Genomic DNA, 288,358 nt, shown 5'->3' with positions numbered 1-288,358 from the left:
AAAAAACTAATTATTCATGCAGTCATCCCCTGTACGTAGATACATTCGGTGAGAAGAATGCTATGTGCACAGCACTAGCGATTTTCTTCTAGAATATGTCGCCGCTCCCACACATCTCTTGTCAACCTGCTAACGAAAGAAAATGCAATCTTTAGCGCTGTCCAAAGTCACCAGAATGTGTAATTTTATCTATATTCTAACGCATGATGAAAAAAATTTAAACATCGAGGTGTTACTTCCCAAAAAAATAATTATTCATGCAGGCATCCCCTGTACGTAGATACATTCGGTGAGAAGAATGCTATGTGCACAGCACTAGCGATTTTCTTCTAGAATATGTCGCCGCTCCCACACATCTCTTGTCAACCTGCTAACGAAAGAAAATGCAATCATTAGCGCAGTCCAAGGTCACCAGAATGTGTAATTTTATCTATATTCTAACGCATGATGAAAAAAATTTAAACATCGAGCTGTTACTTCCCAAAAACCTAATTATTCATGCAGTCATCCCCTGTACGTAGATACATTCGGTGAGAAGAATGCTATGTGCACAGCACTAGCGATTTTCTTCTAGAATATGTCGCCGCTCCCACACATCTCTTGCCAACCTGCTAACGAAAGAAAATGCAATCATTAGCGCAGTCCAAAGTCACCAGAATCTGTAATTTTATCTGTATTCTTAAACCATAGTGAAAAAAATTAACGCATCGAGCTGTTACTTACCAAATAACTAATTATTCATGCAGTCATCCCCTGTACGTAGATACATTCGGTGAGAAGAATGCTATGTGCACAGCACTAGCGATTTTCTTCTAGAATATGTCGCCGCTCCCACACATCTCTTGTCAACCTGCTAACGAAAGAAAATGCAATCATTAGCGCAGTCCAAAGTCACCAGAATGTGTAATTTTATCTGTATTCTTAAACCATAATGAAAGATATTTACACATCGAGCTGTTACTTCCCAAAAAACTAGTTATTCATGCAGTCATCCCCTGTACGTAGATACATTCGGTGAGAAGAATGCTATGTGCACAGCACTAGCGATTTTCTTCTAGAATAAGTCGCCGCTCCCACACATCTCTTGCCAACCTGCTAACGAAAGAAAATGCAATCATTAGCGCAGTCCAAAGTCACCAGAATGTGTAATTTTATCTGTATTCTTAAACCATAATGAAAAAAATTAACGCATCGGGCTGTTACTTACCAAATAACTAATTATTCATGCAGTCATCCCCTGTACGTAGATACATTCGGTGAGAAGAATGCTATGTTCACAGCACTAGCGATTTTCTTCTAGAATATGTCGCCGCTCCCACACATCTCTTGTCAACCTGCTAACGAAAGAAAATGCAATCATTAGCGCAGTCCAAAGTCACCAGAATGTGTAATTTTATCTGTATTCTTAAACCATAATGAAAGATATTTAAACATCGAGCTGTTACTTCCCAAAAAACTAATTATTCATGCAGTCATCCCCTGTACGTAGATACATTCGGTGAGGAGAATGCTATGTGCACAGCACTAGCGACTTTCTTCTAGAACATGTCGCCGCTCCCACACATCTCTTGTCAACCTGCTAACGAAAGAAAATGCAATCATTAGCGCAGTCCAAAGCCACCACAATGTGTAACTTTATCTGTATTCATAAACCATAATGAAAAAAATTAACGCATCGAGCTGTTACTTACCAAAAAACTAATTATTCATGCAGTCATCCCCTGTACGTAGATACATTCGGTGAGAAGAATGCTATGTGCACAGCACTAGCGATTTTCTTCTAGAATATGTCGCCGCTCCCACACATCTCTTGTCAACCTGCTAACGAAAGAAAATGCAATCATTAGCACAGTCCAAAGTCACCAGAATGTGTAATTTTATCTATATTCTAACGCATAATGAAAAAAATTTATACATCGAGCTGTTACTTACCAAAAAACTAATTATTCATGCAGTCATCCCCTGTACGTAGATACATTCGGTGAGAAGAATGCTATGTGCACAGCACTAGCGATTTTCTTCTAGAATAAGTCGCCGCTCCCACACATCTCTTGCCAACCTGCTAACGAAAGAAAATACAATCATTAGCGCAGTCCAAAGTCACCAGAATGTGTAATTTTATCTCTATTGTTAAACCATAATGAAAAAAATTAACGCATCGGGCTGTTACTTACCAAATAACTAATTATTCATGCAGTCATCCCCTGTACGTAGATACATTCGGTGAGAAGAATGCTATGTTCACAGCACTAGCGATTTTCTTCTAGAATATGTCGCCGCTCCCACACATCTCTTGTCAACCTGCTAACGAAAGAAAATGCAATCATTAGCGCAGTCCAAAGTCACCAGAATGTGTAACTTTATCTGTATTCATAAACCATAATGAAAAAATTAACGCATCGAGCTGCTACTTACCAAAAAACTAATTATTCATGCAGTCATCCCCTGTACGTAGATACATTCGGTGAGAAGAATGCTATGTGCACAGCACTAGCGATTTTCTTCTAGAATATGTCGCCGCTCCCACACATCTCTTGCCAACCTGCTAACGAAGGAAAATGCAATCATTAGCGCAGTCCAAAGTCACCAGAATGTGTAATTTTATCTGTATTCTTAAACCATAATGAAAAAAATTAACGCATCGAGCTGTTACTTACCAAAAAACTAATTATTCATGCAGTCATCCCCTGTACGTAGATACATTCGGTGAGAAGAATGCTATGTGCACAGCACTAGCGATTTTCTTCTAGAATATGTCGCCGCTCCCACACATCTCTTGTCAACCTGCTAACGAAAGAAAATGCAATCTTTAGCGCTGTCCAAAGTCACCAGAATGTGTAATTTTATCTATATTCTAACGCATAATGAAAAAAATTTAAACATCGAGCTGTTACTTCCCAAAAAACTAATTATTCATGCAGTCATCCCCTGTACGTAGATACATTCGGTGAGAAGAATGCTATGTGCACAGCACTAGCGATTTCCTTCTAGAATATGTCGCCGCTCCCACACATCTCTTGTCAACCTGCTAACGAAAGAAAATGCAATCATTAGCGCAGTCCAAAGTCACCAGAATGTGTAATTTTATCTGTATTCTTAAACCATAATGAAAGATATTTAAACATCGAGCTGTTACTTCCCAAAAAACTAATTATTCATGCAGTCATCCCCTGTACGTAGATACATTCGGTGAGAAGAATGCTATGTGCACAGCACTAGCGATTTTCTTCTAGAATATGTCGCCGCTCCCACACAACTCTTGTCAACCTGCTAACGAAAGAAAATGCAATCATTAGCGCAGTCCAAGGTCACCAGAATGTGTAATTTTATCTATATTCTAACGCATGATGAAAAAAATTTAAACATCGAGCTGTTAGTTCCCAAAAAACTAATTATTCATGCAGTCATCCCCTGTACGTAGATACATTCGGTGAGAAGAATGCTATGTGCACAGCACTAGCGATTTTCTTCTAGAATATGTCGCCGCTCCCACACATCTCTTGTCAACCTGCTAACGAAAGAAAATGCAATCATTAGCGCAGTCCAAAGTCACCAGAATGTGTAACTTTATCTGTATTCTAAAACCATAATGAAAAAAATTAACGCATCGTGCTGTTACTTACCAAAAAACTATTTATTCATGCAGTCATCCCCTGTAAGTAGATACATTCGGTGAGAAGAATGCTATGTGCACAGCACTAGCGATTTTCTTCTAGAATATGTCGCCGCTCCCACACATCTCTTGTCAACCTGCTAACGAAAGAAAATGCAATCATTAGCGCAGTCCAAAGTCACCAGAATGTGTAATTTTATCTGTATTCTTAAACCATAATGAAAAAAATTAACGCATCGAGCTGTTACTTACCAAAAAACTAATTATTCATGCAGTCATCCCCTGTACGTAGATACATTCGGTGAGAAGAATGCTATGTGCACAGCACTAGCGATTTTCTTCTAGAATATGTCGCCGCTCCCACACATCTCTTGTCAACCTGCTAACGAAAGAAAATGCAATCATTAGCGCAGTCCAAAGTCACCAGAATTTGTAATTTCATCTATATTGTAACGCATGATGAAAAAAATTTAAACATCGAGCTGTTACTTCCCAAAAAACTAATTATTCATGCAGTCATCCCCTGTACGTAGATACATTCGGTGAGAAGAATGCTATGTGCACAGCACTAGCGATTTTCTTCTAGAATATGTCGCCGCTCCCACACATCTCTTGTCAACCTGCTAACGAAAGAAAATGCAATCATTAGCGCAGTCCAAAGTCACCAGAATGTGTAATTTTATCTGTATTCTTAAACCATAATGAAAAAAATTAACGCATCGAGCTGTTACTTACCAAAAAACTAATTATTCATGCAGTCATCCCCTGTACGTAGATACATTCGGTGAGAAGAATGCTATGTGCACAGCAATAGCGATTTTCTTCTAGAATATGTCGCCGCTCCCACACATCTCTTGTCAACCTGCTAACGAAAGAAAATGCAATCATTAGCGCAGTCCAAAGTCACCAGAATGTGTAATTTTATCTGTATTCTTAAACCATAATGAAAAAAATTAACGCATCGAGCTGTTACTTACCAAAAAAAATAATTATTCATGCAGTCATCCCCTGTACGTAGATACATTCGGTGAGAAGAATGCTATGTGCACAGCACTAGCGATTTTCTTCTAGAATATGTCGCCGCTCCCACACATCTCTTGTCAACCTGCTAACGAAAGAAAATGCAATCATTAGCGCAGTCCAAAGTCACCACAATGTGTAACTTTATCTGTATTCTTAAATCATATTGAAAAAAATTAACGCATCGAGCTGTTACTTACCAAAAAACTAATTATTCATGCAGTCATCCCCTGTACGTAGATACATTCGGTGAGAAGAATGCTATGTGCACAGCACTAGCGATTTTCTTCTAGAATATGTCACCGCTCCCACACATCTCTTGTCAACCTGCTAACGAAAGAAAATTCAATCATTAGCGCAGTCCTAAGTCACCAGAATGTTTAATTTTATACGTGTTCTAAAACCATAATGAAAAAAATTAACGCATCGAGCTGTTACTTCCCAAAAAACTAATTAGACTTGCAGTCATCCACTGTACGTAGATACATTCGGTGAGAAGAATACTATGTGCACAGCACTAGCGATTTTCTTCTAGAATATGTCGCCGCTCCCACACATCTCTTGTCAACCTCCTAACGAAAGAAAATGCAATCATTAGCCCAGACCAAAGTCACCAGAATGTGTAATTTTATCTATATTCTGACGCATAATGAAAAAAATTTAAACATCGAGCTGTTACTTCCCAAAATACTAATTATTCATGCAGTCATCCCCTGTACGTAGATACATTCGGTGAGAAGAATGCTATGTGCACCGCACAAGCGATTTTCTTCTAGAATATGTCGCCGCTCCCACACATCTCTTGCCAACCTGCTAACGAAAGAAAATGCAATCATTAGCGCAGTCCAAAGTCACCAGAATGTGTAATTTTATCTGTATTCTTAAACCATAATGACAAAAAATTAACTCATCGAACTGTTAGTTAGCAAAAAACTAATTATTCTTGCAGTCATCCCCTGTACGTAGATACATTCGGTGAGAAGAATGCTATGTGCACAGCACTAGCGATTTTCTTCTAGAATATGTCGCCGCTCCCACACATCTCTTGTCAACCTGCTAACGAAAGAAAATGCAATCATTAGCGCAGTCCAAAGTCACCAGAATGTGTAATTGTATCTATATTCTAACGCATGATGAAAAAAATTTAAACATCGAGCTGTTACTTCCCAAAAAACTAATTATTCATGCAGTCATCCCCTGTACGTAGATACATTCGTTGAGAAGAATGCTATGTGCACAGCACTAGCGATTTCCTTCTAGAATATGTCGCCGCTCCCACACATCTCTTGTCAACCTGCTAACGATAGAAAATGCAATCATTAGCGCAGTCCAAGGTCACCAGAATGTGTAATTTTATCTATATTCTAACGCATGATGAAAAAAATTTAAACATCGACCTGTTACTTACCAAAAAACTAATTATCCATGCAGTCATCCCCTGTACGTAGATACATTCGGTGAGAAGAATGCTATGTGCACAGCACTAGCGATTTTCTTCTAGAATATGTCACCGCTCCCACACATCTATTGTCAACCTGCTAACGAAAGAAAATGCAATCATTAGCGCAGTCCAAAGTCACCAGAATGTGTAATTTAATTATATTCTAACGCATAATGAAAAAAATTTAAACATCGAGCTGTTACTTCCCAAAAAACTAATTATTCATGCAGTCATCCCCTGTACGTAGATACATTCGGTGAGAATATTGCTATGTGCACAGCACTAGCGATTTTCTTCTAGAATATGTCGCCGCTCCCACACATCTCTTGTCAACCTGCTAACGAAAGAAAATGCAATCATTAGCGTAGTCCAAAGTCACCAGAATGTGTAATTTTATCTGTATTCTTAAACCATAATGAAAAAAATTAACGCATCGAGCTGTTACTTACCAAAAAACTAATTATTCATGCAGTCATTCCCTGTACGTATTTACATTCGGTGAGAAGAATGCTATGTGCACAGCACTAGCGATTTTCTTCTAGAATATGTCGCCGCTCCCACACATCTCTTGTCAACCTGCTAACGAAAGAAAATGCTATCATTAGCGCAGTCCAAAGTCACCTGAATGTGTAAATTCATCTGTATTCTAACGCATGATGAAAAAAATTTAAACATCGAGCTGTTACTTACCAAAAAACTAATTATTCATGCAGTCATCGCCTGTACGTAGCTACATTCGGTGAGAAGAATGCTATGTGCACAGCACTAGCGATTTTCTTCTAGAATATGTCGCCGCTCCCACACATCTCTTGTCAACCTGCTAACGATAGAAAATGCAATCATTAGCGCAGTCCAAGGTCACCAGAATGTGTAATTTTATCTATATTCTAACGCATGATGAAAAAAATTTAAACTTCGACCTGTTACTTACCAAAAAACTAATTATTCATGCAGTCATCCCCTGTACGTAGATACATTCGGTGCGAAGAATGCTATGTGCACAGCACTAGCGATTTTCTTCTAGAATATGTCACCGCTCCCACACATCTCTTGTCAACGTGCTAACGAAAGAAAATGCAATCATTAGCGCAGTCCAAAGTCACCAGAATGTGTAATTTTATCTATATTCTAACGCATAATGAAAAAAATTTAAACATCGAGCTGTTACTTCCCAAAAAACTAATTATTCATGCAGTCATCCCCTGTACGTAGATACATTCGGTGAGAAGAATGCTATGTGCACAGCACTAGCGATTTTCTTCTAGAATATGTCGCCGCTACCACACATCTCTTGTCAACCTGCTAACGAAAGAAAATGCAATCATTAGCGCAGTCCAAAGTCACCAGAATGTGTAATTTTATCTGTATTCTTAAACCATAATGAAAAAAATTAACGCATCGAGCTGTTACTTACCAAAAAACTAATTATTCATGCAGTCATTCCCTGTACGTATTTACATTCGGTGAGAAGAATGCTATGTGCACAGCACTAGCGATTTTCTTCTAGAATATGTCGCCGCTCCCACACATCTCTTGTCAACCTGCTAACGAAAGAAAATGCTATCATTAGCGCAGTCCAAAGTCTCCAGAATGTGTAAATTCATCTGTATTCTAACGCATGATGAAAAAAATTTAAACATCGAGCTGTTACTTACCAAAAAACTAATTATTCATGCAGTCATCCCCTGTACGTAGATACATTCGGTAAGAAAAATGCTATGTGCACAGCACTAGCGATTTTCTTCTAGAATATGTCGCCCCTCACACACATCTCTTATCAACCTGCTAACGATAGAAAATGCAATCATTAGCGCAGTCCAAATCAGGAGAATGTGTAATTTTATATATATTCTAACGCATGATGAAAAAATTTTAATCATCGATCTGTTACTTCCCAAAAAACTAATTATGCATGCAGTCATCCCCTGTACGTAGATACATTCGGTGAGAAGAATGCTATGTGCACAGCACTAGCGATTTTCTTCTAGAATATGTCGCCGCTCCCACACATCTCTTCTCAACCTGCTAACGAAAGAAAATGCAATCATTAGCGCAGTCCAAAGTCACCAGAGTGTAATTTTATCTGTATTCTTAAGCCATAATGAAAAAAATTAACGCATCGAACTGTTACTAACCAAAAAACTAATTATTCATGCAGTCATCCCCTGTACGTAGATACATTCGGTGAGAAGAATGCTATGTGCACAGCACTAGCGATTTTCTTCTAGAATATGTCGCCGCTCCCACTCATCCCTTGTCAACCTGCTAACGAAAGAAAATGCAATCATTGGCGCAGTCCAAAGTCCCCAGAATGTTTAATTGTATTTATTTTGTAACGCATGATGAAAAAAATTTAAACATCGAGCTGTTACTTCCCAAAAAACTAATTATTCATGCAGTCATTCCCTGTACGTAGATACATTCGGTGAGAAGAATGCTATGTGCACAGCACTAGCGATTTTCTTCTAGAATATGTCGCCGCTCCCACACATCTCTTGTCAACCTGCTAACGAAAGAAAATGCAATCATTAGCGCAGTCCAAAGTCACCAGAATGTGTCATTTTATCTGTAATCTTAAACCATAATGAAAAAAATTAACGCATCGAGCTGTTACTTACCAAAAAACTAATTATTCATGCAGTCATCCCCTGTACGTAGATACATTCGGTGAGAAGAATGCTATGTGCACAGCACTAGCGATTTTCTTCTAGAATATGTCGCCGCTCCCACACATCTCTTGTCAACCTGCTAACGAAAGAAAATGCTATCATTAGCGCAGTCCAAAGTCACCAGAATGTGTAAATTCATCTGTATTCTAACGCATGATGAAAAAAATTTAAACATCGAGCTGTTACTTCCCAAAAAACTAATTATTCATGCAGTCATCCCCTGTACGTAGATACATTCGGTGAGAAGAATGCTATGTGCACAGCACTAGCGATTTTCTTCTAGAATATGTCACCGCTCCCACACATCTCTTGTCAACCTGCTAACGAAAGAAAATGCAATCATTAGCGCAGTCCAAAGTCACCAGAATGTGTAATTATATCTATATTCTAACGCATAATGAAAAAAATTTAAACATCGAGCTGTTACTTCCCAAAAAACTAATTATTCATGCAGTCATCCCCTGTACGTAGATACATTCGGTGAGAAGAATGCTATGTGCACAGCACTAGCGATTTTCTTCTAGAATATGTCGCCGCTCCCACACATCTCTTGTCAACCTGCTAACGATAGAAAATGCAATCATTAGCGCAGTCCAAGGTCACCAGAATGTGTAATTTTATCTATATTCTAACGCATGATGAAAAAAATTTAAACATCGACCTGTTACTTACCAAAAAACTACTTATTCATGCAGTCATCCCCTGTACGTAGATACATTCGGTGAGAAGAATGCTATGTGCACAGCACTAGCGATTTTCTTCTAGAATATGTCACCGCTCCCACACATCTCTTGTCAACCTGCTAACGAAAGAAAATTCAATCATTAGCGCAGTCCTAAGTCACCAGAATGTTTAATTTTATACGTGTTCTTAAACCATAATGAAAAAAATTAACGCATCGAGCTGTTACTTCCCAAAAAACTAATTAGACTTGCAGTCATCCACTGTACGTAGATACATTCGGTGAGAAGAATACTATGTGCACAGCACTAGCGATTTTCTTCTAGAATATGTCGCCGCTCCCACACATCTCTTGTCAACCTCCTAACGAAAGAAAATGCAATCATTAGCCCAGACCAAAGTCACCAGAATGTGTAATTTTATCTATATTCTGACGCATAATGAAAAAAATTTAAACATCGAGCTGTTACTTCCCAAAATACTAATTATTCATGCAGTCATCCCCTGTACGTAGATACATTCGGTGAGAAGAATGCTATGTGCACCGCACAAGCGATTTTCTTCTAGAATATGTCGCCGCTCCCACACATCTCTTGCCAACCTGCTAACGAAAGAAAATGCAATCATTAGCGCAGTCCAAGGTCACCAGAATGTGTAATTTTATCTGTATTCTTAAACCATAATGACAAAAAATTAACTCATCGAACTGTTAGTTAGCAAAAAACTAATTATTCTTGCAGTCATCCCCTGTACGTAGATACATTCGGTGAGAAGAATGCTATGTGCACAGCACTAGCGATTTTCTTCTAGAATATGTCGCCGCTCCCACACATCTCTTGTCAACCTGCTAACGAAAGAAAATGCAATCATTAGCGCAGTCCAAAGTCACCAGAATGTGTAATTGTATCTATATTCTAACGCATGATGAAAAAAATTTAAACATCGAGCTGTTACTTCCCAAAAAACTAATTATTCATGCAGTCATCCCCTGTACGTAGATACATTCGTTGAGAAGAATGCTATGTGCACAGCACTAGCGATTTCCTTCTAGAATATGTCGCCGCTCCCACACATCTCTTGTCAACCTGCTAACGATAGAAAATGCAATCATTAGCGCAGTCCAAGGTCACCAGAATGTGTAATTTTATCTATATTCTAACGCATGATGAAAAAAATTTAAACATCGACCTGTTACTTACCAAAAAACTAATTATCCATGCAGTCATCCCCTGTACGTAGATACATTCGGTGAGAAGAATGCTATGTGCACAGCACTAGCGATTTTCTTCTAGAATATGTCACCGCTCCCACACATCTATTGTCAACCTGCTAACGAAAGAAAATGCAATCATTAGCGCAGTCCAAAGTCACCAGAATGTGTAATTTAATTATATTCTAACGCATAATGAAAAAAATTTAAACATCGAGCTGTTACTTCCCAAAAAACTAATTATTCATGCAGTCATCCCCTGTACGTAGATACATTCGGTGAGAATATTGCTATGTGCACAGCACTAGCGATTTTCTTCTAGAATATGTCGCCGCTCCCACACATCTCTTGTCAACCTGCTAATGAAAGAAAATGCAATCATTAGCGTAGTCCAAAGTCACCAGAATGTGTAATTTTATCTGTATTCTTAAACCATAAGGAAAAAAATTAACGCATCGAGCTGTTACTTACCAAAAAACTAATTATTCATGCAGTCATTCCCTGTACGTATTTACATTCGGTGAGAAGAATGCTATGTGCACAGCACTAGCGATTTTCTTCTAGAATATGTCGCCGCTCCCACACATCTCTTGTCAACCTGCTAACGAAAGAAAATGCTATCATTAGCGCAGTCCAAAGTCACCTGAATGTGTAAATTCATCTGTATTCTAACGCATGATGAAAAAAATTTAAACATCGAGCTGTTACTTACCAAAAAACTAATTATTCATGCAGTCATCGCCTGTACGTAGCTACATTCGGTGAGAAGAATGCTATGTGCACAGCACTAGCGATTTTCTTCTAGAATATGTCGCCGCTCCCACACATCTCTTGTCAACCTGCTAACGATAGAAAATGCAATCATTAGCGCAGTCCAAGGTCACCAGAATGTGTAATTTTATCTATATTCTAACGCATGATGAAAAAAATTTAAACTTCGACCTGTTACTTACCAAAAAACTAATTATTCATGCAGTCATCCCCTGTACGTAGATACATTCGGTGAGAAGAATGCTATGTGCACAGCACTAGCGATTTTCTTCTAGAATATGTCACCGCTCCCACACATCTCTTGTCAACGTGCTAACGAAAGAAAATGCAATCATTAGCGCAGTCCAAAGTCACCAGAATGTGTAATTTTATCTATATTCTAACGCATAATGAAAAAAATTTAAACATCGAGCTGTTACTTCCCAAAAAACTAATTATTCATGCAGTCATCCCCTGTACGTAGATACATTCGGTGAGAAGAATGCTATGTGCACAGCACTAGCGATTTTCTTCTAGAATATGTCGCCGCTCCCACACATCTCTTGTCAACCTGCTAACGAAAGAAAATGCAATCATTAGCGCAGTCCAAAGTCACCAGAATGTGTAATTTTATCTGTATTCTTAAACCATAATGAAAAAAATTAACGCATCGAGCTGTTACTTACCAAAAAACTAATTATTCATGCAGTCATTCCCTGTACGTATTTACATTCGGTGAGAAGAATGCTATGTGCACAGCACTAGCGATTTTCTTCTAGAATATGTCGCCGCTCCCACACATCTCTTGTCAACCTGCTAACGAAAGAAAATGCTATCATTAGCGCAGTCCAAAGTCTCCAGAATGTGTAAATTCATCTGTATTCTAACGCATGATGAAAAAAATTTAAACATCGAGCTGTTACTTACCAAAAAACTAATTATTCATGCAGTCATCCCCTGTACGTAGATACATTCGGTAAGAAAAATGCTATGTGCACAGCACTAGCGATTTTCTTCTAGAATATGTCGCCCCTCCCACACATCTCTTGTCAACCTGCTAACGATAGAAAATGCAATCATTAGCGCAGTCCAAATCAGGAGAATGTGTAATTTTATATATATTCTAACGCATGATGAAAAAATTTTAAACATCGAGCTTTTACTTCCCAAAAAACTAAACATTCATGCAGTCATCCCCTGTACGTAGATACATTCGGTCTGAAGAATGCTACGTGCACAGCACTAGCGATTTTCTTATAGAATATGTCGCCGCTCCCACAGGTCTCTTGTCAACCTGCTAACGAAAGAAAATGCAATCATTAGCGAAGTCCAAAGTCACCAGAATGTGTAATTTTATCTATATTGTAACGCATGATAAAAAAAATTTAATCATCGATCTGTTACTTCCCAAAAAACTAATTATTCATGCAGTCATCCCCTGTACGTAGATACATTCGGTGAGAAGAATGCTATGTGCACAGCACTAGCGATTTTCTTCTAGAATATGTCGCCGCTCCCACACATCTCTTGTCAACCTGCTAACGAAAGAAAATGCAATCATTAGCGCAGTCCAAAGTCACCAGAGTGTAATTTTATCTGTATTCTTAAGCCATAATGAAAAAAATTAACGCATCGAACTGTTACTAACCAAAAAACTAATTATTCATGCAGTCATCCCCTGTACGTAGATACATTCGGTGAGAAGAATGCTATGTGCACAGCACTAGCGATTTTCTTCTAGAATATGTCGCCGCTCCCACACATCTCTTGTCAACCTGCTAACGAAAGAAAATGCAATCATTAGCGCAGTCCAAAGTCACCAGAATGTGTCATTTTATCTGTAATCTTAAACCATAATGAAAAAAATTAACGCATCGAGCTGTTACTTACCAAAAAACTAATTATTCATGCAGTCATCCCCTGTACGTAGATACATTCGGTGAGAAGAATGCTATGTGCACAGCACTAGCGATTTTCTTCTAGAATATGTCGCCGCTCCCACACATCTCTTGTCAACCTGCTAACGAAAGAAAATGCAATCATTAGCGCAGTCCAAAGTCACCAGAATGTGTCATTTTATCTGTAATCTTAAACCATAATGAAAAAAATTAACGCATCGAGCTGTTACTTACCAAAAAACTAATTATTCATGCAGTCATCCCCTGTACGTAGATACATTCGGTGAGAAGAATGCTATGTGCACAGCACTAGCGATTTTCTTCTAGAATATGTCGCCGTTCCCACACATCTCTTGTCAACCTGCTAACGAAAGAAAATGCAATCATTAGCGCAGTCCAAAGTCACCAGAATTTGTAATTTTATCTGTAATCTTAAACCATAATGAAAAAAATTAACGCATCGAGCTGTTACTTACCAAAAAACTAATTATTCATGCAGTCATCCCCTGTACGTAGATACATTCGGTGAGAAGAATGCTATGTGCACAGCACTAGCGATTTTCTTCTAGAATATGTCGCCGCTCCCACACATCTCTTGTCAACCTGCTAACGAAAGAAAATGCAATCATTAGCGCAGTCCAAAGTCACCAGAATGTGTCATTTTATCTGTAATCTTAAACCATAATGAAAAAAATTAACGCATCGAGCTGTTACTTACCAAAAAACTAATTATTCATGCAGTCATCCCCTGTACGTAGATACATTCGGTGAGAAGAATGCTATGTGCACAGCACTAGCGATTTTCTTCTAGAATATGTCGCCGCTCCCACACATCTCTTGTCAACCTGCTAACGAAAGAAAATGCAATCATTAGCGCAGTCCAAAGTCACCAGAATGTGTCATTTTATCTGTAATCTTAAACCATAATGAAAAAAATTAACGCATCGAGCTGTTACTTACCAAAAAACTAATTATTCATGCAGTCATCCCCTGTACGTAGATACATTCGGTGAGAAGAATGCTATGTGCACAGCACTAGCGATTTTCTTCTAGAATATGTCGCCGCTCCCACACATCTCTTGTCAACCTGCTAACGAAAGAAAATGCAATCATTAGCGCAGTCCAAAGTCACCAGAATGTGTCATTTTATCTGTAATCTTAAACCATAATGAAAAAAATTAACGCATCGAGCTGTTACTTACCAAAAAACTAATTATTCATGCAGTCATCCCCTGTACGTAGATACATTCGGTGAGAAGAATGCTATGTGCACAGCACTAGCGATTTTCTTCTAGAATATGTCGCCGCTCCCACACATCTCTTGTCAACCTGCTAACGAAAGAAAATGCAATCATTAGCGCAGTCCAAAGTCACCAGAATGTGTCATTTTATCTGTAATCTTAAACCATAATGAAAAAAATTAACGCATCGAGCTGTTACTTACCAAAAAACTAATTATTCATGCAGTCATCCCCTGTACGTAGATACATTCGGTGAGAAGAATGCTATGTGCACAGCACTAGCGATTTTCTTCTAGAATATGTCGCCGCTCCCACACATCTCTTGTCAACCTGCTAACGAAAGAAAATGCAATCATTAGCGCAGTCCAAAGTCACCAGAATGTGTCATTTTATCTGTAATCTTAAACCATAATGAAAAAAATTAACGCATCGAGCTGTTACTTACCAAAAAACTAATTATTCATGCAGTCATCCCCTGTACGTAGATACATTCGGTGAGAAGAATGCTATGTGCACAGCACTAGCGATTTTCTTCTAGAATATGTCGCCGCTCCCACACATCTCTTGTCAACCTGCTAACGAAAGAAAATGCAATCATTAGCGCAGTCCAAAGTCACCAGAATGTGTCATTTTATCTGTAATCTTAAACCATAATGAAAAAAATTAACGCATCGAGCTGTTACTTACCAAAAAACTAATTATTCATGCAGTCATCCCCTGTACGTAGATACATTCGGTGAGAAGAATGCTATGTGCACAGCACTAGCGATTTTCTTCTAGAATATGTCGCCGTTCCCACACATCTCTTGTCAACCTGCTAACGAAAGAAAATGCAATCATTAGCGCAGTCCAAAGTCACCAGAATTTGTAATTTCATCTATATTGTAACGCATGATGAAAAAATTTAAACATCGAGCTGTTACTTCCCAAAAAACTAATTATTCATGCAGTCATCCCCTGCACGTAGATACATTCGGTGAGAAGAATGCTATGTGCACAGCACTAGCGATTTTCTTCTAGAATATGTCGCCGCTCCCACACATCTCTTGTCAACCTGCTAACGAAAGAAAATGCAATCATTAGCGCAGTCCAAAGTCACCAGAATGTGTAATTTTATCTTTATTCTAACGCATAATGAAAAAAATTTAAACATCGAGCTGTTACTTCCCAAAAAACTAATTATTCATGCAGTCATCCCCTGGACGTAGATACATTCGGTGAGAAGAATGCTATGTGCACAGCACTAGCGATTTTCTTCTAGAATATGTCGCCGCTCCCACACATCTCTTGTCAACCTGCTAACGAAAGAAAATGCAATCATTAGCGCAGTCCAAAGTCACCAGAATGTGTAACTTTATCTGTATTCTTAAACCATAATGAAAAAAATTAACGCATTGAGCTGTTACTTACCAAAAAACTAATTATTCATGCAGTCATCCCCTGTACGTAGATACATTCGGTGAGAAGAATGCTATGTGCACAGCACTAGCGATTTTCTTCTAGAATATGTCGCCGCTCCCACACATCCCTTGTCAACCTGCTAACGAAAGAAAATGCAATCATTAGCGCAGTCCAAAGTCACCAGAATGTGTAATTGTATCTATATTCTAACGCATGATGAAAAAAATTTAAACATCGAGCTGTTACTTCCCAAAAAACTAATTATTCATGCAGTCATTCCCTGGACGTAGATACATTCGGTGAGAAGAATGCTATGTGCACAGCACTAGCGATTTTCTTCTAGAATATGTCGCCGCTCCCACACATCTCTTGTCAACCTGCTAACGAAAGAAAATGCAATCATTAGCGCAGTCCAAAGTCACCAGAATGTGTAATTTTATCTCTATTCTTAAACCATAATGAAAAAAATTAACGCATCGAGCTGTTACTTACCAAAAAACTATTTATTCATGCAGTCATCCCCTGTACGTAGATACATTCGGTGAGAAGAATGCTATGTGCACAGCACTAGCGATTTTCTTCTAGAATATGTCGCCGCTCCCACACATCTGTTGTCAACTTGCTAACGAAGGAAAATGCAATCATTAGCGCAGTCCAAAGTCACCAGAATGTGTAATTTTATCTGTATTCTTAAACCATAATGAAAAAAATTAACGCGTCGAGCTGTTACTTACCAAAAAACTAATTATTCATGCAGTCATCCCCTGGACGTAGATACATTCGGTGAGAAGAATGCTATGTGCACAGCACTAGCGATTTTCTTCTAGAATATGTCACCGCTCCCACACATCTCTTGTCAACCTGTTAACGAAAGAAAATGCAATCATTAGCGCAGTCCAAAGTCACCTGAATGTGTAATTTTATCTCTATTCTTAAACCATAATGAAAAAAATTAACGCATCGAGCTGTTACTTACCAAAAAACTAATTATTCATGCAGTCATCCCCTGTACAGAGATACATTCGGTGAGAAGAATGCTATGTGCACAGCACTAGCGATTTTCTTCTAGAATATGTCGCCGCTCCCACACATCTCTTGTCAACCTGCTAACGATAGAAAATGCAATCATTAGCGCAGTCCAAATCACGAGAATGTGTAATTTTATCTATATTCTAACGCATAATGAAAAAAATTTAAACATCGAGCTATTACTTCCCAAAAAACTAATTACTCATGCAGTCATCCCTTGTACGTAGATACATTCGGTGAGAAGAATGCTATGTGCACAGCACTAGCGATTTTCTTCTAGAATATGTCGCCGCTCCCACACATCTCTTGTCAACCTGCTAACGAAAGAAAATGCAATCATTAGCGCAGTCCAAAGTCACCAGAATGTGTAATTTTATTTATATTCTAACGCATGATGGAAAAAATTTAAACATCGAGCTGTACTTCCCAAAAAACTAATTACTCATGCAGTCATCACCAGTACGTAGATACATTCGGTGAGAAGAATGCTATGTGCACAGCACTAGCGATTTTCTTCTAGAATATGTCGCCGCTCCCACACATCTCTTGTCAACCTGCTAACGAAAGAAAATGCAATCATTAGCGCAGTCCAAAGTCAACAGAATGTGTAATTTTATCTGTATTCTTAAACCATAATGAAAAAAATTAACGCATCGAACTGTTACTTACCAAAAAACTAATTATCCATGCAGTCATCCCCTGTACGTAGATACATTCGGTGAGAAGAATGCTATGTGCACAGCACTAGAGATTTTCTTCTAGAATATGTCGCCGCTCCCACACATCTCTTGTCAACCTGCTAACGAAAGAAAATGCAATCATTAGCGCAGTCCAAAGCCCAGAATGTGTAATTTTATCTGTATTCTTAAACCATAATGAAAAAAATTAACGCATCGAGCTGTTACTTACCAAAAAACTAATTATTCATGCAGTCATCCCCTGTACGTAGATACATTCGGTGAGAAGAATGCTATGTGCACAGCACTAGCAATTTTCTTCTAGAATATGTCGCCGCTCCCACACTTCTCTTGTCAACCTGCTAACGAAAGAAAATGCAATCATTAGCGCGGTCCAAAGTCACCAGAATGTGTAATTGTATCTATATTCTAACGCATGATGAAAAAAATTTAAACATCGAGCTGTTACTTCCCAAAAAACTAATTATTCATTCAGTCATCCCCTGTGCGTAGATACATTCGGTGAGAAGAATGCTATGTGCACAGCACTAGCGATTTTCTTCTAGAATATGTCGCCGCTCCCACACATCTCTTGTCAACCTGCTAACGAAAGAAAATGCAATCATTAGCGCAGTCCAAAGTCACCAGAATGTGTAATTTTATCTCTATTCTTAAACCATAATGAAAAAAATTAACGCATCGAGCTGTTACTTACCAAAAAACTATTTATTCATGCAGTCATCCCCTGTACGTAGATACATTCGGTGAGAAGAATGCTATGTGCACAGCACTAGCGATTTTCTTCTAGAATATGTCGCCGCTCCCACACATCTGTTGTCAACTTGCTAACGAAGGAAAATGCAATCATTAGCGCAGTCCAAAGTCACCAGAATGTGTAATTTTATCTGTATTCTTAAACCATAATGAAAAAAATTAACGCGTCCAGCTGTTACTTACCAAAAAACTAATTATTCATGCAGTCATCCCCTGGACGTAGATACATTCGGTGAGAAGAATGCTATGTGCACAGCACTAGCGATTTTCTTCTAGAATATGTCACCGCTCCCACACATCTCTTGTCAACCTGCTAACGAAAGAAAATGCAATCATTAGCGCAGTCCAAAGTCACCAGAATGTGTAATTTTATCTCTATTCTTAAACCATAATGAAAAAAATTAACGCATCGAGCTGTTACTTACCAAAAAACTAATTATTCATGCAGTCATCCCCTGTACAGAGATACATTCGGTGAGAAGAATGCTATGTGCACAGCACTAGCGATTTTCTTCTAGAATATGTCGCCGCTCCCACACATCTCTTGTCAACCTGCTAACGATAGAAAATGCAATCATTAGCGCAGTCCAAATCACGAGAATGTGTAATTTTATCTATATTCTAACGCATAATGAAAAAAATTTAAACATCGAGCTATTACTTCCCAAAAAACTAATTACTCATGCAGTCATCCCTTGTACGTAGATACATTCGGTGAGAAGAATGCTATGTGCACAGCACTAGCGATTTTCTTCTAGAATATGTCGCCGCTCCCACACATCTCTTGTCAACCTGCTGACGAAAGAAAATGCAATCATTAGCGCAGTCCAAAGTCACCAGAATGTGTAATTTTATTTATATTCTAACGCATGATGAAAAAAATTTAAACATCGAGCTGTACTTCCCAAAAAACTAATTATTCATGCAGTCATCACCTGTACGTAGATACATTCGGTGAGAAGAATGCTATGTGCACAGCACTAGCGATTTTCTTCTAGAATATGTCGCCGCTCCCACACATCTCTTGTCAACCTGCTAACGAAAGAAAATGCAATCATTAGCGCAGTCCAAAGTCAACAGAATGTGTAATTTTATCTGTATTCTTAAACCATAATGAAAAAAATTAACGCATCGAACTGTTACTTACCAAAAAACTAATTATCCATGCAGTCATCCCCTGTACGTAGATACATTCGGTGAGAAGAATGCTATGTGCACAGCACTAGCGATTTTCTTCTAGAATATGTCGCCGCTCCCACACATCTCTTGTCAACCTGCTAACGAAAGAAAATGCAATCATTAGCGCAGTCCAAAGTCACCAGAATGTGTAATTTTATCTATATTCTAACGCATAATGAAAAAATTTAAACATCGAGCTGTTACTTACCAAAAAACTAATTATTCATGCAGTCATACCCTGTACGTAGATACATTCGGTGAGAAGAATGCTATGTGCACAGCACTAGCGATTTTCTTCTAGAATATGTCGCCGCTCCCACACATCTCTTGTCAACTTACTAACGAAAGAAATTGCAATCATTAGCGCAGTCCAAAGTCAACAGAATGTGTAATTTTATCTGTATTCTTAAACCATTATGGAAAAAATTTAACGCATCGAGCTGTTACTTACCAAAAAACCAATTATTCATGCAGTCATCCCCTGTACGTAGATACATTCGGTGAGAAGAATGCTATGTGCACAGCACTAGCGATTTTCTTCTAGAATATGTCACCGCTCCCACACATCTCTTGTCAACCTGCTAACGAAAGAAAATGCAATCATTAGCGCAGTCCAAAGTCACCACAATGTGTAATTTTATATCTATTCTTAAACCATAATGAAAAAAATTAGCGCATCGAGCTGTTACTTACCAAAAAACTAATTATTCATGCAGTCATCCCCTGTACAGAGATACATTCGGTGAGAAGAATGCTATGTGCACATTACTTGCGATTTTCTTCTAGAATATGTCGCCGCTCCCACACATCTCTTGTCAACCTGCTAACGATAGAAAATGCAATCATTAGCGCAGTCCAAATCACGAGAATGTGTAATTTTATCTATATTCTAACGCATGATTAAAAAAAATTTAAACATCGAGCTGTTACTTCCCAAAAAACTAATTATTCATGCAGTCATCCCCTGTACGTAGATACATTAGGTGAGAAGTATGCTATGTGCACAGCACTAGCGATTTTCTTCTAGAATATGTCGCCGCTCCCACACATCTCTTGTCAACCTGCTAACGAAAGAAAATGCAATCATTAGCGCAGTCCAAAGTCACCAGAATGTGTAATTTTATCTCTATTCTTAAACCATAATGAAAAAAATTAACGCATCGAGCTGTTACTTACCAAAAAACTAATTATTCATGCAGTCATCCCCTGTACAGAGATACATTCGGTGAGAAGAATGCTATGTGCACAGCACTAGCGATTTTCTTCTAGAATATGTCGCCGCTCCCACACATCTCTTGTCAAACCTGCTAACGAAAGAAAATGCAATCATTAGCGCAGTCCAAAGTCACCAGAATGTGTAATTTTATCTGTATTCTTAAGCCATAATGAAAAAAATTAACGCATCGAACTGTTACTAACCAAAAAACTAATTATTCATGCAGTCATCCCCTGTACGTAGATACATTCGGTGAGAAGAATGCTATGTGCACAGCACTAGCGATTTTCTTCTAGAATATGTCACCGCTCCCACACATCCCTTGTCAACTTGCTAACGAAAGAAAATGCAATCATTAGCGCACTCCAAAGTCACCAGAATGTGTAATTTTATCTATATTCTAACGCATGATGAAAAAAATTTAAATGCTCCCCTGTACGTAGATAAATTCGGTGAGAAGAATGCTATGTGCACAGCACTAGCGATTTTCTTCTAGAATATGTCGCCGCTCCCACACATCTCTTGTCAACCTGCTAACGAAAGAAAATGCAATCATTAGCGCAGTCCAAAGTCACCAGAATGTGTAACTTTATCTGTATTCTTAAACCATAATGAAAAAAATTAACGCATTGAGCTGTTACTTACCAAAAAACTAATTATTCATGCAGTCATCCCCTGTACGTAGATACATTCGGTGAGAAGAATGCTATGTGCACAGCACTAGCGATTTTCTTCTAGAATATGTCGCCGCTCCCACACATCTCTTGTCAACCTGCTAACGATAGAAAATGCAATCATTAGCGTAGTCCAAATCACGAGAATGTGTAATTTTATCTATATTCTAACGCATGATGAAAAAAAATTAAACATCGAGCTGTTACTTCCCAAAAAACTAATTATTCATGCAGTCATCCCCTGTACGTAGATACATTCGGTGAGAAGAATGCTATGTGCACAGCATAGCAATTTTCTTCTAGAATATGTCGCCGCTCCCACACATCTCTTGTCAACCTGCTAACGAAAGAAAATGCAATCATTAGCGCAGTCCAAAGTCACCAGAATGTGTAATTTTATCTATACTCTAACGCATGATGAAAAAAAAATTTAAACATCGAACTGTTACTTCCCAAAAAACTAATTATTCATGCAGTCATCCCCTGTACGTAGATACATTCGGTGAGAAGAATGCTATGTGCACAGCATTAGCGATTTTCTTCTAGAATATGTCGCCGCTCCCACACATCTCTTGTCAACCTGCTAACGAAATAAAATGCAATCATTAGCGCAGTCCAAAGTCACCAGAATGTGTAATTTTATCTATACTCTAACGCATGATGAAAAAAAAATTTAAACATCGAACTGTTACTTCCCAAAAAACAAATTATTCATGCAGTCATCCCCTGTACGTAGATACATTCGGTGAGAAGAATGCTATGTGCACAGCATTAGCGATTTTCTTCTAGAATATGTCGCCGCTCCCACACATCTCTTGTCAACCTGCTAACGAAAGAAAATGCAATCATTAGCGCAGTCCAAAGCCCAGAATGTGTAATTTTATCTGTATTCTTAAACCATAATGAAAAAAATTATCGCATCGAGCTGTTACTTACAAAAAACTAATTATTCATGCAGTCATCCCCTGTACGTAGATACATTCGGTGAGAAGAATGCTATGTGCACAGCACTAGCAATTTTCTTCTAGAATATGTCGCCGCACCCACACTTCTCCTGTCAACCTGCTAACGAAAGAAAATGCAATCATTAGCGCAGTCCAAAGTCACCAGAATGTGTAATTTTATCTATATTCTAATGCATGATGAAAAAAATTTAAACATGGAGCTGTTACTTCCCAAAAAACTAATTATTCATTCAGTCATCCCCTGTGCGTAGATACGTTCGGTGAGAAGAATGCTATGTGCACAGCACTAGCGATTTTCTTCTAGAATATGTCGCCGCTCCCACACATCTCTTGTCAACCTGCTAACGAAAGAAAATGCAATCATTAGCGCAGTCCAAAGTCACCAGAATGTGTAATTTTATCTATATTCTAACGCATAATGAAAAAAATTTAAACATCGAGCTGTTACTTACCAAAAAACTAATTATTCATGCAGTCATCCCCTGTACGTAGATACATTCGGTGAGAAGAATGCTATGTGCACAGCACTAGCGATTTTCTTCTAGAATATGTCGCCGCTCCCACACATCTCTTGTCAACCTGCTAACGAAAGAAAATGCAATCATTAGCGCAGTCCAAAGTCACCTGAATGTTTAATTTCATCTGTATTCTGAAAACATAATGAAAAAATTTAACGCATCGAGCTGTTACTTCCCAAAAACTAATTATTCATGCAGTCATCCCCTGTGCGTAGATACATTCGGTGAGAAGAATGCTATGTGCACAGCACAAGCGATTTTCTTCTAGAATATGTCGCCGCTCCCACACATCTCTTGTCAACCTGCTAACGAAAGAAAATGCAATCATTAGCGCAGTCCAAAGTCACCAGAATGTGTAATTTTATCTATATTCTAACGCATAATGAAAAAATTTAAACATCGAGCTGTTACTTACCAAAAAACTAATTATTCATGCAGTCATACCCTGTACGTAGATACATTCGGTGAGAAGAATGCTATGTGCACAGCACTAGCGATTTTCTACTAGAATATGTCGCCGCTCCCACACATCTCTTGTCAACCTGCTAACGAAAGAAAATGCAATCATTAGCGCAGTCCAAAGTCACCAGAATGTGTAATTTTATCTGTATTCTTAAATCATAATGATGAAAAAAATTAACGCATCGAGCTGTTAATTACCAAAAAACTAATTATTCATGCAGTCATCCCCTGTACGTAGATACATTCGGTGAGAATAATGCTATGTGCACAGCACTAGCGATTTTTTTCTAGAATATGTCGCCGCTCCCACACATCTCTTGTCAACCTGCTAACGAAGGAAAATGCAATCATTAGCGCAGTCCAAAGTCACCAGAATGTGTAATTTTATCTGTATTCTTAAACCATAGTGAAAAAAATTAACGCGTCGAGCTGTTACTTACCAAAAAACTAATTATTCATGCAGTCATCCCCTGGACGTAGATACATTCGGTGAGAAGAATGCTATGTGCACAGCACTAGCGATTTTCTTCTAGAATATGTCACCGCTCCCACACATCTCTTGTCAACCTGCTAACGAAAGAAAATGCAATCATTAGCGCAGTCCAAAGTCACCAGAATGTGTAATTTTATCTCTATTCTTAAACCATAATGAAAAAAATTAACGCATCGAGCTGTTACTTACCAAAAAACTAATTATTCATGCAGTCATCCCCTGTACAGAGATACATTCGGTGAGAAGAATGCTATGTGCACAGCACTAGCGATTTTCTTCTAGAATATGTCGCCGCTCCCACACATCTCTTGTCAACCTGCTAACGATAGAAAATGCAATCATTAGCGCAGTCCAAATCACGAGAATGTGTAATTTTATCTATATTCTAACGCATAATGAAAAAAATTTAAACATCGAGCTATTACTTCCCAAAAAACTAATTACTCATGCAGTCATCCCTTGTACGTAGATACATTCGGTGAGAAGAATGCTATGTGCACAGCACTAGCGATTTTCATCTAGAATATGTCGCCGCTCCCACACATCTCTTGTCAACCTGCTAACGAAAGAAAATGCAATCATTAGCGCAGTCCAAAGTCACCAGAATGTGTAATTTTATTTATATTCTAACGCATGATGAAAAAAATTTGAACATCGAGCTGTACTTCCCAAAAAACTAATTATTCATGCAGTCATCACCTGTACGTAGATACATTCGGTGAAAAGAATGCTATGTGCACAGCACTAGCGATTTTCTTCTAGAATATGTCGCCGCTCCCACACATCTCTTGTCAACCTGCTAACGAAAGAAAATGCAATCATTAGCGCAGTCCAAAGTCAACAGAATGTGTAATTTTATTTGTATTCTTAAACCATAATGAAAAAAATTAACGCATCGGACTGTTACTTACCAAAAAACTAATTATCCATGCAGTCATCCCCTGTACGTAGATACATTCGGTGAGAAGAATGCTATGTGCACAGCACTAAAGATTTTCTTCTAGAATATGTCGCCGCTCCCACACTTCTCTTGTCAACCTGCTAACGAAAGAAAATGCAATCATTAGCACAGTCCAAAGTCACCAGAATGTGTAATTGTATCTATATTCTAACGCATGATGAAAGAAATTTAAACATCGAGCTGTTACTTCCCAAAAAACTAATTATTCATTCAGTCATCCCCTGTGCGTAGATACATTCGGTGAGAAGAATGCTATGTGCACAGCACTAGCGATTTTCTTCTAGAATATGTCGCCGCTCCCACACATCTCTTGTCAACCTGCTAACGAATGAAAATGCAATCATTAGCGCAGTCCAAAGTCACCAGAATGTGTAATTTTATCTATATTCTAACGCATAATGAAAACAATTTAAACATCGAGCTGTTACTTACCAAAAAACTAATTATTCATGCAGTCATCCCCTGTACGTAGATACATTCGGTGAGAAGAATGCTATGTGCACAGCACTAGCGATTTTCTTCTAGAATATGTCGCCGCTCCCACACATCTCTTGTCAACCTGCTAAGGAAAGAAAATGCAATCATTAGCGCAGTCCAAAGTCACCTGAATGTTTAATTTCATCTGTATTCTGAAAACATAATGAAAAAATTTAACGCATCGAGCTGTTACTTCCCAAAAACTAATTATTCATGCAGTCATCCCCTGTGCGTAGATACATTCGGTGAGAAGAATGCTATGTGCACAGCACAAGCGATTTTCTTCTAGAATATGTCGCCGCTCCCACACATCTCTTGTCAACCTGCTAACGAAAGAAAATTCAATCATTAGCGCAGCCCAAAGTCACCAGAATGTGTAATTTTATCTGTGTTCTTAAACCATAATGAAAAAAATTAACGCATCGAGCTGTTACTTACCAAAAAACTAATTATTCATGCCGTCATCCCCTGTACGTAGATACATTCGGTGAGAAGAATGCTATGTGCACAGCACTAGCGATTTTCTTCTAGAATATGTCGCCGCTCCCACACATCTCTTGTCAACCTGCTAACGAAAGAAAATGCAATCATTAGCGCAGTCCAAAGTCACCAGAATGTGTAATTTTATCTGTATTCTTAAATCATAATGATGAAAAAAATTAACGCATCGAGCTGTTAATTACCAAAAAACTAATTATTCATGCAGTCATCCCCTGTACGTAGATACATTCGGTGAGAATAATGCTATGTGCACAGCACTAGCGATTTTTTTCTAGAATATGTCGCCGCTCCCACACATCTCTTGTCAACCTGCTAACGAAGGAAAATGCAATCATTAGCGCAGTCCAAAGTCACCAGAATGTGTAATTTTATCTGTATTCTTAAACCATAATGAAAAAAATTAACGCGTCGAGCTGTTACTTACCAAAAAACTAATTATTCATGCAGTCATCCCCTGGACGTAGATACATTCGGTGAGAAGAATGCTATGTGCACAGCACTAGCGATTTTCTTCTAGAATATGTCACCGCTCCCACACATCTCTTGTCAACCTGCTAACGAAAGAAAATGCAATCATTAGCGCAGTCCAAAGTCACCAGAATGTGTAATTTTATCTCTATTCTTAAACCATAATGAAAAAAATTAACGCATCGAGCTGTTACTTACCAAAAAACTAATTATTCATGCAGTCATCCCCTGTACAGAGATACATTCGGTGAGAAGAATGCTATGTGCACAGCACTAGCGATTTTCTTCTAGAATATGTCGCCGCTCCCACACATCTCTTGTCAACCTGCTAACGATAGAAAATGCAATCATTAGCGCAGTCCAAATCACGAGAATGTGTAATTTTATCTATATTCTAACGCATAATGAAAAAAATTTAAACATCGAGCTATTACTTCCCAAAAAACTAATTACTCATGCAGTCATCCCTTGTACGTAGATACATTCGGTGAGAAAAATGCTATGTGCACAGCACTAGCGATTTTCTTCTAGAATATGTCGCCGCTCCCACACATCTCTTGTCAACCTGCTAACGAAAGAAAATGCAATCATTAGCGCAGTCCAAAGTCACCAGAATGTGTAATTTTATCTATATTCTAACGCATAATGAAAAAATTTAAACATCGAGCTGTTACTTACCAAAAAACTAATTATTCATGCAGTCATACCCTGTACGTAGATACATTCGGTGAGAAGAATGCTATGTGCACAGCACTAGCGATTTTCTTCTAGAATATGTCGCCGCTCCCACACATCTCTTGTCAACTTACTAACGAAAGAAATTGCAATCATTAGCGCAGTCCAAAGTCAACAGAATGTGTAATTTTATCTGTATTCTTAAACCATTATGAAAAAAATTTAACGCATCGAGCTGTTACTTACCAAAAAACTAATTATTCATGCAGTCATCCCCTGTACGTAGATACATTCGGTGAGAAGAATGCTATGTGCACAGCACTAGCGATTTTCTTCTAGAATATGTCACCGCTCCCACACATCCCTTGTCAACCTGCTAACGAAAGAAAATGCAATTATTAGCGCAGTCCAAAGTCACCACAATGTGTAATTTTATCTCTATTCTTAAACCATAATGTAAAAAATTAACGCATCGAGCTGTTACTTACCAAAAAACTAATTATTCATGCAGTCATCCCCTGTACAGAGATACATTCGGTGAGAAGAATGCTATGTGCACATTACTTGCGATTTTCTTCTAGAATATGTCGCCGCTCCCACACATCTCTTGTCAACCTGCTAACGATAGAAAATGCAATCATTAGCGCAGTCCAAATCACGAGAATGTGTAATTTTATCTATATTCTAACGCATGATTAAAAAAAATTTAAACATCGAGCTGTTACTTCCCAAAAAACTAATTATTCATGCAGTCATCCCCTGTACGTAGATACATTCGGTGAGAAGAATGCTATGTGCACAGCACTAGCGATTTTCTTCTAGAATATGTCGCCGCTCCCACACATCTCTTGTCAACCTGCTAACGAAAGAAAATGCAATCATTAGCGCAGTCCAAAGTCACCAGAATGTGTAACTTTATCTGTATTCTTAAACCATAATGAAAAAAATTAACGCATTGAGCTGTTACTTACCAAAAAACTAATTATTCATGCAGTCATCCCCTGTACGTAGATACATTCGGTGAGAAGAATGCTATGTGCACAGCACTAGCGATTTTCTTCTAGAATATGTCGCCGCTCCCACACATCTCTTGTCAACCTGCTAACGATAGAAAATGCAATCATTAGCGTAGTCCAAATCACGAGAATGTGTAATTTTATCTATATTCTAACGCATGATGAAAAAAAAATTAAACATCGAGCTGTTACTTCCCAAAAAACTAATTATTCATGCAGTCATCCCCTGTACGTAGATACATTCGGTGAGAAGAATGCTATGTGCACAGCATAGCAATTTTCTTCTAGAATATGTCGCCGCTCCCACACATCTCTTGTCAACCTGCTAACGAAAGAAAATGCAATTATTAGCGCAGTCCAAAGTCACCAGAATGTTTAATTTCATCTGTATTCTGAAACCATAATGAAAAAATTTAACGCATCGAGCTGTTAATTCCCAAAAAACTAATTATTCATGCAGTCATCCCCTGTACGTAGATACATTCGGTGAGAAGAATGCTATGTGCACAGCACAATCGATTTTCTTCTAGAATATGTCGCCGTTCCCACACATCTCTTGTCAACCTGCTAACGAAATAAAATGCAATCATTAGCGCAGTCCAAAGTCACCAGAATGTGTAATTTTATCTATACTCTAACGCATGATGAAAAAAAAATTTAAACATCGAACTGTTACTTCCCAAAAAACTAATTATTCATGCAGTCATCCCCTGTACGTAGATACATTCGGTGAGAAGAATGCTATGTGCACAGCATTAGCGATTTTCTTCTAGAATATGTCGCCGCTCCCACACATCTCTTGTCAACCTGCTAACGAAAGAAAATGCAATCATTAGCGCAGTCCAAAGCCCAGAATGTGTAATTTTATCTGTATTCTTAAACCATAATGAAAAAAATTATCGCATCGAGCTGTTACTTACAAAAAACTAATTATTCATGCAGTCATCCCCTGTACGTAGATACATTCGATGAGAAGAATGCTATGTGCACAGCACTAGCAATTTTCTTCTAGAATATGTCGCCGCACCCACACTTCTCTTGTCAACCTGCTAACGAAAGAAAATGCAATCATTAGCGCAGTCCAAAGTCACCAGAATGTGTAATTTTATCTATATTCTAATGCATGATGAAAAAAATTTAAACATGGAGCTGTTACTTCCCAAAAAACTAATTATTCATTCAGTCATCCCCTGTGCGTAGATACATTCGGTGAGAAGAATGCTATGTGCACAGCACTAGCGATTTTCTTCTAGAATATGTCGCCGCTCCCACACATCTCTTGTCAACCTGCTAACGAAAGAAAATGCAATCATTAGCGCAGTCCAAAGTCACCAGAATGTGTAATTTTATCTATATTCTAACGCATAATGAAAAAAATTTAAACATCGAGCTGTTACTTACCAAAAAACTAATTATTCATGCAGTCATCCCCTGTACGTAGATACATTCGGTGAGAAGAATGCTATGTGCACAGCACTAGCGATTTTCTTCTAGAATATGTCGCCGCTCCCACACATCTCTTGTCAACCTGCTAACGAAACAAAATGCAATCATTAGCGCAGTCCAAAGTCACCTGAATGTTTAATTTCATCTGTATTCTGAAAACATAATGAAAAAATTTAACGCATCGAGCTGTTACTTCCCAAAAAACTAATTATTCATGCAGTCATCCCCTGTGCGTAGATACATTCGGTGAGAAAAATGCTATGTGCACAGCACAAGCGATTTTCTTCTAGAATATGTCGCCGCTCCCACACATCTCTTGTCAACCTGCTAACGAAAGAAAATGCAATCATTAGCGCAGCCCAAAGTCACCAGAATGTGTAATTTTATCTGTGTTCTTAAACCGTAATGAAAAAAATTAACGCATCGAGCTGTTACTTACCAAAAAACTAATTATTCATGCAGTCATCCCCTGTACGTAGATACATTCGGTGAGAAGAATGCTATGTGCACAGCACTAGCGATTTTCTTCTAGAATATGTCGCCGCTCCCACACATCTCTTGTCAACCTGCTAACGAAAGAAAATGCAATCATTAGCGCAGACCAAAGTCACCAGAATGTGTAATTTTATCTGTATTCTTAAATCATAATGATGAAAAAAATTAACGCATCGAGCTGTTAATTACCAAAAAACTAATTATTCATGCAGTCATCCCCTGTACGTAGATACATTCGGTGAGAATAATGCTATGTGCACAGCACTAGCGATTTTTTTCTAGAATATGTAGCCGCTCCCACACATCTCTTGTCAACCTGCTAACGAAAGAAAATGCAATCATTAGCGCAGTCCAAAGTCACCAGAATGTGTAATTTTATCTATATTCTAACGCATGATGAAAAATTTTAAACATCGAGCTGTTACTTCCCAAAAAATTAATTATTCATGCAGTCATCCCCTGTACGTAGATACATTCGGTGAGAAGAATGCTATGTGCACAGCACTAGCGATTTTCTTCTAGAATATGTCGCCGCTCCCACACATCTCTTGTCAACCTGTTAACGAAAGAAAATGCAATCATTAGCGCAGTCCAAAGTCACCAGAATGTGTAATTTTATCTGTATTCTTAAACCATAATGAAAAAATTAACGCATCGAGCTGTTACTTACCAAAAAACTAATTATTCATGCAGTCATCCCCTGTACGTAGATACATTCGGTGAGAAGAATGCTATGTGCACAGCACTAGCGATTTTCTTCTAGAATATGTCGCCGCTCCCACACATCTCTTGTCAAACTGCTAACGAAAGAAAATGCAATCTTTAGCGCTGTCCAAAGTCACCAGAATGTGTAATTTTATCTATATTCTAACGCATGATGAAAAAAATTTAAACATCGAGCTGTTACTTCCCAAAAAACTAATTATTCATGCAGTCATCCACTGTACGTAGATACATTCGGTGAGAAGAATGCTATGTGCACAGCACTAGCGATTTTCTTCTAGAATATGTCGCCGCTCCCACACATCTCTTGTCAACCTGCTAACGAAAGAAAATGCAATCATTAGCGCAGTCCAAAGTCACCAGAATGTGTAATTTTATTTCTATTCTTAAACCATAATGAAAAAAATTAACGCATCGAGCTGTTACTTACCAAAAAACTAATTATTCATGCAGTCATCCCCTGTACGTAGATACATTCGGTGAGAAGAATGCTATGTGCACAACACTAGCGATTTTCTTCTAGAATATGTCGCCGCTCCCACACATCTCTTGTCAACCTGCTAACGATAGAAAATGCAATCATTAGCGCAGTCCAAATCACGAGAATGTGTAATTTTATCTATATTCTAACGCATAATGAAAAAATTTAAACATCGAGCTATTACTTCCCAAAAAACTAATTACTCATGCAGTCATCCCCTGTACGTAGATACATTCGGTGAGAAGAATGCTATGTGCACAGCACTAGCGATTTTCTTCTAGAATATGTCGCCGCTCCCACACATCTCTTGTCAACCTGCTAACGAAAGAAAATGCAATCATTAGCGCAGTCCAAAGTCACCAGAATGTGTAATTTTATCTGTATTCTTAAATCATAATGATGAAAAAAATTAACGCATCGAGCTGTTAATTACCAAAAAACTAATTATTCATGCAGTCATCCCCTGTACGTAGATACATTCGGTGAGAATAATGCTATGTGCACAGCACTAGCGATTTTTTTCTAGAATATGTAGCCGCTCCCACACATCTCTTGTCAACCTGCTAACGAAAGAAAATGCAATCATTAGCGCAGTCCAAAGTCACCAGAATGTGTAATTTTATCTATATTCTAACGCATGATGAAAAATTTTAAACATCGAGCTGTTACTTCCCAAAAAATTAATTATTCATGCAGTCATCCCCTGTACGTAGATACATTCGGTGAGAAGAATGCTATGTGCACAGCACTAGCGATTTTCTTCTAGAATATGTCGCTGCTCCCACACATCTCTTGTCAACCTGTTAACGAAAGAAAATGCAATCATTAGCGCAGTCCAAAGTCACCAGAATGTGTAATTTTATCTGTATTCTTAAACCATAATGAAAAAATTAACGCATCGAGCTGTTACTTACCAAAAAACTAATTATTCATGCAGTCATCCCCTGTACGTAGATACATTCGGTGAGAAGAATGCTATGTGCACAGCACTAGCGATTTTCTTCTAGAATATGTCGCCGCTCCCACACATCTCTTGTCAAACTGCTAACGAAAGAAAATGCAATCTTTAGCGCTGTCCAAAGTCACCAGAATGTGTAATTTTATCTATATTCTAACGCATGATGAAAAAAATTTAAACATCGAGCTGTTACTTCCCAAAAAACTAATTATTCATGCAGTCATCCACTGTACGTAGATACATTCGGTGAGAAGAATGCTATGTGCACAGCACTAGCGATTTTCTTCTAGAATATGTCGCCGCTCCCACACATCTCTTGTCAACCTGCTAACGAAAGAAAATGCAATCATTAGCGCAGACCAAAGTCACCAGAATGTGTAATTTTATCTGTATTCTTAAATCATAATGATGAAAAAAATTAACGCATCGAGCTGTTAATTACCAAAAAACTAATTATTCATGCAGTCATCCCCTGTACGTAGATACATTCGGTGAGAATAATGCTATGTGCACAGCACTAGCGATTTTTTTCTAGAATATGTAGCCGCTCCCACACATCTCTTGTCAACCTGCTAACGAAAGAAAATGCAATCATTAGCGCAGTCCAAAGTCACCAGAATGTGTAATTTTATCTATATTCTAACGCATGATGAAAAATTTTAAACATCGAGCTGTTACTTCCCAAAAAATTAATTATTCATGCAGTCATCCCCTGTACGTAGATACATTCGGTGAGAAGAATGCTATGTGCACAGCACTAGCGATTTTCTTCTAGAATATGTCGCCGCTCCCACACATCTCTTGTCAACCTGTTAACGAAAGAAAATGCAATCATTAGCGCAGTCCAAAGTCACCAGAATGTGTAATTTTATCTGTATTCTTAAACCATAATGAAAAAATTAACGCATCGAGCTGTTACTTACCAAAAAACTAATTATTCATGCAGTCATCCCCTGTACGTAGATACATTCGGTGAGAAGAATGCTATGTGCACAGCACTAGCGATTTTCTTCTAGAATATGTCGCCGCTCCCACACATCTCTTGTCAAACTGCTAACGAAAGAAAATGCAATCTTTAGCGCTGTCCAAAGTCACCAGAATGTGTAATTTTATCTATATTCTAACGCATGATGAAAAAAATTTAAACATCGAGCTGTTACTTCCCAAAAAACTAATTATTCATGCAGTCATCCACTGTACGTAGATACATTCGGTGAGAAGAATGCTATGTGCACAGCACTAGCGATTTTCTTCTAGAATATGTCGCCGCTCCCACACATCTCTTGTCAACCTGCTAACGAAAGAAAATGCAATCATTAGCGCAGTCCAAAGTCACCAGAATGTGTAATTTTATTTCTATTCTTAAACCATAATGAAAAAAATTAACGCATCGAGCTGTTACTTACCAAAAAACTAATTATTCATGCAGTCATCCCCTGTACGTAGATACATTCGGTGAGAAGAATGCTATGTGCACAACACTAGCGATTTTCTTCTAGAATATGTCGCCGCTCCCACACATCTCTTGTCAACCTGCTAACGATAGAAAATGCAATCATTAGCGCAGTCCAAATCACGAGAATGTGTAATTTTATCTATATTCTAACGCATAATGAAAAAATTTAAACATCGAGCTATTACTTCCCAAAAAACTAATTACTCATGCAGTCATCCCCTGTACGTAGATACATTCGGTGAGAAGAATGCTATGTGCACAGCACTAGCGATTTTCTTCTAGAATATGTCGCCGCTCCCACACATCTCTTGTCAACCTGCTAACGAAAGAAAATGCAATCATTAGCGCAGTCCAAAGTCACCAGAATGTGTAATTTTATCTGTATTCTTAAATCATAATGATGAAAAAAATTAACGCATCGAGCTGTTAATTACCAAAAAACTAATTATTCATGCAGTCATCCCCTGTACGTAGATACATTCGGTGAGAATAATGCTATGTGCACAGCACTAGCGATTTTTTTCTAGAATATGTAGCCGCTCCCACACATCTCTTGTCAACCTGCTAACGAAAGAAAATGCAATCATTAGCGCAGTCCAAAGTCACCAGAATGTGTAATTTTATCTATATTCTAACGCATGATGAAAAATTTTAAACATCGAGCTGTTACTTCCCAAAAAATTAATTATTCATGCAGTCATCCCCTGTACGTAGATACATTCGGTGAGAAGAATGCTATGTGCACAGCACTAGCGATTTTCTTCTAGAATATGTCGCTGCTCCCACACATCTCTTGTCAACCTGTTAACGAAAGAAAATGCAATCATTAGCGCAGTCCAAAGTCACCAGAATGTGTAATTTTATCTGTATTCTTAAACCATAATGAAAAAATTAACGCATCGAGCTGTTACTTACCAAAAAACTAATTATTCATGCAGTCATCCCCTGTACGTAGATACATTCGGTGAGAAGAATGCTATGTGCACAGCACTAGCGATTTTCTTCTAGAATATGTCGCCGCTCCCACACATCTCTTGTCAAACTGCTAACGAAAGAAAATGCAATCTTTAGCGCTGTCCAAAGTCACCAGAATGTGTAATTTTATCTATATTCTAACGCATGATGAAAAAAATTTAAACATCGAGCTGTTACTTCCCAAAAAACTAATTATTCATGCAGTCATCCACTGTACGTAGATACATTCGGTGAGAAGAATGCTATGTGCACAGCACTAGCGATTTTCTTCTAGAATATGTCGCCGCTCCCACACATCTCTTGTCAACCTGCTAACGAAAGAAAATGCAATCATTAGCGCAGTCCAAAGTCACCAGAATGTGTAATTTTATTTCTATTCTTAAACCATAATGAAAAAAATTAACGCATCGAGCTGTTACTTACCAAAAAACTAATTATTCATGCAGTCATCCCCTGTACGTAGATACATTCGGTGAGAAGAATGCTATGTGCACAACACTAGCGATTTTCTTCTAGAATATGTCGCCGCTCCCACACATCTCTTGTCAACCTGCTAACGATAGAAAATGCAATCATTAGCGCAGTCCAAATCACGAGAATGTGTAATTTTATCTATATTCTAACGCATAATGAAAAAATTTAAACATCGAGCTATTACTTCCCAAAAAACTAATTACTCATGCAGTCATCCCCTGTACGTAGATACATTCGGTGAGAAGAATGCTATGTGCACAGCACTAGCGATTTTCTTCTAGAATATGTCGCCGCTCCCACACATCTCTTGTCAACCTGCTAACGAAAGAAAATGCAATCATTAGCGCAGCCCAAAGTCACCAGAATGTGTAATTTTATCTATATTCTAACGCATGATGAAAAAAATTTAAACATCGAGCTGTACTTCCCAAAAAACTAATTATTCATGCAGTCATCACCTGTACGTAGATACATTCGGTGAGAAGAATGCTATGTGCACAGCACTAGCGATTTTCTTGTAGAATATGTCGCCGGTCCCACACATCTCTTGTCAACCTGCTAACGGAAGAAAATGCAATCATTAGCGCAGTCCAAAGTCAACAGAATGTGTAATTTTATCTGTATTCTTAAACCATAATGAAAAAAATTAACGCATCGAACTGTTACTTACCAAAAAACTAATTATTCATGCAGTCATCCCCTGTACGTAGATACATTCGGTGAGAAGAATGCTATGTGCACAGCACTAGCGATTTTCTTCTAGAATATGTCGCCGCTACCACACATCTCTTGTCAACCTGCTAACGAAAGAAAATGCAATCATTAGCGCAGTCCAAAGTCACCACAATGTGTAACTTTACCTGTATTCATAAACCATAATGAAAAAAATTAACGCATCGAGCTGTTACTTACCAAAAAACTAATTATTCATGCAGTCATCCCCTGTACGTAGATACATTCGGTGAGAAGAATGCTATGTGCACAGCACTAGCGATTTTCTTCTAGAATATGTCGCCGCTCCCACACATCTCTTGTCAACCTGCTAACGAAAGAAAATGCAATCATTAGCGCAGTCCAAAGTCACCAGAATGTGTAATTTTATCTATATTCTAACGCATAATGAAAAAAATTTAAACATCGAGCTGTTACTTCCCAAAAAACTAATTATTCATGCAGTCATCCCCTGTACGTAGATACATTCGGTGAGAAGAATGCTATGTGCACAGCACTAGCGATTTTCTTCTAGAATATGTCGCCGCCCCCACACATCTCTTGTCAACCTGCTAACGAAAGAAAATGCAATCATTAGCGCAGTCCAAAGTCACCAGAATGTGTAATTTTATCTGTATTCTTAAATCATAATGATGAAAAAAATTAACGCATCGAGCTGTTAATTACCAAAAAACTAATTATTCATGCAGTCATCCCCTGTACGTAGATACATTCGGTGAGAATAATGCTATGTGCACAGCACTAGCGATTTTTTTCTAGAATATGTAGCCGCTCCCACACATCTCTTGTCAACCTGCTAACGAAAGAAAATGCAATCATTAGCGCAGTCCAAAGTCACCAGAATGTGTAATTTTATCTATATTCTAACGCATGATGAAAAATTTTAAACATCGAGCTGTTACTTCCCAAAAAATTAATTATTCATGCAGTCATCCCCTGTACGTAGATACATTCGGTGAGAAGAATGCTATGTGCACAGCACTAGCGATTTTCTTCTAGAATATGTCGCCGCTCCCACACATCTCTTGTCAACCTGTTAACGAAAGAAAATGCAATCATTAGCGCAGTCCAAAGTCACCAGAATGTGTAATTTTATCTGTATTCTTAAACCATAATGAAAAAATTAACGCATCGAGCTGTTACTTACCAAAAAACTAATTATTCATGCAGTCATCCCCTGTACGTAGATACATTCGGTGAGAAGAATGCTATGTGCACAGCACTAGCGATTTTCTTCTAGAATATGTCGCCGCTCCCACACATCTCTTGTCAAACTGCTAACGAAAGAAAATGCATTCTTTAGCGCTGTCCAAAGTCACCAGAATGTGTAATTTTATCTATATTCTAACGCATGATGAAAAAAATTTAAACATCGAGCTGTTACTTCCCAAAAAACTAATTATTCATGCAGTCATCCACTGTACGTAGATACATTCGGTGAGAAGAATGCTATGTGCACAGCACTAGCGATTTTCTTCTAGAATATGTCGCCGCTCCCACACATCTCTTGTCAACCTGCTAACGAAAGAAAATGCAATCATTAGCGCAGTCCAAAGTCACCAGAATGTGTAATTTTATTTCTATTCTTAAACCATAATGAAAAAAATTAACGCATCGAGCTGTTACTTACCAAAAAACTAATTATTCATGCAGTCATCCCCTGTACGTAGATACATTCGGTGAGAAGAATGCTATGTGCACAACACTAGCGATTTTCTTCTAGAATATGTCGCCGCTCCCACACATCTCTTGTCAACCTGCTAACGATAGAAAATGCAATCATTAGCGCAGTCCAAATCACGAGAATGTGTAATTTTATCTATATTCTAACGCATAATGAAAAAATTTAAACATCGAGCTATTACTTCCCAAAAAACTAATTACTCATGCAGTCATCCCCTGTACGTAGATACATTCGGTGAGAAGAATGCTATGTGCACAGCACTAGCGATTTTCTTCTAGAATATGTCGCCGCTCCCACACATCTCTTGTCAACCTGCTAACGAAAGAAAATGCAATCATTAGCGCAGTCCAAAGTCACCAGAATGTGTAATTTTATCTGTATTCTTAAATCATAATGATGAAAAAAATTAACGCATCGAGCTGTTAATTACCAAAAAACTAATTATTCATGCAGTCATCCCCTGTACGTAGATACATTCGGTGAGAATAATGCTATGTGCACAGCACTAGCGATTTTTTTCTAGAATATGTAGCCGCTCCCACACATCTCTTGTCAACCTGCTAACGAAAGAAAATGCAATCATTAGCGCAGTCCAAAGTCACCAGAATGTGTAATTTTATCTATATTCTAACGCATGATGAAAAATTTTAAACATCGAGCTGTTACTTCCCAAAAAATTAATTATTCATGCAGTCATCCCCTGTACGTAGATACATTCGGTGAGAAGAATGCTATGTGCACAGCACTAGCGATTTTCTTCTAGAATATGTCGCCGCTCCCACACATCTCTTGTCAACCTGTTAACGAAAGAAAATGCAATCATTAGCGCAGTCCAAAGTCACCAGAATGTGTAATTTTATCTGTATTCTTAAACCATAATGAAAAAATTAACGCATCGAGCTGTTACTTACCAAAAAACTAATTATTCATGCAGTCATCCCCTGTACGTAGATACATTCGGTGAGAAGAATGCTATGTGCACAGCACTAGCGATTTTCTTCTAGAATATGTCGCCGCTCCCACACATCTCTTGTCAAACTGCTAACGAAAGAAAATGCAATCTTTAGCGCTGTCCAAAGTCACCAGAATGTGTAATTTTATCTATATTCTAACGCATGATGAAAAAAATTTAAACATCGAGCTGTTACTTCCCAAAAAACTAATTATTCATGCAGTCATCCACTGTACGTAGATACATTCGGTGAGAAGAATGCTATGTGCACAGCACTAGCGATTTTCTTCTAGAATATGTCGCCGCTCCCACACATCTCTTGTCAACCTGCTAACGAAAGAAAATGCAATCATTAGCGCAGTCCAAAGTCACCAGAATGTGTAATTTTATTTCTATTCTTAAACCATAATGAAAAAAATTAACGCATCGAGCTGTTACTTACCAAAAAAATAATTATTCATGCAGTCATCCCCTGTACGTAGATACATTCGGTGAGAAGAATGCTATGTGCACAACACTAGCGATTTTCTTCTAGAATATGTCGCCGCTCCCACACATCTCTTGTCAACCTGCTAACGATAGAAAATGCAATCATTAGCGCAGTCCAAATCACGAGAATGTGTAATTTTATCTATATTCTAACGCATTATGAAAAAATTTAAACATCGAGCTATTACTTCCCAAAAAACTAATTACTCATGCAGTCATCCCCTGTACGTAGATACATTCGGTGAGAAGAATGCTATGTGCACAGCACTAGCGATTTTCTTCTAGAATATGTCGCCGCTCCCACACATCTCTTGTCAACCTGCTAACGAAAGAAAATGCAATCATTAGCGCAGCCCAAAGTCACCAGAATGTGTAATTTTATCTATATTCTAACGCATGATGAAAAAAATTTAAACATCTAGCTGTACTTCCCAAAAAACTAATTATTCATGCAGTCATCACCTGTACGTAGATACATTCGTTGAGAAGAATGCTATGTGCACAGCACTAGCGATTTTCTTGTAGAATATGTCGCCGGTCCCACACATCTCTTGTCAACCTGCTAACGAAAGAAAATGCAATCATTAGCGCAGTCCAAAGTCAACAGAATGTGTAATTTTATCTGTATTCTTAAACCATAATGATAAAAATTAACGCATCGAACTGTTACTTACCAAAAAACTAATTATTCATGCAGTCATCCCCTGTACGTAGATACATTCGGTGAGAAGAATGCTATGTGCACAGCACTAGCGATTTTCTTCTAGAATATGTCGCCGCTACCACACATCTCTTGTCAACCTGCTAACGAAAGAAAATGCAATCATTAGCGCAGTCCAAAGTCACCACAATGTGTAACTTTACCTGTATTCATAAACCATAATGAAAAAAATTAACGCATCGAGCTGTTACTTACCAAAAAACTAATTATTCATGCAGTCATCCCCTGTACGTAGATACATTCGGTGAGAAGAATGCTATGTGCACAGCACTAGCGATTTTCTTCTAGAATATGTCGCCGCTCCCACACATCTCTTGTCAACCTGCTAACGAAAGAAAATGCAATCATTAGCGCAGTCCAAAGTCACCAGAATGTGTAATTTTATCTATATTCTAACGCATAATGAAAAAAATTTAAACATCGAGCTGTTACTTCCCAAAAAACTAATTATTCATGCAGTCATCCCCTGTACGTAGATACATTCGGTGAGAAGAATGCTATGTGCACAGCACTAGCGATTTTCTTCTAGAATATGACGCCGCCCCCACACATCTCTTGTCAACCTGCTAACGAAAGAAAATGCAATCATTAGCGCAGTCCAAAGTCACCAGAATGTGTAATTTTATCTGTATTCTTAAATCATAATGATGAAAAAAATTAACGCATCGAGCTGTTAATTACCAAAAAACTAATTATTCATGCAGTCATCCCCTGTACGTAGATACATTCGGTGAGAATAATGCTATGTGCACAGCACTAGCGATTTTTTTCTAGAATATGTAGCCGCTCCCACACATCTCTTGTCAACCTGCTAACGAAAGAAAATGCAATCATTAGCGCAGTCCAAAGTCACCAGAATGTGTAATTTTATCTATATTCTAACGCATGATGAAAAATTTTAAACATCGAGCTGTTACTTCCCAAAAAATTAATTATTCATGCAGTCATCCCCTGTACGTAGATACATTCGGTGAGAAGAATGCTATGTGCACAGCACTAGCGATTTTCTTCTAGAATATGTCGCCGCTCCCACACATCTCTTGTCAACCTGTTAACGAAAGAAAATGCAATCATTAGCGCAGTCCAAAGTCACCAGAATGTGTAATTTTATCTGTATTCTTAAACCATAATGAAAAAATTAACGCATCGAGCTGTTACTTACCAAAAAACTAATTATTCATGCAGTCATCCCCTGTACGTACATACATTCGGTGAGAAGAATGCTATGTGCACAGCACTAGCGATTTTCTTCTAGAATATGTCGCCGCTCCCACACATCTCTTGTCAAACTGCTAACGAAAGAAAATGCAATCTTTAGCGCTGTCCAAAGTCACCAGAATGTGTAATTTTATCTATATTCTAACGCATGATGAAAAAAATTTAAACATCGAGCTGTTACTTCCCAAAAAACTAATTATTCATGCAGTCATCCACTGTACGTAGATACATTCGGTGAGAAGAATGCTATGTGCACAGCACTAGCGATTTTCTTCTAGAATATGTCGCCGCTCCCACACATCTCTTGTCAACCTGCTAACGAAAGAAAATGCAATCATTAGCGCAGTCCAAAGTCACCAGAATGTGTAATTTTATTTCTATTCTTAAACCATAATGAAAAAAATTAACGCATCGAGCTGTTACTTACCAAAAAACTAATTATTCATGCAGTCATCCCCTGTACGTAGATACATTCGGTGAGAAGAATGCTATGTGCACAACACTAGCGATTTTCTTCTAGAATATGTCGCCGCTCCCACACATCTCTTGTCAACCTGCTAACGATAGAAAATGCAATCATTAGCGCAGTCCAAATCACGAGAATGTGTAATTTTATCTATATTCTAACGCATAATGAAAAAATTTAAACATCGAGCTATTACTTCCCAAAAAACTAATTACTCATGCAGTCATCCCCTGTACGTAGATACATTCGGTGAGAAGAATGCTATGTGCACAGCACTAGCGATTTTCTTCTAGAATATGTCGCCGCTCCCACACATCTCTTGTCAACCTGCTAACGAAAGAAAATGCAATCATTAGCGCAGTCCAAAGTCACCAGAATGTGTAATTTTATCTGTATTCTTAAATCATAATGATGAAAAAAATTAACGCATCGAGCTGTTAATTACCAAAAAACTAATTATTCATGCAGTCATCCCCTGTACGTAGATACATTCGGTGAGAAGAATGCTATGTGCACAGCACTAGCGATTTTTTTCTAGAATATGTAGCCGCTCCCACACATCTCTTGTCAACCTGCTAACGAAAGAAAATGCAATCATTAGCGCAGTCCAAAGTCACCAGAATGTGTAATTTTATCTATATTCTAACGCATGATGAAAAATTTTAAACATCGAGCTGTTACTTCCCAAAAAATTAATTATTCATGCAGTCATCCCCTGTACGTAGATACATTCGGTGAGAAGAATGCTATGTGCACAGCACTAGCGATTTTCTTCTAGAATATGTCGCCGCTCCCACACATCTCTTGTCAACCTGTTAACGAAAGAAAATGCAATCATTAGCGCAGTCCAAAGTCACCAGAATGTGTAATTTTATCTGTATTCTTAAACCATAATGAAAAAATTAACGCATCGAGCTGTTACTTACCAAAAAACTAATTATTCATGCAGTCATCCCCTGTACGTAGATACATTCGGTGAGAAGAATGCTATGTGCACAGCACTAGCGATTTTCTTCTAGAATATGTCGCCGCTCCCACACATCTCTTGTCAAACTGCTAACGAAAGAAAATGCAATCTTTAGCGCTGTCCAAAGTCACCAGAATGTGTAATTTTATCTATATTCTAACGCATGATGAAAAAAATTTAAACATCGAGCTGTTACTTCCCAAAAAACTAATTATTCATGCAGTCATCCACTGTACGTAGATACATTCGGTGAGAAGAATGCTATGTGCACAGCACTAGCGATTTTCTTCTAGAATATGTCGCCGCTCCCACACATCTCTTGTCAACCTGCTAACGAAAGAAAATGCAATCATTAGCGCAGTCCAAAGTCACCAGAATGTGTAATTTTATTTCTATTCTTAAACCATAATGAAAAAAATTAACGCATCGAGCTGTTACTTACCAAAAAACTAATTATTCATGCAGTCATCCCCTGTACGTAGATACATTCGGTGAGAAGAATGCTATGTGCACAACACTAGCGATTTTCTTCTAGAATATGTCGCCGCTCCCACACATCTCTTGTCAACCTGCTAACGATAGAAAATGCAATCATTAGCGCAGTCCAAATCACGAGAATGTGTAATTTTATCTATATTCTAACGCATAATGAAAAAATTTAAACATCGAGCTATTACTTCCCAAAAAACTAATTACTCATGCAGTCATCCCCTGTACGTAGATACATTCGGTGAGAAGAATGCTATGTGCACAGCACTAGCGATTTTCTTCTAGAATATGTCGCCGCTCCCACACATCTCTTGTCAACCTGCTAACGAAAGAAAATGCAATCATTAGCGCAGCCCAAAGTCACCAGAATGTGTAATTTTATCTATATTCTAACGCATGATGAAAAAAATTTAAACATCGAGCTGTACTTCCCAAAAAACTAATTATTCATGCAGTCATCACCTGTACGTAGATACATTCGGTGAGAAGAATGCTATGTGCACAGCACTAGCGATTTTCTTGTAGAATATGTCGCCGGTCCCACACATCTCTTGTCAACCTGCTAACGAAAGAAAATGCAATCATTAGCGCAGTCCAAAGTCAACAGAATGTGTAATTTTATCTGTATTCTTAAACCATAATGAAAAAAATTAACGCATCGAACTGTTACTTACCAAAAAACTAATTATTCATGCAGTCATCCCCTGTACGTAGATACATTCGGTGAGAAGAATGCTATGTGCACAGCACTAGCGATTTTCTTCTAGAATATGTCGCCGCTACCACACATCTCTTGTCAACCTGCTAACGAAAGAAAATGCAATCATTAGCGCAGTCCAAAGTCACCACAATGTGTAACTTTACCTGTATTCATAAACCATAATGAAAAAAATTAACGCATCGAGCTGTTACTTACCAAAAAACTAATTATTCATGCAGTCATCCCCTGTACGTAGATACATTCGGTGAGAAGAATGCTATGTGCACAGCACTAGCGATTTTCTTCTAGAATATGTCGCCGCTCCCACACATCTCTTGTCAACCTGCTAACGAAAGAAAATGCAATCATTAGCGCAGTCCAAAGTCACCAGAATGTGTAATTTTATCTATATTCTAACGCATAATGAAAAAAATTTAAACATCGAGCTGTTACTTCCCAAAAAACTAATTATTCATGCAGTCATCCCCTGTACGTAGATACATTCGGTGAGAAGAATGCTATGTGCACAGCACAAGCGATTTTCTTCTAGAATATGTCGCCGCCCCCACACATCTCGGGTCAACCTGCTAACGAAAGAAAATGCAATCATTAGCGCAGTCCAAAGTCACCAGAATGTGTAATTTTATCTGTATTCTTAAATCATAATGATGAAAAAAATTAACGCATCGAGCTGTTAATTACCAAAAAACTAATTATTCATGCAGTCATCCCCTGTACGTAGATACATTCGGTGAGAATAATGCTATGTGCACAGCACTAGCGATTTTTTTCTAGAATATGTAGCCGCTCCCACACATCTCTTGTCAACCTGCTAACGAAAGAAAATGCAATCATTAGCGCAGTCCAAAGTCACCAGAATGTGTAATTTTATCTATATTCTAACGCATGATGAAAAATTTTAAACATCGAGCTGTTACTTCCCAAAAAATTAATTATTCATGCAGTCATCCCCTGTACGTAGATACATTCGGTGAGAAGAATGCTATGTGCACAGCACTAGCGATTTTCTTCTAGAATATGTCGCCGCTCCCACACATCTCTTGTCAACCTGTTAACGAAAGAAAATGCAATCATTAGCGCAGTCCAAAGTCACCAGAATGTGTAATTTTATCTGTATTCTTAAACCATAATGAAAAAATTAACGCATCGAGCTGTTACTTACCAAAAAACTAATTATTCATGCAGTCATCCCCTGTACGTAGATACATTCGGTGAGAAGAATGCTATGTGCACAGCACTAGCGATTTTCTTCTAGAATATGTCGCCGCTCCCACACATCTCTTGTCAAACTGCTAACGAAAGAAAATGCAATCTTTAGCGCTGTCCAAAGTCACCAGAATGTGTAATTTTATCTATATTCTAACGCATGATGAAAAAAATTTAAACATCGAGCTGTTACTTCCCAAAAAACTAATTATTCATGCAGTCATCCACTGTACGTAGATACATTCGGTGAGAAGAATGCTATGTGCACAGCACTAGCGATTTTCTTCTAGAATATGTCGCCGCTCCCACACATCTCTTGTCAACCTGCTAACGAAAGAAAATGCAATCATTAGCGCAGTCCAAAGTCACCAGAATGTGTAATTTTATTTCTATTCTTAAACCATAATGAAAAAAATTAACGCATCGAGCTGTTACTTACCAAAAAACTAATTATTCATGCAGTCATCCCCTGTACGTAGATACATTCGGTGAGAAGAATGCTATGTGCACAACACTCGCGATTTTCTTCTAGAATATGTCGCCGCTCCCACACATCCCTTGTCAACCTGCTAACGATAGAAAATGCAATCATTAGCGCAGTCCAAATCACGAGAATGTGTAATTTTATCTATATTCTAACGCATAATGAAAAAATTTAAACATCGAGCTATTACTTCCCAAAAAACTAATTACTCATGCAGTCATCCCCTGTACGTAGATACATTCGGTGAGAAGAATGCTATGTGCACAGCACTAGCGATTTTCTTCTAGAATATGTCGCCGCTCCCACACATCTCTTGTCAACCTGCTAACGAAAGAAAATGCAATCATTAGCGCAGCCCAAAGTCACCAGAATGTGTAATTTTATCTATATTCTAACGCATGATGAAAAAAATTTAAACATCGAGCTGTACTTCCCAAAAAACTAATTATTCATGCAGTCATCACCTGTACGTAGATACATTCGGTGAGAAGAATGCTATGTGCACAGCACTAGCGATTTTCTTGTAGAATATGTCGCCGCTCCCACACATCTCTTGTCAACCTGCTAACGAAAGAAAATGCAATCATTAGCGCAGTCCAAAGTCAACAGAATGTGTAATTTTATCTGTATTCTTAAACCATAATGAAAAAAATTAACGCATCGAACTGTTACTTACCAAAAAACTAATTATTCATGCAGTCATCCCCTGTACGTAGATACATTCGGTGAGAAGAATGCTATGTGCACAGCACTAGCGATTTTCTTCTAGAATATGTCGCCGCTACCACACATCTCTTGTCAACCTGCTAACGAAAGAAAATGCAATCATTAGCGCAGTCCAAAGTCACCACAATGTGTAACTTTACCTGTATTCATAAACCATAATGAAAAAAATTAACGCATCGAGCTGTTACTTACCAAAAAACTAATTATTCATGCAGTCATCCCCTGTACGTAGATACATTCGGTGAGAAGAATGCTATGTGCACAGCACTAGCGATTTTCTTCTAGAATATGTCGCCGCTCCCACACATCTCTTGTCAACCTGCTAACGAAAGAAAATGCAATCATTAGCGCAGTCCAAAGTCACCAGAATGTGTAATTTTATCTATATTCTAACGCATAATGAAAAAAATTTAAACATCGAGCTGTTACTTCCCAAAAAACTAATTATTCATGCAGTCATCCCCTGTACGTAGATACATTCGGTGAGAAGAATGCTATGTGCACAGCACTAGCGATTTTCTTCTAGAATATGTCGCCGCTCCCACACATCTCTTGCCAACCTGCTAACGAAAGGAAATGGAATCATTAGCGCAGTTCAAAGTCACCAGAATGTGTAATTTTATCTGTATTCTTAAACCATAATGAAAAAAATTAACGCATCGAGCTGTTACTTACCAAATAACTAATTATTCATGCAGTCATCCCCTGTACGTAGATACATTCGGTGAGAAGAATGCTATGTGCACAGCACTAGCGATTTTCTTCTAGAATATGTCGCCGCTCCCACACATCTCTTGTCAAACCTGCTAACGAAAGAAAATGCAATAATTAGCGCAGTACAAAGTCACCAGAATGTGTAATTTTATCTGTATTCTTAAGCCATAATGAAAAAAATTAACGCATTGAACTGTTACTAACCAAAAAACTAATTATTCATGCAGTCATCCCCTGTGCGTAGATACATTCGGTGAGAAGAATGCTATGTGCACAGCACTAGCGATTTTCTTCTAGAATATGTCGCCGCTCCCACACATCCCTTGTCAACCTGCTAACGAAAGAAAATGCAATCATTAGCGCAGTCCAAAGTCACCAGAATGTGTAATTTTATCTATATTCTAACGCATGATGAAATAAATTTAAATGCTCCCCTGTACGTAGATACATTCGGTGAGAAGAATGCTATGTGCACAGCACTAGCGATTTTCTTCTAGAATATGTCGCCGCTCCCACACATCTCTTGTCAACCTGCTAACGAAAGAAAATGCAATCATTAGCGCAGTCCAAAGTCACCAGAATGTGTATCTTTATCTGTATTCTTAAACCATAATGAAAATAATTAACGCATTGAGCTGTTACTTACCAAAAAACTAATTATTCATGCAGTCATCCCCTGTACGTAGATACATTCGGTGAGAAGAATGCTATGTGCACAGCACTAGCGATTTTCTTCTAGAATATGTCGCCGCTCCCACTCATCTCTTGTCAACCTGCTAACGAAAGAAAATGCAATCATTAGCGCAGTCCAAAGCCCAGAATGTGTAATTTTATCTGTATTCTTAAACCATAATGAAAAAAATTAACGCATTGAGCTGTTAATTCCCAAAAAACTAATTATTCATGCAGTCATCCCCTGTACGTAGATACATTCGGTGAAAAGAATGCTATGTGCACAGCACAAGCGATTTTCTTCTAGAATATGTCGCCGCTCCCACACATCCCTTGTCAACCTGCGAACGAAAGAAAATGCAATCATTAGCGCAGTCCAAAGTCACCAGAATGTGTAATTTTATCCATATTCTAACGCATGATGAAAAAAATTTAAACATCGAGCTGTTACTTCCCAAAAAACTAATTATTCATGCAGTCATCCCCTGTGCGTAGTACCATTCGGTGAGAAGAATGCTATGTGCACAGCACTAGCGATTTTCTTCTAGAATATGTCGCCGCTCCCACACATCACTTGTCAATCTGCCAACGAAAGAAAATGCAATCATTAGCGCAGTCCAAAGTCACCAGAATGTGTAATTTTATCTATATTCTAACGCATGATGAAAAAAATTTAAACATCGAGCTGTTACTTACCAAAAAACTAATTATTCATGCAGTCATCCCCTGTACGTAGATACATTCGGTGAGAAGAATGCTATGTGCACAGCACTAGCGATTTTCTTCTAGAATATGTCGCCGCTCCCACTCATCTCTTGTCAACCTGCTAACGAAAGAAAATGCAATCATTAGCGCAGTCCAAAGCCCAGAATGTGTAATTTTATCTGTATTCTTAAACCATAATGAAAAAAATTAACGCATCGAGCTGTTACTTACAAAAAACTAATTATTCATGCAGTCATCCCCTGTACGTACATACAATCGGTGAGAAGAATGCTATGTGCACAGCACCAGCAATTTTCTTCTAGAATATGTCGCCGTCCCCACACTTCTCTTGTCAACATGCTAACGAAAGAAAATGCAATCATTAGCGCAGTCCAAAGTCACCAGAATGTGTAATTTTATCTATATTCTAACGCATAATGAAAAAAATTTAAACATGGAGCTGTTACTTACCAAAAAACTAATTATTCATGCAGTCATCCCCTGTACGTAGATACATTCGGTGAGCAGAATGCTATGTGCACAGCACTAGCGATTTTCTTCTAGAATATGTCGCCGCTCCCACACATCTCCTGTCAACCTGCTAACGATAGAAAATGCAATCATTAGCGCAGTCCAAATCACGAGAATGTGTAATTTTATCTATATTCTAACGCATGATGAAAAAAATTTAAACATCGAGCTGTTACTTAACAAAAAACTAATTATTCATGGAGTCATCCCCTGTACGTAGATACATTCGGTGAGAAGAATGCTATGTGCACAGCACTAGCGATTTTCTTCTAGAATATGTCGCCGCTCCCACACATCTCTTGTCAACCTGCTAACGAAAGAAAATGCAATCATTAGCGCAGTCCAAAGCCCAGAATGTGTAATTTTATCTGTATTCTTAAACCATACTGAAAAAAATTAACGCATCGAGCTGTTACTTACAAAAAAGTAATTATTCATGCAGTCATCCCCTGTACGTAGATACATTCGGTGAGAAGAATGCTATGTGCACAGCACTAGCAATTTTCTTCTAGAATATGTCGCCGCTCCCACACTTCTCTTGTCAACCTGCTAACGAAAGAAAATGCAATCATTAGCGCAGTCCAAAGTCACCAGAATGTGTAATTTTATCTATATTCTAACGCATAATGAAAAAAATTTAAACATGGAGCTGTTACTTACCAAAAAACTAATTATTCATGGAGTCATCCCCTGTGCGTAGATACATTCGGTGAGAAGAATGCTATGTGCACAGCACTAGCGATTTTCTTCTAGAATATGTCGCCGCTCCCACACATCTCTTGTCAACCTGCTAACGAAAGAAAATGCAATCATTAGCGCAGTCCAAAGCCCAGAATGTGTAATTTTATCTGTATTCTTAAACCATACTGAAAAAAATTAACGCATCGAGCTGTTACTTACAAAAAAGTAATTATTCATGCAGTCATCCCCTGTACGTAGATACATTCGGTGAGAAGAATGCTATGTGCACAGCACTAGCAATTTTCTTCTAGAATATGTCGCCGCTCCCACTCATCTCTTGTCAACCTGCTAACGAAAGAAAATGCAATCATTAGCGCAGTCCAAAGCCCAGAATGTGTAATTTTATCTGTATTCTTAAACCATAATGAAAAAAATTAACGCATTGAGCTGTTAATTCCCAAAAAACTAATTATTCATGCAGTCATCCCCTGTACGTAGATACATTCGGTGAGAAGAATGCTATGTGCACAGCACTAGCGATTTTCTTCTAGAATATGTCGCCGCTCCCACACATCTCTTGTCAACCTGCTAACGAAAGAAAATGCAATCATTAGCGCAGTCCAAAGCCCAGAATGTGTAATTTTATCTGTATTCTTAAACCATACTGAAAAAAATTAACGCATCGAGCTGTTACTTACAAAAAAGTAATTATTCATGCAGTCATCCCCTGTACGTAGATACATTCGGTGAGAAGAATGCTATGTGCACAGCACTAGCAATTTTCTTCTAGAATATGTCGCCGCTCCCACTCATCTCTTGTCAACCTGCTAACGAAAGAAAATGCAATCATTAGCGCAGTCCAAAGCCCAGAATGTGTAATTTTATCTGTATTCTTAAACCATAATGAAAAAAATTAACGCATCGAGCTGTTACTTACAAAAAACTAATTATTCATGCAGTCATCCCCTGTACGTACATACAATCGGTGAGAAGAATGCTATGTGCACAGCACCAGCAATTTTCTTCTAGAATATGTCGCCGTCCCCACACTTCTCTTGTCAACATGCTAACGAAAGAAAATGCAATCATTAGCGCAGTCCAAAGTCACCAGAATGTGTAATTTTATCTATATTCTAACGCATAATGAAAAAAATTTAAACATGGAGCTGTTACTTACCAAAAAACTAATTATTCATGCAGTCATCCCCTGTACGTAGATACATTCGGTGAGCAGAATGCTATGTGCACAGCACTAGCGATTTTCTTCTAGAATATGTCGCCGCTCCCACACATCTCCTGTCAACCTGCTAACGATAGAAAATGCAATCATTAGCGCAGTCCAAATCACGAGAATGTGTAATTTTATCTATATTCTAACGCATGATGAAAAAAATTTAAACATCGAGCTGTTACTTAACAAAAAACTAATTATTCATGGAGTCATCCCCTGTACGTAGATACATTCGGTGAGAAGAATGCTATGTGCACAGCACTAGCGATTTTCTTCTAGAATATGTCGCCGCTCCCACACATCTCTTGTCAACCTGCTAACGAAAGAAAATGCAATCATTAGCGCAGTCCAAAGCCCAGAATGTGTAATTTTATCTGTATTCTTAAACCATACTGAAAAAAATTAACGCATCGAGCTGTTACTTACAAAAAAGTAATTATTCATGCAGTCATCCCCTGTACGTAGATACATTCGGTGAGAAGAATGCTATGTGCACAGCACTAGCAATTTTCTTCTAGAATATGTCGCCGCTCCCACACTTCTCTTGTCAACCTGCTAACGAAAGAAAATGCAATCATTAGCGCAGTCCAAAGTCACCAGAATGTGTAATTTTATCTATATTCTAACGCATGATGAAGAAAATTTAAACATGGAGCTGTTACTTCCCAAAAAACTAATTATTCATTCAGTCATCCCCTGTGCGTAGATACATTCGGTGAGAAGAATGCTATGTGCACAGCACTAGCGATTTTCTTCTTGAGTATATCGCCGCTCCCACACATCTCTTGTCAACCTGCTAACGAAAGAAAATGCAATCATTAGCGCAGTCCAAAGTCACCAGATTGTGTTATTTTATCTATATTCTAACGCATAATGAAAAAAATTTAAACATCGAGCTGTTACTTACCAAAAAACTAATTATTCATGCAGTCATCCCCTGTACGTAGATACATACGGTGAGAAGAATGCTATGTGCACAGCACTAGCGATTTTCTTCTAGAATATGTCACCGCTCCCACACATCTCTTGTCAACCTGCTAACGATAGAAAATTCAATCATTAGCGCAGTCCAAATCACGAGAATGTGTAATTTTATCTATATTCTAACGCATGATGAAAGAAATTTAAACATCGAGCTGTTACTTCCCAAAAAACTAATTGTTCATGCAGTCATCCCCTGTACGTAGATACATTCGGTGAGAAGAATGCTATGTGCACAGCACTAGCGATTTTCTTCTAGAATATGTCGCCGCTCCCACACATCTCTTGTCAACCTGCTAACGAAAGAAAATGCAATCATTAGCGCAGTCCAAAGTCACCAGAATGTGTAATTTTATCTGTATTCTTAAATCATAATGATGAAAAAAATTAACGCATCGAGCTGATACTTACCAAAAAACCAATTATTCATGCAGTCATCCCCTGTACGTAGATACATTCGGTGAAAAGAATGCTATGTGCACAGCACTAGCGATTTTTTTCTAGAATATGTCGCCGCTCTCACACATCTCTTGTCAACCTGCTAACGAAAGAAAATGCAATCATTAGCGCAGTCCAAAGTCACCAGAATGTGTAATTTTATCTATATTCTAACGCATGATGAAAAATTTTAAACATCGAGCTGTTACTTCTCAAAAAATTAATTATTCATGCAGTCATCCCCTGTACGTAGATACATTCGGTGGGAAGAATGCTATGTGCACAGGACTATCGATTTTCTTCTAGAATATGTCGCCGCTCCCACACATCTCTTGTCAACCTGCTAACGATAGAAAATGCAATCATTAGCGCAGTCCAAATCACGAGAATGTAAAATTTTATCTATATTCTAACGCATGATGAAAGAAATTTAAACATCGAGCTGTTACTTCCCAAAAAACTAATTGTTCATGCAGTCATCCCCTGTACGTAGATACATTCGGTGAGAAGAATGCTATGTGCACAGCACTAGCGATTTTCTTCTAGAATATGTCGCCGCTCCCACACATCTCTTGTCAACCTGCTAACGAAAGAAAATGCAATCATTAGCGCAGTCCAAAGTCACCAGAATGTTTAATTTCATCTGTATTCTGAAACCATAATGAAAAAATTTAACGCATCGAGCTGTTATTTCCCAAAAAACTAATTATTCATGCAGTCATCCCCTGTACGTAGATACATTCGGTGAGAAGAATGCTATGTGCACAGCATTAGCGATTTTCTTCTAGAATATGTCGCCGCTCCCACACATCTCTTGTCAACCTGCTAACGAAAGAAAATGCAATCATTAGCGCAGCCCAAAGTCACCAGAATGTGTAATTTTATCTGTGTTCTTAAACCATAATGAAAAAAATTAACGCATCGAGCTGTTACTTACCAAAAAACTAATTATTCATGCAGTCATCCCCTGTACGTAGATACATTCGGTGAGAAGAATGCTATGTGCACAGCACTAGCGATTTTTTTTCTAGAATATGTCGCCGCTCCCACACATCTCTTGTCAACCTGCTAACGAAAGAAAATGCAATCATTAGCGCAGTCCAAAGTCACCAGAATGTGTAATTTTATCTGTATTCTTAAATCATAATGATGAAAAAAATTAACGCATCGAGCTGATACTTACCAAAAAACTAATTATTCATGCAGTCATCCCCTGTACGTAGATACATTCGGTGAGAAGAATGCTATGTGCACAGCACTAGCGATTTTTTTTCTAGAATATGTCGCCGCTCCCACACATCTCTTGTCAACCTGCTAACGAAAGAAAATGCAATCATTAGCGCAGTCCAAAGTCACCAGAATGTGTAATTTTATCTATATTCTAACGCATGATGAAAAATTTTAAACATCGAGCTGTTACTTCCCAAAAAATTAATTATTCATGCAGTCATCCCCTGTACGTAGATACATTCGGTGAGAAGAATGCTATGTGCACAGCACTAGCGATTTTCTTCTAGAATATGTCGCCGCTCCCACACATCTCTTGTCAACCTGTTAACGAAAGAAAATGCAATCATTAGCGCAGTCCAAAGTCACCAGAATGTGTAATTTTATCTGTATTCTTAAACCATAATGAAAAAATTAACGCATCGAGCTGTTACTTACCAAAAAACTAATTATTCATGCAGTCATCCCCTGTACGTAGATACATTCGGTGAGAAGAATGCTATGTGCACAGCACTAGCGATTTTCTTCTAGAATATGTCGCCGCTCCCACACATCTCTTGTCAAACTGCTAACGAAAGAAAATGCAATCTTTAGCGCTGTCCAAAGTCACCAGAATGTGTAATTTTATCTATATTCTAACGCATGATGAAAAAAATTTAAACATCGAGCTGTTACTTCCCAAAAAACTAATTATTCATGCAGTCATCCACTGTACGTAGATACATTCGGTGAGAAGAATGCTATGTGCACAGCACTAGCGATTTTCTTCTAGAATATGTCGCCGCTCCCACACATCTCTTGTCAACCTGCTAACGAAAGAAAATGCAATCATTAGCGCAGTCCAAAGTCACCAGAATGTGTAATTTTATTTCTATTCTTAAACCATAATGAAAAAAATTAACGCATCGAGCTGTTACTTACCAAAAAACTAATTATTCATGCAGTCATCCCCTGTACGTAGATACATTCGGTGAGAAGAATGCTATGTGCACAACACTAGCGATTTTCTTCTAGAATATGTCGCCGCTCCCACACATCTCTTGTCAACCTGCTAACGATAGAAAATGCAATCATTAGCGCAGTCCAAATCACCAGAATGTGTAATTTTATCTATATTCTAACGCATAATGAAAAAATTTAAACATCGAGCTATTACTTCCCAAAAAACTAATTACTCATGCAGTCATCCCCTGTACGTAGATACATTCGGTGAGAAGAATGCTATGTGCACAGCACTAGCGATTTTCTTCTAGAATATGTCGCCGCTCCCACACATCTCTTGTCAACCTGCTAACGAAAGAAAATGCAATCATTAGCGCAGCCCAAAGTCACCAGAATGTGTAATTTTATCTATATTCTAACGCATGATGAAAAAAATTTAAACATCGAGCTGTACTTCCCAAAAAACTAATTATTCATGCAGTCATCCACTGTACGTAGATACATTCGGTGAGAAGAATGCTATGTGCACAGCACTAGCGATTTTCTTGTAGAATATGTCGCCGGTCCCACACATCTCTTGTCAACCTGCTAACGAAAGAAAATGCAATCATTAGCGCAGTCCAAAGTCAACAGAATGTGTAATTTTATCTGTATTCTTAAACCATAATGAAAAAAATTAACGCATCGAACTGTTACTTACCAAAAAACTAATTATTCATGCAGTCATCCCCTGTACGTAGATACATTCGGTGAGAAGAATGCTATGTGCACAGCACTAGCGATTTTCTTCTAGAATATGTCGCCGCTACCACACATCTCTTGTCAACCTGCTAACGAAAGAAAATGCAATCATTAGCGCAGTCCAAAGTCACCACAATGTGTAACTTTACCTGTATTCATAAACCATAATGAAAAAAATTAACGCATCGAGCTGTTACTTACCAAAAAACTAATTATTCATGCAGTCATCCCCTGTACGTAGATACATTCGGTGAGAAGAATGCTATGTGCACAGCACTAGCGATTTTCTTCTAGAATATGTCGCCGCTCCCACACATCTCTTGTCAACCTGCTAACGAAAGAAAATGCAATCATTAGCGCAGTCCAAAGTCACCAGAATGTGTAATTTTATCTATATTCTAACGCATAATGAAAAAAATTTAAACATCGAGCTGTTACTTCCCAAAAAACTAATTATTCATGCAGTCATCCCCTGTACGTAGATACATTCGGTGAGAAGAATGCTATGTGCACAGCACTAGCGATTTTCTTCTAGAATATGTCGCCGCCCCCACACATCTCTTGTCAACCTGCTAACGAAAGAAAATGCAATCATTAGCGCAGTCCAAAGTCACCAGAATGTGTAATTTTATCTGTATTCTTAAATCATAATGATGAAAAAAATTAACGCATCGAGCTGTTAATTACCAAAAAACTAATTATTCATGCAGTCATCCCCTGTACGTAGATACATTCGGTGAGAATAATGCTATGTGCACAGCACTAGCGATTTTTTTCTAGAATATGTAGCCGCTCCCACACATCTCTTGTCAACCTGCTAACGAAAGAAAATGCAATCATTAGCGCAGTCCAAAGTCACCAGAATGTGTAAATTTATCTATATTCTAACGCATGATGAAAAATTTTAAACATCGAGCTGTTACTTCCCAAAAAATTAATTATTCATGCAGTCATCCCCTGTACGTAGATACATTCGGTGAGAAGAATGCTATGTGCACAGCACTAGCGATTTTCTTCTAGAATATGTCGCCGCTCCCACACATCTCTTGTCAACCTGTTAACGAAAGAAAATGCAATCATTAGCGCAGTCCAAAGTCACCAGAATGTGTAATTTTATCTGTATTCTTAAACCATAATGAAAAAATTAACGCATCGAGCTGTTACTTACCAAAAAACTAATTATTCATGCAGTCATCCCCTGTACGTAGATACATTCGGTGAGAAGAATGCTATGTGCACAGCACTAGCGATTTTCTTCTAGAATATGTCGCCGCTCCCACACATCTCTTGTCAAACTGCTAACGAAAGAAAATGCAATCTTTAGCGCTGTCCAAAGTCACCAGAATGTGTAATTTTATCTATATTCTAACGCATGATGAAAAAAATTTAAACATCGAGCTGTTACATCCCAAAAAACTAATTATTCATGCAGTCATCCACTGTACGTAGATACATTCGGTGAGAAGAATGCTATGTGCACAGCACTAGCGATTTTCTTCTAGAATATGTCGCCGCTCCCACACATCTCTTGTCAACCTGCTAACGAAAGAAAATGCAATCATTAGCGCAGTCCAAAGTCACCAGAATGTGTAATTTTATTTCTATTCTTAAACCATAATGAAAAAAATTAACGCATCGAGCTGTTACTTACCAAAAAACTAATTATTCATGCAGTCATCCCCTGTACGTAGATACATTCGGTGAGAAGAATGCTATGTGCACAACACTCGCGATTTTCTTCTAGAATATGTCGCCGCTCCCACACATCTCTTGTCAACCTGCTAACGATAGAAAATGCAATCATTAGCGCAGTCCAAATCACGAGAATGTGTAATTTTATCTATATTCTAACGCATAATGAAAAAATTTAAACATCGAGCTATTACTTCCCAAAAAACTAATTACTCATGCAGTCATCCCCTGTACGTAGATACATTCGGTGAGAAGAATGCTATGTGCACAGCAATAGCGATTTTCTTCTAGAATATGTCGCCGCTCCCACACATCTCTTGTCAACCTGCTAACGAAAGAAAATGCAATCATTAGCGCAGCCCAAAGTCACCAGAATGTGTAATTTTATCTATATTCTAACGCATGATGAAAAAAATTTAAACATCGAGCTGTACTTCCCAAAAAACTAATTATTCATGCAGTCATCACCTGTACGTAGATACATTCGGTGAGAAGAATGCTATGTGCACAACACTCGCGATTTTCTTCTAGAATATGTCGCCGCTCCCACACATCTCTTGTCAACCTGCTAACGATAGAAAATTCAATCATTAGCGCAGTCCAAATCACGAGAATGTGTAATTTTATCTATATTCTAACGCATGATGAAAGAAATTTAAACATCGAGCTGTTACTTCCCAAAAAACTAATTGTTCATGCAGTCATCCCCTGTACGTAGATACATTCGGTGAGAAGAATGCTATGTGCACAGCACTAGCGATTTTCTTCTAGAATATGTCGCCGCTCCCACACATCTCTTGTCAACCTGCTAACGAAAGAAAATGCAATCATTAGCGCAGTCCAAAGTCACCAGAATGTGTAATTTTATCTGTATTCTTAAATCATAATGATGAAAAAAATTAACGCATCGAGCTGATACTTACCAAAAAACTAATTATTCATGCAGTCATCCCCTGTACGTAGATACATTCGGTGAAAAGAATGCTATGTGCACAGCACTAGCGATTTTTTTCTAGAATATGTCGCCGCTCTCACACATCTCTTGTCAACCTGCTAACGAAAGAAAATGCAATCATTAGCGCAGTCCAAAGTCACCAGAATGTGTAATTTTATCTATATTCTAACGCATGATGAAAAATTTTAAACATCGAGCTGTTACTTCTCAAAAAATTAATTATTCATGCAGTCATCCCCTGTACGTAGATACATTCGGTGGGAAGAATGCTATGTGCACAGCACGAGCGATTTTCTTCTAGTATATGTCGCCGCTCCCACACATCTCTTGTCAACCTGCTAACGATAGAAAATGCAATCATTAGCGCAGTCCAAATCACGAGAATGTAAAATTTTATCTATATTCTAACGCATGATGAAAGAAATTTAAACATCGAGCTGTTACTTCCCAAAAAACTAATTGTTCATGCAGTCATCCCCTGTACGTAGATACATTCGGTGAGAAGAATGCTATGTGCACAGCACTAGCGATTTTCTTCTAGAATATGTCGCCGCTCCCACACATCTCTTGTCAACCTGCTAACGAAAGAAAATGCAATCATTAGCGCAGTCCAAAGTCACCAGAATGTTTAATTTCATCTGTATTCTGAAACCATAATGAAAAAATTTAACGCATCGAGCTGTTATTTCCCAAAAAACTAATTATTCATGCAGTCATCCCCTGTACGTAGATACATTCGGTGAGAAGAATGCTATGTGCACAGCATTAGCGATTTTCTTCTAGAATATGTCGCCGCTCCCACACATCTCTTGTCAACCTGCTAACGAAAGAAAATGCAATCATTAGCGCAGCCCAAAGTCACCAGAATGTGTAATTTTATCTGTGTTCTTAAACCATAATGAAAAAAATTAACGCATCGAGCTGTTACTTACCAAAAAACTAATTATTCATGCAGTCATCCCCTGTACGTAGATACATTCGGTGAGAAGAATGCTATGTGCACAGCACTAGCGATTTTTTTTCTAGAATATGTCGCCGCTCCCACACATCTCTTGTCAACCTGCTAACGAAAGAAAATGCAATCATTAGCGCAGTCCAAAGTCACCAGAATGTGTAATTTTATCTGTATTCTTAAATCATAATGATGAAAAAAATTAACGCATCGAGCTGATACTTACCAAAAAACTAATTATTCATGCAGTCATCCCCTGTACGTAGATACATTCGGTGAGAAGAATGCTATGTGCACAGCACTAGCGATTTTTTTTCTAGAATATGTCGCCGCTCCCACACATCTCTTGTCAACCTGCTAACGAAAGAAAATGCAATCATTAGCGCAGTCCAAAGTCACCAGAATGTGTAATTTTATCTATATTCTAACGCATGATGAAAAATTTTAAACATCGAGCTGTTACTTCCCAAAAAATTAATTATTCATGCAGTCATCCCCTGTACGTAGATACATTCGGTGAGAAGAATGCTATGTGCACAGCACTAGCGATTTTCTTCTAGAATATGTCGCCGCTCCCACACATCTCTTGTCAACCTGTTAACGAAAGAAAATGCAATCATTAGCGCAGTCCAAAGTCACCAGAATGTGTAATTTTATCTGTATTCTTAAACCATAATGAAAAAATTAACGCATCGAGCTGTTACTTACCAAAAAACTAATTATTCATGCAGTCATCCCCTGTACGTAGATACATTCGGTGAGAAGAATGCTATGTGCACAGCACTAGCGATTTTCTTCTAGAATATGTCGCCGCTCCCACACATCTCTTGTCAAACTGCTAACGAAAGAAAATGCAATCTTTAGCGCTGTCCAAAGTCACCAGAATGTGTAATTTTATCTATATTCTAACGCATGATGAAAAAAATTTAAACATCGAGCTGTTACTTCCCAAAAAACTAATTATTCATGCAGTCATCCACTGTACGTAGATACATTCGGTGAGAAGAATGCTATGTGCACAGCACTAGCGATTTTCTTCTAGAATATGTCGCCGCTCCCACACATCTCTTGTCAACCTGCTAACGAAAGAAAATGCAATCATTAGCGCAGTCCAAAGTCACCAGAATGTGTAATTTTATTTCTATTCTTAAACCATAATGAAAAAAATTAACGCATCGAGCTGTTACTTACCAAAAAACTAATTATTCATGCAGTCATCCCCTGTACGTAGATACATTCGGTGAGAAGAATGCTATGTGCACAACACTAGCGATTTTCTTCTAGAATATGTCGCCGCTCCCACACATCTCTTGTCAACCTGCTAACGATAGAAAATGCAATCATTAGCGCAGTCCAAATCACGAGAATGTGTAATTTTATCTATATTCTAACGCATAATGAAAAAATTTAAACATCGAGCTATTACTTCCCAAAAAACTAATTACTCATGCAGTCATCCCCTGTACGTAGATACATTCGGTGAGAAGAATGCTATGTGCACAGCACTAGCGATTTTCTTCTAGAATATGTCGCCGCTCCCACACATCTCTTGTCAACCTGCTAACGAAAGAAAATGCAATCATTAGCGCAGCCCAAAGTCACCAGAATGTGTAATTTTATCTATATTCTAACGCATGATGAAAAAAATTTAAACATCGAGCTGTACTTCCCAAAAAACTAATTATTCATGCAGTCATCACCTGTACGTAGATACATTCGGTGAGAAGAATGCTATGTGCACAGCACTAGCGATTTTCTTGTAGAATATGTCGCCGGTCCCACACATCTCTTGTCAACCTGCTAACGAAAGAAAATGCAATCATTAGCGCAGTCCAAAGTCAACAGAATTTGTAATTTTATCTGTATTCTTAAACCATAATGAAAAAAATTAACGCATCGAACTGTTACTTACCAAAAAACTAATTATTCATGCAGTCATCCCCTGTACGTAGATACATTCGGTGAGAAGAATGCTATGTGCACAGCACTAGCGATTTTCTTCTAGAATATGTCGCCGCTACCACACATCTCTTGTCAACCTGCTAACGAAAGAAAATGCAATCATTAGCGCAGTCCAAAGTCACCACAATGTGTAACTTTACCTGTATTCATAAACCATAATGAAAAAAATTAACGCATCGAGCTGTTACTTACCAAAAAACTAATTATTCATGCAGTCATCCCCTGTACGTAGATACATTCGGTGAGAAGAATGCTATGTGCACAGCACTAGCGATTTTCTTCTAGAATATGTCGCCGCTCCCACACATCTCTTGTCAACCTGCTAACGAAAGAAAATGCAATCATTAGCGCAGTCCAAAGTCACCAGAATGTGTAATTTTATCTATATTCTAACGCATAATGAAAAAAATTTAAACATCGAGCTGTTACTTCCCAAAAAACTAATTATTCATGCAGTCATCCCCTGTACGTAGATACATTCGGTGAGAAGAATGCTATGTGCACAGCACTAGCGATTTTCTTCTAGAATATGTCGCCGCCCCCACACATCTCTTGTCAACCTGCTAACGAAAGAAAATGCAATCATTAGCGCAGTCCAAAGTCACCAGAATGTGTAATTTTATCTGTATTCTTAAATCATAATGATGAAAAAAATTAACGCATCGAGCTGTTAATTACCAAAAAACTAATTATTCATGCAGTCATCCCCTGTACGTAGATACATTCGGTGAGAATAATGCTATGTGCACAGCACTAGCGATTTTTTTCTAGAATATGTAGCCGCTCCCACACATCTCTTGTCAACCTGCTAACGAAAGAAAATGCAATCATTAGCGCAGTCCAAAGTCACCAGAATGTGTAAATTTATCTATATTCTAACGCATGATGAAAAATTTTAAACATCGAGCTGTTACTTCCCAAAAAATTAATTATTCATGCAGTCATCCCCTGTACGTAGATACATTCGGTGAGAAGAATGCTATGTGCACAGCACTAGCGATTTTCTTCTAGAATATGTCGCCGCTCCCACACATCTCTTGTCAACCTGTTAACGAAAGAAAATGCAATCATTAGCGCAGTCCAAAGTCACCAGAATGTGTAATTTTATCTGTATTCTTAAACCATAATGAAAAAATTAACGCATCGAGCTGTTACTTACCAAAAAACTAATTATTCATGCAGTCATCCCCTGTACGTAGATACATTCGGTGAGAAGAATGCTATGTGCACAGCACTAGCGATTTTCTTCTAGAATATGTCGCCGCTCCCACACATCTCTTGTCAAACTGCTAACGAAAGAAAATGCAATCTTTAGCGCTGTCCAAAGTCACCAGAATGTGTAATTTTATCTATATTCTAACGCATGATGAAAAAAATTTAAACATCGAGCTGTTACATCCCAAAAAACTAATTATTCATGCAGTCATCCACTGTACGTAGATACATTCGGTGAGAAGAATGCTATGTGCACAGCACTAGCGATTTTCTTCTAGAATATGTCGCCGCTCCCACACATCTCTTGTCAACCTGCTAACGAAAGAAAATGCAATCATTAGCGCAGTCCAAAGTCACCAGAATGTGTAATTTTATTTCTATTCTTAAACCATAATGAAAAAAATTAACGCATCGAGCTGTTACTTACCAAAAAACTAATTATTCATGCAGTCATCCCCTGTACGTAGATACATTCGGTGAGAAGAATGCTATGTGCACAACACTCGCGATTTTCTTCTAGAATATGTCGCCGCTCCCACACATCTCTTGTCAACCTGCTAACGATAGAAAATGCAATCATTAGCGCAGTCCAAATCACGAGAATGTGTAATTTTATCTATATTCTAACTCATAATGAAAAAATTTAAACATCGAGCTATTACTTCCCAAAAAACTAATTACTCATGCAGTCATCCCCTGTACGTAGATACATTCGGTGAGAAGAATGCTATGTGCACAGCAATAGCGATTTTCTTCTAGAATATGTCGCCGCTCCCACACATCTCTTGTCAACCTGCTAACGAAAGAAAATGCAATCATTAGCGCAGCCCAAAGTCACCAGAATGTGTAATTTTATCTATATTCTAACGCATGATGAAAAAAATTTAAACATCGAGCTGTACTTCCCAAAAAACTAATTATTCATGCAGTCATCACCTGTACGTAGATACATTCGGTGAGAAGAATGCTATGTGCACAGCACTAGCGATTTTCTTGTAGAATATGTCGCCGGTCCCACACATCTCTTGTCAACCTGCTAACGAAAGAAAATGCAATCATTAGCGCAGTCCAAAGTCAACAGAATGTGTAATTTTATCTGTATTCTTAAACCATAATGAAAAAAATTAACGCATCGAACTGTTACTTACCAAAAAACTAATTATTCATGCAGTCATCCCCTGTACGTAGATACATTCGGTGAGAAGAATGCTATGTGCACAGCACTAGCGATTTTCTTCTAGAATATGTCGCCGCTACCACACATCTCTTGTCAACCTGCTAACGAAAGAAAATGCAATCATTAGCGCAGTCCAAAGTCACCACAATGTGTAACTTTACCTGTATTCATAAACCATAATGAAAAAAATTAACGCATCGAGCTGTTACTTACCAAAAAACTAATTATTCATGCAGTCATCCCCTGTACGTAGATACATTCGGTGAGAAGAATGCTATGTGCACAGCACTAGCGATTTTCTTCTAGAATATGTCGCCGCTCCCACACATCTCTTGTCAACCTGCTAACGAAAGAAAATGCAATCATTAGCGCAGTCCAAAGTCACCAGAATGTGTAATTTTATCTATATTCTAACGCATAATGAAAAAAATTTAAACATCGAGCTGTTACTTCCCAAAAAACTAATTATTCATGCAGTCATCCCCTGTACGTAGATACATTCGGTGAGAAGAATGCTATGTGCACAGCACTAGCGATTTTCTTCTAGAATATGTCGCCGCTCCCACACATCTCTTGCCAACCTGCTAACGAAAGGAAATGGAATCATTAGCGCAGTTCAAAGTCACCAGAATGTGTAATTTTATCTGTATTCTTAAACCATAATGAAAAAAATTAACGCATCGAGCTGTTACTTACCAAATAACTAATTATTCATGCAGTCATCCCCTGTACGTAGATACATTCGGTGAGAAGAATGCTATGTGCACAGCACTAGCGATTTTCTTCTAGAATATGTCGCCGCTCCCACACATCTCTTGTCAAACCTGCTAACGAAAGAAAATGCAATAATTAGCGCAGTACAAAGTCACCAGAATGTGTAATTTTATCTGTATTCTTAAGCCATAATGAAAAAAATTAACGCATTGAACTGTTACTAACCAAAAAACTAATTATTCATGCAGTCATCCCCTGTACGTAGATACATTCGGTGAGAAGAATGCTATGTGCACAGCACTAGCGATTTTCTTCTAGAATATGTCGCCGCTCCCACACATCCCTTGTCAACCTGCTAACGAAAGAAAATGCAATCATTAGCGCAGTCCAAAGTCACCAGAATGTGTAATTTTATCTATATTCTAACGCATGATGAAAAAAATTTAAATGCTCCCCTGTACGTAGATACATTCGGTGAGAAGAATGCTATGTGCACAGCACTAGCGATTTTCTTCTAGAATATGTCGCCGCTCCCACACATCTCTTGTAAACCTGCTAACGAAAGAAAATGCAATCATTAGCGCAGTCCAAAGTCACCAGAATGTGTATCTTTATCTGTATTCTTAAACCATAATGAAAATAATTAACGCATTGAGCTGTTACTTACCAAAAAACTAATTATTCATGCAGTCATCCCCTGTACGTAGATACATTCGGTGAGAAGAATGCTATGTGCACAGCACTAGCGATTTTCTTCTAGAATATGTCGCCGCTCCCACTCATCTCTTGTCAACCTGCTAACGAAAGAAAATGCAATCATTAGCGCAGTCCAAAGTCACCAGAATGTGTAATTTTATCTATATTCTAACGCATAATGAAAAAAATTTAAATGCTCCCCTGTACGTAGATACATTCGGTGAGAAGAATGCTATGTGCACAGCACTAGCGATTTTCTTCTAGAATATGTCGCCGCTCCCACACATCTCTTGTAAACCTGCTAACGAAAGAAAATGCAATCATTAGCGCAGTCCAAAGTCACCAGAATGTGTATCTTTATCTGTATTCTTAAACCATAATGAAAATAATTAACGCATTGAGCTGTTACTTACCAAAAAACTAATTATTCATGCAGTCATCCCCTGTACGTAGATACATTCGGTGAGAAGAATGCTATGTGCACAGCACTAGCGATTTTCTTCTAGAATATGTCGCCGCTCCCACACATCCCTTGTCAACCTGCTAACGAAAGAAAATGCAATCATTAGCGCAGTCCAAAGCCCAGAATGTGTAATTTTATCTGTATTCTTAAACCATAATGAAAAAAATTAACGCATTGAGCTGTTAATTCCCAAAAAACTAATTATTCATGCAGTCATCCCCTGTACGTAGATACATTCGGTGAAAAGAATGCTATGTGCACAGCACAAGCGATTTTCTTCTAGAATATGTCGCCGCTCCCACACATCCCTTGTCAACCTGCGAACGAAAGAAAATGCAATCATTAGCGCAGTCCAAAGTCACCAGAATGTGTAATTTTATCCATATTCTAACGCATGATGAAAAAAATTTAAACATCGAGCTGTTACTTCCCAAAAAACTAATTATTCATGCAGTCATCCCCTGTGCGTAGTACCATTCGGTGAGAAGAATGCTATGTGCACAGCACTAGCGATTTTCTTCTAGAATATGTCGCCGCTCCCACACATCACTTGTCAATCTGCCAACGAAAGAAAATGCAATCATTAGCGCAGTCCAAAGTCACCAGAATGTGTAATTTTATCTATATTCTAACGCATGATGAAAAAAATTTAAACATCGAGCTGTTACTTACCAAAAAACTAATTATTCATGCAGTCATCCCCTGTACGTAGATACATTCGGTGAGAAGAATGCTATGTGCACAGCACTAGCGATTTTCTTCTAGAATATGTCGCCGCTCCCACTCATCTCTTGTCAACCTGCTAACGAAAGAAAATGCAATCATTAGCGCAGTCCAAAGCCCAGAATGTGTAATTTTATCTGTATTCTTAAACCATAATGAAAAAAATTAACGCATCGAGCTGTTACTTACAAAAAACTAATTATTCATGCAGTCATCCCCTGTACGTACATACAATCGGTGAGAAGAATGCTATGTGCACAGCACCAGCAATTTTCTTCTAGAATATGTCGCCGTCCCCACACTTCTCTTGTCAACATGCTAACGAAAGAAAATGCAATCATTAGCGCAGTCCAAAGTCACCAGAATGTGTAATTTTATCTATATTCTAACGCATAATGAAAAAAATTTAAACATGGAGCTGTTACTTACCAAAAAACTAATTATTCATGCAGTCATCCCCTGTACGTAGATACATTCGGTGAGAAGAATGCTATGTGCACAGCACTAGCGATTTTCTTCTAGAATATGTCGCCGCTCCCACACATCTCCTGTCAACCTGCTAACGATAGAAAATGCAATCATTAGCGCAGTCCAAATCACGAGAATGTGTAATTTTATCTATATTCTAACGCATGATGAAAAAAATTTAAACATCGAGCTGTTACTTAACAAAAAACTAATTATTCATGGAGTCATCCCCTGTACGTAGATACATTCGGTGAGAAGAATGCTATGTGCACAGCACTAGCGATTTTCTTCTAGAATATGTCGCCGCTCCCACACATCTCTTGTCAACCTGCTAACGAAAGAAAATGCAATCATTAGCGCAGTCCAAAGCCCAGAATGTGTAATTTTATCTGTATTCTTAAACCATACTGAAAAAAATTAACGCATCGAGCTGTTACTTACAAAAAAGTAATTATTCATGCAGTCATCCCCTGTACGTAGATACATTCGGTGAGAAGAATGCTATGTGCACAGCACTAGCAATTTTCTTCTAGAATATGTCGCCGCTCCCACACTTCTCTTGTCAACCTGCTAACGAAAGAAAATGCAATCATTAGCGCAGTCCAAAGTCACCAGAATGTGTAATTTTATCTATATTCTAACGCATGATGAAGAAAATTTAAACATGGAGCTGTTACTTCCCAAAAAACTAATTATTCATTCAGTCATCCCCTGTGCGTAGATACATTCGGTGAGAAGAATGCTATGTGCACAGCACTAGCGATTTTCTTCTTGAATATATCGCCGCTCCCACACATCTCTTGTCAACCTGCTAACGAAAGAAAATGCAATCATTAGCGCAGTCCAAAGTCACCAGATTGTGTTATTTTATCTATATTCTAACGCATAATGAAAAAAATTTAAACATCGAGCTGTTACTTACCAAAAAACTAATTATTCATGCAGTCATCCCCTGTACGTAGATACATTCGGTGAGAAGAATGCTATGTGCACAGCACTAGCGATTTTTTTTCTAGAATATGTCGCCGCTCCCACACATCTCTTGTCAACCTGCTAACGAAAGAAAATGCAATCATTAGCGCAGTCCAAAGTCACCAGAATGTGTAATTTTATCTATATTCTAACGCATGATGAAAAATTTTAAACATCGAGCTGTTACTTCTCAAAAAATTAATTATTCATGCAGTCATCCCCTGTACGTAGATACATTCGGTGGGAAGAATGCTATGTGCACAGCACGAGCGATTTTCTTCTAGTATATGTCGCCGCTCCCACACATCTCTTGTCAACCTGCTAACGATAGAAAATGCAATCATTAGCGCAGTCCAAATCACGAGAATGTAAAATTTTATCTATATTCTAACGCATGATGAAAGAAATTTAAACATCGAGCTGTTACTTCCCAAAAAACTAATTGTTCATGCAGTCATCCCCTGTACGTAGATACATTCGGTGAGAAGAATGCTATGTGCACAGCACTAGCGATTTTCTTCTAGAATATGTCGCCGCTCCCACACATCTCTTGTCAACCTGCTAACGAAAGAAAATGCAATCATTAGCGCAGTCCAAAGTCACCAGAATGTTTAATTTCATCTGTATTCTGAAACCATAATGAAAAAATTTAACGCATCGAGCTGTTATTTCCCAAAAAACTAATTATTCATGCAGTCATCCCCTGTACGTAGATACATTCGGTGAGAAGAATGCTATGTGCACAGCATTAGCGATTTTCTTCTAGAATATGTCGCCGCTCCCACACATCTCTTGTCAACCTGCTAACGAAAGAAAATGCAATCATTAGCGCAGCCCAAATTCACCAGAATGTGTAATTTTATCTGTGTTCTTAAACCATAATGAAAAAAATTAACGCATCGAGCTGTTACTTACCAAAAAACTAATTATTCATGCAGTCATCCCCTGTACGTAGATACATTCGGTGAGAAGAATGCTATGTGCACAGCACTAGCGATTTTTTTTCTAGAATATGTCGCCGCTCCCACACATCTCTTGTCAACCTGCTAACGAAAGAAAATGCAATCATTAGCGCAGTCCAAAGTCACCAGAATGTGTAATTTTATCTGTATTCTTAAATCATAATGATGAAAAAAATTAACGCATCGAGCTGATACTTACCAAAAAACTAATTATTCATGCAGTCATCCCCTGTACGTAGATACATTCGGTGAGAAGAATGCTATGTGCACAGCACTAGCGATTTTTTTTCTAGAATATGTCGCCGCTCCCACACATCTCTTGTCAACCTGCTAACGAAAGAAAATGCAATCATTAGCGCAGTCCAAAGTCACCAGAATGTGTAATTTTATCTATATTCTAACGCATGATGAAAAATTTTAAACATCGAGCTGTTACTTCCCAAAAAATTAATTATTCATGCAGTCATCCCCTGTACGTAGATACATTCGGTGAGAAGAATGCTATGTGCACAGCACTAGCGATTTTCATCTAGAATATGTCGCCGCTCCCACACATCTCTTGTCAACCTGTTAACGAAAGAAAATGCAATCATTAGCGCAGTTCAAATTCACCAGAATGTGTAATTTTATCTATATTCTAACGCATGATGAAAAAAATTTAAACATCGAGCTGTTACTTCCCAAAAAACTAATTATTCATGCAGTCATCCAGTGTACGTAGATACATTCGGTGAGAAGAATGCTATGTGCACAGCACTAGCGATTTTCTTCTCGAATATGTCGCCGCTCCCACACATCTCTTGTCAACCTGCTAACGAAAGAAAATGCAATCATTAGCGCAGTCCAAAGTCACCAGAATGTGTAATTTTATCTGTATTCTTAAACCATAATGATGAAAAAAATTAACGCATCGAGCTGTTACTTACCAAAAAACTAATTATTCATGCAGTCATCCCCTGTACGTAGATACATCCGGTGAGAAGTATGCTATGTGCACAGCACTAGCGATTTTCTTCTAGAATTTGTCGCCGCTCCCACACATCTCTTGTCAACCTGCTAACGACAGAAAATGCAATCATTAGCGCAGTCCAAAGTCACCAGAATGTTTAATTTTATCTATATTCTAACGCATGATGAAAAAAATTTAAACATCGAGCTGTTACTTACCAAAAAACCAATTATTCATGCAGTCATCCCCTGTACGTAGATACATTCGGTGAGAAGAATGCTATGTGCACAGCACTAGCGATTTTCTTCTAGAATATGTCGCCGCTCCCACACATCTCTTGTCAACCTGCTAACGAAAGAAAATGCAATCATTAGCGCAGTCCAAAGTCACCAGAATGTGTAATTTTATCTGTATTCTTAAACAATAATGAAAAAAATTAACGCATCGAGCTGTTACTTCCCACAAAACTAATTATTCATGCAGTCATCCCCTGTACGTAGATACATTCGGTGAGAAGAATGCTATGTGCACAGCACTAGCGATTTTCTTCTAGAATATGTCGCCGCTCCCACACATCTCTTGTCAACCTGCTAACGAAAGAGAATGCAATCATTAGCGCAGTCCAAAGTCACCAGAATGTGTAATTTTATTTGTATTCTTAAATCATAATGATGAAAAAAATTAACGCATCGAGCTGTTAAGTACCAAAAAACTAATTATTCATGCAGTCATCCCCTGTACGTAGATACATTCGGTGAGAAGAATGCTATGTGCACAGCACTAGCGATTTTTTTCTAGAATATGTCGCCGCTCCCACACATCCCTTGTCAACCTGCTAACAAAAGAAAATGCAATCATTAGCGCAGTCCAAAGTCACCAGAATGTGTAATTTTATCTATGTTCTAACGCATGATGAAAATAATTTAAACATCGAGCTGTTACTTACCAAAAAACTAATTATTGATGCAGTCATCCCCTGTACGTAGATACATTGGGTGAGAAGAATGCTATGTGCACAGCACAAGCGATTTTCTTCTAGAATATGTCGCCGCTCCCACACATCTCTTGTCAACCTGTTAACGAAAGAAAATGCAATCATTAGCGCAGTCCAAAGTCACCAGAATGTGTAATTTTATCTGTATTCTTAAACCATAATGATGAAAAAAATTAACGCATCGAGCTGTTACTTACGAAAAAACTAATTATTCATGCAGTCATCCCCTGTACGTAGATACATTCGGTGAGAAGTATGCTATGTGCACAGCACTAGCGATTTTCTTCTAGAATTTGTCGCCGCTCCCACACATCTCTCGTCAACCTGCTAACGACAGAAAATGCAATCATTAGCGCAGTCCAAAGTCACCAGAATGTGTTATTTTATCTATATTCTAACGCATGATGAAAAAAATTAACGCATCGAGCTGTTACTTACCAAAAAACCAATTATTCATGCAGTCATCCCCTGTACGTAGATACATTCGGTGAGAAGAATGCTATGTGCACAGCACTAGCGATTTTCTTCTAGAATATGTCGCCGCTCCCACACATCTCTTGTCAACCTGCTAACGAAAGAAAATGTAATCATTAGCGCAGTCCAAAGTCACCACAATGTGTAATTTTATCTGTATTCTTAAACAATAATAAAAAAAATTAACGCATCGAGCTGTTACTTCCCAAAAAACTAATTATTCATGCAGTCATCCCCTGTACGTAGATACATTCGGTGAGAAGAATGCTATGTGCACAGCACTAGCGATTTTCTTCTAGAATATGTCGCCGCTCACACACATCTCTTGTCAACCTGCTAACGAAAGAAAATGCAATCATTAGCGCAGTCCAAAGTCACAAGAATGTGTAATTTTATCTATATTCTAAAACCATAATGAAAAAAATTAACGCATCGAGATGTTACTTACCAAAAAACTAATTATTCATGCAGTCATCCCCTGTACGTAGATACATTCGGTGAGAAGAATGCTATGTGCACAGCACTAGCGATTTTCCTCTAGAATATGTCGCCGCTCCCACACATCTCTTGTCAACCTGCTAACGAAAGAAAATGCAATCATTAGCGCAGTCCAAAGTCACCAGAATGTGTAATTTTATCTGTATTCTTAAACCATAATGAAAAAATTAACGCATCGAGCTGTTACTTACCAAAAAAACTAATTATTCATGCAGTCATCCCCTGTACGTAGATACATTCGGTGAGCAGAATGCTATGTGCACAGCACTAGCGATTTTCTTCTAGAATATGTCGCCGCTACCACACATCTCTTGTCAACCTGCTAACGAAAGAAAACGCAATCTTTAGCGCTGTCCAAAGTCACCAGAATGTGTAATTTTATCTATATTCTAACGCATGATGAAAAAAATTTAAACATCGAGCTGTTACTTCCCAAAAAACTAATTATTCATGCAGTCATCCAGTGTACGTAGATACATTCGGTGAGAAGAATGCTATGTGCACAGCACTAGCGATTTTCTTCTCGAATATGTCGCCGCTCCCACACATCTCTTGTCAACCTGCTAACGAAAGAAAATGCAATCATTAGCGCAGTCCAAAGTCACCAGAATGTGTAATTTTATCTGTATTCTTAAACCATAATGATGAAAAAAATTAACGCATCGAGCTGTTACTTACCAAAAAACTAATTATTCATGCAGTCATCCCCTGTACGTAGATACATCCGGTGAGAAGTATGCTATGTGCACAGCACTAGCGATTTTCTTCTAGAATTTGTCGCCGCTCCCACACATCTCTTGTCAACCTGCTAACGACAGAAAATGCAATCATTAGCGCAGTCCAAAGTCACCAGAATGTTTAATTTTATCTATATTCTAACGCATGATGAAAAAAATTTAAACATCGAGCTGTTACTTACCAAAAAACCAATTATTCATGCAGTCATCCCCTGTACGTAGATACATTCGGTGAGAAGAATGCTATGTGCACAGCACTAGCGATTTTCTTCTAGAATATGTCGCCGCTCCCACACATCTCTTGTCAACCTGCTAACGAAAGAAAATGCAATCATTAGCGCAGTCCAAAGTCACCAGAATGTGTAATTTTATCTGTATTCTTAAACAATAATGAAAAAAATTAACGCATGGAGCTGTTACTTCCCACAAAACTAATTATTCATGCAGTCATCCCCTGTACGTAGATACATTCGGTGAGAAGAATGCTATGTGCACAGCACTAGCGATTTTCTTCTAGAATATGTCGCCGCTCCCACACATCTCTTGTCAACCTGCTAACGAAAGAGAATGCAATCATTAGCGCAGTCCAAAGTCACCAGAATGTGTAATTTTATTTGTATTCTTAAATCATAATGATGAAAAAAATTAACGCATCGAGCTGTTAAGTACCAAAAAACTAATTATTCATGCAGTCATCCCCTGTACGTAGATACATTCGGTGAGAAGAATGCTATGTGCACAGCACTAGCGATTTTTTTCTAGAATATGTCGCCGCTCCCACACATCCCTTGTCAACCTGCTAACAAAAGAAAATGCAATCATTAGCGCAGTCCAAAGTCACCAGAATGTGTAATTTTATCTATGTTCTAACGCATGATGAAAATAATTTAAACATCGAGCTGTTACTTACCAAAAAACTAATTATTGATGCAGTCATCCCCTGTACGTAGATACATTGGGTGAGAAGAATGCTATGTGCACAGCACAAGCGATTTTCTTCTAGAATATGTCGCCGCTCCCACACATCTCTTGTCAACCTGTTAACGAAAGAAAATGCAATCATTAGCGCAGTCCAAAGTCACCAGAATGTGTAATTTTATCTGTATTCTTAAACCATAATGATGAAAAAAATTAACGCATCGAGCTGTTACTTACGAAAAAACTAATTATTCATGCAGTCATCCCCTGTACGTAGATACATTCGGTGAGAAGTATGCTATGTGCACAGCACTAGCGATTTTCTTCTAGAATTTGTCGCCGCTCCCACACATCTCTCGTCAACCTGCTAACGACAGAAAATGCAATCATTAGCGCAGTCCAAAGTCACCAGAATGTGTTATTTTATCTATATTCTAACGCATGATGAAAAAAATTAACGCATCGAGCTGTTACTTACCAAAAAACCAATTATTCATGCAGTCATCCCCTGTACGTAGATACATTCGGTGAGAAGAATGCTATGTGCACAGCACTAGCGATTTTCTTCTAGAATATGTCGCCGCTCCCACACATCTCTTGTCAACCTGCTAACGAAAGAAAATGTAATCATTAGCGCAGTCCAAAGTCACCACAATGTGTAATTTTATCTGTATTCTTAAACAATAATGAAAAAAATTAACGCATCGAGCTGTTACTTCCCAAAAAACTAATTATTCATGCAGTCATCCCCTGTACGTAGATACATTCGGTGAGAAGAATGCTATGTGCACAGCACTAGCGATTTTCTTCTAGAATATGTCGCCGCTCACACACATCTCTTGTCAACCTGCTAACGAAAGAAAATGCAATCATTAGCGCAGTCCAAAGTCACAAGAATGTGTAATTTTATCTATATTCTAAAACCATAATGAAAAAAATTAACGCATCGAGATGTTACTTACCAAAAAACTAATTATTCATGCAGTCATCCCCTGTACGTAGATACATTCGGTGAGAAGAATGCTATGTGCACAGCACTAGCGATTTTCCTCTAGAATATGTCGCCGCTCCCACACATCTCTTGTCAACCTGCTAACGAAAGAAAATGCAATCATTAGCGCAGTCCAAAGTCACCAGAATGTGTAATTTTATCTGTATTCTTAAACCATAATGATGAAAAAAATTAACGCATCGAGCAGTTACTTACCAAAAAACTAATTATTCATGCAGTCATCCCCTGTACGTAGATACATTCGGTGAGAAGAATGCTATGTGCACAGCACTAGCGATTTTCTTCTAGAATATGTCGCCGCTCACACACATCTCTTGTCAACCTGCTAACGAAAGAAAATGCAATCATTAGCGCAGTCCAAAGTCACAAGAATGTGTAATTTTATCTATATTCTAAAACCATAATGAAAAAAATTAACGCATCGAGATGTTACTTACCAAAAAACTAATTATTCATGCAGTCATCCCCTGTACGTAGATACATTCGGTGAGAAGAATGCTATGTGCACAGCACTAGCGATTTTCCTCTAGAATATGTCGCCGCTCCCACACATCTCTAGTCAACCTGCTAACGAAAGAAAATGCAATCATTAGCGCAGTCCAAAGTCACCAGAATGTGTAATTTTATCTATGTTCTAACGCATGATGAAAATAATTTAAACATCGAGCTGTTACTTACCAAAAAACTAATTATTGATGCAGTCATCCCCTGTACGTAGATACATTCGCTGAGAAGAATGCTATGTGCACAGCACTAGCGATTTTCTTCTCGAATATGTCGCCGCTCCCACACATCTCTTGCCAACCTGCTAACGAAAGAAAATGCAATCATTAGCGCAGTCCAAAGTCACCAGAATGTGTAATTTTATCTGTATTCTTAAGCCATAATGAACAAAATTAACGCATCGAACTGTTACTTACCAAAAAAACTAATTATTCATGCAGTCATCCCCTGTACGTAGATACATTCGGTGAGAAGAATGCTATGTGCACAGCACTAGCGATTTTCTTCTAGAATTTGTCGCCGCTCCCTCACATCTCTTGTCAACCTGCTAACGAAAGAAAATGCAATCATTAGCGCAGTCCAAAGTCATCAGAATGTGTAATTTTATCTATATTCTAACGCATGATGACAAAAATTTAGACATCGAGCTGTTACTTCCCAAAAAACTAATTATTCATTCAGTCATCCCCTGTACGTAGATACATTCGGTGAGAAGAATGCTATGTGCACAGCACTAGCGATTTTCCTCTAGAATATGTCGCCGCTCCCACACATCTCTAGTCAACCTGCTAACGAAAGAAAATGCAATCATTAGCGCAGTCCAAAGTCACCAGAATGTGTAATTTTATCTATGTTCTAACGCATGATGAAAATAATTTAAACATCGAGCTGTTACTTACCAAAAAACTAATTATTGATGCAGTCATCCCCTGTACGTAGATACATTCGCTGAGAAGAATGCTATGTGCACAGCACTAGCGATTTTCTTCTCGAATATGTCGCCGCTCCCACACATCTCTTGCCAACCTGCTAACGAAAGAAAATGCAATCATTAGCGCAGTCCAAAGTCACCAGAATGTGTAATTTTATCTGTATTCTTAAGCCATAATGAACAAAATTAACGCATCGAACTGTTACTTACCAAAAAAACTAATTATTCATGCAGTCATCCCCTGTACGTAGATACATTCGGTGAGAAGAATGCTATGTGCACAGCACTAGCGATTTTCTTCTAGAATTTGTCGCCGCTCCCTCACATCTCTTGTCAACCTGCTAACGAAAGAAAATGCAATCATTAGCGCAGTCCAAAGTCATCAGAATGTGTAATTTTATCTATATTCTAACGCATGATGACAAAAATTTAGACATCGAGCTGTTACTTCCCAAAAAACTAATTATTCATTCAGTCATCCCCTGTACGTAGATACATTCGGTGAGAAGAATGCTATTTGCACAGCACTAGCGATTTTCTTCTAGAATATGTCGCCGCTCCCACTCATCTCTTGTCAACCTGTTAACGAAAGAAAATGCAATCATTAGCGCAGTCCAAAGTCACCAGAATGTGTAATTTTAACTGTATTCTTAAACCATAATGATGAAAAAAGTTAACGCATCGAGCTGTTACTTACCAAAAAACTAATTATTCATGCAGTCATCCCCTGTACGTAGATACATTCGGTGAGAAGTATGCTATGTGCACAGCACTAGCGATTTTCTTCTAGAATTTGTCGCCGCTCCCACACATCTCTCGTCAACCTGCTAACGACAGAAAATGCAATCATTAGCGCAGTCCAAAGTCACCAGAATGTGTAATTTTATCTATATTCTAACGCATGATGAAAAAAATTTAAACATCGAGCTGTTACTTACCAAAAAACCAATTATTCATGCAGTCATCCCCTGTACGTAGATACATTCGGTGAGAAGAATGCTATGTGCACAGCACTAGCGATTTTCTTCTAGAATATGTCGCCGCTCCCACACATCTCTTGTCAACCTGCTAACGAAAGAAAATGCAATCATTAGCGCAGTCCAAAGTCACCAGAATGTGTAACTTTATCTGTATTCTTAAACAATAATGAAAAAAATTAACGCATCGAGCTGTTACTTCCCAAAAAACTAATTATTCATGCAGTCATCCCCTGTACGTAGATACATTCGGTGAGAAGAATGCTATGTGCACAGCACTAGCGATTTTCTTCTAGAATATGTCGCCGCTCCCACACATCTCTCGTCAACCTGCTAACGAAAGAAAATGCAATCATTAGCGCAGTCCAAAGTCACCAGAATGTGTAATTTTATCTATATTCTAAAACCATAATGAAAAAAATTAACGCATCGAGATGTTACTTACCAAAAAACTAGTTATTCATACAGTCATCCCCTGTACGTAGATACATTCGGTGAGAAGAATGCTATGTGCACAGCACTAGCGATTTTCCTCTAGAATATGTCGCCGCTCCCTCACATCTCTTGTCAACCTGCTAACGAAAGAAAATGCAATCATTAGCGCAGTCCAAAGTCACCAGAATGTGTAATTTTATCTATACTCTAACGCATGATGAAAAAAATTTAAACATCGAGCTGTTACTTACCAAAAAACCAATTATTCATGCAGTCATCCCCTGTACGTAGATACATTCGGTGAGAAGAATGCTATGTGCACAGCACTAGCGATTTTCTTCTAGAATATGTCGCCGCTCCCACACATCTCTTGTCAACCTGCTAACGAAAGAAAATGCAATCATTAGCGCAGTCCAAAGTCACCAGAATGTGTAATTTTATCTGTATTCTTAAACAATAATGAAAAAAATTAACGCATCGAGCTGTTACTTCCCAAAAAACTAATTATTCATGCAGTCATCCCCTGTACGTAGATACATTCGGTGAGAAGTATGCTATGTGCACAGCACTAGCGATTTTCTTCTATAATATGTCGCCGCTCCCACACATCTCTTGTCAACCTGCTAACGAAAGAAAATGCAATCATTAGCGCAGTCCAATGTCACCAGAATGTGTAATTTTATCTATATTCTAAAACCATAATGAAAAAAATTAACCCATCGAGCTGTTACTTCCCAAAAAACTAATTATTCTTGCAGTCATCCCCTGTACGTAGATACATTCGGTGAGAAGAATGCTATGTGCACAGCACTAGCGATTTTCCTCTAGAATATGTCGCCGCTCCCACACATCTCTTGTCAACCTGCTAACGAAAGAAAATGCAATCATTAGCGCAGCCCAAAGTCACCAGAATGTGTAATTTTATCTGTGTTCTTAAACCATAAAAAAAAATTAACGCATCGAGCTGTTACTTACCAAAAAACTAATTATTCCTGCAGTCATCCCCTGTACGTAGATACATTCGGTGAGAAGAATGCTATGTGCACAGCACTAGCGATTTTCCTCTAGAATATGTCGCCGCTCCCACACATCTCTTGTCAACCTGCTAACGAAAGAAAATGCAATCATTAGCGCAGTCCAAAGCCACCAGAATGTGTAATTTTATTTGTATTCTTAAATCATAATGATGAAAAAAATTAACGCATCGAGCTGTTAAGTACCAAAAAACTAATTATTCATGCAGTCATCCCCTGTACGTAGATACATTCGGTGATAAGAATGCTATGTGCACAGCACTAGCGATTTTTTTCTAGAATATGTCGCCGCTCCCACACATCTCTTGTCAACCTGCTAACGAAATAAAATGCAATCATTAGCGCAGTCCAAAGTCACCGGAATGTGTAATTTTATCTGTATTCTTAAACCATAATGATGAAAAAAATTAACATATCGAGCAGTTACTTACCAAAAAACTAATTATTCATGCAGTCATCCCCTGTACGTAGATACATTCGGTGAGAAAAATGCTATGTGCGCAGCACTTGCGATTGTCTTCTAGAATTTGTCGCCGCTCCCACACATCTCTCGTCAACCTGCTAACGAAAGAAAATGCAATCATTAGCGCAGTCCAAAGTCACCAGAATGTGTAATTTTACCTATGTTCTAACGCATGATGAAAATAATTTAAACATCGAGCTGTTACTTACCAAAAAACTAATTATTCATGCAGTCATCCCCTGTACGTAGATACATTCGCTGAGAAGAATGCTATGTGCACAGCACTAGCGATTTTCTTCTCGAATATGTCGCCGCTCCCACACATCTCTTGTCAACCTGCTAACGAAAGAAAATGCAATCATTAGCGCAGTCCAAAGTCACCAGAATGTGTAATTTTATCTGTATTCATAAGCCATAATGAACAAAATTAACGCATCGAACTGTTACTTACCAAAAAAACTAATTATTCATGCAGTCATCCCCTGTACGTAGATACATTCGGTGAGAAGAATGCTATGTGCACAGCACTAGCGATTTTCTTCTAGAATTTGTCGCCGCTCCCACACATCTCTTGTCAACCTGCTAACGAAAGAAAATGCAATCATTAGCGCAGTCCAAAGTCATCAGAATGTGTAATTTTATCTATATTCTAACGCATGATGACAAAAATTTAAACATCGAGCTGTTACTTCCCAAAAAACTAATTATTCATTCAGTCATCCCCTGTACGTAGATACATTCGGTGAGAAGAATGCTATGTGCACAGCACTAGCGATTTTCTTCTAGAATATGTCGCCGCTCCCACACATCTCTTGTCAACCTGTTAACGAAAGAAAATGCAATCATTAGCGCAGTCCAAAGTCACCAGAATGTGTAATTTTATCTGTATTCTTAAACCATAATGATGAAAAAAATTAACGCATCGGGCTGTTACTTACCAAAAAACTAATTATTCATGCAGTCATCCCCTGTGCGTAGATACATTCGGTGAGAAGTACGCTATGTGCACAGCACTAGCGATTTTCTTCTAGAATTTGTCGCCGCTCCCACACATCTCTTGTCAACCTGCTAACGACAGAAAATGCAATCATTAGCGCAGTCCAAAGTCACCAGAATGTGTAATTTTATCTATATTCTAACGCATGATGAAAAAAATTTAAACATCGAGCTGTTACTTACCAAAAAACCAATTATTCATGCAGTCATCCCCTGTACGTAGATACATTCGGTGAGAAGAATGCTATGTGCACAGCACTAGCGATTTTCTTCTAGAATATGTCGCCGTCCCACACATCTCTTGTCAACCTGCTAACGAAAGAAAATGCAATCATTAGCGCAGTCCAAAGTCACCAGAATGTGTAATTTTATCTGTATTCTTAAACAATAATGAAAAAAATTAACGCATCGAGCTGTTACTTCCCAAAAAACTAATTATTCATGCAGTCATCCCCTGTACGTAGATACATTCGGTGAGAAGAATGCTATGTGCACAGCACTAGCGATTTTCTTCTATAATATGTCGCCGCTCCCACACATCTCTTGTCAACCTGCTAACGAAATAAAATGCAATCATTAGCGCAGTCCAAATTCACCAGAATGTGTAATTTTATCTATATTCTAACGCATGGTGAAAAAAATTTAAACATCGAGTTGTTACTTCCCAAAAAATTAATTATTCATGCAGTCATCCCCTGTACGTAGATACATTCGGTGAGAAGAATGCTATGTGCACAGCACTAGCGATTTTCTTCTAGAATATGTCGCCGCTCCCACACATCTCTTGTCAACCTGCTAACGAAATAAAATGCAATCATTAGCGCAGTCCAAATTCACCAGAATGTGTAATTTTATCTATATTCTAACGCATGGTGAAAAAAATTTAAACATCGAGTTGTTACTTCCCAAAAAATTAATTATTCATGCAGTCATCCCCTGTACGTAGATACATTCGGTGAGAAGAATGCTATGTGCACAGCACTAGCGATTTTCTTCTAGAATATGTCGCCGCTCCCACACATCTCTTGTCAACCTGCTAACGAAAGAAAATGCAATCATTAGAGCAGTCCAAAGTCACCAGAATGTGTAATTTTATCTGTATTCTTAAACCATAATGATAAAAATTAACGCATCGAGCTGTTACTTACCAAAAAACTAATTATTCATGCAGTCATCCCCTGTACGTAGATACATTCGGTGAGAAGAATGCTATGTGCACAGCACTAGCGATTTTCTTCTAGAATATGTCGCCGCTACCACACATCTCTTGTCAACCTGCTAACGAAAGAAAATGCAATCATTAGCGCAGTCCAAAGTCACCACAATGTGTAACTTTACCTGTATTCATAAACCATAATGAAAAAAATTAACGCATCGAGCTGTTACTTACCAAAAAACTAATTATTCATGCAGTCATCCCCTGTACGTAGATACATTCGGTGAGAAGAATGCTATGTGCACAGCACTAGCGATTTTCTTCTAGAATATGTCGCCGCTCCCACACATCTCTTGTCAACCTGCTAACGAAAGAAAATGCAATCATTAGCGCAGTCCAAAGTAACCAGAATGTGTAATTTTATCTATATTCTAACGCATAATGAAAAAAATTTAAACATCGAGCTGTTACTTCCCAAAAAACTAATTATTCATGCAGTCATCCCCTGTACGTAGATACATTCGGTGAGAAGAATGCTATGTGCACAGCACTAGCGATTTTCTTCTAGAATATGTCGCCGCCCCCACACATCTCTTGTCAACCTGCTAACGAAAGAAAATGCAATCATTAGCGCAGTCCAAAGTCACCAGAATGTGTAATTTTATCTGTATTCTTAAATCATAATGATGAAAAAAATTAACGCATCGAGCTGTTAATTACCAAAAAACTAATTATTCATGCAGTCATCCCCTGTACGTAGATACATTCGGTGAGAATAATGCTATGTGCACAGCACTAGCGATTTTTTTCTAGAATATGTAGCCGCTCCCACACATCTCTTGTCAACCTGCTAAAGAAAGAAAATGCAATCATTAGCGCGGTCCAAAGTCATCAGAATGTGTAATTTTATATATATTCTAACGCATGATTACAAAAATTTAAACATCGAGCTGTTACTTCCTAAAAAACTAATTATTCATTCAGTCATCCCCTGTACGTAGATACATTCGGTGAGAAGAATGCTATGTGCACAGCACTAGCGGTTTTCTTCTAGAATATGTCGCCGCTCCCACACATCTCTTGTAAACCTGCTAACGAATGAAAATGCAATCATTAGCGCAGTCCAAAGTCACCAGAATGTGTAATTTTATCTGTATTCTTAAGCCATAATGAAAAAAATTAACGCATCGAACTGTTACTAACCAAAAAACTGATGATTCATGCAGTCATCCCCTGTACGTAGATTCATTCGGTGAGAAGAATGCTATGTGCACAGCACTAGCGATTTTCTTCTAGAATATGTCGCCGCTCCCACACATATCTTGTAAACCTGCGAACGAAAGAAAATGCAATCATTAGCGCAGTCCAAAGTCACCAGAATGTGAAATTTTATCTGTATTCTTAAACCATAGTGAAAAAAACTAACGCAAAGAGCTGTTACTTACCAAAAAACTAATTATTCATGCACTCATCCCGTGTAGGTAGATACATTCGGTGAGAAGAATGCTATGTGCACAGCACTAGAGATTTTCTTCTAGAATATGTCGCCGCTCTCACACATCTCTTGTCAACCTGCTAACGAAAGAAAATGCAATCATTAGCGCAGTCCAAACTCACCAGAATGTGTAATTTTATCTATATTCTAACGCAGGATGAAAAAAATTTAAAGATCGAGCTGTTACTTCCCAAAAAACTAATTATTCATGCAGTCATCCCCTGTACGTAAATACATTCGGTGAGAAGAATGCTATGTGCACAGCACTAGCGATTTTGTTCTAGAATATGTCGCCGCTCCCACACCTCTCTTGTCAACCTGCTAACGAAAGAAAATGCAATCATTAGCGCAGTCCAAAGTCACCAGAATGTGTAATTTTATCTATATTCTAACGCATGATGAAAAAAATTTAAACATCGAGCTGTTACTTCCCAAAAAACTAATTATTCATGCAGTCATCCCCTGTACGTAGATACATTCGGTGAGAAGAATGCTATGTGCACAGCACTAGCGATTTTCTTCTAGAATATGTCGCCGCTCCCACACATCTCTTGTCAACCTGTTAACGAAAGAAAATGCAATCATTAGCGCAGTCCAAAGTCACCAGAATGTGTAATTTTATCTGTATTCTTAAACCATAATGAAAAAATTAACACATCGAGCTGTTACTTACCAAAAAACTAATTATTCATGCAGTCATCCCCTGTACGTAGATACATTCGGTGAGAAGAATGCTATGTGCACAGCACTAGCGATTTTCTTCTAGAATATGTCGCCGCTCCCACACATCTCTTGTCAACCTGCTAACGAAAGAAAATGCAATCATTAGCGCGGTCAAAAGTCACCACAATGTGTAACTTTATCTGTATTCATAAACCATAATGAAAAAAATTAACGCATCGAGCTGTTACTTACCAAAAAACTAATTATTCATGCAGTCATCCCCTGTACGTAGATACATTCGGTGAGAAGAATGCTATGTGCACAGCACTAGCGATTTTGTTCTAGAATATGTCGCCGCTCCCACACATCTCTTGTCAACCTGCTAACGAAAGAAAATGCAATCATTAGCGCAGTCCAAAGCCACCAGAATGTGCAATTTTATCTATATTCTAACGCATGATGAAAAAAATTTAAACATCGAGCTGTTACTTCCCAAAAAACTAATTATTCATGCAGTCATCCCCTGTACGTAGATACATTCGGTGAGAAGAATGCTATGTGCACAGCACTAGCGATTTTCTTCTAGAATATGTCGCCGCTCCCACACATCTCTTGTCAGCCTGTTAACGAAAGAAAATGCAATCATTAGCGCAGTCCAAAGTCACCAGAATGTGTAATTTTATCTGTATTCTTAAACCATAATGAAAAAATTAACACATCGAGCTGTTACTTACCAAAAAACTAATTATTCATGCAGTCATCCCCTGTACGTAGATACATTCGGTGAGAAGAATGCTATGTGCACAGCACTACCGATTTTCTTCTAGAATATGTCGCCGCTCCCACACATCTCTTGCCAACCTGCTAACGAATGAAAATGCAATCATTAGCGCAGTCCAAAGTCACCAGAATGTGTAATTTTATCTGTATTCTTAAACCATAATGAAAAAAATTAACGCATCGAGCTGTTACTTACCAAAAAACTAATTATTCACGCAGTCATCCCCTGTACGTAGATACATTCGGTGAGAAGAATGCTATGTGCACAGCACTAGCGATTTTGTTCTAGAATATGTCGCCGCTCCCACACATCTCTTGTCAACCTGCTAACGAAATAAAATGCAATCATTAGCGCAGTCCAAAGTCACCAGAATGTGTAATTTTATCTGTATTCATAAACCATAATGAAAGATATTTAAACATCGAGCTGTTACTTCCCAAAAAACTAATTAATCATGCAGTCATCCCCTGTACGTAGATACATTCGGTGAGAAGAATGCTATGTGCACAGCACTAGCGATTTTCTTCTATAATTTGTCGCCGCTCCCACACATCTCTTGTCAACCTGCTAACGAAAGAAAATGCAATCATTAGCGCAGTCCAAAGTCACCAGAGTGTGTAATTTTATCTATATTCTAACGCATAATGAAAAAAATTTAAACATCGAGCTGTTACTTCCCAAAAAACTAATTATTCATGCAGTCATCCCCTGTACGTAGATACATTCGGTGAGAAGAATGCTATGTGCACAGCACTAGCGATTTTGTTCTAGAATATGTCGCCGCTCCCACACATCTCTTGTCAACCTGCTAACGAAAGAAAATGCAATCATTAGCGCAGTCCAAAGCCACCAGAATGTGTAATTTTATCTATATTCTAACGCATGATGAAAAAAATTTAAACATCGAGCTGTTACTTCCCAAAAAACTAATTATTCATGCAGTCATCCCCTGTACGTAGATACATTCGGTGAGAAGAATGCTATGTGCACTGCACTAGCGATTTTCTTCTAGAATATGTCGCCGCTCCCACACATCTCTTGTCAACCTGCTAACGAAAGAAAATGCAATCATTAGCGCAGTCCAAAGTCACCAGAATGTGTAATTTTATCTGTATTCTTAAGCCATAATGAAAGATATTTAAACATCGAGTTGTTACTTCCCAAAAAACTAATTATTCATGCAGTCATCCCCTGTACGTAGATACATTCGGTGAGAAGAATGCTATGTGCACAGCACTAGCGATTTTCTTCTAGAATATGTCGCCGCTCCCACACATCTCTTGTCAACCTGCTAACGAAAGAAAATGCAATCATTAGCGCAGTCCATGGTCACCAGAATGTGTAATTTTATCTATATTCTAACGCATGATGAAAAAAAATTAAACATCGAGCTGTTACTTACGAAAAAACTAATTATTCATGCAGTCATCCCCTGTACGTAGATACATTCGGTGAGAAGAATGCTATGTGCACAGCACTAGCGATTTTCTTCTAGAATATGTCGCCGCTCCCACACATCTCTTGTCAACCGGATAACGAAAGAAAATGCAATCATTAGCGCAGTCCAAACTCACCAGAATGTGTAATTTTATTTATATTCTAACGCATGATGAAAAAAATTTAAACATCGAGCTGTTACTTCCCAAAAAACTAATTATTCATGCAGTCATCCCCTGTACGTAAATACATTCGGTGAGAAGAATGCTATGTGCACAGCACTAGCGATTTTGTTCTAGAATATGTCGCCGCTCCCACACATCTCTTGTCAACCTGCTAACGAAAGAAAATGCAATCATTAGCGCAGTCTGAAGTCACCAGAATGTGTAATTTTATCTGTATTCTTAAACCATAATGATGAAAAAAATTAATGCATCGAGCTCTTACTTCCCAAAAAACTAATTATTCATGCAGTCATCCCCTGTACGTAGATACATTCGGTGAGAAAAATGCTATGTGCACAGCACTAGCGATTGTCTTCTAGAATTTGTCGCCGCTCCCACACATCTCTTGTCAACCTGCTAACGAAAGAAAATGCAATCATTAGCGCAGTCCAAAGTCACCAGAATGTGTAATTTTATCTATGTTCTAACGCATGATTAAAATAATTTAAACATCGAGCTGTTACTTACCAAAAAACTAATTATTGATGCAGTCATCCCCTGTACGTAGATACATTCGGTGAGAAGAATGCTATGTGCACAGCACTAGCGATTTTGTTCTAGAATATGTCGCCGCTTCCACACATCTCTTGTCAACATGCTATCGAAAGAAAATGCAATCATTAGCGCAGTCCAAAGTCACCAGAATGTGTAATTTTATCTGTATTCTTAAACCATAATGAAAAAAATTAACGCATCGAGCTGTAACTTCCCAAAAAACAAATTATTCATGCAGTCATCCCCTGTACGTAGATACATTCGGTGAGAAGAGTGCTATGTGCACAGCACTAGCGATTTTCTTCTAGAATATGTCGCCGCTCCCACACATCTCTTGCCAACCTGCTAACGAAAGAAAATGCAATCATTAGCGCAGTCCAAAGTCACCAGAATGTGTAATTTTATCTGTATTCTTAAACCATAATGAAAAAAATTAACGCATCGAGCTGTTACTTACCAAAAAACTAATTATTCATGCAGTCATCCCCTGTACGTAGATACATTCGGTGAGAAGGATGCTATGTGCACAGCACTAGCGATTTTCTTCTAGAATATGTCGCCGCTCCCACACATCTCTTGTCAACCTGTTAACGAAAGAAAATGCAATCATTAGCGCAGTCCAAAGTCACCAGAATGTGTAATTTTATCTGTATTCTTGAGCCATAATGAATCGAATTAACGCATCGAGCTGTTACTTACCAAAAAACTAATTATTCATGCAGTCATCCCCTGTACGTAGATACATTCGGTGAGAAGAATGCTATGTGCACAGCACTAGCGATTTTCTTCTAGAATATGTCGCCGCTCCCACACATATCTTGTCAACCTGCTAACGAAAGAAAATGCAATCATTAGCGCAGTCCAAAGTCACCAGAATGTGAAATTTTATCTGTATTCTTAAACCATAGTGAAAAAAATTAACGCAAAGAGCTGTTACTTACCAAAAAACTAATTATTCATGCACTCATCCCGTGTAGGTAGATACATTCGGTGAGAAGAATGCTGTGTGCACAGCACTAGAGATTTTCTTCTAGAATATGTCGCCGCTCCCACACATCTCTTGTCAACCTGCTAACGAAAGAAAATGCAATCATTAGCGCAGTCCAAACTCATCAGAATGTGTAATTTTATCTATATTCTATCGCAGGATGAAAAAAATTTAAACATCCAGCTGTTACTTCCCAAAAAACTAATTGTTCATGCAGTCATCCCCTGTACGTAAATACATTCGGTGAGCTGAATGCTATGTGCACAGCACTAGCGATTTTCTTCTTGAATATGTCGCCGCTCCCACACATCTCTTGTAAACCTGCTAACGAATGAAAATGCAATCATTAGCGCAGTCCAAAGTCACCAGAATGTGTAATATTATCTGTATTCTTAAGCCATAATGAAAAAAATTAACGCATCGAACTGTTACTAACCAAAAAACTAATTATTCATGCAGTTATTCCCTGTACGTATTTACATTCGGTGAGAAGAATGCTATGTGCACTGCACTAGCGATTTTCTTCTAGAATATGTCGCCGCTCCCACACATCTCTTGTCAACCTGCTAACGAAAGAAAATGCAATCATTAGCGCAGTCCAAAGTCACCAGAATGTGTAAATTCATCTGTATTCTAACGCATGATGAAAAAAATTTAAACATCGAGCTGTTAGTTCCCAAAAAACTAATTATTCATGCAGTCATCCCCTGTACGTAGGTACATTCGGTGAGAAGAATGCTATGTGCACAGCACTAGCGATTTTCTTCTAGAATATGTCGCCGCTCCCACACATCTCTTGCCAACCTGCTAACGAAAGAAAATGCAATCATTAGCGCAGTCCAAAGTCACCAGAATGTGTAATTTTATCTGTATTCTTAAACCATAATGAAAAAAATTAACGCATCGAGCTGTTACTTCCCAAAAAACTAATTATTCTTGCAGTCATCCACTGTACGTAGATACATTCGGTGAGAAGAATGCTATGTGCACAGCACTAGCGATTTTCTTCTAGAATATGTCGCCGCTTCCACACATCTCTGCTAACGAAAGAAAATGCAATCATTAGCGCAGACCAAAGTCACCAGAATGTGTAATTTTATCTATATTCTAACGCATAATGAAAAAATTTAAACATCGAGCTGTTACTTCCCAAAAAACTAATTATTCATGCAGTCATCCCCTGTACGTAGATACATTCGGTGAGAAGAATGCTATGTGCACAGCACTAGCGATTTTCTTCTAGAATATGTCACCGCTCCCACACATCTCTTGCCAACCTGCTAACGAAAGAAAATGCAAACATTAGCGCAGACCAAATTCACCAGAATGTGTAATTTTATCTGTATTCTTAAACCATAATGAAAAAAATTAACGCATTGAGCTGTTACTTACCAAAAAAGTAATTATTCATGCAGTCATCCCCTGTACGTAGATACATTCGGTGAGAAGAATGCTATGTGCACAGCACTAGCGATTTTCTTCTAGAATATGTCGCCGCTCCCACACATCTCTTGTCAACCTGCTAACGAAAGAAAATGCAATCATTAGCGCAGTCCAAACTCACCAGAATGTGTAATTTTATCTATATTGTAACATATGATGAAAAAAATTAACGCATCGAGCTGTTACTTCCCAAAAAACTAATTATTCTTCAGTCATCCACTGTACGTAGATACATTCGGTGAGAATAATACTATGTGCACAGCACTAGCGATTTTCTTCTAGAATATGTCGCCGCTCCCACACATCTCTTGTCAACCAGCTAACGAAAGAAAATGCAATCATTAGCGCAGACCAAAGTCACCAGAATTTGTAATTTTATCTATATTCTAACGCATAATGAAAAAAATTTAAACATCGAGCTGTTACTTCCCAAAAAACTAATTATTCATGCAGTCATCCCCTGTACGTAGATACATTCGGTGAGAAGAATGCTATGTGCACAGCACTAGCGATTTTCTTCTAGAATATGTCGCCGCTCCCACACATCTCTTGTCAACCAGCTAAAGAAAGAAAATGCAATCATTAGCGCAGTCCAAAGTCACCAGAATGTGTAAATTCATCTGTATTCTAACGCATGATGAAAAAAATTTAAACATCGAGCTGTTAGTTCCCAAAAAACTAATTATTCATGCAGTCATCCCCTGTACGTAGGTACATTCGGTGAGAAGAATGCTATGTGCACAGCACTAGCGATTTTCTTCTAGAATATGTCGCCGCTCCCACACATCTCTTGCCAACCTATTAACGAAAGAAAATGCAATCATTAGCGCAGTCCAAAGTCACCAGAATGTGTAATTTTATCTGTATTCTTAAACCATAATGAAAAAAATTAACGCATCGAGCTGTTACTTACCAAAAAACTAGTTATTCATGCAGTCATCCCCTGTACGTAGATACATTCGGTGAGAAGAATGCTATGTGCACAGCACTAGCGATTTTCTTCTAGAATATGTCGCACATCTGTTGCCAACCTGCTAACGCAAGAAAATGCAATCTTTAGCGCAGTCGAAAGTCACCAGAATGTGTAATTTTATCTGTATTCTTAAGCCATAATGAAAAAAATTAACGCATCGAGCTGTTACTTACCTAAAAACTAATTATTCATGCAGTCATCCCCTGTACGTAGATACATTCGGTGAGAATAATGCTATGTGCACAGCACTAGCGATTTTCTTCTAGAATATGTCGCCGCTCCCACACATCTCTTGTCAACCTGCTAACGAAAGAAAATGCAATCATTAGCGCAGTCCAAAGTCACCAAAATGTGTAATTTTATCTATATTGTAACGCATGATGAAAAAAATTAACGCATCGAGCTGTTACTTCCCAAAAAACTAATTATTCTTGCAGTCATCCACTGTACGTAGATACATTCGGTGAGAAGAATATTATGTGCACAGCACTAGCGATTTTCTTCTAGAATATGTCGCCGCTCCCACACATCTCTTGTCAACCTGCTAACGAAAGAAAATGCAATCATTAGCGCAGTCCAAAGTCACCAGAATGTGTAATTTTATCTGTATTCTTAAACCATAATGATGAAAAAAATTAACGCATCGAGCTGTTACTTACCAAAAAACTAATTATTCATGCAGTCATCCCCTGTACGTAGATACATTCGGTGAGAAAAATGCTATGTGCACAGCACTAGCGATTGTCTTTTAGAATTTGTCGCCGCTCCCACACATCTCTCGTCAACCTGCTAACGAAAGAAAATGCAATCATTAGCGCAGTCCAAAGTCACCAGAATGTGTAATTTTATCTATGTTCTAACGCATGATGAAAATAATTTAAACATCGAGCTGTTACTTACCAAAAAACTAATTATTGATGCAGTCATCCCCTGTACGTAGATACATTCGCTGAGAAGAATGCTATGTGCACAGCACTAGCGATTTTCTTCTCGAATACGTCGCCGCTCCCACACATCTCTTGTCAACCTGCTAACGAAAGAAAATGCAATCATTAGCGCAGTCCAAAGTCACCAGAATGTGTAATTTTATCTGTATTCTTAAGCCATAATGAACAAAATTAACGCATCGAACTGTTACTTACCAGAAAAACTAATTATTCATGCAGTCATCCCCTGTACGTAGATACATTCGGTGAGAAGAATGCTATGTGCACAGCACTAGCGATTTTCTTCTAGAATTTGTCGCCGCTCCCACACATCTCTTGTCAACCTGCTAAAGAAAGAAAATGCAATCATTAGCGCGGTCCAAAGTCATCAGAATGTGTAATTTTATATATATTCTAACGCATGATTACAAAAATTTAAACATCGAGCTGTTACTTCCTAAAAAACTAATTATTCATTCAGTCATCCCCTGTACGTAGATACATTCGGTGAGAAGAATGCTATGTGCACAGCACTAGCGGTTTTCTTCTAGAATATGTCGCCGCTCCCACACATCTCTTGTAAACCTGCTAACGAATGAAAATGCAATCATTAGCGCAGTCCAAAGTCACCAGAATGTGTAATTTTATCTGTATTCTTAAGCCATAATGAAAAAAATTAACGCATCGAACTGTTACTAACCAAAAAACTGATGATTCATGCAGTCATCCCCTGTACGTAGATTCATTCGGTGAGAAGAATGCTATGTGCACAGCACTAGCGATTTTCTTCTAGAATATGTCGCCGCTCCCACACATATCTTGTAAACCTGCGAACGAAAGAAAATGCAATCATTAGCGCAGTCCAAAGTCACCAGAATGTGAAATTTTATCTGTATTCTTAAACCATAGTGAAAAAAACTAACGCAAAGAGCTGTTACTTACCAAAAAACTAATTATTCATGCACTCATCCCGTGTAGGTAGATACATTCGGTGAGAAGAATGCTATGTGCACAGCACTAGCGATTTTCTTCTAGAATATGTCGCCGCTCCCACACATCTCTTGTCAACCTGTTAACGAAAGAAAATGCAATCATTAGCGCAGTCCAAAGTCACCAGAATGTGTAATTTTATCTGTATTCTTAAACCATAATGAAAAAATTAACACATCGAGCTGTTACTTACCAAAAAACTAATTATTCATGCAGTCATCCCCTGTACGTAGATACATTCGGTGAGAAGAATGCTATGTGCACAGCACTAGCGATTTTCTTCTAGAATATGTCGCCGCTCCCACACATCTCTTGTCAACCTGCTAACGAAAGAAAATGCAATCATTAGCGCGGTCAAAAGTCACCACAATGTGTAACTTTATCTGTATTCATAAACCATAATGAAAAAAATTAACGCATCGAGCTGTTACTTACCAAAAAACTAATTATTCATGCAGTCATCCCCTGTACGTAGATACATTCGGTGAGAAGAATGCTATGTGCACAGCACTAGCGATTTTGTTCTAGAATATGTCGCCGCTCCCACACATCTCTTGTCAACCTGCTAACGAAAGAAAATGCAATCATTAGCGCAGTCCAAAGCCACCAGAATGTGCAATTTTATCTATATTCTAACGCATGATGAAAAAAATTTAAACATCGAGCTGTTACTTCCCAAAAAACTAATTATTCATGCAGTCATCCCCTGTACGTAGATACATTCGGTGAGAAGAATGCTATGTGCACAGCACTAGCGATTTTCTTCTAGAATATGTCGCCGCTCCCACACATCTCTTGTCAGCCTGTTAACGAAAGAAAATGCAATCATTAGCGCAGTCCAAAGTCACCAGAATGTGTAATTTTATCTGTATTCTTAAACCATAATGAAAAAATTAACACATCGAGCTGTTACTTACCAAAAAACTAATTATTCATGCAGTCATCCCCTGTACGTAGATACATTCGGTGAGAAGAATGCTATGTGCACAGCACTAGCGATTTTCTTCTAGAATATGTCGCCGCTCCCACACATCTCTTGCCAACCTGCTAACGAATGAAAATGCAATCATTAGCGCAGTCCAAAGTCACCAGAATGTGTAATTTTATCTGTATTCTTAAACCATAATGAAAAAAATTAACGCATCGAGCTGTTACTTACCAAAAAACTAATTATTCACGCAGTCATCCCCTGTACGTAGATACATTCGGTGAGAAGAATGCTATGTGCACAGCACTAGCGATTTTGTTCTAGAATATGTCGCCGCTCCCACACATCTCTTGTCAACCTGCTAACGAAATAAAATGCAATCATTAGCGCAGTCCAAAGTCACCAGAATGTGTAATTTTATCTGTATTCATAAACCATAATGAAAGATATTTAAACATCGAGCTGTTACTTCCCAAAAAACTAATTAATCATGCAGTCATCCCCTGTACGTAGATACATTCGGTGAGAAGAATGCTATGTGCACAGCACTAGCGATTTTCTTCTATAATTTGTCGCCGCTCCCACACATCTCTTGTCAACCTGCTAACGAAAGAAAATGCAATCATTAGCGCAGTCCAAAGTCACCAGAGTGTGTAATTTTATCTATATTCTAACGCATAATGAAAAAAATTTAAACATCGAGCTGTTACTTCCCAAAAAACTAATTATTCATGCAGTCATCCCCTGTACGTAGATACATTCGGTGAGAAGAATGCTATGTGCACAGCACTAGCGATTTTGTTCTAGAATATGTCGCCGCTCCCACACATCTCTTGTCAACCTGCTAACGAAATAAAATGCAATCATTAGCGCAGTCCAAAGCCACCAGAATGTGTAATTTTATCTATATTCTAACGCATGATGAAAAAAATTTAAACATCGAGCTGTTACTTCCCAAAAAACTAATTATTCATGCAGTCATCCCCTGTACGTAGATACATTCGGTGAGAAGAATGCTATGTGCACTGCACTAGCGATTTTCTTCTAGAATATGTCGCCGCTCCCACACATCTCTTGTCAACCTGCTAACGAAAGAAAATGCGATCATTAGCGCAGTCCAAAGTCACCAGAATGTGTAATTTTATCTGTATTCTTAAGCCATAATGAAAGATATTTAAACATCGAGTTGTTACTTCCCAAAAAACTAATTATTCATGCAGTCATCCCCTGTACGTAGATACATTCGGTGAGAAGAATGCTATGTGCACAGCACTAGCGATTTTCTTCTAGAATATGTCGCCGCTCCCACACATCTCTTGTCAACCTGCTAACGAAAGAAAATGCAATCATTAGCGCAGTCCATGGTCACCAGAATGTGTAATTTTATCTATATTCTAACGCATGATGAAAAAAAATTAAACATCGAGCTGTTACTTACGAAAAAACTAATTATTCATGCAGTCATCCCCTGTACGTAGATACATTCGGTGAGAAGAATGCTATGTGCACAGCACTAGCGATTTTCTTCTAGAATATGTCGCCGCTCCCACACATCTCTTGTCAACCGGATAACGAAAGAAAATGCAATCATTAGCGCAGTCCAAACTCACCAGAATGTGTAATTTTATTTATATTCTAACGCATGATGAAAAAAATTTAAACATCGAGCTGTTACTTCCCAAAAAACTAATTATTCATGCAGTCATCCCCTGTACGTAAATACATTCGGTGAGAAGAATGCTATGTGCACAGCACTAGCGATTTTGTTCTAGAATATGTCGCCGCTCCCACACATCTCTTGTCAACCTGCTAACGAAAGAAAATGCAATCATTAGCGCAGTCTGAAGTCACCAGAATGTGTAATTTTATCTGTATTCTTAAACCATAGTGATGAAAAAAATTAATGCATCGAGCTCTTACTTCCCAAAAAACTAATTATTCATGCAGTCATCCCCTGTACGTAGATACATTCGTTGAGAAAAATGCTATGTGCACAGCACTAGCGATTGTCTTCTAGAATTTGTCGCCGCTCCCACACATCTCTTGTCAACCTGCTAACGAAAGAAAATGCAATCATTAGCGCAGTCCAAAGTCACCACAATGTGTAATTTTATCTATGTTCTAACGCATGATTAAAATAATTTAAACATCGAGCTGTTACTTACCAAAAAACTAATTATTGATGCAGTCATCCCCTGTACGTAGATACATTCGGTGAGAAGAATGCTATGTGCACAGCACTAGCGATTTTGTTCTAGAATATGTCGCCGCTTCCACACATCTCTTGTCAACATGCTATCGAAAGAAAATGCAATCATTAGCGCAGTCCAAAGTCACCAGAATGTGTAATTTTATCTGTATTCTTAAACCATAATGAAAAAAATTAACGCATCGAGCTGTAACTTCCCAAAAAACTAATTATTCATGCAGTCATCCCCTGTACGTAGATACATTCGGTGAGATGAGTGCTATGTGCACAGCACTAGCGATTTTCTTCTAGAATATGTCGCCGCTCCCACACATCTCTTGCCAACCTGCTAACGAAAGAAAATGCAATCATTAGCGCAGTCCAAAGTCACCAGAATGTGTAATTTTATCTGTATTCTTAAACCATAATGAAAAAAATTAACGCATCGAGCTGTTACTTACCAAAAAACTAATTATTCATGCAGTCATCCCCTGTACGTAGATACATTCGGTGAGAAGGATGCTATGTGCACAGCACTAGCGATTTTCTTCTAGAATATGTCGCCGCTCCCACACATCTCTTGTCAACCTGTTAACGAAAGAAAATGCAATCATTAGCGCAGTCCAAAGTCACCAGAATGTGTAATTTTATCTGTATTCTTGAGCCATAATGAATCGAATTAACGCATCGAGCTGTTACTTACCAAAAAACTAATTATTCATGCAGTCATCCCCTGTACGTAGATACATTCGGTGAGAAGAATGCTATGTGCACAGCACTAGCGATTTTCTTCTAGAATATGTCGCCGCTCCCACACATATCTTGTCAACCTGCTAACGAAAGAAAATGCAATCATTAGCGCAGTCCAAAGTCACCAGAATGTGAAATTTTATCTGTATTCTTAAACCATAGTGAAAAAAATTAACGCAAAGAGCTGTTACTTACCAAAAAACTAATTATTCATGCACTCATCCCGTGTAGGTAGATTCATTCGGTGAGAAGAATGCTGTGTGCACAGCACTAGAGATTTTCTTCTAGAATATGTCGCCGCTCCCACACATCTCTTGTCAACCTGCTAACGAAAGAAAATGCAATCATTAGCGCAGTCCAAACTCATCAGAATGTGTAATTTTATCTATATTCTATCGCAGGATGAAAAAAATTTAAACATCCAGCTGTTACTTCCCAAAAAACTAATTATTCATGCAGTCATCCCCTGTACGTAAATACATTCGGTGAGCTGAATGCTATGTGCACAGCACTAGCGATTTTCTTCTTGAATATGTCGCCGCTCCCACACATCTCTTGTAAACCTGCTAACGAATGAAAATGCAATCATTAGCGCAGTCCAAAGTCACCAGAATGTGTAATATTATCTGTATTCTTAAGCCATAATGAAAAAAATTAACGCATCGAACTGTTACTAACCAAAAAACTAATTATCAATGCAGTTATTCCCTGTACGTATTTACATTCGGTGAGAAGAATGCTATGTGCACTGCACTAGCGATTTTCATCTAGAATATGTCGCCGCTCCCACACATCTCTTGTCAACCTGCTAACGAAAGAAAATGCAATCATTAGCGCAGTCCAAAGTCACCAGAATGTGTAAATTCATCTGTATTCTAACGCATGATGAAAAAAATTTAAACATCGAGCTGTTAGTTCCCAAAAAACTAATTATTCATGCAGTCATCCCCTGTACGTAGGTACATTCGGTGAGAAGAATGCTATGTGCACAGCACTAGCGATTTTCTTCTAGAATATGTCGCCGCTCCCACACATCTCTTTCCAACCTGCTAACGAAAGAAAATGCAATCATTAGCGCAGTCCAAAGTCACCAGAATGTGTAATTTTATCTGTATTCTTAAACCATAATGAAAAAAATTAACGCATCGAGCTGTTACTTCCCAAAAAACTAATTATTCTTGCAGTCATCCACTGTACGTAGATACATTCGGTGAGAAGAATGCTATGTGCACAGCACTAGCGATTTTCTTCTAGAATATGTCGCCGCTTCCACACATCTCTGCTAACGAAAGAAAATGCAATCATTAGCGCAGACCAAAGTCACCAGAATGTGTAATTTTATCTATATTCTAACGCATAATGAAAAAATTTAAACATCGAGCTGTTACTTCCCAAAAAACTAATTATTCATGCAGTCATCCCCTGTACGTAGATACATTCGGTGAGAAGAATGCTATGTGCACAGCACTAGCGATTTTCTTCTAGAATATGTCACCGCTCCCACACATCTCTTGCCAACCTGCTAACGAAAGAAAATGCAAACATTAGCGCAGACCAAATTCACCAGAATGTGTAATTTTATCTGTATTCTTAAACCATAATGAAAAAAATTAACGCATCGAGCTGTTACTTACCAAAAAAGTAATTATTCATGCAGTCATCCCCTGTACGTAGATACATTCGGTGAGAAGAATGCTATGTGCACAGCACTAGCGATTTTCTTCTAGAATATGTCGCCGCTCCCACACATCTCTTGTCAACCTGCTAACGAAAGAAAATGCAATCATTAGCGCAGTCCAAACTCACCAGAATGTGTAATTTTATCTATATTGTAACATATGATGAAAAAAATTAACGCATCGAGCTGTTACTTCCCAAAAAACTAATTATTCTTCAGTCATCCACTGTACGTAGATACATTCGGTGAGAATAATACTATGTGCACAGCACTAGCGATTTTCTTCTAGAATATGTCGCCGCTCCCACACATCTCTTGTCAACCAGCTAACGAAAGAAAATGCAATCATTAGCGCAGACCAAAGTCACCAGAATTTGTAATTTTATCTATATTCTAACGCATAATGAAAAAAATTTAAACATCGAGCTGTTACTTCCCAAAAAACTAATTATTCATGCAGTCATCCCCTGTACGTAGATACATTCGGTGAGAAGAATGCTATGTGCACAGCACTAGCGATTTTCTTCTAGAATATGTCGCCGCTCCCACACATCTCTTGTCAACCAGCTAAAGAAAGAAAATGCAATCATTAGCGCAGTCCAAAGTCACCAGAATGTGTAAATTCATCTGTATTCTAACGCATGATGAAAAAAATTTAAACATCGAGCTGTTAGTTCCCAAAAAACTAATTATTCATGCAGTCATCCCCTGTACGTAGGTACATTCGGTGAGAAGAATGCTATGTGCACAGCACTAGCGATTTTCTTCTAGAATATGTCGCCGCTCCCACACATCTCTTGCCAACCTATTAACGAAAGAAAATGCAATCATTAGCGCAGTCCAAAGTCACCAGAATGTGTAATTTTATCTGTATTCTTAAACCATAATGAAAAAAATTAACGCATCGAGCTGTTACTTACCAAAAAACTAATTATTCCTGCAGTCATCCCCTGTACGTAGATACATTCGGTGAGAAGAATGCTATGTGCACAGCACTAGCGATTTTCTTCTAGAATATGTCGCACATCTCTTGCCAACCTGCTAACGCAAGAAAATGCAATCTTTAGCGCAGTCGAAAGTCACCAGAATGTGTAATTTTATCTGTATTCTTAAGCCATAATGAAAAAAATTAACGCATCGAGCTGTTACTTACCTAAAAACTAATTATTCATGCAGTCATCCCCTGTACGTAGATACATTCGGTGAGAAGAATGCTATGTGCACAGCACTAGCGATTTTCTTCTAGAATATGTCGCCGCTCCCACACATCTCTTGTCAACCTGCTAACGAAAGAAAATGCAATCATTAGCGCAGTCCAAAGTCACCAAAATGTGTAATTTTATCTATATTGTAACGCATGATGAAAAAAATTAACGCATCGAGCTGTTACTTCCCAAAAAACTAATTATTCTTGCAGTCATCCACTGTACGTAGATACATTCGGTGAGAAGAATATTATGTGCACAGCACTAGCGATTTTCTTCTAGAATATGTCGCCGCTCCCACACATCTCTTGTCAACCTGCTAACGAAAGAAAATGCAATCATTAGCGCAGTCCAAAGTCACCAGAATGTGTAATTTTATCTGTATTCTTAAACCATAATGATGAAAAAAATTAACGCATCGAGCTGTTACTTACCAAAAAACTAATTATTCATGCAGTCATCCCCTGTACGTAGATACATTCGGTGAGAAAAATGCTATGTGCACAGCACTAGCGATTGTCTTCTAGAATTTGTCGCCGCTCCCACACATCTCTCGTCAACCTGCTAACGAAAGAAAATGCAATCATTAGCGCAGTCCAAAGTCACCAGAATGTGTAATTTTATCTATGTTCTAACGCATGATGAAAATAATTTAAACATCGAGCTGTTACTTACCAAAAAACTAATTATTGATGCAGTCATCCCCTGTACGTAGATACATTCGCTGCGAAGAATGCTATGTGCACAGCACTAGCGATTTTCTTCTCGAATACGTCGCCGCTCCCACACATCTCTTGTCAACCTGCTAACGAAAGAAAATGCAATCATTAGCGCAGTCCAAAGTCACCAGAATGTGTAATTTTATCTGTATTCTTAAGCCATAATGAACAAAATTAACGCATCGAACTGTTACTTACCAGAAAAACTAATTATTCATGCAGTCATCCCCTGTACGTAGATACATTCGGTGAGAAGAATGCTATGTGCACAGCACTAGCGATTTTCTTCTAGAATTTGTCGCCGCTCCCACACATCTCTTGTCAACCTGCTAAAGAAAGAAAATGCAATCATTAGCGCGGTCCAAAGTCATCAGAATGTGTAATTTTATATATATTCTAACGCATGATTACAAAAATTTAAACATCGAGCTGTTACTTCCTAAAAAACTAATTATTCATTCAGTCATCCCCTGTACGTAGATACATTCGGTGAGAAGAATGCTATGTGCACAGCACTAGCGGTTTTCTTCTAGAATATGTCGCCGCTCCCACACATCTCTTGTAAACCTGCTAACGAATGAAAATGCAATCATTAGCGCAGTCCAAAGTCACCAGAATGTGTAATTTTATCTGTATTCTTAAGCCATAATGAAAAAAATTAACGCATCGAACTGTTACTAACCAAAAAACTGATGATTCATGCAGTCATCCCCTGTACGTAGATTCATTCGGTGAGAAGAATGCTATGTGCACAGCACTAGCGATTTTCTTCTAGAATATGTCGCCGCTCCCACACATATCTTGTAAACCTGCGAACGAAAGAAAATGCAATCATTAGCGCAGTCCAAAGTCACCAGAATGTGAAATTTTATCTGTATTCTTAAACCATAGTGAAAAAAACTAACGCAAAGAGCTGTTACTTACCAAAAAACTAATTATTCATGCACTCATCCCGTGTAGGTAGATACATTCGGTGAGAAGAATGCTATGTGCACAGCACTAGAGATTTTCTTCTAGAATATGTCGCCGCTCTCACACATCTCTTGTCAACCTGCTAACGAAAGAAAATGCAATCATTAGCGCAGTCCAAACTCACCAGAATGTGTAATTTTATCTATATTCTAACGCAGGATGAAAAAAATTTAAACATCGAGCTGTTACTTCCCAAAAAACTAATTATTCATGCAGTCATCCCCTGTACGTAAATACATTCGGTGAGAAGAATGCTATGTGCACAGCACTAGCGATTTTGTTCTAGAATATGTCGCCGCTCCCACACCTCTCTTGTCAACCTGCTAACGAAAGAAAATGCAATCATTAGCGCAGTCCAAAGTCACCAGAATGTGTAATTTTATCTATATTCTAACGCATGATGAAAAAAATTTAAACATCGAGCTGTTACTTCCCAAAAAACTAATTATTCATGCAGTCATCCCCTGTACGTAGATACATTCGGTGAGAAGAATGCTATGTGCACAGCACTAGCGATTTTCTTCTAGAATATGTCGCCGCTCCCACACATCTCTTGTCAACCTGTTAACGAAAGAAAATGCAATCATTAGCGCAGTCCAAAGTCACCAGAATGTGTAATTTTATCTGTATTCTTAAACCATAATGAAAAAATTAACACATCGAGCTGTTACTTACCAAAAAACTAATTATTCATGCAGTCATCCCCTGTACGTAGATACATTCGGTGAGAAGAATGCTATGTGCACAGCACTAGCGATTTTCTTCTAGAATATGTCGCCGCTCCCACACATCTCTTGTCAACCTGCTAACGAAAGAAAATGCAATCATTAGCGCGGTCAAAAGTCACCACAATGTGTAACTTTATCTGTATTCATAAACCATAATGAAAAAAATTAACGCATCGAGCTGTTACTTACCAAAAAACTAATTATTCATGCAGTCATCCCCTGTACGTAGATACATTCGGTGAGAAGAATGCTATGTGCACAGCACTAGCGATTTTGTTCTAGAATATGTCGCCGCTCCCACACATCTCTTGTCAACCTGCTAACGAAAGAAAATGCAATCATTAGCGCAGTCCAAAGCCACCAGAATGTGCAATTTTATCTATATTCTAACGCATGATGAAAAAAATTTAAACATCGAGCTGTTAGTTCCCAAAAAACTAATTATTCATGCAGTCATCCCCTGTACGTAGGTACATTCGGTGAGAAGAATGCTATGTGCACAGCACTAGCGATTTTCTTCTAGAATATGTCGCCGCTCCCACACATCTCTTGCCAACCTATTAACGAAAGAAAATGCAATCATTAGCGCAGTCCAAAGTCACCAGAATGTGTAATTTTATCTGTATTCTTAAACCATAATGAAAAAAATTAACGCATCGAGCTGTTACTTACCAAAAAACTAATTATTCCTGCAGTCATCCCCTGTACGTAGATACATTCGGTGAGAAGAATGCTATGTGCACAGCACTAGCGATTTTCTTCTAGAATATGTCGCACATCTCTTGCCAACCTGCTAACGCAAGAAAATGCAATCTTTAGCGCAGTCGAAAGTCACCAGAATGTGTAATTTTATCTGTATTCTTAAGCCATAATGAAAAAAATTAACGCATCGAGCTGTTACTTACCTAAAAACTAATTATTCATGCAGTCATCCCCTGTACGTAGATACATTCGGTGAGAAGAATGCTATGTGCACAGCACTAGCGATTTTCTTCTAGAATATGTCGCCGCTCCCACACATCTCTTGTCAACCTGCTAACGAAAGAAAATGCAATCATTAGCGCAGTCCAAAGTCACCAAAATGTGTAATTTTATCTATATTGTAACGCATGATGAAAAAAATTAACGCATCGAGCTGTTACTTCCCAAAAAACTAATTATTCTTGCAGTCATCCACTGTACGTAGATACATTCGGTGAGAAGAATATTATGTGCACAGCACTAGCGATTTTCTTCTAGAATATGTCGCCGCTCCCACACATCTCTTGTCAACCTGCTAACGAAAGAAAATGCAATCATTAGCGCAGTCCAAAGTCACCAGAATGTGTAATTTTATCTGTATTCTTAAACCATAATGATGAAAAAAATTAACGCATCGAGCTGTTACTTACCAAAAAACTAATTATTCATGCAGTCATCCCCTGTACGTAGATACATTCGGTGAGAAAAATGCTATGTGCACAGCACTAGCGATTGTCTTCTAGAATTTGTCGCCGCTCCCACACATCTCTCGTCAACCTGCTAACGAAAGAAAATGCAATCATTAGCGCAGTCCAAAGTCACCAGAATGTGTAATTTTATCTATGTTCTAACGCATGATGAAAATAATTTAAACATCGAGCTGTTACTTACCAAAAAACTAATTATTGATGCAGTCATCCCCTGTACGTAGATACATTCGCTGCGAAGAATGCTATGTGCACAGCACTAGCGATTTTCTTCTCGAATACGTCGCCGCTCCCACACATCTCTTGTCAACCTGCTAACGAAAGAAAATGCAATCATTAGCGCAGTCCAAAGTCACCAGAATGTGTAATTTTATCTGTATTCTTAAGCCATAATGAACAAAATTAACGCATCGAACTGTTACTTACCAGAAAAACTAATTATTCATGCAGTCATCCCCTGTACGTAGATACATTCGGTGAGAAGAATGCTATGTGCACAGCACTAGCGATTTTCTTCTAGAATTTGTCGCCGCTCCCACACATCTCTTGTCAACCTGCTAAAGAAAGAAAATGCAATCATTAGCGCGGTCCAAAGTCATCAGAATGTGTAATTTTATATATATTCTAACGCATGATTACAAAAATTTAAACATCGAGCTGTTACTTCCTAAAAAACTAATTATTCATTCAGTCATCCCCTGTACGTAGATACATTCGGTGAGAAGAATGCTATGTGCACAGCACTAGCGGTTTTCTTCTAGAATATGTCGCCGCTCCCACACATCTCTTGTAAACCTGCTAACGAATGAAAATGCAATCATTAGCGCAGTCCAAAGTCACCAGAATGTGTAATTTTATCTGTATTCTTAAGCCATAATGAAAAAAATTAACGCATCGAACTGTTACTAACCAAAAAACTGATGATTCATGCAGTCATCCCCTGTACGTAGATTCATTCGGTGAGAAGAATGCTATGTGCACAGCACTAGCGATTTTCTTCTAGAATATGTCGCCGCTCCCACACATATCTTGTAAACCTGCGAACGAAAGAAAATGCAATCATTAGCGCAGTCCAAAGTCACCAGAATGTGAAATTTTATCTGTATTCTTAAACCATAGTGAAAAAAACTAACGCAAAGAGCTGTTACTTACCAAAAAACTAATTATTCATGCACTCATCCCGTGTAGGTAGATACATTCGGTGAGAAGAATGCTATGTGCACAGCACTAGAGATTTTCTTCTAGAATATGTCGCCGCTCTCACACATCTCTTGTCAACCTGCTAACGAAAGAAAATGCAATCATTAGCGCAGTCCAAACTCACCAGAATGTGTAATTTTATCTATATTCTAACGCAGGATGAAAAAAATTTAAACATCGAGCTGTTACTTCCCAAAAAACTAATTATTCATGCAGTCATCCCCTGTACGTAAATACATTCGGTGAGAAGAATGCTATGTGCACAGCACTAGCGATTTTGTTCTAGAATATGTCGCCGCTCCCACACCTCTCTTGTCAACCTGCTAACGAAAGAAAATGCAATCATTAGCGCAGTCCAAAGTCACCAGAATGTGTAATTTTATCTATATTCTAACGCATGATGAAAAAAATTTAAACATCGAGCTGTTACTTCCCAAAAAACTAATTATTCATGCAGTCATCCCCTGTACGTAGATACATTCGGTGAGAAGAATGCTATGTGCACAGCACTAGCGATTTTCTTCTAGAATATGTCGCCGCTCCCACACATCTCTTGTCAACCTGTTAACGAAAGAAAATGCAATCATTAGCGCAGTCCAAAGTCACCAGAATGTGTAATTTTATCTGTATTCTTAAACCATAATGAAAAAATTAACACATCGAGCTGTTACTTACCAAAAAACTAATTATTCATGCAGTCATCCCCTGTACGTAGATACATTCGGTGAGAAGAATGCTATGTGCACAGCACTAGCGATTTTCTTCTAGAATATGTCGCCGCTCCCACACATCTCTTGTCAACCTGCTAACGAAAGAAAATGCAATCATTAGCGCGGTCAAAAGTCACCACAATGTGTAACTTTATCTGTATTCATAAACCATAATGAAAAAAATTAACGCATCGAGCTGTTACTTACCAAAAAACTAATTATTCATGCAGTCATCCCCTGTACGTAGATACATTCGGTGAGAAGAATGCTATGTGCACAGCACTAGCGATTTTGTTCTAGAATATGTCGCCGCTCCCACACATCTCTTGTCAACCTGCTAACGAAAGAAAATGCAATCATTAGCGCAGTCCAAAGCCACCAGAATGTGCAATTTTATCTATATTCTAACGCATGATGAAAAAAATTTAAACATCGAGCTGTTACTTCCCAAAAAACTAATTATTCATGCAGTCATCCCCTGTACGTAGATACATTCGGTGAGAAGAATGCTATGTGCACAGCACTAGCGATTTTCTTCTAGAATATGTCGCCGCTCCCACACATCTCTTGTCAGCCTGTTAACGAAAGAAAATGCAATCATTAGCGCAGTCCAAAGTCACCAGAATGTGTAATTTTATCTGTATTCTTAAACCATAATGAAAAAATTAACACATCGAGCTGTTACTTACCAAAAAACTAATTATTCATGCAGTCATCCCCTGTACGTAGATACATTCGGTGAGAAGAATGCTATGTGCACAGCACTAGCGATTTTCTTCTAGAATATGTCGCCGCTCCCACACATCTCTTGCCAACCTGCTAACGAATGAAAATGCAATCATTAGCGCAGTCCAAAGTCACCAGAATGTGTAATTTTATCTGTATTCTTAAACCATAATGAAAAAAATTAACGCATCGAGCTGTTACTTACCAAAAAACTAATTATTCACGCAGTCATCCCCTGTACGTAGATACATTCGGTGAGAAGAATGCTATGTGCACAGCACTAGCGATTTTGTTCTAGAATATGTCGCCGCTCCCACACATCTCTTGTCAACCTGCTAACGAAATAAAATGCAATCATTAGCGCAGTCCAAAGTCACCAGAATGTGTAATTTTATCTGTATTCATAAACCATAATGAAAGATATTTAAACATCGAGCTGTTACTTCCCAAAAAACTAATTAATCATGCAGTCATCCCCTGTACGTAGATACATTCGGTGAGAAGAATGCTATGTGCACAGCACTAGCGATTTTCTTCTATAATTTGTCGCCGCTCCCACACATCTCTTGTCAACCTGCTAACGAAAGAAAATGCAATCATTAGCGCAGTCCAAAGTCACCAGAGTGTGTAATTTTATCTATATTCTAACGCATAATGAAAAAAATTTAAACATCGAGCTGTTACTTCCCAAAAAACTAATTATTCATGCAGTCATCCCCTGTACGTAGATACATTCGGTGAGAAGAATGCTATGTGCACAGCACTAGCGATTTTGTTCTAGAATATGTCGCCGCTCCCACACATCTCTTGTCAACCTGCTAACGAAAGAAAATGCAATCATTAGCGCAGTCCAAAGCCACCAGAATGTGTAATTTTATCTATATTCTAACGCATGATGAAAAAAATTTAAACATCGAGCTGTTACTTCCCAAAAAACTAATTATTCATGCAGTCATCCCCTGTACGTAGATACATTCGGTGAGAAGAATGCTATGTGCACTGCACTAGCGATTTTCTTCTAGAATATGTCGCCGCTCCCACACATCTCTTGTCAACCTGCTAACGAAAGAAAATGCAATCATTAGCGCAGTCCAAAGTCACCAGAATGTGTAATTTTATCTGTATTCTTAAGCCATAATGAAAGATATTTAAACATCGAGTTGTTACTTCCCAAAAAACTAATTATTCATGCAGTCATCCCCTGTACGTAGATACATTCGGTGAGAAGAATGCTATGTGCACAGCACTAGCGATTTTCTTCTAGAATATGTCGCCGCTCCCACACATCTCTTGTCAACCTGCTAACGAAAGAAAATGCAATCATTAGCGCAGTCCATGGTCACCAGAATGTGTAATTTTATCTATATTCTAACGCATGATGAAAAAAAATTAAACATCGAGCTGTTACTTACGAAAAAACTAATTATTCATGCAGTCATCCCCTGTACGTAGATACATTCGGTGAGAAGAATGCTATGTGCACAGCACTAGCGATTTTCTTCTAGAATATGTCGCCGCTCCCACACATCTCTTGTCAACCGGATAACGAAAGAAAATGCAATCATTAGCGCAGTCCAAACTCACCAGAATGTGTAATTTTATTTATATTCTAACGCATGATGAAAAAAATTTAAACATCGAGCTGTTACTTCCCAAAAAACTAATTATTCATGCAGTCATCCCCTGTACGTAAATACATTCGGTGAGAAGAATGCTATGTGCACAGCACTAGCGATTTTGTTCTAGAATATGTCGCCGCTCCCACACATCTCTTGTCAACCTGCTAACGAAAGAAAATGCAATCATTAGCGCAGTCTGAAGTCACCAGAATGTGTAATTTTATCTGTATTCTTAAACCATAATGATGAAAAAAATTAATGCATCGAGCTCTTACTTCCCAAAAAACTAATTATTCATGCAGTCATCCCCTGTACGTAGATACATTCGGTGAGAAAAATGCTATGTGCACAGCACTAGCGATTGTCTTCTAGAATTTGTCGCCGCTCCCACACATCTCTTGTCAACCTGCTAACGAAAGAAAATGCAATCATTAGCGCAGTCCAAAGTCACCAGAATGTGTAATTTTATCTATGTTCTAACGCATGATTAAAATAATTTAAACATCGAGCTGTTACTTACCAAAAAACTAATTATTGATGCAGTCATCCCCTGTACGTAGATACATTCGGTGAGAAGAATGCTATGTGCACAGCACTAGCGATTTTGTTCTAGAATATGTCGCCGCTTCCACACATCTCTTGTCAACATGCTATCGAAAGAAAATGCAATCATTAGCGCAGTCCAAAGTCACCAGAATGTGTAATTTTATCTGTATTCTTAAACCATAATGAAAAAAATTAACGCATCGAGCTGTAACTTCCCAAAAAACTAATTATTCATGCAGTCATCCCCTGTACGTAGATACATTCGGTGAGAAGAGTGCTATGTGCACAGCACTAGCGATTTTCTTCTAGAATATGTCGCCGCTCCCACACATCTCTTGCCAACCTGCTAACGAAAGAAAATGCAATCATTAGCGCAGTCCAAAGTCACCAGAATGTGTAATTTTATCTGTATTCTTAAACCATAATGAAAAAAATTAACGCATCGAGCTGTTACTTACCAAAAAACTAATTATTCATGCAGTCATCCCCTGTACGTAGATACATTCGGTGAGAAGGATGCTATGTGCACAGCACTAGCGATTTTCTTCTAGAATATGTCGCCGCTCCCACACATCTCTTGTCAACCTGTTAACGAAAGAAAATGCAATCATTAGCGCAGTCCAAAGTCACCAGAATGTGTAATTTTATCTGTATTCTTGAGCCATAATGAATCGAATTAACGCATCGAGCTGTTACTTACCAAAAAACTAATTATTCATGCAGTCATCCCCTGTACGTAGATACATTCGGTGAGAAGAATGCTATGTGCACAGCACTAGCGATTTTCTTCTAGAATATGTCGCCGCTCCCACACATATCTTGTCAACCTGCTAACGAAAGAAAATGCAATCATTAGCGCAGTCCAAAGTCACCAGAATGTGAAATTTTATCTGTATTCTTAAACCATAGTGAAAAAAATTAACGCAAAGAGCTGTTACTTACCAAAAAACTAATTATTCATGCACTCATCCCGTGTAGGTAGATACATTCGGTGAGAAGAATGCTGTGTGCACAGCACTAGAGATTTTCTTCTAGAATATGTCGCCGCTCCCACACATCTCTTGTCAACCTGCTAACGAAAGAAAATGCAATCATTAGCGCAGTCCAAACTCATCAGAATGTGTAATTTTATCTATATTCTATCGCAGGATGAAAAAAATTTAAACATCCAGCTGTTACTTCCCAAAAAACTAATTATTCATGCAGTCATCCCCTGTACGTAAATACATTCGGTGAGCTGAATGCTATGTGCACAGCACTAGCGATTTTCTTCTTGAATATGTCGCCGCTCCCACACATCTCTTGTAAACCTGCTAACGAATGAAAATGCAATCATTAGCGCAGTCCAAAGTCACCAGAATGTGTAATATTATCTGTATTCTTAAGCCATAATGAAAAAAATTAACGCATCGAACTGTTACTAACCAAAAAACTAATTATTCATGCAGTTATTCCCTGTACGTATTTACATTCGGTGAGAAGAATGCTATGTGCACTGCACTAGCGATTTTCTTCTAGAATATGTCGCCGCTCCCACACATCTCTTGTCAACCTGCTAACGAAAGAAAATGCAATCATTAGCGCAGTCCAAAGTCACCAGAATGTGTAAATTCATCTGTATTCTAACGCATGATGAAAAAAATTTAAACATCGAGCTGTTAGTTCCCAAAAAACTAATTATTCATGCAGTCATCCCCTGTACGTAGGTACATTCGGTGAGAAGAATGCTATGTGCACAGCACTAGCGATTTTCTTCTAGAATATGTCGCCGCTCCCACACATCTCTTGCCAACCTGCTAACGAAAGAAAATGCAATCATTAGCGCAGTCCAAAGTCACCAGAATGTGTAATTTTATCTGTATTCTTAAACCATAATGAAAAAAATTAACGCATCGAGCTGTTACTTCCCAAAAAACTAATTATTCTTGCAGTCATCCACTGTACGTAGATACATTCGGTGAGAAGAATGCTATGTGCACAGCACTAGCGATTTTCTTCTAGAATATGTCGCCGCTTCCACACATCTCTGCTAACGAAAGAAAATGCAATCATTAGCGCAGACCAAAGTCACCAGAATGTGTAATTTTATCTATATTCTAACGCATAATGAAAAAATTTAAACATCGAGCTGTTACTTCCCAAAAAACTAATTATTCATGCAGTCATCCCCTGTACGTAGATACATTCGGTGAGAAGAATGCTATGTGCACAGCACTAGCGATTTTCTTCTAGAATATGTCACCGCTCCCACACATCTCTTGCCAACCTGCTAACGAAAGAAAATGCAAACATTAGCGCAGACCAAATTCACCAGAATGTGTAATTTTATCTGTATTCTTAAACCATAATGAAAAAAATTAACGCATCGAGCTGTTACTTACCAAAAAAGTAATTATTCATGCAGTCATCCCCTGTACGTAGATACATTCGGTGAGAAGAATGCTATGTGCACAGCACTAGCGATTTTCTTCTAGAATATGTCGCCGCTCCCACACATCTCTTGTCAACCTGCTAACGAAAGAAAATGCAATCATTAGCGCAGTCCAAACTCACCAGAATGTGTAATTTTATCTATATTGTAACATATGATGAAAAAAATTAACGCATCGAGCTGTTACTTCCCAAAAAACTAATTATTCTTCAGTCATCCACTGTACGTAGATACATTCGGTGAGAATAATACTATGTGCACAGCACTAGCGATTTTCTTCTAGAATATGTCGCCGCTCCCACACATCTCTTGTCAACCAGCTAACGAAAGAAAATGCAATCATTAGCGCAGACCAAAGTCACCAGAATTTGTAATTTTATCTATATTCTAACGCATAATGAAAAAAATTTAAACATCGAGCTGTCACTTCCCAAAAAACTAATTATTCATGCAGTCATCCCCTGTACGTAGATACATTCGGTGAGAAGAATGCTATGTGCACAGCACTAGCGATTTTCTTCTAGAATATGTCGCCGCTCCCACACATCTCTTGTCAACCAGCTAAAGAAAGAAAATGCAATCATTAGCGCAGTCCAAAGTCACCAGAATGTGTAAATTCATCTGTATTCTAACGCATGATGAAAAAAATTTAAACATCGAGCTGTTAGTTCCCAAAAAACTAATTATTCATGCAGTCATCCCCTGTACGTAGGTACATTCGGTGAGAAGAATGCTATGTGCACAGCACTAGCGATTTTCTTCTAGAATATGTCGCCGCTCCCACACATCTCTTGCCAACCTGCTAACGAAAGAAAATGCAATCATTAGCGCAGTCCAAAGTCACCAGAATGTGTAATTTTATCTGTATTCTTAAACCATAATGAAAAAAATTAACGCATCGAGCTGTTACTTCCCAAAAAACTAATTATTCTTGCAGTCATCCACTGTACGTAGATACATTCGGTGAGAAGAATGCTATGTGCACAGCACTAGCGATTTTCTTCTAGAATATGTCGCCGCTTCCACACATCTCTGCTAACGAAAGAAAATGCAATCATTAGCGCAGACCAAAGTCACCAGAATGTGTAATTTTATCTATATTCTAACGCATAATGAAAAAATTTAAACATCGAGCTGTTACTTCCCAAAAAACTAATTATTCATGCAGTCATCCCCTGTACGTAGATACATTCGGTGAGAAGAATGCTATGTGCACAGCACTAGCGATTTTCTTCTAGAATATGTCACCGCTCCCACACATCTCTTGCCAACCTGCTAACGAAAGAAAATGCAAACATTAGCGCAGACCAAATTCACCAGAATGTGTAATTTTATCTGTATTCTTAAACCATAATGAAAAAAATTAACGCATCGAGCTGTTACTTACCAAAAAAGTAATTATTCATGCAGTCATCCCCTGTACGTAGATACATTCGGTGAGAAGAATGCTATGTGCACAGCACTAGCGATTTTCTTCTAGAATATGTCGCCGCTCCCACACATCTCTTGTCAACCTGCTAACGAAAGAAAATGCAATCATTAGCGCAGTCCAAACTCACCAGAATGTGTAATTTTATCTATATTGTAACATATGATGAAAAAAATTAACGCATCGAGCTGTTACTTCCCAAAAAACTAATTATTCTTCAGTCATCCACTGTATTTAGATACATTCGGTGAGAATAATACTATGTGCACAGCACTAGCGATTTTCTTCTAGAATATGTCGCCGCTCCCACACATCTCTTGTCAACCAGCTAACGAAAGAAAATGCAATCATTAGCGCAGACCAAAGTCACCAGAATTTGTAATTTTATCTATATTCTAACGCATAATGAAAAAAATTTAAACATCGAGCTGTCACTTCCCAAAAAACTAATTATTCATGCAGTCATCCCCTGTACGTAGATACATTCGGTGAGAAGAATGCTATGTGCACAGCACTAGCGATTTTCTTCTAGAATATGTCGCCGCTCCCACACATCTCTTGTCAACCAGCTAAAGAAAGAAAATGCAATCATTAGCGCAGTCCAAAGTCACCAGAATGTGTAAATTCATCTGTATTCTAACGCATGATGAAAAAAATTTAAACATCGAGCTGTTAGTTCCCAAAAAACTAATTATTCATGCAGTCATCCCCTGTACGTAGGTACATTCGGTGAGAAGAATGCTATGTGCACAGCACTAGCGATTTTCTTCTAGAATATGTCGCCGCTCCCACACATCTCTTGCCAACCTATTAACGAAAGAAAATGCAATCATTAGCGCAGTCCAAAGTCACCAGAATGTGTAATTTTATCTGTATTCTTAAACCATAATGAAAAAAATTAACGCATCGAGCTGTTACTTACCAAAAAACTAATTATTCCTGCAGTCATCCCCTGTACGTAGATACATTCGGTGAGAAGAATGCTATGTGCACAGCACTAGCGATTTTCTTCTAGAATATGTCGCACATCTCTTGCCAACCTGCTAACGCAAGAAAATGCAATCTTTAGCGCAGTCGAAAGTCACCAGAATGTGTAATTTTATCTGTATTCTTAAGCCATAATGAAAAAAATTAACGCATCGAGCTGTTACTTACCTAAAAACTAATTATTCATGCAGTCATCCCCTGTACGTAGATACATTCGGTGAGAAGAATGCTATGTGCACAGCACTAGCGATTTTCTTCTAGAATATGTCGCCGCTCCCACACATCTCTTGTCAACCTGCTAACGAAAGAAAATGCAATCATTAGCGCAGTCCAAAGTCACCAAAATGTGTAATTTTATCTATATTCTAACGCATGATGAAAAAAATTTAAACATCGAGCTGTTACTTCCCAAAACACTAATTATTCATGCAGTCATCCCCTGTACGTAGATACATTCGGTGAGAAGAATGCTATGTGCACTGCACTAGCGATTTTCTTCTAGAATATGTCGCCGCTCCCACACATATCTTGTCAACCTGCTAACGAAAGAAAATGCAATCATTAGCGCAGTCCAAAGTCACCAGAATGTGTAATTTTATCTGTATTCTTAAGCCATAATGAAAGATATTTAAACATCGAGTTGTTACTTCCCAAAAAACTAATTATTCATGCAGTCATCCCCTGTACGTAGATACATTCCGTGAGAAGAATGCTATGTGCACAGCACTAGCGATTTTCTTCTACAATATGTCGCCGCTCCCACACATCTCTTGTCAACCTGCTAACGAAAGAAAATGCAATCATTAGCGCAGTCCATGGTCACCAGAATGTGTAATTTTATCTATATTCTAACGCATGATGAAAAAAAATTAAACATCGAGCTGTTACTTACGAAAAAACTAATTATTCATGCAGTCATCCCCTGTACGTAGATACATTCGGTGAGAAGAATGCTATGTGCACAGCACTAGCGATTTTCTTCTAGAATATGTCGCCGCTCCCACACATCTCTTGTCAACCGGATAACGAAAGAAAATGCAATCATTAGCGCAGTCCAAACTCACCAGAATGTGTAATTTTATTTATATTCTAACGCATGATGAAAAAAATTTAAACATCGAGCTGTTACTTCCCAAAAAACTAATTATTCATGCAGTCATCCCCTGTACGTAAATACATTCGGTGAGAAGAATGCTATGTGCACAGCACTAGCGATTTTGTTCTAGAATATGTCGCCGCTCCCACACATCTCTTGTCAACCTGCTAACGAAAGAAAATGCAATCATTAGCGCAGTCTGAAGTCACCAGAATGTGTAATTTTATCTGTATTCTTAAACCATAATGATGAAAAAAATTAATGCATCGAGCTCTTACTTCCCAAAAAACTAATTATTCATGCAGTCATCCCCTGTACGTAGATACATTCGGTGAGAAAAATGCTATGTGCACAGCACTAGCGATTGTCTTCTAGAATTTGTCGCCGCTCCCACACATCTCTTGTCAACCTGCTAACGAAAGAAAATGCAATCATTAGCGCAGTCCAAAGTCACCAGAATGTGTAATTTTATCTATGTTCTAACGCATGATTAAAATAATTTAAACATCGAGCTGTTACTTACCAAAAAACTAATTATTCATGCAGTCATCCCCTGTACGTAGATACATTCGGTGAGAAGGATGCTATGTGCACAGCACTAGCGATTTTCTTCTAGAATATGTCGCCGCTCCCACACATCTCTTGTCAACCTGTTAACGAAAGAAAATGCAATCATTAGCGCAGTCCAAAGTCACCAGAATGTGTAATTTTATCTGTATTCTTGAGCCATAATGAATCGAATTAACGCATCGAGCTGTTACTTACCAAAAAACTAATTATTCATGCAGTCATCCCCTGTACGTAGATACATTCGGTGAGAAGAATGCTATGTGCACAGCACTAGCGATTTTCTTCTAGAATATGTCGCCGCTCCCACACATATCTTGTCAACCTGCTAACGAAAGAAAATGCAATCATTAGCGCAGTCCAAAGTCACCAGAATGTGAAATTTTATCTGTATTCTTAAACCATAGTGAAAAAAATTAACGCAAAGAGCTGTTACTTACCAAAAAACTAATTATTCATGCACTCATCCCGTGTAGGTAGATACATTCGGTGAGAAGAATGCTGTGTGCACAGCACTAGAGATTTTCTTCTAGAATATGTCGCCGCTCCCACACATCTCTTGTCAACCTGCTAACGAAAGAAAATGCAATCATTAGCGCAGTCCAAACTCATCAGAATGTGTAATTTTATCTATATTCTATCGCAGGATGAAAAAAATTTAAACATCCAGCTGTTACTTCCCAAAAAACTAATTATTCATGCAGTCATCCCCTGTACGTAAATACATTCGGTGAGCTGAATGCTATGTGCACAGCACTAGCGATTTTCTTCTTGAATATGTCGCCGCTCCCACACATCTCTTGTAAACCTGCTAACGAATGAAAATGCAATCATTAGCGCAGTCCAAAGTCACCAGAATGTGTAATATTATCTGTATTCTTAAGCCATAATGAAAAAAATTAACGCATCGAACTGTTACTAACCAAAAAACTAATTATTCATGCAGTTATTCCCTGTACGTATTTACATTCGGTGAGAAGAATGCTATGTGCACTGCACTAGCGATTTTCTTCTAGAATATGTCGCCGCTCCCACACATCTCTTGTCAACCTGCTAACGAAAGAAAATGCAATCATTAGCGCAGTCCAAAGTCACCAGAATGTGTAAATTCATCTGTATTCTAACGCATGATGAAAAAAATTTAAACATCGAGCTGTTAGTTCCCAAAAAACTAATTATTCATGCAGTCATCCCCTGTACGTAGGTACATTCGGTGAGAAGAATGCTATGTGCACAGCACTAGCGATTTTCTTCTAGAATATGTCGCCGCTCCCACACATCTCTTGCCAACCTGCTAACGAAAGAAAATGCAATCATTAGCGCAGTCCAAAGTCACCAGAATGTGTAATTTTATCTGTATTCTTAAACCATAATGAAAAAAATTAACGCATCGAGCTGTTACTTCCCAAAAAACTAATTATTCTTGCAGTCATCCACTGTACGTAGATACATTCGGTGAGAAGAATGCTATGTGCACAGCACTAGCGATTTTCTTCTAGAATATGTCGCCGCTTCCACACATCTCTGCTAACGAAAGAAAATGCAATCATTAGCGCAGACCAAAGTCACCAGAATGTGTAATTTTATCTATATTCTAACGCATAATGAAAAAATTTAAACATCGAGCTGTTACTTCCCAAAAAACTAATTATTCATGCAGTCATCCCCTGTACGTAGATACATTCGGTGAGAAGAATGCTATGTGCACAGCACTAGCGATTTTCTTCTAGAATATGTCACCGCTCCCACACATCTCTTGCCAACCTGCTAACGAAAGAAAATGCAAACATTAGCGCAGACCAAATTCACCAGAATGTGTAATTTTATCTGTATTCTTAAACCATAATGAAAAAAATTAACGCATCGAGCTGTTACTTACCAAAAAAGTAATTATTCATGCAGTCATCCCCTGTACGTAGATACATTCGGTGAGAAGAATGCTATGTGCACAGCACTAGCGATTTTCTTCTAGAATATGTCGCCGCTCCCACACATCTCTTGTCAACCTGCTAACGAAAGAAAATGCAATCATTAGCGCAGTCCAAACACACCAGAATGTGTAATTTTCTCTATATTGTAACATATGATGAAAAAAATTAACGCATCGAGCTGTTACTTCCCAAAAAACTAATTATTCTTCAGTCATCCACTGTACGTAGATACATTCGGTGAGAATAATACTATGTGCACAGCACTAGCGATTTTCTTCTAGAATATGTCGCCGCTCCCACACATCTCTTGTCAACCAGCTAACGAAAGAAAATGCAATCATTAGCGCAGACCAAAGTCACCAGAATTTGTAATTTTATCTATATTCTAACGCATAATGAAAAAAATTTAAACATCGAGCTGTTACTTCCCAAAAAACTAATTATTCATGCAGTCATCCCCTGTACGTAGATACATTCGGTGAGAAGAATGCTATGTGCACAGCACTAGCGATTTTCTTCTAGAATATGTCGCCGCTCCCACACATCTCTTGTCAACCAGCTAAAGAAAGAAAATGCAATCATTAGCGCAGTCCAAAGTCACCAGAATGTGTAAATTCATCTGTATTCTAACGCATGATGAAAAAAATTTAAACATCGAGCTGTTAGTTCCCAAAAAACTAATTATTCATGCAGTCATCCCCTGTACGTAGGTACATTCGGTGAGAAGAATGCTATGTGCACAGCACTAGCGATTTTCTTCTAGAATATGTCGCCGCTCCCACACATCTCTTGCCAACCTATTAACGAAAGAAAATGCAATCATTAGCGCAGTCCAAAGTCACCAGAATGTGTAATTTTATCTGTATTCTTAAACCATAATGAAAAAAATTAACGCATCGAGCTGTTACTTACCAAAAAACTAATTATTCCTGCAGTCATCCCCTGTACGTAGATACATTCGGTGAGAAGAATGCTATGTGCACAGCACTAGCGATTTTCTTCTAGAATATGTCGCACATCTCTTGCCAACCTGCTAACGCAAGAAAATGCAATCTTTAGCGCAGTCGAAAGTCACCAGAATGTGTAATTTTATCTGTATTCTTAAGCCATAATGAAAAAAATTAACGCATCGAGCTGTTACTTACCTAAAAACTAATTATTCATGCAGTCATCCCCTGTACGTAGATACATTCGGTGAGAAGAATGCTATGTGCACAGCACTAGCGATTTTCTTCTAGAATATGTCGCCGCTCCCACACATCTCTTGTCAACCTGCTAACGAAAGAAAATGCAATCATTAGCGCAGTCCAAAGTCACCAAAATGTGTAATTTTATCTATATTGTAACGCATGATGAAAAAAATTAACGCATCGAGCTGTTACTTCCCAAAAAACTAATTATTCTTGCAGTCATCCACTGTACGTAGATACATTCGGTGAGAAGAATATTATGTGCACAGCACTAGCGATTTTCTTCTAGAATATGTCGCCGCTCCCACACATCTCTTGCCAACCTGCTAACGAAAGAAAATGCAATCATTAGCGCAGACCAAAGTCACCAGAATGTGTAATTTTATCTATATTCTAACGCATAATGAAAAAAATTTAAACATCGAGCTGTTACTTCCCAAAAAACTAATTATTCATGCAGTCATCCCCTGTACGTAGATACATTCGGTGAGAAGAATGCTATGTGCACAGCACTAGCGATTTTCTTCTAGAATATGTCGCTGCTCCCACACATCTCTTGTCAACCTGCTAAAGAAAGAAAATGCAATCATTAGCGCAGTCCAAAGTCACCAGAATGTGTAATTTTATCTGTATTCTTAAACCATAATGAAAAAAATTAACGCATCGAGCTGTTACTTCCCAAAAAACTAATTATTCATGCAGTCATCCCCTGTACGTAGATATATTCGGTGAGAAGAATGCTATGTGCACAGCACTTGCGATTTTCTTCTAGAATATGTCGCTGCTCCCACACATCTCTTGTCAACCTGCTAAAGAAAGAAAATGCAATCATTAGCGCAGTCCAAAGTCACCAGAATGTGTAATTTTATCTGTATTCTTAAACCATAATGAAAAAAATTAACGCATCGAGCTGTTACTTACCAAAAAACTAATTTTTCATGCAGTCATTCCCTGTACGTATTTACATTCGGTGAGAAGAATGCTATGTGCACAGCACTAGCGATTTTCTTCTAGAATATGTCGCCGCTCCCACACATCTCTTGTCAACCTGCTAACGAAAGAAAATGCAATCATTAGCGCAGTCCAAACTCACCAGAATGTGTAATTTTATCTATATTCTAACGCAGGATGAAAAAAATTTAAACATCTAGCTGTTACTTCCCAAAAAACTAATTATTCATGCAGTCATCCCCTGTACGTAAATACATTCGGTGAGAAGAATGCTATGTGCACAGCACTAGCGATTTTGTTCTAGAATATGTCGCCGCTCCCACACATCTCTTGTCAACCTGCTAACGAAAGAAAATGCAATCATTAGCGCAGTCCAAAGCCACCAGAATGTGTAATTTTATCTATATTCTAACGCATGATGAAAAAATTTAAACATCGAGCTGTTAGTTCCCAAAAAACTAATTATTCATGCAGTCATCCCCTGTACGTAGATACATTCGGTGAGAAGAATGCTATGTGCACAGCACTAGCGATTTTCTTCTAATATGTCGCCGCTCCCACACATCTCTTGTCAACCTGCTAACGAAAGAAAATGCAATCATTAGCGCAGTCCAAAGTCACCAGAATGTGTAATCTTATCTGTATTCTTAAACCATAATGAAAAAAATTAACGCATCGAGCTGTTACTTACCAAAAAACTAATTATTCATGCAGTCATCCCCTGTACGTAGATACATTCGGTGAGAAGAATGCTATGTGCACAGCACTAGCGATTTTCTTCTAATATGTCGCCGCTCCCACACATCTCTTGTCAACCTCCTAACGAAAGAAAATGCAATCATTAGCGCAGTCCAAAGTCACCAGAATGTGTAATTTTATCTGTATTCTTAAACCATAATGAAAAAAATTAACGCATCGAGCTGTTACTCACCAAAAAACTAATTTTTCATGCAGTCATTCCCTGTACGTAGATACATTCGGTGAGAAGAATGCTATGTGCACAGCACTAGCGATTTTCTTCTAGAATATGTCGCCGCTCCCACACATCTCTTGTCAACCTGCTAACGAAAGAAAATGCAATCATTAGCGCAGACCAAAGTCACCAGAATGTGTAATTTTATCTGTATTCTTAAACCATAATGAAAAAAATTAACGCATCGAGCTGTTACTTCCCAAAAAACTAATAATTCTTGCAGTCATCCACTGTACGTAGATACATTCGGTGAGAAGAATACTATGTGCACAGCACTAGCGATTTTCTTCTAGAATATGTCGCCGCTCCCACACATCTCTTGTCAACCTGCTAACGAAAGAAAATGCAATCATTAGCGCAGTCCAAACTCACCAGAATGTGTAATTTTATCTATATTCTAACGCAGGATGAAAAAAATTTAAACATCGAGCTGTTACTTCCCAAAAAACTAATTATTCATGCAGTCATCCCCTGTAGGTAAATACATTCGGTGAGAAGAATGCTATGTGCACAGCACTAGCGATTTTGTTCTAGAATATGTCGCCGCTCCCACACATCTCTTGTCAACCTGCTAACGAAAGAAAATGCAATCATTAGCGCAGTCCAAAGCCACCAGAATGTGTAATTTTATCTATATTCTAACGCATGATGAAAAAAATTTAAACATCGAGCTGTTACTTCCCAAAAAACTAATTATTCATGCAGTCATCCCCTGTACGTAGATACATTCGGTGAGAAGAATGCTATGTGCACAGCACTAGCGATTTTGTTCTAGAATATGTCGCCGCTCCCACACATCTCTTGTCAACCTGCTAACGAAAGAAAATGCAATCATTAGCGCAGTCCAAAGTCACCAGAATGTGTAATTTTATCTATATTCTAACGCATTATGAAAAAAATTTAAACATCGAGCTGTTACTTCCCAAAAAACTAATTATTCATGCAGTCATCCCCTGTACGTAGATACATTCGGTGAGAAGAATGCTATGTGCACAGCACTAGCGATTTTCTTCTAGAATATGTCGCCGCTCCCACACATCTCTTGTCAACCTGTTAACGAAAGAAAATGCAATCATTAGCGCAGTCCAAAGTCACCAGAATGTGTAATTTTATCTGTATTCTTAAACCATAATGAAAAAATTAACACATCGAGCTGTTACTTACCAAAAAACTAATTATTCATGCAGTCATCCCCTGTACGTAGATACATTCGGTGAGAAGAATGCTATGTGCACAGCACTAGCGATTTTCTTCTAGAATATGTCGCCGCTCCCACACATCACTTGTCAACCTGCTAACGAAAGAAAATGCAATCATTAGCGCGGTCAAAAGTCACCACAATGTGTAACTTTATCTGTATTCATAAACCATAATGAAAAAAATTAACGCATCGAGCTGTTACTTACCAAAAAACTAATTATTCATGCAGTCATCCCCTGTACGTAGATACATTCGGTGAGAAGAATGCTATGTGCACAGCACTAGCGATTTTCTTCTAGAATATGTCGCCGCTCCCACACATCTCTTGTCAACCTGCTAACGAAAGAAATTGCAATCATTAGCTCAGTCCAAAGCCACCAGAATGTGTAATTTTATCTATATTCTAACGCATGATGAAAAAAATTTAAACATCGAGCTGTTACTTCCCAAAAAACTAATTATTCATGCAGTCATCCCCTGTACGTAGATACATTCGGTGAGAAGAATGCTATGTGCACAGCACTAGCGATTTTCTTCTAGAATATGTCGCCGCTCCCACACATCTCTTGCCAACCTGCTAACGAATGAAAATGCAATCATTAGCGCAGTCCAAAGTCACCAGAATGTGTAATTTTATCTGTATTCTTAAACCATAATGAAAAAAATTAACGCATCGAGCTGTTACTTACCAAAAAACTAATTATTCATGCAGTCATCCCCTGTACGTAGATACATTCGGTGAGAAGAATGCTATGTGCACAGCACTAGCGATTTTGTTCTAGAATATGTCGCCGCTCCCACACATCTCTTGTCAACCTGCTAACGAAAGAAAATGCAATCATTAGCGCAGTCCAAAGTCACCAGAATGTGTAATTTTATCTGTATTCATAAACCATAATGAAAGATATTTAAACATCGAGCTGTTACTTCCCAAAAAACTAATTAATCATGCAGTCATCCCCTGTACGTAGATACATTCGGTGAGAAGAATGCTATTTGCACAGCACTAGCGATTTTCTTCTAGAATATGTCGCCGCTCCCACACATCTCTTGTCAACCTGCTAACGAAAGAAATTGCAATCATTAGCGCAGTCCAAAGTCACCAGAGTGTGTAATTTTATCTATATTCTAACGCATAATGAAAAAAATTTAAACATCGAGCTGTTACTTCCCAAAAAACTAATTATTCATGCAGTCATCCCCTGTACGTAGATACAATCGGTGAGAAGAATGCTATGTGCACAGCACTAGCGATTTTGTTCTAGAATATGTCGCCGCTCCCACACATCTCTTGTCAACCTGCTAACGAAAGAAAATGCAATCATTAGCGCAGTCCAAAGCCACCAGAATGTGTAATTTTATCTATATTCTAACGCATGATGAAAAAAATTTAAACATCGAGCTGTTACTTCCCAAAAAACTAATTATTCATGCAGTCATCCCCTGTACGTAGATACATTCGGTGAGAAGAATGCTATGTGCACTGCACTAGCGATTTTCTTCTAGAATATGTCGCCGCTCCCACACATCTCTTGTCAACTTGCTAACGAAAGAAAATGCAATCATTAGCGCAGTCCAAAGTCACCAGAATGTGTAATTTTATCTGTATTCTTAAACCATAATGAAAGATATTTAAACATCGAGTTGTTACTTCCCAAAAAACTAATTATTCATGCAGTCATCCCCTGTACGTAGATACATTCGGTGAGAAGAATGCTATGTGCACAGCACTAGCGATTTTCTTCTAGAATATGTCGCCGCTCCCACACATCTCTTGTCAACCTGCTAACGAAAGAAAATGCAATCATTAGCGCAGTCCATGGTCACCAGAATGTGTAATTTTATCTATATTCTAACGCATGATGAAAAAAAATTAAACATCGAGCTGTTACTTACCAAAAAACTAATTATTCATGCAGTCATCCCCTGTACGTAGATACATTCGGTGAGAAGAATGCTATGTGCACAGCACTAGCGATTTTCTTCTAGAATATGTCGCCGCTCCCACACATCTCTTGTCAACCGGCTAACGAAAGAAAATGCAATCATTAGCGCAGTCCAAACTCACCAGAATGTGTAATTTTATTTATATTCTAACGCATGATGAAAAAAATTTAAACATCGAGCTGTTACTTCCCAAAAAACTAATTATTCATGCAGTCATCCCCTGTACGTAAATACATTCGGTGAGAAGAATGCTATGTGCACAGCACTAGCGATTTTGTTCTAGAATATGTCGCCGCTCCCACACATCTCTTGTCAACCTGCTAACGAAAGAAAATGCAATCATTAGCGCAGTCTAAAGTCACCAGAATGTGTAATTTTATCTGTATTCTTAAACCATAATGATGAAAAAAATTAACGCATCGAGCTGTTACTTACCAAAAAACTAATTATTCATGCAGTCATCCCCTGTACGTAGATACATTCGGTGAGAAAAATGCTATGTGCACAGCACTAGCGATTGTCTTCTAGAATTTGTCGCCGCTCCCACACATCTCTTGTCAACCTGCTAACGAAAGAAAATGCAATCATTAGCGCAGTCCAAAGTCACCAGAATGTGTAATTTTATCTATGTTCTAACGCATGATTAAAAAAATTTAAACATCGAGCTGTTACTTACCAAAAAACTAATTATTGATGCAGTCATCCCCTGTACGTAGATACATTCGGTGAGAAGAATGCTATGTGCACAGCACTAGCGATTTTGTTCTAGAATATGTCGCCGCTTCCACACATCTCTTGTCAACATGCTATCGAAAGAAAATGCAATCATTAGCGCAGTCCAAAGTCACCAGAATGTGTAATTTTATCTGTATTCTTAAACCATAATGAAAAAAATTAACGCATCGAGCTGTAACTTCCCAAAAAACTAATTATTCATGCAGTCATCCCCTGTACGTAGATACATTCGGTGAGAAGAATGCTATGTGCACAGCACTAGCGATTTTCTTCTAGAATATGTCGCCGCTCCCACACATCTCTTGCCAACCTGCTAACGAAAGAAAATGCAATCATTAGCGCAGTCCAAAGTCACCAGAATGTGTAAGTTTATCTGTATTCTTAAACCATAATGAAAAAAATTAACGCATCGAGCTGTTACTTACCAAAAAACTAATTATTCATGCAGTCATCCCCTGTACGTAGATACATTCGGTGAGAAGAATGCTATGTGCACAGCACTAGCGATTTTCTTCTAGAATATGTCGCCGCTCCCACACATCTCTTGTCAACCTGTTAACGAAAGAAAATGCAATCATTAGCGCAGTCCAAAGTCACCAGAATGTGTAATTTTATCTGTATTCTTGAGCCATAATGAATCAAATTAACGCATCGAACTGTTACTTACCAAAAAACTAATTATTCATGCAGTCATCCCCTGTACGTAGATACATTCGGTGAGAAGAATGCTATGTGCACAGCACTAGCGATTTTCGTCTAGAATATGTCGCCGCTCCCACACATATCTTGTCAACCTGCTAACGAAAGAAAATGCAATCATTAGCGCAGTCCAAAGTCACCAGAATGTGAAATTTTATCTGTATTCTTAAACCATAGTGAAAAAAATTAACGCAAAGAGCTGTTACTTACCAAAAAACTAATTATTCATGCACTCATCCCGTGTAGGTAGATACATTCGGTGAGAAGAATGCTATGTGCACAGCACTAGAGATTTTCTTCTAGAATATGTCGCCGCTCCCACACATCTCTTGTCAACCTGCTAACGAAAGAAAATGCAATCATTAGCGCAGTCCAAACTCATCAGAATGTGTAATTTTATCTATATTCTAACGCAGGATGAAAAAAATTTAAACATCCAGCTGTTACTTCCCAAAAAACTAATTATTCATGCAGTCATCCCATGTACGTAAATATATTCGGTGAGCTGAATGCTATGTGCTCAGCACTAGCGATTTTCTTCTAGAATATGTCGCCGCTCCCACACATCTCTTGTAAACCTGCTAACGAATGAAAATGCAATCATTAGCGCAGTCCAAAGTCACCAGAATGTGTAATATTATCTGTATTCTTAAGCCATAATGAAAAAAATTAACGCATCGAACTGTTACTAACCAAAAAACTAATTATTCATGCAGTCATCCCCTGTACGTAGATACATTCGGTGAGAAGAATGCTATGTGCACAGCACAAGCGATTTTCTTCTAGAATATGTCGCCGCTCCCACACTTCTCTTGTCAACCTGCTAACGAAAGAAAATGCAATCATTAGCGCAGTCCAAAGCCACCAGAATGTGTAATTTTATCTATATTCTAACGCATGATGAAAAAAATTTAAACATCGAGCTGTTACTTCCCAAAAAACTAATTATTCATGCAGTCATCCCCTGTACGTAGATACATTCGGTGAGAAGAATGCTATGTGCACAGCACTAGCGATTTTGTTCTAGAATATGTCGCCGCTCCCACACATCTCTTGTCAACCTGCTAACGAAAGAAAATGCAATCATTAGCACAGTCCAAAGTCACCAGAATGTGTAATTTTATCTGTATTCTTAAACCATAATGAAAAAAATTAACGCATCGAGCTGTTACTTACCAAAAAACTAATTATTCGTGCAGTCATCCCCTGTACATAGATACATTCGGTGAGAAGAATGCTATGTGCACAGCACTAGCGATTTTCTTCTAGAATATGTCGCCGCTCCCACACATCTCTTGTCAACCTGCTAACGAAAGAAAATGCAATCATTAGCGCAGTCCAAAGTCACCAGAATGTGTAATTTCATCTGCATTCTTAAACCATAATGAAAAAAATTAACGCATCGAGCTGTTACTTACCAAAAAACTAATTATTCATGCAGTCATTCCCTGTACGTAGATACATTCGGTGAGAAGTATTCTATGTGCACAGCACTAGCGATTTTCTTCTAGAATATGTCGCCGCTCCCACACATCTCTTGTCAACCTGCTAACGAAAGAAAATGCAATCATTAGCGCAGTCCAGAGTCCCAGAATGTGTAAATTCATCTGTATTCTAACGCATGATGAAAAAAATTTAAACATCGAGCTGTTAGTTCCCAAAAAACTAATTATTCATGCAGTCATCCCCTGTACGTAGGTACATTCGGTGAGAAGAATGCAATGTGCACAGCACTAGCGAGTTTCTTCTAGAATATGTCGCCGCTCCCACACATCTCTTGCCAACCTGCTAACGAAAGAAAATGCAATCATTAGCGCAGTCCAAACTCACCAGAATGTGTAATTTTATCTGTATTCTTAAACCATAATGAAAAAAATTAACGCATCGAGCTGTTACTTACCAAAAAACTAATTATTCATGCAGTCATCCCCTGTACGTAGATACATTCGGTGAGAAGAATCCTATGTACACAGCACTAGCGATTTTCTTCTAGAATATGTCGCCGCTCCCACACATCTCTTGTGAACCTGCTAACGAAAGAAAATGCAATCATTAGCGCAGTCCAAAGTCACCAGAATGTGTATTTTTAACTATATTGTAACGCATGATGAAAAAAATTAACGCATCGAGCTGTTACTTCCCAAAAAACTAATTATTCTTGCAGTCATCCACTGTACGTAGATACATTCGGTGAGAAAAATACTATGTGCACAGCACTAGCGATTTTCTTCTAGAATATGTCGCCGCTTCCACACATCTCTGCTAACGAAAGAAAATGCAGTCATTAGCGCAGACCAAAGTCACCAGAATGTGTAATTTTATCTATATTCTAACGCATAATGAAAAAATTTAAACATCGAGCTGTTACTTCCCAAAAAACTAATTATTCATGCAGTCATCCCCTGTACGTAGATACATTCGGTGAGAAGAATGCTATGTGCACAGCACTAGCGATTTTCTTCTAGAATATGTCACCGCTCCCACACATCTCTTGCCAACCTGCTAACGAAAGAAAATGCAATCATTAGCGCAGACCAAATTCACCAGAATGTGTAATTTTATCTGTATTCTTAAACCATAATGAAAAAAATTAACGCATCGAGCTGTTACTTACCAAAAAAGTAATTATTCATGCAGTCATCCCCTGTACGTAGATACATTCGGTGAGAAGAATGCTATGTGCACAGCACTAGCGATTTTCTTCTAGAATATGTCGCCGCTCCCACACATCTCTTGTCAACCAGCTAAAGAAAGAAAATGCAATCATTAGCGCAGTCCAAAGTCACCAGAATGTGTAAATTCATCTGTATTCTAACGCATGATGAAAAAAATTTAAACATCGAGCTGTTAGTTCCCAAAAAACTAATTATTCATGCAGTCATCCCCTGTACGTAGGTACATTCGGTGAGAAGAATGCTATGTGCACAGCACTAGCGATTTTCTTCTAGAATATGTCGCCGCTCCCACACATCTCTTGCCAACCTACTAACGAAAGAAAATGCAATCATTAGCGCAGTCCAAAGTCACCAGAATGTGTAATTTTATCTGTATTCTTAAACCATAATGAAAAAAATTAACGCATCGAGCTGTTACTTACCAAAAAACTAATTATTCATGCAGTCATCCCCTGTACGTAGATACATTCGGTGAGAAGAATGCTATGTGCACAGCACTAGCGATTTTCTTCTAGAATATGTCGCCGCTCCCACACATCTCTTGCCAAGCTGCTAACGCAAGAAAATGCAATCATTAGCGCAGTCGAAAGTCACCAGAATGTGTAATTTTATCTGTATTCTTAAACCATAATGAAAAAAATTAACGCATCGAGCTGTTACTTACCAAAAAACTAATTATTCATGCAGTCATCCCCTGTACGTAGATACATTCGGTGAGAAGAATGCTATGTGCACAGCACTAGCGATTTTCTTCTAGAATATGTCGCCGCTCCCACACATCTCTTGTCAACCTGCTAACGAAAGAAAATGCAATCATTAGCGCAGTCCAAAGTCACCAAAATGTGTAATTTTATCTATATTGTAACGCATGATGAAAAAAATCAACGCATCGAGCTGTTACTTCCCAAAAAACTAATTATTCTTGCAGTCATCCACTGTACGTAGATACATTCGGTGAGAAGAATACTATGTGCACAGCACTAGCGATTTTCTTCTAGAATATGTCGCCGCTCCCACACATCTCTTGCCAACCTGCTAACGAAAGAAAATGCAATCATTAGCGCAGACCAAAGTCACCAGAATGTGTAATTTTATCTATATTCTAACGCATAATGAAAAAAATTTAAACATCGAGCTGTTACATCCCAAAAAACTAATTATTCATGCAGTCATCCCCTGTACGTAGATACATTCGGTGAGAAGAATGCTATGTTCACAGCACTAGCGATTTTCTTCTAGAATATGTCGCCGCTCCCACACATCTCTTGCCAACCTGCTAACGAAAGAAAATGCAATCATTAGCGCAGTCCAAAGTCACCAGAATGTGTAATTTTATCTGTATTCTTAAACCATAATGAAATAAATTAATGCATCGAGCTGTTACTTCCCAAAAAACTAATTATTCATGCAGTCATCCCCTGTACGTAGATACATTCGGTGAGAAGAATGCTATGTGCACAGCACTAGCGATTTTCTTCTAGAATATGTCGCTGCTCCCACACATCTCTTGTCAACCTGCTAAAGAAAGAAAATGCAATCATTAGCGCAGTCCAAAGTCACCAGAATGTGTAATTTTATCTGTATTCTTAAACCATAATGAAAAAAATTAACGCATCGAGCTGTTACTTACCAAAAAACTAATTTTTCATGCAGTCATTCCCTGTACGTATTTACATTCGGTGAGAAGAATGCTATGTGCACAGCACTAGCGATTTTCTTCTAGAATATGTCGCCGCTCCCACACATCTCTTGTCAACCTGCTAACGAAAGAAAATGCAATTATTAGCGCAGTCCAAAATCACCAGAATGTGTAAATTCATCTGTATTCTAACGCATGATGAAAAAAATTTAAACTTCGAGCTGTTAGTTCCCAAAAAACTAATTATTCATGCAGTCATCCCCTGTACGTAGATACATTCGGTGAGAAGAATGCTATGTGCACAGCACTAGCGATTTTCTTCTAATATGTCGCCGCTCCCACACATCTCTTGTCAACCTGCTAACGAAAGAAAATGCAATCGTTAGCGCAGACCAAAGTCACCAGAATGTGTAATTTTATCTGTATTCTTAAACCATAATGAAAAAAATTAACGCATCGAGCTGTTACTTCCCAAAAAACTAATAATTCTTGCAGTCATCCACTGTACGTAGATACATTCGGTGAGAAGAATACTATGTGCACAGCACTAGCGATTTTCTTCTAGAATATGTCGCAGCTCCCACACATCTCTTGTCAACCTGCTAACGAAAGAAAATGCAATCATTAGCGCAGACCAAAGTCACCAGAATGTGTAATTTTATCTATATTCTAACGCATAATGAAAAAAATTTAAACATCGAGCTGTTACTTCCCAAAAAACTAATTATTCATGCAGTCATCCCCTGTACGTAGATACATTCGGTGAGAAGAATGCTATGTGCACAGCACTAGCGATTTTCTTCTAGAATATTTCGCCGCTCCCACACATCTCTTGTCAACCTGCTAAAGAAAGAAAATGCAATCATTAGCGCAGTCCAAAGTCACCAGAATGTGTAATTTTATCTGTATTCTTAAACTATAATGAAAAAAATTAACGCATCGAGCTGTTACTTACCAAAAAACTAATTTTTCATGCAGTCATTCCCTGTACGTATTTACATTCGGTGAGAAGAATGCTATGTGCACAGCACTAGCGATTTTCTTCTAGAATATGTCGCCGCTCCCACACATCTCTTGTCAACCTGCTAACGAAAGAAAATGCAATCATTAGCGCAGTCCAAAGTCACCAGAATGTGTAAATTCATCTGTATTCTAACGCATGATGAAAAAAATTTAAACATCGAGCTGTTAGTTCCCAAAAAACTAATTATTCATGCAGTCATCCCCTGTACGTAGATACATTCGGTGAGAAGAACGCTATGTGCACAGCACTAGCGATTTTCTTCTAATATGTCGCCGCTCCCACACATCTCTTGTCAACCTGCTAACGAAAGAAAATGCAATCATTAGCGCAGTCCAAAGTCACCAGAATGTGTAATTTTATCTGTATTCTTAAACCATAATGAAAAAAATTAACGCATCGAGCTGTTACTTACCAAAAAACTAATTTTTCATGCAGTCATTCCCTGTACGTAGATACATTCGGTGAGAAGAATGCTATGTGCACAGCACTAGCGATTTTCTTCTAGAATATGTCGCCGCTCCCACACATCTCTTGTCAACCTGCTAACGAAAGAAAATGCAATCATTAGCGCAGTCCAAAGTCACCAGAATGTGTAATTTTATCTGTATTCTGAAACCATAATGAAAAAAATTAACGCATCGAGCTGTTACTTACCAAAAAACTAATTTTTCATGCAGTCATTCCCTGTACGTATTTACATTCGGTGAGAAGAATGCTATGTGCACAGCACTAGCGATTTTCTTCTAGAATATGTCGCCGCTCCCACACATCTCTTGCCAACCTGCTAACGAAAGAAAATGCAATCATTAGCGCAGTCCTATCACCAGAATGTGTAATTTTATCTCTATTCTTAAACCATAATGAAAAAAATTAACGCATCGAGCTGTTACTTACCAAAAAACTTATTATTCATGCAGTCATCCCCTGTACGTAGATACATTCGGTGAGAAGAATGCTATGTGCACAGCACAAGCGATTTTCTTCTAGAATATGTCGCCGCTCCCACACATCTCTTGTCAACCTGCTAACGAAAGAAAATGCAATCATTAGCGCAGTCCAAAGTCACCAGAATGTGTAATTTTATCTATATTGTAACGGATGCTGAAAAAAATTAACGCATCGAGATGTTACTTCCCAAAAAACTAATTATTCTTGCAGTCATCCACTGTACGTAGATACATTCGGTGAGAAGAATACTATGTGCACAGCACTAGCGATTTTCTTCTAGAATATGTCGCCGCTCCCACACGTCTCTTGCCAACTGCTAACGAAAGAAAATGCAATCATTAGCGCAGACCAAAGTCACCAGAATGTGTAATTTTATCTATATTCTAACGCATAATGAAAAAAATTTAAACATCGAGCTGTTACTTCCCAAAAAACTAATTATTCATGCAGTCATCCCCTGTACGTAGATACATTCGGTGAGAAGAATGCTATGTGCACAGCACTAGCGATTTTCTTCTAGAATATGTCGCCGCTCCCACACATCTCTTGTCAACCTGCTAAAGAAAGAAAATGCAATCATTAGCGCAGTCCAAAGTCACCAGAATGTGTAAATTCATCTGTATTCTAACGCATGATGAAACAAATTTAAACATCGAGCTGTTAGTTCCCAAAAAACTAATTATTCATGCAGTCATCCCCTGTACGTAGGTACATTTGGTGAGAAGAATGCTATGTGCACAGCACTAGCGATTTTCTTCTAGAATATGTCGCCGCTCCCACACATCTCTTGCCAACCTATTAACGAAAGAAAATGCAATCATTAGCGCAGTCCAAAGTCACCAGAATGTGTAATTTTATCTGTATTCTTAAACCATAATGAAAAAAATTAACGCATCGAGCTGTTACTTACCAAAAAACTAATTATTCATGCAGTCATCCCCTGTACGTAGATACATTCGGTGAGAAGAATGCTATGTGCACAGCACTAGCGATTTTCTTCTAGAATATGTCGCACATCTCTTGCCAACCTGCTAACGCAAGAAAATGCAATCATTAGCGCAGTCGAAAGTCACCAGAATGTGTAATTTTATCTGTATTCTTAAACCATAATGAAAAAAATTAACGCATCGAGCTGTTACTTACCAAAAAACTAATTATTCATGCAGTCATCCCCTGTACGTAGATACATTCGGTGAGAAGAATGCTATGTGCACAGCACTAGCGATTTTCTTCTAGAATATGTCGCCGCTCCCACACATCTCTTGTCAACCTGCTAACGAAAGAAAATGCAATCATTAGCGCAGTCCAAAGTCACCAAAATGTGTAATTTTATCTATATTGTAACGCATGATGAAAAAAATTAACGCATCGAGCTGTTACTTCCCAAAAAACTAATTATTCTTGCAGTCATCCACTGTACGTAGATACATTCGGTGAGAAGAATACTATGTGCACAGCACTAGCGATTTTCTTCTAGAATATGTCGCCGCTCCCACACATCTCTTGCCAACCTGCTAACGAAAGAAAATGCAATCATTAGCGCAGACCAAAGTCACCAGAATGTGTAATTTTATCTATATTCTAACGCATAATGAAAAAAATTTAAACATCGAGCTGTTACTTCCCACAAAACTAATTATTCATGCAGTCATCCCCTGTACGTAGATACATTCGGTGAGAAGAATGCTATGTGCACAGCACTAGCGATTTTCTTCTAGAATATGTCGCCGCTCCCACACATCTCTTGCCAACCTGCTAACGAAAGAAAATGCAATCATTAGCGCAGTCCAAAGTCACCAGAATGTGTAATTTTATCTGTATTCTTAAACCATAATGAAAAAAATTAACGCATCGAGCTGTTACTTCCCAAAAAACTAATTATTCATGCAGTCATCCCCTGTACGTAGATACATTCGGTGAGAAGAATGCTATGTGCACAGCACTAGCGATTTTCTTCTAGAATATGTCGCCGCTCCCACACATCTCTTGCCAACCTGCTAGCGAAAGAAAATGCAATCATTAGCGCAGTCCAAAGTCACCAGAATGTGTAATTTTATCTGTATTCTTAAACCATAATGAAAAAAATTAACGCATCGAGCTGTTACTTACCAAAAAACTAATTATTCATGCAGTCATCCCCTGTACGTAGATACATTCGGTGAGAAGAATGCTATGTGCACAGCACTAGCGATTTTCTTCTAGAATATGTCGCCGCTCCCACACATCTCTTGTCAACCTGCTAACGAAAGAAAATGCAATCATTAGCGCAGTCCAAAGTCACGAGAATGTGTAAATTCATCTGTATTCTAACGCATGATGAAACAAATTTAAACATCGAGCTGTTAGTTCCCAAAAAACTAATTATTCATGCAGTCATCCCCTGTACGTAGGTACATTCGGTGAGAAGAATGCTATGTGCACAGCACTAGCGATTTTCTTCTAGAATATGTCGCCGCTCCCACACATCTCTTGTCAACCTGCTAACGAAAGAAAATGCAATCATTAGCGCAGTCCAAAGTCACGAGAATGTGTAAATTCATCTGTATTCTAACGCATGATGAAACAAATTTAAACATCGAGCTGTTAGTTCCCAAAAAACTAATTATTCATGCAGTCATCCCCTGTACGTAGGTACATTCGGTGAGAAGAATGCTATGTGCACAGCACTAGCGATTTTCTTCTAGAATATGTCGCCGCTCCCACACATCTCTTGTCAACCTGCTAACGAAAGAAAATGCAATCATTAGCGCAGTCCAAAGTCACGAGAATGTGTAAATTCATCTGTATTCTAACGCATGATGAAACAAATTTAAACATCGAGCTGTTAGTTCCCAAAAAACTAATTATTCATGCAGTCATCCCCTGTACGTAGATACATTCGGTGAGAAGAATACTATGTGCACAGCACTAGCGATTTTCTTCTAGAATATGTCGCCGCTCCCACACATCTCTTGCCAACCTGCTAGCGAAAGAAAATGCAATCATTAGCGCAGTCCAAAGTCACCAGAATGTGTAATTTTATCTGTATTCTTAAACCATAATGAAAAAAATTAACGCATCGAGCTGTTACTTATCAAAAAACTAATTATTCGTGCAGTCATCCCCTTTACGTAGATACATTCGGTGAGAAGAATGCTATGTGCACAGCACTAGCGATTTTCTTCTAGAATATGTCGCCGCTCCCACACATCTCTTGTCAACCTGCTAACGAAAGAAAATGCAATCATTAGCGCAGTCCAAAGTCACGAGAATGTGTAAATTCATCTGTATTCTAACGCATGATGAAACAAATTTAAACATCGAGCTGTTAGTTCCCAAAAAACTAATTATTCATGCAGTCATCCCCTGTACGTAGATACATTCGGTGAGAAGAATACTATGTGCACAGCACTAGCGATTTTCTTCTAGAATATGTCGCCGCTCCCACACATCTCTTGCCAACCTGCTAGCGAAAGAAAATGCAATCATTAGCGCAGTCCAAAGTCACCAGAATGTGTAATTTTATCTGTATTCTTAAACCATAATGAAAAAAATTAACGCATCGAGCTGTTACTTACCAAAAAACTAATTATGCATGCAGTCATCCCCTGTACGTAGATACATTCGGTGAGAAGAATGCTATGTGCACAGCACTAGCGATTTTCTTCTAGAATATGTCGCCGCTCCCACACATCTCTTGTCAACCTGCTAACGAAAGAAAATGCAATCATTAGCGCAGTCCAAAGTCACGAGAATGTGTAAATTCATCTGTATTCTAACGCATGATGAAACAAATTTAAACATCGAGCTGTTAGTTCCCAAAAAACTAATTATTCATGCAGTCATCCCCTGTACGTAGGTACATTCGGTGAGAAGAATGCTATGTGCACAGCACTAGCGATTTTCTTCTAGAATATGTCGCCGCTCCCACACATCTCTTGCCAACCTGCTAACGAAAGAAAATACAATCATTAGCGCAGTCCAAAGTCACCAGAATGTGTAATTTTATCTATATTGTAACGCATGATGAAAAAAATTAACGCATCGAGCTGTTACTTCCCAAAAAACTAATTATTCTTGCACTCATCCACTGTACGTAGATACATTCGGTGAGAAGAATACTATGTGCACAGCACTAGCGATTTTCTTCTAGAATATGTCGCCGCTCCCACACATCTCTTGGCAACCCGCTAACGAAAGAAAATGCAATCATTAGCGCAGTCCAAAGTCACCAGAATGTGTAATTTTATCTGTATTCTTAAACCATAATGAAAAAAATTAACGCATCGAGCTGTTACTTACCAAAAAACTAATTATTCATGCAGTCATCCCCTGTACGTAGATACATTCGGTGAGAAGAATGCTATGTGCACAGCACTAGCGATTTTCTTCTAGAATATGTCGCCGCTCCCACACATCTCTTGTCAACCTGCTAACGAAAGAAAATGCAATCATTAGCGCAGTCCAAAGTCACGAGAATGTGTAAATTCATCTGTATTCTAACGCATGATGAAACAAATTTAAACATCGAGCTGTTAGTTCCCAAAAAACTAATTATTCATGCAGTCGTCCCCTGTACGTAGATACATTCGGTGAGAAGAATGCTATGTGCACAGCACTAGCGATTTTCTTCTAGAATATGTCGCCGCTCCCACACATCTCTTGTCAACATGCTAACGAAAGAAAATGCAATCATTAGCGCAGTCCAAAGTCACCAGAATGTGTAATTTTATCTATATTGTAACGCATGATGAAAAAAATTAACGCATCGAGCTGTTACTTCCCAAAAAACTAATTATTCTTGCAGTCATCCACTGTACGTAGATACATTCGGTGAGAAGAATACTATGTGCACAGCACTAGCGATTTTCTTCTAGAATATGTCGCCGCTCCCACACATCTCTTGCCAACCTGCTAACGAAAGAAAATGCAATCATTAGCGCAGACCAAAGTCACCAGAATGTGTAATTTTATCTATATTCTAACGAATAATGAAAAAAATTTAAACATCGAGCTGTTACTTCGCAAAAAACTAATTATTCATGCAGTCATCCCCTGTACGTAGATACATTCGGTGAGAAGAATGGTATGTGCACAGCACCAGCGATTTTCTTCTAGAATATGTCGCCGCTCCCACACATCTCCTGCCAACCTGCTAACGAAAGAAAATGCAATCATTAGCGCAGTCCAAAGTCACCAGAATGTGTAATTTTATCTGTATTCTTAAACCATAATGAAAAAAATTAACGCATCGAGCTGTTACTTACCAAAAAACTAATTATTCATGCAGTCATCCCCTGTACGTAGATACATTCGGTGAGAAGAATGCTATGTGCACAGCACTAGCGATTTTCTTCTAGAATATGTCGCCGCTCCCACACATCTCTTGTCAACCTGCTAACGAAAGAAAATGCAATCATTAGCGCAGTCCAAAGTCACCAGAATGTGTAATTTTATCTATATTGTAACGCATGATGAAAAAGTAACGCATCGAGCTGTTACTTCCCAAAAAACTAATAATTCTTGCAGTCATCCACTGTACGTAGATACATTCGGTGAGAAGAATACTATGTGCACAGCACTAGCGATTTTCTTCTAGAATATGTCGCCGCTCCCACACATCTCTTGTCAACCTGCTAACGAAAGAAAATACAATCATTAGCGCAGACCAAAGTCACCAGAATGTGTAATTTTATCTATATTCTAACGCATAATGAAAAAAAATTTAAACATCGAGCTGTTACTTCCCAAAAAACTAATTATTCATGCAGTCATCCCCTGTACGTAGATACATTCGGTGAGAAGAATGCTGTGTGCACAGCACTAGCGATTTTCTTCTAGAATATGTCGCCGCTCCCACACATCTCTTGTCAACCTGCTAAAGAAAGAAAATGGAATCATTAGCGCAGTCCAAAGTCACCAGAATGTGTAATTTTATCTGTATTCTTAAACCATAATGAAAAAAATTAACGCATCGAGCTGTTACTTACCAAAAAACTAATTTTTCATGCAGTCATTCCCTGTACGTATTTACATTCGGTGAGAAGAATGCTATGTGCACAGCACTAGTGATTTTCTTCTAGAATATGTCGCCGCTCCCACACATCTCTTGTCAACCTGCTAACGAAAGAAAATGCAATCATTAGCGCAGTCCAAAATCACCAGAATGTGTAAATTCATCTGTATTCTAACGCATGACGAAAAAAATTTAAACATCGAGCTGTTAGTTCCCAAAAAACTAATTATTCATGCAGTCATCCCCTGTACGTAGGTACAGTCGTGGACAATACGAGCGAGACCCCTCGCCTTTTCGTTATGCTGATCCGCACAGCTTTAAAGTCTGTTACACAGCATAACAGGCAAGGAGACGAAGTGCTACCAACATACTATGCACAGGCGTGAAATGGAAAAACCATACGAATTATGTCAGACTGTTTTCAATCATGTGTAAGACTTTATTACTGCTGATTGGTGTGTTAAACACAACACGTAAATATAAGATATAAATGAAAGAAGAAACGCTAATTTGAATGAACTGTACTAATAAAAATGAATTTCAGCTTATCGAGATAACATAACTGTTTTAGTAACACACAGTACCGCAGATCGTTACGAATTATAATCTGCGCATTCGGCCGCGAAACGTTCTGTGTCAACATTCAGACCAGTCATACTGGCTTACCGTTGCTGACTTACCATGAAAGTGTCAAATTTAGCAATGCGTGATGATTCATAACGAAATTCAATTAAAAATCATTCAGTGCCACACTTACGTCAATTCAGTTATTGACAACAGGAAAAGGTAGGCGGTAACAAGTATGAAATTTTACAACAGTTTCATATTGACATCCACAGGGCGCTGGTACAGAACAAAGGTAGCAATAAAACGTATTGGGGGCGCGAGAATTTCTTAATATTGCTTTACTGATAGTCTGAGAGTGGGGCAGTAGAGAGATAGTCCGAAGTTGGTTCGATGAACCCCCTGGTAGGCACGTAAGTCTGGATTGCAAGGAAATCTTGTAGATGTAGTCATGTAGATGTAACAACGAAATTATGTTGTAATTGCGACATGAGTTACATTTGATTTGAACATCGAAGTTTTTTGCTGTTAATTTATTTTTTGTTCATTATTTTCAGCCATATACAAACACCTATGTGTGTTAAGTTGATACTGAAATAAAGTGTCATGCATGGACCAATAACAATAAAATCTTAAACATTTGTTATAGTACTGCAGTATCTGACAGCGTCTTCAGAAGTGCATATCGCATACGACTTTCCTAGGTTGGTCATACGCGGCTATTGCAGAAGACTTCGAACAAAATTTGAATGTAGCTTCGTAAAAGTCCCGTGTTCAAACGATCTGCGTTGCTGGCGAATACAGTTTATCCTCACTAGACTGTTCAAAAAAGGTTCAAATGGCTCTGAGCACTATGGGACTTAACATCTGAGATCATCACTCCTCTAGAACTTAGAACTACTTAAACCTAACTAACCTAAGGACATCACACACATCCAGACCATAAGCATGATTCGAAACTGCGACCGTAGCAGTCGCGCGATTCCGGACTGCAGCGCCTAGAACCTCGTGGCCACCGCGGTCGGCCACTAGATAGTATATATTATCATTACAGATGAGGTGAAAAGGGTTTAGCCGGGTGCGGTGGCCGAGCGGTTCTTTTTTTTCGTTGAGTCTGGTCGTCGCGGACGTCACAAGATATCCGTTAAAGTTCGTTTGTTGATCCTTCCACTCAATTTTTTTTTTATTACAGAGGCCAACCAGTTCTCTGACCGGACACGCTGAGCTACCGTGCTCGTATTCTAGGCGCTTCAGCCATTTTTTGTCCTTTCGCGTAAATTTTCTTTACATAAACGACCGTATCTCTCGGTTGCGTTGACATAGAAGCTGACTTTTTTACACCACCAAGGGACCATATACCGCAGGAAGTGTGATACATTTCAGCTTATTATGTCTACCCGTACTCGAGGTAAACAGGTTTTAAGGGTTGGGTAGACAGATAGACGGTCAAGAATGTGAGACTGGTAGGATTCCATTTTTACCGATTTAGGTGACGAAAATAGCTACGACAGTTACTGAAGATGAGAGCCTCATAAATAATTACCTCTACTCTTTATTATAAATGTTCTAGTTGCAATCGATACATCAGCATATTCCTCGTAGCTACGCTTTCGATCCAATACAGGAATGCAAATAAAATCCATCTGACTATAGAGGTGGTAATTCAGATCGCTATAGTAATGCCACCGCGTTTTATAAGTGCGAGCATTACCATTGCTGGCTAGTTTAAGAAACACTTCGGTTAATGAACGTTTTCTGGCTGTGGCGAGTCTAATGGAGAATTCGGAATCTTGTACAACACGTTTGGCAGCTTTGTAGCCGTTTATTTCCTTTGGTGGAGCAGAATTATCCTACTTAATTTACCCGGTAATAACATTATTTTGTTATTTCGATGAACGTCCCGAATGATTGTCATATAAGCGGTGACATAAAGATAGAATATTCATGTTTTGAGTCCACAAAGCTTTATGAAACAGAAACTGCAGATCATTTTGCCATTTTCATTGAGAAATTGCCGACTTACTCATGTCTGGCGTAATAATAGAGGGCTGTTTGCCCGGGTTGTCGCCAGCATAGTGAAAGGTGTTTGCTACTGCAAGGTAGGTGTGGTTTTTTTTTCGGTTCTAACCCCGATGGAGGCAGATAGACTATCAGTAAAGCAATTTTAAGAAATTATCGCGCCCCCAATACATTTTATTGCTACCTTTATTCTGTATCCGCGCCCTGTGGATGTCAATATGAGTTGACTTAAGTATGGCACTGAATAATTTTTAACTGAATTTCGTTATGAATCTTCACGCATTGCTAAATTTGCACCCTTTCATGGTAGATCAGCAACGGTAATCCAGTATGACTGGTCTGAACGTTTACACAGACCGTTTCGTGCCAGAATGCGCATATTATTTTGCTAATTCGTAACGATCTGGGGTACTTTGTATTACTAAAACAGTTATGTTATCTCGATAAGATGAAATTCATTTTCGTTAGTACATTTCATACTAATTAGCGTTTCTTCTTTCATTTATATCTTATAATTACGTGTTTTGTTTAAGACACTAATCAGCATTAATACAGTCTTACGGATGATTGAAAACAGTCTGACATAGATCGGATAGTTTTTCAATTTCACTCCTGCGCATATTATGTTGGTAGCACTTCGTCTCCTGTCCTGTTATGCTGTGTAACAGACTTTAAAGCTGTGCAGATCAGCATAACGAAAAGGCGAGGGGTCTAGCTCGTTTTGTCCACGACTGTACATTCGGTGAGAAGAATGCTATGTGCACAGCACTAGCGATTTTCTTCTAATATGTCGCCGCTCCCACACATCTCTTGTCAACCTGCTAACGAAAGAAAATGCAATCATTAGCGCAGTCCAAAATCACCAGAATGTGTAAATTCATCTGTATTCTAACGCATGATGAAAAAAATTTAAACATCGAGCTGTTAGTTCCCAAAAAACTAATTATTCATGCAGTCATCCCCTGTACGTAGGTACATTCGGTGAGAAGAATGCTATGTGCACAGCACTAGCGATTTTCTTCTAATATGTCGCCGCTCCCACACATCTCTTGTCAACCTGCTAACGAAAGAAAATGCAATCATTAGCGCAGTCCAAAGTCACCAGAATGTGTAATTTTATCTGTATTCTTAAACCATAATGAAAAAAATTAACACATCGAGCTGTTACTTACCAAAAAACTAATTTTTCATGCAGTCATTCCCTGTACGTATTTACATTCGGTGAGAAGAATGCTATGTGCACAGCACTAGCGATTTTCTTCTAATATGTCGCCGCTCCCACACATCTCTTGTCAACCTGCTAACGAAAGAAAATGCAATCATTAGCGCAGTCCAAAGTCACCAGAATGTGTAATTTTATCTGTATTCTTAAACCATAATGAAAAAAATTAACGCATCGAGCTGTTACTTACCAAAAAACTAATTTTTCATGCAGTCATTCCCTGTACGTAGATACATTCGGTGAGAAGAATGCTATGTGCACAGCACTAGCGATTTTCTTCTAGAATATGTCGCCGCTCCCACACATCTCTTGTCAACCTGCTAACGAAAGAAAATGCAATCATTAGCGCAGACCAAAGTCACCAGAATGTGTAATTTTATCTGTATTCTTAAACCATAATGAAAAAAATTAACGCATCGAGCTGTTACTTCCCAAAAAACTAATTATTCATGCAGTCATCATCTGTACGTAGATACATTCGGTGAGAAGAATGCTATGTGCACAGCACTAGCGATTTTCTTCTAATATGTCGCCGCTCCCACACATCTCTTGTCAACCTGCTAACGAAAGCAAATGCAATCATTAGCGCAGTCCAAAGTCACCAGAATGTATAATTTTATCTGTATTCTTAAACCATAATGAAAAAAATTAACGCATCGAGCTGTTACTTACCAAAAAACTAATTTTTCATGCAGTCATTCCCTGTACGTATTTACATTCGGTGAGAAGAATGCTATGTGCACAGCACTAGCGATTTTCTTCTAATATGTCGCCGCTCCCACACATCTCTTGTCAACCTGCTAACGAAAGAAAATGCAATCATTAGCGCAGTCCAAAATCACCAGAATGTGTAAATTCATCTGTATTCTAACGCATGATGAAAAAAATTTAAACATCGAGCTGTTAGTTCCCAAAAAACTAATTATTCATGCAGTCATCCCCTGTACGTAGGTACATTCGGTGAGAAGAATGCTATGTGCACAGCACTAGCGATTTTCTTCTAGAATATGTCGCCGCTCCCACACATCTCTTGTCAACCTGCTAACGAAAGAAAATGCAATCATTAGCGCAGTCCAAAGTCACCAGAATGTGTAATTTTATCTGTATTCTTAAACCATAATGAAAAAAATTAACGCATCGAGCTGTTACTTACCAAAAAACTAATTTTTCATGCAGTCATTCCCTGTACGTAGATACATTCGGTGAGAAGAATGCTATGTGCACAGCACTAGCGATTTTCTTCTAATATGTCGCCGCTCCCACACATCTCTTGTCAACCTGCTAACGAAAGAAAATGCAATCATTAGCGCAGTCCAAAGTCACCGGAATGTGTAATTTTATCTGTATTCTTAAACCATAATGAAAAAAATTAACGCATCGAGCTGTTACTTACCAAAAAACTAATTTTTCATGCAGTCATTCCCTGTACGTAGATACATTCGGTGAGAAGAATGCTATGTGCACAGCACTAGCGATTTTCTTCTAGAATATGTCGCCGCTCCCACACATCTCTTGTCAACCTGCTAACGAAAGAAAATGCAATCATTAGCGCAGTAAAAAGTCACCAGAATGTGTAATTTTATCTGTATTCTTAAACCATAATGAAAAAAATTAACGCATCGAGCTGTTACTTACCAAAAAACTAATTATTCATGCAGTCATCCCCTGTACGTAGATACATTCGGTGAGAAGAATGCTATGTGCACAGCACTAGCGATTTTCTTCTAATATGTCGCCGCTCCCACACATCTCTTGTCAACCTGCTAACGAAAGAAAATGCAAGCATTAGCGCAGTCCAAAGTCACCAGAATGTGTAATTTTATCTGTATTCTTAAACCATAATGAAAAAAATTAACGCATCGAGCTGTTACTTACCAAAAAACTAATTTTTCATGCAGTCATTCCCTGTACGTATTTACATTCGGTGAGAAGAATGCTATGTGCACAGCACTAGCGATTTTCTTCTAATATGTCGCCGCTCCCACACATCTCTTGTCAACCTGCTAACGAAAGAAAATGCAATCATTAGCGCAGTCCAAAATCACCAGAATGTGTAAATTCATCTGTATTCTAACGCATGATGAAAAAAATTTAAACATCGAGCTGTTAGTTCCCAAAAAACTAATTATTCATGCAGTCATCCCCTGTACGTAGGTACATTCGGTGAGAAGAATGCTATGTGCACAGCACTAGCGATTTTCTTCTAATATGTCGCCGCTCCCACACATCTCTTGTCAACCTGCTAACGAAAGAAAATGCAATCATTAGCGCAGTCCAAAGTCACCAGAATGTGTAATTTTATCTGTATTCTTAAACCATAATGAAAAAAATTAACGCCTCGAGCTGTTACTTAGCAAAAAACTAATTTTTCATGCAGTCATTCCCTGTACGTAGATACATTCGGTGAGAAGAATGCTATGTGCACAGCACGAGCGATTTTCTTCTAGAGTATGTCGCCGCTCCCACACATCTCTTGTCAACCTGCTAACGAAAGAAAATGCAATCATTAGCGCAGTAAAAAGTCACCAGAATGTGTAATTTTATCTGTATTCTTAAACCATAATGAAAAAAATTAACGCATCGAGCTGTTACTTACCAAAAAACTAATTATTCATGCAGTTATCCCCTGTACGAAGATACATTCGGTGAGAAGAATGCTATGTGCACAGCACTAGCGATTTTCTTCTAATATGTCGCCGCTCCCACACATCTCTTGTCAACCTGCTAACGAAAGAAAATGCAATCATTAGCGCAGTCCAAAGTCACCAGAATGTGTAATTTTATCTGTATTCTTAAACCATAATGAAAAAAATTAACGCATCGAGCTGTTACTTACCAAAAAACTAATTTTTCATGCAGTCATTCCCTGTACGTATTTACATTCGGTGAGAAGAATGCTATGTGCACAGCACTAGCGATTTTCTTCTAATATGTCGCCGCTCCCACACATCTCTTGTCAACCTGCTAACGAAAGAAAATGCAGTCATTAGCGCAGTCCAAAATCACCAGAATGTGTAAATTCATCTGTATTCTAACGCATGATGAAAAAAATTTAAACATCGAGCTGTTACTTCCCAAAAAACTAATTATTCATGCAGTCATCCCCTGTACGTAAATACATTCGGTGAGAAGAATGCTATGTGCACAGCACTAGCGATTTTCTTCTAATATGTCGCCGCTCCCACACATCTCTTGTCAACCTGCTAACGAAAGAAAATGCAATCATTAGCGCAGTCCAAAGTCACCAGAATGTGTAATTTTATCTGTATTCTTAAACCATAATGAAAAAAATTAACGCATTGAGCTGTTACTTCCCAAAAAACTAATTATTCATGCAGTCATCCCCTGTACGTAGATACATTCGGTGAGAAGAATGCTATGTGCACAGCACTAGCGATTTTCTTCTAGAATATGTCGCCGCTCCCACACATCTCTTGTCAACCTGCTAACGAAAGAAAATGCAATCATTAGCGCAGACCAAAGTCACCAGAATGTGTAATTTTATCTGTATTCTTAAACCATAATGAAAAAAATTAACGCATCGAGCTGTTACTTCCCAAAAAACTAATTATTCTTGCAGTCATCCACTGTACGTAGATACATTCGGTGAGAAGAATACTATGTGCACAGCACTAGCGATTTTCTTCTAGAGTATGTCGCCGCTCCCACACATCTCTGGTCAACCTGCTAACGAAAGAAAATGCAATCATTAGCGCACACCAAAGTCACCAGAATGTGTAATTTTATCTATATTCTAACGCATAATGAAAAAAAATTTAAACATCGAGCTGTTACTTCCCAAAAAACTAATTATTCATGCAGTCATCCCCTGTACGTAGGTACATTCGGTGAGAAGAATGCTATGTGCACAGCACTAGCGATTTTCTTCTAATATGTCGCCGCTCCCACACATCTCTTGTCAACCTGCTAACAAAGAAAATGCAATCATTAGCGCAGTCCAAAGTCACCAGAATGTGTAATTTTATCTGTATTCTTAAACCATAATGAAAGAAATTAACGCATCGAGCTGTTACTTACCAAAAAACTAATTTTTCATGCAGTCATTCCCTGTACGTAGATACATTCGGTGAGAAGAATGCTATGTGCACAGCACTAGCGATTTTCTTCTAGAATATGTCGCCGCTCCCACACATCTCTTGTCAACCTGCTAACGAAAGAAAATGCAATCATTAGCGCAGTCCAAAGTCACCAGAATGTGTAATTTTATCTGTATTCTTAAACCATAATGAAAAAAATTAACGCATCGAGCTGTTACTTACCAAAAAACTAATTTCTCATGCAGTCATTCCCTGTACGTATTTACATTCGGTGAGAAGAATGCTATGTGCACAGCACTAGCGATTTTCTTCTAGAATATGTCGCCGCTCCCACACATCTCTTGTCAACCTGCTAACGAAAGAAAATGCAATCATTAGCGCAGTCCAAAGTCACCAGAATGTGTAAATTCACCTGTATTCTAACGCATGATTAAAAAAAATTTAAACATCCGGCTGTTAGTTCCCAAAAAACTAATTATTCATGCAGTCATCCTCTGTACGTAGGTACATTCGGTGAGAAGAATGCTATGTGCACAGCACTAGCGATTTTCTTCTAATATGTCGCCGCTCCCACACATCTCTTGTCAACCTGCTAAAGAAAGAAAATGCAATCATTAGCGCAGTCCAAAGTCACCAGAATGTGTAATTTTATCTGTATTCTTAAACCATAATGAAAAAAATTAACGCATCGAGCTGTTACTTGCCAAAAAACTAATTTTTCATGCAGTCATTCCCTGTACGTATTTACATTCGGTGAGAAGAATGCTATGTGCACAGCACTAGCGATTTTCTTCTAGAATATGTCGCCGCTCCCACACATCTCTTGTCAACCTGCTAACGAAAGAAAATGCAATCATTAGCGCAGTCCAAAGTCACCAGAATGTGTAATTTTATCTGTACTCTTAAACCATAATGAAAAAAATTAACGCATCGAGCTGTTACTTACCAAAAAACTAATTTTTCATGCAGTCATTCCCTGTACGTATTTACATTCGGTGAGAAGAATGCTATGTGCACAGCACTAGCGATTTTCTTCTAGAATATGTCGCCGCTCCCACACATCTCTTGTCAACCTGCTAACGAAAGAAAATGCAATCATTAGCGCAGACCAAAGTCACCAGAATGTGTAATTTTATCTGTATTCTTAAACCATAATGAAAAAAATTAACGCATCGAGCTGTTACTTCCCAAAAAACTAATTATTCTTGCAGTCATCCACTGTACGTAGATACATTCGGTGAGAAGAATACTATGTGCACAGCACTAGCGATTTTCTTCTAGAATATGTCGCCGCTCCCACACATCTCTTGTCAACCTGCTAACGAAAGAAAATGTAATCATTAGCGCAGTCCAAAGTCACCGGAATGTGTAAATTCATCTGTATTCTAACGCATGATGAAAAAAATTTAAACATCGAGCTGTTAGTTCCCAAAAAACTAATTATTCATGCAGTCATCCCCTGTACGTAGGTACATTCGGTGAGAAGAATGCTATGTGCACAGCACTAGCGATTTTCTTCTAATATGTCGCCGCTCCCACACATCTCTTGTCAACCTGCTAATGAAAGAAAATGCAATCATTAGCGCAGTCCAAAGTCACCAGAATGTGTAATTTTATCTGTATTCTTAAACCATAATGAAAAAAATTAACGCATCGAGCTGTTACTTACCAAAAAACTAATTTTTCATGCAGTCATTCCCTGTACGTAGATACATTCGGTGAGAAGAATGCTATGTGCACAGCACTAGCGATTTTCTTCTAGAATATGTCGCCGCTCCCACACATCTCTTGTCAACCTGCTAACGAAAGAAAATGCAATCATTAGCGCAGACCAAAGTCACCAGAATGTGTAATTTTATCTATATTCTAACGCATAATGAAAAAAATTTAAACATCGAGCTGTTACTTCCCAAAAAACTAATTATTCATGCAGTCATCCCCTGTACGTAGATACATTCGGTGAGAAGAATGCTATGTGCACAGCACTAGCGATTTTCTTCTAGAATATGTCGCCGCTCCCACACATCTCTTGCCAACCTGCTAACGAAAGAAAATGCAATCATTAGCGCAGTCCAAAGTAACCAGAATGTGTAATTTCATCTGTATTCTTAAACCATAACGAAAAAATTAACGCATCGAGCTGTTACTTCCCAAAAAACTAATTATTCATGTAGTCATCCCCTGTACGTAGATACATTCGGTGAGAAGAATGCTATGTGCACAGCACTAGCGATTTTCTTCTAGAATATGTCGCCGATCCCACACATCTCTTGCCAACCTGCTAACGAAAGAAAATGCAATCATTAGCGCAGACCAAAGTCACCAGAATGTGTAATTTTATCTATATTCTAACGCATAATGAAAAAAATTTAAACATTGAGCTGTTACTTCCCAAAAAACTAATTATTCATGCAGTCATCCCCTGTACGTAGATACATTCGGTGAGAAGAATGCTATGTGCACAGCACTAGCGATTTTCTTCTAGAATATGTCGCCGCTCCCACACATCTCTTGCCAACCTGCTAACGAAAGAAAATGCAATCATTAGCGCAGTCCAAAGTCACCAGAATGTGTAATTTTATCTGTATTCTTAAACCATAAGGAAAAAAATTAACGCATCGAGCTGTTACTTCCCAAAAAACTAATTATTCATGCAGTCATCCCCTGTACGTAGATACATTCGGTGAGAAGAATGCTATGTGCACGGCACTAGCGATTTTCTTCTAGAATATGTCGCCGCTCCCACACATCTCTTGTCAACCTGCTAACGAAAGAAAATGCAATCATTAGCGCATTCCAAAGTCACCAGAATGTGTAATTTTATCTATATTGTAACGCTTGATGAAAAAAATTAACGCATCGAGCTGTTACTTCCCAAAAAACTAATTATTCTTGCAGTCATCCACTGTACGTAGATACATTCGGTGAGAAGAATATTATGTGCACAGCACTAGCGATTTTCTTCTAGAATATGTCGCCGCTCCCACACATCTCTTGTCAACCTGCTAACGAAAGAATATGCAATCATTAGCGCAGTCCAAAGTCACCAGAATGTGTAATTTTATCTGTATTCTTAAGGGGATACGGAATCGGATTTTGGGTTAAAAAATCGAATTTTTTTTTATTGGCGTATTATATTCTGCCATGTTTCCTCTTTAAAATGACGTATCATACATAGCTCTACTACAATTATAACTATTTTATTTTTATATATTTGTGAGATCGGGTATTGCGCTTTAGTTATACACGTCTCTCGTGGCTGACCATGAACTTTTTGGCAGTACCTTTAAAGTGACATGAATTCAAATATCCCGGTTTCCAGCGACTATTTATACACTAGTTGCCCGAAAATGTTTCTCTCTGGTTTCCTCAAGTTACTCTTTGACTTTGTGGCGGGACTGTTTTGTAAACAGTGTGATATAAGAAAGTAGTTGTTGTTGAGTTATTTCGTATTTAGTGCCTCATTTTTCGCAGTGAAAATGCCTAGAGCTAAAGCAAAAGTATTTAAAAAGCGTGTGAACTGGCAAAAGAAAAGAAATAATGATTCATTAGCAAAGCAAAGCAGTTCATCATCATCACTGTTGGAAAATGTGAATCCACTTATTACTGATTTGCCGAACGAACTTACACCAAATGAAAACAGTGCTTCTCATAAAAAACTAAGAGATTTGGAAGAGAAATATAATTTACTTGATAGAGGGAATGAAGTTTTTGAACTCATTGATACGAATATATTGTGTGAAGCTCTTGAAAACAGTTTGTGCTGCAAAAAATGTCATGGAAACGTTTCTCTGAAAGTAGAATCCCATGTTGGCCTGGCTGCCCAGTTTAATTTAATATGCAGTGTTTGTAAATACAGCTGTAAGTTTCCAAGTTCGGTTTCAGTAACTGTAAATAATGGATACAAGAAAACTGAACTTTATAGTGTAAATATTAGGTTAGTTTATGGATTGCGAGCAATTGGTAAGGGCAAAGCAGCTGGTGATATGCTATGTGGTGTTCTAAATCTTCCAAGTGCACCTTAAAAGTTTGAAGCTTACAATTATGTACTAGGATCTGCAGTTGAAGATGTAGCACAGAAGTCAATGCAGGTTGCTGTGGAAGAAGCAGTGGAAGAAAATGACGGCAGTCGTGACCTCACAGTGGCGTTTGATGGCACGTGGCAGAAAAGGGGCCACACCTCCAACAATGGTGTTGTAACAGCAACTAGTGTTGATACTGGCAAGGTTATTGATGTTGCAATAATGTCTAAATACTATAGGTGCACAGGCAGGCTGAAAAATGAACACAGTGATGACTGTATTGCTAATTATTATGGTAGTAGTGGTGGCATGGAGGTTGCTGGGGTGAAGAAAATTTTTCATCGCTCTTCACAGTGGTATAATGTTCGCTATGTCAAATATCTGGGAGATGGTGACTCTAAAGCATTCAAAGAAGTTTTGGAAAGCAAACCATATGGGAACAGTGTAAATATAAGCAAACTTGAATGTATAGGACATGTGCAGAAGAGAATGGGTGCCAGGCTGAGAAGGTTAAAATCAGTTATGAAAGGGAAAAAACTAGATGATGGGAAAACCTTGGATGGCAGAGGAAGATTGACTGATTCCATAATAGACCACATTCAGAACTGCTATGGCCTTGCAATCAGGCAAAATACAGGCAATCTTGAAGAAATGAGGAGAGCTATATGGGCTTTATATTTCCACACCGCATCCACGGATGAGCATCCACAACATGGTTTGTGCCCCAAAGGTGAAAACAGCTGGTGTAAATACAATAGGGGACTAACAACAGGAGAGAAATACATTCACCACCACAGTCTACCATCAGCCATCATGGCAGAAATAAAGCCCATTTTCAGAGATCTGGCTGACAGAAGTCTTCTGATGAAATGTCTTCACGGAAAAACGCAGAACCCCAACGAGTGCTTGAATAGTGTGATATGGCATCGTCTCCCAAAAACAGTGTTTGTCGGAATTAATACACTACATTTTGGTGTGTATGATGCTGTGGCAACCTTCAATCTTGGAAATATAACTAAATGCCAGGTCCTTCAAAAGTTGGGTATGTGTGTTGGTTCCCGTACGGTACGTGCTATGTTCTTTTTAGATCAGCACAGACTAAGGCATGCTGATAATATAATCAAGACATTAGTGAAAAAAGCAAGACAGGTGCAGAGGGGTGCCAAAAGAAGACTTGAAGATGATTATGAAGACTGTGAAGGGGGTATTAGCTACGGATCAGGAATGTTTTAATCTTCTTTCTCCGTTTCCCGTAAGTTTACTTTTTACTTCATCTAGGAACATTATCTCAGGTACTGGTCAACCTAGAAGTCTGAAATTTTTATGACGTAGTGACATAGGTCCCTATTACACACTGAAACAACGATTTTTTAATTACTTGATTTACAAAAGACTTAGGGGTGATAGTCTAGTAAAAAGCGATGGAAAAAATTTACTTAAAAATAAATGTACAATATCTCTGTAAGAAAATACTTTGACAATAAACTGTTGTTTCAGTATTGTTGTAACATATGAATGCACATACAGTAAAATTTTTACCTCTCTGTCTCCAGTAGTTTGTGAGAAAATGTTCCCTATAGTAGGCATATATTAACATTGCGGGGATAGGTGATTCCGTATCCCCTTAAGCCATAATGAAAAAAATTAACGCATCGAACTAACCAAAAAACTAATTATTCATGCAGTCATCCACTGTACGTAGATACATTCGGTGAGAAGAATGCTATGTGCACAGCACTAGCGATTTTCTTCTAGAATATGTCGCCGCTCCCACACATGTCTTGTCAACCTGCTAACGAAAGAAAATGCAATCATTAGCGCAGTCCAAAGTCACCAGAATGTGTAATTTTATCTGTATTCTTAAACCATAATGAAAAACATTAACGAATCGAACTGTTACTTACCAAAAAACTAATTATTCATGCAGTCATCCCCTGTACGTAGATACATTCGGTGAGAAGAATGCTATGTGCACAGCACTAGCGATTTTCTTCTAGAATATGTCGCCGCTCCCACACATGTCTTGTCAACCTGCTAACGAAAGAAAATGCAATCATTAGCGCAGTCCAAAGTCACCAGAATGTGTAATTTTATCTGTATTCTTAAACCATAATGAAAGATATTTAAACATCGAGCTGTTACTTCCCAAAAAACTAATTATTCATGCAGTCATCCCCTGTACGTAGATACATTCGGTGAGAAGAATGCTATGTGCACAGCATTAGCGATTATCTTCTAGAATATGTCGCCGCTCCCACACATCTGTTGTCAACCTGCTAACGAAAGAAAATGCAATCACTAGCGCAGTCCATGGTCACCAGAATGTGTAATTTTATCTATTTTCTAACGCATGATGAAAAAAAATTTAAACATCGAGCTGTTACTTACCAAAACACTAATTATTCATGCAGTCATCCCCTGTACGTAGATACTTTCGGTGATAAGAATGCTATGTGCACAGCACTAGCGATTTTCTTCTAGAATATGGCACCGCTCCCACACATCTCTTGTCAACCTGCTAACGAAAGAAAATGCAATCATTAGCGCAGTCCAAAGTCACCAGAATGTGTAATTTGATCTTTATTCTAACGCATAATGAAAAAAATTTAAACATCGAGCTGTTACTTCCCAAAAAACTAATTATGCATGCAGTCATCCCCTGTACGTAGATACATTCGGTGAGAAGAATGCTATTTGCACAGCACTAGCGATTTTCTTCTAGAATATGTCGCCGCTCCCACACATCTCTTGTCAACCTGCTAACGAAAGAAAATGCAATCATTAGCGCAGTCCAAAGTCACCAGAATGTGTAACTTTATCTGTATTCTTAAACCATAATGAAAAAAATTAACGCATCGTGCTGTTACTTACCAAAAAACTAATTATTCATGCAGTCATCCCCTGTAAGTAGATACATTCGGTGAGAAGAATGCTATGTGCACAGCACTAGCGATTTTCTTCTAGAATATGTCGCCGCTCCCACTCATCTCTTGTCAACCTGCTAACGAATGAAAATGCAATCATTAGCGCAGTCCAAAGTCACCAGAATGTGTAATTTTATCTGTATTCTTAAACCATAATGAAAAAAATTGACGCATCGAGCTGTTACTTACCAAAAAACTAATTATTCATGCAGTCATCCCATGTACGTAGATTCATTCGGTGAGAAGAATGCTATGTGCACAGCACTAGCGATTTTCTTCTAGAATATGTCGCCGCTCCCACACATCTCTTGTCTACCTGCTAACGAAAGAAAATGCAATCATTAGCGCAGTCCAAAGTCATCACAATGTGTAACTTTATCTATATTCTAACGCATGATGAAAAAATTTTAAACATCGAGCTGTTACATACCAAAAACCTAATTATTCATGCAGTCATCCCCTGTACGTAGATACATTCGGTGAGAAGAATGCTATGTGCACAGCACTAGCGATTTTCTTCTAGCATATGTCGCCGCTCCCACACATCTCTTGTCAACCTGCTAACGAAAGAAAATGCAATCATTAGCGCAGTCCAAAGTCACCAGAATATGTAATTTTATCTATATTCTAACGCATGATGAAAAAAATTTAAACATCGAGCTGTTACTTCCCAAAAAACTAATTATTCATGCAGTCATCCCCTGTACGTAGATACATTCGGTGAGAAGAATGCTATGTGCACAGCACTAGCGATTTTCTTCTAGAATATGTCGCCGCTCCCACACATCTCTTGTCAACCTGCTAACGATAGAAAATGCAATCATTAGCGCAGTCCAAGGTCACCAGAATGTGTAATTTTATCTATATTCTAACGCATGATGAAAAAAATTTAAACATCGAGCTGTTACTTCCCAAAAAACTAATTATTCATGCAGTCATCCCCTGTACGTAGATACATTCGGTGAGAAGAATGCTATTTGCACAGCACTAGCGATTTTCTTCTAGAATATGTCGCCGCTCCCACACATCTCTTGTCAACCTGCTAACGAAAGTAAATGCAATCATTAGCGCAGTCCAAAGTCACCAGAATGTGTAATTTTATCTATATTGTAACGCATGATGAAAAAAAATTAAACATCGAGCTGTTACTTCCCAAAAAACTAATTATTCATGCAGTCATCACCTGTACGTAGATACATTCGGTGATAAGAATGCTATGTGCACAGCACTAGCGATTTTCTTCTAGAATATGTCGCCGCTCCCACACATCTCTTGTCAACCTGCTAACGAAAGAAAATGCAATCATTAGCGCAGTCCAAAGTCACCAGAATGTGTAATTTTATCTATATTCTAACGCATAATGAAAAAAATTTAAACATCGAGCTGTTACTTCCCAAGAAACTAATTATTCATGCAGTCATCCCCTGGACGTAGATACATTCGGTGAGAAGAATGCTATGTGCACAGCACTAGCGATTTTCTTCTAGAATATGTCGCCGCTCCCACACATCTCTTGTCAACCTGCTAACGAAAGAAAATGCAATCATTAGCGCAGTCCAAAGTCACCAGAATGTGTAACTTTATATGTATTCTTAAACAAGAATGAAAAAAATTAACGCATCGAACTGTTACTAACCAAAAAACTAATTATTCATGCAGTCATCCCCTGTACGTAGATACATTCGGTGAGAAGAATGCTATGTCCACAGCACTAGCGATTTTCTTCTAGAATATGTCGCCGCTCCCACACATCCCTTGTCAACCTGCTAACGAAAGAAAATGCAATCATTAGCGCAGTCCAAAGTCACAGGAATGTGTAATTGTATCTATATTCTAACGCATGATGAAAAAAATTTAAACATCGAGCTGTTACTTCCCAAAAAACTAATTATTCATGCAGTCATCCCCTGTGCGTAGATACATTCGGTGAGAAGAATGCTATGTGCACAGGACTATCGATTTTCTTCTAGAATATGTCGCCGCTCCCACACATCTCTTGTCAACCTGCTAACGAAAGAAAATGCAATCATTAGCGCAGTCCAAAGTCACCAGAATGTGTAATTTTATCTGTAATCTTAAACCATAATGAAAAAAATTAACGCATCGAGCTGTTACTTACCAAAAAAATTAATTATTCATGCAGTCATCCCCTGTACGTAGATACATTCGGTGAGAAGAATGCTATGTCCACAGCACTAGCGATTTTCTTCTAGAATATGTCGCCGCTCCCACACATCTCTTGTCAACCTGCTAACGAAAGAAAATGCAATCATTAGCGCAGTCCAAAGTCACCAGAATGTGTAATTTTATCTATATTATAACGCATGATGAAAAAAATTTAAACATCGAGCTGTTACTTCCCAAAAAACTAATTATTCATGCAGTCATCCCCTGTACGTAGATACATTCGGTGAGAAGAATGCTATGTGCACAGCACTAGCGATTTTCTTCTAGAATATGTCGCCGCTCCCACACATCTCTTGTCAACCTGCTATCGAAAGAAAATGCAATCATAAGCACAGTCCAAAGTCACCAGAATGTGTAATTTTATCTATATTCTAACGCATAATGAAAAAAATGTAAACATCGAGCTGTTACTTCCCAAAAAACTAATTATTCATGCAGTCATCCCCTGGACGTAGATACATTCGGTGGGAAGAATGCTATGTGCACAGCACTAGCGATTTTCTTCTAGAATATGTCGCCGCTCCCACACATCTCTTGTCAACCTGCTAACGAAAGAAAATGCAATCATTAGCGCAGTCCAAAGTCACCAGAATGTGTAACTTTATCTGTATTCTTAAACCATAATGAAAAAAATTAACGCATTGAGCTGTTACTTACCAAAAAACTAATTATTCATGCAGTCATCCCCTGTACGTAGATACATTCGGTGAGAAGAATGCTATGTGCACAGCACTAGCGATTTTCTTCTAGAATATGTCGCCGCTCCCACACATCTCTTGTCAACCAGCTAACGAAAGAAAATGCAATCATTAGCGCAGTCCAAAGTCACCAGAATGTGTAATTTTATCTGTATTCTTAAGCCATAATGAAAAAAATTAACGCATCGAACTGTTACTAACCAAAAAACTAATTATTCATGCAGTCATCCCCTGTACGTCGATACATTCGGTGAGAAGAATGCTATGTGCACAGCACTAGCGATTTTCTTCTAGAATATGTCGCCGCTCCCACACATCCCTTGTCAACCTGCTAACGAAAGAAAATGCAATCATTAGCGCAGTCCAAAGTCACCAGAATGTATAATTGTATCTATATTCTAACGCATGATGAAAAAAATTTAAACATCGAGCTGTTACTTCGCAAAAAACTAATTATTCATGCAGTCATCCCCTGTGCGTACATACATTCGGTGAGAAGAATGCTATGTGCACAGCACTAGCGATTTTCTTCTAGAATATGTCGCCGCTCCCACATATCTCTTGTCAACCTGCTAACGAAAGAAAATGCAATCATTAGCGCAGTCCAAAGTCACCAGAATGTGTAATTTTATCTGTATTCTTAAGCCATAATGAAAAAAATTAACGCATCGAACTAACCAAAAAACTAATTATTCATGCAGTCATCCCCTGTACGTAGATACATTCGGTGAGAAGAATGCTATGTCCACAGCACTAGCCATTTTCTTCTAGAATATGTCGCCGCTCCCACACATCCCTTGTCAACCTGCTAACGAAAGAAAATGCAATCATTAGCGCAGTCCAAAGTCACAGGAATGTGTAATTGTATCTAAATTCTAACGCATGATGAAAAAAATTTAAACATCGAGCTGTTACTTCCCAAAAAACTAATTATTCATGCAGTCATCCCCTGTGCGTAGATACATTCGGTGAGAAGAATGCTATGTGCACAGCACTAGCGATTTTCTTCTAGAATATGTCGCCGCTCCCACACATCTCTTGTCAACCTGCTAACGAAAGAAAATGCAATCATTAGCGCAGTCCAAAGTCACCAGAATGTGTAATTTTATCTGTAATCTTAAACCATAATGAAGAAAATTAACGCATCGAGCTGTTACTTACCAAAAAACTAATTATTCATGCAGTCATCCCCTGTACGTAGATACATTCGGTGAGAAGAATGCTATGTCCACAGCACTAGCGATTTTCTTCTAGAATATGTCGCCGCTCCCACACATCTCTTGTCAACCTGCTAACGAAAGAAAATGCAATCATTAGCGCAGTCCAAAGTCACCAGAATGTGTAATTTTATCTATATTATAACGCATGATGAAAAAAATTTAAACATCGAGCTGTTACTTCCCAAAAAACTAATTATTCATGCAGTCATCCCCTGTACGTAGATACATTCGGTGAGAAGAATGCTATGTGCACAGCACTAGCGATTTTCTTCTAGAATATGTCGCCGCTCCCACACATCTCTTGTCAACCTGCTATCGAAAGAAAATGCAATCATAAGCACAGTCCAAAGTCACCAGAATGTGTAATTTTATCTATATTCTAACGCATAATGAAAAAAATGTAAACATCGAGCTGTTACTTCCCAAAAAACTAATTATTCATGCAGTCATCCCCTGGACGTAGATACATTCGGTGGGAAGAATGCTATGTGCACAGCACTAGCGATTTTCTTCTAGAATATGTCGCCGCTCCCACACATCTCTTGTCAACCTGCTAACGAAAGAAAATGCAATAATTAGCGCAGTCCAAAGTCACCAGAATGTGTAACTTTATCTGTATTCTTAAACCATAATGAAAAAAATTAACGCATTGAGCTGTTACTTACCAAAAAACTAATTATTCATGCAGTCATCCCCTGTACGTAGATACATTCGGTGAGAAGAATGCTATGTGCACAGCACTAGCGATTTTCTTCTAGAATATGTCGCCGCTCCCACACATCTCTTGTCAACCAGCTAACGAAAGAAAATGCAATCATTAGCGCAGTCCAAAGTCACCAGAATGTGTAATTTTATCTGTATTCTTAAGCCATAATGAAAAAAATTAACGCATCGAACTGTTACTAACCAAAAAACTAATTATTCATGCAGTCATCCCCTGTACGTCGATACATTCGGTGAGAAGAATGCTATGTGCACAGCACTAGCGATTTTCTTCTAGAATATGTCGCCGCTCCCACACATCCCTTGTCAACCTGCTAACGAAAGAAAATGCAATCATTAGCGCAGTCCAAAGTCACCAGAATGTATAATTGTATCTATATTCTAACGCATGATGAAAAAAATTTAAACATCGAGCTGTTACTTCGCAAAAAACTAATTATTCATGCAGTCATCCCCTGTGCGTACATACATTCGGTGAGAAGAATGCTATGTGCACAGCACTAGCGATTTTCTTCTAGAATATGTCGCCGCTCCCACATATCTCTTGTCAACCTGCTAACGAAAGAAAATGCAATCATTAGCGCAGTCCAAAGTCACCAGAATGTGTAATTTTATCTGTATTCTTAAGCCATAATGAAAAAAATTAACGCATCGAACTAACCAAAAAACTAATTATTCATGCAGTCATCCCCTGTACGTAGATACATTCGGTGAGAAGAATGCTATGTCCACAGCACTAGCCATTTTCTTCTAGAATATGTCGCCGCTCCCACACATCCCTTGTCAACCTGCTAACGAAAGAAAATGCAATCATTAGCGCAGTCCAAAGTCACAGGAATGTGTAATTGTATCTATATTCTAACGCATGATGAAAAAAATTTAAACATCGAGCTGTTACTTCCCAAAAAACTAATTATTCATGCAGTCATCCCCTGTGCGTAGATACATTCGGTGAGAAGAATGCTATGTGCACAGCACTAGCGATTTTCTTCTAGAATATGTCGCCGCTCCCACACATCTCTTGTCAAGCTGCTAACGAAAGAAAATGCAATCATTAGCGCAGTCCAAAGTCACCAGAATGTGTAATTTTATCTGTAATCTTAAACCATAATGAAGAAAATTAACGCATCGAGCTGTTACTTACCAAAAAACTAATTATTCATGCAGTCATCCCCTGTACGTAGATACATTCGGTTTGAAGAATGCTATGTGCACAGCACTAGCGATTTTCTTCTAGAATATGTCGCCGCTCCCACACATCTCTTGTCAACCTGCTAACGAAAGTAAATGCAATCATTAGCGCAGTCCAAAGTCACCAGAATGTGTAATTTTATCTATATTGTAACGCATGATGAAAAAAATTTAAACATCGAGCTGTTACTTCCCAAAAAACTAATTATTCATGCAGTCATCCCCTGTACGTAGATACATTCGGTGAGAAGAATGCTATGTGCACAGCACTAGCGATTTTCTTCTAGAATATGTCGCCGCTCCCACACATCTCTTGTAAACCTGCTAACGAAAGAAAATGCAATCATTAGCGCAGTCCAAAGTCACCAGAATGTGTAATTTTATCTATGTTCTAACGCATAATGAAAAAAATGTAAACATCGAGCTGTTACTTCCCAAAAAACTAATTATTCATGCAGTCATCCCCTGGACGTAGATACATTCGGTGAGAAGAATGCTATGTGCACAGCACTAGCGATTTTCTTCTAGAATATGTCGCCGCTCCCACACATCTCTTGTCAACCTGCTAACGAAAGAAAATGCAATCATTAGCGCAGTCCAAAGTCACCAGAATGTGTAACTTTATCTGTATTCTTAAACCGTAATGAAAAATATTAACGCATTTAGCTGTTACTTACCAAAAAACTAATTATTCATGCAGTCATCCCCTGTACGTAGATACATTCGGTGAGAAGAATGCTATGTGCACAGCACTAGCGATTTTCTTCTAGAATATGTCGCCGCTCCCACACATCTCTTGTCAACCTGCTAACGAAAGAAAATGCAATCATTAGCGCAGCCCAAAGTCACCAGAATGTGTAATTTTATCTGTATTCTTAAGCCATAATGAAAAAAATTAATGCATCGCACTGTTACTAAACAAAAAACTAATTATTCATGCAGTCATCCCCTGTACGTAGATACATTCGGTGAGAAGAATGCTATGTGCACAGCACTAGCGATTTTCTTCTAGAATATGTCGCCGCTCCCACACATCCCTTGTCAACCTGCTAACGAAAGAAAATGCAATCATTAGTGCAGTCCAAAGTCACCAGAATGTGTAACTGTATCTATATTCTAACGCATGATGAAAAAAATTTAAACATCGAGCTGTTACTTCCCAAAAAACTAATTATTCATGCAGTCATCCCCTGTGCGTAGATACATTCGGTGAGAAGAATGCTATGTGTACAGGACTAGCGATTTTCTTCTAGAATATGTCGCCTCTCCCACACATATCTTGTCAACCTGCTAACGAAAGAAAATGCAATCATTAGCGCAGTCCAAAGTCACCAGAATGTGTAATTTTATCTGTAATCTTAAACCATAATGAAAAAAATTAACGCATCGAGCTGTTACTTACCAAAAAACTAATTATTCATGCAGTCATCCCCTGTACGTAGATACATTCGGTGAGAAGAATGCTATGTGCACAGCACTAGCGATTTTCTTCTAGAATATGTCGCCGCTCCCACTCATCTCTTGTCAACCTGCTAACGAAAGAAAATGCAATCATTAGCGCAGTCCAAAGTCACCAGAATGTGTAATTTTATCTATATTGTAACGCATGATGAAAAAAATTTAAACATCGAGCTGTTACTTCCCAAAAAACTAATTATTCATGCAGTCATCACCTGTACGTAGATACATTCGGTGAGAAGAATGCTATGTGCACAGCACTAGCGATTTTCTTCTAGAATATGTCGCCGCTCCCACACATCTCTTGTCAACCTGCTAACGAAAGAAAATGCAATCATTAGCGCAGTCCAAAGTCACCAGAATGTGTAATTTTATCTATATTCTAACGCATAATGAAAAAATTTAAACATCGAGCTGTTACTTCCCAAGAAACTAATTATTCATGCAGTCATCCCCTGGACGTAGATACATTCGGTGAGAAGAATGCTATGTGCACAGCACTAGCGATTTTCTTCTAGAATATGTCGCCGCTCCCACACATCTCTTGTCAACCTGCTAACGAAAGAAAATGCAATCATTAGCGCAGTCCAAAGTCACCAGAATGTGTAACTTTATATGTATTCTTAAACCAGAATGAAAAAAATTAACGCATCGAACTGTTACTAACCAAAAAACTAATTATTCATGCAGTCATCCCCTGTACGTAGATACATTCGGTGAGAAGAATGCTATGTCCACAGCACTAGCGATTTTCTTCTAGAATATGTCGCCGCTCCCACACATCCCTTGTCAACCTGCTAACGAAAGAAAATGCAATCATTAGCGCAGTCCAAAGTCACAGGAATGTGTAATTGTATCTATATTCTAACGCATGATGAAAAAAAGTTTAAACATCGAGCTGTTACTTCCCAAAAAACTAATTATTCATGCAGTCATCCCCTGTGCGTAGATACATTCGGTGAGAAGAATGCTATGTGCACAGGACTATCGATTTTCTTCTAGAATATGTCGCCGCTCCCACACATCTCTTGTCAACCTGCTAACGAAAGAAAATGCAATCATTAGCGCAGTCCAAAGTCACCAGAATGTGTAATTTTATCTGTAATCTTAAACCATAATGAAAAAAATTAACGCATCGAGCTGTTACTTACCAAAAAACTAATTATTCATGCAGTCATCCCCTGTACGTAGATACATTCGGTGAGAAGAATGCTATGTGCACAGCACTAGCGAATTTCTTCTAGAATATGTCGCCGCTCCCACACATCTCTTGTCAACCTGCTAACGAAAGAAAATGCATTCATTAGCGCAGTCCAAAGTCACCAGAATGTGTAATTTTATCTATATTGTAACGCATGATGAAAAAAATTTAAACATCGAGCTGTTACTCCCCAAAAAACTAATTATTCATGCAGTCATCCCCTGTACGTAGATACATTCGGTGAGAAGAATGCTATGTGCACAGCACTAGCGATTTTCTTCTAGAATATGTCGCCGCTCCCACACATCTCTTGCCAACCTGCTAACAAAAGAAAATGCAATCATTAGCGCAGTCCAAAGTCACCAGAATGTGTAATTTTATCTATATTCTAACGCATAATGAAAAAAATGTAAACATCGAGCTGTTACTTCCCAAAAAACTAATTATTCATGCAGTCATCCCCTGGACGTAGATACATTCGGTGAGAAGAATGCTATGTCCACAGCACTAGCGATTTTCTTCTAGAATATGTCGCCGCTCCCACACATCCCTTGTCAACCTGCTAACGAAAGAAAATGCAATCATTAGCGCAGTCCAAAGTCACAGGAATGTGTAATTGTATCTATATTCTAACGCATGATGAAAAAAATTTAAACATCGAGCTGTTACTTCCCAAAAAACTAATTATTCATGCAGTCATCCCCTGTGCGTAGATACATTCGGTGAGAAGAATGCTATGTGCACAGGACTATCGATTTTCTTCTAGAATATGTCGCCGCTCCCACACATCTCTTGTCAACCTGCTAACGAAAGAAAATGCAATCATTAGCGCTGTCCAAAGTCACCAGAATGTGTAATTTTATCTGTAATCTTAAACCATAATGAAGAAAATTAACGCATCGAGCTGTTACTTACCAAAAAACTAATTATTCATGCAGTCATCCCCTGTACGTAGATACATTCGGTTTGAAGAATGCTATGTGCACAGCACTAGCGATTTTCTTCTAGAATATGTCGCCGCTCCCACACATCTCTTGTCAACCTGCTAACGAAAGAAAATGCAATCATTAGCGCAGTCCAAAGTCACCAGAATGTGTAATTTTATCTATATTGTAACGCATGATGAAAAAAATTTAAACATCGAGCTGTTACTCCCCAAAAAACTAATTATTCATGCAGTCATCCCCTGTACGTAGATACATTCGGTGAGAAGAATGCTATGTGCACAGCACTAGCGATTTTCTTCTAGAATATGTCGCCGCTCCCACACATCTCTTGTCAACCTGCTAACGAAAGAAAATGCAATCATTAGCGCAGTCCAAAGTCACCAGAATGTGTAATTTTATCTGTATTCTTAAGCCATAATGAAAAAAATTAACGCATCGAACTAACCAAAAAACTAATTATTCATGCAGTCATCCCCTGTACGTAGATACATTCGGTGAGAAGAATGCTATGTCCACAGCACTAGCGATTTTCTTCTAGAATATGTCGCCGCTCCCACACATCCCTTGTCAACCTGCTAACGAAAGAAAATGCAATCATTAGCGCAGTCCAAAGTCACAGGAATGTGTAATTGTATCTATATTCTAACGCATGATGAAAAAAATTTAAACATCGAGCTGTTACTTCCCAAAAAACTAATTATTCATGCAGTCATCCCCTGTGCGTAGATACATTCGGTGAGAAGAATGCTATGTGCACAGGACTATCGATTTTCTTCTAGAATATGTCGCCGCTCCCACACATCTCTTGTCAACCTGCTAACGAAAGAAAATGCAATCATTAGCGCTGTCCAAAGTCACCAGAATGTGTAATTTTATCTGTAATCTTAAACCATAATGAAGAAAATTAACGCATCGAGCTGTTACTTACCAAAAAACTAATTATTCATGCAGTCATCCCCTGTACGTAGATACATTCGGTTTGAAGAATGCTATGTGCACAGCACTAGCGATTTTCTTCTAGAATATGTCGCCGCTCCCACACATCTCTTGTCAACCTGCTAACGAAAGAAAATGCAATCATTAGCGCAGTCCAAAGTCACCAGAATGTGTAATTTTATCTATATTGTAACGCATGATGAAAAAAATTTAAACATCGAGCTGTTACTTCCCAAAAAACTAATTATTCATGCAGTCATCCCCTGTACGTAGATACATTCGGTGAGAAGAATGCTATGTGCACAGCACTAGCGATTTTCTTCTAGAATATGTCGCCGCTCCCACACATCTCTTGTAAACCTGCTAACGAAAGAAAATGCAATCATTAGCGCAGTCCAAAGTCACCAGAATGTGTAATTTTATCTATGTTCTAACGCATAATGAAAAAAATGTAAACATCGAGCTGTTACTTCCCAAAAAACTAATTATTCATGCAGTCATCCCCTGGACGTAGATACATTCGGTGAGAAGAATGCAATGTGCACAGCACTAGCGATTTTCTTCTAGAATATGTCGGGGCTCCCACACATCTCTTGTCAACCTGCTAACGAAAGAAAATGCAATCATTAGCGCAGTCCAAAGTCACCAGAATGTGTAACTTTATCTGTATTCTTAAACCATAATGAAAAATATTAACGCATTTAGCTGTTACTTACCAAAAAACTAATTATTCATGCAGTCATCCCCTGTACGTAGATACATTCGGTGAGAAGAATGCTATGTGCACAGCACTAGCGATTTTCTTCTAGAATATGTCGCCGCTCCCACACATCTCTTGTCAACCTGCTAACGAAAGAAAATGCAATCATTAGCGCAGCCCAAAGTCACCAGAATGTGTAATTTTATCTGTATTCTTAAGCCATAATGAAAAAAATTAATGCATCGAACTGTTACTAACCAAAAAACTAATTATTCATGCAGTCATCCCCTGTACGTAGATACATTCGGTGAGAAGAATGCTATGTGCACAGCACTAGCGATTTTCTTCTAGAATATGTCGCCGCTCCCACACATCCCTTGTCAACCTGCTAACGAAAGAAAATGCAATCATTAGTGCAGTCCAAAGTCACCAGAATGTGTAACTGTATCTATATTCTAACGCATGATGAAAAAAATTTAAACATCGAGCTGTTACTTCCCAAAAAACTAATTATTCATGCAGTCATCCCCTGTGCGTAGATACATTCGGTGAGAAGAATGCTATGTGTACAGGACTATCGATTTTCTTCTAGAATATGTCGCCTCTCCCACACATATCTTGTCAACCTGCTAACGAAAGAAAATGCAATCATTAGCGCAGTCCAAAGTCACCAGAATGTGTAATTTTATCTGTAATCTTAAACCATAATGAAAAAAATTAACGCATCGAGCTGTTACTTACCAAAAAACTAATTATTCATGCAGTCATCCCCTGTACGTAGATACATTCGGTGAGAAGAATGCTATGTGCACAGCACTAGCGATTTTCTTCTAGAATATGTCGCCGCTCCCACTCATCTCTTGTCAACCTGCTAACGAAAGAAAATGCAATCATTAGCGCAGTCCAAAGTCACCAGAATGTGTAATTTTATCTATATTGTAACGCATGATGAAAAAAATTTAAACATCGAGCTGTTACTTCCCAAAAAACTAATTATTCATGCAGTCATCACCTGTACGTAGATACATTCGGTGAGAAGAATGCTATGTGCACAGCACTAGCGATTTTCTTCTAGAATATGTCGCCGCTCCCACACATCTCTTGTCAACCTGCTAACGAAAGAAAATGCAATCATTAGCGCAGTCCAAAGTCACCAGAATGTGTAATTTTATCTATATTCTAACGCATAATGAAAAAATTTAAACATCGAGCTGTTACTTCCCAAGAAACTAATTATTCATGCAGTCATCCCCTGGACGTAGATACATTCGGTGAGAAGAATGCTATGTGCACAGCACTAGCGATTTTCTTCTAGAATATGTCGCCGCTCCCACACATCTCTTGTCAACCTGCTAACGAAAGAAAATGCAATCATTAGCGCAGTCCAAAGTCACCAGAATGTGTAACTTTATATGTATTCTTAAACCAGAATGAAAAAAATTAACGCATCGAACTGTTACTAACCAAAAAACTAATTATTCATGCAGTCATCCCCTGTACGTAGATACATTTGGTGAGAAGAATGCTATGTCCACAGCACTAGCGATTTTCTTCTAGAATATGTCGCCGCTCCCACACATCCCTTGTCAACCTGCTAACGAAAGAAAATGCAATCATTAGCGCAGTCCAAAGTCACAGGAATGTGTAATTGTATCTATATTCTAACGCATGATGAAAAAAAGTTTAAACATCGAGCTGTTACTTCCCAAAAAACTAATTATTCATGCAGTCATCCCCTGTGCGTAGATACATTCGGTGAGAAGAATGCTATGTGCACAGGACTATCGATTTTCTTCTAGAATATGTCGCCGCTCCCACACATCTCTTGTCAACCTGCTAACGAAAGAAAATGCAATCATTAGCGCAGTCCAAAGTCACCAGAATGTGTAATTTTATCTGTAATCTTAAACCATAATGAAAAAAATTAACGCATCGAGCTGTTACTTACCAAAAAACTAATTATTCATGCGGTCATCCCCTGTACGTAGATACATTCGGTGAGAAGAATGCTATGTGCACAGCACTACCGAATTTCTTCTAGAATATGTCGCCGCTCCCACACATCTCTTGTCAACCTGCTAACGAAAGAAAATGCAATCATTAGCGCAGTCCAAAGTCACCAGAATGTGTAATTTTATCTATATTGTAACGCATGATGAAAAAAATTTAAACATCGAGCTGTTACTTCCCAAAAAACTAATTATTCATGCAGTCATCCCCTGTACGTAGATACATTCGGTGAGAAGAATGCTATGTGCACAGCACTAGCGATTTTCTTCTAGAATATGTCGCCGCTCCCACACATTTCTTGTCAACCTGCTAACAAAAGAAAATGCAATCATTAGCGCAGTCCAAAGTCACCAGAATGTGTAATTTTATCTATATTCTAACGCATAATGAAAAAAATGTAAACATCGAGCTGTTACTTCCCAAAAAACTAATTATTCATGCAGTCATCCCCTGGCCGTAGATACATTCGGTGAGAAGAATGCTATGTGCACAGCACTAGCGATTTTCTTCTAGAATATGTCGGGGCTCCCACACATCTCTTGTCAACCTGCTAACGAAAGAAAATGCAATAATTAACGCAGTCCAAAGTCACCAGAATGTGTAACTTTATCTGTATTCTTAAACCATAATGAAAAAAATTAACGCATTGAGCTGTTACTTACCAAAAAACTAATTATTCATGCAGTCATCCCCTGTACGTAGATACATTCGGTGAGAAGAATGCTATGTGCACAGCACTAGCGATTTTCTTCTAGAATATGTTGCCGCTCCCACACATCTCTTGTCAACCAGCTAACGAAAGAAAATGCAATCATTAGCGCAGTCCAAAGTCACCAGAATGTGTAATTTTATCTATATTGTAACGCATGATGAAAAAAATTTAAACATCGAGCTGTTACTTCGCAAAAAACTAATTATTCATGCAGTCATCCCCTGTGCGTACATACATTCGGTGAGAAGAATGCTATGTGCACAGCACTAGCGATTTTCTTCTAGAATATGTCGCCGCTCCCACACATCTCTTGTCAACCTGCTAACGAAAGAAAATGCAATCATTAGCGCAGTCCAAAGTCACCAGAATGTGTAATTTTATCTGTATTCTTAAGCCATAATGAAAAAAATTAACGCATCGAACTAACCAAAAAACTAATTATTCATGCAGTCATCCCCTGTACGTAGATACATTCGGTGAGAAGAATGCTATGTGCACAGCACTAGCGATTTTCTTCTAGAATATGTCGCCGCTCCCACACATCCCTTGTCAACCTGCTAACGAAAGAAAATGCAATCATTAGTGCAGTCCAAAGTCACCAGAATGTGTAATTGTATCTATATTCTAACGCATGATGAAAAAAATTTAAACATCGAGCTGTTACTTCCCAAAAAACAAATTATTCATGCAGTCATCCCCTGTGCGTAGATACATTCGGTGAGAAGAATGCTATGTGCACAGGACTATCGATTTTCTTCTAGAATATGTCGCCTCTCCCACACATATCTTGTCAACCTGCTAACGAAAGAAAATGCAATCATTAGCGCAGTCCAAAGTCACCAGAATGTGTAATTTTATCTGTAATCTTAGACCATAATGAAAAAAATTAACGCATCGAGCTGTTACTTACCAAAAAACTAATTATTCATGCAGTCATCCCCTGTACGTAGATACATTCGGTGAGAAGAATGCTATGTGCACAGCACTAGCGATTTTCTTCTACAATATGTCGCCGCTCCCACACATCTCTTGTCAACCTGCTAACGAAAGAAAATGCAATCATTAGCGCAGTCCAAAGTCACCAGAATGTGTAATTTTATCTATATTCTAACGCATAATGAAAAAAATTTAAACATCGAGCTGTTACTTCCCAAGAAACTAATTATTCATGCAGTCATCCCCTGGACGTAGATACATTCGGTGAGAAGAATGCTATGTGCACAGCACTAGCGATTTTCTTCTAGAATATGTCGCCGCTCCCACACATCTCTTGTCAACCTGCTGACGAAAGGAAATGCAATCATTAGCGCAGTCCAAAGTCACCAGAATGTGTAACTTTATATGTATTCTTAAACCAGAATGAAAAAAATTAACGCATCGAACTGTTACTAACCAAAAAACTAATTATTCATGCAGTCATCCCCTGTACGTAGATACATTCGGTGAGAAGAATGCTATGTCCACAGCACTAGCGATTTTCTTCTAGAATATGTCGCCGCTCCCACACATCCCTTGTCAACCTGCTAACGAAAGAAAATGCAATCATTAGCGCAGTCCAAAGTCACAGGAATGTGTAATTGTATCTATATTCTAACGCATGATGAAAAAAATTTAAACATCGAGCTGTTACTTCCCAAAAAACTAATTATTCATGCAGTCATCCCCTGTACGTAGATACATTCGGTGAGAAGAATGCTATGTCCACAGCACTAGCGATTTTCTTCTAGAATATGTCGCCGCTCCCACACATCCCTTGTCAACCTGCGAACGAAAGAAAATGCAATCATTAGCGCAGTCCAAAGTCACAGGAATGTGTAATTGTATCTATATTCTAACGCATGATGAAAAAAAGTTTAAACATCGAGCTGTTACTTCCCAAAAATCTAATTATTCATGCAGTCATCCCCTGTGCGTAGATACATTCGGTGAGAAGAATGCTATGTGCACAGGACTATCGATTTTCTTCTAGAATATGTCGCCGCTCCCACACATCTCTTGTCAACCTGCTAACGAAAGAAAATGCAATCATTAGCGCAGTCCAAAGTCACCAGAATGTGTAATTTTATCTGTAATCTTAAACCATAATGAAAAAAATTAACGCATCGAGCTGTTACTTACCAAAAAACTAATTATTCATGCAGTCATCCCCTGTACGTAGATACATTCGGTGAGAAGAATGCTATGTGCACAGCACTAGCGATTTTCTTCTAGAATATGTCGCCGCTCCCACACATCTCTTGTAAACCTGCTAACGAAAGAAAATGCAATCATTAGCGCAGTCCAAAGTCACCAGAATGTGTAATTTTATCTATATTCTAACGCATAATGAAAAAAATGTAAACATCGAGCTGTTACTTCCCAAAAAACTAATTATTCATGCAGTCATCCCCTGGACGTAGATACATTCGGTGAGAAGAATGCTATGTGCACAGCACTAGCGATTTTCTTCTAGAATATGTCGGGGCTCCCACACATCTCTTGTCAACCTGCTAACGAAAGAAAATGCAATCATTAGCGCAGTCCAAAGTCACCAGAATGTGTAACTTTATTTGTATTCTTAAACCATAATGAAAAAAATTAACGCATTGAGCTGTTACTTACCAAAAAACTAATTATTCATGCAGTCATCCCCTGTACGTAGATACATTCGGTGAGAAGAATGCTATGTGCACAGCACTAGCGATTTTCTTCTAGAATATGTCGCCGCTCCCACACATCTCTTGTCAACCTGCTAACGAAAGAAAATGCAATCATTAGCGCAGTCCAAAGTCACCAGAATGTGTAATTTTATCTGTATTCTTAAGCCATAATGAAAAAAATTAACGCATCGAACTGTTACTAACCAAAAAACTAATTATTCATGCAGTCATCCCATGTACGTAGATACATTCGGTGAGAAGAATGCTATGTGCACAGCACTAGCGATTTTCTTCTAGAATATGTCGCCGCTCCCACACATCCCTTGTCAAAGAAAATGCAATCATTAGCGCAGTCCAAAGTCACCAGAATGTGTAATTGTATCTATATTCTAACGCATGATGAAAAAAATTTAAACATCGAGCTGTTACTTCGCAAAAAACTAATTATTCATGCAGTCATCCCCTGTGCGTACATACATTCGGTGAGAAGAATGCTATGTGCACAGCACTAGCGATTTTCTTCTAGAATATGTCGCCGCTCCCACACATCTCTTGTCAACCTGCTAACGAAAGAAAATGCAATCATTAGCGCAGTCCAAAGTCACCAGAATGTGTAATTTTATCTGTATTCTTAAGCCATAATGAAAAAAATTAACGCATCGAACTAACCAAAAAACTAATTATTCATGCAGTCATCCCCTGTACGTAGATACATTCGGTGAGAAGAATGCTATGTGCACAGCACTAGCGATTTTCTTCTAGAATATGTCGCCGCTCCCACACATCTCTTGTCAACCTGCTAACGAAAGGAAATGCAATCATTAGCGCAGTCCAAAGTCACCAGAATGTGTAACTTTATATGTATTCTTAAACCAGAATGAAAAAAATTAACGCATCGAACTGTTACTAACCAAAAAACTAATTATTCATGCAGTCATCCCCTGTACGTAGATACATTCGGTGAGAAGAATGCTATGTCCACAGCACTAGCGATTTTCTTCTAGAATATGTCGCCGCTCCCACACATCCCTTGTCAACCTGCTAACGAAAGAAAATGCAATCATTAGCGCAGTCCAAAGTCACAGGAATGTGTAATTGTATCTATATTCTAACGCATGATGAAAAAAATTTAAACATCGAGCTGTTACTTCCCAAAAAACTAATTATTCATGCAGTCATCCCCTGTACGTAGATACATTCGGTGAGAAGAATGCTATGTCCACAGCACTAGCGATTTTCTTCTAGAATATGTCGCCGCTCCCACACATCCCTTGTCAACCTGCGAACGAAAGAAAATGCAATCATTAGCGCAGTCCAAAGTCACAGGAATGTGTAATTGTATCTATATTCTAACGCATGATGAAAAAAAGTTTAAACATCGAGCTGTTACTTCCCAAAAATCTAATTATTCATGCAGTCATCCCCTGTGCGTAGATACATTCGGCGAGAAGAATGCTATGTGCACAGGACTATCGATTTTCTTCTAGAATATGTCGCCGCTCCCACACATCTCTTGTCAACCTGCTAACGAAAGAAAATGCAATCATTAGCGCAGTCCAAAGTCACCAGAATGTGTAATTTTATCTGTAATCTTAAACCATAATGAAAAAAATTAACGCATCGAGCTGTTACTTACCAAAAAACTAATTATTCATGCAGTCATCCCCTGTACGTAGATACATTCGGTGAGAAGAATGCTATGTGCACAGCACTAGCGATTTTCTTCTAGAATATGTCGCCGCTCCCACACATCTCTTGTAAACCTGCTAACGAAAGAAAATGCAATCATTAGCGCAGTCCAAAGTCACCAGAATGTGTAATTTTATCTATATTCTAACGCATAATGAAAAAAATGTAAACATCGAGCTGTTACTTCCCAAAAAACTAATTATTCATGCAGTCATCCCCTGGACGTAGATACATTCGGTGAGAAGAATGCTATGTGCACAGCACTAGCGATTTTCTTCTAGAATATGTCGGGGCTCCCACACATCTCTTGTCAACCTGCTAACGAAAGAAAATGCAATCATTAGCGCAGTCCAAAGTCACCAGAATGTGTAACTTTATTTGTATTCTTAAACCATAATGAAAAAAATTAACGCATTGAGCTGTTACTTACCAAAAAACTAATTATTCATGCAGTCATCCCCTGTACGTAGATACATTCGGTGAGAAGAATGCTATGTGCACAGCACTAGCGATTTTCTTCTAGAATATGTCGCCGCTCCCACACATCTCTTGTCAACCTGCTAACGAAAGAAAATGCAATCATTAGCGCAGTCCAAAGTCACCAGAATGTGTAATTTTATCTGTATTCTTAAGCCATAATGAAAAAAATTAACGCATCGAACTGTTACTAACCAAAAAACTAATTATTCATGCAGTCATCCCATGTACGTAGATACATTCGGTGAGAAGAATGCTATGTGCACAGCACTAGCGATTTTCTTCTAGAATATGTCGCCGCTCCCACACATCCCTTGTCAAAGAAACTGCAATCATTAGCGCAGTCCAAAGTCACCAGAATGTGTAATTGTATCTATATTCTAACGCATGATGAAAAAAATTTAAACATCGAGCTGTTACTTCGCAAAAAACTAATTATTCATGCAGTCATCCCCTGTGCGTACATACATTCGGTGAGAAGAATGCTATGTGCACAGCACTAGCGATTTTCTTCTAGAATATGTCGCCGCTCCCACACATCTCTTGTCAACCTGCTAACGAAAGAAAATGCAATCATTAGCGCAGTCCAAAGTCACCAGAATGTGTAATTTTATCTGTATTCTTAAGCCATAATGAAAAAAATTAACGCATCGAACTAACCAAAAAACTAATTATTCATGCAGTCATCCCCTGTACGTAGATACATTCGGTGAGAAGAATGCTATGTGCACAGCACTAGCGATTTTCTTCTAGAATATGTCGCCGCTCCCACACATCCCTTGTCAACCTGCTAACGAAAGAAAATGCAATCATTAGTGCAGTCCAAAGTCACCAGAATGTGTAATTGTATCTATATTCTAACGCATGATGAAAAAAATTTAAACATCGAGCTGTTACTTCCCAAAAAACTAATTATTCATGCAGTCATCCCCTGTGCGTAGATACATTCGGTGAGAAGAATGCTATGTGCACAGGACTATCGATTTTCTTCTAGAATATGTCGCCTCTCCCACACATATCTTGTCAACCTGCTAACGAAAGAAAATGCAATCATTAGCGCAGTCCAAAGTCACCAGAATGTGTAATTTTATCTGTAATCTTAAACCATAATGAAAAAAATTAACGCATCGAGCTGTTACTTACCAAAAAACTAATTATTCATGCAGTCATCCCCTGTACGTAGATACATTCGGTGAGAAGAATGCTATGTGCACAGCACTAGCGATTTTCTTCTAGAATATGTCGCCGCTCCCACACATCTCTTGTCAACCTGCTAACGAAAGAAAATGCAATCATTAGCGCAGTCCAAAGTCACCAGAATGTGTAATTTTATCTATATTCTAACGCATAATGAAAAAAATTTAAACATCGAGCTGTTACTTCCCAAGAAACTAATTATTCATGCAGTCATCCCCTGGACGTAGATACATTCGGTGAGAAGAATGCTATGTGCACAGCACTAGCGATTTTCTTCTAGAATATGTCGCCGCTCCCACACATCTCTTGTCAACCTGCTAACGAAAGGAAATGCAATCATTAGCGCAGTCCAAAGTCACCAGAATGTGTAACTTTATATGTATTCTTAAACCAGAATGAAAAAAATTAACGCATCGAACTGTTACTAACCAAAAAACTAATTATTCATGCAGTCATCCCCTGTACGTAGATACATTCGGTGAGAAGAATGCTATGTCCACAGCACTAGCGATTTTCTTCTAGAATATGTCGCCGCTCCCACACATCCCTTGTCAACCTGCTAACGAAAGAAAATGCAATCATTAGCGCAGTCCAAAGTCACAGGAATGTGTAATTGTATCTATATTCTAACGCATGATGAAAAAAATTTAAACATCGAGCTGTTACTTCCCAAAAAACTAATTATTCATGCAGTCATCCCCTGTACGTAGATACATTCGGTGAGAAGAATGCTATGTGCACAGCACTAGCGATTTTCTTGTAGAATATGTCGCCGCTCCCACACATCTCTTGTCAACTTGCTAACGAAAGAAAATGCAATCATTAGCGCAGTCCAAAGTCACCAGAATGTGTAATTTTATCTGTATTCTTAAACCATAATGAAAAAAATTAACGCATCGAGCTGTTACTTACCAAAAAACTAATTATTCATGCAGTCATCCCCTTTACGTAGATACATTCGGTGAGAAGAATGCTAAGTGCACAGCACTAGTGATTTTCTTCTAGAATATGTCACCGCTCCCACACATCTCTTGTCAACCTGCTAACGAAAGAAAATGCAATCATTAGCGCAGTCCAAAGTCACCAGAATGTGTAATTTTATCTATATTGTAACGCATGATGAAAAAAATTTAAACATCGTGCTGTTACTTCCCAAAAAACTAATTATTCATGCAGTCATCCCCTGTACGTAGATACATTCGGTGAGAAGAATGCTATGTGCACAGCACTAGCGATTTTCTTCTAGAATATGTCGCCGCTCCCACACATCTCTTGTAAACCTGCTAACGAAAGAAAATGCAATCATTAGCGCAGTCCAAAGTCACCAGAATGTGTAATTTTATCTATATTCTAACGCATAATGAAAAAAATGTAAACATCGAGCTGTTACTTCCCAAAAAACTAATTATTCATGCAGTCATCCCCTGGACGTAGATACATTCGGTGAGAAGAATGCTATGTGCACAGCACTAGCGATTTTCTTCTAGAATATGTCGGGGCTCCCACACATCTCTTGTCAACCTGCTAACGAAAGAAAATGCAATCATTAGCGCAGTCCAAAGTCACCAGAATGTGTAACTTTATCTGTATTCTTAAACCATAATGAAAAAAATTAACGCATTGAGCTGTTACTTCCCAAAAAACTAATTATTCATGCAGTCATCCCCTGTACGTAGATACATTCGGTGAGAAGAATGCTATGTGCACAGCACTAGCGATTTTCTTCTAGAATATGTCGCCGCTCCCACACATCTCTTGTCAACCTGCTAACGAAAGAAAATTCAATCATTAGCGCAGTCCAAAGTCACCAGAATGTGTAATTTTATCTATATTCTAACGCATGATGAAAAAAAGTTTAAACATCGAGCTGTTACTTCCCAAAAATCTAATTATTCATGCAGTCATCCCCTGTGCGTAGATACATTCGGTGAGAAGAATGCTATGTGCACAGGACTATCGATTTTCTTCTAGAATATGTCGCCGCTCCCACACATCTCTTGTCAACCTGCTAACGAAAGAAAATGCAATCATTAGCGCAGTCCAAAGTCACCAGAATGTGTAATTTTATCTGTAATCTTAAACCATAATGAAAAAAATTAACGCATCGAGCTGTTACTTACCAAAAAACTAATTATTCATGCAGTCATCCCCTGTACGTAGATACATTCGGTGAGAAGAATGCTATGTGCACAGCACTAGCGATTTTCTTCTAGAATATGTCGCCGCTCCCACACATCTCTTGTAAACCTGCTAACGAAAGAAAATGCAATCATTAGCGCAGTCCAAAGTCACCAGAATGTGTAATTTTATCTATATTCTAACGCAAGATGAAAAAAATTTAAACATCGAGCTATTACTTCCCAAAAAAATAATTATTCATGCAGTCATCCCCTGTACGTAGATACTTTCGGTGAGTAGAATGCAATGTGCACAGCACTAGCGATTTTCTTGTAGATTATGTCGCCGCTCCCACATATCTCTTGTCAACCTGCTAACGATAGAAAATGCAATCATTAGCGCAGTCCAAAGTCAACAGAATGTGTAATTTCATCTATATTCTAACGCATGATGAAAAAAATTTAATCATCGAGCTGTTACATCCCAAAAAAACTAATTATTCATGCAGTCATCCCCTGTACGTAGATACATTCGGTGAGAAGAATGCTATGTGCACAGCACTAGCGATTTTCTTCTAGAATATGTCGCCGCTCCCACACATCTCTTGTCAACCTGCTAACGAAAGAAAATGCAATCATTAGCGCAGTCCAAAGTCACCAGAATGTGTAATTTTATCTGTATTCTTAAGCCATAATGAAAAAAATTAACGCATCGAACTGTTACTAACCAAAAAACTAATTATTCATGCAGTCATCCCATGTACGTAGATACATTCGGTGAGAAGAATGCTATGTGCACAGCACTAGCGATTTTCTTCTAGAATATGTCGCCGCTCCCACACATCCCTTGTCAAAGAAAATGCAATCATTAGCGCAGTCCAAAGTCACCAGAATGTGTAATTGTATCTATATTCTAACGCATGATGAAAAAAATTTAAACATCGAGCTGTTACTTCGCAAAAAACTAATTATTCATGCAGTCATCCCCTGTGCGTACATACATTCGGTGAGAAGAATGCTATGTGCACAGCACTAGCGATTTTCTTCTAGAATATGTCGCCGCTCCCACACATCTCTTGTCAACCTGCTAACGAAAGAAAATGCAATCATTAGCGCAGTCCAAAGTCACCAGAATGTGTAATTTTATCTGTATTCTTAAGCCATAATGAAAAAAATTAACGCATCGAACTAACCAAAAAACTAATTATTCATGCAGTCATCCCCTGTACGTAGATACATTCGGTGAGAAGAATGCTATGTGCACAGCACTAGCGATTTTCTTCTAGAATATGTCGCCGCTCCCACACATCCCTTGTCAACCTGCTAACGAAAGAAAATGCAATCATTAGTGCAGTCCAAAGTCACCAGAATGTGTAATTGTATCTATATTCTAACGCATGATGAAAAAAATTTAAACATCGAGCTGTTACTTCCCAAAAAACTAATTATTCATGCAGTCATCCCCTGTGCGTAGATACATTCGGTGAGAAGAATGCTATGTGCACAGGACTATCGATTTTCTTCTAGAATATGTCGCCTCTCCCACACATATCTTGTCAACCTGCTAACGAAAGAAAATGCAATCATTAGCGCAGTCCAAAGTCACCAGAATGTGTAATTTTATCTGTAATCTTAAACCATAATGAAAAAAATTAACGCATCGAGCTGTTACTTACCAAAAAACTAATTATTCATGCAGTCATCCCCTGTACGTAGATACATTCGGTGAGAAGAATGCTATGTGCACAGCACTAGCGATTTTCTTCTAGAATATGTCGCCGCTCCCACACATCTCTTGTCAACCTGCTAACGAAAGAAAATGCAATCATTAGCGCAGTCCAAAGTCACCAGAATGTGTAATTTTATCTATATTCTAACGCATAATGAAAAAAATTTAAACATCGAGCTGTTACTTCCCAAGAAACTAATTATTCATGCAGTCATCCCCTGGACGTAGATACATTCGGTGAGAAGAATGCTATGTGCACAGCACTAGCGATTTTCTTGTAGAATATGTCGCCGCTCCCACACATCTCTTGTCAACCTGCTAACGAAAGGAAATGCAATCATTAGCGCAGTCCAAAGTCACCAGAATGTGTAACTTTATATGTATTCTTAAACCAGAATGAAAAAAATTAACGCATCGAACTGTTACTAACCAAAAAACTAATTATTCATGCAGTCATCCCCTGTACGTAGATACATTCGGTGAGAAGAATGCTATGTCCACAGCACTAGCGATTTTCTTCTAGAATATGTCGCCGCTCCCACACATCTCTTGTAAACCTGCTAACGAAAGAAAATGCAATCATTAGCGCAGTCCAAAGTCACCAGAATGTGTAATTTTATCTATATTCTAACGCATAATGAAAAAAATGTAAACATCGAGCTGTTACTTCCCAAAAAACTAATTATTCATGCAGTCATCCCCTGGACGTAGATACATTCGGTGAGAAGAATGCTATGTGCACAGCACTAGCGATTTTCTTCTAGAATATGTCGGGGCTCCCACACATCTCTTGTCAACCTGCTAACGAAAGAAAATGCAATCATTAGCGCAGTCCAAAGTCACCAGAATGTGTAACTTTATCTGTATTCTTAAACCATAATGAAAAAAATTAACGCATTGAGCTGTTACTTCCCAAAAAACTAATTATTCATGCAGTCATCCCCTGTACGTAGATACATTCGGTGAGAAGAATGCTATGTGCACAGCACTAGCGATTTTCTTCTAGAATATGTCGCCGCTCCCACACATCTCTTGTCAACCTGCTAACGAAAGAAAATTCAATCATTAGCGCAGTCCAAAGTCACCAGAATGTGTAATTTTATCTGTATTCTTAAGCCATAATGAAAAAAATTAACGCATCGAACTGTTACTAACCAAAAAACTAATTATTCATGCAGTCATCCCATGTACGTAGATACATTCGGTGAGAAGAATGCTATGTGCACAGCACTAGCGATTTTCTTCTAGAATATGTCGCCGCTCCCACACATCCCTTGTCAACCTGCTAACGAAAGAAAATGCAATCATTAGCGCAGTCCAAAGTCACCAGAATGTGTAATTGTATCTATATTCTAACGCATGATGAAAAAAATTTAAACATCGAGCTGTTACTTCGCAAAAAACTAATTATTCATGCAGTCATCCCCTGTGCGTACATACATTCGGTGAGAAGAATGCTATGTGCACAGCACTAGCGATTTTCTTCTAGAATATGTCGCCGCTCCCACACATCCCTTGTCAACCTGCTAACGAAAGAAAATGCAATCATTAGCGCAGTCCAAAGTCACCAGAATGTGTAATTTTATCTATACTCTAACGCATGATGAATAAAATTTAAACATCGATCTGTTACTTCCCAAAAACCTAGTTATTCATGCGGTCATCCCCTGTACGTAGATACATTCGGTGAGAAGAATGCTATGTGCATAGCACTAGCGATTTTCTTCTAGAATATGTCGCCGCTCCCACACATCTCTTGTCAACCTGCTAACGAAAGAAAATGCAATCATTAGCGCAGTCCAAAGTCACCAGAGTGTGTAATTTTATCTGTATTCTTAAGCCATAATGAAAAAAATTAACGCATCGAACTGTTACTTCCCAAAAAACTAATTATTCATGCAGTCATCCCCTGTACGTAGATACATTCGGTGAGAAGAATGCTATGTGCACAGCACTAGCGATTTTCTTCTAGAATATGTCGCCGCTCCCACACATCCATTGTCAACCTGCTAACGAAAGAAAATGCAATCATTAGCGCAGTCCAAAGTCACCAGAATGTGTAACTTTATCTGTATTCTTAAACCATAATGAAAAAAATTAACGCATTGAGCTGTTACTTCCCAAAAAACTAATTATTCATGCAGTCATCCCCTGTACGTAGATACATTCGGTGAGAAGAATGCTATGTGCACAGGACTATCGATTTTCTTCTAGAATATGTCGCCGCTCCCACACATCTCTTGTAAACCTGCTAACGAAAGAAAATGCAATCATTAGCGCAGTCCAAAGTCACGAGAATGTGTAAATTCATCTGTATTCTAACGCATGATGAAACAAATTTAAACATCGAGCTGTTAGTTCCCAAAAAACTAATTATTCATGCAGTCATCCCCTGTACGTAGATACATTCGGTGAGAAGAATGCTATGTGCACAGCACTAGCGATTTTCTTCTAGAATATGTCGCCGCACCAACACATCTCTTGTCAACCTGCTAACGAAAGAAAATGCAATCATTAGCGCAGTCCAAAGTCACCAGAATGAGTAATTTTATCTATATTCTAACGCATGATGAAAAAAATTTAAACATCGAGCTGTTACTTCCCAAAAAACTAATTATTCATGCAGTCATCCCCTGTACGCAGATACATTCGGTGAGAAGAATGCTATGTGCACAGCACTAGCGATTTTCTTCTAGAATATTTTCGCGCTCCCACATATCTCTTGTCAATCTGCCAACGAAAGAAAATGCAATCATTAGCGCAGTCCAAAGTCACCAGAATGTGTAGTTTTATCTATATTCTAACGCATGATGAAAAAAATTTAAAAATCGAGCTGTTACTTCCCAAAAAACTAATTATTCATGCAGTCATCCCCTGTACGTAGATACATTCGGTGAGAAGAATGCTATGTGCACAGCACTAGCGATTTTCTTCTAGAATATGTCGCCGCTCCCACACATCTCTTGTCAACCTGCTAACGAAAGAAAATGCAATCATTAGCGCAGTCCAAAGTCGCCAGAATGTGTAATTTTATCTATATTCTAACGCATTATGAAAAAAATTTAAACATCGAGCTGTTACTTCCCAAAAAACTAATTATTCATGCAGTCATCCCCTGTACGTAGATACATTCGGTGAGAAGAATGCTATGTGCACAGCACTAGCGATTTTCTTCTAGAATATGTCGCCGCTCCCACACATCTCTTGCCAACCTGCTAACGATAGAAAATGCAATCATTAGCGCAGTCCAAATCACGAGAATGTGTAATTTTATCTATATTCTAACGCATGATTAAAAAAAATTTAAACATCGATCTGTTACTTCCCAAAAAACTAATTAATCATGCAGTCATCCCCTGTAGGTAGATACATTCGGTGAGAAGAATGCTATGTGCACAGCACTAGCGATTTTCTTCTAGAATATGTCGCCGCTCCCACACATCTCTTGTCAACCTGCTAACGAAAGACAATGCAATCATTAGCGCAGTCCAAAGTCACCAGAATGTGTAATTTTATCTGTAATCTTAAACCATAATGAAAAAAATTAACGCATCGAGCTGTTACTTACCAAAAAACTAATTATTCATGCAGTCATCCCCTGTACGTAGCTACATTCGGTGAGAAGAATGCTATGTGCACAGCACTAGCGATTTTCTTCTAGAATATGTCGCCGCTCACACACATCTCTTGTCAACCTGCTAACGAAAGAAAATGCAATCATTAGCGCAGTCCAAAGTCACCAGAATGTGTAATTTTATCTATATTGTAACGCATGATGAAAAAAATTTAAACATCGAGCTGTTACTTCCCAAAAAACTAATTATTCATGCAGTCATCCCCTGTACGTAGATACATTCGGAGAGAAGAGTGCTATGTGCACAGCACTAGCGATTTTCTTCTAGAATATGTCGCCGCTCCCACACATCTCATGTCAACCTGCTAACGAAAGAAAATGCAATCATTAGCGCAGTCCAAAGTCACCAGAATGTGTAATTTTATCTATATTCTAACGCATAATGAAAAAAATTTAAACATCGAGCTGTTACTTCCCAAAAAACTAATTATTCATGCTGTCATCCCCTGGACGTAGATACATTCGGTGAGAAGAATGCTATGTGCACAGCACTAGCGATTTTCTTGTAGAATATGTCGCCGCTCCCACACATCTCTTGTCAACTTGCTAACGAAAGAAAATGCAATCATTAGCGCAGTCCAAAGTCACCAGAATGTGTAATTTTATCTGTATTCTTAAACCATAATGAAAAAAATTAACGCATCGAGCTGTTACTTACCAAAAAACTAATTATTCATGCAGTCATCCCCTTTACGTAGATACATTCGGTGAGAAGAATGCTAAGTGCACAGCACTAGTGATTTTCTTCTAGAATATGTCACCGCTCCCACACATCTCTTGTCAACCTGCTAACGAAAGAAAATGCAATCATTAGCGCAGTCCAAAGTCACCAGAATGTGTAATTTTATCTATATTGTAACGCATGATGAAAAAAATTTAAACATCGTGCTGTTACTTCCCAAAAAACTAATTATTCATGCAGTCATCCCCTGTACGTAGATACATTCGGTGAGAAGAATGCTATGTGCACAGCACTAGCGATTTTCTTCTAGAATATGTCGCCGCTCCCACACATCTCTTGTAAACCTGCTAACGAAAGAAAATGCAATCATTAGCGCAGTCCAAAGTCACCAGAATGTGTAATTTTATCTATATTCTAACGCATAATGAAAAAAATGTAAACATCGAGCTGTTACTTCCCAAAAAACTAATTATTCATGCAGTCATCCCCTGGACGTAGATACATTCGGTGAGAAGAATGCTATGTGCACAGCACTAGCGATTTTCTTCTAGAATATGTCGGGGCTCCCACACATCTCTTGTCAACCTGCTAACGAAAGAAAATGCAATCATTAGCGCAGTCCAAAGTCACCAGAATGTGTAACTTTATCTGTATTCTTAAACCATAATGAAAAAAATTAACGCATTGAGCTGTTACTTCCCAAAAAACTAATTATTCATGCAGTCATCCCCTGTACGTAGATACATTCGGTGAGAAGAATGCTATGTGCACAGCACTAGCGATTTTCTTCTAGAATATGTCGCCGCTCCCACACATCTCTTGTCAACCTGCTAACGAAAGAAAATTCAATCATTAGCGCAGTCCAAAGTCACCAGAATGTGTAATTTTATCTGTATTCTTAAGCCATAATGAAAAAAATTAACGCATCGAACTGTTACTAACCAAAAAACTAATTATTCATGCAGTCATCCCATGTACGTAGATACATTCGGTGAGAAGAATGCTATGTGCACAGCACTAGCGATTTTCTTCTAGAATATGTCGCCGCTCCCACACATCCCTTGTCAACCTGCTAACGAAAGAAAATGCAATCATTAGCGCAGTCCAAAGTCACCAGAATGTGTAATTGTATCTATATTCTAACGCATGATGAAAAAAATTTAAACATCGAGCTGTTACTTCGCAAAAAACTAATTATTCATGCAGTCATCCCCTGTGCGTACATACATTCGGTGAGAAGAATGCTATGTGCACAGCACTAGCGATTTTCTTCTAGAATATGTCGCCGCTCCCACACATCCCTTGTCAACCTGCTAACGAAAGAAAATGCAATCATTAGCGCAGTCCAAAGTCACCAGAATGTGTAATTTTATCTATACTCTAACGCATGATGAATAAAATTTAAACATCGATCTGTTACTTCCCAAAAACCTAGTTATTCATGCGGTCATCCCCTGTACGTAGATACATTCGGTGAGAAGAATGCTATGTGCATAGCACTAGCGATTTTCTTCTAGAATATGTCGCCGCTCCCACACATCTCTTGTCAACCTGCTAACGAAAGAAAATGCAATCATTAGCGCAGTCCAAAGTCACCAGAGTGTGTAATTTTATCTGTATTCTTAAGCCATAATGAAAAAAATTAACGCATCGAACTGTTACTTCCCAAAAAACTAATTATTCATGCAGTCATCCCCTGTACGTAGATACATTCGGTGAGAAGGATGCTATGTGCACAGCACTAGCGATTTTCTTCTAGAATATGTCGCCGCTCCCACACATCCATTGTCAACCTGCTAACGAAAGAAAATGCAATCATTAGCGCAGTCCAAAGTCACCAGAATGTGTAACTTTATCTGTATTCTTAAACCATAATGAAAAAAATTAACGCATTGAGCTGTTACTTCCCAAAAAACTAATTATTCATGCAGTCATCCCCTGTACGTAGATACATTCGGTGAGAAGAATGCTATGTGCACAGGACTATCGATTTTCTTCTAGAATATGTCGCCGCTCCCACACATCTCTTGTAAACCTGCTAACGAAAGAAAATGCAATCATTAGCGCAGTCCAAAGTCACGAGAATGTGTAAATTCATCTGTATTCTAACGCATGATGAAACAAATTTAAACATCGAGCTGTTAGTTCCCAAAAAACTAATTATTCATGCAGTCATCCCCTGTACGTAGATACATTCGGTGAGAAGAATGCTATGTGCACAGCACTAGCGATTTTCTTCTAGAATATGTCGCCGCACCAACACATCTCTTGTCAACCTGCTAACGAAAGAAAATGCAATCATTAGCGCAGTCCAAAGTCACCAGAATGAGTAATTTTATCTATATTCTAACGCATGATGAAAAAAATTTAAACATCGAGCTGTTACTTCCCAAAAAACTAATTATTCATGCAGTCATCCCCTGTACGCAGATACATTCGGTGAGAAGAATGCTATGTGCACAGCACTAGCGATTTTCTTCTAGAATATTTTCGCGCTCCCACATATCTCTTGTCAATCTGCCAACGAAAGAAAATGCAATCATTAGCGCAGTCCAAAGTCACCAGAATGTGTAGTTTTATCTATATTCTAACGCATGATGAAAAAAATTTAAAAATCGAGCTGTTACTTCCCAAAAAACTAATTATTCATGCAGTCATCCCCTGTACGTAGATACATTCGGTGAGAAGAATGCTATGTGCACAGCACTAGCGATTTTCTTCTAGAATATGTCGCCGCTCCCACACATCTCTTGTCAACCTGCTAACGAAAGAAAATGCAATCATTAGCGCAGTCCAAAGTCGCCAGAATGTGTAATTTTATCTATATTCTAACGCATTATGAAAAAAATTTAAACATCGAGCTGTTACTTCCCAAAAAACTAATTATTCATGCAGTCATCCCCTGTACGTAGATACATTCGGTGAGAAGAATGCTATGTGCACAGCACTAGCGATTTTCTTCTAGAATATGTCGCCGCTCCCACACATCTCTTGCCAACCTGCTAACGATAGAAAATGCAATCATTAGCGCAGTCCAAATCACGAGAATGTGTAATTTTATCTATATTCTAACGCATGATTAAAAAAAATTTAAACATCGATCTGTTACTTCCCAAAAAACTAATTAACCATGCAGTCATCCCCTGTAGGTAGATACATTCGGTGAGAAGAATGCTATGTGCACAGCACTAGCGATTTTCTTCTAGAATATGTCGCCGCTCCCACACATCTCTTGTCAACCTGCTAACGAAAGACAATGCAATCATTAGCGCAGTCCAAAGTCACCAGAATGTGTAATTTTATCTGTAATCTTAAACCATAATGAAAAAAATTAACGCATCGAGCTGTTACTTACCAAAAAACTAATTATTCATGCAGTCATCCCCTGTACGTAGCTACATTCGGTGAGAAGAATGCTATGTGCACAGCACTAGCGATTTTCTTCTAGAATATGTCGCCGCTCACACACATCTCTTGTCAACCTGCTAACGAAAGAAAATGCAATCATTAGCGCAGTCCAAAGTCACCAGAATGTGTAATTTTATCTATATTGTAACGCATGATGAAAAAAATTTAAACATCGAGCTGTTACTTCCCAAAAAACTAATTATTCATGCAGTCATCCCCTGTACGTAGATACATTCGGAGAGAAGAGTGCTATGTGCACAGCACTAGCGATTTTCTTCTAGAATATGTCGCCGCTCCCACACATCTCATGTCAACCTGCTAACGAAAGAAAATGCAATCATTAGCGCAGTCCAAAGTCACCAGAATGTGTAATTTTATCTATATTCTAACGCATAATGAAAAAAATTTAAACATCGAGCTGTTACTTCCCAAAAAACTAATTATTCATGCAGTCATCCCCTGGACGTAGATACATTCGGTGAGAAGAATGCTATGTGCACAGCACTAGCGATTTTCTTCTAGAATATGTCGCCGCTCCCACACATCTCTTGTCAACCTGCTAACGAAAGAAAATGCAATCATTAGCGCAGTCCAAAGTCACCAGAATGTGTAACTTTATCTGTATTCTTAAACCATAATGAAAAAAATTATCGCATTGAGCTGTTACTTACCAAAAACTAATTATTCATGCAGTCATCCACTGTACGTAGATACATTCGGTGAGAAGAATGCTATGTGCACAGCACTAGCGATTTTCTTCTAGAGTATGTCGCCGCTCCCACACATCTCTTGTCAACCTGCTAACGAAAGAAAATGCAATCATTAGCGCAGTCCAAAGTCACCAGAATGTGTAATTTTATCTGTATTCTTAAGCCATAATGAAAAAAATTAACGCATCGAACTGTTACTAACCAAAAAACTAATTATTCATGCAGTCATCCCCTGTACGTAGATACATTCGGAGAGAAGAATGCTATGTGCACAGCACTAGCGATTTTCTTCTAGAATATGTCGCCGCTCCCACACATCTCTTGTCAACCTGCTAACGAAAGAAAATGCAATCATTAGCGCAGTTCAAAGTCACCAGAATGTGTAATTTTATCTATATTCTAACGCATAATGAAAAAAATTTAAACATCGAGCTGTTACTTCCCAAAAAACTAATTATTCATGCAGTCATCCCCTGTACGTAGATACATTCGGTGAGAAGAATGCTATGTGCACAGCACTAGCGATTTTCTTCTAGAATATGTCGCCGCTCCCACACATCTCTTGTCAACCTGCTAACGAAAGAAAATGCAATCATTAGCGCAGTCCAAAGTCACCAGAATGAGTAATTTTATCTATATTCTAACGCATGATGAAAAAAATTTAAACATCGAGCTGTTACTTCCCAAAAAACTAATTATTCATGCAGTCATCCCCTGTACGCAGATACATTCGGTGAGAAGAATGCTATGTGCACAGCACTAGCGATTTTCTTCTAGAATATTTTCGCGCTCCCACATATCTCTTGTCAATCTGCCAACGAAAGAAAATGCAATCATTAGCGCAGTCCAAAGTCACCAGAATGTGTAGTTTTATCTATATTCTAACGAATGATGAAAAAAATTTAAAAATCGAGCTGTTACTTCCCAAAAAACTAATTATTCATGCAGTCATCCCCTGTACGTAGATACATTCGGTGAGAAGAATGCTATGTGCACAGCACTAGCGATTTTCTTCTAGAATATGTCGCCGCTCCCACACATCTCTTGTCAACCTGCTAACGAAAGAAAATGCAATCATTAGCGCAGTCCAAAGTCGCCAGAATGTGTAATTTTATCTATATTCTAACGCATTATGAAAAAAATTTAAACATCGAGCTGTTACTTCCCAAAAAACTAATTATTCATGCAGTCATCCCCTGTACGTAGATACATTCGGTGAGAAGAATGCTATGTGCACAGCACTAGCGATTTTCTTCTAGAATATGTCGCCGCTCCCACACATCTCTTGCCAACCTGCTAACGATAGAAAATGCAATCATTAGCGCAGTCCAAATCACGAGAATGTGTAATTTTATCTATATTCTAACGCATGATTAAAAAAAATTTAAACATCGATCTGTTACTTCCCAAAAAACTAATTAATCATGCAGTCATCCCCTGTAGGTAGATACATTCGGTGAGAAGAATGCTATGTGCACAGCACTAGCGATTTTCTTCTAGAATATGTCGCCGCTCCCACACATCTCTTGTCAACCTGCTAACGAAAGACAATGCAATCATTAGCGCAGTCCAAAGTCACCAGAATGTGTAATTTTATCTGTAATCTTAAACCATAATGAAAAAAATTAACGCATCGAGCTGTTACTTACCAAAAAACTAATTATTCATGCAGTCATCCCCTGTACGTAGCTACATTCGGTGAGAAGAATGCTATGTGCACAGCACTAGCGATTTTCTTCTAGAATATGTCGCCGCTCACACACATCTCTTGTCAACCTGCTAACGAAAGAAAATGCAATCATTAGCGCAGTCCAAAGTCACCAGAATGTGTAATTTTATCTATATTGTAACGCATGATGAAAAAAATTTAAACATCGAGCTGTTACTTCCCAAAAAACTAATTATTCATGCAGTCATCCCCTGTACGTAGATACATTCGGAGAGAAGAGTGCTATGTGCACAGCACTAGCGATTTTCTTCTAGAATATGTCGCCGCTCCCACACATCTCATGTCAACCTGCTAACGAAAGAAAATGCAATCATTAGCGCAGTCCAAAGTCACCAGAATGTGTAATTTTATCTATATTCTAACGCATAATGAAAAAAATTTAAACATCGAGCTGTTACTTCCCAAAAAACTAATTATTCATGCTGTCATCCCCTGGACGTAGATACATTCGGTGAGAAGAATGCTATGTGCACAGCACTAGCGATTTTCTTGTAGAATATGTCGCCGCTCCCACACATCTCTTGTCAACTTGCTAACGAAAGAAAATGCAATCATTAGCGCAGTCCAAAGTCACCAGAATGTGTAATTTTATCTGTATTCTTAAACCATAATGAAAAAAATTAACGCATCGAGCTGTTACTTACCAAAAAACTAATTATTCATGCAGTCATCCCCTTTACGTAGATACATTCGGTGAGAAGAATGCTAAGTGCACAGCACTAGTGATTTTCTTCTAGAATATGTCACCGCTCCCACACATCTCTTGTCAACCTGCTAACGAAAGAAAATGCAATCATTAGCGCAGTCCAAAGTCACCAGAATGTGTAATTTTATCTATATTGTAACGCATGATGAAAAAAATTTAAACATCGTGCTGTTACTTCCCAAAAAACTAATTATTCATGCAGTCATCCCCTGTACGTAGATACATTCGGTGAGAAGAATGCTATGTGCACAGCACTAGCGATTTTCTTCTAGAATATGTCGCCGCTCCCACACATCTCTTGTAAACCTGCTAACGAAAGAAAATGCAATCATTAGCGCAGTCCAAAGTCACCAGAATGTGTAATTTTATCTATATTCTAACGCATAATGAAAAAAATGTAAACATCGAGCTGTTACTTCCCAAAAAACTAATTATTCATGCAGTCATCCCCTGGACGTAGATACATTCGGTGAGAAGAATGCTATGTGCACAGCACTAGCGATTTTCTTCTAGAATATGTCGGGGCTCCCACACATCTCTTGTCAACCTGCTAACGAAAGAAAATGCAATCATTAGCGCAGTCCAAAGTCACCAGAATGTGTAACTTTATCTGTATTCTTAAACCATAATGAAAAAAATTAACGCATTGAGCTGTTACTTCCCAAAAAACTAATTATTCATGCAGTCATCCCCTGTACGTAGATACATTCGGTGAGAAGAATGCTATGTGCACAGCACTAGCGATTTTCTTCTAGAATATGTCGCCGCTCCCACACATCTCTTGTCAACCTGCTAACGAAAGAAAATTCAATCATTAGCGCAGTCCAAAGTCACCAGAATGTGTAATTTTATCTGTATTCTTAAGCCATAATGAAAAAAATTAACGCATCGAACTGTTACTAACCAAAAAACTAATTATTCATGCAGTCATCCCATGTACGTAGATACATTCGGTGAGAAGAATGCTATGTGCACAGCACTAGCGATTTTCTTCTAGAATATGTCGCCGCTCCCACACATCCCTTGTCAACCTGCTAACGAAAGAAAATGCAATCATTAGCGCAGTCCAAAGTCACCAGAATGTGTAATTGTATCTATATTCTAACGCATGATGAAAAAAATTTAAACATCGAGCTGTTACTTCGCAAAAAACTAATTATTCATGCAGTCATCCCCTGTGCGTACATACATTCGGTGAGAAGAATGCTATGTGCACAGCACTAGCGATTTTCTTCTAGAATATGTCGCCGCTCCCACACATCCCTTGTCAACCTGCTAACGAAAGAAAATGCAATCATTAGCGCAGTCCAAAGTCACCAGAATGTGTAATTTTATCTATACTCTAACGCATGATGAATAAAATTTAAACATCGATCTGTTACTTCCCAAAAACCTAGTTATTCATGCGGTCATCCCCTGTACGTAGATACATTCGGTGAGAAGAATGCTATGTGCATAGCACTAGCGATTTTCTTCTAGAATATGTCGCCGCTCCCACACATCTCTTGTCAACCTGCTAACGAAAGAAAATGCAATCATTAGCGCAGTCCAAAGTCACCAGAGTGTGTAATTTTATCTGTATTCTTAAGCCATAATGAAAAAAATTAACGCATCGAACTGTTACTTCCCAAAAAACTTATTATTCATGCAGTCATCCCCTGTACGTAGATACATTCGGTGAGAAGGATGCTATGTGCACAGCACTAGCGATTTTCTTCTAGAATATGTCGCCGCTCCCACACATCCATTGTCAACCTGCTAACGAAAGAAAATGCAATCATTAGCGCAGTCCAAAGTCACCAGAATGTGTAACTTTATCTGTATTCTTAAACCATAATGAAAAAAATTAACGCATTGAGCTGTTACTTCCCAAAAAACTAATTATTCATGCAGTCATCCCCTGTACGTAGATACATTCGGTGAGAAGAATGCTATGTGCACAGGACTATCGATTTTCTTCTAGAATATGTCGCCGCTCCCACACATCTCTTGTAAACCTGCTAACGAAAGAAAATGCAATCATTAGCGCAGTCCAAAGTCACGAGAATGTGTAAATTCATCTGTATTCTAACGCATGATGAAACAAATTTAAACATCGAGCTGTTAGTTCCCAAAAAACTAATTATTCATGCAGTCATCCCCTGTACGTAGATACATTCGGTGAGAAGAATGCTATGTGCACAGCACTAGCGATTTTCTTCTAGAATATGTCGCCGCACCAACACATCTCTTGTCAACCTGCTAACGAAAGAAAATGCAATCATTAGCGCAGTCCAAAGTCACCAGAATGAGTAATTTTATCTATATTCTAACGCATGATGAAAAAAATTTAAACATCGAGCTGTTACTTCCCAAAAAACTAATTATTCATGCAGTCATCCCCTGTACGCAGATACATTCGGTGAGAAGAATGCTATGTGCACAGCACTAGCGATTTTCTTCTAGAATATTTTCGCGCTCCCACATATCTCTTGTCAATCTGCCAACGAAAGAAAATGCAATCATTAGCGCAGTCCAAAGTCACCAGAATGTGTAGTTTTATCTATATTCTAACGCATGATGAAAAAAATTTAAAAATCGAGCTGTTACTTCCCAAAAAACTAATTATTCATGCAGTCATCCCCTGTACGTAGATACATTCGGTGAGAAGAATGCTATGTGCACAGCACTAGCGATTTTCTTCTAGAATATGTCGCCGCTCCCACACATCTCTTGTCAACCTGCTAACGAAAGAAAATGCAATCATTAGCGCAGTCCAAAGTCGCCAGAATGTGTAATTTTATCTATATTCTAACGCATTATGAAAAAAATTTAAACATCGAGCTGTTACTTCCCAAAAAACTAATTATTCATGCAGTCATCCCCTGTACGTAGATACATTCGGTGAGAAGAATGCTATGTGCACAGCACTAGCGATTTTCTTCTAGAATATGTCGCCGCTCCCACACATCTCTTGCCAACCTGCTAACGATAGAAAATGCAATCATTAGCGCAGTCCAAATCACGAGAATGTGTAATTTTATCTATATTCTAACGCATGATTAAAAAAAATTTAAACATCGATCTGTTACTTCCCAAAAAACTAATTAATCATGCAGTCATCCCCTGTAGGTAGATACATTCGGTGAGAAGAATGCTATGTGCACAGCACTAGCGATTTTCTTCTAGAATATGTCGCCGCTCCCACACATCTCTTGTCAACCTGCTAACGAAAGACAATGCAATCATTAGCGCAGTCCAAAGTCACCAGAATGTGTAATTTTATCTGTAATCTTAAACCATAATGAAAAAAATTAACGCATCGAGCTGTTACTTACCAAAAAACTAATTATTCATGCAGTCATCCCCTGTACGTAGCTACATTCGGTGAGAAGAATGCTATGTGCACAGCACTAGCGATTTTCTTCTAGAATATGTCGCCGCTCACACACATCTCTTGTCAACCTGCTAACGAAAGAAAATGCAATCATTAGCGCAGTCCAAAGTCACCAGAATGTGTAATTTTATCTATATTGTAACGCATGATGAAAAAAATTTAAACATCGAGCTGTTACTTCCCAAAAAACTAATTATTCATGCAGTCATCCCCTGTACGTAGATACATTCGGAGAGAAGAGTGCTATGTGCACAGCACTAGCGATTTTCTTCTAGAATATGTCGCCGCTCCCACACATCTCATGTCAACCTGCTAACGAAAGAAAATGCAATCATTAGCGCAGTCCAAAGTCACCAGAATGTGTAATTTTATCTATATTCTAACGCATAATGAAAAAAATTTAAACATCGAGCTGTTACTTCCCAAAAAACTAATTATTCATGCAGTCATCCCCTGGACGTAGATACATTCGGTGAGAAGAATGCTATGTGCACAGCACTAGCGATTTTCTTCTAGAATATGTCGCCGCTCCCACACATCTCTTGTCAACCTGCTAACGAAAGAAAATGCAATCATTAGCGCAGTCCAAAGTCACCAGAATGTGTAACTTTATCTGTATTCTTAAACCATAATGAAAAAAATTATCGCATTGAGCTGTTACTTACCAAAAACTACATATTCATGCAGTCATCCACTGTACGTAGATACATTCGGTGAGAAGAATGCTATGTGCACAGCACTAGCGATTTTCTTCTAGAGTATGTCGCCGCTCCCACACATCTCTTGTCAACCTGCTAACGAAAGAAAATGCAATCATTAGCGCAGTCCAAAGTCACCAGAATGTGTAATTTTATCTGTATTCTTAAGCCATAATGAAAAAAATTAACGCATCGAACTGTTACTAACCAAAAAACTAATTATTCATGCAGTCATCCCCTGTACGTAGATACATTCGGAGAGAAGAATGCTATGTGCACAGCACTAGCGATTTTCTTCTAGAATATGTCGCCGCTCCCACACATCTCTTGTCAACCTGCTAACGAAAGAAAATGCAATCATTAGCGCAGTTCAAAGTCACCAGAATGTGTAATTTTATCTATATTCTAACGCATAATGAAAAAAATTTAAACATCGAGCTGTTACTTCCCAAAAAACTAATTATTCATGCAGTCATCCCCTGGACGTAGATACATTCGGTGAGAAGAATGCTATGTGCACAGCACTAGCGATTTTCTTCTAGAATATGTCGCCGCTCCCACACATCTCTTGTCAACCTGCTAACGATAGAAAATGCAATCATTAGCGCAGTCCAAAGTCACCAGAATGTGTAACTTTATCTGTATTCTTAAACCATAAAGAAAAAAATTAACGCATTGAGCTGTTACTTACCAAAAACTAATTATTCATGCAGTCATCCACTGTACGTAGATACATTCGGTGAGAAGAATGCTATGTGCACAGCACTAGCGATTTTCTTCTAGAATATGTCGCCGATCCCACACATCTCTTGTCAACCTGCTAACGAAAGAAAATGCAATCATTAGCGCAGTCCAAAGTCACCAGAATGTGTAATTTTATCTGTATTCTTAAGCCATAATGAAAAAAATTATCGCATCGAACTGTTACTAACCAAAAAACTAACTATTCATGCAGTCATCCCCTGTACGTAGATACATTCGGTGAGAAGAATGCTATGTGCACAGCACTAGCGATTTTCTTCTAGAATATGTCGCCGCTCCCACACATCCATTGTCAACCTGCTAACGAAAGAAAATGCAATCATTAGCGCAGTCCAAAGTCACCAGAATGTGTAACTTTATCTGTATTCTTAAACCATAATGAAAAAAATTAACGCATTGAGCTGTTACTTCCCAAAAAACTAATTATTCATGCAGTCATCCCCTGTACGTAGATACATTCGGTGAGAAGAATGCTATGTGCACAGGACTATCGATTTTTTTCTAGAATATGTCGCCGCTCCCACACATCTCTTGTAAACCTGCTAACGAAAGAAAATGCAATCATTAGCGCAGTCCAAAGTCACGAGAATGTGTAAATTCATCTGTATTCTAACGCATGATGAAACAAATTTAAACATCGAGCTGTTAGTTCCCAAAAAACTAATTATTCATGCAGTCATCCCCTGTACGTAGATACATTCGGTGAGAAGAATGCTATGTGCACAGCACTAGCGATTTTCTTCTAGAATATGTCGCCGCACCAACACATCTCTTGTCAACCTGCTAACGAAAGAAAATGCAATCATTAGCGCAGTCCAAAGTCACCAGAATGAGTAATTTTATCTATATTCTAACGCATGATGAAAAAAATTTAAACATCGAGCTGTTACTTCCCAAAAAACTAATTATTCATGCAGTCATCCCCTGTACGCAGATACATTCGGTGAGAAGAATGCTATGTGCACAGCACTAGCGATTTTCTTCTAGAATATTTTCGCGCTCCCACATATCTCTTGTCAATCTGCCAACGAAAGAAAATGCAATCATTAGCGCAGTCCAAAGTCACCAGAATGTGTAGTTTTATCTATATTCTAACGCATGATGAAAAAAATTTAAAAATCGAGCTGTTACTTCCCAAAAAACTAATTATTCATGCAGTCATCCCCTGTACGTAGATACATTCGGTGAGAAGAATGCTATGTGCACAGCACTAGCGATTTTCTTCTAGAATATGTCGCCGCTCCCACACATCTCTTGTCAACCTGCTAACGAAAGAAAATGCAATCATTAGCGCAGTCCAAAGTCGCCAGAATGTGTAATTTTATCTATATTCTAACGCATTATGAAAAAAATTTAAACATCGAGCTGTTACTTCCCAAAAAACTAATTATTCATGCAGTCATCCCCTTTACGTAGATACATTCGGTGAGAAGAATGCTATGTGCACAGCACTAGCGATTTTCTTCTAGAATATGTCGCCGCTCCCACACATCTCTTGCCAACCTGCTAACGATAGAAAATGCAATCATTAGCGCAGTCCAAATCACGAGAATGTGTAATTTTATCTATATTCTAACGCATGATTAAAAAAAATTTAAACATCGATCTGTTACTTCCCAAAAAACTAATTAATCATGCAGTCATCCCCTGTAGGTAGATACATTCGGTGAGAAGAATGCTATGTGCACAGCACTAGCGATTTTCTTCTAGAATATGTCGCCGCTCCCACACATCTCTTGTCAACCTGCTAACGAAAGACAATGCAATCATTAGCGCAGTCCAAAGTCACCAGAATGTGTAATTTTATCTGTAATCTTAAACCATAATGAAAAAAATTAACGCATCGAGCTGTTACTTACCAAAAAACTAATTATTCATGCAGTCATCCCCTGTACGTAGCTACATTCGGTGAGAAGAATGCTATGTGCACAGCACTAGCGATTTTCTTCTAGAATATGTCGCCGCTCACACACATCTCTTGTCAACCTGCTAACGAAAGAAAATGCAATCATTAGCGCAGTCCAAAGTCACCAGAATGTGTAATTTTATCTATATTGTAACGCATGATGAAAAAAATTTAAACATCGAGCTGTTACTTCCCAAAAAACTAATTATTCATGCAGTCATCCCCTGTACGTAGATACATTCGGAGAGAAGAGTGCTATGTGCACAGCACTAGCGATTTTCTTCTAGAATATGTCGCCGCTCCCACACATCTCATGTCAACCTGCTAACGAAAGAAAATGCAATCATTAGCGCAGTCCAAAGTCACCAGAATGTGTAATTTTATCTATATTCTAACGCATAATGAAAAAAATTTAAACATCGAGCTGTTACTTCCCAAAAAACTAATTATTCATGCAGTCATCCCCTGGACGTAGATACATTCGGTGAGAAGAATGCTATGTGCACAGCACTAGCGATTTTCTTCTAGAATATGTCGCCGCTCCCACACATCTCTTGTCAACCTGCTAACGAAAGAAAATGCAATCATTAGCGCAGTCCAAAGTCACCAGAATGTGTAACTTTATCTGTATTCTTAAACCATAATGAAAAAAATTATCGCATTGAGCTGTTACTTACCAAAAACTAATTATTCATGCAGTCATCCACTGTACGTAGATACATTCGGTGAGAAGAATGCTATGTGCACAGCACTAGCGATTTTCTTCTAGAGTATGTCACCGCTCCCACACATCTCTTGTCAACCTGCTAACGAAAGAAAATGCAATCATTAGCGCAGTCCAAAGTCACCAGAATGTGTAATTTTATCTGTATTCTTAAGCCATAATGAAAAAAATTAACGCATCGAACTGTTACTAACCAAAAAACTAATTATTCATGCAGTCATCCCCTGTACGTAGATACATTCGGAGAGAAGAATGCTATGTGCACAGCACTAGCGATTTTCTTCTAGAATATGTCGCCGCTCCCACACATCTCTTGTCAACCTGCTAACGAAAGAAAATGCAATCATTAGCGCAGTCCAAAGTCACCAGAATGTGTAATTTTATCTATATTCTAACGCATAATGAAAAAAATTTAAACATCGAGCTGTTACTTCCCAAAAAACTAATTATTCATGCAGTCATCCCCTGGACGTAGATACATTCGGTGAGAAGAATGCTATGTGCACAGCACTAGCGATTTTCTTCTAGAATATGTCGCCGCTCCCACACATCTCTTGTCAACCTGCTAACGATAGAAAATGCAATCATTAGCGCAGTCCAAAGTCACCAGAATGTGTAACTTTATCTGTATTCTTAAACCATAAAGAAAAAAATTAACGCATTGAGCTGTTACTTACCAAAAACTAATTATTCATGCAGTCATCCACTGTACGTAGATACATTCGGTGAGAAGAATGCTATGTGCACAGCACTAGCGATTTTCTTCTAGAATATGTCGCCGATCCCACACATCTCTTGTCAACCTGCTAACGAAAGAAAATGCAATCATTAGCGCAGTCCAAAGTCACCAGAATGTGTAATTTTATCTGTATTCTTAAGCCATAATGAAAAAAATTATCGCATCGAACTGTTACTAACCAAAAAACTAACTATTCATGCAGTCATCCCCTGTACGTAGATACATTCGGTGAGAAGAGTGCTATGTGCACAGCACTAGCGATTTTCTTCTAGAATATGTCGCCGCTCCCACACATCCCTTGTCAACCTGCTAGCGATAGAAAATGCAATCATTAGCGCAGTCCAAAGTCACCAGAATGTGTAATTGTATCTATATTCTAACGCATGATAAAAAAAATTTAAACATGGAGCTGTTACTTCCCAAAAAACTAATTATTCATGCAGTCATCCCCTGTACGTACATACATTCGGTGAGAAGAATGCTATGTGCACAGGACTATCGATTTTCTTCTAGAATATGTCGCCGCTCCCACACATCTCTTGTCAACCTGCAAACGAAAGAAAATGCAATCATTAGCGCAGTCCAAAGTCACCAGAATGTGTAATTTTATCTGTAATCTTAAACCATAATGAAAAAAATTAACGCATCGAGCTGTTACTTACCAAAAAACTAATTATTCATGCAGTCATCCCCTGTACGTAGATACATTCGGTGAGAAGAATGCTATGTGCACAGCACTAGCGATTTTCTTCTAGAATATGTCGCCGCTCCCACACATCTCTTGTCAACCTGCTAACGAAAGAAAATGCAATCATTAGCGCAGTCCAAAGTCACCAGAATGTGTAATTTTATCTGTATTCTTAAGCCATAATGAAAAAAATTAACGCATCGAACTGTTACTAACCAAAAAACTAATTATTCATGCAGTCATCCCCTGTACGTAGATACATTCGGTGAGAAGAATGCTATGTGCACAGCACTAGCGATTTTATTCTAGAATATGTCGCCGCTCCCACACATCCCTTGTCAACCTGCTAACGAAAGAAAATGCAGTCATTAGCGCAGTCCAAAGTCACCAGAATGTGTAATTTTATCTATATTCTAACGCATGATGAAAAAAATTTAAATGCTCCCCTGTACGTAGATACATTCGGTGAGAAGAATGCTATGTGCACAGCACTAGCGATTTTCTTCTAGAATATGTCGCCGCTCCCACACATCTCTTGTCAACCTGCTAACGAAAGAAAATGCAATCATTAGCGCAGTCCAAAGTCACCAGAATGTGTAACTTTATCTGTATTCTTAAACCATAATGAAAAAAATTAACGCATTCAGCTGTTACTTACCAAAAACTAATTATTCATGCAGTCATCCCCTGTACGTAGATACATTCGGTGAGAAGAATGCTATGTGCACAGCACTAGCGATTTTCTTCTAGAATATGTCGCCGCTCCCACACATCTCTTGCCAACCTGCTAACGATAGAAAATGCAATCATTAGCGCAGTCCAAACACACCAGAATGTGTAATTTTATCTATACTCTAACGCATGATGAAAAAAATTTAAACATCGATCTGTTACTTCCCAAATAACTAATTATTCATGCAGTCATCCCCTGTACGTAGATACATTCGGTGAGAAGAATGCTATGTGCACAGCACTAGCGATTTTCTTCTAGAGTATGTCGCCGCTCCCACACATCTCTTGTCAACCTGCTAACGAAAGAAAATGCAATCATTAGCGCAGTCCAAAGTTACCAGAATGTGTAATTTTATCTGTATTCTTAAGCCATAATGAAAAAAATTAACGCATCGAGGTGTTACTTACCCAAAAACTAATTATTCATGCAGTCATCCCCTGTACGTAGATACATTCGGTGAGAAGAATGCTATGTGCACAGCACTAGCGATTTTCTTCTAGAATATGTCGCCGCTCCCACACATCTCTTGTCAACCTGCTAACGAAAGAAAATGCAATCATTAGCGCAGTCCAAAGTCACCAGAATGTGTAATTTTATCTGTAATATTAAACCATAATGAAAAAAATTAACGCATCGAGCTGTTACTTACCAAAAAACTAATTATTCATGCAGTCATCCCCTGTACGTAGATACATTCGGTGAGAAGAATGCTATGTGCACAGCACTAGCGATTTTCTTCTAGAATATGTCGCCGCTCCCACACATCACTTGTCAACCTGCTAACGATAGAAAATGCAATCATTAGCGCAGTCCAAATCACGAGAATGTGTAATTTTATCTATATTCTAACGCATGATTAAAAAAAATTTAAACATCGAGCTGTTACTTCCCAAAAAACTAATTAATCATGCAGTCATCCCCTGTACGTAGATACATTCGGTGAGAAGAATGCTATGTGCACAGCACTAGCGATTTTATTCTAGAATATGTCGCCGCTTCCACACATCCCTTGTCAACCTGCTAACGAAAGAAAATGCAGTCATTAGCGCAGTCCAAAGTCACCAGAATGTGTAATTTTATCTATATTCTAACGCATGATGAAAAAAATTTAAATGCTCCCCTGTACGTAGATACATTCGGTGAGAAGAATGCTATGTGCACAGCACTAGCGATTTTCTTCTAGAATATGTCGCCGCTCCCACACATCTCTTGTCAACCTGCTAACGAAAGAAAATGCAATCATTAGCGCAGTCCAAAGTCACCAGAATGTGTAACTTTATCTGTATTCTTAAACCATAATGAAAAAAATTAACGCATTCAGCTGTTACTTACCAAAAACTAATTATTCATGCAGTCATCCCCTGTACGTAGATACATTCGGTGAGAAGAATGCTATGTGCACAGCACTAGCGATTTTCTTCTAGAATATGTCGCCGCTCCCACACATCTCTTGTCAACCTGCTAACGATAGAAAATGCAATCATTAGCGCAGTCCAAACACACCAGAATGTGTAATTTTATCTATACTCTAACGCATGATGAAAAAAATTTAAACATCGATCTGTTACTTCCCAAAAAACTAATTATTCATGCAGTCATCCCCTGTACGTAGATACATTCGGTGAGAAGAATGCTATGTGCACAGCACTAGCGATTTTCTTCTAGAATATGTCACCGCTCCCACACATCTCTTGTCAACCTGCTAACGAAAGAAAATGCAATCATTAGCGCAGTCCAAAGTTACCAGAATGTGTAATTTTATCTGTATTCTTAAGCCATAATGAAAAAAATTAACGCATCGAGGTGTTACTTACCCAAAAACTAATTATTCATGCAGTCATCCCCTGTACGTAGATACATTCGGTGAGAATAATGCTATGTGCACAGCACTAGCGATTTTCTTCTAGAATATGTCGCCGCTCCCACACATCTCTTGTCAACCTGCTAACGAAAGAAAATGCAATCATTAGCGCAGTCCAAAGTCACCAGAATGTGTAATTTTATCTGTAATATTAAACCATAATGAAAAAAATTAACGCATCGAGCTGTTACTTACCAAAAAACTAATTATTCATGCAGTCATCCCCTGTACGTAGATACATTCGGTGAGAAGAATGCTATGTGCACAGCACTAGCGATTTTCTTCTAGAATATGTCGCCGCTCCCACACATCACTTGTCAACCTGCTAACGATAGAAAATGCAATCATTAGCGCAGTCCAAATCACGAGAATGTGTAATTTTATCTATTTTCTAACGCATGAATAAAAAAAATTTAAACATCGAGCTGTTACTTCCCAAAAAACTAATTAATCATGCAGTCATCCCCTGTACGTAGATACATTCGGTGAGAAGAATGCTATGTGCACAGCACTAGCGATTTTCTTCTAGAATATGTCGCCGCTCCCACACATCCCTTGTCAACCTTCTAACGAAAGAAAATGCAATCATTAGCGCAGTCTAAAGTCACCAGAATGAGTAATTTTAACTATATTCTAACGCATCATGAAAAAAGTTTAAACATCGATCTGTTACTTCCCAAAAAACTAATTATTCATGCAGTCATCCCCTGTACGTAGATACATTCGGTGAGAAGAATGCTATGTGCACAGCACTAGCGATTTTCTTCTAGAATATGTCGCCGCTCCCACACATCCCTTGTCAACCTGCTAACGAAAGAAAATGCAATCATTAGCGCAGTCCAAAGTCACCAGAATGTGTAATTGTATCTATGTTCTAACGCATGATGAAAAAAATTTAAACATCGAGCTGTTACTTCCCAAAAAAGTAATTATTCATGCAGTCATCCCCTGTGCGTACATACATTCGGTGAGAAGAATGCTATGTGCACAGGACTATCGATTTTCTTCTAGAATATGTCGCCGCTCCCACACATCTCTTGTCAACCTGCTAACGAAAGAAAATGCAATCATTAGCGCAGTCCAAAGTCACCAGAATGTGTAATTTTATCTGTAATCTTAAACCATAATGAAAAAAATTAACGCATCGAGCTGTTACTTACCAAAAAACTAATTATTCATGCAGTCATCCCCTGTACGTAGATACATTCGGTGAGAAGAATGCTATGTGCACAGCACTAGCGATTTTCTTCTAGAATATGTCGCCGCTCCCACACATCTCTTGTCAACCTGCTAACGAAAGAAAATGCAATCATAAGCGCAGTCCAAAGTCACCAGAATGTGTAACTTTATCTGTATTCTTAAACCATAATGAAAAAATTTAACGCATTGAGCTGTTACTTACCAAAAAACTAATTATTCATGCAGTCATCCCCTGCACGTAGATACATTCGGTGAGAAGAATGCTATGTGCACAGCACTAGCGATTTTCTTCTAGAATATGTCGCCGCTCACACACATCACTTGTCAACCTGCTAACGAAAGAAAATGCAATCATTAGCGCAGTCCAAAGTCACCAGAATGTGTAATTTTATCTGTATTCTTAAGCCATAATGAAAAAAATTAACGCATCGAACTGTTACTAACCAAAAAACTAATTATTCATGCAGTCATCCCCTGTACGTAGATACATTCGGTGAGAAGAATGCTATGTGCACAGCACTAGCGATTTTCTTCTAGAATATGTAGCCGCTCCCACACATCCCTTGTCAACCTGCTAACGAAAGAAAATGCAATCATTAGCGCAGTCCAAAGTCACTAGAATGTGTAATTGTATCTATATTCTAACGCATGATGAAAAAAATTTAAACATCGAGCTGTTACTTCCAAAAAAACTAATTATTCATGCAGTCATCCCCTGTACGTACATACATTCGGTGAGAAGAATGCTATTTGCACAGGACTATCGATTTTCTTCTAGAATATGTCGCCGCTCCCACACATCTCTTGTCAACCTGCTAACGAAAGAAAATGCAACCATTAGCGCAGTCCAAAGTCACCAGAATGTGTAATTTTATCTGTAATCTCAAACCATAATGAAAAAAATTAACGCATCGAGCTGTTACTTACCAAAAAACTAATTATTCATGCAGTCATCCCCTGTACGTAGATACATTTGGTGAGAAGAATGCTATGTGCACAGCACTAGCGATTTTCTTCTAGAAAATGCCGCCGCTCCCACACATCTCTTGTCAACCTGCTAACGAAAGAAAATGCAATCATTAGCGCAGTCCAAAGTCACCAGAATGTGTAATTTTATCTGTATTCTTAAGCCATAATGAAAAAAATTAACGCATCGAACTGTTACTAACCAAAAAACTAATTATTCATGCAGTCATCCCCTGTACGTAGATACATTCGGTGAGAAGAATGCTATGTGCACAGCACTAGCGATTTTCTTCTAGAATATGTCGCCGCTCCCACACATCCCTTGTCAACCTGCTAACGAAAGAAAATGCAATCATTAGCGCAGTCCAAAGTCACCAGAATGTGTAATTTTATCTATATTCTAACGCATGATGAAAAAATTTAAATGCTCCCCTGTACGTAGATACATTCGGTGAGAAGAATGCTATGTGCACAGCACTAGCGATTTTCTTCTAGAATATGTCGCCGCTCCCACACATCTCTTGTCAACCTGCTAACGAAAGAAAATGCAATCATTAGCGCAGTCCAAAGTCACCAGAATGTGTAACTTTATCTGTATTCTTAAACCACAATGAAAAAAATTAACGGATTCAGCTGTTACTTACCAAAAACTAATTATTCATGCGGTCATCCCCTGTACGTAGATACATTCGGTGAGAAGAATGCTATGTGCACAGCACTAGCGATTTTCTTCTAGAATATGTCGCCGCTCCCACACATCTCTTGTGAACCTGCTAACGATAGAAAATGCAATCATTAGCGCAGTCCAAACACACCAGAATGTGTAATTTTATCTATACTCTAACGCATGATGAAAAAAATTTAAACATCGATCTGTTACTTCCCAAATAACTAATTATTCATGCAGTCATCCCCTGTACGTAGATACATTCGGTGAGAAGAATGCTATGTGCACAGCACTAGCGATTTTCTTCTAGAATATGTCGCCGCTCCCACACATCTCTTGTCAACCTGCTAACGAAAGAAAATGCAATCATTAGCGCAGTCCAAAGTTACCAGAATGTGTAATTTTATCTGTATTCTTAAACCATAATGAAAAAAATTAACGCATCGAGGTGTTACTTACCAAAAAACTAATTATTCATGCAGTCATCCCCTGTACGTAGATACATTCGGTGAGAAGAATGCTATGTGCACAGCACTAGCGATTTTCTTCTAGAATATGTCGCCGCTCCCACACATCTCTTGTCAACCTGCTAACGAAAGAAAATGCAATCATTAGCGCAGTCCAAAGTCACCAGAATGTGTAATTTTATCTGTTATATTAAACCATAATGAAAAAAATTAACGCATCGAGCTGTTACTTACCAAAAAACTAATTATTCATGCAGTCATCCCCTGTACGTAGATACATTCGGTGAGAAGAATGCTATGTGCACAGCACTAGCGATTTTCTTCTAGAATATGTCGCCGCTCCCACACATCACTTGTCAACCTGCTAACGATAGAAAATGCAATCATTAGCGCAGTCCAAATCACGAGAATGTGTAATTTTATCTATATTCTAACGCATGATTAAAAAAAATTTAAACATCGAGCTGTTACTTCCCAAAAAACTAATTAATCATGCAGTCATCCCCTGTACGTAGATACATTCGGTGAGAAGAATGCTATGTGCACAGCACTAGCGATTTTATTCTAGAATATGTCGCCGCTCCCACACATCTCTTGTCAACCTGCTAACGAAAGAAAATGCAATCATTAGCGCAGTCCAAAGTCACCAGAATGTGTAATTTTATCTGTATTCTTAAGCCATAATGAAAAAAATTAACGCATCGAACTGTTACTAACCAAAAAACTAATTATTCATGCAGTCATCCCCTGTACGTAGATACATTCGGTGAGAAGAATGCTATGTGCACAGCACTAGCGATTTTCTTCTAGAATATGTCGCCGCTCCCACACATCTTTTGTCAACCTGCTAACGAAAGAAAATGCAATCATTAGCGCAGTCCAAAGTCACCAGAATGTGTAATTTTATCTATATTCTAACGCATGATGAAAAAATTTAAATGCTCCCCTGTACGTAGATACATTCGGTGAGAAGAATGCTATGTGCACAGCACTAGCGATTTTCTTCTAGAATATGTCGCCGCTCCCACACATCTCTTGTCAACCTGCTAACGAAAGAAAATGCAATCATTAGCGCAGTCCAAAGTCACCAGAATGTGTAACTTTATCTGTATTCTTAAACCATAATGAAAAAAATTAACGCATTCAGCTGTTACTTACCAAAAACTAATTATTCATGCAGTCATCCCCTGTACGTAGATACATTCGGTGAGAAGAATGCTATGTGCACAGCACTAGCGATTTTCTTCTAGAATATGTCGCCGCTCCCACACATCTCTTGTGAACCTGCTAACGATAGAAAATGCAATCATTAGCGCAGTCCAAACACACCAGAATGTGTAATTTTATCTATACTCTAACGCATGATGAAAAAAATTTAAACATCGATCTGTTACTTCCCAAAAAACTAATTATTCATGCAGTCATCCCCTGTACGTAGATACATTCGGTGAGAAGAATGCTATGTGCACAGCACTAGCGATTTTCTTCTAGAATATGTCGCCGCTCCCACACATCTCTTGTCAACCTGCTAACGAAAGAAAATGCAATCATTAGCGCAGTCCAAAGTCACCAGAATGTGTAATTTTATCTGTAATATTAAACCATAATGAAAAAAATTAACGCATCGAGCTGTTACTTACCAAAAAACTAATTATTCATGCAGTCATCCCCTGTACGTAGATACATTCGGTGAGAAGAATGCTATGTGCACAGCACTAGCGATTTTCTTCTAGAATATGTCGCCGCTCCCACACATCACTTGTCAACCTGCTAACGATAGAAAATGCAATCATTAGCGCAGTCCAAATCACGAGAATGTGTAATTTTATCTATATTCTAACGCATGATTAAAAAAAATTTAAACATCGAGCTGTTACTTCCCAAAAAACTAATTAATCATGCAGTCATCCCCTGTACGTAGATACTTTCGGTGAGAAGAATGCTATGTGCACAGCACTAGCGATTTTCTTCTAGAATATGTCGCCGCTCCCACACATCCCTTGTCAACCTGCTAACGAAAGAAAATGCAATCATTAGCGCAGTCCAAAGTCACCAGAATGAGTAATTTTATCTATATTCTAACGCATCATGAAAAAAATTTAAACATCGATCTGTTACTTCCCAAAAAACTAATTATTCATGCAGTCATCCCCTGTACGTAGATACATTCGGTGAGAAGAATGCTATGTGCACAGCACTAGCGATTTTCTTCTAGAATATGTCGCCGCTCCCACACATCCCTTGTCAACCTGCTAACGAAAGAAAATGCAATCATTAGCGCAGTCCAAAGTCACCAGAATGTGTAATTGTATCTATATTCTAACGCATGATGAAAAAAATTTAAACATCGAGCTGTTACTTCCCAAAAAAGTAATTATTCATGCAGTCATCCCCTGTGCGTACATACATTCGGTGAGAAGAATGCTATGTGCACAGGACTATCGATTTTCTTCTAGAATATGTCGCCGCTCCCACACATCTCTTGTCAACCTGCTAACGAAAGAAAATGCAATCATTAGCGCAGTCCAAAGTCACCAGAATGTGTAATTTTATCTGTATTCTTAAGCCATAATGAAAAAAATTAACGCATCGAACTAACCAAAAAACTAATTATTCATGCAGTCATCCCCTGTACGTAGATACATTCGGTGAGAAGAATGCTATGTGCACAGCACTAGAGATTTTCTTCTAGAATATGTCGCCGCTCCCACACATCTCTTGTCAACCTGCTAACGAAAGAAAATGCAATCATTAGCGCAGTCCAAAGTCACCAGAATGTGTAATTTTATCTATATTGTAACGCATGATGAAAAAAATTTAAACATCGAGCTGTTACTTCCCAAAGAACTAATTATTCATGCAGTCATCCCCTGTACGTAGATACATTCGGTGAGAAGAATGCTATGTGCACAGCACTAGCGATTTTCTTCTAGAATATGTCGCCGCTCCCACACATCTCTTGTCAACCTGCTAACGAAAGAAAATGCAATCATTAGCGCTGTCCAAAGTCACCAGAATGTGTAATTTTAGCTATATTCTAACGCATAATGAAAAAAATTTAAACATCGAGCTGTTACTTACCAAAAAACTAATTATTCATGCAGTCATCCCCTGTACGTAGATACATTCGGTGAGAAGAATGCTATGTGCACAGCACTAGCGATTTTCTTCTAGAATATGTCGCCGCTCCCACACATCTCTTGTCAACCTGCTAACGAAAGAAAATGCAATCATTAGCGCAGTCCAAAGTCACCAGAATGTGTAACTTTATCTGTATTCTTAAACCATAATGAAAAAAATTAACGCATTGAGCTGTTACTTACCAAAAAACTAATTATTCATGCAGTCATCCCCTGCACGTAGATACATTCGGTGAGAAGAATCCTATGTGCACAGCACTAGCGATTTTCTTCTAGAATATGTCGCCGCTCACACACATCACTTGTCAACCTGCTAACGAAAGAAAATGCAATCATTAGCGCAGTCCAAAGTCACCAGAATGTGTAATTTTATCTGTATTCTTAAGCCATAATGAAAAAAATTAACGCATCGAACTGTTACTAACCAAAAAACTAATTATTCATGCAGTCATCCCCTGTACGTAGATACATTCGGTGAGAAGAATGCTATGTGCACAGCACTAGCGATTTTCTTCTAGAATATGTAGCCGCTCCCACACATCCCTTGTCAACCTGCTAACGAAAGAAAATGCAATCATTAGCGCAGTCCAAAGTCACTAGAATGTGTAATTGTATCTATATTCTAACGCATGATGAAAAAAATTTAAACATCGAGCTGTTACTTCCCAAAAAACTAATTATTCATGCAGTCATCCCCTGTACGTACATACATTCGGTGAGAAGAATGCTATTTGCACAGGACTATCGATTTTCTTCTAGAATATGTCGCCGCTCCCACACATCTCTTGTCAACCTGCTAACGAAAGAAAATGCAACCATTAGCGCAGTCCAAAGTCACCAGAATGTGTAATTTTATCTGTAATCTCAAACCATAATGAAAAAAATTAACGCATCGAGCTGTTACTTACCAAAAAACTAATTATTCATGCAGTCATCCCCTGTACGTAGATACATTCGGTGAGAAGAATGCTATGTGCACAGCACTAGCGATTTTCTTCTAGAAAATGTCGCCGCTCCCACACATCTCTTGTCAACCTGCTAACGAAAGAAAATGCAATCATTAGCGCAGTCCAAAGTCACCAGAATGTGTAATTTTATCTGTATTCTTAAGCCATAATGAAAAAAATTAACGCATCGAACTGTTACTAACCAAAAAACTAATTATTCATGCAGTCATCCCCTGTACGTAGATACATTCGGTGAGAAGAATGCTATGTGCACAGCACTAGCGATTTTCTTCTAGAATATGTCGCCGCTCCCACACATCCCTTGTCAACCTGCTAACGAAAGAAAATGCAATCATTAGCGCAGTCCAAAGTCACCAGAATGTGTAATTTTATCTATATTCTAACGCATGATGAAAAAAATTTTAATGCTCCCCTGTACGTAGATACATTCGGTGAGAAGAATGCTATGTGCACAGCACTAGCGATTTTCTTCTAGAATATGTCGCCGCTCCCACACATCTCTTGTCAACCTGCTAACGAAAGAAAATGCAATCATTAGCGCAGTCCAAAGTCACCAGAATGTGTAACTTTATCTGTATTCTTAAACCATAATGAAAAAAATTAACGGATTGAGCTGTTACTTACCAAAAAACTAATTATTCATGCAGTCATCCCCTGTACGTAGATACATTCGGTGAGAAGAATGCTATGTGCACAGCACTAGCGATTTTCTTCTAGAATATGTCGCCGCTCCCACACATCTCTTGTCAACCAGCTAACGATAGAAAATGCAATCATTAGCGCAGTCCAAACACACCAGAATGTGTAATTTTATCTATACTCTAACGCATGATGAAAAAAATTTAAAAATCGATCTGTTACTTCCCAAAAAACTAATTATTCATGCAGTCATCCCCTGTACGTAGATACATTCGGTGAGAAGAATGCTATGTGCACAGCAGTAGCGATTTTCTTCTAGAATATGTCGCGGCTCCCACACATCTCTTGTCAACCTGCTAACGAAAGAAAATGCAATCATTAGCGCAGTCCAAAGTCACCAGAATGTGTAGTTTTATCTATATTCTAACGCATGATGAAAAAAATTTAAACATCGAGCTGTTACTTCCCAAAAAACTAATTATTCATTCAGTCATCCCCTGTACGTAGATAAATTCGGTGAGAAGAATGCTATGTGCACAGCACTAGCGATTTTCTTCTAGAATATGTCGCCGCTCCCACACATCTCTTGTCAACCTGCTAACGAAAGAAAATGCAATCATTAGCGCAGTCCAAAGCCCTGAATGTGTAATTTTATCTGTATTCTTAAACCATAATGAAAAAAATTAACGCATCGAGCTGTTACTTACCAAAAAACTAATTATTCATGCAGTCATCCCCTGTACGTAGATACAGTCGGTGAGAAGAATGCTATGTGCACAGCACTAGCAATTTTCTTGTAGAATATGTCGCCGCTCCCACACTTCTCTTGTCACCCTGCTAACGAAAGAAAATGCAATCATTAGCGCAGTCCAAAAGTCACCAGAATGTGTAATTTTATCTATATTCTAACGCATGATGAAAAAAAATTTAAACATCGAGCTGTTACATCCCAAAAAACTAATTATTCATTCAGTCATCCCCTGTGCGTAGATACATTCGGTGAGAAGAATGCTATGTGCACAGCACTAGCGATTTTCATCTAGAATATGTCGCCGCTCCCACACATCTCTTGTCAACCTGCGAACGAAAGAAAATGCAATCATTAGCGCAGTCCAAAGTTACCAGAATGTGTAATTTTATCTATATTCTAACCATAATGAAAAAAATTTAAACATCGAGCTGTTACTTACCATAAAACTAATTATTCATGCAGTCATCCCCTGTACGTAGATACATTCGGTGAGAAGAATGCTATGTGCACAGCACTAGCGATTTTCTTGTAGAATATGTCGCCGCTCCCACACATCTCTTGTCAACTTGCTAACGAAAGAAAATGCAATCATTAGCGCAGTCCAAAGTCACCAGAATGTGTAATTTTATCTGTATTCTTAAACCATAATGAAAAAAATTAACGCATCGAGCTGTTACTTACCAAAAAACTAATTATTCATGCAGTCATCCCCTTTACGTAGATACATTCGGTGAGAAGAATGCTAAGTGCACAGCACTAGTGATTTTCTTCTAGAATATGTCACCGCTCCCACACATCTCTTGTCAACCTGCTAACGAAAGAAAATGCAATCAATAGCGCAGTCCAAAGTCACCAGAATGTGTAATTTTATCTGTATTCTTAAACCATAATGAAAAAAATTAACGCATCGAGCTGTTACTTACCAAAAAACTAATTATTCATGCAGTCATCCCCTGTACGTAGATACATTCGGTGAGAATAATGCTATGTGCACAGCACTAGCGATTTTCTTCTAGAATATGTCGCCGCTCCCACACATCTCTTGTCAACCTGCTAACGTTAGAAAATGCAATCATTAGCGCAGTCCAAATCACGAGAATGTGTAATTTTATCTATATTCTAACGTATGATTTAAAAAAATTTAAACATCGAGCTGTTACTTCCCAAAAAACTAATTAATCATGCAGTCATCCCCTGTACGTAGATACATTCGGTGAGAAGAATGCTATGTGCACAGCACTAGCGATTTTCTTCTAGAATATGTCGCCGCTCCCCTCACATCTCTTGTCAACCTGCTAACGAAAGAAAATGCAATCATTAGCGCCGTCCAAAGTCACCAGAATGAGTAATTTTATCTATATTCTAACGCATCATGAAAAAAATTTAAACATCGATCTGTTACTTCCCAAAAAACTAATTATTCATGCAGTCATCCCCTGTACGTAGATACATTCGGTGAGAAGAATGCCATGTGCACAGCACTAGCGATTTTCCTCTAGAATATGTCGCCGCTCCCACACATCTCTTGTCAACCTGCTAACGAAAGAAAATGCAATCATTAGCGCAGTCCAAAGTCAACAGAATGTGTAATTTTATCTGTATTCTTAAGCCATAATGAAAAAAATTAACGCATCGAACTGTTACTAACCAAAAAACTAATTATTCATGCAGTCATCCCCTGTACGTAGATACATTCGGTGAGAAGAATGCTATGTGCACAGCACTAGCGATTTTCTTCTAGAATATGTCGCCGCTCCCACACATCTCTTGTCAACCTGCTAACGAAAGAAAATGCAATCATTAGCGCAGTCCAAAGTCACCAGAATGTGTAATTTTATCTATATTCTAACGCATGATGAAAAAAATTTAAATGCTCCCCTGTACGTAGATATATTCGGTGAGAAGAATGCTATGTGCACAGCACTATCGATTTTCTTCTAGAATATGTCGCCGCTCCCACACATCTCTTGTCAACCTGCTAACGAAAGAAAATGCAATCATTAGCGCAGTCCAAAGTCACCAGAATGTGTAATTTTATCTATGTTCTAACGCATGATGAAAAAAATTTAAACATCGAGCTGTTACTTACCAAAAAACTAATTATTCATTCAGTCATCCCCTGTGCGTGGATACATTCGGTGAGAAGAATGCTATGTCCACAGCACTAGCGATTTTCTTCTAGAATATGTCGCCGCTCCCACACATCTCTTGTCAACCTGCTAACGAAAGAAAATGCAATCATTAGCGCAGCCCAAAGTCACCAGAATGTGTAATTTTACCTATATTCTAACGCATAATGAAAAAAATTTAAACATCGAGCTGTTACTTACCAAAAAACTAATTATTCATGCAGTCATCCCCTGTACGTAGATACATTCGGTGAGAAGAATGCTATGTGCACAGCACTAGCGATTTTCTTCTAGAATATGTCGCCGCTCCCACACATCTCTTGTCAACCTGCTAACGATAGATAATGCAATCATTAGCGCAGTCCACATCACGAGAATGTGTAATTTTATCTATATTCTAACGCATGATGAAAAAAATTTAAACATCGAGCTGTTACTTCCCAAAATACTAATTATTCATGCAGTCATCCCCTGTACGTAGATACATTCGGTGAGAAGAATGCTATGTGCACAACACTAGCGATTTTCTTCTAGAATATGTCGCCGCTCCCACACATCTCTTGTCAACCTGCTAACGAAAGAAAATGCAATCATTAGCGCAGTCCAAAGTCACCAGAATGTTTAATTTCATCTGTATTCTGAAACCATAATGAAAAAATTTAACGCATCGAGCTGTTACTTCCCAAAAAACTAATTATTCATGCAGTCATCCCTTGTACGTAGATACATTCGGTGAGAAGAATGCTATGTGCACAGCACTAGCGATTTTCTTCTAGAATTTGTCGCCGTTCCCACACATCTCTTGTCAACCTGCTAACGAAAGAAAATGCAATCATTAGCGCAGTCCAAAGTCACCAGAATGTGTAATTTTATCTCTATTCTTAAACCATAATGAAAAAAATTAACGCATCGAGCTCATAATTACCAAAAAACTAATTATTCATGCAGTCATCCACTGTACGTAGATACATTCGGTGAGAAGAATGCTATGTGCACAGCACTAGCAATTTTCTTCTAGAATATGTCGCCGCTCCCACACTTCTCTTGTCAACCTGCTAACGAAAGAAAATGCAATCATTAGCGCAGTCCAAAGTCACCAGAATGTGTAATTTCATCTATATTCTAACGCATAATGAAAAAAATTTAAACATTGAGCCGTTACTTCCCAAAAAACTAATTATTCATGCAGTCATCCCCTGTACGTAGATACATTCGGTGAAAAGAATGCTATGTGCACACCACTAGCGATTTTCTTCTAGAATATGTCGCCGCTCACACACATCTCTTGCAAACCTGCTAACGAAAGAAAATGCAATCATTAGCGCAGTCCAAAGTCACCACAATGTGTAATTTTATCTATATTCCAACGCATGATTAAAAAAATTTAAACTTCGAGCTGTTACTTCCCAAAAAAACTAATTATTCATGCAGTCATCCCCTGTACGTAGATACATTCGGTGAGAAGAATGCTATGTGCACAGCACTAGCGATTGTCTTCTAGAACATGTCGCCGCTCCCACACATCTCTTGTCAACCTGCTAACGAAAGAAAATGCAATCATTGGCGCAGTCCAAAGTCACCAGAATGTGTAATTTTATCTATATTCTAACGCCTGATGAAAAAAGTTAAACATCGAGCTGTTACTTACCAAAAAACTAACTATTCATTCAGTCATCCCCTGTACGTAGATACATTCGGTGAGAAGAATGCTATGTGCACAGCACTAGCGATTTTCTTCTAGAATATGTCGCCGCTCCCACACATCTCTTGTCAACCTGCTAACGAAAGAAAATGCAATCATTAGCGCAGTCCAAAGCCCTGAATGTGTAATTTTATCTGTATTCTTAAACCATAATGAAAAAAATTAACGCATCGAGCTGTTACTTACCAAAAAACTAATTATTCATGCAGTCATCCCCTGTACGTAGATACAGTCGGTGAGAAGAATGCTATGTGCACAGCACTAGCAATTTTCTTGTAGAATATGTCGCCGCTCCCACACTTCTCTTGTCACCCTGCTAACGAAAGAAAATGCAATCATTAGCGCAGTCCAAAAGTCACCAGAATGTGTAATTTTATCTATATTCTAACGCATGATGAAAAAAAATTTAAACATCGAGCTGTTACATCCCAAAAAACTAATTATTCATTCAGTCATCCCCTGTGCGTAGATACATTCGGTAAGAAGAATGCTATGTGCACAGCACTAGCGATTTTCATCTAGAATATGTCGCCGCTCCCACACATCTCTTGTCAACCTGCTAACGAAAGAAAATGCAATCATTAGCGCAGTCCAAAGTTACCAGAATGTGTAATTTTATCTATATTCTAACCATAATGAAAAAAATTTAAACATCGAGCTGTTACTTACCATAAAACTAATTATTCATGCAGTCATCCCCTGTACGTAGATACATTCGGTGAGAAGAATGCTATGTGCACAGCACTAGCGATTTTCTTGTAGAATATGTCGCCGCTCCCACACATCTCTTGTCAACTTGCTAACGAAAGAAAATGCAATCATTAGCGCAGTCCAAAGTCACCAGAATGTGTAATTTTATCTGTATTCTTAAACCATAATGAAAAAAATTAACGCATCGAGCTGTTACTTACCAAAAAACTAATTATTCATGCAGTCATCCCCTTTACGTAGATACATTCGGTGAGAAGAATGCTAAGTGCACAGCACTAGTGATTTTCTTCTAGAATATGTCACCGCTCCCACACATCTCTTGTCAACCTGCTAACGAAAGAAAATGCAATCATTAGCGCAGTCCAAAGTCACCAGAATGTGTAATTTTATCTGTATTCTTAAACCATAATGAAAAAAATTAACGCATCGAGCTGTTACTTACCAAAAAACTAATTATTCATGCAGTCATCCCCTGTACGTAGATACATTCGGTGAGAATAATGCTATGTGCACAGCACTAGCGATTTTCTTCTAGAATATGTCGCCGCTCCCACACTTCTCTTGTCAACCTCCTAACGTTAGAAAATGCAATCATTAGCGCAGTCCAAATCACGAGAATGTGTAATTTTATCTATATTCTAACGTATGATTTAAAAAAATTTAAACATCGAGCTGTTACTTCCCAAAAAACTAATTAATCATGCAGTCATCCCCTGTACGTAGATACATTCGGTGAGAAGAATGCTCTGTGCACAGCACTAGCGATTTTCTTCTAGAATATGTCGCCGCTCCCACACATCACTTGTCAACCTGCTAACGAAAGAAAATGCAATCATTAGCGCAGTCCAAAGTCACCAGAATGAGTAATTTTCTCTATATTCTAACGCATCATGAAAAAAATTTAAACATCGATCTGTTACTTCCCAAAAAACTAATTATTCATGCAGTCATCCCCTGTACGTAGATACATTCGGTGAGAAGAATGCCATGTGCACAGCACTAGCGATTTTCCTCTAGAATATGTCGCCGCTCCCACACATCTCTTGTCAACCTGCTAACGAAAGAAAATGCAATCATTAGCGCAGTCCAAAGTCACCAGAATGTGTAATTTTATCTATGTTCTAACGCATGATGAAAAAAATTTAAACATCGAGCTGTTACTTACCAAAAAACTAATTATTCATTCAGTCATCCCCGTGCGTGGATACATTCGGTGAGAAGAATGCTATGTGCACAGCACTAGCGATTTTCTTCTAGAATATGTCGCCGCTCCCACACATCTCTTGTCAACCTGCTAACGATAGATAATGCAATCATTAGCGCAGTCCACATCACGAGAATGTGTAATTTTATCTATATTCTAACGCATGATGAAAAAAATTTAAACATCGAGCTGTTACTTCCCAAAATACTAATTATTCATGCAGTCATCCCCTGTACGTAGATACATTCGGTGAGAAGAATGCTATGTGCACAACACTAGCGATTTTCTTCTAGAATATGTCGCCGCTCCCACACATCTCTTGTCAACCTGCTAACGAAAGAAAATGCAATCATTAGCGCAGTCCAAAGTCACCAGAATGTTTAATTTCATCTGTATTCTGAAACCATAATGAAAAAATTTAACGCATCGAGCTGTTACTTCCCAAAAAACTAATTATTCATGCAGTCATCCCTTGTACGTAGATACATTCGGTGAGAAGAATGCTATGTGCACAGCACTAGCGATTTTCTTCTAGAATTTGTCGCCGTTCCCACACATCTCTTGTCAACCTGCTAACGAAAGAAAATGCAATCATTAGCGCAGTCCAAAGTCACCAGAATGTGTAATTTTATCACTATTCTTAAACCATAATGAAAAAAATTAACGCATCGAGCTCATAATTACCAAAAAACTAATTATTCATGCAGTCATCCACTGTACGTAGATACATTCGGTGAGAAGAATGCTATGTGCACAGCACTAGCAATTTTCTTCTAGAATATGTCGCCGCTCCCACACTTCTCTTGTCAACCTGCTAACGAAAGAAAATGCAATCATTAGCGCAGTCCAAAGTCACCAGAATGTGTAATTTCATCTATATTCTAACGCATAATGAAAAAAATTTAAACATTGAGCTGTTACTTCCCAAAAAACTAATTATTCATGCAGTCATCCCCTGTACGTAGATACATTCGGTGAAAAGAATGCTATGTGCACACCACTAGCGATTTTCTTCTAGAATATGTCGCCGCTCACACACATCTCTTGCAAACCTGCTAACGAAAGAAAATGCAATCATTAGCGCAGTCCAAAGTCACCAGAATGTGTAATTTTATCTATATTCCAAACCATGATTAAAAAAATTTAAACTTCGAGCTGTTACTTCCCAAAAAAACTAATTATTCATGCAGTCATCCCCTGTACGTAGATACATTCGGTGAGACGAATGCTGTGTGCACAGCACTAGCGATTGTCTTCTAGAACATGTCGCCGCTCCCACACATCTCTTGTCAACCTGCTAACGAAAGAAAATGCAATCATTGGCGCAGTCCAAAGTCACCAGAATGTGTAATTTTATCTATATTCTAACGCCTGATGAAAAAAAGTTAAACATCGAGCTGTTACTTACCAAAAAACTAACTATTCATGCAGTCATCCCCTGTATGTAGATACATTCGGTGAGAAGAATGCTATGTGCACAGCACTAGCGATTTTCTTCTAGAATATGTCGCCGCTCCCACACATCTCTTGTCAACCTGCTAACGAAAGAAAATGCATTCATTAGTGCAGTCCAAAGTCACAAGAATGTGTAATTTTATCTGTATTCTCAAACCATAATGAAAAAAATTACCGCATCGAGCTGTTACTTACCAAAAAACTAATTATTCATGAAGTCATCCCCTGTACGTAAATACATTCGGTGAGAAGAATGCTATGTGCACAGCACTAGCGATTTTCTTCTAGAACATGTCGCCGCTCCCACACATCTCTTGTCAACCTGCTAACGAAAGAAAATGCAATCATTAGCGCAGTCCAAAGTCACCAGAATGTGTAATTTTATCTATATTCTAACGCATGATGAAAAAAATTTAAACATCGAGCTGTTACTTCCCAAAAAACTAATTATTCATGCAGTCATCCCCTGTGCGTAGAACCATTCGGTGAGAAGAATGCTATGTGCACAGCACTAGCGATTTTCTTCTAGAATATGTCGCCGCTCCCACACATCTCTTGTCAATCTGCCAACGAAAGAAAATGCAATCATTAGCGCAGTCCAAAGTCACCAGAATGTGTAATTTTATCTATATTCTAACGCATGATGAAAAAAATTTAAATATCGAGCTGTTACTTCCCAAAAAACTAACTATTCATTCAGTCATCCCCTGTACATAGATACATTCGACGAGAAGAATGCTATGTGCACAGCACTAGCCATTTTCTTCTAGGATATGTCGCCGCTCCCACACATCTCTTGTCAACTTGCTAACGAAAGAAAATGCGATCATTAGCGCAGTCCAAAGTCACCAGAATGTGTAATTTTATCTGTATTCTTAAACCATAATGAAAAAAATTAACGCATCGAGCTGTTACTTACCAAAAAACTAATTATTCATGCAGTCATCCCCTGTACGTAGATACATTCGGTGAGAAGAATGCTATGTGCACAGCACTAGCGATTTTCTTCTAGAATATGTCGCCGCTCCCACACATCTCTTGTCAACCTGCTAACGAAAGAAAATGCAATCATTAGCGCAGTCCAAAGTCACCAGAATGTGTAATTTTATCTGTATTCTAACGCATGATGAAAAAAATTTAACATCGAGCTGTTACTTACCAAAAAACTAACTATTCATGCAGTCATCCCCTGTACGTAGATACATTCGGTGAGAAGAATGCTATGTGCACAGCACTTGCGATTTTCTTCTAGAATATGTCGCCGCTCCCACACACCTCTTGGCAACCTCCTAACGAAAGAAAATGCAATCATTAGCGTAGTCCAAAGTCACCAGAATGTGTAATTTTATTTATATTCTAACGCATGATTAAAAAAATTTAAACTTCGAGCTGTTACTTCCCAAAAAAACTAATTATTCATGCAGTCATCCCCTGTACGTAGATACATTCGGTGAGAAGAATGCTGTGTGCACAGCACTAGCGACTGTCTTCTAGAACATGTCGCCGCTCCCACACATCTCTTGTCAACCTGCTAACGAAAGAAAATGCTATCATTAGCGCAGTCCAAAGTCACCAGAATGTGTAGTTTCATCTGTATTCTTAAACCATAATGAAAAAAATTAACGCATCGAGCTGTTACTTACCAAAAAACTAATTAATCATGCAGTCATCCCCTGTACGTAGATACATTCGGTGAGAAGAATGCTATGTGCACAGCACTGGCGATTTTCTTCTAGAATATGTCGCCGCTCCCACACATCTCTTGTCAACCTGCTAACGAAAGAAAATGCAAGCATTAGCGCAGTCCAAAGTCACCAGAATGTGTAATTTTATCTATATTCTAACGCATGATGAAAAAAATTTAAACATCGAGCTGTTACTTACCAAAAAACTAACTATTCATGCAGTCATCCCCTGTACGTAGATACATTCGGTGAGAAGAATGCTATGTGCACAGCACTAGCGATTTTCTTCTAGAATATGTCGCCGCTCCCACACATCTCTTGTCAACCTGTTAACGAAAGAAATTGCAATCATTAGCGCAGTCCAAAGTCACCGGAATGTGTAATTTTATCTGTATTCTTAAACCATAATGAAAAAAATTAACGCATCGAGCTGTTACTTACCAAAAAACTAATTATTCATGCAGTCATCCCCTGTACGTAGATACATTCGATGAGAAGAATGCTATGTGCACAGCACTAGCGATTTTCTTCTAGAACATGTCGCCGCTCCCACACATCTCTTGTCAACCTGCTAACGAAAGAAAATGCAATCATTAGCGCAGTCCAAAGTCACCAGAATGTTTAATTTTATCTATATTCTAACGCATAATGAAAAACAATTAAACATCGAGCTGTTACTTCCCAAAAAACTAATTATTCATGCAGTCATCCCCTGTACGTAGATACATTCGGTGAGAAGAATGCTATGTGCACAGCACTAGCGATTTTCTTCTAGAATATGTCGCCGCTCCCACACATCTCTTGTCAACCTGCTAACGAAAGAAAAGGCAATCATTAGCGCAGTCCAAATTCACCAGAATGTGTAATTTTATCTATATTCTAACGCATGATGAAAACAATTTAAACATCGAGCTGTTACTTACCAAAAAACTAACTATTCATGCAGTCATCCCCTGTACGTAGATACATTCGGTGAGAAGAATGCTATGTGCACAGCACTAGCGATTTTCTTCTAGAATATGTCGCCGCTCCCACACATCTCTTGTCAACCTGCTAACGATAGAAAATGCAATCATTAGCGCAGTCCAAATCACGAGAATGTGTAATTTTATCTATATTCTAACGCATGATTAAAAAAATTTAAACATCGAGCTGTTACTTCCCAAAAAACTAATTATTCATGCAGTCATCCCCTGTACGTAGATACATTCGGTGAGAAGAATGCTATGTGCACAGCACTAGCGATTTTCTTCTAGAATATGTCGCCGCTCCCACACATCTCTTGTCAACCTGCTAACGAAAGAAAATGCAATCATTAGCGCAGTCCAAAGTCACCACAATGTGTAATTTTATCTATATTCTAACGCATGATGAAAACAATTTAAACATCGAGTTGTTACTTACCAAAAACCTAACTATTCATGCAGTCATCCCCTGTACGTAGATACATTCGGTGAGAAGAATGCTATGTGCACAGCACTAGCGATTTTCTTCTAGAATATGTCGCCGCTCCCACACATCACTTGTCAACCTGCTAACGAAAGAAAACGCAATCATTAGCGCAGTCCAAAGTCACAAGAATGTGTAATTTTATCTGTATTCGAAAACCATAATGAAAAAAATTAACGCATCGAGCTGTTACTTACCAAAAAACTAATTATTCATGCAGTCATCCACTGTACGTAAATACATTCTGTGAGAAGAATGCTATGTGGACAGCACTAGCGATTTTCTTCTAGAACATGTCGCCGCTCCCACACATCTCTTGTCAACCTGCTAACGAAAGAAAATGCAATCATTAGCGCAGTCCAAAGTCACCAGAATGTGTAATTTTATCTATATTCTAACGCATGATGAAAAAAATTTAAACATCGAGCTGTTACTTCCCAAAAAACTAATTATTCATGCAGTCATCCCCTGTGCGTAGAACCATTCGGTGAGATGAATGCTATGTGCACAGCACTAGCGATTTTCTTCTAGAATATGTCGCCGCTCCCACACATCTCTTGTCAACCTGCTAACGAAAGAAAATGCAATCATTAGCGCAGTCCAAAGTCACCAGAATGTGTAATTTTATCTGTATTCTTAAACCATAATGAAAAAAATTAACGCATGGAGCTGTTACTTACCAAAAAACTAATTATTCATGCAGTCATCCCCTGTACGTAGATACATTCGGTGAGAAGAATGCTATGTGCACAGCACTATCGATTTTCTTATAGAATATGTCGCCGCTCCCACACATCTCTTGTCAACCTGCTAACGAAAGAAAATGCAATCATTAGCGCAGTCCAAAGTCACCAGAATGTGTAATTTTATCTCTATTCTTAAACCATAATGAAAAAAATTAACGCATCGAGCTGTTACTTACCAAAAAACTAATTATTCATGCAGTCATCACCTGTACGTAGATACATTCGGTGAGAAGAATGCTATGTGCACAGCACTAGCGATTTTCTTCTAGAATATGTCGCCGCTCCCACAAATCTCTTGTCAACCTGCTAACGAAAGAAAATGCAATCATTAGCGCAGTCCAAAGTCACCAGAATGTGTAATTTTGTCTCTATTCTTATACCATAATGAAAAAAGTTAACGCATCGAGCTGTTACTTACCAAAAAACTAATTATTCATGCAGTCATCCCCTGTACGTAGATACATTCGGTGAGAAGAATGCTATGTGCACAGCACTAGCGATTTTCTTCTAGAATATGTCGCCGCTCCCACACATCTCTTGTCAACCTGCTAACGAAAGAAAATGCAATCATTAGCGCAGTCCAAAGTTACCAGAATGTGTAATTTTATCTATATTCTAACGCATGATGAAAAAAATTTAAACATCGAGCTGTTACTTCCCAAAAAACTAATTATTCATGCAGTCATCACCTGTACGTAGACACATTCGGTGAGAAGAATGCTATGTGCACAGCACTATCGATTTTCTTCTAGAATATGTCGCCGCTCCAACAAATCTCTTGTCAACCTGCTAACGAAAGAAAATGCAATCATTAGCGCAGTCCAAAGTCACCAGAATGTGTAATTTTATCTATATTCTAACGCATGATGAAAAAAATTTAAACATCGAGCTGTTACTTCCCAAAAAACTAATTATTCATGCAGTCATCCCCTGTACGTAGATACATTCGGTGAGAAGAATGCTATGTGCACAGCACTAGCGATTTTCTTCTAGAATATGTCGCCGCTCCCACACGTCTCTTGTCAACCTGCTAACGAAAGAAAATGCAATCATTAGCGCAGTCCAAAGCCACCAGAATGTGTAATTTTATCTATATTCTAACGCATGATGAAAAAAATTTAAACATCGAGCTGTTACTTCCCAAAAAACTAATTATTCATGCAGTCATCCCCTGTACGTAGATACATTCGGTGAGAAGAATGCTATGTGCACAGCACTAGCGATTTTCTTCTAGAATATGTCGCCGCTCCCACACATCTCTTGTCAACCTGCTAACGAAAGAAAATGCAATCATTAGCGCAGTCCAAAGTTACCAGAATGTGTAATTTTATCTATATTCTAACGCATGATGAAAAAAATTTAAACATCGAGCTGTTACTTCCCAAAAAACTAATTATTCATGCAGTCATCACCTGTACGTAGACACATTCGGTGAGAAGAATGCTATGTGCACAGCACTATCGATTTTCTTCTAGAATATGTCGCCGCTCCAACAAATCTCTTGTCAACCTGCTAACGAAAGAAAATGCAATCATTAGCGCAGTCCAAAGTCACCAGAATGTGTAATTTTATCTATATTCTAACGCATGATGAAAAAAATTTAAACATCGAGCTGTTACTTCCCAAAAAACTAATTATTCATGCAGTCATCCCCTGTACGTAGATACATTCGGTGAGAAGAATGCTATGTGCACAGCACTAGCGATTTTCTTCTAGAATATGTCGCCGCTCCCACACATCTCTTGTCAACCTGCTAACGAAAGAAAATGCAATCATTAGCGCAGTCCAAAGTCACCGGAATGTGTAATTTTATCTGTATTCTTAAACCATAATGAAAACAATTAAACATCGAGCTGTTACTTCCCAAAAAACTAATTATTCATGCAGTCATCCCCTGTACGTAGATACATTCGGTGAGAAGAATGCTATGTGCACAGCACTAGCGATTTTCTTCTAGAATATGTCGCCGCTCCCACACATCTCTTGTCAACCTGCTAACGAAAGAAAAGGCAATCATTAGCGCAGTCCAAATTCACCAGAATGTGTAATTTTATCTATATTCTAACGCATGATGAAAACAATTTAAACATCGAGCTGTTACTTACCAAAAAACTAACTATTCATGCAGTCATCCCCTGTACGTAGATACATTCGGTGAGAAGAATGCTATGTGCACAGCACTAGCGATTTTCTTCTAGAATATGTCGCCGCTCCCACACATCTCTTGTCAACCTGCTAACGATAGAAAATGCAATCATTAGCGCAGTCCAAATCACGAGAATGTGTAATTTTATCTATATTCTAACGCATGATTAAAAAAATTTAAACATCGAGCTGTTACTTCCCAAAAAACTAATTATTCATGCAGTCATCCCCTGTACGTAGATACATTCGGTGAGAAGAATGCTATGTGCACAGCACTAGCGATTTTCTTCTAGAATATGTCGCCGCTCCCACACATCTCTTGTCAACCTGCTAACGAAAGAAAATGCAATCATTAGCGCAGTCCAAAGTCACCACAATGTGTAATTTTATCTATATTCTAACGCATGATGAAAACAATTTAAACATCGAGTTGTTACTTACCAAAAACCTAACTATTCATGCAGTCATCCCCTGTACGTAGATACATTCGGTGAGAAGAATGCTATGTGCACAGCACTAGCGATTTTCTTCTAGAATATGTCGCCGCTCCCACACATCACTTGTCAACCTGCTAACGAAAGAAAACGCAATCATTAGCGCAGTCCAAAGTCACAAGAATGTGTAATTTTATCTGTATTCGAAAACCATAATGAAAAAAATTAACGCATCGAGCTGTTACTTACCAAAAAATTAATTATTCATGCAGTCATCCACTGTACGTAAATACATTCTGTGAGAAGAATGCTATGTGGACAGCACTAGCGATTTTCTTCTAGAACATGTCGCCGCTCCCACACATCTCTTGTCAACCTGCTAACGAAAGAAAATGCAATCATTAGCGCAGTCCAAAGTCACCAGAATGTGTAATTTTATCTATATTCCAACGCATGATGAAAAAAATTTAAACATCGAGCTGTTACTTCCCAAAAAACTAATTATTCATGCAGTCATCCCCTGTGCGTAGAACCATTCGGTGAGATGAATGCTATGTGCACAGCACTAGCGATTTTCTTCTAGAATATGTCGCCGCTCCCACACATCTCTTGTCAACCTGCTAACGAAAGAAAATGCAATCATTAGCGCAGTCCAAAGTCACCAGAATGTGTAATTTTATCTGTATTCTTAAACCATAATGAAAAAAATTAACGCATGGAGCTGTTACTTACCAAAAAACTAATTATTCATGCAGTCATCCCCTGTACGTAGATACATTCGGTGAGAAGAATGCTATGTGCACAGCACTATCGATTTTCTTATAGAATATGTCGCCGCTCCCACACATCTCTTGTCAACCTGCTAACGAAAGAAAATGCAATCATTAGCGCAGTCCAAAGTCACCAGAATGTGTAATTTTATCTCTATTCTTAAACCATAATGAAAAAAATTAACGCATCGAGCTGTTACTTACCAAAAAACTAATTATTCATGCAGTCATCACCTGTACGTAGATACATTCGGTGAGAAGAATGCTATGTGCACAGCACTAGCGATTTTCTTCTAGAATATGTCGCCGCTCCCACAAATCTCTTGTCAACCTGCTAACGAAAGAAAATGCAATCATTAGCGCAGTCCAAAGTCACCAGAATGTGTAATTTTGTCTCTATTCTTATACCATAATGAAAAAAGTTAACGCATCGAGCTGTTACTTACCAAAAAACTAATTATTCATGCAGTCATCCCCTGTACGTAAATACATTCGGTGAGAAGAATGCTAAGTGCACAGCACTAGCGATTTTCTTCTAGAATATGTCTCCGCTCCCACACATCTCTCGTCAACCAGCTAACGAAAGAAAATGCAATCATTAGCGCAGTCCAAAGTCACCAGAATGTGTAATTTTATCTATATTCTAACGCATGATGAAAAAAATTTAAACATCGAGCTGTTACTTCCCAAAAAAGTAACTATCCATGCAGTCATCCCCTGTACGTAGATACATTCGGTGAGAAGAATGCTATGTGCACAGCACTTGCGATTTTCTTCTAGAATATGTCGCCGCTCCCACACGTCTCTTGTCAACCTGCTAACGAAAGAAAATGCAATCATTAGCGCAGTCCAAAGCCACCAGAATGTGTAATTTTATCTATATTCTAACGCATGATGAAAAAAATTTAAACATCGAGCTGTTACTTCCCAAAAAACTAATTATTCATGCAGTCATCCCCTGTACGTAGATACATTCGGTGAGAAGAATGCTATGTGCACAGCACTAGCGATTTTCTTCTAGAATATGTCGCCGCTCCCACACATCTCTTGTCAACCTGCTAACGAAAGAAAATGCAATCATTAGCGCAGTCCAAAGTTACCAGAATGTGTAATTTTATCTATATTCTAACGCATGATGAAAAAAATTTAAACATCGAGCTGTTACTTCCCAAAAAACTAATTATTCATGCAGTCATCACCTGTACGTAGACACATTCGGTGAGAAGAATGCTATGTGCACAGCACTATCGATTTTCTTCTAGAATATGTCGCCGCTCCAACAAATCTCTTGTCAACCTGCTAACGAAAGAAAATGCAATCATTAGCGCAGTCCAAAGTCACCAGAATGTGTAATTTTATCTCTATTCTTAAACCATAATGAAAAAAATTAACGCATCGAGCTGTTACTTACCAAAAAACTAATTATTCATGCAGTCATCCCCTGTACGTAAATACATTCGGTGAGAAGAATGCTATGTGCACAGCACTTGCGATTTTCTTCTAGAATATGTCGCCGCTCCCACACGTCTCTTGTCAACCTGCTAACGAAAGAAAATGCAATCATTAGCGCAGTCCAAAGCCACCAGAATGTGTAATTTTATCTATATTCTAACGCATGATGAAAAAAATTTAAACATCGAGCTGTTACTTCCCAAAAAAGTAACTATCCATGCAGTCATCCCCTGTACGTAGATACATTCGGTGAGAAGAATGCTATGTGCACAGCACTTGCGATTTTCTTCTAGAATATGTCGCCGCTCCAACAAATCTCTTGTCAACCTGCTAACGAAAGAAAATGCAATCATTAGCGCAGTCCAAAGTTACCAGAATGTGTAATTTTATCTATATTCTAACGCATGATGAAAAAAATTTAAACATCGAGCTGTTACTTCCCAAAAAACTAATTATTCATGCAGTCATCACCTGTACGTAGACACATTCGGTGAGAAGAATGCTATGTGCACAGCACTATCGATTTTCTTCTAGAATATGTCGCCGCTCCAACAAATCTCTTGTCAACCTGCTAACGAAAGAAAATGCAATCATTAGCGCAGTCCAAAGTCACCAGAATGTGTAATTTTATCTCTATTCTTAAACCATAATGAAAAAAATTAACGCATCGAGCTGTTACTTACCAAAAAACTAATTATTCATGCAGTCATCCCCTGTACGTAAATACATTCGGTGAGAAGAATGCTATGTGCACAGCACTTGCGATTTTCTTCTAGAATATGTCGCCGCTCCCACACATCTCTTGTCAACCTGCTAACGAAAGAAAATGCAATCATTAGCGCAGTCCAAAGTTACCAGAATGTGTAATTTTATCTATATTCTAACGCATGATGAAAAAAATTTAAACATCGAGCTGTTACTTCCCAAAAAACTAATTATTCATGCAGTCATCACCTGTACGTAGACACATTCGGTGAGAAGAATGCTATGTGCACAGCACTATCGATTTTCTTCTAGAATATGTCGCCGCTCCAACAAATCTCTTGTCAACCTGCTAACGAAAGAAAATGCAATCATTAGCGCAGTCCAAAGTCACCAGAATGTGTAATTTTATCTCTATTCTTAAACCATAATGAAAAAAATTAACGCATCGAGCTGTTACTTACCAAAAAACTAATTATCCATGCAGTCATCCCCTGTACGTAGATACATTCGGTGAGAAGAATGCTATGTGCACAGCACTTGCGATTTTCTTCTAGAATATGTCGCCGCTCCCACACGTCTCTTGTCAACCTGCTAACGAAAGAAAATGCAATCATTAGCGCAGTCCAAAGCCACCAGAATGTGTAATTTTATCTATATTCTAACGCATGATGAAAAAAATTTAAACATCGAGCTGTTACTTCCCAAAAAAGTAACTATCCATGCAGTCATCCCCTGTACGTAGATACATTCGGTGAGAAGAATGCTATGTGCACAGCACTTGCGATTTTCTTCTAGAATATGTCGCCGCTCCCACACGTCTCTTGTCAACCTGCTAACGAAAGAAAATGCAATCATTAGCGCAGTCCAAAGCCACCAGAATGTGTAATTTTATCTATATTCTAACGCATGATGAAAAAAATTTAAACATCGAGCTGTTACTTCCCAAAAAACTAATTATTCATGCAGTCATCCCCTGTACGTAGATACATTCGGTGAGAAGAATGCTATGTGCACAGCACTAGCGATTTTCTTCTAGAATATGTCGCCGCTCCCACACATCTCTTGTCAACCTGCTAACGAAAGAAAATGCAATCATTAGCGCAGTCCAAAGTTACCAGAATGTGTAATTTTATCTATATTCTAACGCATGATGAAAAAAATTTAAACATCGAGCTGTTACTTCCCAAAAAACTAATTATTCATGCAGTCATCACCTGTACGTAGACACATTCGGTGAGAAGAATGCTATGTGCACAGCACTATCGATTTTCTTCTAGAATATGTCGCCGCTCCAACAAATCTCTTGTCAACCTGCTAACGAAAGAAAATGCAATCATTAGCGCAGTCCAAAGCCACCAGAATGTGTAATTTTATCTATATTCTAACGCATGATGAAAAAAATTTAAACATCGAGCTGTTACTTCCCAAAAAACTAATTATTCATGCAGTCATCCCCTGTACGTAGATACATTCGGTGAGAAGAATGCTATGTGCACAGCACTTGCGATTTTCTTCTAGAATATGTCGCCGCTCCCACACGTCTCTTGTCAACCTGCTAACGAAAGAAAATGCAATCATTAGCGCAGTCCAAAGCCACCAGAATGTGTAATTTTATCTATATTCTAACGCATGATGAAAAAAATTTAAACATCGAGCTGTTACTTCCCAAAAAACTAATTATTCATGCAGTCATCCCCTGTACGTAGATACATTCGGTGAGAAGAATGCTATGTGCACAGCACTAGCGATTTTCTTCTAGAATATGTCGCCGCTCCCACACATCTCTTGTCAACCTGCTAACGAAAGAAAATGCAATCATTAGCGCAGTCCAAAGCCACCAGAATGTGTAATTTTATCTATATTCTAACGCATGATGAAAAAAATTTAAACATCGAGCTGTTACTTCCCAAAAAACTAATTATTCATGCAGTCATCCCCTGTACGTAGATACATTCGGTGAGAAGAATGCTATGTGCACAGCACTATCGATTTTCTTATAGAATATGTCGCCGCTCCCACACATCTCTTGTCAACCTGCTAACGAAAGAAAATGCAATCATTAGCGCAGTCCAAAGTCACCAGAATGTGTAATTTTATCTCTATTCTTAAACCATAATGAAAAAAATTAACGCATCGAGCTGTTACTTACCAAAAAACTAATTATTCATGCAGTCATCCCCTGTACGTAAATACATTCGGTGAGAAGAATGCTATGTGCACAGCACTTGCGATTTTCTTCTAGAATATGTCGCCGCTCCCACACATCTCTTGTCAACCTGCTAACGAAAGAAAATGCAATCATTAGCGCAGTCCAAAGTCACCAGAATGTGTAATTTTGTCTCTATTCTTATACCATAATGAAAAAAGTTAACGCATCGAGCTGTTACTTACCAAAAAACTAATTATTCATGCAGTCATCACCTGTACGTAAATACATTCGGTGAGAAGAATGCTATGTGCACAGCACTTGCGATTTTCTTCTAGAATATGTCTCCGCTCCCACACATCTCTCGTCAACCAGCTAACGAAAGAAAATGCAATCATTAGCGCAGTCCAAAGTCACCAGAATGTGTAATTTTATCTATATTCTAACGCATGATGAAAAAAATTTAAACATCGAGCTGTTACTTCCCAAAAAAGTAACTATCCATGCAGTCATCCCCTGTACGTAGATACATTCGGTGAGAAGAATGCTATGTGCACAGCACTTGCGATTTTCTTCTAGAATATGTCGCCGCTCCCACACGTCTCTTGTCAACCTGCTAACGAAAGAAAATGCAATCATTAGCGCAGTCCAAAGCCACCAGAATGTGTAATTTTATCTATATTCTAACGCATGATGAAAAAAATTTAAACATCGAGCTGTTACTTCCCAAAAAACTAATTATTCATGCAGTCATCCCCTGTACGTAGATACATTCGGTGAGAAGAATGCTATGTGCACAGCACTAGCGATTTTCTTCTAGAATATGTCGCCGCTCCCACACATCTCTTGTCAACCTGCTAACGAAAGAAAATGCAATCATTAGCGCAGTCCAAAGTTACCAGAATGTGTAATTTTATCTATATTCTAACGCATGATGAAAAAAATTTAAACATCGAGCTGTTACTTCCCAAAAAACTAATTATTCATGCAGTCATCACCTGTACGTAGACACATTCGGTGAGAAGAATGCTATGTGCACAGCACTATCGATTTTCTTCTAGAATATGTCGCCGCTCCAACAAATCTCTTGTCAACCTGCTAACGAAAGAAAATGCAATCATTAGCGCAGTCCAAAGTCACCAGAATGTGTAATTTTATCTATATTCTAACGCATGATGAAAAAAATTTAAACATCGAGCTGTTACTTCCCAAAAAACTAATTATTCATGCAGTCATCCCCTGTACGTAGATACATTCGGTGAGAAGAATGCTATGTGCACAGCACTAGCGATTTTCTTCTAGAATATGTCGCCGCTCCCACACATCTCTTGTCAACCTGCTAACGAAAGAAAATGCAATCATTAGCGCAGTCCAAAGTCACCAGAATGTGTAATTTTATCTGTATTCTTAAACCATAATGAAAAAAATTAACGCATCGAGCTGTTACTTACCAAAAAACTAATTATTCATGCAGTCATCCCCTGTACGTAGATACATTCGGTGAGAAGAATGCTATGTGCACAGCACTAGCGATTTTCTTCTAGAATATGTCGCCGCTCCCACACATCCCTTGTCAACCTGCAAACGAAAGAAAATGCAATCATTAGCGCAGTCCAAAGTCACCAGAATGTGTAATTTTATCTATATTCTAACGCATGATGAAAAAAATTTAAACATCGAGCTATTACTTCCCAAAAAACTAATTATTCATGCAGTCATCCCCTGTACGTAGATACATTCGTTGAGTAGAATGCTATGTGCACAGCAGTAGCGATTTTCTTCTAGAATATGTCGCCGCTCCCACACATCTCTTGTCAACCTGCTAACGATAGAAAATGCAATCATTAGCGCAGTCCAAAGTCAACAGAATGTGTAATTTCATCTATATTCTAACGCATGATGAAAAAAATTTAAACATCGAGCTGTTACATCCCAAAAAATCTAATTATTCATGCAGTCACCCACTGTACGTAGATACATTCGGTGAGAAGAATGCTATGTGCACAGCACTAGCGATTTTCTTCTAGAATATGTCGGCGCTCCCACACATCTCTTGTCAACCAGCTAACGAAAGAAAATGCAATCATTAGCGCAGTCCAAAGTCACCAGAATGTGTAATTTTATCTGTATTCTTAAATCATAATGAAAAAAATTAACGCATCGAGCTGTAACTTACCAAAAAACTAATTATTCATGCAGTCATCCACTGTACGTAGATACATTCGGTGAGAAGAATGCTATGTGCACAGCACTAGCGATTTTCTTCTAGAATATGTCGCCGCTCCCACACATCTCTTGTCAACCTGCTAACGAAAGAAAATGCAATCATTAGCGCAGTCCAAAGTCACCAGAATGTGTAATTTTATCTATATTCTAACGCATGATGAAAAAAATTTAAACATCGAGCTGTTACTTCCCAAAAAACTAATTATTCATGCAGTCATCCCCTGTACGTATATACATTCGGTGAGAAGAATGCTATGTGCACAGCACTAGCGATTTTCTTCTAGAATATGTCGCCGCTCCCACACATCTCTTGTCAACCTGCTAACGAAAGAAAATGCAATCATTAGCGCAGTCCAAAGTCACCAGAATGTGTAATTTTATCTGTATTCTTATACCATAATGAAAAAAATTAACGCATCGAGCTGTTACTTACCAAAAAACTAATTATTCATGCAGTCATCCCCTGTACGTAAATACATTCGGTGAGAAGAATGCTATGTGCACAGCACTAGCGATTTTCTTCTAGAATATGTCTCCGCTCCCACACATCTCTTGTCAATCTGCTAACGAAAGAAAATGCAATCATTAGCGCAGTCCAAAGTCACCAGAATGTGTAATTTTATCTATATTCTAACGCATGATGAAAAAAATTTAGACATCGAGCTGTTACTTCCCAAAAAACTAATTATTCATGCAGTCATACCCTGTACGTAGATACATTCGGTGAGAAGAATGCTATGTGCACAGCAATAGCGATTACCTTCTAGAATATGTCGCCGCTCCCACACATCTCTTGTCAACCTGCTAACGAAAGAAAATGCAATCATTAGCGCAGTCCAAAGTCACCAGAATGTGTAATTTTATCTATATTCTAACGCATGATGAAAAAATTTAAACATCGAGTTGTTACTTCCCAAAAAACTAATTATTCATGCAGTCATCCCCTGTACGTAGATACATTCGGTGAGAAGAATGCTATGTGCACAGCACTAGCGATTTTCTTCTAGAATATGTCGCCGCTCCCACACATCTCTTGTCAACCTGCTAACGAAAGAAAATTCAATCATTAGCGCAGTCCAAAGTCACCAGAATGTGCAATTTTACCTGTATTCTTAAACCATAATGGAAAAAATTTAAACATCGATCTGTTACTTCCCAAAAAACTAATTATTCATACAATCATCCCCTGTACGTATATACATTCGGTGAGAAGAATGCTATGTGCACAGCACTAGCGATTTTCTTCTAGAATATGTCGCCGCTCCCACACATCTCTTGTCAACCTGCTAACGAAAGAAAATGCAATCATTAGCGCAGTCCAAAGTCACCAGAATGTGTAATTTTATCTGTATTCTTAAACCATAATGAAAAAAATTAACGCATCGAGCTGTTACTTACCAAAAAATTAATTATTCATGCAGTCCTCCCCTGTACGTAGATACATTCGGTGAGAAGAATGCTATGTGCACAGCACTAGCGATTTTCTTCTAGAATATGTCGCCGCTCCCACACATCTTTTGTCAACCTGCTAACGAAAGAAAATGCAATCATTAGCGCAGTCCAAAGTCACCAGAATGTGTAATTTTATCTGTATTCTTAAACCATAATGGAAAAAATTTAAACATCGAGCTGTTACTTCCCAAAAAACTAATTATTCATGCAATCATCCCCTGTACGTAGATACATTCGGTGAGAAGAATGCTATGTGCACAGCACTAGCGATTTTCTTCTAGAATATGTCGCCGCTCCCACACATCTTTTGTCAACCTGCTAACGAAAGAAAATGCAATCATTAGCGCAGTCCAAAGTCACCAGAATGTGCAATTTTATCTGTATTCTTAAACCATAATGGAAAAAATTTAAACATCGAGCTGTTACTTCCCAAAAAACTAATTATTCATGCAATCATTCCCTGTACGTAGATACATTCGGTGAGAAGAATGCTATGTGCACAGCACTAGCGATTTTCTTCTAGAATGTGTCGCCGCTCCCACACATCTCTTGTCAACCTGCTAACGAAAGAAAATGCAATCATTAGCGCAGTCCAAAGTCACTAGAATGTGTAATTTTATCTGTATTCTTAAACCATAATGAAAAAAATTAACGCATCGAGCTGTTACTTACCAAAAAACTAATTATTCATGCAGTCATCCCCTGTACGTAGATACATCCGGTGAGAAGAATGCTATGTGCACAGCACTAGCGATTTTCTTCTAGATTATGTCGCCGCTCCCACACATCTCTTGTCAACCTGCTAACGATAGAAAATGCAACCATTAGCGCAGTTAAAGTCAACAGAATGTGTAATTTCATCTATATTCTAACGCATGATGAAAAAAATTTAAACATCGAGCTGTTACATCCCAAAAAAACTAATTATTCATGCAGTCACCCACTGTACGTAGATACATTCGGTGAGAAGAATGCTATGTGCACATCACTAGCGATTTTCTTCTAGAATATGTCGCCGCTCCCACACATCTCTTGTCAACCAGCTAACGAAAGTGAATGCAATCATTAGCGCAGTCCAAAGTCACCAGAATGTGTAATTTTATCTGTATTCTTAAATCATAATGAAAAAAATTAACGCATCGAGCTGTTACTTACCAAAAAACTAATTATTCATGCAGTCATCACCTGTACGTAGATACATTCGGTGAGAAGAATGCTATGTGCACAGCACTAGCGATTTTCTTCTAGAATATGTCGCCGCTCCCACACATCTCTTGTCAACCTGCTAACGAAAGAAAATGCAATCATTAGCGCAGTCCAAAGTCACCAGAATGTGTAATTTTATCTGTATTCTTAAACCATAATGAAAAAAATTAACGCATGGAGCTGTTACTTACCAAAAAACTAATTATTCATGCAGTCATCCCCTGTACGTAGATACATTCGGTGAGAGGAATGCTATGTGCACAGCACTAGCGATTTTCTTCTAGAATATGTCGCCGCTCCCACACATCTCTTGTCAACCTGCTAACGAAAGAAAATGCAATCATTACCGCAGTCCAAAGTCACCAGAATGTGTAATTTTATCTCTATTCTTAAACCATAATGAAAAAAATTAACGCATCGAGCTGTTACTTACCAAAAAACTAATTATTCATGCAGTCATCACCTGTACGTAGATACATTCGGTGAGAAGAATGCTATGTGCACAGCACTAGCGATTTTCTTCTAGAATATGTCGCCGCTCCCACACATCTCTTGTCAACCTGCAACCGAAAGAAAATGCAATCATTAGCGCAGTCCAAAGTCACCAGAATGTGTAATTTTATCTATATTCTAACGCATGATGAAAAAAATTTAAACATCAAGCTGTTACTTCCCAAAAAACTAATTATTCATGCAGTCATCCCCTGTACGTAGATACATTCGGTGAGAAGAATGCTATGTGCACAGCACTAGCGATTTTCTTCTAGAATATGTCGCCGCTCCCACACATCTCTTGTCAACCTGCTAACGAAAGAAAATGCAATCATTAGCGCAGTCCAAAGTCACCAGAATGTGTAATTTTATCTGTATTCTTATACCATAATGAAAAAAATTAACGCTTCGAGCTGTTACTTACCAAAAAACTAATTATTCATGCAGTCATCCCCTGTACGTAAATACATTCGGTGAGAAGAATGCTATGTGCACAGCACTAGCGATTTTCTTCTAGAATATGTCTCCGCTCCCACACATCTCTTGTCAACCTGCTAACGAAAGAAAATGCAATCATTCGCGCAGTCCAAAGTCAACAGAATGTGTAATTTTATCTATATTCTAACGCATGATGAAAAAAATTTAGACATCGAGCTGTTACTTCCCAAAAAACTAATTATTCATGCAGTCATCCCCTGTACGTAGATACATTCGGTGAGAAGAATGCTATGTGCACAGCACTAGCGATTATCTTCTAGAATATGTCGCCGCTCCCACACATCTCTTGTCAACCTGCTAACGAAAGAAAATGCAATCATTAGCGCAGTCCAAAGTCACCAGAATGTGTAATTTTATCTATATTCTAACGCATGATGAAAAAAATTTAAACATCGAGCTGTTACTTCCCAAAAAACTAATTATTCATGCAGTCATCCCCTGTACGTAGATACATTCGGTGAGAAGAATGCTATGTGCACAGCACTAGCGATTTTCTTCTAGAATATATCGCCGCTCCCACACATCTCTTGTCAACCTGCTAACGAAAGAAAATGCAATCATTAGCGCAGTCCAAAGTCACCAGAATGTGTAATTTTATCTATATTCTAACGCATGATGAAAAAAATTTAAACATCGAGCTATTACTTCCCAAAAAACTAATTATTCATGCAGTCATCCCCTGTACGTAGATACATTCGGTGAGTAGAATGCTATGTGCACAGCACTAGCGATTTTCTTCTAGATTATGTCGCCGCTCCCACACATCTCTTGTCAACCAGCTAACGATAGAAAATGCAATCATTAGCGCAGTCCAAAGTCAACAGAATGTGTAATTTCATCTATATTCTAACGCATGATGAAAAAAATTTAAACATCGAGCTGTTACATCCCAAAAAAACTAATTATTCATGCAGTCACCCACTGTACGTAGATACATTCGGTGAGAAGAATGCTATGTGCACAGCACTAGCGATTTTCTTCTAGAATATGTCGCCGCTCCCACACATCTCTTGTCAACCTGCTAACGAAAGAAAATGCAATCATTAGCGCAGTCCAAAGTCACCAGAATGTGTAATTTTATCTGTATTCTTAAACCATAATGAAAAAAATTAACGCATGGAGCTGTTACTTACCAAAAAACTAATTATACATGCAGTCATCCAATATACGTAGATACATTCGGTGAGAAGAATGCTATGTGCACAGCACTAGCGATTTTCTTCTAGAATATGTCGCCGCTCCCACACATCTCTTGTCAACCTGCTAACGAAAGAAAATGCAATCATTAGCGCAGTCCAAAGTCACCAGAATGTGTAATTTTATCTCTATTCTTAAACCATAATGAAAAAAATTAACGCATCGAGCAGTTACTTACCAAAAAACTAATTATTCATGCAGTCATCACCTGTACGTAGATACATTCGGTGAGAAGAATGCTATGTGCACAGCACTAGCGATTTTCTTCTAGAATATGTCGCCGCTCCCACACATCTCTTGTCAACCTGCTAACGAAAGAAAATGCAATCATTAGCGCAGTCCAAAGTCACCAGAATGTGTAATTTTATCTATATTCTAACGCATGATGAAAAAAATTTAAACATCGAGCTGTTACTTCCCAAAAAACTAATTATTCATGCAGTCATCCCCTGTACGTAGATACATTCGGTGAGAAGAATGCTATGTGCACAGCACTAGCGATTTTCTTCTAGAATATGTCGCCGCTCCCACACATCTCTTGTCAACCTGCTAACGAAAGAAAATGCAATCATTAGCGCAGTCCAAAGTCACCAGAATGTGTAATTTTATCTATATTCTAACGCATGATGAAAAAAATTTAAACATCGAGTTGTTACTTCCCAAAAAACTAATTATTCATGCAGTCATCCCCTGTACGTAGATACATTCGGTGAGAAGAATGCTATGTGCACAGCACTAGCGATTTTCTTCTAGAATATGTCGCCGCTCCCACACATCTTTTGTCAACCTGCTAACGAAAGAAAATTCAATCATTAGCGCAGTCCAAAGTCACCAGAATGTGCAATTTTATCTGTATTCTTAAACCATAATGGAAAAAATTTAAACATTGATCTGTTACTTCCCAAAAAACTAATTATTCATGCAATCATTCCCTGTACGTAGATACATTCGGTGAGAAGAATGCTAAGTGCACAGCACTAGCGATTTTCTTCTAGAATATGTCGCCGCTCCCACACATCTCTTGTCAACCTGCCAACGAAAGAAATTGCAATCATTAGCGCAGTCCAAAGTCACCAGAATGTGTAATTTTATCTGTATTCTTAAACCATAATGAAAAAAATTAACGCATCGAGCTGTTACTTACCAAAAAATTAATTATTCATGCAGTCCTCCCCTGTACGTAGATACATTCGGTGAGAAGAATGCTATGTGCACAGCACTAGCGATTTTCTTCTTGAATATGTCGCCGCTCCCACACATCTTTTGTCAACCTGCTAACGAAAGAAAATGCAATCATTAGCGCAGTCCAAAGTCACCAGAATGTGTAATTTTATCTGTATTCTTAAACCATAATGGAAAAAATTTAAACATCGAGCTGTTACTTCCCAAAAAACTAATTATTCATGCAATCATCCCCTGTACGTAGATACATTCGGTGAGAAGAATGCTATGTGCACAGCACTAGCGATTTTCTTCTAGAATATGTCGCCGCTCCCACACATCTTTTGTCAACCTGCTAACGAAAGAAAATGCAATCATTAGCGCAGTCCAAAGTCACCAGAATGTGCAATTTTATCTGTATTCTTAAACCATAATGGAAAAAATTTAAACATCGAGCTGTTACTTCCCAAAAAACTAATTATTCATGCAATCATTCCCTGTACGTAGATACATTCGGTGAGAAGAATGCTATGTGCACAGCACTAGCGATTTTCTTCTAGAATATGTCGCCGCTCCCACACATCTCTTGTCAACCTGCTAACGAAAGAAAATGCAATCATTAGCGCAGTCCAAAATCACCAGAATGTGTAATTTTATCTGTATTCTTAAACCATAATGAAAAAAATTAACACATCGAGCTGTTACTTACCAAAAAACTAATTATTCATGCAGTCATCCCCTGTACGTATATACATTCGGTGAGAAGAATACTATGTGCACAGCACTAGCGATTTTCTCCTAGAATATGTCGCCGCTCCCATACATCTCTTGTCAACCTGCTAACGAAAGAAAATGCAATCATTAGCGCAGTCCAAAGTCACCAGAATGTGTAATTTTATCTATATTCTAACGCATGATGAAAAAAATTTAAACATCGAGCTGTTACTTCCCAAAAAACTAATTATTCATGCAGTCATCACCTGTACGTAGATACATTCGGTGAGAAGAATGCTATGTGCACAGCACTATCGATTTTCTTCTAGAATATGTCGCCGCTCCCACACATCTCTTGTCAACCTGCTAACGAAAGAAAATGCAATCATTAGCGCAGTCCAAAGTCACCAGAATGTGTAATTTTATCTATATTCTAACGCATGATGAAAAAAATTTAAACATCGAGCTGTTACTTCCCAAAAAACTAATTATTCATGCAGTCATCCCCTGTACGTAGATACATTCGGTGAGAAGAATGCTATGTCCACAGCACTAGCGATTTTCTTCTAGAATATATCGCCGCTCCCACACATCTCTTGTCAACCTGCTAACGAAAGAAAATGCAATCATTAGCGCAGTCCAAAGTCACCAGAATGTGTAATTTTAACTATATTCTAACGCATGATGAAAAAAATTTAAACATCGAGCTATTACTTCCCAAAAAACTAATTATTCATGCAGTCATCCCCTGTACGTAGATACATTCGGTGAGTAGAATGCTATGTGCACAGCACTAGCGATTTTCTTCTAGATTATGTCGCCGCTCCCACACATCTCTTGTCAACCAGCTAACGATAGAAAATGCAATCATTAGCGCAGTCCAAAGTCAACAGAATGTGTAATTTCATCTATATTCTATCGCATGATGAAAAAAATTTAAACATCGAGCTGTTACATCCCAAAAAAACTAATTATTCATGCAGTCACCCACTGTACGTAGATACATTCGGTGAGAAGAATGCTATGTGCACAGCACTAGCGATTTTCTTCTAGAATATGTCGCCGCTCCCACACATCTCTTGTCAACCTGCTAACGAAAGAAAATGCAATCATTAGCGCAGTCCAAAGTCACCAGAATGTGTAATTTTATCTGTATTCTTAAACCATAATGAAAAAAATTAACGCATGGAGCTGTTACTTACCAAAAAACTAATTATACATGCAGTCATCCAATATACGTAGATACATTCGGTGAGAAGAATGCTATGTGCACAGCACTAGCGATTTTCTTCTAGAATATGTCGCCGCTCCCACACATCTCTTGTCAACCTGCTAACGAAAGAAAATGCAATCATTAGCGCAGTCCAAAGCCACCAGAATGTGTAATTTTATCTCTATTCTTAAACCATAATGAAAAAAATTAACGCATCGAGCAGTTACTTACCAAAAAACTAATTATTCATGCAGTCATCACCTGTACGTAGATACATTCGGTGAGAAGAATGCTATGTGCACAGCACTAGCGATTTTCTTCTAGAATATGTCGCCGCTCCCACACATCTCTTGTCAACCTGCTAACGAAAGAAAATGCAATCATTAGCGCAGTCCAAAGTCACCAGAATGTGTAATTTTATCTATATTCTAACGCATGATGAAAAAAATTTAAACATCGAGCTGTTACTTCCCAAAAAACTAATTATTCATGCAGTCATCCCCTGTACGTAGATACATTCGGTGAGAAGAATGCTATGTGCACAGCACTAGCGATTTTCTTCTAGAATATGTCGCCGCTCCCACACATCTCTTGTCAACCGGCTAACGAAAGAAAATGCAATCATTAGCGCAGTCCAAACACACCAGAATGTGTAATTTTATCTATATTCTAACGCATGATGAAAAAACTTTAAACATCGAGCTGTTACTTCCCAAAAAACTAATTATTCATGCAGTCATCCCCTGTACGTAGATACATTCGGTGAGAAGAATGCTATGTGCACAGCACTAGCGATTTTCTTCTAGAATATGTCGCCGCTCCCACACATCTCTTGTCAACCTGCTAACGAAAGAAAATGCAATCATTAGCGCAGTCCAAAGGCACCAGATTGTGTAATTTTATCTATATTCTAACGCATGATGAAAAAAATTTAAACATCGAGTTGTTACTTCCCAAAAAACTAATTATTCATGCAGTCATCACCTGTACGTAGATACATTCGGTGAGAAGAATGCTATGTGCACAGCACTAGCGATTTTCTTCTAGAATATGTCGCCGCTCCCACACATCTCTTGTCAACCTGCTAACGAATGAAAATGCAATCGTTAGCGCAGTCTAAAGTCAACAAAATGTGTAATTTTATCTGTATTCTTAAACCATAACGAAAACAATTAACGCATCGAGCTGTTACTTACCAAAAAACTAATTATTCATGCAGTCATCCCCTGTACGTAGATACATTCGGTGAGAAGAATGCTATGTGCACAGCACTAGCGATTTTCTTCTAGAATATGTCGCCGCTCCCACACATCTCTTGTCAACCTGCTAACGAAAGAAAATGCAATCATTAGCGCAGTCCAAAGTCACCAGAATGTGTAATTTTATCTATATTCTAACGCATGATGAAAAAAATTTAAACATCGAGTTGTTACTTCCCAAAAAACTAATTATTCATGCAGTCATCCCCTGTAGGTAGATACATTCGGTGAGAAGAATGCTATGTGCACAGCACTAGCGATTTTCTTCTAGAATATGTCGCCGCACCCACACATCCCTTGTCAACCTGCTACCGAAAGAAAATGCAATCATTAGCGCAGTCCAAAGTCACCAGAATGTGCAATTTTATCTATATTCTTAAACCATAATGGAAAAAATTTAAACATCGAGCTGTTACTTCCCAAAAAACTAATTATTCATGCAGTCATCACCTGTACGTAGATACATTCGGTGAGAAGAATGCTATGTGCACAGCACTAGCGATTTTCTTCTAGAATATGTCGCCGCTCCCACACATCTTTTGTCAACCTGCTAACGAAAGAAAATGCAATCATTAGCGCAGTCCAAAGTCACCAGAATGTGCAATTTTATCTGTATTCTTAAACCATAATGGAAAAAATTTAAACATCGAGCTGTTACTTCCCAAAAAACTAATTATTCATGCAGTCATCCCCTGTACGTAGATACATTCGGTGAGAAGAATGCTATGTGCACAGCACTAGCGATTTTCTTCTAGAATATGTCGCCGCTCCCACACATCTCTTGTCAACCTGCTAACGAAAGAAAATGCAATCATTAGCGCAGTCCAAAGTCACCAGAATGTGTAATTTTATCTATATTCTAACGCATGATGAAAAAAATTAAAACATCGAGTTGTTACTTCCCAAAAAACTAATTATTCATGCAGTCATACCCTGTACGTAGATACAATCGGTGAGAAGAATGCTATGTGCACAGCACTAGCGATTTTCTTCTAGAATATGTCGCCGCTCCCACACATCTCTTGTCAACCTGCTAACGAATGAAAATGCAATCATTAGCGCAGTCTAAAGTCAACAAAATGTGTAATTTTATCTGTATTCTTAAACCATAACGAAAACAATTAACGCATCGAGCTGTTACTTACCAAAAAACTAATTATTCATGCAGTCATCCCCTGTACGTAGATACATTCGGTGAGAAGAATGCTATGTGCACAGCACTAGCGATTTTCTTCTAGAATATGTCGCCGCTCCCACACATCTCTTGTCAACCTGCTAACGAAAGAAAATGCAATCATTAGCGCAGTCCAAAGTCACCAGAATGTGTAATTTTATCTATATTCTAACGCATGATGAAAAAAATTTAAACATCGAGTTGTTACTTCCCAAAAAACTAATTATTCATGCAGTCATCCCCTGTAGGTAGATACATTCGGTGAGAAGAATGCTATGTGCACAGCACTAGCGATTTTCTTCTAGAATATGTCGCCGCACCCACACATCCCTTGTCAACCTGCTAACGAAAGAAAATGCAATCATTAGCGCAGTCCAAAGTCACCAGAATGTGTAATTTTATCTATATTCTTAAACCATAATGGAAAAAATTTAAACATCGAGCTGTTACTTCCCAAAAAACTAATTATTCATGCAGTCATCACCTGTACGTAGATACATTTGGTGAGAAGAATGCTATGTGCACAGCACTAGCGATTTTCTTCTAGAATATGTCGCCGCTCCCACACATCTTTTGTCAACCTGCTAACGAAAGAAAATGCAATCATTAGCGCAGTCCAAAGTCACCAGAATGTGCAATTTTATCTGTATTCTTAAACCATAATGGAAAAAATTTAAACATCGAGCTGTTACTTCCCAAAAAACTAATTATTCATGCAATCATTCCCTGTACGTAGATACATTCGGTGAGAAGAATGCTATGTGCACAGCACTAGCGATTTTCTTCTAGAATATGTCGCCGCTCCCACACATCTCTTGTCAACCTGCTAACGAAAGAAAATGCAATCATTAGCGCAGTCCAAAGTCACCAGAATGTGTAATTTCATCTGTATTCTTAAACCATAATGAAAAAAATAACACATCGAGCTGTTACTTACCAAAAAACTAATTATTCATGCAGTCATCCCCTGTACGTATATACATTCGGTGAGAAGAATGCTATGTGCACAGCACTAGCGATTTTCTTCTAGAATATGTCGCCGCTCCCACACATCTCTTGTCAACCTGCTAACGAAAGAAAATGCAATCATTAGCGCAGTCCAAAGTCACCAGAATGTGTAATTATATCTATATTCTAACGCATGATGAAAAAAATTTAAACATCGAGCTGTTACTTCCCAAAAAACTAATTATTCATGCAGTCATCACCTGTACGTAGATACATTCGGTGAGAAGAATGCTATGTGCACAGCACTAGCGATTTTCTTCTAGAATATGTCGCCGCTCCCACACATCTCTTGTCAACCTGCTAACGAAAGAAAATGCAATCATTAGCGCAGTCCAAAGTCACCAGAATGTGTAATTTTATCTATATTCTAACGCATGATGAAAAAAATTTAAACATCGAGCTGTTACTTCCCAAAAAACTAATTATTCATGCAGTCATCCCCTGTACGTAGATACATTCGGTGAGAAGAATGCTATGTGCACAGCACTAGCGATTTTCTTCTAGAATATATAGCCGCTCCCACACATCTCTTGTCAACCTGCTAACGAAAGAAAATGCAATCATTAGCGCAGTCCAAAGTCACCAGAATGTGTAATTTTATCTATATTCTAACGCATGATGAAAAAAATTTAAACATCGAGCTGTTACTTCCCAAAAAACTAATTATTCATGCAGTCATCCCCTGTACGTAGATACATTCGGTGAGAAGAATGCTATGTGCACAGCACTAGCGATTTTCTTCTAGAATATGTCGCCGCTCCCACACATCCCTTGTCCACCTGCAAACGAAAGAAAATGCAATCATTAGCGCAGTCCAAAGTCACCAGAATGTGTAATTTTATCTATATTCTAACGCATGATGAAAAAAATTTAAACATCGAGCTATTACTTCCCAAAAAACTAATTATTCATGCAGTCATCCCCTGTACGTAGATACATTCGGTGAGTAGAATGCTATGTGCACAGCACTAGCGATTTTCTTCTAGATTATGTCGCCGCTCCCACACATCTCTTGTCAACCAGCTAACGATAGAAAATGCAATCATTAGCGCAGTTCAAAGTCAACAGAATGTGTAATTTCATCTATATTCTAATGCATGATGAAAAAAATTTCAACATCGAGCTGTTACATCCCAAAAAAACTAATTATTCATGCAGTCACCTACTGTACGTAGATACATTCGGTGAGAAGAATGCTATGTGCACAGCACTAGCGATTTTCTTCTACAATATGTCGCCGCTCCCACACATCTCTTGTCAACCAGCTAACGAAAGAAAATGCATTCATTAGCGCAGTCCAAAGTCACCAGAATGTGTAATTTTATCTGTATTCTTAAACCATAATGAAAAAAATTAACGCATCGAGCTGTTACTTACCAAAAAACTAATTATTCATGCAGTCATCCCCTGTACGTAGATACATTCGGTGAGAAGAATGCTATGTGCACAGCACTAGCGATTTTCTTCTAGAATATGTCGCCGCTCCCACACATCTCTTGTCGACCTGCGAACGAAAGAAAATGCAATCATTAGCGCAGTCCAAAGTCACCAGAATGTGTAATTTTATCTCTATTCTTAAACCATAATGAAAAAAATTAACGCATCGAGCAGTTACTTACCAAAAAACTAATTATTCATGCAGTCATCACCTGTACGTAGATACATTCGGTGAGAAGAATGCTATGTGCACAGCACTAGCGATTTTCTTCTAGAATATGTCGCCGCTCCCACACATCTCTTGTCAACCTGCTAACGAAAGAAAATGCAATCATTAGCGCAGTCCAAAGTCACCAGAATGTGTAATTTTATCTATATTCTAACGCATGATGAAAAAAATTTAAACATCGAGCTGTTACTTCCCAAAAAACTAATTATTCATGCAGTCATCCCCTGTACGTAGATACATTCGGTGAGAAGAATGCTATGTGCACAGCACTAGCGATTTTCTTCTAGAATATGTCGCCGCTCCCACACATCTCTTGTCAACCGGCTAACGAAAGAAAATGCAATCATTAGCGCAGTCCAAAGTCACCAGAATGTGTAATTTTATCTGTATTCTTATACCATAATGAAAAAAATTAACGCATCGAGCTGTTACTTACCAAAAAACTAATTATTCATGCAGTCATCCCCTGTACGTAAATACATTCGGTGAGAAGAATGCTAAGTGCACAGCACTAGCGATTTTCTTCTAGAATATGTCGCCGCTCCCACACATTTCTTGTCAACCTGCTAACGAAAGAAAATGCAATCATTAGCGCAGTCCAAAGTCACCAGAATGTGTAATTTTATCTATATTCTAACGCGGGATGAAAAAAATTTAGACATCGAGCTGTTACTTCCCAAAAAACTAATTATTCATGCAGTCATCCCCTGTACGTAGATACATTCGGTGAGAAGAATGCTATGTGCACAGCACTAGCGATTTTCTTCTAGAATATGTCGCCGCTCCCACACATCTTTTGACAACCTGCTAACGAAATAAAATGCAATCATTAGCGCAGTCCAAAGTCACCAGAATGTGCAATTTTATCTGTATTCTTTAACCATAATGGAAAAAATTTAAACATCGAGCTGTTACTTCCCAAAAAACTAATTATTCATGCAATCATTCCCTGTACGTAGATACATTCGGTGAGAAGAATGTTATGTGCACAGCACTAGCGATTTTCTTCTAGAATATGTCGCCGCTCCCACACATCTCTTGTCAACCTGCTAACGAAAGAAAATGCAATCATTAGTGCAGTCCAAAGTCACCAGAATGTGTAATTTTATCTATATTCTAACGCAAATGAAAAAAATTTAAACATTGAGCTGTTACTTCCATAAAAACTAATTATTCATGCAGTCATACCCTGTACGTAGATACATTCGGTGAGAAGAATGCTATGTGCACAGCACTAGCGATTTTCTTCTAGAATATGTCGCCGCTCCCACACATCTCTTGTCAACCTGCCAACGAAAGAAAATGCAATCATTAGCGCAGTCCAAAGTCACCAGAATGTGTAATTTTATCTGTATTCTTAAACCATAATGAAAAAAATTAACGCATCGAGCTGTTACTTACCAAAAAATTAATTATTCATGCAGTCCTCCCCTGTACGTAGATACATTCGGTGAGAAGAATGCTATGTGCACAGCACTAGCGATTTTCTTCTAGAATATGTCGCCGCTCCCACACATCTTTTGTCAACCTGCTAACGAAAGAAAATGCAATCATTAGCGCAGTCCAAAGTCACCAGAATGTGTAATTTTATCTGTATTCTTAAACCATAATGGAAAAAATTTAAACATCGAGCTGTTACTTCCCAAAAAACTAATTATTCATGCAATCATCCCCTGTACGTAGATACATTCGGTGAGAAGAATGCTATGTGCACAGCACTAGCGATTTTCTTCTAGAATATGTCGCCGCTCCCACACATCTTTTGTCAACCTGCTAACGAAAGAAAATGCAATCATTAGCGCAGTCCAAAGTCACCAGAATGTGCAATTTTATCTGTATTCTTAAACCATAATGGAAAAAATTTAAACATCGATCTGTTACTTCCCAAAAAACTAATTATTCATGCAATCATTCCCTGTACGTAGATACATTCGGTGAGAAGAATGCTATGTGCACAGCACTAGCGATTTTCTTCTAGAATATGTCGCCGCTCCCACACATCTCTTGTCAACCTGCTAACGAAAGAAAATGCAATCATTAGCGCAGTCCAAAGTCACCAGAATGTGTAATTTTATCTCTATTCTTAAACCATAATGAAAAAAATTAACGCATCGAGCAGTTACTTACCAAAAAACTAATTATTCATGCAGTCATCACCTGTACGTAGATACATACGGTGAGAAGAATGCTATGTGCACAGCACTAGCGATTTTCTTCTAGAATATGTCGCCGCTCCCACACATCTCTTGTCAACCTGCTAACGAAAGAAAATGCAATCATTAGCGCAGTCCAAAGTCACCAGAATGTGTAATTTTATCTATATTCTAACGCATGATGAAAAAAATTTAAACATCGAGCTGTTACTTCCCAAAAAACTAATTATTCATGCAGTCATCCCCTGTACGTAGATACATTCGGTGAGAAGAATGCTATGTGCACAGCACTAGCGATTTTCTTCTAGAATATGTCGCCGCTCCACACATCTCTTGTCAACCGGCTAACGAAAGAAAATGCAATCATTAGCGCAGTCCAAAGTCACCAGAATGTGTAATTTTATCTATATTCTAACGCGGGATGAAATAAATTTAGACATCGAGCTGTTACTTCCCAAAAAACTAATTATTCATGCAGTCATCCCCTGTACGTAGATACATTCGGTGAGAAGAATGCTATGTGCACAGCACTAGCGATTTTCTTCTAGAATATGTCGCCGCACCCACACATCCCTTGTCAACCTGCTAACGAAAGAAAATGCAATCATTAGTGCAGTCAAAAGTCACCAGAATGTGTAATTTTATCTATATTCTAACGCAAATGAAAAAAATTTAAACATTGAGCTGTTACTTCCATAAAAACTAATTATTCATGCAGTCATACCCTGTACGTAGATACATACGGTGAGAAGAATGCTATGTGCACAGCACTAGCGATTTTCTTCTAGAATATGTCGCCGCTCCCACACATCTCTTGTCAACCTGCTAACGAATGAAAATGCAATCATTAGCGCAGTCTAAAGTCAACAAAATGTGTAATTTTATCTGTATTCTTAAACCATAACGAAAACAATTAACGCATCGAGCTGTTACTTACCAAAAAACTAATTATTCATGCAGTCATCCCCTGTACGTAGATACATTCGGTGAGAAGAATGCTATGTGCACAGCACTAGCGATTTTCTTCTAGAATATGTCGCCGCTCCCACACATCTCTTGTCAACCTGCTAACGAAAGAAAATGCAATCATTAGCGCAGTCCAAAGTCACCAGAATGTGTAATTTTATCTATATTCTAACGCATGATGAAAAAAATTTAAACATCGAGTTGTTACTTCCCAAAAAACTAATTATTCATGCAGTCATCCCCTGTAGGTAGATACATTCGGTGAGAAGAATGCTATGTGCACAGCACTAGCGATTTTCTTCTAGAATATGTCGCCGCACCCACACATCACTTGTCAACCTGCTAACGAAAGAAAATGCAATCATTAGCGCAGTCCAAAGTCACCAGAATGTGTAATTTTATCTATATTCTAATGCATAATGGAAAAAATTTAAACATTGAGCTGTTACTTCCCAAAAAACTAATTATTCATGCAGTCATACCCTGTACGTAGATACATTCGGTGAGAAGAATGCTATGTGCACAGCACTAGCGATTTTCTTCTAGAATATGTCGCCGCTCCCACACATCTATTGTCAACCTGCTAACGAAAGAAAATGCAATCATTAGCGCAGTCCAAAGTCACCAGAATGTGCAATTTTATCTGTATTCTTAAACCATAATGGAAAAAATTTAAACATCGAGCTGTTACTTCCCAAAAAACTAATTATTCATGCAATCATTCCCTGTACGTAGATACTTTCGGTGAGAAGAATGCTATGTGCACAGCACCAGCGATTTTCTTCTAGAATATGTCGCCGCTCCCACACATCCCTTGTCAACCTGCTAACGAAAGAAAATGCAATCATTAGCGCAGTCCAAAATCACCAGAATGTGTAATTTTATCTGTATTCTTAAACCATAATGAAAAAAATTAACACATCGAGCTGTTACTTACCAAAAAACTAATTATTCATGCAGTCATCCCCTGTACGTATATACATTCGGTGAGAAGAATGCTATGTGCACAGCACTAGCGATTTTCTTCTAGAATATGTCGCCGCTCCCACACATCTCTTGTCAACCTGCTAACGAAAGAAAATGCAATCATTAGCGCAGTCCAAAGTCACCAGAATGTGTAATTTCATCTATATTCTAACGCATGATGAAAAAAATTTAAACATCGAGCTGTTACTTCCCAAAAAACTAATTATTCATGCAGTCATCACCTGTACGTAGATACATTCGGTGAGAAGAATGCTATGTGCACAGCACTATCGATTTTCTTCTAGAATATGTCGCCGCTCCCACACATCTCTTGTCAACCTGCTAACGAAAGAAAATGCAATCATTAGCGCAGTCCAAAGTCACCAGAATGTGTAATTTTATCTATATTCTAACGCATGATGAAACAAATTTAAACATCGAGCTGTTACTTCCCAAAAAACTAATTATTCATGCAGTCATCCCCTGTACGTAGATACATTCGGTGAGAAGAATGCTATGTGCACAGCACTAGCGATTTTCTTCTAGAATATATCGCCGCTCCCACACATCTCTTGTCAACCTGCTAACGAAAGAAAATGCAATCATTAGCGCAGTCCAAAGTCACCAGAATGTGTAATTTTATCTATATTCTAACGCATGATGAAAAAAATTTAAACATCGAGTTGTTACTTCCCAAAAAACTAATTATTCATGCAGTCATCCCCTGTACGTAGATACATTCGGTGAGAAGAATGCTATGTGCACAGCACTAGCGATTTTCTTCTAGAATATGTCGCCGCTCCCACACATCCCTTGTCCACCTGCAAACGAATTAAAATGCAATCATTAGCGCAGTCCAAAGTCACCAGAATGTGTAATTTTATCTATATTCTAACGCATGATGAAAAAAATTTAAACATCGAGCTATTACTTCCCAAAAAACTAATTATTCATGCAGTCATCCCCTGTACGTAGATACATTCGGTGAGTAGAATGCTATGTGCACAGCACTAGCGATTTTCTTCTAGATTATGTCGCCGCTCCCACACATCTCTTGTCAACCAGCTAACGATAGAAAATGCAATCATTAGCGCAGTCCAAAGTCAACAGAATGTGTAATTTCATCTATATTCTAACGCATGATGAAAAAAATTTAAACATCGAGCTGTTACATCCCAAAAAAACTATTTATTCATGCAGTCACCCACTGTACGTAGATACATTCGGTGAGGAGAATGCTATGTGCACAGCACTAGCGATTTTCTTCTAGAATATGTCGCCGCTCCCACACATCTCTTGTCAACCAGCTAACGAAAGAAAATGCAATTATTAGCGCAGTCCAAAGTCACCAGAATGTGTAATTTTATCTGTATTCTTAAATCATAATGAAAAAAATTAACGCATCGAGCTGTTACTTACCAATAAACTAATTATTCATGCAGTCATCACCTGTACGTAGATACATTCGGTGAGAAGAATGCTATGTGCACAGCACTAGCGATTTTCTTCTAGAATATGTCGCCGCTCCCACACATCTCTTGTCAACCTGCTAACGAAAGAAAATGCAATCATTAGCGCAGTCCAAAGTCACCAGAATGTGTAATTTTATCTGTATTCTTAAACCATAATGAAAAAAATTAACGCATGGAGCTGTTACTTACCAAAAAACTAATTATTCATGCAGTCATCCCCTGTACGTAGATACATTCGGTGAGAAGAATGCTATGTGCACAGCACTAGCGATTTTCTTCTAGAATATGTCGCCGCTCCCAACCATCCCTTGTCAACCTGCTAACGAAGGAAAATGCAATCATTAGCGCAGTCCAAAGTCACCAGAATGTGTTATTTTATCTCTATTCTTAAACCATAATGAAAAAAATTAACGCATCGAGCAGTTACTTACCAATAAACTAATTATTCATGCAGTCATCACCTGTACGTAGATACATTCGGTGAGAAGAATGCTATGTGCACAGCACTAGCAATTTTCTTCTAGAATATGTCGCCATTCCCACACATCTCTTGTCAACCTGCTAACGAAAGAAAATGCAATCATTAGCGCAGTCCAAAGTCACCAGAATGTGTAATTTTATCTATATTCTAACGCATGATGAAAAAAATTTAAACATCGAGCTGTTACTTCCCAAAAAACTAATTATTCATGCAGTCATCCCCTGTACGTAGATACATTCGGTGAGAAGAATGCTATGTGCACAGCACTAGCGATTTTCTTCTAGAATATGTCGCCGCTCCCACACATCTCTTGTCAACCGGCTAACGAAAGAAAATGCAATCATTAGCGCAGTCCAAAGTCACCAGAATGTGTAATTTTATCTGTATTCTTATACCATAATGAAAAAAATTAACGCATCGAGCTGTTACTTACCAAAAAACTAATTATTCATGCAGTCATCCCCTGTACATAAATACATTCGGTGAGAAGAATGCTAAGTGCACAGCACTAGCGATTTTCTTCTAGAATATGTCGCCGCTCCCACACATTTCTTGTCAACCTGCTAACGAAAGAAAATGCAATCATTAGCGCAGTCCAAAGTCACCAGAATGTGTAATTTTATCTATATTCTAACGCGGGATGAAAAAAATTTAGACATCGAGCTGTTACTTCCCAAAAAACTAATTATTCATGCAGTCATCCCCTGTACGTAGATACATTCGGTGAGAAGAATGCTATGTGCACAGCACTAGCGATTTTCTTCTAGAATATGTCGCCGCACCCACACATCCCTTGTCAACCTGCTAACGAAAGAAAATGCAATCATTAGCGCAGTCCAAAGTCACCAGAATGTGTAATTTTATCTATATTCTAACGCAAATGAAAGAAATTTAAACACTGAGCTGTTACTTCCATAAAAACTAATTATTCATGCAGTCATACCCTGTACGTAGATACATTCGGTGAGAAGAATGCTATGTGCACAGCACTAGCGATTTTCTTCTAGAATATGTCGCCGCTCCCACACATCTCTTGTCAACCTGCTAACGAAAGAAAATGCAATCATTAGCGCAGTCTAAAGTCAACAAAATGTGTAATTTTATCTGTATTCTTAAACCATAACGAAAACAATTAACGCATCGAGCTGTTACTTACCAAAAAACTAATTATTCATGCAGTCATCCCCTGTACGTAGATACATTCGGTGAGAAGAATGCTATGTGCACAGCACTAGCGATTTTCTTCTAGAATATGTCGCCGCTCCCACACATCTCTTGTCAACCTGCTAACGAAGGAAAATGCAATCATTAGCGCAGTCCAAAGTCACCAGAATGTGCAATTTTATCTGTATTCTTAAACCATAATGGAAAAAATTTAAACATCGAGCTGTTACTTCCCAAAAAACTAATTATTCATGCAATCATTCCCTGTACGTAGATACATTCGGTCAGAAGAATGCTATGTGCACAGCACTAGCGATTTTCTTCTAGAATATGTCGCCGCTCCCACACATCTCTTGTCAACCTGCTAACGAAAGAAAATGCAATCATTAGCGCAGTCCAAAATCACCAGAATGTGTAATTTTATCTGTATTCTTAAACCATAATGAAAAAAATTAACACATCGAGCTGTTACTTACCAAAAAACTAATTATTCATGCAGTCATCCCCTGTACGTATATACATTCGGTGAGAAGAATGCTATGTCCACAGCACTAGCGATTTTCTTCTAGAATATGTCGCCGCTCCCACACATCTCTTGTCAACCTGCTAACGAAAGAAAATGCAATCATTAGCGCAGTCCAAAGTCACCAAAATGTGTAATTTTATCTATATTCTAACGCATGATGAAAAAAATTTAAACATCGAGCTGTTACTTCCCAAAAAACTAATTATTCATGCAGTCATCACCTGTACGTAGATACATTCGGTGAGAAGAATGCTATGTGCACAGCACTATCGATTTTCTTCTAGAATATGTCGCCGCTCCCACACATCTCTTGTCAACCTGCGAACGAAAGAAAATGCAATCATTAGCGCAGTCCAAAGTCACCAGAATGTGTAATTTTATCTATATTCTAACGCATGATGAAAAAAATTTAAACATCGAGCTGTTACTTCCCAAAAAACTAATTATTCATGCAGTCATCCCCTGTACGTAGATACATTCGGTGAGAAGAATGCTATGTGCACAGCACTAGCGATTTTCTTCTAGAATATGTCGCCGCTCCCACACATCTCTTGTCAACCTGCTAACGAAAGAAAATGCAATCATTAGCGCAGTCCAAAGTCACCAGAATGTGTAATTTTATCTATATTCTAACGCATGATGAAAAAAATTTAAACATCGAGTTGTTACTTCCCAAAAAACTAATTATTCATGCAGTCATCCCCTGTAGGTTGATACATTCGGTGAGAAGAATGCTATGTGCACAGCACTAGCGATTTTCTTCTAGAATATGTCGCCGCACCCACACATCCCTTGTCAACCTGCTAACGAAAGAAAATGCAATCATTAGCGCAGTCCAAAGTCACCAGAATGTGTAATTTTATCTATATTCTAATGCATAATGAAAAAAATTTAAACATTGAGCTGTTACTTCCCAAAAAACTAATTATTCATGCAGTCATACCCTGTACGTAGATACATTCGGTGAGAAGAATGCTATGTGCACAGCACTAGCGATTTTCTTCTAGAATATGTCGCCGCTCCCACACATCTCTTGTCAACCTGCTAACGAAAGAAAATGCAATCATTAGTGCAGTCCAAAGTCACCAGAATGTGCAATTTTATCTGTATTCTTAAACCATAATGGAAAAAATTTAAACATCGAGCTGTTACTTCCCAAAAAACTAATTATTCATGCAATCATTCCCTGTACGTAGATACATTCGGTCAGAAGAATGCTATGTGCACAGCACTAGCGATTTTCTTCTAGAATATGTCGCCGCTCCCACACATCTCTTGTCAACCTGCTAACGAAAGAAAATGCAATCATTAGCGCAGTCCAAAATCACCAGAATGTGTAATTTTATCTGTATTCTTAAACCATAATGAAAAAAATTAACACATCGAGCTGTTACTTACCAAAAAACTAATTATTCATGCAGTCATCCCCTGTACGTATATACATTCGGTGAGAAGAATGCTATGTGCACAGCACTAGCGATTTTCTTCTAGAATATGTCGCCGCTCCCACACATCTCTTGTCAACCTGCTAACGAAAGAAAATGCAATCATTAGCGCAGTCCAAAGTCACCAGAATGTGTAATTTTATCTATATTCTAACGCATGATGAAAAAAATTTAAACATCGAGCTGTTACTTCCCAAAAAACTAATTATTCATGCAGTCATCACCTGTACGTAGATACATTCGGTGAGAAGAATGCTATGTGCACAGCACTATCGATTTTCTTCTAGAATATGTCGCCGCTCCCACACATCTCTTGTCAACCTGCGAACGAAAGAAAATGCAATCATTAGCGCAGTCCAAAGTCACCAGAATGTGTAATTTTATCTATATTCTAACGCATGATGAAAAAAATTTAAACATCGAGCTGTTACTTCCCAAAAAACTAATTATTCATGCAGTCATCCCCTGTACGTAGATACATTCGGTGAGAAGAATGCTATGTGCACAGCACTAGCGATTTTCTTCTAGAATATATCGCCGCTCCCACACATCTCTTGTCAACCTGCTAACGAAAGAAAATGCAATCATTAGCGCAGTCCAAAGTCACCAGAATGTGTAATTTTATCTATATTCTAACGCATGATGAAAAAAATTTAAACATCGAGCTGTTACTTCCCAAAAAACCAATTATTCATGCAGTCATCTCCTGTACGTAGATACATTCGGTGAGAAGAATGCTATGTGCACAGCACTAGCGATTTTCTTCTAGAATATGTCGCCGCTCCCACACATCCCTTGTCCACCTGCAAACGAAAGAAAATGCAATCATTAGCGCAGTCCAAAGTCACCAGAATGTGTAATTTTATCTATATTCTAACGCATGATGAAAAAAATTTAAACATCGAGCTGTTACTTCCCAAAAAACTAATTATTCATGCAGTCATCCCCTGTACGTAGATACATTCGGTGAGTAGAATGCTATGTGCACAGCACTAGCGATTTTCTTCTAGATTATGTCGCCGCTCCCACACATCTCTTGTCAACCAGCTAACGATAGAAAATGCAATCATTAGCGCAGTCCAAAGTCAACAGAATGTGTAATTTCATCTATATTCTAACGCATGATGAAAAAAATTTAAACATCGAGCTGTTACATCCCAAGAAAACTAATTATTAATGCAGTCACCCACTGTACGTAGATACATTCGGTGAGAAGAATGCTATGTGCACAGCACTAGCGATTTTCTTCTAGAATATGTCGCCGCTCCCACACATCTCTTGTCAACCAGCTAACGAAAGAAAATGCAATCATTAGCGCAGTCCAAAGTCACCAGAATGTGTAATTTTATCTGTATTCTTAAATCATAATGAAAAAAATTAACGCATCGAGCTGTTACTTACCAAAAAAACTAATTATTCATGCAGTCATCACCTGTACGTAGATACATTCGGTGAGAAGAATGCTATGTGCACAGCACTAGCGATTTTCTTCTAGAATATGTCGCCGCTACCACACATCTCTTGTCAACCTGCTAACGAAAGAAAATGCAATCATTAGCGCAGTCCAAAGTCACCAGAATGTGTAATTTTACCTGTATTCTTAAACCATAATGAAAAAAATTAACGCATGGAGCTGTTACTTACCAAAAAACTAATTATTCATGCAGTCATCCCCTGTACGTCGATACATTCGGTGAGAAGAATGCTATGTGCACAGCACTAGCGATTTTCTTCTAGAATATGTCGCCGCTCCCACACATCTCTTGTCAACCTGCTAACGAAAGAAAATGCAATCATTAGCGCAGTCCAAAGTCACCAGAATGTGTAATTTTATCTCTATTCTTAAACCATAATGAAAAAAATTAACGCATCGAGCAGTTACTTACCAAAAAACTAATTATTCATGCAGTCATCACCTGTACGTAGATACATTCGGTGAGAAGAATGCTATGTGCACAGCACTAGCGATTTTCTTCTAGAATATGTCGCCGCTCCCACACATCTCTTGTCAACCTGCTAACGAAAGAAAATGCAATCATTAGCGCAGTCCAAAGTCACCAGAATGTGCAATTTTATCTGTATTCTTAAACCATAATGGAAAAAATTTAAACATCGAGCTGTTACTTCCCAAAAAACTAATTATTCATGCAGTCATCCCCTGTACGTAGATACATTCGGTGAGAAGAATGCTATGTGCACAGCACTAGCGATTTTCTTCTAGAATATGTCGCCGCTCCCACACATCTCTTGTCAACCGGCTAACGAAAGAAAATGCAATCATTAGCGCAGTCCAAAGTCACCAGAATGTGTAATTTTATCTGTATTCTTATACCATAATGAAAAAAATTAACGCATCGAGCTGTTACTTACCAAAAAACTAATTATTCATGCAGTCATCCCCTGTACGTAGATACATTCGGTGAGAAGAATGCTATGTGCACAGCACTAGCGATTTTCTTCTAGAATATGTCGCCGCTCCCACACATCTCTTGTCAACCTGCTAACGAAAGAAAATGCAATCATTAGCGCAGTCCAAAGTCACCAGAATGTGTAATTTTATCTGTATTCTTAAATCATAATGATGAAGAAAATTAACGCATCGAGCTGTTAATGACCAAAAAACTAATTATTCATGCAGTCATCCCCTGTACGTAGATACATTCGGTGAGAAGAATGCTATGTGCACAGAACTAGCGATTTTCTTCTAGAATATGTCGCCGCTCCCACACATCTCTTGTCAACCTGCTAACGAAAGAAAATGCAATCTTTAGCGCTGTCCAAAGTCACCAGAATGTGTAATTTTATCTATATTCTAACGCATGATGAAAAAAATTTAAACATCGAGGTGTTACTTCCAAAAAAAATAATTATTCATGCAGTCACCCACTGTACGTAGATACATTCTGTGAGAAGAATGCTATGTGCACAGCACTAGCGATTGTCTTGTAGAATATGTTGCCGCTCCCACACATCTCTTGTCAACCTGCTAACGAAAGAAAATGCAGTCATTAGCGCAGTCCAAAGTCACCAGAATGTGTAATTTTATCTATATTCTAAAACCATAATGAAAAAAATTAACGCATCGAGCTGTTACTTACCAAAAAACTAATTATTCATGCAGTCATCCCCTGTACGTAGATACATTCGGTGAGAAGAATGCTATGTGCACAGCACTAGCGATTTTCTTCTAGAATATGTCGCCGCTACCACACATCTCTTGTCAACCTGCTAACGAAAGAAAATGCAATCATTAGCGCAGTCCAAAGTCACCAGAATGTGTAATTTTACCTGTATTCTTAAACCATAATGAAAAAAATTAACGCATGGAGCTGTTACTTACCAAAAAACTAATTATTCATGCAGTCATCCCCTGTACGTCGATACATTCGGTGAGAAGAATGCTATGTGCACAGCACTAGCGATTTTCTTCTAGAATATGTCGCCGCTCCCACACATCTCTTTTCAACCTGCTAACGAAAGAAAATGCAATCATTAGCGCAGTCCAAAGTCACCAGAATGTGTAATTTTATCTCTATTCTTAAACCATAATGAAAAAAATTAACGCATCGAGCAGTTACTTACCAAAAAACTAATTATTCATGCAGTCATCACCTGTACGTAGATACATTCGGTGAGAAGAATGCTATGTGCACAGCACTAGCGATTTTCTTCTAGAATATGTCGCCGCTCCCACACATCTCTTGTCAACCTGCTAACGAAAGAAAATGCAATCATTAGCGCAGTCCAAAGTCACCAGAATGTGTAATTTTATCTATATTCTAACGCATGATGAAAAAAATTTAAACATCGAGCTGTTACTTCCCAAAAAACTAATTATTCATGCAGTCATCCCCTGTACGTAGATACATTCGGTGAGAAGAATGCTATGTGCACAGCACTAGCGATTTTCTTCTAGAATATGTCGCCGCTCCCACACATCCCTTGTCAACCTGCAAACGAAAGAAAATGCAATCATTAGCGCAGTCCAAAGTCACCAGAATGTGTAATTTTATCTATATTCTAACGCATGATGAAAAAAATTTAAACATCGAGCTTATACTTCCCAAAAAACTAATTATTCATGCAGTCATCCCCTGTACGAAGATACATTCGGTGAGTAGAATGCTATGTGCACAGCCCTAGCGATTTTCTTCTAGATTATGTCGCCGCTCCCACACATCTCTTGTCAACCTGCTAACGATAGAAAATGCAATCATTAGCGCAGTCCAAAGTCACCAGAATGTGTAATTTCATCTATATTCTAACGCATGATGAAAAAAATTGAAACATCGAGCTGTTACATCCCAAGAAAACTAATTATTCATGCAGTCACCCACTGTACGTAGATACATTCGGTGAGAAGAATGCTATGTGCACAGCACTAGCGCTTTTCTTCTAGAATATGTCGCCGCTCCCACACATCTCTTGTCAACCAGCTAACGAAAGAAAATGCAATCATTAGCGCAGTCCAAAGTCACCAGAATGTGTAATTTTATCTGTATTCTTAAATCATAATGAAAAAAATTAACGCATCGAGCTGTTACTTACCAAAAAACTAATTATTCATGCAGTCATCACCTGTACGTAGATACATTCGGTGAGAAGAATGCTATGTGCACAGCACTAGCGATTTTCTTCTAGAATATGTCGCCGCTCCCACACATCTCTTGTCAACCTGCTAACGAAAGAAAATGCAATCATTAGCGCAGTCCAAAGTCACCAGAATGTGTAATTTTATCGTTATTCTTAAACCATAATGAAAAAAATTAACGCATGGAGCTGTTACTTACCAAAAAACTAATTATTCATGCAGTCATCCCCTGTACGTAGATACATTCGGTGAGAAGAATGCTATGTGCACAGCACTAGCGATTTTCTTCTAGAATATGTCGCCGCTCCCACACATCTCTTGTCAACCTGCTAACGAAAGAAAATGCAATCATTAGCGCAGTCCAAAGTCACCAGAATGTGTAATTTTATCTCTATTCTTAAACCATAATGAAAAAAATTAACGCATCGAGCAGTTACTTACCAAAAAACTAATTATTCATGCAGTCATCACCTGTACGTAGATACATTCGGTGAGAAGAATGCTATGTGCACAGCACTAGCGATTTTCTTCTAGAATATGTCGCCGCTCCCACACATCTCTTGTCAACCTGCTAACGAAAGAAAATGCAATCATTAGCGCAGTCCAAAGTCACCAGAATGTGAAATTTTATCTATATTCTAACGCATGATGAAAAAAATTTAAACATCGAGCTGTTACTCCCAAAAAACTAATTATTCATGCAGTCATCCCCTGTACGTAGATACATTCGGTGAGAAGAATGCTATGTGCACAGCACTAGCGATTTTCTTCTAGAATATGTCGCCGCTCCCACACATCTCTTGTCAACCGGCTAACGAAAGAAAATGCAATCATTAGCGCAGTCCAAAGTCACCAGAATGTGTAATTTTATCTGTATTCTTATACAATAATGAAAAAAATTAACGCATCGAGCTGTTACTTACCAAAAAACTAATTATTCATGCAGTCATCCCCTGTACGTAGATACATTCGGTGAGAAGAATGCTATGTGCACAGCACTAGCGATTTTCTTCTAGAATATGTCGCCGCACCCACACATCCCTTGTCAACCTGCTAACGAAAGGAAATGCAATCATTAGCGCAGTCCAAAGTCACCAGAATGTGTAATTTTATCTATATTCTAACGCAAATGATAAAAATTTAAACATTGAGCTGTTACTTCCATAAAAACTAATTATTCACGCAGTCATACCCTGTACGTAGATACATTCGGTGAGAAGAATGCTATGTGCACAGCACTAGCGATTTTCTTCTAGAATATGTCGCCGCTCCCACACATCACTTGTCAACCTGCTAACGAATGAAAATGCAATCATTAGCGCTGTCTAAAGTCAACAAAATGTGTAATTTTATCTGTATTCTTAAACCATAACGAAAACAATTAACGCATCGAGCTGTTACTTACCAAAAAACTAATTATTCATGCAATCATTCCCTGTACGTAGATACATTCGCTGAGAAGAATGCTATGTGCACAGCACTAGCGATTTTCTTCTAGAATATGTCGCCGCTCCCACACATCTCTTGTCAACCTGCTAACGAAAGAAAATGCAATCATTAGCGCAGTCCAAAGTCACTAGAATGTGTAATTTTATCTATATTCTAACGCATGATGAAAAAAATTTAAACATCGAGTTGTTACTTCCCAAAAAACTAATTATTCATGCAGTCATCCCCTGTACGTAGATACATTCGGTGAGAAGAATGCTATGTGCACAGCACTAGCGATTTTCTTCTAGAATATGTCGCCGCACCCACACATCCCTTGTCAACCTGCTAACGAAAGAAAATGCAATCATTAGCGCAGTCCAAAGTCACCAGTATGTGTAATTTTATCTATATTCTAACGCAAATGAAAAAAATTTAAACATTGAGCTGTTACTTCCATAAAAACTAATTATTCATGCAGTCATACCCTGTACGTAGATACATTCGGTGAGAAGAATGCTATGTGCACAGCACTAGCGATTTTCTTCTAGAATATGTCGCCGCTCCCACACATCTTTTGTCAACCTGCTAACGAAATAAAATGCAATCATTAGCGCAGTCCAAAGTCACCAGAATGTGTAATTTTATCTATATTCTAACGCATGATGAAAAAAATTTAAACATCGAGCTGTTACTTCCCAAAAAACTAATTATTCATGCAGTCATCCCCTGTACGTAGATACATTCGGTGAGAAGAATGCTATGTGCACAGCACTAGCGATTTTCTTCTAGAATATGTCGCCGCTCCCACACATCTCTTGTCAACCTGCTAACGAAAGAAAATGCAATCATTAGCGCAGTCCAAAGTCACCAGAATGTGTAATTTTATCTATATTCTAACGCATGATGAAAAAAATTTAAACATCGAGTTGTTACTTCCCAAAAAACTAATTATTCATGCAGTCATCCCCTGTACGTAGATACATTCGGTGAGAAGAATGCTATGTGCACAGCACTAGCGATTTTCTTCTAGAATATGTCGCCGCACCCACACATCCCTTGTCAACCTGCTAACGAAAGAAAATGCAATCATTAGCGCAGTCCAAAGTCACCAGAATGTGTAATTTTATCTATATTCTAACGCAAATGAAAAAAATTTAAACATTGAGCTGTTATTTCCATAAAAACTAATTATTCATGCAGTCATACCCTGTACGTAGATACATTCGGTGAGAAGAATGCTATGTGCACAGCACTAGCGATTTTCTTCTAGAATATGTCGCCGCTCCCACACATCTCTTGTCAACCTGCTAACGAAAGAAAATGCAATCATTAGCGCAGTCCAAAGTCACCAGAATGTGTAATTTTATCTATATTCTAACGCATGATGAAAAAAATTTAAACATCGAGCTGTTACTTCCCAAAAAACTAATTATTCATGCAGTCATCCCCTGTACGTAGATACATTCGGTGAGAAGAATGCTATGTGCACAGCACTAGCGATTTTCTTCTAGAATATGTCGCCGCTCCCACACATCTCTTGTCAACCTGCTAACGAAAGAAAATGCAATCATTAGCGCAGTCCAAAGTCACCAGAATGTGTAATTTTATCTATATTCTAACGCATGATGAAAAAAATTTAAACATCGAGTTGTTACTTCCCAAAAAACTAATTATTCATGCAGTCATCCCCTGTACGTAGATACATTCGGTGAGAAGAATGCTATGTGCACAGCACTAGCGATTTTCTTCTAGAATATGTCGCCGCACCCACACATCCCTTGTCAACCTGCTAACGAAAGAAAATGCAATCATTAGCGCAGTCCAAAGTCACCAGAATGTGTAATTTTATCTATATTCTAACGCAAATGAAAAAAATTTAAACATTGAGCTGTTATTTCCATAATACTAATTATTCATGCAGTCATACCCTGTTCGTAGATACATTCGGTGAGAAGAATGCTATGTGCACAGCACTAGCGATTTTCTTCTAGAATATGTCGCCGCTCCCACACTTCTCTTGTCAACCTGCTAACAAAAGAAAATGCAATCATTAGCGCAGTCCAAAGTCACCAGAATGTGTAATTTTATCTATATTCTAACGCATGATGAAAAAAATTTAAACATCGAGCTGTTACTTCCCAAAAAACTAATTATTCATGCAGTCATCCCCTGTACGTAGATACATTCGGTGAGAAGAATGCTATGTGCACAGCACTAGCGATTTTCTTCTAGAATATGTCGCCGCTCCCACACATCCCTTGTCAACCTGCAAACGAAAGAAAATGCAATCATTAGCGCAGTCCAAAGTCACCAGAATGTGTAATTTTATCTATATTCTAACGCATGATGAAAAAAATTTAAACATCGAGCTATTACTTCCCAAAAAACTAATTATTCATGCAGTCATCCCCTGTACGTAGATACATTCGGTGAGTAGAATGCTATGTGCACAGCCCTAGCGATTTTCTTCTAGATTATGTCGCCGCTCCCACACATCTCTTGTCAACCTGCTAACGATAGAAAATGCAATCATTAGCGCAGTCCAAAGTCACCAGAATGTGTAATTTCATCTATATTCTAACGCATGATGAAAAAAATTTAAACATCGAGCTGTTACATCCCAAAAAAACTAATTATTCATGCAGTCACCCACTGTACGTAGATACATTCGGTGAGAAGAATGCTATGTGCACAGCACTAGCGCTTTTCTTCTAGATTATGTCGCCGCTCCCACACATCTCTTGTCAACCAGCTAACGAAAGAAAATGCAATCATTAGCGCAGTCCAAAGTCACCAGAATGTGTAATTTTATCTGTATTCTTAAATCATAATGAAAAAAATTAACGCATCGAGCTGTTACTTACCAAAAAACTAATTATTCATGCAGTCATCACCTGTACGTAGATACATTCGGTGAGAAGAATGCTATGTGCACAGCACTAGCGATTTTCTTCTAGAATATGTCGCCGCTCCCACACATCTCTTGTCAACCTGCTAACGAAAGAAAATGCAATCATTAGCGCAGTCCAAAGTCACCAGAATGTGTAATTTTATCGTTATTCTTAAACCATAATGAAAAAAATTAACGCATGGAGCTGTTACTTACCAAAAAACTAATTATTCATGCAGTCATCCCCTGTACGTAGATACATTCGGTGAGAAGAATGCTATGTGCACAGCACTAGCGATTTTCTTCTAGAATATGTCGCCGCTCCCACACATCTCTTGTCAACCTGCTAACGAAAGAAAATGCAATCATTAGCGCAGTCCAAAGTCACCAGAATGTGTAATTTTATCTATATTCTAACGCATGATGAAAAAAATTTAAACATCGAGCTGTTACTCCCAAAAAACTAATTATTCATGCAGTCATCCCCTGTACGTAGATACATTCGGTGAGAAGAATGCTATGTGCACAGCACTAGCGATTTTCTTCTAGAATATGTCGCCGCTCCCACACATCTCTTGTCAACCGGCTAACGAAAGAAAATGCAATCATTAGCGCAGTCCAAAGTCACCAGAATGTGTAATTTTATCTGTATTCTTATACCATAATGAAAAAAATTAACGCATCGAGCTGTTACTTACCAAAAAACTAATTATTCATGCAGTCATCCCCTGTACGTAGATACATTCGGTGAGAAGAATGCTATGTGCACAGCACTAGCGATTTTCTTCTAGAATATGTCGCCGCACCCACACATCCCTTGTCAACCTGCTAACGAAAGAAAATGCAATCAGTAGCGCAGTCCAAAGTCACCAGAATGTGTAATTTTATCTATATTCTAACGCAAATGATAAAAATTTAAACATTGAGCTGTTACTTCCATAAAAACTAATTATTCACGCAGTCATACCCTGTACGTAGATACATTCGGTGAGAAGAATGCTATGTGCACAGCACTAGCGATTTTCTTCTAGAATATGTCGCCGCTCCCACACATCACTTGTCAACCTGCTAACGAATGAAAATGCAATCATTAGCGCTGTCTAAAGTCAACAAAATGTGTAATTTTATCTGTATTCTTAAACCATAACGAAAACAATTAACGCATCGAGCTGTTACTTACCAAAAAACTAATTATTCATGCAGTCATCCCCTGTACGTAGATACATTCGGTGAGAAGAATGCTATGTGCACAGCACTAGCGATTTTCTTCTAGAATATGTCGCCGCTCCCACACATCTCTTGTCAACCTGCTAACGAAAGAAAATGCAATCATTAGCGCAGTCCAAAGTCACCAGAATGTGTAATTTTATCTATATTCTAACGCATGATGAAAAAAATTTAAACATCGAGTTGTTACTTCCCAAAAAACTAATTATTCATGCAGTCATCCCCTGTACGTAGATACATTCGATGAGAAGAATGCTATGTGCACAGCACTAGCGATTTTCTTCTAGAATATGTCGCCGCACCCACACATCCCTTGTCAACCTGCTAACGAAAGAAAATGCAATCATTAGCGCTGTCCAAAGTCACCAGTATGTGTAATTTTATCTATATTCTAACGCAAATGATAAAATTTTAAACATTGAGCTGTTACTTCCATAAAAACTAATTATTCATGCAGTCATACCCTGTACGTAGATACATTCGGTGAGAAGAATGCTATGTGCACAGCACTAGCGATTTTCTTCTAGAATATGTCGCCGCTCCCACACATCTTTTGTCAACCTGCTAACGAAATAAAATGCAATCATTAGCGCAGTCCAAAGTCACAAGAATGTGTAATTTTATCTATATTCTAACGCATGATGAAAAAAATTTAAACATCGAGCTGTTACTTCCCAAAAAACTAATTATTCATGCAGTCATCCCCTGTACGTAGATACATTCGGTGAGAAGAATGCTATGTGCACAGCACTAGCGATTTTCTTCTAGAATATGTCGCCGCTCCCACACATCTCTTGTCAACCTGCTAACGAAAGAAAATGCAATCATTAGCGCAGTCCAAAGTCACCAGAATGTGTAATTTTATCTATATTCTACCGCATGATGAAAAAAATTTAAACATCGAGTTGTTACTTCCCAAAAAACTAATTATTCATGCAGTCATCCCCTGTACGTAGATACATTCGGTGAGAAGAATGCTATGTGCACAGCACTAGCGATTTTCTTCTAGAATATGTCGCCGCACCCACACATCCCTTGTCAACCTGCTAACGAAAGAAAATGCAATCATTAGCGCAGTCCAAAGTCACCAGAATGTGTAATTTTATCTATATTCTAACGCAAATGAAAAAAATTTAAACATTGAGCTGTTATTTCCATAAAAACTAATTATTCATGCAGTCATACCCTGTACGTAGATACATTCGGTGAGAAGAATGCTATGTGCACAGCACTAGCGATTTTCTTCTAGAATATGTCGTCGCTCCCACACATCTCTTGTCAACCTGCCATCGAAAGAAAATGCAATCATTCGCGCAGTCCAAAGTCACCAGAATGTGTAATTTTATCTGTATTCTTAAACCATAATGGAAAAAATTTAAACATCGAGCTGTTACTTCCCAAAACACTAATTATTCATGCAATCATCCCCTGTACGTAGATACATTCGGTGAGAAGAATGCTATGTGCACAGCACTAGCGATTTTCTTCTAGAATATGTCGCCGCTCCCACACATCTTTTGTCAACCTGCTAACGAAAGAAAATGCAATCATTAGCGCAGTCCAAAGTCACCAGAATGTGCAATTTTATCTGTATTCTTAAACCATAATGGAAAAAATTTAAACATCGAGCTGTTACTTCCCAAAAAACTAATTATTCATGCAATCATTCCCTGTACGTAGATACATTCGGTGAGAAGAATGCTATGTGCACAGCACTAGCGATTTTCTTCTAGAATATGTCGCCGCTCCCACACATCTCTTGTCAACCTGCTAACGAAAGAAAATGCAATCATTAGCGCAGTCCAAAGTCACCAGAATGTGTAATTTTATCTATATTCTAACGCAAATGATAAAAATTTAAACATTGAGCTGTTACTTCCATAAAAACTAATTATTCACGCAGTCATACCCTGTACGTAGATACATTCGGTGAGAAGAATGCTATGTGCACAGCACTAGCGATTTTCTTCTAGAATATGTCGCCGCTCCCACACATCACTTGTCAACCTGCTAACGAATGAAAATGCAATCATTAGCGCTGTCTAAAGTCAACAAAATGTGTAATTTTATCTGTATTCTTAAACCATAACGAAAACAATTAACGCATCGAGCTGTTACTTACCAAAAAACTAATTATTCATGCAGTCATCCCCTGTACGTAGATACATTCGGTGAGAAGAATGCTATGTGCACAGCACTAGCGATTTTCTTCTAGAATATGTCGCCGCTCCCACACATCTCTTGTCAACCTGCTAACGAAAGAAAATGCAATCATTAGCGCAGTCCAAAGTCACCAGAATGTGTAATTTTATCTATATTCTAACGCATGATGAAAAAAATTTAAACATCGAGTTGTTACTTCCCAAAAAACTAATTATTCATGCAGTCATCCCCTGTACGTAGATACATTCGATGAGAAGAATGCTATGTGCACAGCACTAGCGATTTTCTTCTATAATATGTCGCCGCACCCACACATCCCTTGTCAACCTGCTAACGAAAGAAAATGCAATCATTAGCGCAGTCCAAAGTCACCAGTATGTGTAATTTTATCTATATTCTAACGCAAATGAAAAAAATTTAAACATTGAGCTGTTACTTCCATAAAAACTAATTATTCATGCAGTCATACCCTGTACGTAGATACATTCGGTGAGAAGAATGCTATGTGCACAGCACTAGCGATTTTCTTCTAGAATATGTCGCCGCTCCCACACATCTTTTGTCAACCTGCTAACGAAATAAAATGCAATCATTAGCGCAGTCCAAAGTCACCAGAATGTGTAATTTTATCTATATTCTAACGCATGATGAAAAAAATTTAAACATCGAGCTGTTACTTCCCAAAAAACTAATTATTCATGCAGTCATCCCCTGTACGTAGATACATTCGGTGAGAAGAATGCTATGTGCACAGCACTAGCGATTTTCTTCTAGAATATGTCGCCGCTCCCACACATCTCTTGTCAACCTGCTAACGAAAGAAAATGCAATCATTAGCGCAGTCCAAAGTCACCAGAATGTGTAATTTTATCTATATTCTAACGCATGATGAAAAAAATTTAAACATCGAGTTGTTACTTCTCAAAAAACTAATTATTCATGCAGTCATCCCCTGTACGTAGATACATTCGGTGAGAAGAATGCTATGTGCACAGCACTAGCGATTTTCTTCTAGAATATGTCGCCGCACCCACACATCCCTTGTCAACCTGCTAACGAAAGAAAATGCAATCATTAGCGCAGTCCAAAGTCACCAGAATGTGTAATTTTATCTATATTCTAACGCAAATGAAAAAAATTTAAACATTGAGCTGTTATTTCCATAAAAACTAATTATTCATGCAGTCATACCCTGTACGTAGATACATTCGGTGAGAAGAATGCTATGTGCACAGCACTAGCGATTTTCTTCTAGAATATGTCGCCGCTCCCACACATCTCTTGTCAACCTGCCATCGAAAGAAAATGCAATCATTAGCGCAGTCCAAAGTCACCAGAATGTGTAATTTTATCTGTATTCTTAAACCGTAATGAAAAAAATTAACGCATCGAGCTGTTACTTACCAACAAATTAATTATTCATGCAGTCCTCCCCTGTACGTAGATACATTCGGTGAGAAGAATGCTATGTGCACAGCACTAGCGATTTTCTTCTAGAATATGTCGCCGCTCCCACACATCTTTTGTCAACCTGCTAACGAAAGAAAATGCAATCATTAGCGCAGTCCAAAGTCACCAGAATGTGTAATTTTATCTGTATTCTTAAACCATAATGGAAAAAAATTAAACATCGAGCTGTTACTTCCCAAAACACTAATTATTCATGCAATCATCCCCTGTACGTAGATACATTCGGTGAGAAGAATGCTATGTGCACAGCACTAGCGATTTTCTTCTAGAATATGTCGCCGCTCCCACACATCTTTTGTCAATCTGCTAACGAAAGAAAATGCAATCATTAGCGCAGTCCAAAGTCACCAGAATGTGCAATTTTATCTGTATTCTTAAACCATAATGGAAAAAATTTAAACATCGAGCTGTTACTTCCCAAAAAACTAATTATTCATGCAATCATTCCCTGTACGTAGATACATTCGGTGAGAAGAATGCTATGTGCACAGCACTAGCGATTTTCTTCTAGAATATGTCGCCGCTCCCACACATCTCTTGTCAACCTGCTAACGAAAGAAAATGCAATCATTAGCGCAGTCCAAAGTCACCAGAATGTGTAATTTTATCTATATTCTAACGCATGATGAAAAAAATTTAAACATCGAGCTGTTACTTCCCAAAAAACTAATTATTCATGCAGTCATCCCCTGTACGTAGATACATTCGGTGAGAAGAATGCTATGTGCACAGCACTAGCGATTTTCTTCTAGAATATGTCGCCGCTCCCACACATCTCTTATCAGCCTGCTAACGAAAGAAAATGCAATCATTAGCGCAGTACAAAGTCTCCAGAATGTGTAATTTTATCTATATTCTAACGCATGATGAAAAAAATTTAAACATCGAGCTGTTACTTCCCAAAAAACTAATTATTCATGCAGTCATCCCCTGTACGTAGATACATTCGGTGAGAAGAATGCTATGTGCACAGCACTAGCGATTTTCTTCTAGAATATGTCGCCGCTCCCACACATCCCTTGTCAACCTGCAAACGAAAGAAAATGCAATCATTAGCGCAGTCCAAAGTCACCAGAATGTGTAATTTTATCTATATTCTAACGCATGATGAAAAAAATTTAAACATCGAGTTGTTACTTCCCAAAAAACTAATTATTCATGCAGTCATCCCCTGTACGTAGATACATTCGGTGAGTAGAATGCTATGTGCACAGCACTAGCGATTTTCTTCTAGATTATGTCGCCGCTCCCACACATCTCTTGTCAACCTGCTAACGAAATAAAATGCAATCATTAGCGCAGTCCAAAGTCACCAGAATGTGTAATTTCATCTATATTCTAACGCATGATGAAAAAAATTAAAACATCGAGCTGTTACATCCCAAAAAAACTAATTATTCATGCAGTCATACCCTGTACGTAGATACATTCGGTGAGAAGAATGCTATGTGCACAGCACTAGCGATTTTCTTCTAGAATATGTCGCCGCTCCCACACATCTCTTGTCAACCAGCTAACGAAAGAAAATGCAATCATTAGCGCAGTCCAAAGTCACCAGAATGTGTAATTTTATCTGTATTCTTAAATCATAATGAAAAAAATTAACGCATCGAGCTGTTACTTAAAAAAACTAATTATTCATGCAGTCATCACCTGTACGTAGATACATTCGGTGAGAAGAATGCTATGTGCACAGCACTAGCGATTTTCTTCTAGAATATGTCGCCGCTCCCACACATCTCTTGTCAACCTGGTAACGAAAGAAAATGCAATCATTAGCGCAGTCCAAAGTCACCAGAATGTGTAATTTTATCGTTATTCTTAAACCATAATGAAAAAAATTAACGCATGGAGCTGTTACTTACCAAAAAACTAATTATTCATGCAGTCATCCCCTGTACGTAGATACATTCGGTGAGAAGAATGCTATGTGCACAGCACTAGCGGTTTTCTTCTAGAATATGTCGCCGCTCCCACACATCTCTTGTCAACCTGCTAACGAAAGAAAATGCAATCATTAGCGCAGTCCAAAGTCACCAGAATGTGTAATTTTATCTCTATTCTTAAACCATAATGAAAAAAATTAACGCATCGAGCAGTTACTTACCAAAAAACTAATTATTCATGCAGTCATCACCTGTACGTAGATACATTCGGTGAGAAGAATGCTATGTGCACAGCACTAGCGATTTTCTTCTAGTATATGTCGCCGCTCCCACACATCTCTTGTCAACCTGCTAACGAAAGAAAATGCAATCATTAGCGCAGTCCAAAGTCACCAGAATGTGTAATTTTATCTATATTCTAACGCATGATGAAAAAAATTTCAACATCGAGCTGTTACTCCCAAAAAACTAATTATTCATGCAGTCATCCCCTGTACGTAGATACATTCGGTGAGAAGAATGCTATGTGCACAGCACTAGCGATTTTCTCCTAGAATATGTCGCCGCTCCCACACATCTCTTGTCAACCGGCTAACGAAAGAAAATGCAATCATTAGCGCAGTCCAAAGTCACCAGAATGTGTAATTTTAACTGTATTCATATACCATAATGAAAAAAATTAACGCATCGAGCTGTTACTTACCAAAAAACTAATTATTCATGCAGTCATCCCCTGTACGTAAATACATTCGGTGAGAAGAATGCTAAGTGCACAGCACTAGCGATTTTCTTCTAGAATATGTCTCCGCTCCCACACATCTCTTGTCAACCTGCTAACGAAAGAAAATGCAATCATTAGCGCAGTCCAAAGTCACCAGAATGTGTAATTTTATCTATATTCTAACGCATGATGAAAAAAATTTAGACATCGAGCTGTTACTTACCAAAAAACTAATTATTCATGCAGTCATCCCCTGTACGTAGATACATTCGGTGAGAAGAATGCTATGTGCACAGCACTAGCGATTTTCTTCTCGAATATGTCGCCGCTCCCACACATCTCTTGTCAACCTGCAAACGAAAGAAAATGCAATCATTAGCGCAGTCCAAAGTCACCAGAATGTGTAATTTTATCTATATTCTAACGCGTGATGAAAAAAATTTAAACATCGAGTTGTTACTTCCCAAAAAACTAATTATTCATGCAGTCATCCCCTGTACGTAGATACATTCGGTGAGAAGAATGCTATGTGCACAGCACTAGCGATTTTCTTCTAGAATATGTCGCCGCACTCACACATCCCTTGTCAACCTGCTAACGAAAGAAAATTCAATCATTAGCGCAGTCCAAAGTCACCAGAATGTGTAATTTTATCTATATTCTAACGCAAATGATAAAAATTTAAACATTGAGCTGTTACTTCCATAAAAACTAATTATTCACGCAGTCATACCCTGTACGTAGATACATTCGGTGAGAAGAATGCTATGTGCACAGCACTAGCGATTTTCTTCTAGAATATGTCGCCGCTCCCACACATCACTTGTCAACCTGCTAACGAATGAAAATGCAATCATTAGCGCTGTCTAAAGTCAACAAAATGTGTAATTTTATCTGTATTCTTAAACCATAACGAAAACAATTAACGCATCGAGCTGTTACTTACCAAAAAACTAATTATTCATGCAGTCATCCCCTGTACGTAGATACATTCGGTGAGAAGAATGCTATGTGCACAGCACTAGCGATTTTCTTCTAGAATATGTCGCCGCTCCCACACATCTCTTGTCAACCTGCTAACGAAAGAAAATGCAATCATTAGCGCAGTCCAAAGTCACCAGAATGTGTAATTTTATCTATATTCTAACGCATGATGAAAAAGATTTAAACATCGAGTTGTTACTTCCCAAAAAACTAATTATCCATGCAGTCATCCCCTGTACGTAGATACATTCGGTGAGAAGAATGCTATGTGCACAGCACTAGCGATTTTCTTCTAGAATATGTCGCCGCACCCACACATCCCTTGTCAACCTGCTAACGAAAGAGAATGCAATCATTAGCGCAGTCCAAAGTCACCAGAATGTGTAATTTTATCTATATTCTAACGCAAATAAAAAAAATTTAAACATTGAGCTGTTACTTCCATAAAAACTAATTATTCATGCAGTCATACCCTGTACGTAGATACATTCGGTGAGAAGAATGCTATGTGCACAGCACTAGCGATTTTCTTCTAGAATATGTCGCCGCTCCCACACATCTATTGTCAACCTGCTAACGAAAGAAAATGCAATCATTAGCGCAGTCCAAAGTCACCAGAATGTGTAATTTTATCTATATTCTAACGCATGATGAAAAAAATTTAAACATCGAGCTGTTACTTACCAAAAAACTAATTATTCATGCAGTCATCCCCTGTACGTAGATACATTCGGTGAGAAGAATGCTATGTGCACAGCACTAGCGATTTTCTTCTAGAATATGTCGCCGCTCCCACACATCTCTTGTCAACCTGCTAACGAAAGAAAATGCAATCATTAGCGCAGTCCAAAGTCACCAGAATGTGTAATTTTATCTGTATTCTTAAACCATAATGAAAAAATTAACGCATCGAGCTGTTACTTACCAAAAAACTAATTATTCATGCAGTCATCCCCTGTACGTAGATACATTCGGTGAGAAGAATGCTATGTGCACAGCACTAGCGATTTTCTTCTAGAATATGTCGCCGCTCCCACACATCCCTTGTCAACCTGCAAACGAAAGAAAATGCAATCATTAGCGCAGTCCAAAGTCACCAGAATGTGTAATTTTATCTATATTCTAACGCAAGATGAAAAAAATTTAAACATCGAGCTATTACTTCCCAAAAAAATAATTATTCATGCAGTCATCCCCTGTACGTAGATACTTTCGGTGAGTAGAATGCAATGTGCACAGCACTAGCGATTTTCTTGTAGATTATGTCGCCGCTCCCACATATCTCTTGTCAACCTGCTAACGATAGAAAATGCAATCATTAGCGCAGTCCAAAGTCAACAGAATGTGTAATTTCATCTATATTCTAACGCATGATGAAAAAAATTTAATCATCGAGCTGTTACATCCCAAAAAAACTAATTATTCATGCAGTCATCCCCTGTACGTAGATACATTCGGTGAGAAGAATGCTATGTGCACAGCACTAGCGATTTTCTTCTAGAATATGTCGCCGCTCCCACACATCTCTTGTCAACCAGCTAACGAAAGAAAATGCAATCATTAGCGCAGTCCAAAGTCACCAGAATGTGTAATTTTATCTGTATTCTTAAATCATAATGAAAAAAATTAACGCATCGAGCTGTTACTTACCAAAAAACTAATTATTCATGCAGTCATCACTTGTACGTAGATACATTCGGTGAGAAGAATGCTATGTGCACAGCACTAGCGATTTTCTTCTAGAATATGTCGCCGCTCCCACACATCTCTTGTCAACCTGCTAACGAAAGAAAATGCAATCATTAGCGCAGTCCAAAGTCACCAGAATGTGTAATTTTATCTGTATTCTTAAACCATAATGAAAAAAATTAACGCATCAAGCTGTTACTTACCACAAAACTAATTATTCATGCAGTCATCCCCTGTACGTAGATACATTCGGTGAGAAAAATGCTATGTGCACAGCACTAGCGATTTTCTTCTAGAATATGTCGCCGCTCCCACAGATCTCTTGTCAACCTGCTAACGAAAGAAAATGCAATCATTAGCGCAGTCCAAAGTCACCAGAATGTGTAATTTTATCTATATTCTAACGCATAATGAAAAAAATTTAAACATCGAGCTGTTACTTTCCAAAAAACTAATTATTCATGCAGTCATCCCCTGTACGTAGATACATTCGGTGAGAAGAATGCTATGTGCACAGCACTAGCGATTTTCTTCTAGAATATGTCGCCGCTCCCACACATCTCTTGTCAACCTGCTAACGAATGAAAATGCAATCATTAGCGCAGTCCAAAGTCACCACAATGTGTAATTTTATCTATATTCTAACGCATGATGAAAAAAATTTAGACATCGAGCTGTTACTTACCAAAAAACTAATTATTCATGCAGTCATCCCCTGTACGTAGATACATTCGGTGAGAAGAATGCTATGTGCACAGCACTAGCGATTTTCTTCTCGAATATGTCGCCGCTCCCACACATCTCTTGTCAACCTGCTAACGAAAGAAAATGCAATCATTAGCGCAGTCCAAAGTCACCAGAATGTGTAATTTTATCTATATTCTAACGCATGATGAAAAAAATTTAAACATGGAGTTGTTACTTCCCAAAAAACTAATTATTCATGCAGTCATCCCCTGTACGTAGATACATTCGGTGAGAAGAATGCTATGTGCACAGCACTAGCGATTTTCTTCTAGAATATGTCGCCGCACTCACACATCCCTTGTCAACCTGCTAACGAAAGAAAATTCAATCATTAGCGCAGTCCAAAGTCACCAGAATGTGTAATTTTATCTATATTCTAACGCAAATGATAAAAATTTAAACATTGAGCTGTTACTTCCATAAAAACTAATTATTCACGCAGTCATACCCTGTACGTAGATACATTCGGTGAGAAGAATGCTATGTGCACAGCACTAGCGATTTTCTTCTAGAATATGTCGCCGCTCCCACACATCACTTGTCAACCTGCTAACGAATGAAAATGCAATCATTAGCGCTGTCTAAAGTCAACAAAATGTGTAATTTTATCTGTATTCTTAAACCATAACGAAAACAATTAACGCATCGAGCTGTTACTTACCAAAAAACTAATTATTCATGCAGTCATCCCCTGTACGTAGATACATTCGGTGAGAAGAATGCTATGTGCACAGCACTAGCGATTTTCTTCTAGAATATGTCGCCGCTCCCACACATCTCTTGTCAACCTGCTAACGAAAGAAAATGCAATCATTAGCGCAGTCCAAAGTCACCAGAATGTGTAATTTTATCTATATTCTAACGCATGATGAAAAAGATTTAAACATCGAGTTGTTACTTCCCAAAAAACTAATTATTCATGCAGTCATCCCCTGTACGTAGATACATTCGGTGAGAAGAATGCTATGTGCACAGCACTAGCGATTTTCTTCTAGAATATGTCGCCGCACCCACACATCCCTTGTCAACCTGCTAACGAAAGAGAATGCAATCATTAGCGCAGTCCAAAGTCACCAGAATGTGTAATTTTATCTATATTCTAACGCAAATAAAAAAAATTTAAACATTGAGCTGTTACTTCCATAAAAACTAATTATTCATGCAGTCATACCCTGTACGTAGATACATTCGGTGAGAAGAATGCTATGTGCACAGCACTAGCGATTTTCTTCTAGAATATGTCGCCGCTCCCACACATCTTTTGTCAACCTGCTAACGAAAGAAAATGCAATCATTAGCGCAGTCCAAAGTCACCAGAATGTGTAATTTTATCTGTATTCTTAAACCATAATGAAAAAATTAACGCATCGAGCTGTTACTTACCAAAAAACTAATTATTCATGCAGTCATCCCCTGTACGTAGATACATTCGGTGAGAAGAATGCTATGTGCACAGCACTAGCGATTTTCTTCTAGAATATGTCGCCGCTCCCACACATCCCTTGTCAACCTGCAAACGAAAGAAAATGCAATCATTAGCGCAGTCCAAAGTCACCAGAATGTGTAATTTTATCTATATTCTAACGCAAGATGAAAAAAATTTAAACATCGAGCTATTACTTCCCAAAAAAATAATTATTCATGCAGTCATCCCCTGTACGTAGATACTTTCGGTGAGTAGAATGCAATGTGCACAGCACTAGCGATTTTCTTGTAGATTATGTCGCCGCTCCCACATATCTCTTGTCAACCTGCTAACGATAGAAAATGCAATCATTAGCGCAGTCCAAAGTCAACAGAATGTGTAATTTCATCTATATTCTAACGCATGATGAAAAAAATTTAATCATCGAGCTGTTACATCCCAAAAAAACTAATTATTCATGCATTCATCCCCTGTACGTAGGTACATTCGGTGAGAAGAATGCTATGTGCACAGCACTAGCGATTTTCTTCTAGAATATGTCGCCGCTCCCACACATCTCTTGTCAACCAGCTAACGAAAGAAAATGCAATCATTAGCGCAGTCCAAAGTCACCAGAATGTGTAATTTTATCTGTATTCTTAAATCATAATGAAAAAAATTAACGCATCGAGCTGTTACTTACCAAAAAACTAATTATTCATGCAGTCATCACCTGTACGTAGATACATTCGGTGAGAAGAATGCTATGTGCACAGCACTAGCGATTTTCTTCTAGAATATGTCGCCGCTCCCACACATCTCTAGTCAACCTGCTAACGAAAGAAAATGCAATCATTAGCGCAGTCCAAAGTCACCAGAATGTGTAATTTTATCAGTATTCTTAAACCATAATGAAAAAAATTGACGCATCAAGCTGTTACTTACCAAAAAACTAATTATTCATGCAGTCATCCCCTGTACGTAGATACATTCGGTGAGAAAAATGCTATGTGCACAGCACTAGCGATTTTCTTCTAGAATATGTCGCCGCTCCCACACATCTCTTGTCAACCTGCTAACGAAAGAAAATGCAATCATTAGCGCAGTCCAAAGTCACCAGAATGTGTAATTTTATCTATATTCTTAAACCATAATGAAAAAAATTATCGCATCGAGCTGTTACTTACCAAAAAACTAATTATTCATGCAGTCATCACCTATACGTAGATACATTCGGTGAGAAGAATGCTATGTGCACAGCACTAGCGATTTTCTTCTAGAATATGTCGCCGCTCCCACACATCTTTTGTCAACCTGCTAACGAAAGAAAATGCAATCATTAGCGCAGTCCAAAGTCACCAGAATGTGCAATTTTATCTGTATTCTTAAACCATAATGGAAAAAATTTAAACATCGAGCTGTTACTTCCCAAAAAACTAATTATTCATGCAATCATTCCCTGTACGTAGATACATTCGGTGAGAAGAATGCTATGTGCACAGCACTAGCGATTTTCTTCTAGAATATGTCGCCGCTCCCACACATCTCTTGTCAACCTGCTAACGAAAGAAAATGCAATCATTAGCGCAGTCCAAAGTCACCAGAATGTGTAATTTTATCTATATTCTAACGCATGATGAAAAAAATTTAAACATCGAGCTGTTACTTCCCAAAAAACTAATTATTCATGCAGTCATCCCCTGTACGTAGATACATTCGGTGAGAAGAATGCTATGTGCACAGCACTAGCGATTTTCTTCTAGAATATGTCGCCGCTCCCACACATCTCTTATCAGCCTGCTAACGAAAGAAAATGCAATCATTAGCGCAGTCCAAAGTCTCCAGAATGTGTAATTTTATCTATATTCTAACGCATGATGAAAAAAATTTAAACATCGAGCTGTTACTTCCCAAAAAACTAATTATTCATGCAGTCATCCCCTGTACGTAGATACATTCGGTGAGAAGAATGCTATGTGCACAGCACTAGCGATTTTCTTCTAGAATATGTCGCCGCTCCCACACATCGCTTGTCAACCTGCCAACGAAATAAAATGCAATCATTAGCGCAGTTCACAGTCACCAGAATGTGTAATTTTATCTGTATTCTTAAACCATAATGAAAAAAATTAACGCATCGAGCTGTTACTTACCAAAAAATTAATTATTCATGCAGTCCTCCCCTGTACGTAGATACATTCGGTGAGAAGAATGCTATGTGCTCAGCACTAGCGATTTTCTTCTAGAATATGTCGCCACTCCCACACATCTCTTGTCAACCTGCTAACGAAAGAAAATGCAATCATTAGCGCAGTCCAAAGTCATCAGAATGTGTAATTTTATCTGTATTCTTAAGCCATAATGAAAAAAATTAACGCATCGAGCTGTTACTTACCAAAAAACTAATTATTCATGCAGTCATCCCCTGTACGTAGATACATTCGGTGAGAAGAATGCTATGTGCACAGCACTAGCGATTTTCTTCTAGAATATGTCGCCGCTCCCACACATCTCTTGTCAACCTGCTAACGAAAGAAAATGCAATCATTAGTGCAGTCCAAAGTCACCAGAATGTGTAATTTTATCTATATTCTAACGCAAGATGAAAAAAATTTAAACATCGAGCTGTTACTTCCCAAAAAACTAATTATTCATGCAGTCATACCCTGTACGTAGATACATTCGGTGAGAAGAATGCTATGTGCACAGCACTAGCGATTTTCTTCTAGAATATGTCGCCGCTCCCACACATCTCTTGTCAACCTGCTAACAAATGAAAATGCAATCATTAGCGCAGTCTAAAGTCAACAAAATGTGTAATTTTATCTGTATTCTTAAACCATAACGAAAACAATTAACGCATCGAGCTGTTACTAACCAAAAAACTAATTATTCATGCAGTCATCCCCTGTACGTAGATACATTCGGTGAGAAGAATGCTATTAGCACAGCACTAGCGATTTTCTTCTAAAATATGTCGCCGCTCCCACACGTCTCTTGTCAACCTGCTAACGAAAGAAAATGCAATCATTAGCGCAGTCCAAAGTCACCAGAATGTGTAATTTTATCTATATTCTAACGCATAATGAGAAAAATTTAAACATTGAGCTGTTACTTCCCAAAAAACTAATTATTCATGCAGTCATACCCTGTACGTAGATACATTCGGTGAGAAGAATGCTATGTGCACAGCACTAACGATTTTCTTCTAGAATATGTCGCCGCTCCCACACGTCACTTGTCAACCTGCCAACGATAGAAAATGCAATCATTAGCGCAGTCCAAAGTCACCAGAATGTGTAATTTTATCTGTATTCTTAAACCATAATGAAAAAAATCAACGCATCGAGCTGTTACTTACCAAAAAAATAATTATTCATGCAGTCATCCCCTGTACGTAGATACATTCGGTGAGAAGAATGCTATGTGCACAGCACTAGCGATTTTCTTCTAGAATATGTCGCCGCTCCCACACATCTCTTGTCAACCTGCTAAAGAAAGAAAATGCAATCATTAGCGCAGTCCAAAGTCACCAGAATGTGTAATTATATCTATATTCTAACGCATGATGAAAAAAATTTAAACATCGAGCTGTTACTTCCCAAAAAAGTAATTATCCATGCAGTTATCCCCTGTACGTAGATACATTCGGTGAGAAGAATGCTATGTGCACAGCACTTGCGATTTTCTTCTAGAATATGTCGCCGCTCCCACACGTCTCTTGTCAACCTGCTAACGAAAGAAAATGCAATCATTAGCGCAGTCCAAACCACCAGAACGTGTAATTTTATCTATATTCTAACGCATGATGAAAAAAATTTAAACATCGAGCTGTTACTTCCCAAAAAAATAATTATTCATGCAGTCATCCCCTGTACGTAGATACTTTCGGTGAGTAGAATGCAATGTGCACAGCACTAGCGATTTTCTTGTAGATTATGTCGCCGCTCCCACATATCTCTTGTCAACCTGCTAACGATAGAAAATGCAATCATTAGCGCAGTCCAAAGTCAACAGAATGTGTAATTTCATCTATATTCTAACGCATGATGAAAAAAATTTAAACATCGAGCTGTTACATCCCAAAAAAACTAATTATTCATGCAGTCATCCCCTGTACGTAGATACATTCGGTGAGAAGAATGCTATGTGCACAGCACTAGCGATTTTCTTCTAGAATATGTCGCCGCTCCCACACATCTCTTGTCAACCAGCTAACGAAAGAAAATGCAATCATTAGCGCAGTCCAAAGTCACCAGAATGTGTAATTTTATTTCTATTCTTAAACCATAATGAAAAAAATTAACGCATCGAGCTGTTACTTACCAAAAAACTAATTATTCATGCAGTCATCACCTGTACGTAGATACATTCGGTGAGAAGAATGCTATGTGCACAGCACTAGCGATTTTCTTCTAGAATATGTCGCCGCTCCCACACATCTCTTGTCAACCTGCTAACGAAAGAAAATGCAATCATTAGCGCAGTCCAAAGTCACCAGAATGTGTAATTTTATCAGTATTCTTAAACCATAATGAAAAAAATTAACGCATCAAGCTGTTACTTACCAAAAAACTAATTATTCATGCAGTCATCCCCTGTACGTAGATACATTCGGTGAGAAAAATGCTATGTGCACAGCACTAGCGATTTTCTTCTAGAATATGTCGCCGCTCCCACACATCTCTTGTCAACCTGCTAACGAAAGAAAATGCAATCATTAGCGCAGTCCAAAGTCACCAGAATGTGTAATTTTATCTATATTCTTAAACCATAATGAAAAAAATTATCGCATCGAGCTGTTACTTACCAAAAAACTAATTATTCATGCAGTCATCACCTATACGTAGATACATTCGGTGAGAAGAATGCTATGTGCACAGCACTAGCGATTTTCTTCTAGAATATGTCGCCGCTCCCACACATCTCTTGTCAACCTGCTAACGAAAGAAAATGCAATCATTACCGCAGTCCAAAGTCACCAGAATGTGTAATTTTATCTATATTCTAACGCATGATGAAAAAAATTTAAACATCGAGCTGTTACTTCCCAAAAAACTAATTATTCATGCAGTCATCCCCTGTACGTAGATACATTCGGTGAGAAGAATGCTATGTGCACAGCACTAGCGATTTTCTTCTAGAATATGTCGCCGCTCCCACACATCTCTTGTCAACCTGCTAACGAAGGAAAATGCAATCATTAGCGCAGTCCAAAGTCACCAGAATGTGTAATTTTATCTGTATTCTTATACCATAATGAAAAAAATTAACGCATCGAGCTGTTACTTACCAAAAAACTAATTATTCATGCAGTCATCCTCTGTACGTAAATACATTCGGTGAGAAGAATGCTAAGTGCACAGCACTAGCGATTTTCTTCTAGAATATGTCTCCGCTCCCACACATCTCTTGTCAACCTGCTAACGAAAGAAAATGCAATCATTAGCGCAGTCCAAAGTCACCGGAATGTGTAATTTTATCCATATTCTAACGCATGATGAAAAAAATTTAGACATCGAGCTGTTACTTCCCAAAAAATTAATTATTCATGCAGTCATCCCCTGTACGTAGATACATTCGGTGAGAAGAATGCTAGGTGCACAGCACTAGCGATTTTCTTCTAGAATATGTCGCCGCTCCCACACATCTCTTGTCAACCTGCTAACGAAAGAAAATGCAATCATTAGCGCAGCCCAAAGTCACCAGAATGTGTAATTTTATCTATATTCTAACGCATGATGAAAAAAATTTAAACATCAAGTTGTTACTTCCCAAAAAACTAATTATTCATGCAGTCATCCCCTGTACAGTCGGTGAGAAGAATGCTATGTGCACAGCACTAGCGAATTTCTTCTAGAATATGTCGCCGCACCCACACATCCCTTGTCAACCTGCTAACGAAAGAAAATGCAATCATTAGCGCAGTCCAAAGTCACCAGAATGTGTAATTTTATCTATATTCTAACGCAAATGAAAAAAATTTAAACATTGAGCTGTTACTTCCATAAAAACTAATTATTCATGCAGTCATACCCTGTACGTAGATACATTCGGTGAGAAGAATGCTATGTGCACAGCACTAGCGATTTTCTTCTAGAATATGTCGCCGCTCCCACACATCGCTTGTCAACCTGCCAACGAAATAAAATGCAATCATTAGCGCAGTTCACAGTCACCAGAATGTGTAATTTTATCTGTATTCTTAAACCATAATGAAAAAAATTAACGCATCGAGCTGTTACTTACCAAAAAATTAATTATTCATGCAGTCCTCCCCTGTACGTAGATACATTCGGTGAGAAGAATGCTATGTGCACAGCACTAGCGATTTTCTTCTAGAATATGTCGCCACTCCCACACATCTCTTGTCAACCTGCTAACGAAAGAAAATGCAATCATTAGCGCAGTCCAAAGTCATCAGAATGTGTAATTTTATCTGTATTCTTAAGCCATAATGAAAAAAATTAACGCATCGAGCTGTTACTTACCAAAAAACTAATTATTCATGCAGTCATCCCCTGTACGTAGATACACTCGGTGAGAAGAATGCTATGTGCACAGCACTAGCGATTTTCTTCTAGAATATGTCGCCGCTCCCACACATCTCATGTCAACCTGCTAACGAAAGAAAATGCAATCATTAGTGCAGTCCAAAGTCACCAGAATGTGTAATTTTATCTATATTCTAACGCAAGATGAAAAAAATTTAAACATCGAGCTGTTACTTCCCAAAAAACTAATTATTCATGCAGTCATACCCTGTACGTAGATACATTCGGTGAGAAGAATGCTATGTGCACAGCACTAGCGATTTTCTTCTAGAATATGTCGCCGCTCCCACACATCTCTTGTCAACCTGCTAACAAATGAAAATGCAATCATCAGCGCAGTCTAAAGTCAACAAAATGTGTAATTTTATCTGTATTCTTAAACCATAACGAAAACAATTAACGCATCGAGCTGTTACTTACCAAAAAACTAATTATTCATGCAGTCATCCCCTGTACGTAGATACATTCGGTGAGAAGAATGCTATGTGCACAGCACTAGCGATTTTCTTCTAAAATATGTCGCCGCTCCCACACGTCTCTTGTCAACCTGCTAACGAAAGAAAATGCAATCATTAGCGCAGTCCAAAGTCACCAGAATGTGTAATTTTATCTATATTCTAACGCATAATGAGAAAAATTTAAACATTGAGCTGTTACTTCCCAAAAAACTAATTATTCATGCAGTCATAGCCTGTACGTAGATACATTCGGTGAGAAGAATGCTATGTGCACAGCACTAACGATTTTCTTCTAGAATATGTCGCCGCTCCCACACGTCACTTGTCAACCTGCCAACGATAGAAAATGCAATCATTAGCGCAGTCCAAAGTCACCAGAATGTGTAATTATATCTGTATTCTTAAACCATAATGAAAAAAATCAACGCATCGAGCTGTTACTTACCAAAAAAATAATTATTCATGCAGTCATCCCCTGTACGTAGATACATTCGGTGAGAAGAATGCTATGTGCACAGCACTAGCGATTTTCTTCTAGAATATGTCGCCGCTCCCACACATCTCTTGTCAACCTGCTAAAGAAAGAAAATGCAATCATTAGCGCAGTCCAAAGTCACCAGAATGTGTAATTATATCTATATTCTAACGCATGATGAAAAAAATTTAAACATCGAGCTGTTACTTCCCAAAAAAGTAATTATCCATGCAGTTATCCCCTGTACGTAGATACATTCGGTGAGAAGAATGCTATGTGCACAGCACTTGCGATTTTCTTCTAGAATATGTCGCCGCCCCCACACGTCTCTTGTCAACCTGCTAACGAAAGAAAATGCAATCATTAGCGCAGTCCAAAGCCACCAGAACGTGTAATTTTATCTATATTCTAACGCATGATGAAAAAAATTTAAACATCGAGCTGTTACTTCCCAAAAAACTAATTATTCATGCAGTCATCCCCTGTACGTAGATACATTCGGTGAGAAGAATGCTATGTGCACAGCACTAGCGATTTTCTTCTAGAATATGTCGCCGCTCCCACACATCTCTTGTTAACCTGCTAACGAAAGAAAATGCAATCATTAGCGCAGTCCAAAGTCACCAGAATGTGAAATTTTATCTATATTCTAACGCATAATGAAATAAATTTAAACATCGAGCTGTTACTTCCCAAAAAACTAATTATTCATGCAGTCATCCCCTGTACGTAGATACATTCGGTGAGAAGAATGCTGTGTGCACAGCACTAGCGATTGTCTTCTAGAATATGTCGCCGCTCCCACACATCTCTTGTCAACCTGCTAACGAAAGAAAATGCAATCATTAGCGCAGTCCAAAGTCACCAGAATGTGTAGTTTTATCTGTATTCTTAAACCATATTGAAAAAAATTAACGCATCGAGCTGTTACTTACCAAAAAACTAATTATTCATGCAGTCATCCCCTGTACGTAGATACATTCGGTGAGAAGAATGCTATGTGCACAGCACTAGCGATTTTCTTCTAGAATATGTCGCCGCTCCCACACATCTATTGTCAACCTGCTAACGAAAGAAAATGCAATCATTAGCGCAGTCCAAAGTCACCAGAATGTGTAATTTTATCTATATTCTAACGCATGATGAAAAAAATTTAAACATCGAGCTGTTACTTCCCAAAAAACTAATTATTCATGCAGTCATCCCCTGTACGTAGATACATTCGGTGAGAAGAATGCTATGTGCACAGCACTAGCGATTTTCTTCTAGAATATGTCGCCGCTCCCACACATCTCTTGTCAACCTGCTAACGAAAGAAAATGCAATCATTAGCGCAGTCCAAAGTCACCAGAATGTGTAATTTTATCTGTATTCTTAAACCATAATGAAAAAATTAACGCATCGAGCTGTTACTTACCAAAAAACTAATTATTCATGCAGTCATCCCCTGTACGTAGATACATTCGGTGAGAAGAATGCTATGTGCACAGCACTAGTGATTTTCTTCTAAAATATGTCGCCGCTCCCACACGTCTCTTGTCAACCTGCTAACGAAAGAAAATGCAATCATTAGCGCAGTCCAAAGTCACCAGAATGTGTAATTTTATCTATATTCTAACGCATAATGAAAAAAATTTAAACATTGAGCTGTTACTTCCCAAAAAACTAATTATTCATGCAGTCATACCCTGTACGTAGATACATTCGGTGAGAAGAATGCTATGTGCACAGCACTAACGATTTTCTTCTAGAATATGTCGCCGCTCCCACACGTCTCTTGTCAACCTGCCAACGATAGAAAATGCAATCATTAGCGCAGTCCAAAGTCACCAGAATGTGTAATTTTATCTGTATTCTTAAACCATAATGAAAAAAATCAACGCATCGAGCTGTTACTTACCAAAAAAATAATTATTCATGCAGTCATCCCCTGTACGTAGATACTTTCGGTGAGAAGAATGCTATGTGCACAGCACTAGCGATTTTCTTCTAGAATATGTCGCCGCTCCCACACATCTCTTGTCAACCTGCTAAAGAAAGAAAATGCAATCATTAGCGCAGTCCAAAGTCACCAGAATGTGTAATTATATCTATATTCTAACGCATGATGAAAAAAATTTAAACATCGAGCTCTTACTTCCCAAAAAACTAATTATTCATGCAGTCATCCCCTGTACGTAGATACATTCGGTGAGAAGAATGATATGTGCACAGCACTAGCGATTTTCTTCTAGACTATGTCACCGCTCCCACACATCTCTTGTCAACCTGCTAACGAAAGAAAATGCAATCATTAGCGCAGTCCAAAGTCACCAGAATGTGTAATTTTAACTATATTCTAACGCATAATGAAAAAAATTTAAACATTGAGCTGTTACTTCCCAAAAAACTAATTATTCATGCATTCATCCCCTGTACGTAGATACATTCGGTGAGAAGAATGCTATGTGCACAGCACTAACGATTTTCTTCTAGAATATGTCGCCGCTCCCACACATCTCTTGTCAACCTGCTAACGAAAGAAAATGCAATCATTAGCGCAGTCCAAAGTCACCAGAATGTGTAATTTTATCTGTATTCTTAAACCATAATGAAAAAAATTAACGCATCGAGCTGTTACTTACCAAAAAATTAATTATTCATGCAGTCACCCCCTGTACGTAGATACATTCGGTGAGAAGAATGCTATGTGCACAGCACTAGCGATTTTCTTCTAGAATATGTCGCTGCTCCCACACATCTCTTGTCAACCTGCTAACGAAAGAAAATGCAATCATTAGTGCAGTCCAAAGTCACCAGAATGTGTAATTTTATCTATATTCTAACGCATAATGAAATAAATTTAAACATCGAGCTGTTACTTACCAAAAAACTAATTATTCATGCAGTCATCCCCTGTACGTAGATACATTCGGTGAGAAGAATGCTGTGTGCACAGCACTAGCGATTGTCTTCTAGAATATGTCGCCGCTCCCACACATCTCTTGTCAACCTGCTAACGAAAGAAAATGCAATCATTAGCGCAGTCCAAAGTCACCAGAATGTGTAGTTTTATCTGTATTCTTAAACCATATTGAAAAAAATTTACGCATCGAGCTGTTACTTACCAAAAAACTAATTATTCATGCAGTCATCCCCTGTACGTAGATACATTCGGTGAGAAGAATGCTATGTGCACAGCACTAGCGATTTTCTTCTAGAATATGTCGCCGCTCCCACAGATCTCTTGTCAACCTGCTAACGAAAGAAAATGCAATCATTAGCGCAGTCCAAAGTCACCAGAATGTGTAATTTTATCTATATTCTAACGCATAATGAAAAAAATTTAAACATCGAGCTGTTACTTCCCAAAAAACTAATTATTCATGCAGTCATCCCCTGTACGTAGATACATTCGGTGAGAAGAATGCTATGTGCACAGCATTAGCGATTTTCTTCTAGAATATGTCGCCGCTCCCACACATCTCTTGTCAACCTGCTAACGAAAGAAAATGCAATCATTAGCGCAGTCCAAAGTAACCATTATGTGTAGTTTTATCTATATTCTAACGCATGATGAAAAAATTTAAACATCGAGCTGTTACTTCCCAAAAAACTAATTATTCATGCAGTCATCCCCTGTACGTAGATACATTCGGTGAGAAGAATGCTATGTGCACAGCACTAGCGATTGTCTTCTAGAATATGTCGCCGCTCCCACACATCTCATGTCAACCTGCTAACGAAAGAAAATGCAAACATTAGCGCAGTCCAAAGTAACCAGAATGTGTAATTTTATCTATATTCTAACGCATAATGAAAAAAATTTAAACATCGAGCTGTTACTTCCCAAAAAACTAATTATTCATGCAGTCATACCCTGTACGTAGATACATTCGGTGAGAAGAATGCTATGTGCACAGCACTAGCGATTTCCTTCTAGAATATGTCGCCGCTCCCACACATCTCTTGTCAACCTGCTAACAAATGAAAATGCAATCATCAGCGCAGTCTAAAGTCAACAAAATGTGTAATTTTATCTGTATTCTTAAACCATAACGAAAACAATTAACGCATCGAGCTGTTACTTACCAAAAAACTAATTATTCATGCAGTCATCCCCTGTACGTAGATACATTCGGTGAGAAGAATGCTATGTGCACAGCACTAGCGATTTTCTTCTAAAATATGTCGCCGCTCCCACACGTCTCTTGTCAACCTGCTAACGAAAGAAAATGCAATCATTAGCGCAGTCCAAAGTCACCAGAATGTGTAATTTTATCTATATTCTAACGCATAATGAGAAAAATTTAAACATTGAGCTGTTACTTCCCAAAAAACTAATTATTCATGCAGTCATACCCTGTACGTAGATACATTCGGTGAGAATAATGCTATGTGCACAGCACTAACGATTTTCTTCTAGAATATGTCGCCGCTCCCACACGTCACTTGTCAACCTGCCAACGATAGAAAATGCAATCATTAGCGCAGTCCAAAGTCACCAGAATGTGTAATTTTATCTGTATTCTTAAACCATAATGAAAAAAATCAACGCATCGAGCTGTTACTTACCAAAAAAATAATTATTCATGCAGTCATCCCCTGTACGTAGATACATTCGGTGAGAAGAATGCTATGTGCACAGCACTAGCGATTTTCTTCTAGAATATGTCGCCGCTCCCACACATCTCTTGTCAACCTGCTAAAGAAAGAAAATGCAATCATTAGCGCAGTCCAAAGTCACCAGAATGTGTAATTATATCTATATTCTAACGCATGATGAAAAAAATTTAAACATCGAGCTGTTACTTCCCAAAAAAGTAATTATCCATGCAGTTATCCCCTGTACGTAGATACATTCGATGAGAAGAATGCTATGTGCACAGCACTTGCGATTTTCTTCTAGAATATGTCGCCGCCCCCACACGTCTCTTGTCAACCTGCTAACGAAAGAAAATGCAATCATTAGCGCAGTCCAAAGCCACCAGAACGTGTAATTTTATCTATATTCTAACGCATGATGAAAAAAATTTAAACATCGAGCTGTTACTTCCCAAAAAACTAATTATTCATGCAGTCATCCCCTGTACGTAGATACATTCGGTGAGAAGAATGCTATGTGCACAGCACTAGCGATTTTCTTCTAGAATATGTCGCCGCTCCCACACATCTCTTGTTAACCTGCTAACGAAAGAAAATGCAATCATTAGCGCAGTCCAAAGTCACCAGAATGTGAAATTTTATCTATATTCTAACGCATAATGAAATAAATTTAAACATCGAGCTGTTACTTCCCAAAAAACTAATTATTCATGCAGTCATCCCCTGTACGTAGATACATTCGGTGAGAAGAATGCTGTGTGCACAGCACTAGCGATTGTCTTCTAGAATATGTCGCCGCTCCCACACATCTCTTGTCAACCTGCTAACGAAAGAAAATGCAATCATTAGCGCAGTCCAAAGTCACCAGAATGTGTAGTTTTATCTGTATTCTTAAACCATATTGAAAAAAATTAACGCATCGAGCTGTTACTTACCAAAAAACTAATTATTCATGCAGTCATCCCCTGTACGTAGATACATTCGGTGAGAAGAATGCTATGTGCACAGCACTAGCGATTTTCTTCTAGAATATGTCGCCGCTCCCACACATCTATTGTCAACCTGCTAACGAAAGAAAATGCAATCATTAGCGCAGTCCAAAGTCACCAGAATGTGTAATTTTATCTATATTCTAACGCATGATGAAAAAAATTTAAACATCGAGCTGTTACTTCCCAAAAAACTAATTATTCATGCAGTCATCCCCTGTACGTAGATACATTCGGTGAGAAGAATGCTATGTGCACAGCACTAGCGATTTTCTTCTAGAATATGTCGCCGCTCCCACACATCTCTTGTCAACCTGCTAACGAAAGAAAATGCAATCATTAGCGCAGTCCAAAGTCACCAGAATGTGTAATTTTATCTGTATTCTTAAACCATAATGAAAAAATTAACGCATCGAGCTGTTACTTACCAAAAAACTAATTATTCATGCAGTCATCCCCTGTACGTAGATACATTCGGTGAGAAGAATGCTATGTGCACAGCACTAGTGATTTTCTTCTAAAATATGTCGCCGCTCCCACACGTCTCTTGTCAACCTGCTAACGAAAGAAAATGCAATCATTAGCGCAGTCCAAAGTCACCAGAATGTGTAATTTTATCTATATTCTAACGCATAATGAAAAAAATTTAAACATTGAGCTGTTACTTCCCAAAAAACTAATTATTCATGCAGTCATACCCTGTACGTAGATACATTCGGTGAGAAGAATGCTATGTGCACAGCACTAACGATTTTCTTCTAGAATATGTCGCCGCTCCCACACGTCTCTTGTCAACCTGCCAACGATAGAAAATGCAATCATTAGCGCAGTCCAAAGTCACCAGAATGTGTAATTTTATCTGTATTCTTAAACCATAATGAAAAAAATCAACGCATCGAGCTGTTACTTACCAAAAAAATAATTATTCATGCAGTCATCCCCTGTACGTAGATACTTTCGGTGAGAAGAATGCTATGTGCACAGCACTAGCGATTTTCTTCTAGAATATGTCGCCGCTCCCACACATCTCTTGTCAACCTGCTAAAGAAAGAAAATGCAATCATTAGCGCAGTCCAAAGTCACCAGAATGTGTAATTATATCTATATTCTAACGCATGATGAAAAAAATTTAAACATCGAGCTCTTACTTCCCAAAAAACTAATTATTCATGCAGTCATCCCCTGTACGTAGATACATTCGGTGAGAAGAATGATATGTGCACAGCACTAGCGATTTTCTTCTAGACTATGTCACCGCTCCCACACATCTCTTGTCAACCTGCTAACGAAAGAAAATGCAATCATTAGCGCAGTCCAAAGTCACCAGAATGTGTAATTTTAACTATATTCTAACGCATAATGAAAAAAATTTAAACATTGAGCTGTTACTTCCCAAAAAACTAATTATTCATGCATTCATCCCCTGTACGTAGATACATTCGGTGAGAAGAATGCTATGTGCACAGCACTAACGATTTTCTTCTAGAATATGTCGCCGCTCCCACACATCTCTTGTCAACCTGCTAACGAAAGAAAATGCAATCATTAGCGCAGTCCAAAGTCACCAGAATGTGTAATTTTATCTGTATTCTTAAACCATAATGAAAAAAATTAACGCATCGAGCTGTTACTTACCAAAAAATTAATTATTCATGCAGTCACCCCCTGTACGTAGATACATTCGGTGAGAAGAATGCTATGTGCACAGCACTAGCGATTTTCTTCTAGAATATGTCGCTGCTCCCACACATCTCTTGTCAACCTGCTAACGAAAGAAAATGCAATCATTAGTGCAGTCCAAAGTCACCAGAATGTGTAATTTTATCTATATTCTAACGCATAATGAAATAAATTTAAACATCGAGCTGTTACTTACCAAAAAACTAATTATTCATGCAGTCATCCCCTGTACGTAGATACATTCGGTGAGAAGAATGCTGTGTGCACAGCACTAGCGATTGTCTTCTAGAATATGTCGCCGCTCCCACACATCTCTTGTCAACCTGCTAACGAAAGAAAATGCAATCATTAGCGCAGTCCAAAGTCACCAGAATGTGTAGTTTTATCTGTATTCTTAAACCATATTGAAAAAAATTTACGCATCGAGCTGTTACTTACCAAAAAACTAATTATTCATGCAGTCATCCCCTGTACGTAGATACATTCGGTGAGAAGAATGCTATGTGCACAGCACTAGCGATTTTCTTCTAGAATATGTCGCCGCTCCCACAGATCTCTTGTCAACCTGCTAACGAAAGAAAATGCAATCATTAGCGCAGTCCAAAGTCACCAGAATGTGTAATTTTATCTATATTCTAACGCATAATGAAAAAAATTTAAACATCGAGCTGTTACTTCCCAAAAAACTAATTATTCATGCAGTCATCCCCTGTACGTAGATACATTCGGTGAGAAGAATGCTATGTGCACAGCATTAGCGATTTTCTTCTAGAATATGTCGCCGCTCCCACACATCTCTTGTCAACCTGCTAACGAAAGAAAATGCAATCATTAGCGCAGTCCAAAGTAACCATTATGTGTAGTTTTATCTATATTCTAACGCATGATGAAAAAATTTAAACATCGAGCTGTTACTTCCCAAAAAACTAATTATTCATGCAGTCATCCCCTGTACGTAGATACATTCGGTGAGAAGAATGCTATGTGCACAGCACTAGCGATTGTCTTCTAGAATATGTCGCCGCTCCCACACATCTCATGTCAACCTGCTAACGAAAGAAAATGCAAACATTAGCGCAGTCCAAAGTAACCAGAATGTGTAATTTTATCTATATTCTAACGCATAATGAAGAAAATTTAAACATCGAGCTGTTACTTCCCAAAAAACTAATTATTCATATAGTCATCCCCTGTACGTAGATTCATTCTGTGAGAAGAATGCTATGTGCACAGCACTAGCGATTTTCTTCTAGAATATGTCGCCGCTCCCACACATCTCTTGTCAACCTGCTAACGAAAGAAAATGGAATCATTAGCGCAGTCTAAAGTCACCAGAATGTTTAATTTTATCTGTATTCATAAACCATAATGAAAAAAATTAACGCATCGAGCTGTTACTTACCAAAAAACTAATTCTTTCATGCAGTCATCCCCTGTACGTAGATACATTCGGTGAGAAGAATGCTATGTGCACAGCACTAGCGATTTTCTCCTAGAATATGTCGCCGCTCCCACACATCTCTTGTCAACCTGCTAACGAAAGAAAATGTAATCATTAGCGCAGTCCAAAGTCACCAGAATGTGTAATTTTATCTATATTTTAATGCATAATGAAAAAATTTAAACATTGAGCTGTTACTTCCCAAAAAACTAATTTTCCATGCAGTTATCCGCTGTACGTAGATACATTCGGTGAGAAGAATGCTATGTGCACAGCACTAGCGATTTCCTTCTAGAATATGTCGCCGCTCCCACATATCTCTTGTCAACCTGCTACCGAAGGAAAATGCAATCATTAGCGCAGTCCAAAGTCACCAGAATGTGTAATTTTATCTGTATTCTTAAACCATAATGAAAAAAATTAACGCATCGAGCTGTTACTTACCAAAAAAATAATTATTCATGCAGTCCTCCCCTGTACGTAGATACATTCGGTGAGAAGAATGCTATGTGCACAGCACTAGCGATTTTCTTCTAGAATATGTCGCCGCTCCCACACATCCCTTGTCAACCTGCTAACGAAAGAAAATGCAATCATTAGCGCAGTCCAAAGTCACCAGAATGTGTAATTTTATCTATATTCTAACGCATAATGAAAAAAATTTAAACATTGAGCTGTTACTTCCCAAAAAACTAATTATTCATGCAGTCATACCCTGTACGTAGATACATTCGGTGAGAAGAATGCTATGTGCACAGCACTAACGATTGTCTTCTAGAATATGTCGCCGCTCCCACACATCTCTTGTCAACCTGCTAACGAATGAAAATGCAATCATTAGCGCAGTCCAAAGTCATCAGAATGTGTAATTTTATCTGTTTTCTTAAGCCATAATGAAAAAAATTAACGCATCGAGCTGTTACTTACCAAAAAACTAATTATTCATGCAGTCATCCCCCGTACGTAGATACATTCGGTGAGAAGAATGCTATGTGCACAGCACTAGCGATTTTCTTCTAGAATATGTCGCCGCTCCCACACATCTCTTGTCAACCTGCTAACGAAAGAAAATGCAATCATTAGCGCAGTCCAAAGTCACCAGAATGTGTAATTTTATCTATATTCTAACGCATGATGAATAAATTTAAACATCGAGCTGTTACTTACCAAAAAACTAATTATTCATGCAGTCATCCCCTGTACGTAGATACATTCGGTGAGAAGAATGCTATGTGCACAGCACTAGCGATTTTCTTCTAGAATATGTCGCCGCTCCCACACATCTTTTGTCAACCTGATAACGAAGGAAAATGCAATCATTAGCGCAGTCCAAAGTCACCAGAATGTGTAATTTTATCTGTATTCTTAAACCATAATGGAAAAAATTTAAACATCGAGCTGTTACTTCCCAAAAAACTAATTATTCATGCAGTCATACCCTGTACGTAGATACATTCGGTGAGAAGAATGCTATGTGCACAGCACTAACGATTTTCTTCTAGAATATGTCGCCGCTCCCACACGTCTCTTGTCAACCTGCCAACGATAGAAAATGCAATCATTAGCGCAGTCCAAAGTCACCAGAATGTGTAATTTTATCTGTATTCTTAAACCATAATGAAAAAAATCAACGCATCGAGCTGTTACTTACCAAAAAAATAATTATTCATGCAGTCATCCCCTGTACGTAGATACTTTCGGTGAGAAGAATGCTATGTGCACAGCACTAGCGATTTTCTTCTAGAATATGTCGCCGCTCCCACACATCTCTTGTCAACCTGCTAAAGAAAGAAAATGCAATCATTAGCGCAGTCCAAAGTCACCAGAATGTGTAATTATATCTATATTCTAACGCATGATGAAAAAAATTTAAACATCGAGCTGTTACTTCCCAAAAAAGTAATTATCCATTCAGTTATCCCCTGTACGTAGATACATTCGGTGAGAAGAATGCTATGTGCACAGCACTTGCGATTTTCTTCTAGAATATGTCGCCGCTCCCACACGTCTCTTGTCAACCTGCTAACGAAAGAAAATGCAATCATTAGCGCAGTCCAAAGCCACCAGAACGTGTAATTTTATCTATATTCTAACGCATGATGAAAAAAATTTAAACATCGAGCTCTTACTTCCCAAAAAACTAATTATTCATGCAGTCATCCCCTGTACGTAGATACATTCGGTGAGAAGAATGCTATGTGCACAGCACTAGCGATTTTCTTCTAGACTATGTCACCGCTCCCACACATCTCTTGTCAACCTGCTAACGAAAGAAAATGCAATCATTAGCGCAGTCCAAAGTCACCAGAATGTGTAATTTTATCTATATTCTAACGCATAATGAAAAAAATTTAAACATTGAGCTGTTACTTCCCAAAAAACTAATTATTCATGCAGTTATACCCTGTACGTAGATACATTCGGTGAGAAGAATGCTATGTGCACAGCACTAACGATTTTCTTCTAGAATATGTCGCCGCTCCCACACATCTCTTGTCAACCTGCTAACGAAAGAAAATGCAATCATTAGCGCAGTCCAAAGTCACCAGAATGTGTAATTTTATCTGTATTCTTAAACCATAATGAAAAAAATTAACGCATCGAGCTGTTACTTACCAAAAAATTAATTATTCATGCAGTCACCCCCTGTACGTAGATACATTCGGTGAGAAGAATGCTATGTGCACAGCACTAGCGATTTTCTTCTAGAATATGTCGCTGCTCCCACACATCTCTTGTTAACCTGCTAACGAAAGAAAATGCAATCATTAGTGCAGTCCAAAGTCACCAGAATGTGTAATTTTATCTATATTCTAACTCATAATGAAATAAATTTAAACATCGAGCTGTTACTTACCAAAAAACTAATTATTCATGCAGTCATCCCCTGTACGTAGATACATTCGGTGAGAAGAATGCTGTGTGCACAGCACTAGCGATTGTCTTCTAGAATATGTCGCCGCTCCCACACATCTCTTGTCAACCTGCTAACAAAAGAAAATGCAATCATTAGCGCAGTCCAAAGTCACCAGAATGTGTAGTTTTATCTGTATTCTTAAACCATATTGAAAAAAATTTACGCATTGAGCTGTTACTTACCAAAAAACTAATTATTCATGCAGTCATCCCCTGTACGTAGATACATTCGGTGAGAAGAATGCTATGTGCACAGCACTAGCGATTTTCTTCTAGAATATGTCGCCGCTCCCACAGATCTCTTGTCAACCTGCTAACGAAAGAAAATGCAATCATTAGCGCAGTCCAAAGTCACCAGAATGTGTAATTTTATCTATATTCTAACGCATAATGAAAAAAATTTAAACATCGAGCTGTTACTTTCCAAAAAACTAATTATTCATGCAGTCATCCCCTGTACGTAGATACATTCGGTGAGAAGAATGCTATGTGCACAGCACTAACGATTTTCTTCTAGAATATGTCGCCGCTCCCACACATCTCTTGTCAACCTGCTAACGAAAGAAAATGCAATCATTAGCGCAGTCCAAAGTAACCATTATGTGTAGTTTTATCTATATTCTAACGCATGATGAAAAAATTTAAACATCGAGCTGTTACTTCCCAAAAAACTAATTATTCATGCAGTCATCCCCTGTACGTAGATACATTCGGTGAGAAGAATGCTATGTGCACAGCACTAGCGATTGTCTTCTAGAATATGTCGCCGCTCCCACACATCTCATGTCAACCTGCTAACGAAAGAAAATGCAAACATTAGCGCAGTCCAAAGTAACCAGAATGTGTAATTTTATCTATATTCTAATGCATAATGAAAAAAATTTAAACATCGAGCTGTTACTTCCCAAAAAACTAATTATTCATATAGTCATCCCCTGTACGTAGATTCATTCTGTGAGAAGAATGCTATGTGCACAGCACTAGCGATTTTCTTCTAGAATATGTCGCCGCTCCCACACATCTCGTCAACCTGCTAACGAAAGAAAATGGAATCATTAGCGCAGTCTAAAGTCACCAG

Source organism: Schistocerca nitens, unplaced genomic scaffold, assembly GCF_023898315.1.
Source record: "Schistocerca nitens isolate TAMUIC-IGC-003100 unplaced genomic scaffold, iqSchNite1.1 HiC_scaffold_362, whole genome shotgun sequence".
NCBI classification, from domain to species: Eukaryota; Metazoa; Arthropoda; class Insecta; order Orthoptera; family Acrididae; genus Schistocerca; species Schistocerca nitens.
Note: the sequence above shows the minus strand (reverse complement) of the source record.